The sequence below is a fragment of the Musa acuminata genome, chromosome BXJ2-2, assembly GCF_036884655.1.
Source record: "Musa acuminata AAA Group cultivar baxijiao chromosome BXJ2-2, Cavendish_Baxijiao_AAA, whole genome shotgun sequence".
In the NCBI taxonomy this organism is placed as follows: domain Eukaryota; kingdom Viridiplantae; phylum Streptophyta; class Magnoliopsida; order Zingiberales; family Musaceae; genus Musa; species Musa acuminata.
This window is the reverse complement of record NC_088339.1, coordinates 22,890,982-23,173,077: the sequence shown is the minus strand read 5'-3', so window position 1 is coordinate 23,173,077 and position 282,096 is coordinate 22,890,982. Positions and strand designations below refer to the sequence as shown.

The following is a 282,096-nucleotide window of genomic DNA, read 5'->3' as shown; positions in this document are numbered from 1 at the left end:
CCCGCTGATGCGCGCCTCCTCGACGGGGATCCTCTAAAGATCGACCAGTCTGCGTTGACCGGAGAGTCGCTCCCCGTCACTAAGAATCCAGGAGACGAGGTGTTCTCTGGGTCGACATGCAAACAGGGCGAGATCGAGGCTGTTGTCATTGCCACCGGTGTGCACACTTTCTTCGGAAAGGCAGCCCACCTCGTCGACAGTACAAACCAGGTTGGCCATTTCCAGAAGGTCCTCACGGCCATCGGTAACTTCTGCATCTGCTCCATCGCGGTGGGAATGATCGTCGAGATAATCGTCATGTACCCGATCCAGCATAGAAGATACAGGGATGGGATCGACAATCTCTTGGTTCTCTTGATCGGCGGTATACCGATCGCTATGCCCACCGTCCTGTCGGTGACCATGGCTATTGGGTCGCACAGGCTATCCGAGCAAGGTGCCATCACAAAGAGGATGACCGCAATAGAGGAGATGGCTGGCATGGACGTTCTCTGCAGTGACAAGACCGGCACACTGACGCTTAACAAACTGAGCGTTGACAAGAACCTCATTGAGGTCTTTGCGAAGGGTGTGGATAAGGAGTATGTGGTCTTGTTGGCAGCAAGAGCCTCGAGGACGGAGAATCAGGATGCTATCGATGCAGCCATGGTCGGGATGCTTGCAGACCCAAAGGAGGTCAGTCGATGGATGTGGTTGATGTGTCTACTGCTCACACTTTCTAGTTGACTATGCTGGTTTTGACCTCTACTGTCTAATGTACAGGCGAGGGCAGGTATAAGGGAAGTACATTTTCTCCCCTTCAACCCTGTCGACAAAAGAACTGCTCTTACCTATATTGATGCTAATGGCTCCTGGCATCGTGTGAGCAAAGGTGCTCCAGAGCAGGTAATTGGTTCTTGGTATCGTCTTTTTAGCCTTTGCTTCTCAAAGTAATCTTATTGGTTCTATGATTAACTTCTCCAATCGGATTAGATCGTTACCCTCTGCAACTGCAAGGAAGATGTCAGGAAGAAGGTTCATGCTATTATTGACAAGTTTGCTGAACGTGGGTTGCGATCACTAGCTGTTGCAAGACAGGTCTACTTTTTCTTCCGGCTATTCAAAATGACATCGGAGTCGATTCCGCAAGACTCACAACAAATTTTTGCCTGTGCTGCAGGAAGTTCCAGAGAGGCACAAGGAGAGCCCAGGGGCGCCATGGCAATTCGTTGGACTGTTACCTCTATTTGATCCCCCAAGGCATGACAGTGCAGAAACAATTCGCAGAGCTCTCAACCTTGGTGTCAATGTGAAGATGATTACTGGTATCTACTATTTCTTGATTATCATTATATCAACTTGTTTAGGATACTTCTCCTAACATAATTGTTCTATCCTCAGGTGATCAACTCGCTATAGCCAAGGAGACAGGTCGAAGGCTTGGAATGGGAACCAATATGTACCCTTCCTCTTCATTGCTTGGCCAAAATAAAGATGCATCAATTGCTGCACTTCCCGTAGATGAACTGATAGAGAAGGCAGATGGGTTTGCAGGAGTATTTCCGGGTAGGCTTGACCATTTCATTTTTACCGGAATGACAGTTGTGATTCTCGATCTCGGGCAACATATCAATCTTCTTTCATCCTGAACAGAACACAAGTATGAAATTGTGAAGAAGTTGCAGGAGCGGAAGCACATTTGTGGAATGACGGGGGATGGAGTTAATGATGCCCCTGCCTTGAAGAAAGCTGATATTGGAATTGCCGTTGCTGATGCCACAGATGCCGCTAGAGGTGCTTCTGACATTGTCCTGACCGAGCCTGGGCTCAGCGTGATCATCAGTGCTGTGCTCACCAGCCGAGCTATTTTCCAGAGGATGAAGAACTACACAGTCTGTACCGATCAATCAATGATATAGCACCTTTAATTCTCATCGTGGTTTTTACATCACTCTGACTTGGCTTTATGATCTTGTTCCCCTGCAGATTTATGCCGTCTCCATCACAATTCGTATTGTGGTAAGTATTTTACATTGCCACCATGGAGCATGTAATTTTTCGTTTTCCTGATTCATTATGTCCTTCTCTTTATGTTTGGTTCTGATTAGCTCTAAATCCTTGCAGCTCGGTTTTATGCTTATTGCACTAATATGGAAATTTGACTTCTCACCTTTCATGGTTTTGATCATTGCCATTCTAAATGATGGTAAGTTTAGACGACAATCATAGCTTGTTTCATTCTCTTCTTGTTTCTTATCAGAATTTCTGTTGCCATTTTGGTATTACAGGTACAATCATGACAATCTCCAAGGACCGCGTGAAGCCATCTCCAATGCCAGATAGTTGGAAGCTGAAAGAGATATTTGCTACTGGCATTGTTTTTGGCAGTTATTTGGCGTTGATGACTGTTATTTTCTTCTGGGCCATGAAAGAAACTGACTTCTTCTCTGTAAGTAATCTTCTTCATCCTCGTCTCACTTGAGAATAAAATGATGAATAAAGTTTTATTATAGCTATGCATAAGTATGCAATGTGAAATTTGCTTCTGATACAACAGTCACTGGAAATAAATGGTAAGTATAACATGATCTTTTGGTATATCTTGGCAGGATAAGTTTAAGGTGAGATCGCTGAGGCATAGTGAAGATGAGATGATGTCGGCTTTGTACCTCCAAGTCAGTATCGTTAGCCAGGCACTTATTTTCGTCACTCGATCACGCGGCTGGTGTTTTATTGAACGCCCTGGGCTTCTCTTAGTCACCGCTTTCATAATTGCTCAGCTTGTAAGTTTTTATTTTTTTCCATGTAGCTTTTTTCAGAACATTAATCTCTTAGCCATTCGTGATTTCTGAGCATGTAGTGCTCTTTTTTGCTCTTAATGCCTTTGTCATCAATCTGCTTTTAGGTTCATATTCTAAGATGTATCTTTTGATGCCTTTGTACAAGGATTATATCTTACTGCGCAGCCTTTTTTGTCACAAGATGTATCTTAAGATTCCTTAGTGTGAAATCATATTTTCTTTGATTGAGGAGCACCATGTGTAGTATAGCAATAAGGGGAAAAGTGCAGCTTGCACAAGCTGGGGACTAAACCCCAAACCTCTCTCTCTCTCTCTCTCTCTGAGGAAGGAGGTGCAGAATTTTCCACCTTGCATGAGAGGCCAAAGAAAGCTTTGATACTTGTGTGTGATGCAAATGCATCATATTCTAAATGTATTATTTTCTGGAACCAATTCTGATCATCCGCGTGTCTGAACTCCTTGCAGGTTGCAACTCTTTTAGCTGTCTATGCTAACTGGGGCTTTGCAAGGATCAAAGGAATCGGCTGGGGATGGGCTGGAGTTATCTGGCTTTACAGCATCGTTTTCTTCTTCCCTCTTGACTGGTTCAAGTTCGCTATCCGCTACGTTCTCAGTGGAAAAGCTTGGGATAACCTCCTCGAGAACAAGGTACTAAAATTTCTCGATTTGTATTTGAAGCTGCTGTTTAATCTATATTGTGTCCCTTCGTTGTTGCCAAACTCGTCCAAATTTGCAGACCGCCTTCACTACCAAGAAGGATTACGGTCGGGAAGAGAGGGAAGCTCAGTGGGCTATGGCACAGAGAACTCTGCATGGACTCCAACCCCCTGACACTGCCAACCTCTTCCCAGAGAAGAGCAGCTACCGAGAACTTTCAGAGATTGCTGAGCAAGCCAAACGGCGAGCTGAGATTGCAAGGTACGAGCATGTGCAGAGTAAGAGAGTCGGAAAACCTCGGCATGATGCTGACGCCTCCCATGTTCATGGTCATTTGCAGGCTGCGTGAACTGCACACTCTAAAGGGACACGTGGAATCGGTGTTCAAGCTCAAAGGGCTTGACATCGACAACATCCAGCAGCATTACACAGTATAAGAACCCTACCTGGAGAGCGTCGAATGATGCGAAACGTGCAGATGGAAGCAGGCGTTCTTAGCGTGCGTAGGTCGGAAGAGGAAGATCCTTCATTCATCATGCAGTTGTTGTACTCGTTTTCGCTTTCGAACAATCTCCAACTGATGTAACCCATGGAAATGGCGTTGCTGTTTGTCAAGATGCAGATATAGATGCAATAATCCAAATCTGCTTCTCTTTTCTGCTTCTGTCACAATCAATCATATGGTTTTCAATTTTATGGAATGATTAAAGTATTTTAGATTAATATACAACACGTAAATATAATTCAATTATTTGGGCTTTGGTTATGGGATGTCGGGTTAATAATGCTATTTTACTAGTGGCAGCCTATTGGGCCATGAAATGGACCAGACTGAGGGCTTCCGTGCGATCTCACATTTCTCCAGTGAACGCTAATCCTGGTGTCTTGCTGCCGAGGTATATATATATATATTTATATCGTTTGATATACATTTGTCTTTGATGTTTAAATCTAATTTATAAGGACTGTAAAAATTTTGATATACAACTTATTAGTATTCAATATGACATGAATATCAATTCAGTCCCATAAAGTTAATTACATAGAAAGCTTATTCAATTAATTGTTATATCATGTTTTGTTGATTTAATATTATATGTATGATACACTCTCTCATAAAGAAAAAAATATTTGATGTCTCGATGGGTGGTGGATTTATGGTAATGAGAAGAACATAAGACGACGAAAGCAAGGCCCATGCGTCGAATCGGTTTGCTACCTTCAAACACTACGTGTCTGGGTCCACGTGTGATGCAAACGTGTCGAGCCCGCATGAATAGCAAATCCAAAAGCCGACTAACAAATGATGACAACATTATTACTCAAATCTATAATATTATCAAAGATTGCCACACTACAATGAAAAGATCTCATTCCTAACAATTTTTTTTAACCATAAGTATTTAGATTTATCATTAAAAAATAATTTGATAACAAGATTATCATTGAATAAAAATTTAATAAACAAACTATAATTTATCATTAAATCCTTAAATTTTGGATATTAGTGACCATATTATTACCGTTGTTATCATTAAACTTTTTAATTTATGATAAAAAAAATTTATATTGTGATAAATAATATTTTAGTTGATAATAATTTTTCGCTTATATATATATATATGTATATATATATATATATATATATATATATATGAATTATGATCTGTACCGTAGATTATGAACGATCTGAGACTTGTTAAATCCTACGACTGATATTAAATCTGTTCGATCTAAACCCCAACGGAGGAATCGAATCTCCAAGCCCTTAGCACGAAGAGACGATCTCTGCTTCTGCAGCCAGCGACTCTCTCCAAAGATATGATTCGCGACGGTTGGTGATCGACGCCCCAACACCTCCCCCTTACGCTCTCTCGATCTCTTCCCTCCTCCCTTTCCCCCTGTGCTTTCCCCACTTCCCTTCTATCATCTCCCTTTCCTAACAACTGACGCTACTCCTTTCACCGGCAGCACAACCCCTTTCTTCTTCTCCTTTTCCTGTCTTTCTCAGGCAGTCCCTCCCTCCCTCCCTTCCTCAACCGCCACCGCTTCATGGCTTTACTATCTTGTACTTTGTATGGATTACGTTGCATTTCATCCTTTATTTATGTGCATATAGCGTTCGAGTGTTCTATGTTTGCCAACAACTTTGTATGGACTCTGTTGCCAATAGCTTGGTGGTGGATAGCTTGACCGTCAATAAGCAGATTCGGGTCAAGAACAGTAGCTGTAAGTTTAAAGCATTGATTCCTTTCTGCTCCATCTCTTCTTCTTGCTTGTTTCATCTTAGATCAGATTGGTTGGACTTCAGAGTAGACATGTGTATGGGTGATAGAATGTTTATGAGTGATAGAATGTTTATGACAAGTTACAATCTTGATGCAATTTAAACTTCTCTAACTGATGGGAGAACTGATATTGTTGTTCTAGAAAACACTTATGTTAGATTTAATAATATGTTCATTAGATCTTAATGTCACTTTGAATGGCATGTGAGAGTATTGAAACTACTTGTTTCGAGTGTCTTAGATGTTAATTATACTAGACCATGCTTGATGTTGACTGATGTTGCATTAGATGTTAATACAATATCATTACACTTGTCTTTCTCTCTGATATTTACTTCTCCATTGGTAATTCGGTGTTCTTGTAAACTGATTTTTATGTTGTGTTGTGACTCTTATGCCCCCTCACGCTGAATTGTTTGATGTCACTGCCATTGCTCCATAAATTTTGTGCACTTTTAATGCATGATACTATTTTCTATATTATTACCCTAGTAAGAAGTATTAGTCCTTGTTCTCAACATCAACAGAAATTAAGTTGGACTGAATTTTTGTTTTCTAGATCTTTAGCATCGTAAGATAAGTAATTAGTGCACTGTATATCAATGGACAGATACAAGCACACCGGCATGCAATCATTTGGTTGATGCAAATTGATGTTCTCTTTTTTCTTCAAATCATTGTTACTATATTTAAGGAGTTTTAATTGTCGCATGAAGTTTGGATCAAATGGCTGGAATTTGATGATGCTTCTCCTGTTTAACACTTGTTTTATTTGTGTAAAACCACGATTGTCCAGTGCTCTTTGTTGGAGAGCTTTTAGAGCCTAGAATCTGGACAACCTATTGGAACAAGAGGACATTGTTACTAACTTATGTTGGCATGCATTGGATGCTTTGTTTCTCAAATTGCTTGTAAAATGGTATCAAAACTTTCTGGTGACGTGCAGTTAATAGGTTGTCCAGATACCATTGCTTGTAAAATGGTATCTTCCTGAAATTTTCTACCAATCCATGCGGTTAATAGTAAAATAGGTTGCTTTAACTTCAGTTTCAATTTAACACTATTGCTAAGATATTTTTCTTTTTTTATATTTTCATTATTCATCTTAGTGTGCATGAAGTTCTATTATTATTTTTTTATAATTTGTTTCTTACTATTCATATTTTATATGCATGAAAATTTTGTATTGTGCAATGGGACACGCTTCATGATCCGAAAGTTATGAACTATTGAAGATGAAGAGGCAAGATTCTTTTTTGTATTAACACACTAAAAAGGAAGAACAAACACATTGGTAGAGAACAATCCAAGAAAATAATGGGCTAGTCACTGGAATTGGTGTTTCTTCAATGCATCTTATGCCTAACCATTCACTATAAATGGTCATTATTGTTTGTGGACTCTCATACAAAACTTTTTGTTAAGTTTTAGATCAGACGTAAGATTTGCTACTTCTTAATTGCTCGTTTTATCTGTAATCGTTTATTAAATATTTTATTTAATAATAATGTAATCGTTTTCATTAAGTTCATCATTCATTATAATCAATTTTTTCATTTATTATAGTCTAAATATTTTGATTTTTTATTCTAAACAAATTATTATTATTAAATATTTTATTTAATATCATTAAAATTCTTCATTATGGTCCAAACATTACATATTTGAATTAATTATTGAACGTTATGAGTTGATGATAATAAATGTTCTTGATGTGAGAACATCTATATAAACGAGAGTTTTGATCCTTGGGCTCAACATCTCTTTTAAGTTTAAAGGATTTCCTACCCGAGAGTTCTGAGTCGAGAAGTGCCAAAACTCAAAAAGAAACCGTTGCTGAAATTCTTAATAACAATGGTTGGAGGTACGTAATTTTGTTTCCGCATTAGTTTTTTCTTGTGTTTTTGTTATAATGGTTTAGAAACATATTTTGGTATCAAAATTTTTAACGGTTGGTATCAGAGCCAATTGACCTTTGCCTTAATACGAAAGAGTTTTTAGTTTTATATCATGAATATGATTTGATTTTGGTTTCTTTTTGAAACTTATTGATATATTTCATGTTGAAAATCTTGATGATATAACATTTTAATATTTGGAGTCGATAAAATACTTGCATTATATATGCATATTTGGTTATATTAATTTATGCTTATGAGTCAATTTTATATGTCTAAAATGTCTAGTAATCCATATAATCTTAATTAATTAGGAATTAACCATAACATTCTTAATTAATTAAAATTATATATAAAGTTAAAATAAGGATTACATAAGTAAGTAGACATCGACTTATTATATTCAATATAATAATTATTATCCCATAGGATCTTTTATTATATTCATATAATTAATCAGGATAAAATATTATATTATTTTCATAATTTACCTACGGGAATTATGAATTGGAATATAATTTGATAGTTTTATCATAAAGACTATTTGAATCTATTTGAATTAAAAATTTAACCCATATACAATTTTTATGTTATTAGATTCATATTTTTGGTATATTTTACATTGGTAAAACATGTAATTTAAACTATTAAGCCTCAAATTTTGATATAAACATGTTTGATTTTATGCGGTTTATCAAACTGTTAATTTCTCTGATATTCGATGTGACATTCCCGAACTTAGTGGTGATAACTATAAGATATTGAAGGAGAGGATTCTTCTCCATTTACGGTGGATGGATATTGATTATGCTATTAGGAAAAACAAACTATCTACAATCACTAATACCAGCACTCCAACTGAGGTCGCATTATATGAGCGATGGGAGCGATCCAATCGGCTCAGCGTAATGTTTATTAAAACTAAAGACAACTGCTAGCATACGTGGTTCTGTTGACCAACATAAGAAGGTTTGAGACTTGCTACGAGCTATCGATAAGCAATTCGTCACTTTAGAAAAGGCACTAGCAAGTACCCTAATAATGAAATTCTCATCCATTAGACTCACCAACATAAAGGGTGTGTATGAGCATATAATGCAAATACGAGATATTACGGCTCAACTTAAGAAGCTCGAGATTAATATGTCAGAATCTTTCCTGGTGCACTATATTATGAACACCCTTCCATCTCAATACGAGCCTTTTAAGATTTTATACAATACACATAAGGACAAATGGTCAATCAATGAATTAATGACCATGTGTGTTCAAGAAGAAGAGAGGTTAGTGATGGAACTAGGTGAGAGTGTACTGGTGGTAACCACTCACGGAAAGAATAAAACTGACAAAAAAATCAAGCCAATCAGAAAGCTCATCAGTAACGAAAAGGTAAAATATCACCCCAAGCTGATATCAAGAAAGAAGCAAAGTGTTTCTTTTGTAAAAGAAAGTGACACATGAAGAAGGAATACACAAAATTTCAACAATGACTTGAAAAGAAAGGTAAATCAACATCGTTTATGTGTTATTAATCTAATATGGTTAATGTTAATATTAACACTTGGTGGATTGACTCTAGATCAACAATCCATATTGCAAACTCTTTGTAGAGTATGCAAAACCTAGGAAAGCCAATGGGAAGTGAGCAAAGCATCTTATCAAGTAATAAGATGGGCTTACATGTGGAGGTAATTGGAATATGCATTTTAACTTTAAGTAGTGGTTTTGTTTTAAAATTAGAAAGGACCTTTTATGTAACAAGTTTCTCACGAAACTTAATTTTTTTTTCCAGACTCGTACCAATTGGATATTCCTTTAATTTTCAAGACACATCATTTCGTTTATTATATAAATCTGATTGTGTTGGGAAAAATATTTTGTCTGATGGTCTTTATCGTATTTTCTTACAAAATGATGACACTCAAAGTTTAATGCATGTTCACGCTGGCATTAAAATGTGTAATATTAGTGAGGACTCCTCTATGTTATGACATCAGAGATTAGGACATATCTCTATAGAGAGAATTAAGAGATTAGTTAATGATACGATACTTAGTACTCTTGATTTTATTAATTTTAAGACTTGTGTGGATTGTATTAAGGGAAAGTAGACCAATAAGTCCAAAAAAGGTGCTCATAGGAGTTCAGACATATTAGATATCATTCATACTGATATATATTGTCTAGACATTAACACACATGGTCAGAAATACTTCATCTATGATTATTCATGATATATATATATATGGTTCATAACAAAAATGAAGCATTGGATGCCTTCAAAATCTTTAAGGCTGAAGTTAAAAATCAATATGATAAAAAAATTAAAATTGTGAGATTAGATAGATGTGAAGAATATTATGGTAGATATACTGAAAATGAATAAGCACCTAATCATTTTGCTAAGTTTCTTCAAGAACATGGGATTGTTGTCCAATACACTATGCCTGGTTATCCAAACCAGAATTGTGTTGCAGAAAGAAGAAACCGAACATTATTAGACATGGTGCAGAGTATGCTTAGCAACTTCAATCTTCCTAAGTTCTTGTGGATTGAAGCACTAAAAACGGTTGTGTAAATATTAAACCAAGTTTCAACCAAAGCTGTCCAAAAGACACCATTTGAATTATGGAAAGGTTTGTGACGTATACGCATTTAGGGATGTCCGTCTAAGGTCATGATATATAATGCTAGTCATATATGCCCTATAAGCCAATCACGTGAGTGATGACACGTGTGACTTGACATGCAGTCTTTTTGCTTATTATATTTTGGCATTTATCATTTTATATTGCTTATTGCATATATGCATGTATATATTATGATGTCCTTAGATCTGTGCAATGAGAATCGGATCGTGATGAGATCATGATAATGAGATCGATTCGTCTTTAAATACATGTCCTAAATAATCCCGATCATAGGTTACTCGAGAGGGACATCGAGATAACTGGACAGATCGGTGTGCTGTATACTTGTCCATATGATGGATGCAGCTAGTCTCATAGCTGCTCGTGTGGGGACACTAAGGATACAATACAAGTGCTCCAATGAGTTCATTGATTGATCTGTTTATAGAATGCTGGATGGTTGATAATGCCTTATTATCATACAGCGATTTCATAGTCTCAGTGGTGTATCTGGTCCTTAGACTTGAGACACCAAGGATGTCCTATATGAATGATCCACTCTTTAATACCCGGACTTATAGGTTTGGATGTCTTAGATCCAGCACAACCGGTCATCGGGAGTGGTAGTCAACCTTATGAGGGTTATTGAGTGTCGATAGTGGATCATCTACTCTCGGTGTCATGAGAGGAATATCCCATGTGTTTTTGTTCAGACAAATCCTTAGCCAAGGTCATTCGGATTGAGAGAGAAAGAGTTCTCCAAGAGAATCCGATTAGAGCGAGACTCGAGTAGAAACCGTATGGGTCTGACAACACCATGCCTGGTATATAGTCTCTTTGATATTAGATAGATGAGAGACTATAGGAAAACGGTAATTGAGGATAGATAGGTCCAATAGATTGGATTTCCTTGTATCGTTTGGGGACTGCGACGTAGTGGCCTAGTACATCCGCAGTCGATGTGTCGAGTGAATTATGGAGATAATAATTCACTAAGCCAGAAGGAGTTCTGACAGGTATGACTCACGGCCAGCTTGATATTGGGCCTAGAGGGTCACACATATATGGTAGGCATTACGATGAGTAGAGGTTCAGATATGAGAGATCCGTCGGAGCACCTATTTTATTGGATATCCAATAAACCTATGAATTATTGGATCGTATGGATGAGATCTAATAAGTACCCATAAGAGATTATTGGATAGAGATCCACTAATCTAATATGCTTGGGTAGTTAGATGAAGATCCAATACCCAATATTGTAAGATCTATTAGGGTTAAGTTGATAGAGAACCTCTATAAATAGGAGAGAATCAATGGTTCATAGGCTATAGAGCCTTTTACTTGTCTCTCCTATTCTTCTCCCCTTCTCCACCTCAAAGTAGGCCTGTAGTTTTGAGGCGCATCATCGCAGTCCTGTTGTGTGGATTACCGCTAAAGAGGAGGGTGCTTGACCTCCTTCACCTCTCCTAGAGATCTGTAGTGATTCAAGGATATACGATCTCCCTAGGCAACATAATATATCTCACACGTGATTTTCTATTTCGCGGATTTTGCACACCAATCTTCGCACAACGACGAACATATCTTTGGGAATTGAGAATTGTGTATTTTGTTCTTCCGCTACGCATGTGATGTCGCCCCCAAGATTTTCCAACAGTGGTATCAAAGCTTATGACTTCGTTAAGAATAAAGATGAGCCTTGTGTGTACAGGAAGGTAAGTGGGAGCGCTATCACATTCTTGGTGTTATATGTGGATAACATCCTGATCGTTTGGAATGATATAGGAATGCTATCAACAGTAAATGCTTGGTTATCTAGACACTTCTTCATGAAGGACTTAAGGGAAGCATCCTATATCTTAGGGATTCAGATCTATAGAGATAGATCCAAGAGGATGCTTGGCTTTTCCTAATCTAGGTACATAGACACTATTGTCAAAAGGTTTGACATGAAAAATTTCAAGAAAAGTCTCGTACCGATGAAACATGAGATATCGCTTTTAGGAGTATCTCCCCAAAGACTCCTGAAGAAAGGGCGAACATGGATAGGATACTTTATGCCTCAGCTATAGGGTCTATCATGTATGTCATGCTATGTACCAGGCCTAATATAGCACATGCTCTGAGTGTCACGAGCAGGTATCAGGCGGATCCAAGCTTAGAGCATTGGAAAGTAGTAAAGTGTAACCTTAAGTATTTGAGAAGGACTAAATATCTTTTACTAGTATATAGAGGTAGTAGCCTCAAGGTTGAAAGCTTACACGGACTCGAGTTTTCAGTCTGATGTCGATGATAGCATGTCGAATTCGAGGTATGTGTACACCTTGAATGGAGGAGCAGTGTGTTGGAAGAGTTTCAAGCAAGATACTATTGTTGACTCGACCTCAAAGGCGGAGTACATTGCTATAGTAGATGCAGTAAAAGAGGGAGTCTAGATGAAGAAGTGTGACAACTATGAGGCGATTGCTCAAATAAGGGAACCCAGGTCTCATCAGAAGTTTTATGAGGAGGTTCTAGCTTATTAGAGAGATCGTGACCCGAGGAGATATAGCAATGGAAAGAGTTCCATCCGAAAATAACATTGTAGATCCATTGACAAAGCCGTTGTCTCATATTGTCTTTGAGCGTCACAGGAGTCTGATGAGGATCAAGCACAAAGGTGATTTACTTTAGGTCAAGTGGGAGATTGCTAGTCATATGTGCCCTACAAGCCAATCACGTGAGTGATAGCACGTGTGACTTGACACGTAGTCTTTTTGCTTATTATATTTTGGTATTTATCACTTTATATTGCTTATTGCATATATGCATGTATATATTATGATATTCATTGATCTATGCAATTGGAATCGGATCGTGATGAGATCACGATAATGAGATCGATTTGCCTTTAAACACAGATCCTAAATAATCCCGGTCATAGTTGCTCGAGAGGGACATCGAGATAACCACAGAGATTGGTGTGCTGTATACCCGTCCATATAATGGATGTAGTTGGTCTCATAGCTGCTCGTGTGAGGATACTAGGGATACAGTACAGATGCTCATTGGAGAATGAGTTCGCTGATTGATTCGCTTACGGAATGCTGGATGGTTGATGATGTCTTATTTGTCAGACAGCGATTCTGTAGTTCTAGCAGTGTATTTGGTCCTTAGACTTGAGACACCAATGATGTCCTGTATGAGTGATCCACTCTTTAATACTGGACTTATAGGTTTGGATGTCCTAGATCTAGCACAGCCGGTCATCGGGAGTAGCAATCAACCTTACGAGGGCTATTGTGTGTCGATAGATAATCATCCACTCTCAGTCTCATGAGAGGAATATCTCATATGTTCTTGCTCAAACAAATTCCTGATTAGGGTCATTCAGATTAAGAGAGAAAGAGTTTTCCAAGAGAATCCGATTAGAGTGAGACTCGAATAGAAATCGTATGGGTCTGACAACAGCATGCCCAATATATGGTCTCTGGGATATTAGATGGATGAGGGATTATAGGTACATGGTAACTGAGGACATATATGTCTAATAGATTGGATTCCCCTGTATCGTCTGGAGACTGCGACGTAGTGGCCTAGTACGTCCGTAGTCGATGAATCGAGTGAATTATTATGAAGATAATAATTCACTAAGCCAAAAGGAGTTCTGACATGTATGACTTAAGACTAGCTCGATATTGAGCCTAGAGGGTCACACACATATGGTATGGTAGGCATTGCGATGAGTAGAGGTTCGGATATGAAATATCCGTCGAAGCCCCTATCTTATTAAATATCCAATAAATCTATGAATTATTAGATAGAGATCCACTAATTTAATAGGCTTTGGTAGTTGAATACCCAATATGGTAAGATCCATTAGGGTTAAGTTGATAAGAGACCTTTATAAATAGGAGGGAATCAGTGATTCATAAGCTAGAGTCTTTTGCTTGCCTCTCCTATTCTCCTCCCCCTCTCCACCTTAGAGCAGGCTTGAAGTTTTGAGTTGCGTCATCGTAGCTCTACTGTGTGGATCACCGTTGGAGAGGAGAACGCTTGACCTCCTTCACCCTCTCCTAGAGATCTATAGAGATTCAGGGATATACGATCTCCTAGGTAACACAATATATCTAACACGTGATTTTCTACTTCGCGGATTTTGCGCACCAATTTTCGCACGATGACGAACATATATTTGGGAATTGAGGATTTTGTTTTCTGTTTTTCCGCTGCGCATGTGATGTCGCCTCCAAGATTTCCCAACATATAATCCACAAGAGAAGAAATTGGACTCGAGGACTATTAGTGAGTATTTTATTGCATATGTCAAAAAGCTCAAATGTTGTAGATTCTATTGTCCATCTCACACAACTAGGATTATGGAATCAAGAAATGCTAAATTTCTTGAGGATGACATGATAAGTGAGAGTGATCAATTCAGGAATATAGTTTCTGCACATGATCATATATAATCTCAACCTTCCACATCAAATGATAGATTGTTTATAGTTCATAGATCGAGCAGTTCAAGAATTACAACAAGCTTCTGAACAACAGGATGAACCACAAGTTCCTCAAGGAAACATTGGTACAACATTAAGAAAATCTACTAGAAATAAAAAAATCAATAATTCCTAGTGATTATGTTATATATCTACAAGAATCTGACTATAATATTGGAGTAAAAAATGATCATGAAACCTTTTCACAAGCCATGAGTTACAACAAATCAAATTTGTGGTATGATGCCATGAAAGAAGAGATGAATTTCATGATGAGCAATGGAGTTTGGGATCTTGTAGAGTTGGCTAATGAAGCAAAGGCTATTGGCTGCAAATGGGTCTTTAAAACTAAGAAAGATTTATTATACAACATTGAAAGATACAAGGCAAGACTTGTTACAAAAGGATTTATTCAAAGGGAGAGAATCGATTATACGAAGACGTTTTTTCTTGTATCTAAGAAAAATTCTCTTCGTATCATTTTGGCATTGGTTGCTCATTTTGACATTGAGTTGCAATAAATGGATGTGAAAATAACATTTCTTAATGAATATATAGAGAAATAGGTTTATATGAAACAACATGAAGGTTTCTTCTCTAGTGTTGGTAAACACTTGGTTTGTAAACTTAAAAAGTTTATATACGGTTTAAAACAAGCCCCTGCCAATGGTATTTTAAATTCTATAAGTGATTTCTTCATTCGGATTTGTTGAAAATCTCATGGATCAATGCATATACCAGAATGTCAGTGGGAATAAAATATGTTTCTTTGTTTTATACGTAGATGATATTGTGCTTGCAACCAACGATAAGGGTTTGTAGCATGAGGTGAAACAATTCTTTTCTAAAAATTTTGACATGAAGGATATGGGTGAAGCATCTTATGTTATTGGTATTAAGATCCATAGAGATAGACCTCGATGTATTTTAGGTTTATCACAAGAAACCTATATCAATAAACTTTTAGAAATATTTCAGATGAAGGATTGTTTACCAAGTGTTGCTCCCATTGTGAAAGGTGATAGGTTTAATTTGAATCAATGCCCAAAGAACAACCTTGAAAGGGAATCAATGAAAAACATCTCATATGCTTATGTCGTAGGAAGCCTTATACATGCTCAGGTCTGTACTAGACCTTATATTGCATTTGGTGGAGCTATTTCTTGGAGAAGCTTTACGCATACCTTGACTATTGCTTTTACCATAAAAGTTGAGTTTGTCTCTTGTTTTGAGGCTACTTCATATGGTGTATGGCTTAAAAGTTTCATTTCTGGGCTTAGAATCATAGATTCTATTTCTAGGCTATTAAAAATTTTCTACGATAATTCATCTTCTATCTTTATGACTAAAAATAATAAAAGTCGAAGTAAACACATCAACATTAAGTATTTAGCCATAAAAGAATGTGTAAAAGAAAAGAAAATGATCATTGAGCATATTAGCACTGAATTAATGATTGCTGATCTTGACTAAAGGCATGTCATCTCTAAAATTCAAGAATCATATAGAGAAAATAGGATTTACTTTCACTTTATAATTATATTGAAACTCTTATACGTACAGCACAGATATAGATTTTTTTTGGATCTGATCTACTTGGTGAACTCTATCAGCCAAGCATAAATAGATATGTAAGTGGCTTTGAATCCTACGAACCCTGCTTCTTTCGCCAGTGCCTCTAACTCATACTGTGTCCTCTCTCTTCCTCCAGTGTACGTCATCATTCCTATGTCCAGTTCAAAGATGCCTTGCGAGTTTGAGTATTGCTCCGGACTCATGGGAAGTAGGTATTCCACTAGTATCACCTTCCCTTTCTTTGGAAGTGCCTTCCAACAGTTCTTCAGTATTCTGGCGCACTGCTCGTCAGTCCAGTCGTGAAGAATCCACTGCAATTGCATCTCATGTTTTTTATATTTTAGTGATGATAGGATGCTAAACCTATTGCAAATTGATGATGATGAGTTCCTCATGAGGGGGGAGGACTACGATGACGATGATGTTCGTGTCATGTGAACATAGATAGCATACGTCTCAAGTTATTTCGAGTGTGTTTGCTTTTATAAGCAAGCTTCGATTGTTGGATATTATGTCTCATGTGATTTCCAAGAGTGTTTTTTTAATAGCTACGATCTCAAACATCGAAATGTAATTAACAAGTAACCTTCATGAAGATGGCGTCTCCTCCACTCGGAACGCTCTCAAACATGTCGCCACTGACGTGCTCTACACCTGAAGTCGATGCATCCCAAGTATGTTAGTCTACCTACTAGGTAGGCACTGTAATAGTACCATGTGTCATATAAATGGCGGACGACCTGGGTAGGGTGGTGCGCCGGATATGACGTGAGGGAGATCGAAGTTGATGCCCTTGATGTGCTGATGCCCCGAGGTGATCAAGTGGAGCGTGGCGCCGGTCCCGCCGCCGACGTCGACGAGCACTTTGACGTCGTCGAAGCCGCGGTAGGTCTCCAGCAGTTGCTTAATCAAGATGGTGGAGTGGTTCCTCATGCTGTCATTGAACAGCTTGTTGTACCGTGGATCTTTGCCGTGGTGCTCGAACGCCGTCATCCCGTGAGCCTTCTTGAACGGGATGCCGCCCTCCAACACCGCATCCTTCAAGTAGTAACTGCGAACGTTGACCAAACAAAACCAATCAACTGCGCATTCCTTAATTCTACAAGAGAAGAAAAATACGTGAATGTTGTTGTTGTTGCCTCCTTAGATTACCAGCTCTCCATGGTGATCTTATCATGCATCAACAAGGTAAAAGCGGCCATGGACACGCCGTCCTCGTTCCTGGTCAAGTACTTGCAGACAGGCGCCGCACCGTACTTGCAGGCGGGGCGGCCATCGACGCCGCTGGCCTCGACAGACCAACTGAGGATGCCGTTGGCGGCGAGCAAGCGGAGCATCCGGTCCACCATATCGGTCGCCTGAGGGTTTTCGGTGGGCAGCCCCGCCGCGATGTCAGCGGGGCTCAGCATGGCGCCGGGGCCGGCCTTGACGATGGTCTCGAGGAGCTCCAGCTCGATGGCTACTTTAAGAGTCAAGGGAAGGCAGTAGCCCATGGCGAGCCTCATGGCGAACCTGCGCGCTTCCTCCTCCTCCTCCTCTGCGGTCAGCTGCAGCACGTCCTTGGCGGCCTGCATATTGCCGGCTGGAGTGGCTTATAAGTTGGGAGACGAGAAAGAGTAACAGAGGAAGGGTATAGTCCTTGAATGTGAAACCGGGGAGGAGGAGGTCTATCTTTATACCGTGCAAACCCCTCTGCTACAACAACCTCAATTGAATCCATACCATAATTAGATTAGATGGCAACCTCGGTCGAGTATAAGATGACGGGCAACGCACACTCATCTACGCCTTAATACGGCATATATCCAACCCGTGGTCGAAAAATTGTGTTTCGAGGGCATGACAGTGACAGCATGTTCTAGTCATCGATATGTTTCTGCATGATGTTTACCACGAGATATGACATGGAACCAAACCGGGGTTTGTGATCTCCCAAATCCCTCCTCCGAGCAGCATATTACCAATCCTACCTTTCACCATCGTAGCATGGGAATGGTTGAAATTTTCCAACATAAGCCAACACCATTCCTTGTAAGACGTCAGATCCAATTCGAGGAAAAGGTCAAACAGTCAAGGCGCCTGAGACTGCAAACACTACTACCATGCATTCTCGTCGGTCTACGATTGACAGTCTGATGGCAAAAGGACCATCTTGTGATGACCCCCATACGCCGTCTCTCGAAAATGACTTCACCTCAGGAGCTGCGGAGATAAATACTTCAGGCTTTGTTTTGGATAAAGAACACCCAAACATTTCAGCATTTAATGATGCGTAATTACAAGTATAATGATCTGTATGATACATGCTGCAATCCTGTCTACTTGCTGAGCATAAAGAAGAACACAGGGTGTTCCATTAGATCATCACCTCCGACTAGGAATACTTATCCTCTCCTCAAGATGACTGCCTTCATAAAATTGCATGGTTTCGAAAAGTAACACGTTTATCAAAGTCAGAATCCCCAAATTTATTCCAACAGTGTTTGGGGCAAAGGCGTAACAGTGTCGCAATACGTTATGACGGAGAGAGGTGACCGAGCACGTACTTGTCGCCACCCCTAAGGGTTGCTCTTATCGTTAACATTTAAATGCATGCCTATCCATGCTGCATTTCATTACCTGAGAGCGTAAGAAGTTGGTCAACACGTCCACGTCTGCATTAAATGAGACATTTGGTCATCTGCGTGATAGTCTGGCCACCTCATAGCCATGATCAGGAGTCGTGAGCCTCTCTGGTCGTCTCCTCCTGCAGGCACCTGCGTATCAAGGGCATTAACTTTGGCCACCCTCTTGTCATCTCCGGCGCACCACCCGCCCCGGGTTCGCCATTTATTATCAGGCATGCGTCACTGTCACAGTGCCTACCCTCTTACATGGAAGCAAAAGAATTCATAAACTTGGAATCCGTTGACTCCACGCAGGCGTAGAGCACGTCAACGCATTCGGAGTGGAGGAGACGCCATTTTCGTGAAGGTCGATACTTACATTCTGCTTACTGATTTGATATTTTAGGTATTGGCTAGGCGTCAAACCAAACTTATCAAAAGGACACGCCTGGAATCATTTGAGAGACATAATATCAAACAATTGAAGCTTATACATGAAAGAGAACACTCTTCAAACTACTCGAGACATATCGAACAAAAGAAAAGGGCAAATCGAGTGCATGCCATACATACTGTCATCCACGTTCCAGTAATCACCATCTGAGTGGCAATCCGACTGTTAAGTGAGCGGGACTGGCCACAATACGAAGACTGTAAAGTCAACTAAATATTTAGGTCATCAATCGCACTCGGTAGTAAAAGCAAGTTTCCAACAATATTTCGTCACTGCCATTATCGTAATATAATTATAATTTTTTGTTAATTTTCACAAGCCTATCCTTTAAAAAGATTATATTTTCTATTTCAAATTTTCATATAATATGTGTCTCTCCACATATTAAGATTCTCTACGTATATTCATCCGAGTGACATCCATCTGAAAATTCAAGTTTAATTGCTTAAAACTTCAATATGTATCTAGTTAGTTCGAGTTAAAAATAGATACAAAAACCTTAATATTTTTTCAAGCTACAATGGTATTAACAACAGTTATGCTTTTAACTGACAGTCAAATGACGTATTAACTAACGAAGAAATATAGAGGAAGAAGATGTTGGAAAAAAGAGGTACGACAAAGAAGAGGATAAAACCCACTATGGAAACAAATAACAAACACAAGATCAAGAATACTTTAGGAAAGATATTTAGGCTTGAAACGTGTATAAACACTTTCCTAAAAATGATATTTGCACCCTCTTCTCAATAAGATTGCTCTGGGTTTGATGCAAATAGTTTTAGTGGATATGACAAGCCTTTAGAAGATCTGTATTGAGCAAACAATAAAGAATCTTCAGAGAGGAATCGGAGAATATCTAACTCAATCACTTGGAGAGTAAAGAAGAAGAGCATGAAAGAATTGTATCTGTAATTTACCCCCAAATAGCTATTTATAGATATTTTCTCAAAAGACACAACCTTTGAAAATTAACTATTTTCTCAAAAGACACAACCTTTGAAAATTATAACTATTTTCTCAAAAGACACGACCTTTGAAAAATAACTACAAAAAAATAAAAGAAAACACCTTTTCAAATAAATCTTTTGAAAAGAAATTCTTAATTTGAATAATTTATAACAATCCCCCACTTATTCAAATTTAAAATTTTCTCCAAGTGATTAAATAGTATTTATGAATAAAGTAATATATCTTTCGATTTGAATATTACCTTAGTGTAAGCATCACAAAGTGAAGTCGAAATCCCAAATAGCATAAAAGCTTTGAATTTGTTATTCCTTATGACAACACCAGTGATACCACACACATAAATACAACATTCTTGTATTCCTTATAAAATCTCGCTTAGCCCTAATATGGCCTTGGGCTCATCCAAGTTCATGAACTTTTATGAGAGAAACTCCAACTCTCAATCGAAGCGGCACCACTTCTAAGTTCATATAGGTGAAGTTCTTATAGTATCTTTGTCACTCTTTGAGATACTTGTCCTAACTTGACTGAACTTCATTAAGAGTATAATTAACTCAACCCTCATTCGGTGACAACCAGCACTTTAACATCTTTAGATGGGACTCATAAAATATTTCAAAGTGCTGAACCACTCCACATATCAATGACTTGTTCTTACCCTTTGAACTCTTCATTACTCATTTTATAATGTTGAGTAGGGTTGCTATCATTGGTGGATCTTTTATTCAAGGAGTTTTAGCCCCATCCATTTTGATGTTGATCTTACAACTTCTCTTGTAAGAGGTTTGGTGAATGGATCAACCAAATTCTCACTTGTTTTCACAAATGTGAGTGAAATAATCCCACTCTTGATTAATTTCCTCACATAATCATGTCTAAGACTTATATGTCTTGACTTTCCATTATATATTTCACTATATGCACGAGCTAAAGTGGCTTGACTATCACAAAGTATAGAAATTGAATTCACACTCTTAGAAGTCGATGGAAATTCTAATAGAAAGTCCCTCAACCATTCAGCCTCCTTTCCTGCATCTGTTAGAGCAACAAATTCTGATTCCATAGTTGAGTGAGTTATACACGTTTGTTTCTTGCTCTTCCAAGAAACAACGCCACCTCCCAAGGTGAACACCCAACCAGTAGTGGATTTATTATCTCCAAAACTCGATATCCAACTTGCGTCAGTATATCCTTCTAAAATAGCAAGAAATTTTGAGTATTGTAGGCCATAATCTTTGGTTCGTTTAAAGTACCCAAGAACTCTTTCAATAGCCTTCCAATGCTCTACATTTGGATTGCTAGTAAATCTACTCAATTTACTAACTGCAAATGCTATATCAGGTCTTGTGCACTGCGTTGCATACATAAGACGTCCTATAGCACTTGAATATTCTAATTGAGCCACTATTCTTCTAACATTCTTGACTAATTTGATACTTGGGTCAAATGGGGTATTTGCCCCACTATTTCTTTTTACCTTGATACCTAGTATAGTATCAACTTGCCCAAGATCTTTCATCTTAAATGTTGAAGATAGAAACCTCTTTGTTTCTACAATACCTTTTATGTTGTTGCTCACTATTAGCATATCATTAACATAAAGGCAAACTATCACCATATAGTCATCACAAGTTTTGAGATAAACACATTTATCTGCAATATTATGAACAAATCCATTAGAAAGAATTATTGCATCAAATTTCTCATGCCATTGCTTTGGAGCCTGCTTTAAACCATACAATGATTTAATAAGTTTACACACTTTATGTTCATTTCCCGGTAGAACAAAACCTTCGGGTTGTTCCATATAAACCTCCTCATCGAGGTCTCCATTTAGAAATGCCGTTTTGACATCCATTTGATGAACATAAAGATCAAAAATTGATGCTAAAGCAAAAATAATTCTAATAGATGTGATCCTAGCCACAGGAGCATATGTGTCAAAATAATCTATTCCTTCCTTTTGTCGAAAGCAACTAACCTTGCTTTGAACGTTTGGAGAGTACCATTTGTATGATACTTCCTACAAAATATCCATCTACAACTAATAGGTTTTGAGGCAAAAGGTAAATCGACAAGTTCCCAAGTATGATTTGACATAATAGAATCCATCTCATCATTAATAGTATCTTTCCAAAAAGCAGCATCACGAGAAGCCATAGCTTCTTTAAATGTTTTAGGATCATCTTCCACTTGTAAAACAAGAGGAATTGTTTTTAATACTCTCTCATTAGTTCCTTCTACAAGGTAAAAAGAAATACTTTGAGAATCAATCTCATCCGATTTTAATGTTTTTGCTTTTTGTACACGAGTACTTCTCCTTAATTCGTAAGATTGCTCTCCAACCTCTTGTGAACTTGATTGATGTCCAATCAAAGGAATTTTAGGTTGCTCACCAATCTTTTGAGATTTCTTCACTAGTGACTCTTCACTAGTTGGAGGATGAACATTATTACTAGAAGTCAATAAATGTTCAAAGAACTCCACATCTCGAGATTCTATTATGATATTAGACTCTAAATTAAGAAGTCTATATGCTTTGCTATTTGAGGCATAGCCTATAAATGCACATTTGATTCCTCTAGGTCCCAATTTTGTCCTTTGAGGATCATTATTCTTATAATATGCAAGACACCTCCACACTTTAAAATAACCAATGTTAGGTTGTCTTCCTTTCCATAACTCATATGGAGAGATCTTATTCTTTTTAGAGGGAATTCTATTTAAGATATGACATGCAGCTAATAAAGCTTCTCCCCACAAATTATAAGATAATTTAGCATGCAACAACATAGCATTAATCATCTCTAGATAAGTTCTATTTTTTCTTTCTGCTAATCCATTTTGCTCAGGTATTCTAGGTGCTGAACATTCATGAATTATGCCATGTTGTTCACAAAACAAGTTAAATTCATTAGGAAAGTATTCACCTCCTCTATCACTTCTTAAAACTTAAATTTTCTTCCCCAATTGATTTTCAACTTCTGCTTTATATGCCTTAAAAGCATTAAAAGCATCATTTTTATGTTTCAATAAGTACACATATGTGAATCTAGACATATCATCTATAAAAGTAATAAAATATCTATTACCTCCTCTCATTAATATGTCATTTAATTCACATATATCATAATGTATTAAATCTAACAAATTAGTATATCTTTCAACACTTTTGAAGGGTTTCTTCATCATCTTTGATTTAACACAAATTTCATATTTATTAAGATCATCAAAATGACAATTTATTAAGCCACACTTAACCATTCTTCTAATCATGGTAATTCCAATATGTGCTAATCTATCATGTCATAATGAATAAGAATCAACAATATAAATAGAAGCAACATCTTTATTAACTTTAGAATCATTGTCAATAATAGATAATTTGACCATTCCCTCGACGGAATAGCCTTTTCCAACAAAAGTTCCATCACGGGATAGAATTAACTTCCCGGATTCAAATACAGATTTAATTCCAGGTTTGCTAAGGAGATTCCCACTCACTAAATTTCTACTCATATCCGGTACATGAAAAACATTAGTAAGAGTGACTTTCTTACCTGAAGTGAAAGTGAGTTCCACAGTTCCATATTTCCCTTGTCAATCACCTTAGAACGAACTTCATTTCCCATTTGAATCTCTTGCCCTTCTGTGACTTCTTTGTAAGTCTTGAAGAGTCCCTTATCATAGCAAACATGGACAGTAGCACAAGTATCGTACCACCAACCAGAAATCTTGCCAAATATGGCATTCACTTCGCTCACCGTAGCGATTATATTATCATCTCCCTCAACGGAGTTGACTTTTGGTTTCTAGCCTTTTTTAAATCTGCAATCCCTAGCAAAATGACCAGGTTTTCCACAAACAAAACAGCCTCCACTCTGTGGCTTCTTAAATTGTCTTTGATCCCTTTTGGGGCCAAAATGATTCTCCTTGTTTTGTTTGCTTTTGTTGGAATTCTTAGGCTGATTCACAACATTTGCTTTTATATTGCAAAAAGAGTTTTCACTCTTATCTCTCATCCTCGATTCCTCCTCGATTCGAAGATGTTTTTGAATTTGCTCCAAAGTAATATCCTTTCCAAGATGAAGGCAACTTGGCTATTACAACCCTTACTTGAAAAGGTTCAGGAAGTTCAATTTCACCGTATAAAGATCATAAAGACAGTCCGAAAGAGCATTGAGAATGTGTCCTCTACACATGACTTCATCTTCATTTCTTTTCTTTTGTTCAGCCTTGATTTCATCGGTGTCATCGTCGGTTGGATCAGGAATTGGTTAAAGATTTGGATCAAGCACATAGAAGATCTTCAAAGCAGTCAACATGAACTTCATCTTGTCTTGCCAACGGGTAAAATTCGTTCCATCAAAACGATCCAAACGAATAAAATCTTGATTCAATAATTTGATGGTATTTGTAGCCTCCATAGTGAATTTGAATAAACTCACAAGATATCGTTTTTAGAATGTTGGAAAAAAGATACGACAAAGAAGAGGAGCATGAAAGAATTGTATCTGTAATTTACCCCTAAATAGCTATTTATAGATATTTTCTCAAAAGACACAACCTTTGAAAATTATAACTATTTTCTCAAAAGACACAACCTTTGAAAAATAACTACCAAAAAATAAAAGAAAACACATTTTCAAATAAATCTTTTGAAAAGAAATTCTTAATTTGAACAATTTATAACAGAAGATATGTTAGACTAACAACGAGGGAAAAAGTATATATAAAGAAAGAAGGAAAAATGTCTCAATCCTCGGTTACCTTGGTTACAACATAAGAGACATAACATCCTCATCATCCTCCTCCTCTTTCATACATGAGAGTTATCATCTATTTAAGTTTGACATCCATATTAATCTTTATCGAGATAAATTTATAGTAGAATTTTCATGATTGGACTTACAAGCAATTGTAAACATAAAAATCACACTATTACGTGAAAAAATTTAATGTTAAATTTTAAAATCAAATAATAATAAAGTTAGTTTACGATGAATATCTTTTAATAACATTCAGAAAATTTTTATCTAATCTACGAATACGTCATCGGATCCAAAAGTAACAGCGATATTGATCTGTAAGAACTATTCTCATCTTCTCTTCTTTGCAATGATAATAATAATAAGATTGTAAAGTCTTTAATATATTTTTTAATATATTTTTTATTCTATACCATGCTCATGTAGATTGATTCGTTTTTATTTAAATTATTTTAGGAAAATGAGCCCTTTTTATTCTTTTTCTTAGACATAAAACCCAACAAAAAAAATTTTATTTCAAATTATAAAAAAATAATTAATTAGCGAGTTTGAAGAGTCGAAAACATTTAATGTATGGATATTGTTGAAGTGACGACATCTCTAATGATTAATTAGCGAGGTATTAGTGAACATGCATAATATGATTAAAATATAACCTAAATTTTTAGCACAGACATATTCTTTATGATTGCTGTGATTCAAGGACTTGAGGTTAGGACATATTTTTTGGGATTCATCTTAGTTAGTGTTGTCTATTGCTAGACATGGTATGTAACGAACATTTGCTTCCATATTGCAATTGATGTTATGATTTTTGTCTAACATGATCTATAAACTTGTTGGTCTTTACTAGTTTTCCAATGTCTCTATATGATATAATCATGACATCATGAGGAGGAGGAGGAAGCGCACAAGCACCCCATGAGCCTCACCACCCATGAGTCCTAAATAGCCATCGAATAGACCCAACATTTAAATCGAACAAAAATAAATAATAACCAATAAATTAAATAATAGATACATTCATAAAAATAAAAATAATCTTAAATTTTTAATATAAATATTATGAAATAAAAAAATAATGACATAATTACAACCTTATAATTTCAACTTAAATTGATCGAAAAAAAAGAGCTTAGTTAATCGAAAATACATCTTTTAGAACAATTCTTCAACTATGGCCTCATTAGATACTTTCAATGCTTCATAAAAATTTCGATATTTTTGGGTGATAATAGACCTAAGTTACACTATTTTTGTATGGGATCCAAAAATAATGTAACACATTAAAAAATAGTGTAACTCACATCCTAGCTTTTTAAAAAAATTCAGAAAAATCTTACAAATAACTTAAAAATACATAAACGAACTTTTTTTTTTCATTTTTATGCTATTAAAATAAATATTTTATTTATTTCAACCCTTTAAAACTGTGAGATTCTGATTTTTTTTATTTTACCCAAGTTAAGGTGAATTTACAATGCTCTATGGACAAAAATCACTTGAATATTATTATGTAAGGTTTTTTTAGGTTTTAAGGATGCAAAAAAAATTTAATGACATGAGTTGCACTGTTTTTGAATAAAGCTACACTATTTTTGGATCCTATTCAAACAATATAACTTCCATCCCATCCTTTTCAAAAAAATAAATAAATTATTTAAAAACCTTAGAAATAACTTTCAAAGGACTCAATAATCAATTTTCTATTTTGAATGCCTTAATATATATATATATATATATATATAAATTCATGAGGAAAAAAAATGTAAACTCATGTAGCTTTACCATGCCAAAAGAATATCAATCAAATATGAAAAAGATATTGATAATCAAAAGAGGACGATGAGGATGTAGGAAAGTTAAAGTTCCCTACCTTGATCTTTTGTAAGTGATCCTCTAGTGTCTCCCTGATAGAAATGAAATGAAATAGAAAGAAGAAGATTGTATTGATTGAAACAGTATACAATACTCTATATTTATACATGTTTAGAAGAGAGAATTTTCCTCAACAGATTTATGATATCTTATCATGTAGTTAGGGAGATCTTGACTGTTGTTGCGGTTATTATCACGGGAGATCTTGATTTGTGGGTGAGAGGCTTTGTGAGGGAATCCGCTAATTGATCAGCCGTATGTACGTGGGACACACGTACTTGTTTGATAACTTGTTCTCGCAAAAAGTGAAAGTCGACGTAGTTGATGTTTGATAACTTGTTTTCGCACAAAGTGAAAGTCGATGGCGATGTGTTTCATGCGGGAGTGGAATACCGGATTGGCGCATAGATAAGTGGCTCCGACATTGTCACAATATATTGTAGGAGTAGAGTTGATGTTGATGCCAAGTTCCTTGAGGAGATTCATGACCCAATTGAGTTCTGCAGCTGCGGTGGCAATGGCACAGTATTCAGCTTCAGTTGTAGAACGTGCAACTATCTTTTGCTTCTTGGAACTCCAACTGATCGGATTAGGTCCAAGGAAGAGAATATACCCCGATGTGGATGTTCTGTCATCAAAATTCCCTGCCCAATTAGCATCAGCAAAGGCATGGAGATGAAGGAGAGAGTGTTTGCGAAAAAAGATGCCATGATTGATAGTCCCATGAAGATATCGTAATATTCGTTTGACTGCAGACCAATGCATAGTAGATGGTCGATGCATAAATTGAGATAATTTATTGACCGCAAATGAGATATCCGGACGGGTGAGAGATAAGTACTGTAAGGAGCCAAGGACTTGACGGTATTGAGTTGGGTCTGTAGCAAGGCTTCCATCACATAGTTTGAGCGACTCGCCATTAGACAAAGGTGTTGTAACTGCCTTTGCATCTTGCATGTTCGTTTTAGATAATAGATCTTGAATATACTTTCGTTGTGATAGGAAGAGCTCGGAAGATGTATATGTTGCTTCCACTCCCAAAAAATAGCTCAAGGTTCCTAGATCTTTAAGGGAGAACCGATCTGCTAAATGCTTAAGGAATGCCTTGATTTCCATAGGATTATTGCCTGTGACAATAATATCATCCACATATACCAGAAGATATAATATATTGCCACTTTGGTGACGAAGAAATAAGGAAGTATCAGACTTAGAGTTGATGAAGCCAATTGATACCAAAAACGAGCCAAGTTCGGTGTACCAAGCTCTTGGAGCCTGATGAAGTCCATAAATAGCTTTTTGTAGTTTACAAACATGCTTTAGATATTGAGGGTGGATGAAGCTAGGAGGCTGCTACATGAAGACTTCGTCAGTTAGGGTCCCCTGTAGAAAGGCATTGTTAACGTCGAGTTGACGTAAATGCCAGCCTTTTGAGATGGCCAAACTCAAAATAAGTCGAATTGTTATGGGTTTAACAACAGGGCTGAATGTCTCTGTAAAGTCAACACCAGGTCGTTGATGAAATCCTTTGGCCACTAGACGCGCTTTATATCTGGCTACGGATCCATCTGGGTTCCGCTTAATTCGAAAGACCCACTTACACCCGATGATGTTTTGTGTGGGATGAGAGGGTACAATAGTCCATGTAGAATTATGGAGGAGTGCATCATATTCTTCACACATGGCTTTACGCCAGTATGGAGATTTTTGGGCTTGAGTAATTGTGGTAGGTTCAGTAGTCTCTGACAAGGATGTTGTGATGGTATGTAGGTCAAGGATTTGTTGTGGTTTAAAGACACCACTTTTGGAGCGTGTTGTCATTGGATGTCCAGGGGCTATAGAGGGTGTTGTAGGTATGGGCGGTGGAGGGGCACAGATTAGGGTAGGCTGAGTGACTTCAGTGTCATTGGTCCCAGAAGAGGATAAAGGTAGTGAATGTGAGTCCGAGGGAATACCGTCAGTCGTAGGGGAACCGTGTGAAGAAGGGAGAGGCACAATGGAGGGAGTGAGGACCTGTTGCATCGGGAGGAGAGAGTGTGGATCCTGAGGAGGAGAAGAACAGGATGATATTATGGGAGACTCGGTTGACGGGATTGATGGCGTACTCCAATGATGTATATGTGATGGAGTAGGTCGCATAGCAGGAGACTCAGGGTTGTGAAACGGAAAGGTAGTCTCTATAAAAAAAACATGACGAGACGTAAAGACTTTTCGAGATTGGGGTTCATAGCATCGAAAAGCATTATGGTCAAGGGAGTATCCAATGAAAACACAAGGTTTAGATTTTGATGTTAACTTATGTGAGGCATAGGGACGGAGCCATGGATAACATAAACATCCAAACACTTTAAGTTTTTGAAGGTTTGGGGAATTGTGAAATAATTTTTCAAATGGTGACTCGTACTCAAGGACAAGAGTGAGCATACGATTAATGAGGTAGACGGCAGTTTGAAATGCTGCAATCCAAAAAGTTTGTGGCATAGAGGCTTGGTGTAGAAGTGTGAGACCAGTTTCAACTATATGTCAATGACTACTTCGTATCCCAAGAGGATGGTGACTATAAATTACGAGAGACATAATCCTAAGTTTCTTATTATATTAAATTATAATATTATTTTTTAAATTAAAACTAGGGTATTACAATCCCCGTATTTACAATATTAATACTGATTAAAATTAGAATTTTACATTCCCCTTCGATGTCGGGATGATGATGATTCATGCACACAGGAGGAGAATGAGAGGACGAAGGAGGAGTTTGAGGCTGTAGCGAAGAAAGCAGGGTTCAAAGCCACTTACGTATCTGTCTATGCTTGCTCATGGAGATCACAAAAGTAAGATCAAAATCTGCCGTCGCGCCACTTATGTGGTAAATAATTTCTTCCTTTTTGTTTTCAGCTCTCTGGTTGACCGGTAGACCTCAGAAACATGCACGCTATGATCTGAAACTAGACTTGGCTACACCGCTACAATAAGATTCCCAAAGCTGTATGTTTAAAGGGATTGTTTCCTTTTGTTATCGATAGGGGTGAGGCATGCTCGGGATTGACTTATTGGTCAACATGATAGATGTTGAGTCGGATCCACTATTAGAATATAATTACCGCAGCCCGATACATCAAACCCTCGTTTATTTAGGATACCAAAAGTGTAGAAAGTAGAAGCACAAGAAGCAGCACCGAGTGTTCATGTTTTCCATTCTACTTGGTGAATTCCATGACCCACGTATCTGCAAACAAATGAAGAGCTTTGAATCCGGTAAACCCACCGTCCCTTGCCAACCCTTGGAACTCCTCCTCCGTTCTCTCTTTTCCTCCGATGTTGTAGGTCGCCATGCACAGATCTAACTGGAAGATGCCTTGGTCTCTCGGAGTCGGCTTTGGAACGGCTGGAAGAACACATTCCACCACAATCACCTTCCCTTTCTCCGGCAGAGCTTTCCAACAGTTCTTCAATAGCTTTACACAATTCTCATCGCTCCAGTCATGAAGAATCAACTGCAATTGCACAACAATCCACGAGTAACTCGTTATTTGCAAAAAGAATTTGAATGAATTACTTGTGACCGCGATCCGAAGAGACCTGACCTTGAGAAAAATGGCATCTCCGCGGGGAACAGCTTCGAACATGTCTCCGCTAACGTGCTGCACACCTGCAACCGCAAACAATATTAGCACGTAAGCCGAGATCTAATAGAGAACAACCCTCCTTCTCAGATAAGACATGGATCAAGAGCGAACCTGGCAGGGGTTGTGCTTCGGAGATGACATGCGAGAGGTCGAAGTTGATGCCCTCGATGCGGGGGTGCTTGGCAGTGATCATGCCGAGGGTGGTGCCGACGCCGCCGCCGACGTCGACCAGCACTTCCACGTCGTCGAAGCCGCCGTAAGTGCGGAGCAGTCGGCTGATCATGATGGTGGAGTGGCTTTGCATGGCCTCGTTGAACACCTTGTTGAAGCGTGGATCGGTGCCTTGGTACTCGAAGGACGACATCCCGTAGGCGGCCATCACTGGTTCGCTGCCGTCCAACACTGAATCCTTCACGTGGTGCCTTGTCACCCAACGCATCAGTGTTAGTTTACTGAACCAAGTGAAGTAGATCCTCCTAAACTATATCTAGCTAGAGAGAGAGAGAGGGGGAGAGAGAGAGAGAGAGAGAGGGAAGAGGGTTACCATAGATCCATGAAGACTTTGTCATGATGTAGCAAAAACATTTTCACAACAGAACGATCGTGATTCTTGGTGAAAAACATGGAGATGGGTGTCATGCCGTACTTCCGCGAGGGGCGGCCGTCGGCGCCGGACTCGACGGTGCAGCCGACGATGCTGTTGGTGGAGAGCAAGCGGAGAATCCGATCCACCCAGATGGGTGCCTGCGGGTTGTGGGTGGGCAGCCGAGCGGCAATCTCCTCTGGGCTCATTACCTTTTCTGGGCCAGACGTGACGATGATCTCGAGGAGCTCGAGCTCGATGGCCACCTTGAGGACCATGGGGAAGACGGCGCTGCATGAGAACTGCAGAGCCCGAAAGAACACCTCCTCATCATCTTTCTCGGGTGTCGGCTGCCCCACGTCGTTGGTTGCCTGCATTTTGGTGGTTCGGTTGATAACAGAGGAGACTTGTCCTGAATTTAAAGTGTGCAAATCGAATAATCTTTTAATTGATTGAATAATCCTTTGATTGATTTGATCATGATGGAAAATATTTATTTATTTTTATTAAAAATAATAATAATTCGTTTACAAAAGAAACAGTGTGAAAGGAATTATTCCTCTCTTTCAATTGAGATTCAATCATAAGAGGAAATAATCCTTTGATTGAATTGATCACGATGGAAAATATTTATTTATTTTAATTAATTCGCTTACAAAAGAAACAATGTGAAAGAAATTACTCTCTCTCTCTCTCACTGATTGATTTGATGATGAAAGAAAACATGTATCGGATTTATTTTCTTATGCTTAAATTTAAAGCGGAATATATATATATATTTTTTTATTTATTATTAATGTTCGGGTTTTACTTAGTACGTACACCACATTGTTTATTTTATGTATCTCATCTATTCCAAGTGGGGAGAGGATTACGATTTCAATGTCATAGGAGTCTTACTGAGCCTCATATGGGATTCTCGTTCATTAAAATTAGACTGATGCACATACAAAAATACGTTTAGGAGATATAAAAGGATGATTTTGGTGCCAGAGACTAATATCTTTACATGCCTAAATATGATTTGATCATGTTGAATCCATGGTTGCCGTAACTTTCATTTTGTGTAATAATAATAATAATAATAATAATAGTGATTTTAAAAAAAAAAATAATTTTTAAATTTTTTTCTCAAAAGTATCCCACATTTTGCTTTTTCTATAATATTCTTATTTTTTATAATCCAATAAGTGTCCTTTTTCGTCATCACCTCAATCGTCTTTCTAAATGAAGATGTTTTTCTTTGAAAGTTAACTCTTGTGTATTTACATGTTTCATGATTGGAGCGATCAACATTATACAAAAAAAAAAAATTTATGAAAACTAAATGATGAAGAAAAGATTCGATCATAAGATTTTGTCATAAACAATCTCAGTACATATTGATTCTATACATTTCAAAAGATTTTTACTTAAGAATAATCTATAATACAAAAAATATTCAATCAGGATTGAAATCTAAAATTATCACAATATTATTGAATCGAATATCTCGAACATCATCGTAAAATCTTTGCATAAGGATGTCGTAGCATTCATTATATGAGCATGGGGAGAGATAATCTTAATAAAAAAATTAATTTACACCTTTGATATATTTTATCTTAAGTTATTGGACCATCTAATCTAACATCTTCTTTAAAAAAATTAAATTCATTTTGAATTCCACTAACCTGTTCATCACTCTATGTCACGTTGAGATCTCCATTGTTGCAGCATGCCATTCAACACTCCATCGTCGACCGGCAAACGATACCTACCTGTAGATTGGATTGAATGGTGCATGCATTTCATATCAATTGGAAGTTTGTCAACCAACAAGTATGGATATCACATGCACTACTTGCATGTCAACCATAAACTATCAAATTCGCATGTACATGTCACCTCATTAATAATTTGTAGAGTCGAATTTGGTTTGATGGCTCATAAAAATTATAATATTATAAGAGCGATACCAATTTAAAGTGGTGGGTGAGCGTTGCGGCACTTATCCAATCCCTGAGATCCTTTGATACCACCAGCTTCATCATCTACTTTGCAGCTGGTGTCAAGTATGGGATCCATCAAGGCAATGTACGCTACGAGCCCCGATGAGGACGAGGAAGCGCGCACGTATGCTGTGAGTCTGGTAATGGGAGCCTGCCTCCGCGTGACACTTAAGGCGGCTATCGAGCTCCAGCCCCGGGAGATCATCGTCAAGGATGGCCACAGCGCCAAGCTAAGCCCCGCCCACATCGCCACCCAGCTGCCCACCGGGAACCCCCATGCGGCCGATATGGTGGATCGGATCCTTCGTCTGCTCGCCACCTACGGCATCTATAATTCACATATAAAATAAGTTTATCATCTAGATTATTTTGACAGCTAAAAGTTTTTTAGCTGAAATAAAGACTTAGTTATAAATAATATTCATCAAATTTTTTTCAATCTAATTTATAGTGAAATAATTTAATAATAAAAATAGTAATCATAATATTTATCGAATATTAATCAACATAAAAAAAAATTAATATGATAATTGTAATCATGATAAAAAAAAATAATTTCTATCTTCATATGAAAAATAAATATTATTTCATAATTTCAAATATATACGTGCGACTAATCAAACAAATATCTAAGAATAATAATAAAATTTTTAATTATTATATATAAAATTTTATTAATATGTTATATGAGAAAACTATAAAAGAAAATCATAATTTATATTTAAACCGATCAACCTTATTGAGTAGGCTCAGACTATTCAAATTAGGCTGATAGATTTGAGCCAAACAATTACTCAATTAAACTCGTCAAAATTAAAATTGACCAAAGTAAAAAAAAAATCAATATTTGACTTTTCTAGAATTCGATCATAGTATTATTGATCGAATCTAAATCCAATCAAGCAGTCAAAATATAATCATGATCAAACATGATCAAAATATTATATTAAAATAACTCAGATTAATTAATTTTATAATTAAGGATATAAGCTAAAAAAAATTAATTTATAAGGGGTAGAACTATAATTTTTCTTAGGATATACAATGAAAATATTCAATTTCTAAAGGGCATAATTGAAAAGTAAAATTTAAGAACGCGGATTTTTTTTTATTTCTAAGGGGTAAACAATTTTTTTTTACTAAAAAACCTAATTCTCATGTTGTAGTCACCATCGCGTTCCATCGTGCCCATGTGCACGAGTCTTATCGGCAATGCATCGACCATATGCCAATAATGACGTAACTCTTCTCACATCCCGACCTGATCGATCGTCACGCCTTGCTGTCATGTTCCTCATCGGTGGAACACCTCCGTTGTGCACTTAAGTGTCACTGATGAATCATCATATTGCATGACCGTGCACATGCATCAATCAATGACCCCCACGATCATCGCAATGCATGATTATGCACATGTGTCCGCTACACAACCATTCGGTACCATGGCTTTCGGCTTCCAATTGAAGCCTGTCACAACCAGCAAACATCGTTGTGTCGTTGCTATATCGTCATAAGCAATGATGATCACGACAACTACCATAGTCGAGGCGCTATTGCAGTTGTTGCACATAGTGGTACTATAGTAGCTACTTGCAACCAAGGTAGAACGGTCGCCACAAGGTTGTTGCAACCTATAGTACTTTCGTTATGTATGTAGTCGTTGCTCCCGACTAGGCTGATGATCACCAAAAGTCATTGCCTTCGACAATACTATCGTCAATAGCAAATTGTCGATAGTGGTCCATCGATCAACCACAAGGAACCTCACCTTACTCGCAAGCAGGTGATAGGACGGATTAGATAAAAAGCAGATCGACAATATAAATAGATCATTCAAGCATCGTAAATTAAAACCGAGTAATATCTTTTCATAAACAAAAAGTGCTAATAAACAAATCTAAATATAAAATATATTTGAAATACTTTTACGATCTAAAATATTCGATTTCAAAACATAACTTTAATACTAACTTTAAGCATAAAACCATGATTATGCTATTGTTATGTAAAAAACTTTAATATCAAAAATTAAAATTAAATAATAATATTGAAATATATGATGTATATCTTTCGATGTCATTTAGAAAGTTTTTATTGGATCTAAAAACATACCATTGTCAGATCCAAAAGCTTCAACGATATCGATTTACAAGGAGACTTAAATCATATCTTATAATCTTTCATAAGATCGAGCGTAAATTAGAGACGACGAGAGATGAAAGAAGATTTATAATCTTTCAATGATTGTTTTCTCCCTAATAAATCATATCCTTTTATAAATGAAAATAGAAGATCTAGAATAATAATTAGGAGAGTGTCTCCTATCAAAAAAATTCTTAAAGAATCATATTATAATTAATTTTTTTTCTTCTATTAGTCAATAACTGTAATCAAAATTTAATCATATATATAATATAAGACACGGTCACAAATCTAACACATAGTACACCTCAGAGCCATGCGTTTCACCAATAATCCCCACAGGAACATGAACCATCCTTGAAGTGATGAAACCTGTTAATATCCCTGACCACTATCTCGCGCTCCGTAAGTTTAGATATAAGCTTTGTCGCCGAATGGCAGTTCACACATGCACGAAGGTTCTTCATAATCCTGATGGTTGTTCCCGGAGCAGTACTGATCAAGCCAAAAGCAATAGCAATTATCTCACTGTGATGGAACATAGAGTTTTCCCTCAGCTCAGAGCTCAGATGAGGAGCAAAGCCACATTCCTTCAGCTTCCTCTCCAGTTCAGCAAGCACCACAAAGATCTCCTCGTATCTTGGGTGTGACATCTCCCCTGCACGGAAGCAATGAAGCTTACCGCTGATATGAATCTCACTGCAACCAATTGATTTAGTCACACGCCTCTCTTTCATCAACACCCTGATCCTTGCAACATCACGCCACATGCCAACAGATGCATATATGTTGGAGAGCTTCACATAATGCCCGGCGTTGAGAGGCTCTAGAGCAAAAACACGTTCAGCTGCATACTCCCCCAACCTCACATGACCATGAATCTTGCATGCATTCAGTAAAGCACCCCAAACAGTTAGCTCTGGCTTCATTGGCATGCTCCTAATAAACTCGAAGGCCCCGTCAAGGTGCCCAGCACGAGCAAGGAGATCCACCACGCATGCATAATGCTGATGCCGAGGCTCAATCCCGTAATCTTTCATGGAGTTGAAATAATTCCAACCCTCCTTCACAAGGCCTGCATGGTTGCAGGCTGATAGGAGCCCGACGAAGGTGACATCATTCGGCCTAACCCCAGCTAGCTTCATCTCATCGAAAAGTCTCATAGCTTCATGTGCACGGCCATGCAACCCATACCCCATTATAATTGCACTCCAAACAACTACATCCTTGTTGATGATGCGCTCAAATATCGCATGGGCACGCGCTATGTTTCCACATTTGGCATACATGTCGATTAGAGCTGTGTTCACAAAAATGTCATCTTTGAACTCGCTGCTGTTAGTGTAGTCCTCCATCCGACTAGCAATTTCCAAGGATCCGACCTGCGCACAAGCCAAAATTGCGGACCTTATCGTGACTGAATCAGGTCTGATCACCCTCGAGATCATCTCATGGAAGAGCTCTACAGCTTCACTGGCATGGCCATTCTTCGCATACCCAGAAATCATTGCATTCCACAGAATCACATCCATGGAGGTGACCCTGTCGAACAACTGCCTTGCAACAACAACTTGACCGCATTTTGCATACATTGCCGTGAGCACAATGATCAGATCCGGCTCATCCTCAAACCCACCTTTGATGACCAAACCATGGACAGACCTTCCGTGCTCCAAGTCCTGCTCATCCATGTAGGACTTGAGAACACTAACGAGGATTATGAAATCAGGGCGAGCATCGGATTCCAACCGCATTCTCCTGAATAACTCAAGAGCTTCAAGAGGGAATCCATTCTGAGTACAACCTGATAGAATCGAAGTCCAAGAGACCACATTCCGAACGCTTAGCATGTCGAAGACGGTACGGGCACCGGCAATGTCGCCGCACTTGGCGTACATGGCGATGATCCCATTTTGGACGAACACGTCGGCTTGGAACCCGAGACAGAGCACCTGGGCGTGGACGGCACGGCCGGCGGCGTGAGACGGTAGGCCACCACAGGCCTTGAGGACGGGCGGGAGGGTGAAGCCGTCAGGGAGGATGTTGGAGCGGAGCATCTGGCTGTAGAGACGGAGGGCGTCATCGAAGGCGTTGTGGTGGGAGTGGAGGCGGATGACGGCATTGAAGAGGCGGGGGTCCTCTGGGTAGGGAATTTCATCGAAGAACTGGCGGGCGTGAGTGAGTCGGTGTGATCCGGGGGCCGATTGCAGGAATTTTGTGGCGAGGAAAGGGGAGCGATGGAGGCCGGAAGAGATGAGAAGGGCGTGGATCTGGGCGAGGTGGGCGGGGTGGGCGGCGAAGGAGAGGATGGAGGCGACGCGGTCGATGATGTCGCCGCCGTCCACGACGGTGACTGGGTGGGCGGAGGTGGTGGCTTTGGAGGACGAGCAGAGACGGGGAAGGAGGTAAAAGCAGGTCGGTCTCCGGCGGGCCGAGAAAGTCGCTGTCATTACGGCGCTGGCATGGCGGCTGTACTATCAGTTCTCGTCTTCCCTCCGGTGCATAGCAGCTATTTGATTAAATTCGCACTCTTGGTTCCGCGAATAAGAGTTGCAGTTGGGTGGGCTTATATCAGCTGGACCCGAAACCAAACCCAAATTTGGTGGATTGGGTGTTGTTGAGGTCGAGGACGGTATATTTCCGCCAACTCCCCCCGCCGACGCAATGGTCGCGTCTTGAGTCGTACTACAATATAGGAGCATTTCTGCGTCCATTTAATGTCTGATTTATCATCAAAATCAGATCATCTCAAATAACACCTATTTCGACACGTGGTCGGTGTACATCCTGCATTAATTTTCGCGCATCCATTTGCCTAGTATTCGTGTAATCATTTAAATATACAGCAGCAAAATGCAAGCATCGAGTAATGACAAAAACAATTGCACATTTATTCTTTGTTGTTTGATAGCAGTAAGTCTCACAGCAATACAAATAAGAAAATATCTCTTCGACATCGCTCGATCAACATGGATCATAACTTAGTGAATTCCAAGGCCAGAGTTACGTAACTGGCTTTGAGTCCTCCAAACCCTGTTTCCTTTGCCAGGGTCTCAAAACCTTGTTGGGTCCTCTCTTTACCTCCCAGCACAGCCAAAAACACCTTGGGAGTTCAACCTTGACTCAGGAATTGACGGAAGGATGTATTCCACCACTATCAGCTTCCCTCCTTCGGGCAGTGCTTTCCAGCAATTCCTCGATATTCTTGCACACTGCTCGTCATTCCAGTCATGAAAAATCCACTGCAGTTGCCATAGAAGCACGGAGAGTAATAATCTCTGCGGATTACAGAGAGTAATCTTGCTTAAACAATGGCAGAAGAACTAACCTTCAAAACAATGGCGTCGCCACTTGGAACGCTTTCAAACATATCTCCACTCCTGCATGCAAATTGAACCATTCCTTGGATATATTCCAAGGCATATATATACCTATCATGGAGAAACAAAAGAAAATCGAACTGTGGGGGACCTGGGAAGGGTGGTGCCTCCGAGATGACATGGGGGAGGTCGTAGTTGACGGCCTTGATGTGGGGGTGCATGGAGGTGATCATGTGGAGGCTGATGCCGACGCCACCACCGACGTCGACGAGCACCTCGATGCCAACGAAGGCGCGGTACACCGCGAGCAGCTTCTTCATGATGATGGCGGCGTGGTTCCTCATGAACTCGTTGAACAGACTGTTGAACCGGGGATCAGTGCCGTGGTATTGGAACGCCGGCATCCCGTAGTCCTTGTTGAAGGGGATGCCACCATCCAACACCGCATCCTTCAAGTGGTACCTGGCGTTGTTACGCTCATTTATGAGATATATATAGTCTCTAAATTACCACATTTCCATGAGGAACTTATCGTGGCCATACACATTGAGCGGCCATGGAACCACCATCGTCATGCTTGGCCAAGTGCTTGCAGACGGGGGTTGCGCCGTACTTCCTCAAAGGCCGACCATCAGAGTGGGTCTCGACGGTGCAGCTGACGACACGGTGGGACGCGAGCAAGCGGAGAATTCGATCTACCATGTCGACCGCCTGCGGGTTCTCAGTCGGCAGCTGGGCCACAATATCTGCGGGGCTCAGCTTGGCGCCAGGACCGGCCTTGAAAATGATGTCGAGGAGCTCGAGCTCGACGGCCGCCTTTGGAGTCATGGGGAGGATGCTGCCCATCGCCAGCTGCAGGGCGTGCATTCTCGCCTCCTCGTCTACGTCGCTGACGGATCCCATTCTTTGCCAAGATTTGCACAGGAAATGATGCAGTGGTGGTGATGATAGTGATATAAATGAAATAGAAAGAAGATGTTTAGAAGTGACCTTTACGGTGAAAGTTCTGATACTATGATAGAAATAAAATAGAAAGAAGAAGATTATATTGATTGAAATAATACACAATACTCCGTATTTATACATGGGTTGATGATGATATAAAGAGGAATAACCTTTGTATATGAACAAATACTAGAAGATCATAATACGCAGCAGAATTAAATAGAAGCACAATCAAACAGAACACCAAGATATATGTGGAAAACCCCTTCAATGTGAAGGGTAAAAACCACGGGGCAAACTAGAGATAATCCACTATGAGAATAATGAATATACAAATCTCAATCTTTTGCCCTAAACCCTAGCAACAACCACAAGAGAATAACTAGGATACAAGGATCACGTCACTGCCCACAATATCTAAAACCTCCCCAAGTAATCACAGCAAGAGTCTACTGTAGATTTGATCTAACCTGAGATGAGAACACTGCCAGATGATTGAGAACAGTCTCTCTGCGTTGTCCTTGTCTTCTTCCCTTTCTTTCTATTCCTTTTCTGCCTTGTTCTCCTTCTTCTCTTTGGAATCCCGTGGCCCTCAAGATCTGCCTCGTTGCTGCCTTTTTATAGACTTTTTCTGCTTCTAAAACGCAGCCACCACACCCCCTTAATCTTAATTAGGGTTAGGTTAAGAGGGGGTGTGGGCTATGGGCTACCCTAGCCCACATGGGCTGAATATGGGCTATCAGCCCAACAACCTCCCCCTTCAGCTCATAAGGGAGGCTGTCCCATGACTCCTCAATGTGAAGCCATGCCGACCAGCTGTCGGCATATCTCTTGTCTTTCTTTTGGTAAGGTCTTCGTCAACATGTCTGCTTCGTTGTCATCTGTATGAATTTTCTAAAGCTGCAACTGCTTCTCTTCAAATACATTCCGAATCCAGTGGTATCTGACATCTATATGCTTTGAGTTGGAATGAAACATTGGGTTCTTACACAAATGGATGGCACTTTGGCTGTCACAATACACCACATAATTTTCCTGTTTTAGCCCCAATTCTTGTAAGAATTCTTTCATCCATAACATTTCTTTGCATACCTCTGTAGTAGCAATATATTATGCTTCTGTGGTAGAGAGAGCAATACACCTTTGTAACCTGGATTGCCATGACACAGCTCCCCCTGCAAAAGTAAGTACATAACCTGAAGTAGACTTTCTCGTATCTATATCTCTTGTCATATCTGCATCTGTGTAACCTGTCAACACATGTGGTCCACCTCCAAAGCTTAAACAAACCTTAGAGCTCCCTCTGAGATATCTAAAAATCCACTTCACTGCTGCCTAGTGCTCTTTGCCTGGATTTGCAAGAAATCTGCTAGTAACACCCACTGCATATGCGATGTCCGACCTCGTACATACCATTGCATACATTAAACTTCCAACTACTAAAGCATAAGGAACCTTTTGCATTTTCTCCTTCTGCTCATCACTTGACAGACTCTGTTCTGAGCACAACTTGAAGTGACCTGCAAGAGGAGAACCAACTGGTTTTGAGTTGCTCATACTAAATCTTTCCAATACCTTCTTGATGTATTTCTCCTGTGACAACCAAATCTTCTTGTTTTTCACGTCACGGGAAATCTGCATGCCTAGTATTTGCTTTGCTGGCCCCATGTCCTTCATTGCAAAAGACTCACTTAGTTCCTTCTTCAACCTGTCAATTTTAGACATATCTTTCCCAAGAATAAGCATGTCATCAACATAAAGTAAGAGAATAATAAAATCCTCATCAAACCATTTGATGTACACACAATGATCTGAAGCTGTTCTTTTGTATCCATTTTCTATCATAAATGAATCAAACTTTCTGTACCACTGTCTTGGAGCTTGCTTTAGCTCATACAAGCTCTTCTTCAACTTGTAGACAAAATTATCTTTACCTTTGACTTTGAAGCCTTCTGGTTGCTCCATATAAATTTTCTCCTCCAAATCACCATGAAGGAAAGCCGTCTTCACATCTAACTACTCAACCTCCAAGTCCTGGCTAGCAGCAATAGCAAGAGCAACACGAATAGAAGACATTTTAACAACAGGAGAGAAAATCTCTTCAAAGTCAATACCTTTCTTTTGACCAAAGCCTTTCACAACCAATCTAGCTTTGTACTTTGGTTGAGAACAATATTCTTGAGTCTTCAACCTAAAAATCCACTTGTTCTTCAAGGCCTTCATTCCATTTGGTAGCAGTACCAAATTATAAGTGTGGTTCTTCTGAAGAGCATCCATCTCTTCCTACATAGCAACTAACCACTTCTCTTTCTGCTCACTTTCAATTGTTTCCTGGTAACTCTCTGGTTCACCTGCATTAGTAAGCATCACATACTCATCTGTAGAGTATCTTCTGGAAGGTTGACGTTGTCTAGAAGATCTTCTCAACTGAGGTTCTGTTAGAACTTGCTCTCCTACTTCTTCTTGCTCAACATGTCCTGCAGGTAGATCAACATCAGGCTCTACACTATCTTCCTGCACATCTCCCCCATCACCATGATATACTGGAGGAATAACTGGGTCACAATTTGCTAATCCTTCTGCAGAAGTCTTGGCCTATGTCTTCTTCTTCAAATCTTCAAAGGTTTGATCCTCAAAGAAGACTACATCTCTGCTTTTGAATACCTTCTGCTTTTCTGGATCCCAAAGCCTGTGACCAAAATGATCATGTGAGTAACCAAGAAAAATACATTCTTTAGACTTACCATCCAGCTTGGACCTCTCATTGTCTGGAATATGTGCAAATGCGCGACAACCAAATACTCTCAAATGCTTGTAGGAAACATCTTTCTCTGACCATACATGCTCTGCAACATCACCATCTAGGGCTGTACATGGTGATAAGTTGATCACATCAACTGCAGTCCTCAAAGCCTCATCCCAAAACCTTTTGGGTAGCTTGGCCTATGAAAGCATACATCTAATTTTTTTCATGATGGTGCGGTTCATCCTCTCCGCAATTGCATTATGCTGAGTTATACCAGGAACTGTCATCTCATGTTGGATCCCATGTGACCTGCAATAGTCATTAAACAATTCTGTATACTCACCACCATTATCTGATCTTATGCATTTCAATTTCCTTTCTGTCTCCCTTTCAATCCTGGCATGAAACTCTTTGAAGACATTAATAACCTGATCTTTGGTCTTCAAAGCATAGGCCCAAACTTTCCTAGAAAAATCATCTATAAAAGTGACAAAATAAAGTGCACCACTTATACCAAGAACATCAACAGATCCACCAAGAGTTTTTGTCCTCAAAAGACCACATACATCTGTATAAACATGATCTAAGGCATGCATTTTTCTAGACAAAGCAGCACTAGCAAATGAAACTCTATGTTGTTTACCAGCCAAACAATCAATACAATGGTTCAGATGTATACCTCTGCGATCTGGCAATACCTTTATCTTGGAAAGAGCTTGTAGCCCATTCTCGCTCATGTGTCCCAATCGCCTATGCCACAACTCCATACTGAAGTCTTTCTCTGTAGCATTTAACTGCTCACCATAAGCTTTAGCCTGCAACCTGTACAAAGTATGATATTTCTTTCCACTAGTTATAACAAGAGAACCCTTACTGAGCTTCCATTGCCCTCTGTGAAATCTGCTTTCATAGTCTTCATCATCTAGTCTTCCAACTGAAATTAAATTCAGCCTCAAGTCAATCACATACCTCACATCCTTAAGCACCAACTTGCTGCCAAGGTTGGTCTTTAAATGGATATCACCCATGCCAATGATGTCTGTTGTGTCATAGTTGCCCATCTTAACAACACCAAAGTTTCCAGACCTGTATGTAGCATGATAAGAAGCACCTGTGTCAATCACCCACTCAAGATTCTGACACACACAAGAAAAAATATCATTAGAAGGAGACAAAATCAAATAATCACCACCCTGCACTGTAGTTGTAGTATTATCCTTTGACTCTGTAGACTCCACTTCTTTTCTCTTTTTCTTGTTCTTCTTAGGTTGCTTACATTGGTTCTTGTAATGTCCTTTCTCACCACAGTTATAACAAACAATATCTTTTCTTGATCTTGACTTGCTCCTACCCATACATGAACTGCTTCTAGACTTTGACCTTCCTCTGTTCTCTGAGATAAGTGCCTGTGAATCATTCTGAGATGTTACTGAACTCTTTCTTCTCAACTCCTCATTCAACAAACTGCTTGTTACTGGACTCATAGTGACAATACCATCTGGCGCAGAATTACTAAGGGAAACCACCAGTGTCTCCCAACTTTCTGGTAATGAACTGAGAAGTAACAATGCCTACAACTCGTTATCAAGAGACATTTTAATAGAGGATAACTGGTTAGTAATACTCTGCATTTCATTCAAATGCTCAGCAATAGAAGCACCCTCTCTATATTTTAGGTTCACAAGTTTTCTGATCAAAAAAGCTATTTTTCTTTCATAGAGACTTTCCAATTTTTTCCAAAGTGAATATGCAGAAATTTCAGTAGAAACATGGTGAAAGACACTATCATCAAGCCACTGTCTAATAAACCCAATTGTTTTTCGATCTAACCTCTTCCACTCATCATCTGTCATAGTTGTAGGTTTTGCACTATCCCCCTGCAAAGGTCCATATAAATCTTTGCAATGCAAGAGATCTTCCATTCTTGGTTTCCATATCATCCAATTATTTCCATTCAAACTAATCATGCGAGAAATATTACTGGCCTCCATGTTCAAATACAAAAATTAAATCACCAAAACCCCGCTCTGATACCGGTTGATGGGGATATAAAGAGGAATAACCTTTGTATATGAACAAATACTAGAAGATCATAATACGCAGCGGAATTAAATAGAAGCACAATCAAACAGAACACCAAGATATACGTGGAAAACCCCTTCAATGTGAAGGGTAAAAATCACGGGACAAACTAGAGATAATCCACTATGAGAATAATGAATATACAAATCTCAATCTCTTGCCCTAAACCCTAGTAACAACCACAAGAGAATAACTAGGATACAAGGATCATGTCACTGCCCACAATATCTAAAACCTCCCCAAGTAATCACAGCAAGAGTCTACTGTAGATTTGATCTAACCTGAAATGAGAACACTGCTAGATGATTGAGAACAGTCTCTCTGCGTTGTCCTTGTCTTCTTCCCCTTCTTTCTCTTCCTTTTCTGCCTTGTTCTCCTTCTTCTCTTTGGAATCCTGTGGCCCTCAAGATCTGCCTCGTTGCTGCCTTTTTCTGCTTCTAAAACGCAACCACCACACCCCCCTAATCTTAATTAGGGTTATGTTAAGAGGGGGTGTGGGCTGTCCTAGCCCACATGGGCTGAATATGGGCTATCAGTCCAACATGGGTTCTCTCATCATATAGTTGGGGAGATCTTGACTATTGTTGAGGTTATTATCATGGGAGATTTATCAGATGGAGGACTAGAAGGAACGGATTTGAGCTTTTGGAGTAGAACCCGAGAGACCTTAGGAGATTATGTTCACCGCACTCTTTAGCTTCAACATTAGAAATGTGTAGTTCCTTCATGATTTATATTGCACAACCATTATATGGAGGAAGGTGGCGATGCCCTCAAAATTCCTCATCCACAAGTATTTTAACGGAGGGGCTCAACTCATGCACCGTCTTCTTCTGATCAAAACTCTCTTAACGAACGAAGACTGCTGGCCACAAATCTATATATCCACAAGCTCTGCAGTCATGGTGAAGAAGGCCACCAAGGAGCCACCCACAGCCCACAGTATTGATGTTCCACTAAGCCAGTCCTCGCCCGCATATTAATGCACAATAAACTAGCGAGACCACACAGTCTTTTGCTCCCCGACAACATGTGAAATCGACATTAGATTATTTCTGCTCATATCGATCCCCTAACAAGTCGTCTAAACCGCGGTATCGGCCACTTTCTTTTAATGTCTTTTCCTCGGAAAAGGTAAAATACTAGAAGGGGAGCACGAATTCCAAAGACACCACCGCGGTGGCTTTCTCTTCGACCTTATCCTTACTTCTCGGTGGAAGGAAAGTCGGAGGGAACCCTACGGTCATAAACTACATTATTCTTGATCCATTTGCTCACAAGAGTGCGCGCCTTAGGCCTTTATTTAAGGCACATCCCACTGTCCTCCACACTTCACACCCTCCTTCCATAGCCTAGCTTTCGGAGAAGATGGCCGCCATGCTCGGCACCACCCTTCTCGCCCTCTCTCTTTTCCTTTTCAACGTCGCCGTCAGCCACGGCGCGCTTCAGTTCGGGTTCTACACCGGCAAGTGCAAAGGCACCGACGTGGAGACCGCCATTAGAGGCATCGTTGCAGCGCGCTTCGCCAAGGACCCCACCATTCTCCCTGCTCTCCTCCGCATGCAGTTCCACGACTGCTTTGTCAGAGTAAGCTCGTGTTAGCTTAAACCGGATCGTGAAACGATCTGGACGCAAGCATTGCATGCGTTTGGAGCATTTCCACCTTCTTCACCTGTATATATCTTCCTCTTAAGGGCTGCGATGCTTCGATACTACTGGATGTGCCCAACAGCGAGAAGCAAGCAGGCGCTAACCAAAGTGTGAGAGGCTACGAGCTGATCGATGAGATCAAGGCAGCTCTGGAAAAAGCATGTTCTGGGGTGGTTTCTTGTGCTGATATCATTATTGCGGCTACAAGAGACGCTGTGGTCTTGGTAAGTGACAAAGAAAGTATACTCGATCTGCTGGTGTTGAAGATAGCCATCGTACTAAAAGTTCATTTTCTTGGACGAACTAAGGGTGGTGGACGGCGGTACGAGGTCCAAACAGGGAGGAGGGATGGCACCATCTCCCGTGCTTCAGATGTAAATCTCCCGGGGCCTTCCATATCAGTCTCCGACGCCATTGGGCTGTTCAACGCCAAAGGACTTACTGCAGAGGACACGGTTTTACTCTTAGGTAAGAGTTTATCTCCAAGCTAAATGTAGGATTTTTGCTTTAGCCAAATTAATCGGGGGATTAATTATAATGATGTCATGCAGGAGGTCACACGGTTGGAGTCACCCACTGCTCATTCATCTTGAGTCGCCTGTACAACTTCAACGGATCCGGCAAGCCCGATCCGACCATGGACCCTGCTCTTGTGGCCACTCTGAGGCGCCGGTGCCCTCAGAATCTAGTAGTCGACAGCCCTGTCAACCTGGACCAGAACGCTTCCAGCGCCAACACAGTGGACGACAGCTTCTACAAGCAGATAGTTGCGAAGCGGGGCGTGCTTCAGATCGATCAGAGGATAGCCTTGGACGCTGCAACCGGCGCCACCGTCGCGCTTCTTGCCGGCGGGCGGATGGACTTCTCCACCCGGTTCGGAAGTAGCATGGTCAAGTTGGGCGCCGTCGACGTGCTCACCGGAACGCAGGGAGAGATCAGGAGGTCCTGCCGAGCCCCCAACAAACGTACGCAGTCTCTTGGTGGCGATCCACTTGTGATCGAGCCTTTCGTCCAAGAACAACTACAAAGCAGTGCTGTCGTCCCACGGTGATGGTTTCAGCTTTGTTTATCTTGCGCCGTCCAATAAAATCTTTTGTCGCCGATCCAATCGTCGAATCCTACGAGCTGTTTGTTGCCTTGGGCGAGCCGAACCTTAACAGGAGAAAAAGATCAAACACCTGCAGCAAGCTTTTCGTGCATGGGTCTGATTAAAGATTTTTACCATTATTATTAAAATAATATATTTATTGAATTAAAATTAATAACTCTAAATGTTTAAAATCAATTTAATGTATTTATTGAATTAAAATTTTAGATTTTTCATCCCTATTAATCAAAAGAGAATTCCGTAGGCACAACGAATCCACGAGATGAGAGAACCTCATAAAAGAATAAGAAAAACTATTTTACGATTGTCTCGAATATAAATCTACTCTCGATGACATGAATAAGAATGACAATAATTTATTTTTATCACTAAGATATTAGCAAGAGGGGAGACTACGAGTTAAGAAATTATGTAAAATATTAGTTGAAGCAAACAAAATATAAAATTGATCAGTCAATTCAAATTCAACCGAACGAAATTAATTGGTCAATAAATTAGAATGGAATTTTGTATTATTCAATCTACGTAGCCAACGTTAAAGCTGGCACAGTCACAAGTCTCCTTAGCGAAGGTCAAACACATCATATCACAGCGGTGGTCGACCGCAGGCTGCCGCCGCCAGCAACAACGCGACTTTTCCCGTCACAATGAAGCTATTTTTTTAGATACGCTGGCCATGTTCACGTCCAACTCGAGAGTCCGACGACATGGCCTACGTCAAGTAAAAGACTAACGCGCTCATACGTCGATCGGCACTCTCGACGAAAATCTAGCGCTGTCCAATTTCGATTTGTATTTTAGATGGAGGGGGCTGTACGTTACCCTTACAAAATGATACTACTGTTTATGGACTCAGAATGCGATTGTCAAAGAGACAATTACTCCATCAATTCCGTGTCCTATACTTCAATGTTTTGTAGAACATTACCTCGTTGCTAGTTACGTTTCCCATCCAAAATGTTGATTCCGTCACGCTATCATTTTGTAGTTTTGGTCAAAGAACATTAGTAACCTATCACTGGAATTCTTTGTTTATCATCTTACTATATAATCTTACCATCAAGAAACTTGCAGAATCGGTAAAAGACTTCCTCGACTAGTAACATTTTGATTTCAATGCATCATGGTAGGTGAGGTCTCCGACGCATATAAATTCCCTTCCAAACCCTCTTCTCTCCCCACTCCAAAGCTCGAACCCTCCTTCCTCTCCTGCTCCGCCATTGTCACCACCTCGCCAACGCTTCCTCTGCAACCCTTGGGGAGAATGGGATCCATCAAGGACGTGCTGCAGCTGACCCCCGAGGAGGACGAGGAAGCGCGCATGTACGCCATGAAGCTGGTGATGGCGTCCTGTCTCCCCATAACTCTCAAGGCGGCCATCGAGCTCGATCTCCTCGAGATCATAGTGCGGGCCGGTCCCGGCGCCAAGGTGAGCCCCGCCGACATCGCCGCCCAGCTGCCCACCGACAACCCGCAGGCCGCCGATATGACGGACCGGATCCTCCGCCTGCTCGCCGCCCACGACATCGTGCGCTGCAGCGTCGAGACCAGCGCTGATGGCCGGATTTTGAGGAAGTACGGCGCAGCGCCGGTCTGCAAGCACTTGACGAAGAATGAGGACGGTGTATCCATGGCTCCCATGTGTGTGTATGCCGTGGATAAGGTCCTCATGGACGCGTGGTAATTTACAGACGCTATGTATATATAAGGTTCTCGTGTCGAGTCGAGATCTAACTAAATGAAATCGTGGAAACAACAACGGCAGGTACCACATGAAGGATGCGGTGTTTGAGGGCGGCATCGCCTTCCAGAAGGCCCACGGGATGGCGGCGTTCGAGTACCTCGGCATCGACCCACGGTTTAACAGTGCGTTCAACGAGTGCATGAGGAGCCACTCCACCATCCTCAACAAGAAGCTGCTCGAGATCTACCGAGGCTTCGACGACATCAATGTGCTCGTCGACGTCGGCGGCGGCACCGGCGCCGTCCTTCACATGATCACCTCCGTGCACCCCCACATCAAGGGCATCAACTTCGACCTTCCTCACGTCATCTCCGAGGCGCCACCCTATCCAGGTCCATCATCGATTACCTTCTTTTGGTATCAAACGTAAAGACCTTTACTCACTGGGTGGGTTGGTCTGCAGGAGTGGAGCATGTAAGTGGAGACATGTTTGCTGGTGTTCCACTAGGCGACGCCATTATTCTTAAGGTCAGATTGAACTGCTACATCGACTTACCGTGATACGTAATCAATTCTGATGCCATGTGGAAATTATATTGCAGTGGATTCTCCACGACTGGTCTGACGAGGACTGCACCAAAATATTACAGAGCTGTTGGAAGGCTCTGCCAGAGAAAGGGAAGTTGATACTGGTGGAATACGTGCTTCCAATGCTTCCCGAGCCAAATCTGACCTCGCAGAGTGTTTTCCCCATGGACGTGGGGATGATGATCAACTTCGGAGGGAGAGAGAGGACTCAGAAAGAGCTTGAGGAGCTAGCAAAGGCGGCAGGGTTTGCAGGATGCAAAGCCACTTATATAGCCATCTATACATGGCTCATGGAGTTCACAAAGTAGATCAAATACTTATATATATATATATATATATATATATATATATATATATATATATATATATATATATATATATATATATATATATATATATCTTGTTCTACCGTCGATGCATTTGAATTCATGTTTGCTTTTGTTTTTTTTTATATTTTTGGGTCTCTAAACCATCTGAATAAACTTTTGTAAGGGATGAAATTAAGATTTTATTCCACTGTCATAAGACTATTTGAAAAGGGTATATAAAGTGTACCTTTCGATATTATTTATAGAGTCTTTATCTAATCTATAAGTGCATTATCATTAGATTCCAGAGCTGCATCAATATTCATATGCAACAAGAACTACACTTATTTTTTTCTCTTTTATTATCCATACGATCACTATAGATTATGTATTATGTATCCATATTAAGTTCTTTAGAGGTCTTATCTATTTATAAGCAATAGCAGAAGGTCTAGAATAAATAATTATGAGAGTTTATCATATCAAATTCATCTTGTAAGAAATTCTACTATTATTTAACTTACTTTATAGATAATATCACATAATCTAGCATCTTTTTGATGCGAGTAATAAGCTTAGCGAGGAACCAAAAAGTGTACCGAGATTCAACAAGACAAACTGATTCTTTAGGTTTACACTCACGTACGTCTTCTTTATACTTGGGTCATGGAATTCATAAAGTTGAGACATCTCTATCTTGTGTTAGCCAATATTATCTGGTATCCAAAATAATCCTCCATCTCTATCTTGTGTTGCAAATATTATATTATCCAAATTAATGCTTTTATAAGAGCCGACGCATTGCAAACTATCCTTTTTCGTTATATATACGTATTAAACAAAAAGAAAATCCGACAGCCGTGTTTCTCATAAAGTTGTTAGATTGATAGGTCAATTTATCGTGTCTTATTCTTATAAGAAGATAAAAAGCTACTACTTCTTCTCCTTCTTTTCCCTTGGGTCAAACTTGAAAGCTACATCGACTTATAATGACGACGTCATGTGCTTATAGCTATGTCACAGTCCGAAGAAACATTTTGAGCCAGATGCCACGCGTCGGTGAGTGAAATGGACAAGTCAACGGTGACCGATCGCCATTCCCGCTCGAGAATAATAATATTCAGGGATGTGATTCAACAGCCGCTTCAACAACCGTCTTATTAATGAGCCATGTGCTGCCATGTGATGTGCTGCAACGATGTATAGAGTCTCACGGGTTGGTCATGGATGGCATGTACCGTATGAGCCCTTGCATCATTGGGTCACCAAGCATTTCACAAGTGCGTTGTGGGCTGTCGCACACATTCCACCACCTACGCGTCTTATCTCAACTCGACGGGAGTAATCATCATATTCCCCTCGGAATCATTGTGACTTGACGCCCAATCACCGAAACTAACAGCGGCGCAGCACCCGCCACGTCTGCCATCACCGTCATAGGCCAGTATAATACTTCACATCCGACGGCTCACAGGAGCTGTAAAAGTCATTTGGGAGCTAAGATGTGATGATCACATGTAATAGAAAATAAAAAATATAAATGAAGCAGTTTGCCAATGTGTGGGCCCCATGTCGACGGGAAGTGCGTCCCATCGTCAGGCGCCCATCACAGCCTTGAATGCCTGATTCCCCACATAAATGTCATTTAAACCCATGGAGAAAGGTGAGTATAAAGAAGAACACGGAAACCTAAGATATATGCTTTGTAAATCGTGCAGATACTAAGCCTTGGTAAAGGATACAACGGGACAACCGTGACATTGCCCTCTAAATTTGAACGTTACAATCCGATCCGAAACGTAAATTTAATACCTCCACACGATTCTTTTTAATCCATTTCTTTTTTACAACTGTGCCTAATTATGTAAGCAAAGAAATACGAAACGATTGCGGAGGGCAAAAGCGTCATTTGCGCCTGCCCAAATCGGCCAGCTTCCTTGAGCGGTTCGGCGCCAGGACGGCTGGGTTCCTGTGGTGGATGGAATTCGCCGGGCTACGGACGTCGCCGGAAAACACGGCCTCTGCAGGATGGCTTCGCCGTGATTCGGGTCCGAAGCTGACCAGCGGGCTCAGACACACAGAGAAACCTGAGACCGAGCTGACGCTGCGGTGGTCGCGATGGGTCGCCGGGAACCGCCGGATCGGCATCGGAGTCGGCCGACGCCAGTCGTCACTGAAGTACCCGCTGCCGTGGTCCTCGTCCTCGTCCTCCATCGCAGGCGACATTCCCCTCCCCACCGGCCGGCACGACCTCCTCACCCTCCACGGCGGCGCCTCCTCCTCCTCCTCCGCGCCCGAGGAGAGCTGCGTCGTCTTCTTCTTCTTCCGACGGCCGCGGATCAGTGCCGAGAACCAAGAGCCTGATGCTGATTCCTTGGGAGCTCTCAATCCGGGCTCCGCCGCGTCCGATCTACTGTGCCCAAATAGGGTCCTAAAAATGGAGAACCTGTGCCTGCGGCCGCCATCGATCTCCTCGAGCCTTTCGCCACGTGAGGCGGCGGCGAACGTGGGGCCGATCTGGGGGGTGCTGAAGAACCGCTGGTAGTGGTGGAGGAGGCGGAGGTGGCCTGGCGAGGAATCGGATCCGACCGATCGGCGGTGGGAGATGTAAGGGGAGACGGGTCGGTGGAATTCGTGGGGATGCCGCAGCGGGGAAAGGTCAGGCCTCCGGCGTACGTGGTAGCGGTTAGCGGAGAGCTCGTTCTGGGCGACGATGAGGGCGAGGAGTCGCTCCCGGAGGCAGGAGGCGCAGACGCCAACTCCGTACTCGTTCGGGTGACTCTTGCACTTCATCGCCTAGCCGCCGTAGCCACCTCGCCAACGCTACTCCCCCTTCGCCCGCAGCCTCCTGCATCGGCGACGCCCCTTCCTACACCCTACCCGAATCCGGAGCACCAGCGTCTGATACAGCGAAACGGCACTCTTCCTGGGTCGTCCGTTTCACGAATGCCAATAAATCGACATTTTATATTCAAACGGTCGTTGACGTTATCCGACGTAGTAGTTTAAGACGTACGACAACCACAACTACGGAAGTGGCTCCCACTACGTGAATCGTAACCTATTGGATGACTTGTGCAGGCTATACAATAAAAAAGATGTACCCGAGGATCAGAATACCTCCGATCGATGTGTCACTCGTACTAAACTGGCAAGTGACTGACGGCCGGAATATTAGAAATAATCTTCTACTCGTTTGTCGTTTCCCCAAACCAATACCTTCTCATGAACGGACAAAGGGCTAATGCCATGGCGGACAAATCCAATAAGATATGGAGGGTATACTTGTGGGTAATTTTTAATAGTTAGAAGTCATACCAGGATACATGTACTTCTCTCAAGTCGGGATAAATGTACCTAAATGCCCTTCAGGTCGTGGGGTGGTGTTCGCTGAAGGCGAGGGTATTACGGTAATACAAGGCAGTGATGTGATATCCATCAGATGTGGAATGGACGTTAGGGATGGGAAGAATAGAGGTGTGGTGGAGCGACACCGAGGAGTCGCGGTCTGCTAAGGAAACAAATAATAAATGGGTGGGAGGCAGGACCGCGGGCCGATTTAATTCTGTTGCGGTGGCAGCACCTGTCGCTGACGTTGCAAGTCGCGGGGAAAACAATATGGAGAAAATAAAAAGATAATATACGTGTAGATTCATAATATATATATAGCTCCATTATGCCCATAAAACATATCGTATGTACGCCTACGGATATCGAACGCGTTATCCACCGGACCGCTGCCTTGTAATTCCTGGGTCGTATGTATGTATGGTATGAATTAAGGGATAAATTCACTTCGAAATCTTTCATAGTATGGCCAGACGAGGTGGAAGAAATGAAGAATTCTATAATGCGCTTTGGCTCCAAACTCATCGTAGCAATGGGGCTACGGCAGACGATGAATCCATGGAAATCCTTCTTATGTTGTGGTTGGTGCTGAGCGATGGCAAAAACTAGCAAGATTCACGTAAGAGGAAAATTATAAAGCGATGAGATCGGAATGATAAAGTGAACTTATCATCAGAGCTTAACAGCGCATCCGAGTAAACGTTGCTATCGCAGCCATGTCAATCATTGAATATTAAATAATCCGAAGATAACTGAAATGAATGATAAGAAAATGATATAATTTAAATAATTTATTTAAGTTATTCTTGCACTACATAGAGACAAATACAAAAGGCATATGGTTTCAAAACTTCATGAACGTTAAAAAAAAAAGTCGTTGATGTCTTGATCGGTCCAACGTGATTAAAACTCATATGTATAGTGTTGCTCGAGGTACCTTAGAAATGAAAACATTGAGCTCTTGATGTATCATTTGTATAAAAATCGAGGTTGAAAGAGGTTTATCGACTCAATCCATTCGACATCTAAGTTAGTAGCCAAAGGTATATGAGTATGAATGCAAGTGGTTAAAAAGTGATCATCATTTTTATTATGTTGAAGATGAGATTTTATATATAGTCATAAATGGATGAAATATTCCATGAAATATTTCACAAGGAGATAATATCTAACCACCTCCAACAATCTCTCTTAGCCTTTTATTCATGCGAGCAACAAGAGAGGGGCCACTTTATAACCGTTTGGCTTGGACCCTTATCCACGTGGGCAAACAAGCGGAGGGTGACCTCTATCTTCCCCTTCTACCCTATACATCATATGGAAGTGACGTGTCGATCGATTACTAGATGATGATACTCTTTCTATCATTTATCCCCTCTCCCAAGGAGTGTTTTGAGGGCTCTCGCAAGAGAGATCCGAAGTGCAATGTCTAGTTCATCCGACACGTTAAACTTAGACCTCATCAATTATTCTCTGACTTCGAGCATTAGGCAAACACTGATAGGGTTGAGAGGCATCCGATCTACGCCTCCAATTGATGACCTTCGTCCCTCGGTAAGGGGTAATCCCTTGACTTATATTTTGTTCTCTTTATCGTTTATTCCCCAAGGCATGCTTCAAGGGTTCTCATAAGAGGGATATAAAGTGCAACATCTAGTTCAACGAACACATTAAGGTTGAACCTCCCTAATTATTCTATGACTTTGAGCATTATGTGGACGTTGATGGGGTCGGAGGGTGTTTGATCTATGTCTTGAATTACTGACCCTCGTCTCTCGGTAAGGGGTCGTCCCTTTTTGACAAGCTATCTTTAATACCAAATCAATCATTACCGATGTGAACTCGATCTTCCTTAGCATAGAGGTTGGCAATGATCAGGATCGATTCCCTAACCTTCGCGGCTCAATGGTAACGAGAAGGGAGGGTCGAGTGCCCGACCCCCAAATCTCGGGGGGAGTTAGAGACCAGGTTTCCTAACCTACATGATTCGAGCAGAGGTGGTCGAGTTTTATAATCTATCTAATTCAGTGAGGACTACAAACGTGTTGGGTCCAGTCCATATGCGGGCTTGGACAATTTGGGCCATAAGCCCAAATCAACTAATTGGAGATTAGAGAGAACGAAATTAGGGTGAGATTAGAGTAAGAGCGTGCAGAAGAGAAAAGAGAAGAGAGAAATAGAGAGAGAAAGTAAGGTTTCTGAGTTTTTCTGCTTGACGATCGGTGGCCAAACGTTGTCAATTTCGGCCCAAATTTTATGTGGAGAATCCTTGCAGCAAACTCTACAATCCTAACGGTGTTGATCTGCAGTTTACCCTCTCTAAGGTACTTTCCTGTGATATCCACTTTTTGAGACCTAGAATACTCTTTGGAGGAGATTCACCTATGTGCTGAAGATATGCTATTCTTGAGCTAAGATCTATGTTCTTGATGTTATTCTGATCCTCTAGTTATTCTAGAGAAGACCTACTGTAAACCTGTTATCATTATTATTGATGGTGAAAGTTTGAGGTGGACTACGGTCCCGTGGTTTTTCCCACATTGGGTTTTCCACGTTAAAAAGATTTGGTCTCATTGTGTGATTGATTTATTGCTCTATTGTTTATGCTGTGCTGATTGATATTAGCATTTTAATATCAAGTTGGTATTTTGATGAGGAACCTATTTTGATACACAAAGAGGGAAAAGAATTATTCCGCATTAACAGGTTTCTTCCCAACAAGTGGTATCAGAGCATCAGGTTGTTTGGTGCTAGTTTTCTTGTGTGATTGAAATGGAGCAGTCAGATGGTATGATTAAATTGAACTCATCAAATTATTCCACTTGGAGACGTCTGATGGAAGATTTGCTCTATTGCAAAGATTTGTATAAGCCTATCAAGGTTAAAGATAAACCTTCTATTATGGACGATGAAGAATGAGAAGTTCAACATAGAAAAGCTATTGCCTATATTAGAAGATGGATAGATATAAACTTGCATGAGCATCTTTCAGATGAAATCAGAGCTGATGTTGTTTAGCAAAGGTTAGAAAATCTCTTTGCGAAAAAGACAGTGGGAAATATAATTTCTCTCCTCAGAAGGCTTGTAAATTTGAAGTATAAAGATGGTGGTAACATTGTTGAGCACATAAGCCTATTTCAGAGTCTTGCAAACAAATTGGTTACTATGAAAATGAATATAGATGATGAGATGCAGGGATTATTACTTCTCAGCTCTTTACCAGAAAGTTGGGAAACGTATGTGGTGACTATTTGTAACTCCATTCCAGAGGGGACTCTAACCATAGATATGGTTAAAGACAGTTTGCTAAATGAAGATGCAAGAAGGAAAGAACAAGGTGAATCTTCTTCTGGTGCATTTGTTACTGAAAAACAAGAAAGACGTGGAAGAAGTCATAGCAGAAATCTATATGGTTATAGAGGAAGATCCAAGTCTAGAAGAGATATCAAATGTTTTCACTGTAATAGGCCAGGTCACATGAAGAAAGAGTGTAGGTTTTGGAAGCGAGAACATAATGAAATGAAGAAAAATGAGAAAGAAATCAGTACGATTGCTGCTGAAGGTAATATCACTATTGTCTGTGATGAAGGTTGTGTTAGCCTTGTAGCTCAGGACAGTAATTGGGTAATTGACTCTGGTGCTTCATTTCATGTTACTTCTCATGGTGATTTCTTTAGATCTTACAGTGCTGGTGATTTTGGTAATGTCAGAATGGGAAACAATGGTACATCTAAGATTGTGGGTATTGGAGATATTTGCTTGGAGACTAGTATTGGGAGCAAATTGATACTCAAAGATGTAAGGCATGTTCCAGATATTCGTCTTAACTTGATATCTATAGGTAGACTTGATGATGAGGGCTTTGCACATTATTTTGGTGAAAGTAAATGGAAACTCACTAAAGGTTCTCAAATTGTGGCAAAAGGAAAGAAGATTAACTCTTTTTATGTCATGGAAGCTAAGCTACACAAAAGAGAGATTAATGCAATTCGAAAAGGTGAAAGTATAGATCTTTGGCATAAGAGGCTTGGACATATCAGCGAGAAGGGACTTCAAACTCTTGCTAGAAAGCAGTTCTTACCAGAGTTGCAAGGTACATCTCTTAAATCTTGTGATCATTGCTTAGTTGGAAAAACACATAGAGTTGCATTTCAGACATATCCATCATCTAGAAGATCTGATGTTATTGATTTAGTTCATACTGATGTTTGTACTATGCAAACTAGAACTCTTGGAGGTGCTCTTTATTTTGTTACTTTTATTGATGACCATTCTAGAAAAGTTTGGGCTTTTGCTTTGAAATATAAAGACCAGGTACTCAATGCTTTCAAGGAGTTTCATATTAATGTTGAAAGAGAAACTGACATAAAGCTAAAGTGTGTTCGATCAGATAATGGTGGCGAGTACAGGGGTCCTTTTGAGAATTATTGCAGGTTCCATGGTATCAGGCTTGAGAAAACAGTTCCTAAAACTCCTCAGCAGAACGGTGTGGCAGAAAGGATGAACAAAACCATTGAAGAAAGGATCAAGTGTATGCTTTCCCACGCCAAGTTACCAAAGTCATTTTGGGGGGAGGCTATGAGAACTACAGTTGACCTGATAAATCTTTCTCCATCAGTTCCTCTGCAAGGTGATGTTCCAGAGAGAGTATGGAGAGGAAAAGATATATCTTATAATCATTTGAGAGTCTTTGGGTGTAAAGCATTTGTTCATATTCCCAAAGATGAGAGGTCCAAGCTTGATAATAAGGCAAAAGCATGTATCTTCTTGGGATATGGTCATGAAGAGTTTGGGTACAGATTATGGGATCCAGTGAACAAGAAGATTATTAGAAGCAGAGATGTTATGTTTCTTGAAGACCAATTGTTTGATGATGGTGATAATGTTGAGAAGCCAGAAACCTCTCTTTATATTCCTTGGAGTTTGGGTCCAGTTCCTTCACCTGTAGTTCATGATGATCATGGGGGAGATGAACAAGAAGATTGTGGTGAGAATACTAGTGATGATACACCTACAGTTGATGATGCTGAACCAACTGAACAGGCACCTCCACTACCAGTTGAGATTCCATTGAGAAGATCCACTAGAGAGCGACAACCCTCTACCAGATATCCTCCACATGAGTATGTTATGCTTATTGACGGGGGAGAGCCAGAAACTTACCAAGAAGCTATTCTACATGAGAATAAGAATGAGTGGGTTAATGCCATGCAAGAAGAGATGAGATCCTTGCTTGAGAATCATACCTATGACTTGGTAAAGTTGCCCAAAGAGAAGAAAGCTCTTAAGAATAAGTGGGTTTATAAATTGAAGACTGAAAACAATAGCTCACAATAGAGATACAAGGCACGACTAGTTGTGAAATGATTCAGTCAGAAGAAAGGTATTGACTTTGAAGAAATATTTTCTCCGGTTGTGAAAATGTCCTCTATCCGAGTTGTTCTTGGTTTGGCTGCCCGCTTGAATTTAGAAGTTGAGCAACTTGATGTAAAAACAGCATTTCTTCATGGTGACTTAGAAGAAGAAATTTACATGGAGCAACCAAAAGGTTTCAAAGTCAAGGGAAAAGAAAATCTGGTATGTAAGCTTAGGAAAAGCTTATATGGACTCAAACAGGCACCTAGACAGTGGTACAAGAAGTTTGATTCCTTTATGATGAGCCAAGGGTATGATAGAACCACATCTGATCATTGTGTGTTTATGAAGAAATTTTCAGATGATGATTTTATTATTTTACTGCTATATGTTGATGATATGTTGATTGTTGGCCATGATGTTGGAAAAATTGAAAAGCTTAAAAGAGAGCTAAGTAAGTCTTTTGCCATGAAAAACTTAGGATCGGTGAGACAAATACTTGGCATGAAGATTCTTCGTGATAGGAAGAAAAGGAAGATTTGGCTATCTCAGGAGACTTACATTGAAAAGGTTCTTGAAAGATTCAACATGAGTAAAGCCAAAGCAGTTTGTTCTCCACTTGCAGGTCATTTCAAGCTTAGTTCGAAACAATGTCCTACAAGTGAGAAAGAAAAAGAAGAAATGTCCAGAGTGCCTTACTCATCTGCAGTAGGCAGTTTGATGTATGCTATGGTTTGTACTAGGCCAGATATAGCTCATGCAGTTGGAGTTGTTAGTCGATTTCTCTCAAATCCTGGAAAGGAACATTGGGCAGTAGTGAAATGGATATTAAGATATCTAAGAGGTACTTCCAGGTTGTGTTTATATTTTGGTAGTGATGAACCTGTGTTAGAAGGTTACACAGATGCAGACATGGCAGGTGATACTGATTCCAGGAAGTCCACTTCGAGATTCTTGATGACATTTGCAGGAGGAGCAGTCTCTTGGCAGTCTAAGTTACAGAAGTGTGTTGCTCTATCAACCACAGAAGCATAATACATAGCAGTTACTGAAGCCTGCAAGGAAGCTTTATGGATGAAAAAGTTTCTACAGGAATTGGGCTTGAAACAGGAAGGATATACTGTTTACTGTGACAGTCAGAGCGCTATTCACCTCTCCAAGAATTCAGCATACCATTCTAGATCCAAGCATATTGATGTGAGATATCACTGAATTCGTGATGTGCTTGAGATGATAGAATTACAGTTGGAAAAGGTGCATACCAATGATAATGGTTCAGATATGTTGACAAAGTCTTTGCCTAAGGAAAAGCTTGAAGCATGTAGGCGAAGAGCGGGCTTGGTACAGCCCATCATATGAGCTGGAGGGGGAGAATTGTTGGGTCCAGTCCATATGCGGGCTTGGACAATTTGGGCCATAAGCCCAAATCAACTGATTGGAGATTAGAGAGAACGAAATTAGGGTGAGATTAGAGTAAGAGCGTGCAGCGTGCGGCGGCGTGCAGAGAAAAGAGGAGAGAGAAATAGAGAGAGAAAGTAAGGTTTATGAGTTTTTCTGCTTGACGATCGGTGGCCAAACATTGTCAGTTTCGGCCCAAATTTTATGTGGAGAATCCTTACAGCAAACTCTACAATCCTAACGGTGTTGATCTGCAGTTTACCCTCTCTAAGGTACTTTCCTGTGATATCCACTTTGTGAGACCTAGAATTCTCTTTGGAGGAGATCCACCTATGTGCTGAAGATATGCTATTCTTGAGCCAAGATTTATGTTCTTGATGTTATTCTGATCCTCTAGTTATTCTAGAGAAGACCTACTGTAAACTTGTTATCATTATTATTGATAGTGGAAGTTTGAGGTGGACTACGGTCCCGTGGTTTTTCCCACATTGGGTTTTCCACGTTAAAAAGATTTGGTCTCACTGTATGATTGATTTATTGCTCTATTGTTTATGCTGTGCTGATTGATATTAGCATTTTGATATCAAGTTGGTATTTTGATGAGGAACCTATTTTGATACACAAAGAGGGAAAAGAATTATTCCGCATTAACAGGTTTCTTCCCAACAAAACGAGAGGTGCGAGGGCTACCATCAGGTTTCCCAACCTCCACTCAAGTGGAGGAGGGGGTTGGGTTTCTCGATTGCCATGCCTTAGAGGAGGAGGGGGGTCATTTCCCAATCTCCACACCTCGGGTGGAGATGGACGGGATTTTTTGACCTTCATATCTTGGGTGAAGTTAGGCGTCGGGTTTCTTGATCTCCATGTTTTGGGCAGAGGAGGGACCTAGCCTCCATGACTCGGGTGAAAGAGTTTCCTGACATCCATGCCTCGAGCAAAGGGGGTTAGGATTTTTCAACATCCATACATTAGGCGGAGATATGGGTCGGCTTTCTTGACCTCCTTGGCTTAGTGAGAACCACAATAAGGGGTGCAAGTGCTGCTAACGATGGTCCATTGTCGACTTGCCCCTCTTAATATGCTCACTGTCGAGGCGGGCAATGAGAGGAGCCAAGGTAGGTAATAGGCGATGCGTAGGTGAGCTCCTCTTCTACTCATCCCCAAGGGACCCACATTATACACTAGGTCCATAACAGGGACATTGTGAAGCCCTTTGTAGCCGACCAACTTATCTTCTTCTGCTCGTTGTGAGGTGGGCTATGAGAGGAGCCGAGGCGAGCACCAAACTAGAGGTGAGCTCCTCCTCTACTTATACATGAGAAACCCACAATGGGCAATGGGTCCATGATGGGGATGTTATGAAGCCCCCCATTGCTGACCTACCTCTCTTCTTCCGCTCACCTTAAGGCCGGTTGTGAGAGGAGTCGAGGCAGGCTGCAAGCAATGCTAAGGTGGGCCCCTCCTCTGCTCATCCTCAAGAGACCTATGTCAGGTAATGGGTCCATATGGGGATGCTACAAAGGCTGCATTATCGATCTGCCCCTCTCATCATCGAGGGAATCACATCATATAGCAAGCCCATAATTGAGATGCTACGAAGCCCCTCATAGTTGACTTGTCCATCTTCTTCAAGTCATCATGAGGTATGCTATGAGAGGAGACGAGTTTGGTTGCAGGCGGTGCGAAGGTGGGCTCCTCCTTTGCTCATCCTTGAGGGATCCACATTTTTATTGCACAGGATGAGTTTTCGTGATATATGCCTCGGACATATTTTACATTATGCCTCCCATCATGATGGATTTTCTTCTTATGTGGGTTAGCTTTCCCGACTCACGTGTCTAGGACACATCTTACCTTATGTCTCTCATCGTAGTGAGTTTCTTATTACACATGTTGGATTTTTTTGATTCATGCATCTCGGGTATATTTTATCATGTATCTTACACTATGCAGGTCTTTTATTACGTAGGTTAGGCTATTTTGACCCTTGCACCTCGGACATATTATACCTTATGCCTTCTACCATAATATGTTTCTTACTATGCGAGCTGACTTTTTCTGACTCATGCATCTCGGGCATATTTTACTTTGTGCCTCCTATCATTTTGGGTTTCATCTAACATGAATCGGATTTTCCATAATCATGCACCTTGAGCACATTTTGCCTTATGTCTTTCATCACAATTGGTTTCTTTTTACGCGAGTTAGGTTTTCTCATCTCACGTTCCTCTAGCACATTCTGCCTTTTGCCTTTTGTCAAAGTGTGTTTTTTCTTACGTGGGTTGGGTTTTTCGAACACATGCCTCGAGCATATTTTACCTTATGTTTCTCACTACGATGAGTTTCTTATTATACGGGTTAGGTTTTCCCAACTCACGCCCTTTGTTGTCAAGGCAGAAGTTTGACACTTGAGGCATAGCCATCTCGACCCGATCCTAAGGGATGCCTCAAGAGTATAACTTTCTTAAGTTCATAATATGTCATGTCCTTGACAACACCACCCTTTTTGTTATTTTGAGGCGAAAGGTTCCGACCTCTTGTTCATCAAAAAAATTATCATAATGTGGTAGGTCGACACCATCGCTCTTAATTTGTTAAATGTGAATCTGCCTTTAATCATATTATACATCGAGGGGATATCCACTACAATGAATTCGGTTAATATTATGTTGATATAATGCTCATCACCAAATGTGATATACAGATTCATAATCTTGAGAGGCATGATAAAGTCTTTAGTAAACCCTATCAGTAAAGAAGTCATTAGAGTAAGATTATTAGTTGACAACTCTAAATTTTTAGAAAATATCAAGATAGAGAATATCAACGGAGCACCCTGTACCAATCGTGATCCTCTTCAGTCAAACATTGATCATCCTCATAAAAACAACTAAGACATCACTATGATTTGGGTCAAGATACTCTATCTTTTTCCTCTTGAACGTTATCTCCGAGTCATCATTTGTTCATGGGTGTTTTTCAATAGTAACTCAATGATAAGTTTTATAACCCAAAAATTATCCCCCCCCCCCCCAATTTGCCTTTCCATTAGTCCTTGAGATTGGGATGTGAGTTTCTAATGCTTTCAGATGAACCGCTTAAGGTGTCTCCAACATATAAGCTCCTCAATCTACTCTTTTAGATTAAGACACTCTTTTGTATTGTGATCGTAATTTAATAGAACCAAAAATATTTGAACATATCTCTTTTCACCAATAGGATCTTTACCGGGTGAGTCTTTTAAGAGTCTCTTCTCTTTTACCTACAAAAAGACTTCAGTTTTAGTTATATTTATTAGGGTCAGCTCAAAACTTGGGTGAAGTAACTAGGGTCATTCGTTTCTCTTTCACTGCGGTGACCTCAGGGTCGGGGATGATTGTGGTCATTCCTACTTTGGTCTTTTGCGTGACTCCTTATGCTTACCCAAAACTATTGCCTTAGTGGTGATGTATTAATTGATCCTTTGAAATGCCTCTTGTATAATTACCAGTGGTCTCTTTATCAATGATCGAAAGAGGTAAGAGGACTTTAGCTATATTATAAAGGTCTATATTATTAGTATCGGATGGGCATTTAGAATGTATCAAATCTCGCTCGTGAACCAAGTGACGAAATCTACAAATATTTCTTCCTTCGCCTACTGAAGACCAAAGAGTGTTGCTACTAAAGGCCACGAGCATATGTTCCTAAAGAAGTGAAGTTCAAACTCCCTCGTAAATTGAGCAAAAGAATTGATGGAAAGTAGCTTCATGCGGGTGTTCCATTCTCATGTTAAGCCTCTTAATATAATCCAAAAGGTGCAACATTATAAGACATTCGAAGTATTATACAATAACATTTGAGCACAGAAAGCTGTAATGTGCTATGTTAGGTTGGCATTGTCATCAAATGCCTCCAAGGATGGACAAAAGCTCATTGGAATTTATTCCTCCTGGATTTTCTAGGTGAACAATGATCAACCCGAGGTAGGGTCTACTAACGCTTCCTCTTTTGATTATTAGAACTCTCATCACATCTCCTTTAAATGTTGGACTATCTGTCACAGTTAGTTCTATAGGGAATCCTTTTTCAAATTTATTGATTAAGCCTCAGATTCAGACAAGGTAGAGTGGAGGTGCGGCCTACTGAATTCCATGGTTTGGGACCGAAGTACTACATACATGAAAACTATGGTAGAAAGAGGTTTCTTAATCCAGTCCCTCCAATGTCCAAGTTAATAACTCGAGGTGGGTGATTATTAATGTGAGTTATCGAAAAGTGATCATTCCTTTCATTATAATGAAGATGAATTTTAATATTTAACTATAAAGGGACGAAATATTCAATGGATTATTTAATGGGTCGATAACCTCTAATCGACTCAAACAATCTTTTTTTAGCTTTTTATCTAGGCGGGCAATAAGAGAGGAACAATCTATAACTATATGTCTTAGACCCTTATCCACGTGGGCAAACAAGCGAAGAGTATTATTTATTTTTTTCTTTTATCCTACACATCATATGAAAGTCACCAATCGATTGAGTACTTACTATAGATTAGATGCTCTTCTTGTTAATAATAATTATTATTATTATTATTATTATATCACTCGGAAGATACTATTTATCGGGCGATTCTCGATCCTTGTGAATCACCAAATTAAATATGCTAGAAGGGCTGCAATTGAAAGAGGGAGTCAACGGAGGAAAATTTCTTTTTTGCTCCCAAACAGTGATAGTGTTGGTGACTATGTCTTCCTGAAGAATGCACCAGACAACCTCACAATTGCGAGACTGCAAAAACACGATAAATCATGTGAAAGGATAATCTTATCGCTAATTGAGTTAAAATACGATATGAACTTTTAGCCAAATCTTGAGTATCCAAAAGCGGGTCATGGCAAACGTACGAGGGAGATCTTAGAACAAAATTAGCCACCTCATGTCTACATTATTCTCCAAAAGCAACCTCTCTCTCTCTCTCTTTCTCTCTGACTCTAACGTAAAAGAGTTGCTCAAAGAGAAAGATAGAATGATACCCAAAAACTGCATGGGTGCAGCAAACATAGACTTCTCGACGCCGTAGAGCAAATCAGTAAAATGGTTTTGAGAAAGAATAAATGCTGCTTGATTTTTACTAAAACATTTCCGGTTCAAGAACTGACAAAACAACATAAAGAATCGTTGAACTTAAGCGACAAGAAAAAGGCAACATAAAGAAAAACATAATGAGAGTGAGAATTGACACATGAACAGCAACAAAATGAATGGTCTCAACTACTCAGCGAAGTGGAATGAAAGGATGGGGAAGTAATACACCACAGGAGAAAGACTGACGCTCGGGGAGTGCATCGCAGCCGCCAGGCCAACGACGACAGAGCAATTCCCTATCAAGAACAGAAGAATGGGAGTAGTGAAATTAATTCTGCAAGTTCAAAAATATGCATACAATAATGAACCAAGAAAAAAGTTCCATAATAGTGGATTATAATTCAATTAGACAACCCATCCAGTCCATGTTTGTTATAATAAATGGAGAATTTTGGAGAAAAATCTTGTTCTAGAAGATGATCTATTTATCACGCAAGATAAAATCTAAAACACTCTATCGTCCCAAGTTACCTTTGCAAGTGAGGGGTTGGTCGTGCCTAAAAGGATATCTACTTCATTCAAATCATACTTGGTGATAATGTCGCGTATGCTTGGGGTCATGAGAATACTCGACCATATCATATCAAGGAATGTCATTATGAGATCTCAATGGCTTAACTAATATTCATCTCTGCATACAAACTCGTACATTAAATATCTACATGAAAGATATAATTAGAATCGGTTCAAAGTTTTAATTGATCATTTTTCTCTAAATGATAATTTTCTTTAAAGTAAATAGAGGAGTTGGTTCCAATAACTCCGCCAAAAATAGAGGAGTTGGCTTTACACTCTCTACTACTAATTTTACGTGAGGTAAATGAGAGGCCATTCTTTTGTTCGCTTCGGTGTGCCAACGTCAAGCCAATTGCTACAGGCGTCATGATTGACGCCAGTGCTATTATAAACATCGAGACACGACCTTTCGATCCGACGGCAGCGGTGGTGGGTCAGGAGCATCGAACGGCGTGACGCGATTGGACGGTGGAGGAGGAGGAGGACGACGCCGCAGTGGGTCCTGCTCTGGGTAACTGTCGCCACGCCTCCTGCGGAAGGTGACCGCATCGCGGGACCCGCGGTCGGCACCACGCGGCGTGTTGCCCACGGTTCGGGACGCTGAACTCCGTGCTTCCTTGATGATTCGTGCGAGCATCGGATGGATCAGCGGGGTCGAGCCCACGTTGCGGCCTCTCCATCACAGACGTCGGTTCGGCTTCGGATATGTTCTGGGAGCGCGCCACGCGTGGTGAACAATGTTTGAGCCAACGCAGCGGATCTCCACCACCACCCATAAGAAACAATATAAATCCCCCTTCCCCGTCGGAATCAATCGATAGGCGAATCCAATCCGCAGGCAGATCTGGAGGGAAAGGTGCGATTCTAGTCCTCCAGATTTACTCCTTTCTTTGACCGCAGGATACAAATGTTTTCGATCTAGTCTTTGTACCCGAGTTTGGAATCGAGCGATCGGAATATTACCCTTTTCTCTTTTTCTGTTTTGGGGATTACGAACAGTTTTTTTAGGATGTCGTTTGCTTTCACTGTTAATTACTGTATCCAAGATTGTTCTTTCGTTGTTTATTCTTGTCTTAAACATAATACACGTATATGCTCTTAATTCTGTTAGAAAAAAAAAGGTAGATCAGCGTTCTTTAGTGATATCGAGAGGGATTCTTGAGTTGTGTTAAAAGTTCGCCAGAATGAATTGATTGAATTATATCGTGTAGTTTTGATTACGTACAATTGAATTTTGAATAAATAGAGAAATTGAATGAGGTATAAAGCATATAAATAACTTTTGCCGATCTTTTTATATTTCAGACGAAAGAGGGATTTTCCATTAAAAAATTGGTTTTTGTTAGAAAATTCATCAATATGGCTATTTGTGTACATATATTAGGAAAATGAAATCTGGGTAAAAGATTCATGTAGCCGACAGTTGGAACTTACGAAGACTTTTGTTGTTGTTGTTGTGAATCTGATTTAAGCAGTTGCTCCTCATAAAAGGTAGCTGAGTCTTTAGTGTCCCCAGTATGACTTGAATGCTCTCTATGTTTAGAGCAAATAAGAAAACAATATAGGCATATCTATGTTTCAGACACCACCTACAATTTGTTTCTTCTAATTCCTTTGCTTTTGATCTCAGGATACTTCTTTGGTTTCGTTATGCCATATTTCTTCTGTTGTTGTTGAATGGTGCTCCTACATGCCCTAGAACTGAACACCACCACTAGTTAGTGTAATGGGTGAGATGATGGATATAGAAGTTCCTAAGGAGGTTGCCAAGCCCATGACCGTCTACGTATGGGACATGGATGAGACGCTTATACTGTTTAAGTCCTTGTTGGATGGGACGTATGCAGCGGCCTTTGATGGTTTGAAGGACACAAGAATCGGTGTTGAGATTGGGAAGCGTTGGGAGAACCACATCCTTCAAGTTTGTGATGAACATTTCTTCTACGAAGAGGTCAGTTTGTCTAAAGCTGCTACTTTTCTCTCGTTTGTTTTACTCTGTAGATCTTGCTGTCTCTGTCATGATTTCATTAGGATGGAACCTTGTTTGATCGGTCACCATGGACCCTTGGCATTCCTATCAACTTATTGGGGCACTGACTGATTTAGAGGGCCAGGCAACATCTTGATGGGATGTAGGATACTCGGAATGGCATGCATTTAAGGGCTGATCTAGTAGTTAAAAATTGGCAGCTTTAAGAGTTCAATTTGAAATTACGAGTGTATAAAATAGTTTTTTTCCTCCAATTTTTTGTGAGCACACTGGTCTTAATCAAATTTTGATTTCTTATCCTGCTAGCCCATGCCAACGTCAGCACACACGTCACCTTTTATGTAGAATATGATCTATGAATAAGAAGTTTAGTATTTGTCTCTCTATGTTCCTGGCACTACTCATATTCTTTCTCACTTATGTGTTGCAGATTGAAAACTACAATGAGCCATTTCTTCATTCTTTGAGTGAATATGATGATGGGCAAGACTTGTCGAATTATGATTTCAACAATGATGGGTTTTGTTTTCCATATGATGATTCCAACAAAAAGAAACTTGCATATCGACATCGCTTAATTGCACAGAAGTACTCACAGGTGTTGAAGATAGTTTTTATTTTTCAGTCCGTTTCATATAAAAATGTCAAAATGATTATCACATCTGCAATACCTCTCTGCATGTCAACTTTCATTACAAGTTTCTGAGAAAAAAAAGATAAGGATAAGAGTTGCAGCACTTCAAAATGCTCTTACAGTACTTATTAGGCCCATCTTTTGAGGAAATACTTTCATAAAACTTAATTATGCCTGATTTTTCCTCTTTTACTTTGAACCTTTCTTGTAGTTTGCTAAAGTTGTTCCACCTTAGACTGATTGATTCAACTTCTTAGTTGAACTGTCTTGTCTACAGGTTGTCGCCTCTTCTCTTTTCTGAATATCTTTGAAGCAGTGTTCTATCTGACTCTTCTTCACAGAATTTTTGGCCCGCAAAAGCTTTTGATATCATGTATGGACTTTCTATTGCTTGTAAAATGTTAAAGAGCATGAACAGAGTTTTAATACTGTGATGTCTTTGCAATCCATCTGTATTCACTGTATGTTATTCCAAGTGTGCTGTCATACAGCTTTGGAATATTAAATTTTCAAAACTTGGTAAGGCATCTGTCTGTGATTGTCTTGCAGAAATATGATGTGGTTATTGGTTGACTTTGCTACTACTTATGATACTGTTTACTCTTTCTAAACTTCCTTATATTTTTTTAATTAGCACCTAATTCTCTCATCAAATAAAGATTTTTTAGTCATGAATAGATGCAATTGGCTCTGATTAGGGTAGTGCCTTGTCAAAAGCAAACTATACCTTATTTGGTTAAGCTTTGAATTGGAATTATTGAATTATGGACCTCATATGTGGTCAAGCTTGGCCCATCTTGGACTTTGGTCCTTTTTTATGGAAAATGAGTACAACATGAATTACATGGGTTTTCTTTTGTCATAATTTTTACTTCGATGATATGCTTACTGCTACATATCCAGAAATATGCAATTTAATTTGCTTGATTAATGTAACTGTTTTATCCCTGTTTTTATGGATAGGATATCTTAATGTATTTGATAGTGGACTCTCGGTTAATGCAGGGTTTAAATAAGGTACTCGACCAAGAGATGATTAAGCTCTGGAATGATTTATACAATTCGACTGATAACTATACAGATGGTTGGCTTTCTTCTGGTATGTATTTTGACTACAATGTTCTTCTTAATGTACATACAACTATCAATTGATCATGGTTTAGTACTCTTTCATGTTTGATCTCATTATGTTTGAAATATCAATCCACCTAATGCAGGACCGAGTAGAAAACTACTAATTTATATAATGTTGTAGGAGCAAAAATTTTAAAAATTATGAACCTTTTGTGTATTGAGTGTTTTTTCTTTTCAAGGCCTATGTTCCCAGAGAATGATCAGTATCAACTTGGATATTCAATATTATTATGTTCTTTGTGAACATATTATGAATTTTGTTAATGTAGCTGCCGGTTTCTGGCAACTTTCTTTAAAAAGATTTCTGCAGCTAAGGCCATTAAAAAAGTGAACTATTAAAGCACTAAATCTCGAATTGATTCTTCAATTTCTAATAATAAAAAAGATGAGAATCTTCCACAATCGTAATGCAGTAGATTTTGCTTTCTTGTGCTCACCAGTTTTCATGATATTGATGCTTTTATCTTTATCAGCTTTTACACAGTAAAAGAAATTTTAAATTTTTGTTCATTGCAGGACATGCATTGTTGGAGCAAACTATGGGTAAAACTAGCTTTTCAGCTAGTGATCTTTCGTCAGATATGGAACCTGGATCTATCACAACCAAATGTCAAAATATCAATGTCTTAGTCACTTCAGGAGCCCTGATTCCCAGTCTTGCCAAGTGTTTGCTTTATCGGTTGGATGATGTAATCTCGGCTAATAACGGTAAGTGTTTTCTTTTTTTTTTTTTCCTTTTTTTTTGTTGCTTATTTCGATATGGATAACTGTATCAAGTTTTGTTTCATGGTTCAGAAACTTAGGGGAAAAAATAATAACAATTTAAGGAGAAAAAAAAGGGAAAAGAACGGATCAATGTGGGTTACAGCATACTGGCTGACATGGAAATTGCTAAATTGGCTATACTGAAGGCCATAAAATTTAGGTGTGTGCATATTTTTTTATACTTTCTGCATGAGATACACATCTTGTAAACTAGGTCTACTTGTTCTTAGTTCAGAAAATTGAGATTGTTCAAGGTTTCTGGATACGGTATGCATATGCTCAAACTCATAAACTCTGGTCTTGTTAGCCCTTCTCCGGTCTTTCTTAGATGGATAACTTGGTTCTCCCATGGAATGGCAATATAAAATCCATTTATGTGCCTTATGCTACTAAATGCATATTGATGTAGTAAATCGAATAATCACATATAAGATTTGCACTGCATGGGAGAACTATGTTTAGCGCTGTTTAATATGTGTGATCATGTTATCCCATGAATCATGATTATATCTCGGAGCATAATCAATTGTGTATAGTTGAATGTTTCCGTAAGAATTGCTAAAATTTACATTGCTCCATAGTTTACAGCTCCTGGGAAGTAGGGAAGCTTCAATGCTTTTCATGGATCAAAGAGCGGTTTGGTGGCCCGAATGTCCGATTCTGTGCAATTGGAGATGGACCTGAAGAATGTGAAGCTGCCCAAGCGATGAGATGGCCATTTATCAAAATAGATCTGCGACCCAGTAGCCCTCATCGGTTTCCAGGACTTGATATGAAAATGGTTGGGAGCTATATTGATGTGATATACGGAGCAGCAGATGCTGGTGCAGAAGAAGAGAAAGAGTAATTGGATGCCACACATCCACTGAACCTGTCCCTTTGTTCCCAAACTGTGACCAACTCTTCTGCTTTCTTCCAACTATGATCTGAATGAACGAATCATGGATTCACGAGCTTTTTCCTGCACATAAGGATTTGAATAGAGTTGCGAGGAGGATAATTCTCTGTAAATAGCCATCCTTTTATTGGTTTTTTCGAGCTTTATGACCAATGCTAGCTGCTTACTCGTGTAGTTTATGTAGCATAACTATCCATTGCTCGAATGGATGGTTAATTTTGTATAATACAGTAGAGATCTCATTGTGAAACTTTCATATTATATATTATATTAATATGACTTGAAACTTTGTAAATTAATCTTCTCTGTGAAAATTTTAGGTCAACCATCTTTCAAATTACTTCTCCACATTTATGTAATTGATGTGACTCTCACATAAAAGGGAGGATTGATAGAATGGATGAAAGAAACGATGTTCCACAGGGTCAATGAATCAAGCCCCAAGCTTTGCTATATGTACATTAGATATGGGTCCAGGTTTCTGTGATGTGGAGTGCAACCACTCTGAGGATGAGATTTGATTCTTAAATTTTAATTTAGTCAACTAATAATCAAAGTTTTAACTAATTAAATTAATTATCATTCTTCAAAACTTTAACCTTTGGTAACCCTAAAAAAGATGAGGAGGAATAAAATGCTATGACTGAGCTATGTTGAGTCGACCTTTACGTAACCACATGGAACTAAACTAACAAAAATTACTACACACAGTTATGTTGAGTCGACCTATCAAAAATAAAGCTCTTATTTATCCTCAGAATATGGAAATTTACATACATAATGAATAGACAATGCTAATATATTATTGTGTGACAATATTTCTATTTTATCGATTAGCAAAAACTAATTGGTTGCCATCAGCCAAGTCATAAGCTTCTCTTGCCTGTGTATGTTTACTCACACTAATGAACAATCTTGCAGACTCAAAGTAAGGGAAATATCGAATTATATCGACATTTTGGCTCTAAAATCCAAGCTTAGCTGATTGAAAGAGAATAAGCAATAAACCTTATATTTTCCCCCTTTTTTAATGACCATGACAACTGCAACATCAATAAATTTTAATGTGAACAGTGCTGTTCCTAAGTAATTTCTTGCATACAGAGGTATAAGGCAAAAGATTGAACAAAAGTAAACAATAATGATGATAATAATAATAATAATAATGACAAAACTTAATGATTTTCAAGCGATCATCTTAAGAACAATTCAATCTTGTTTGCCTTAATCTACAACCTAAAGAAATCTGAAAACATCCTACAGTCATGACAGACACCATATGAATCTCTTGTGCAGGAGATTAATCAATTAGAAAATAAGATGTTGGCTATTCATTTATGTGCAGGCAGATGCACACCAAATATCTTTAAGACGTCAGAGAGATGTTGGTTCCAATAGAGCATCACAAGATAGGATCAACACTTAAGGTTAATGTTTCAATAAACTGACATTATGAACACAGCATGATTTCAGTGACATCTTGCATGCTACCTGTTGCATGCCACTAGTGACTTGCCTTGATATCTGAAGAAAGAGGATTATCAAGCCAATGTTTCATCATTTTCACAATGTTATGTTATTTTTGTCTGAAATGTTGATCTTGGAACTATCAAAAATGAAGAGGAAAAGAAAAAGAGCAGACATCAAAATGCATACTTCAACTCAATAGCTTCCATCTGTGGTACATCTGAACTCTTGCAATTAAGATTACCATGCTAATTCATGCAAAACCTTATACCAAACTTCATTTGAGGCAGATGCAGGAAGAAAAGGGACAAATTTATAAAGGATGTCATAGAATTTGCATCAACCAATCAGCATAATGTTTATCATCTTTCATTGGACTTGTTTAAAGCTGCCAAAGCTAAAAGTCCAACTAAGTCATGTCAAATTGCTAAACTTTAAACAAGGAAAAGAGACAAATCATTTGTATGTTTATATACGATGTATGAACTGAGTGGGAATGTTGCTGAATGGGTTTCAGCTTTGTTGATCCACTGGAGGATACAGTGACAGAAGAACAACTCACATCAACTTTCTTGTGAACATTCATGATCAAACATACCTCAGATGTGAATCAGAATAAAACAGATTTAGCGAGTTCGACGCACATATATAAGCACTCGAGAGAAAGTTAATTATGTATTAATCCAGAAATGATTCTCTGAAGCAAAAAAGAAAAAAAAAATTAAGCTTCTGGCAAAAGCATGAATAAGAATTTTAGACAACAATTAGGTGACAAATCATAGAACACCTAATAAGAGCAAAGATATCACCTATACAACATGCATTCATCCCCAAAACACATACAAAAGAAAAAGGAGCGAAGATAATAACCCAAGAAAGAAGAAAGAAAGCATAGAATGGAGATCATGCCATATGATGTACTGCAACTGCATGACTTCAAGTAGCAACAGTGCAAAAAGAAAGAGAGTTTAAGACGATCTAATGTAAGTGCCAAGCTTTGCAATAAAGTGGTTCTTGATTTCTCTTGCTTAATAACAAAATCTGCAATGATAAGTCCGAAAACTATCCCAAATGTTCATATTTTTATATACCACATATTTTAATCGTGAAAAAGAAATGTTCAAGGACTAATTGATCTTCAGATAAGAAAGAAAGAAAGAACAACGACATAACTACGGACGAAATGAATAGATCGAGTTCGAAGAGTACCGATGTCATAGGTTCACTAAAGACTCAACATCTACTTCTTGTTGCCGTCAATGGGACTTGGAATCTAAGGTTTTGTCATGTTCCAAGAAGTTTAGATTTCCCATGCAAGGATATATACATTATATAGTCCCTCTGGAAAACAACAGCACATGCACACGTGAAATCATTTGAAATCCACCGGATGGAAGAAATAACATAAAACAACACAAAAACTCTATCAGAACATGGCTTTCGGTGATCAAAATATTATAGAACACCTTAAACATGATCGTTTGGTGAAGAAGCATTATAATTTAGGAGATGAGAAGAGAGTATTTTAAGTCCATGATTTGTGGAAATAGAGTAGACTTTCGATGAAGAACAGAAAATGACAGCATCGCATTAAAAAAGATATGCACATATGTTTTATTGAAGATGCATTACAGTTTAGGAGATCGAAGGAGGAGGCAGAGAACGATAGCTTACCAGTAGTTTAAAGCCCGTGATAGAGTAGAGTTTCCATGAAGAACAGCAAACAACATGGTCTTAGGGAATAGAAGACCACACATCCTCGTACACTACCTAATATAGCAACGATTCCACTCACAAGTCTCCGGCAGATGTTGATCTAATGGTACCATGACCGGCGGATCAGTACGGCGGTCGGCTCGGGACGGCACTCCCGGGCCAGCCGCCGTGTCCGTCCACTGGCCAGGGCGGCATGCTGAGCGGCAAATTGAAGAATTGCAACCCTGACGAGGGGTCTCGAAAGGAGGCGCCGATGCCGGCAGTGGTTGCTCCACCAACGGTCGGGCTCTGAGACATGGGAGGATGTATCTCTAGCTGCGGCTGCTGCTGCGGTGGCTCCTCCTCCTCTTCGAGCGGGAGCCGCTCGTAGGCGACTTTGGTAAACGTGGCGCCGATCACTATCACCGGTCCGGCGGCGATAAGCTCTCCGACGACGCTGCCCCCGATGACCTGCCCCTGGCCGCCGACCAGGAAGATGGTGAGGCTTGTAGCGCCAGGGGGGGCGGGCGGGGGGAGGAAGGAGCCTGAAAGGGACAGGATCTCGTAGTGTCCATGGAGGGAGACGATAGGCGTCCCCGCGGAGGGGGGCTGACGGAGGGTGACGTTGGTGACGGCGCCGCTTCCGCTGAGGACGGACACGCCGCGTTGGCGGCGGCAGGCGTAGGTCGCGATGCAATCGAAGACGTCGCACCCACTGCCGACCTCCAGGATATGCGCCCGCAGGGTGTTGGCGCTCTCCCGGGTGATGATCACCGGCGGCTTCGGCCTGTTCTTGGAGCCCGGCGGTCGACCGCGGGGGCGGCGCACGACGACGTCGCCAGGGCCAGCTGGGGCCGCGAGCTCCAACCCCTGGGAGCTCGGCTCCTCAGAGGAGGCGTCGCCAGCCGCTTGTGCAGGGGGAGATTCGTCGGGGTCGGGATTGAGGTGGGGAAGATGGAGGTGGAGGGGATGCACGAAGCGGGAGGCTGGACCGAGGTCTAACCCGGCCATGCCCGGGCGGCAGAACAAAGTAGTGCAGGTCAGGAAGCTTTTCTGAAGTAGATTAAGGTGGAAAGGATAAAAAATTCTTCATATAGGTATAATACTTTATATATATATATATATATATATGTATGAGCGAATCAAAAGGAATAGAGTAGCGAATTTAAAGTTGCGGAAGAGGATTCTATCTACATCAAATGAAACTAAAGGAAAAGAACAGGGACTTAAAAAGCTACAAGAAAGGTGTGAAGAGAGGCGGAGCGGTAGACAGAGAACTACAAGAGAGTTAGAGAGCTTGACAGAGTCAAAAGGACTTAGAGACAGAAAAGGAAGCTGGGGAGTGAGTACTGCATTGGAGTTGATGATATTTGGACAGGATGGTGAGGGCCGAGGGGGAAGAAAGAGACGTGGGGGTGACATTTTGGTGTCTGATATAATACCACAACGTGATGGTGATGTCTATGTTTGCGGAGGGATTATATTAATGGTGGAATAGTATTATATTGTTTGTAGACTGTGGACTTCAAGGGAAGGATTAAACTCAGAGTCCAGAGAGAGAGAGAGAGCGAGAGAGTAATAATAATCTACAGCACTTGGGTTGATGCGATGACCATAACATCTTGAGGATTGACTTGGCTTCGAATGAAGGAGCATACCACACAAGTTCTTGCGCAAGACTTCCACCATGTCGATGGTTTTGGGTTCTTAGCTCTGTTTGGAATGTTTCATGTTTTATTGAAGTCTAAATTAGGTTGTTTTATTTGCTGGTTTCAAACATAGCACGCACCAAAGGATAAATGGGAAACGTTCTTTCTCTCAAATCTATCCATTTACCGGAGGAGGAAATCTGCTCCGAACTTAATCTGATTTGACCTCCGAGTGATGTCTCAACCAACTTGGAATCTTTCATATTAAATATTTCAGGCAATTTGTTTGATATTGACAGTCACAACCTTCTTTCTTTTCTATTACATCTTCTTATCTTCGTGTCTAACATATATAAATATTATGACGTTGCACTAACAAGCAATAGTTATAAAGACTAATTTTCCAAGAAGATTGAATTTATTGTTACTTACAGATGGAAGATAAAAAAACCCCTCTTTGTTATTTCATCAACTATATTTTTGGTGCAATTAAACGCAGGAAGAGAGGACGGGTTTTGTGCATGAGACTATAATCTAGAGAGGATCAATCGGACAGTCTTCCAAATAGAGAGGCTATTCTCGTGCCTCTAACTTTGATCGCATAGTGCCATGCGTTGGGACAATGTCACGTGGTAGCGCTAATGGTGTCAATCATTACGATGGCAGACAACAAAAGCTCAGATGCGTAAAGCTAATACAGGAAATTAATTAGGCGTTAATAAAAGGACAGAGGGATAATATACAGAATTCCAACTCGATCCAAAGAAAAAAGTATTACATTTAGATTCGCATTAGATCTATCAATAAAATGCACCAATCTTAAACATTCATTATCTTAACCTCCCTTTGAATCATTGAAGTCTGCAACTCGGAGGAGGGACGAGGAGAGGCGGCTGAGAGGGAAAAAGCTGGTGCAGGGCGAGAGGATGGTGGTAGCAGTTCACGTGCACCTCCGAGTCAAGGCAGTGGCGGGGCAGACCCACCGTGGCCCTGTCGGCCACGAGCACAGCCCGTCGCTTTCCTCGGGAACGCCTCTCTCGCTCCCTTCCCCATGCAACACGCATTGAGAAGCGTTAAGCGGAGAGGGAGACGGTGCGCGCCCGCAGATCCCGGGCAAGGAGTGGAAGGGAAAACACAGTGTGACTTTGTACTTCAGATGGATGGAAGTAGCAGGTGATCGAAGTACATGCTATGATAACATTCAAAGAGATCGTCTCATAGAATGTTTCAGCTGAGAGAGCATCCTGAAGCACTTTTGGACTGCTCTCGCAACATTGATTGATGTCTTCGATACAAGTGAAAGGGAAAATACTGGACATGTCAACACTTCAAACAGTCGTCCGAAGCAGAAATAGGTCGTCTTATATTATAATTGCTTCACGACAAACTGGACACGCATACAAATCATATAGTACAAAGGAAAGCAGCTTTACATGTCGTGGTTTGCAAAGAAATCAAGAGTTAGAGGAGGACGAAAGGGTGGCAATTAGCGTTATATATATACTTTTCACCTGCTCTTCATCGGCTGCTAACACTACAAAGCGCAAACATGTTGATGTGAATGGCATTCTTTTTATTTTTCGGATCAAAGCACTATTGGTGTGGATGTGACGAGATTCTCTTCTTGTTCCTCCGACTGGCCGTCACGAAGACCATGGCCCTCACCCTCGTGCTCGTTGCTACACTCATTCGCCAGGATTCAGATGACCGGGGCCAACGGCGATGGTCCGACGAAGGTCCCATTAGGGGTAGGGGTAGGTACCTTGCACCATCATAACTCCATCTCACATGTCAATCATCATAGGGACAGAAGACGAAAGCTTCTTCTTGTTCAAGATAAACAGCCCGTGAAATCTACTGTCAAAGAGGACTGTCATCTCGATCCATCTTTGGGCTTGGAAAGATTCGCCAGATACGTTAACCTTCAAAGAGGAGGCACCACCTAACTTCCTGCCATCATTTATGGTGCCTAGATTTTGGGAATATGCTCCAAAGAAAAATGATGACTTCCACAGAATCTTGGGAAAGCACCTCTCACTAGATGATCTCCATCTAACCTGGATACTAGTATCAAAAGGTCATACAAAGAAAAGGAAATCTTGCTGCAAAAACAATTCTCCATGGATTACAAAAGACATTATAGCTATAATTAAAGAAAACATATTATATAGTATCAAAGAACTGTAATAGAAAATTCAGACTAACTACCGATCAACTGGTAGAGTGAAACAGTCGAATATTGTGCTGTCAAGTCTCAACGGGAGATTATTATTGCTCCAGATACTGAAGATGTCTGCATTTTATGTGCATGTTAGATAGCAATAGTGCATAAAAGATAGGGAGTTTAATGCATCAGTTAAAGACAAAAACGCATGCATATGCGAATGGATTTATAACTTAGTAAAATAAATTCAGGGATTTTTCGATAAAATAAGAACACATGACTAGCGATATTGAACTACGAAGATTGTGTGTGAATCTTGTGAATAAACCTACTAAGGCATCAAAAGATCCAGCATAGAAAAATGAAAACCTGTCCGGGAAATAGCATTATCACGTATTCAGTTTACTGCTTGTAGTCGGTACTTAGAATCAAGAAGGATAACTCATTCGGATCGAATGACAATGTGCCTTGCAATTAATTGATGAGGCTTATTGATAGGAAATGATAGCATCAGCGTGAAACAAGCAATTCCTTGAAAGACAATGTGTCACCCACCATTCTTTTGTTCTTGATTTACTCGTCCACGGGAACTCTAATATGTCCTATGATTTGTCATTGTCTGACCACACCAAAATTTCCTTGAAAGATACTCGTCGCTGACATTTGACTTTACATGTGATAGCATCAGCAATGAACAAGCAATTCCTGAGTCCCACGATCTTGATGAACTTGGTTTAGAAGGAAAAAAAAAAATCTTCTCTTCTTCCCAAATACTTGCCAAAAGAGTCAATGATGGTGGCGTGTGAGATCCACCTTCTAATGCGAAACTAGTTATACTTTCTAATACGAAACTAATCAAAACAGTTGGATCACGTCGAATATATTATTATATTTGTCTAATATTGTCAACACGATTAAGATTTGTTCTTCCAATTTTATTAGTAATCCTCGTGATATCTAATTTAGATTAAGATATTGTTTCCTTTATTTTGTTGTACTCAGCATCAATGTCTCTCTCTTTCCTCTCCCCCCCTTCATTCTTTCCTCTTCCAACATGCTCTTTCTCCCCTTTTTGTTTTTGCTCATTAGCCACTTTTGCCTCCTCTGCCTTTGGCGTGCTTCCTCCTCATCTATTTCCTCCCCCACCTCAGTCTTCTTAGTCTTCTGTTCCTTTGCCTCCTCCCACCTCCTTCATATTTGCCTTATCCCTCTACATCTTCTCCCTTAAAATTTAAAAATTATTAAAAATAATACTAATTATTTTAGAATTATGTCATAATAGTCTTATTAAAGTTTTTATTGGTTTAATATGAAGTCGACTAAGGTATAACTTGAAATTGAACTAAGTTATACTTGGATCGTTGAATCTCTTCAAAAAAAAATTAATTTTAATAATTAGTTATTATAAAATTCCTTCAAAAACTAAAAAAGGATATTAATCCTACTAGAATTATATTCTTATGGTTATGTGAAAATTTAAATTAGTTTAGTAGAAGTTTATTAAGTTCTGGTAGAAATTTAACTAAATTACACTTGTTTAGTAAATTTTATATTTTGATAATCATCAAAAACTAAAAAAGTGGTACTAATTATGTTATATCACGTGCATGAGTTAACGTGTGTAGATGGAGCCGTTGAGAATTTTAGCTAACGGCCGGCTTAAGCATGCAGTAGTAGCAGTTCCCTCCCACTGAACAAAAAGAAAAAAAGAAAAATAAAAATATAAAGAGGAGCCTTCGACGTTCCTATAATCACACGCACTCGGGTCCCACGCGGTTTTCTGGCCTGTGGGTGTCGATCAGTTCGTAGGCACCCGTTTAATACCCGTGTTATTATTGGAAAGAGGAGAACTCCGCAGCCTCCCATTCCTATCGGGAGACCAGGTGGAGCCCAACGTGGAACCAAAGCCAGTCAAGGCATCACCACACTTAGAATCTTTTAATGGTGAAGACACCTTTTCTTTTTTTGTATAAATTATTTTTTAATTCAAACCTTCGAGGGACCGACCCATTTCTCGCATTTGTCTCCGAGATCCGCCTTCCTCTCCTTTGTCCCCCCAAACCCTAAATCTTGATCCCCATTTCCGGCTAAAGCTCGCTCTCATTTCCTGCCAATCCATATCCGAGGACGAATCCGTCGTCCCTGCTGCGGGCAATCCTCGGGTTCGCCTCGTCGTTCGCCATGTCGCGGGCTAGGGTTCCTCGCCCCTCTCGCGGCGCTCGCGGGGAGGTGCGTTCGGTATACGACAACTGGGAGCGCCTCGTGCGCGCCACGCTGCAGAAGGAGCAGCTCCGCACCTCCGGCCAGGGTGCCGGTGGCCGGCCAGCGGAGGGGATCGCCGGCGCCGTTCCCCCTTCGCTCGTATCCACCAACATCGACCATATTCTGCAGGCCGCCAACGAGATCGAGGATGAGGATCCCAACGTCGCCAGGATTCGTGAGTGTTCTCTTTCTAGGATAAGAATCTTTAAGTGCTAATATTTTAGGTGGGGATTTGCGTTTGTGCAGCCTGTCTACCTGTTCTTGGAAACCTGTTTCTAGGTTCGTTTAAATTCTTTCTAAAGAATATAGATGCAACGATCCCGTTAAAACAGCTGGTTGCTCTATATCATCAGAGGCTACCATGTGCTACTAGTCGTGTAACATCCAAACTCTGTCTATCTTCAGGTCCCATTCTTGACATTCTGTAAGCTGGCTATTATACCCGCCTGTAAGGTCCCAAAATTTGAGTTCCCAAAGTTTAGCTACAACTTCTATAAGTTTGAAAAATTACACGCTCTTAAGAATCGTAATGATAATTAGCAAAATTCTATTTTGTCATATTGGATATCGTCTTTGTTGATATTGTCCAGTAACATCATATAGTTGTTGTATGCTAGGCTTTTCTGATCATTCAAAATTATTCTTTGCAGTGACAAATGTTTGATAATTTTATTTGTTGTTTTGGATAAAATCACAATATACCTTCATGATCGTGGACTCATCACATTACATCATTCTCTTCTTAGTCTATGTTGTTGTCTTCTATCTTCTAACTTGTCTTCTTTACACTATCTTGTAATTTGCTTTGGTCTTCCTTACGCTTTGTAGTCTAAGTACTTTTAAGTTACATCAACCTTCCCTTCATTTGTTCCTTTGATGTTCACATGTCCTTCTCTCTTTCCTAAATTATAGAAGGATCCTTTCATGGAGAGTGGTCATGAAGTTTTGACTGGAAAGTTACAGTGTTAAATTTATATGAAACCACAGGTTTTGAGTCACGTACAGTTTGGTTACCACAGAACCTTGATATTAAGGGGGTCTATTGAGTTATTGAGACCTTAGCTCAGCTGTGGAATTACCAAATGTTTGACATTGTCTGTTAATGACGATTGTCTGGTTCAATTATTCAGATGGCCTTAGTAGGGGATGCCACTAGTCTGAAGTAAAACTGGGTTCACCTAGTGTCCTTGGTCGTTTTGGTTTCAGGGGTTCGTGGTCTGGATTTTCCAAAATTACCTTTGTTTCTCTTTTGGGTTAACAAGATTATTAACACAATAATTTCTTCTCGATTTGATAAACTTCTATCATCATCTTCATTATTGTTTCTAGGTACATACGATGTTTCTAGGTGTATTACCCTGTGCATGTAGTTTCTGATAATAAGTGATGTGAGGTCACTTTAGTAGGAACTGAAACTCTTTTAGGCCAAGAGTACATTCCTCTAGTCTGTAGATGTTATTAAAGTAATTTTGCTTGTATTCAATGAAAAGAACTTCTGTTTGGAGGTTTAAATATATTGTCTTCTCTTGTCTTTAATCTGTTCTCTTATCTTGTCTTTTACTTTTGTACACCTTGTATTTATTTATTTTTCATTACATGTGGCCCATGATTCATTGGGTAATGAGCATTGTTATTTATTGTGTTTGTAGACTCTGTTTTGCATATTTTGTTTCTTTTAGCTGATTTAGATCTTATTTATTGCGGAAGGATGTATTAGTAATAAGAAATGAACAGCTAAATGTCTTAAATCAGAGTGTGCTCAGAAGCTAATTAAACGGGTTGTTGTGAACATTCCAAATTAAACAACGCGAAAGTTCTATAAATATTTTATTCTTCTTGAAGTCTATGCAGAATAATTCTATGTTTAGTTTCTGGTATGATTTGTCTGCATTTTCAGTTCACTTGGGGTACATTGTGTTCAAGTTTCCACTTTCTGAAGGTCTAGAGTTGGGAATATTGCTTCAAGTGTTGAGATGTGCTTTTCTGCTCGTTGGTTTATGTTATTGCTTGGTGAATTTCCTTTATGGTTCCTTCTGTCTGTGTGCTCTATTTCCAAGACATCCATTGTTGTTCTTGTGGAAGGAGGTTTTTGAATCTCATGTTTTTTCTGCCAACTACATTATTTATGAATTATGATTACTGTTATCTCAGCTCATGTTTCATTTTATGCTCAGTTTGTGAACAGGCATATACAATGGCACAAAATCTGGACCCTAGCAGTGCAGGCAGAGGTGTCCTGCAATTCAAAACTGGTTTGATGTCTGTTATCAAGGTAGATAATAGTATCTATATGGAATTTGGTTGTTCTATTTGGTTGTTTTCCAATCACGTATATTTTCTATGATTTTAACGTCATTAAGTTTTAATTTGCTCATGTTCTGCAATTCTGTGGATTTGACATGACCTATTACAGCAAAAACTTGCCAAAAAGGATGGAACTGCAATTGACCGTGGACACGATATTGATCTCTTATGGGAGTATTATGTGAGGTTTAAGAGGCGTCATCGAGTTGATGATATCCAGAAGGAGCATGAAAGATGGAGAGAATCAGGAACCTTCAGCACAGAGTATGATTTTTGTTATCCCTTAACCTCTAAAAGGCTCAGTAATTTTTTTGAAACTAATAGGCATGCTTTTCCAGTGCTTATGTACTCTCCTCGTTTAAAAATTGTCCTGACACTGCTTATCTATTTCTTTCATTCCCATGATGATCAATTTAGTAGGTTGTTTTCTTGAAATCCCCTTTCCATATTTTCATTTTACATGTAGCTCCAGAATATGTAATTTAATTGTCGTTTATCAACTTTATCTTAACTTTGATGGCATAACTCTGGTAGATAGTGTTTCACAAACAGTTTAATGAATTATCGAGGAAGAAGGAAAGAATAGTTGCCTATTTGCTGCCTGCTTGCGGTGATGGAAATATGTTACTGCATCTAGGATCATAAATTTAGATGTGAGAAATTGATTATCTTATAAAATAAGTCTTTAAGGACTGATCAGACTTTCTGTTTTCCTTTCTTCTCTGATCCATGTGTTCAGGTTATGGTTTATTACTCCAATTTCTTTAGTCCTTTTCTCTTTTTTATATTACTTTTTCGATCTGTTATAATGTCAATTTTACTATATGCAAAAGTGTCATGTAGCTGGGATGACTGACACCAGTTCATCTGCAGTTATCAAAAAACTTTTGAATGACTATTAATTGTTTTAATTTTTACTAATTAGAAACTGTGTATACTTTGCAGTATTTGGTGATTCTTGTCGAAGCATGCTAATCATTTTCTTCAAAAACAGGATGGGAGTGAGAGCTGTCCAGATGAAAAAGGTTTATGCAACTTTGAAGGCTTTACTTGATGTATTGGCGGTGCTTGCTGGAGAATCAGCTTCCGATGGTGTTGGTAGACTTGTTATGGAAGAGGCAAGTAAACTTTTATGTCATAAGGGTTGATTTGTGCATTCTATCATATTTTTGTCTAGAATTAAGAATTTGCTACCTCGTTAGCTAGTAGGTTATAGCAAAACATAAATGTCAGGGGTTGAATTTTGACTACAAATTTGTCAAATGCTCTGATATGCCATTCATCTGGTGTTGACCTGTGACATTGTCTCTTGAATTAATTAGTCATGTTGCCATCAATAAATCTGAACTTTGAGAAAAGGATTTGTGTAGCCGATCCCGGTTGTTAGGGAAAAGCTGTTTAGGATATCACTGGACACTGAACTTCTTGTTTCTGAGTTCTGAAAATTATTTAAGAGATTTATTTTGGTTTATCAGGTGATTATATGTTAGATTATCCTTGTTGCTGTGTAATTCTTTTTTCTTGGATTGTTTCAGGTGAGAAAAATTAGGAAATCTGATGCAACATTGGGAGGGGAACTAATGCCCTACAATATTGTACCTGTTGATGCCCCCTCTTTAACCAATGCTATCAGTTTTTTCCCCGAAGTATGTATACTCTTGTACTATTATGCCATGATGATTTATCAATACAAAGAGCAACCTATTTTTCTTTGTTAATTGAAATGTTTTTCTTTTGTGAAGTTAATGACTAATGAAAAAAGTTAGAATGCAACATCATGGTTGTCTTAGTATCCTTATCTGAATTGTAGTCATAAATGATGAGCTGGATAGAATTGATGGTGTGAATTAATTATTATCTTCTGCTTTATTCTGTTATAGTTTATGTTGGTTGCTATTAGATCGTAGCTTTTATTCCTATTACTATCCAGTCTTTAAAATATTTAATAATAAATGATCAACCTGCTAGAAATGATGGTGTGAATTAATCATTTTCTCTATAGTTCATGTTGGTTGCTGTTATTTATATGGTTTTAAATGCTGCAGTACAGGAACATATGGATCAATATTGACATCAAATTTTTTTTCTTGTTGGTCTACTGAGGCATTCCATACTCTACTGCTCGATATGTACTTGTCTGACATGACTCTGGTATGGTTTGGCGTACCATTAGGCAAAATCAAGTAATTTTTTGTTATTAGTTGACATATAATTTATCCAATGTGATACCTCTCAAAGTTAAAGGATGGACAAGGAAGAAGTGGAATTAGAAAATAAATGATGTTAATACTCATGTATCTAGTAATAGGTATCATACACGCAAAAATGTTGTCACAGCCACCAAGACACGTTTAGAAGAGCAGTAACCATATAAATAGCCCATCATTTCTTGGATTGGAACCAATAAATATTTTAGTTTAACTTATATTATTTTTTTAACTTGTTTGATTCTTACAACATAAATTTAAATGAGTAAAATATTCCAAACAGTTGATAAAGTGATAGATAAAAGCTTTTAATATGAAATATATTTTTCCGCTGAAGTGCTATCAACTTTTTTTCCACTTTGCAGTTGTAACTAAAGTTCTTGTTGCACTGTAACCATGATTCATCATCTTGAATTTGTTTTGGATTTACACCTGTGCACATAGAGATTAAGTTCGCTGGAAGTTCTCTCAACCCAATGTAATGCAATCTTCACAATCAACATTTAGTGGACGCCTTGATCAGTGTAGTGCAATCTTCAGAATCAAAATGAGATGGCTAGGCGAGAGAGGTTATTGGAATTGAAGAACAGAGATGGTGGAAAGAGGGACGTAAGAGTCAACGGAAGTGGAAGTATGATGTTCTTCGTAAATTTGATTTTTGTCAGAATGAAGTGTACAAAGCTGAAATGGTGGGCTTTGCCGAATTCAAAAGGGAGAGAGATATCAGTTTCTCCACAGAAGGATTTTTGGTTACGTAAACTTCTGGTATTAATAACTGAAAAATAAAAAAAAAAGACCTTCAGATTTTAAAAAAGGACATCTGGGTTTACAATTTCCATACAATCATGGTGGAGTTAGGAATGAGATACCTGAGCTGAGTGGAATATGACATTTAAGAAGAAAGATGCTAGAAAGTCAGAGGATTTGATGAGATAAGAGTGATAGAAAGAGTTGGAAACTGATTCAAAGAGTGAATATATACATTTGGTTTGTTGGAAAGATTTGAACATGATAGAGGATAACAAAGTTTTCATGTCTTTTTTTTCTATTGATGTTCTGGCATTGGTACAATATATATGTTGGGACATCAGATGAGATGATCATGAGATTAAGTTTCAGTAGTAGATTGTAGGAGAGTCTGTTGTTCATTTTGAGAAAGATTTGGTTGTAGATGAAGAAATCTAGAGAGAGATAAGAGAAAGAGAATGTGATTAGATGTTTTTAAGTGTGCTGTATATTATATTCAGTTTTTGGTGGTTGTAGATGCTTGAAAAATTAGATGAGCTTCTTGTAAAGCCTAGGAACCACTGTCACCCATAAATCCTTATTCTTTCAATTTTCACATGAAAACATAAAAATTTCTCTCATCACTGGTTTTTGCTAATTATAGTAGATAGATTGATATTTCTTATTATTTTGATAGATTGATATTTCTTGTTTTCTTCTTCATGTTGCCATTCTGTTGTCATATTGCATAGGTAGGTGCATGAAGATTTTGATATATGAAGCATACTTGACGAACTAGAAATTTAACTGATGTTTGGCTGTAGACTATTGGATACTTGACAATAAATTTGTTTCAAACCTCTGATATCCCCACAATAATATGTTTTATACTGTTTTACGTGCACACTATATTCCATATTCCTTGTTGGAAAAGAAAATTAATCTGGCTACTAAATTCATTATCGTGTTGTAATTCGTGCAGGTTAGAGCTGCAATATCTGCAATTGGGTACCCTTCAGAATTCCCTCGGTTTTCTGTTGATTCTCAAGTTTCTCAGCAAAAAAATCAGGATATGTTTGATTTGTTGGAATTCGTTTTTGGCTTTCAGGTTTATCCTTATTCTTTGGCCACTTGGTAGAACTTTTTTAATCACTTGAGAAAGGATATCCGTCTTGTCTTGCAGATGTGTCTACTGTCTAGTGCACAACAAACTCTTACTTGACTTTGGTTTTTTGGTTTATTATGAGTGTTTGGTCTGGGGGTTAACAACATGAAGTAGGTAGAACTTCATTTTTTGCATAGCTAGGTTGCACGATAATATCTTAATTTGCAATGTAATATGTCTTGTGTAAGAAACTATATGTATGATTTGCATTTTGTTTTATTTTTGCATTTTGTTTGATACCATCAGTTTCTGGAAAATGATCTTGTAAGGTGGTTTACTTTTAACCATCTTGTCATTGTCCAGTGATTGGAATATGGGTGCCACCTTTCAATTATCTATATGATCTTGAAATACTTGTTGAAGTTATTGTTGTTGAAGTTGAGAGTACCTTGAAATACTTGTTGACTATTGCACTTGTGCATCCAATTTTTCTGTATGTATCCTTTTCTTTTTTCACACACCTCAAGTCCTTCAGCTTGTCAAGGTCACATGATGATTTCTTCAAACATCAAAGGTATCAATTAACACATGGTACTTTGTACCGGTGGGATAGGTGCAATGGGAAAACAGGTACTGGGTTCTCCTCATGCTAGGCAGTGAGGATGCGGACAGGTTTATTTTCCTTGCTGGGGACTTTTGCCATTTAGTACTCTTTTGAGCTGTTAGTGGCAAACAAATTAATTGCGATGCTTTTGAGCTCTATTAGAAGCTACGTTGAGCTTCTTGAGCTTGGAGGAGAAATCTCCCTCCTGCTGACATTCTCTAGGTCCCTCCTATTGATTTTCTTTTGAGTTTCATGAGCTTTTCATATTCGCCATGAGATCTATTCAATTTATTGAAGAAGCTTAATTGCTAAAGGAGAAGCTTCAATTGAATCTCTTCAAGATTAGGTAAATCTGCTTAATCTTTGTTTAAGACTTAATTCCGGGGCTTCATTATATTATGAACTAATGACTTAATTAGAACTTGATTCACGGTTATTTATGGCTTGTTCCTTATTGATTGAGCCTAGATCCACAAGGTTTGAGGCTTGATTTGTATGAATGGTGCCTCATCCTTGCAGATGGAAGCTTCAATCACGAGGATGAAAGCTTGATCTTGTGGGTCTAGGCTCGATTTGCAAGAATAGGCTTGATCTTTGCAGATGGAGGCTTGATCCTTGCAGATTGGAGTTTTGTTGGTTTGTGGTCATTCTCATATGAAGATTTATCAACATAATCAAATTCATAAATTATAAGAATAATTAATTCTTAACAAATAAAATTTGATCCACAAAGGTGTATAAAGGATCTAGGACCTAGCATAAATCTGGGCAACATCTATACAGATCCAAGCGGAACTAGCCTAGATCCATTAAGATCAATGGCTAGATTCATGCCTTTATCCTTGTAGATCGAGCCTCCCAATCTATAAGAATCAAGCCCCATCCATAAGGATCAAGGCGCTCATTGAGCCTAGACCCATATGATCGAGCCTTCATCCTTGCGGACGAAGCCTCGATTCGCAAGGATGAAGGCTCCATCCGCACGAATCAAGCTTCCTTCCTTGCGAGTCTAGGCATGATCCATAAGGGATCATAAATGGTCATGAATCAAGTTATAATTAAGTGGATTTACCTCATGTCTTCAAATTGAAGTGTCCCCTTTGTTAATCGAACTTATTCAACAAATTTAAAAATATTTTAGTAGGAGAGAAAATGTTAAGAATTTGGAAGCTCAAGATACTCAAAAGAATATGAGATGGAGGGACTAGGAGAATATCAGTAGGAAGATCTCTTCTCCAGCTCAAGAAGCTCAACCGAATTTCTGATAGAGCTCAAAAGCATCTCTTTTGGGTACGGGGTGGTCTGGGTTACTGTTCCTCATTGGATTGACATGTACTGTCCAGTACATATGGGGCTGACCGTTACAGTGTCCCATGGTTTGGTGGACTAGTTATTTAAGAAAGTTTTTAGAATAAAAAAGATCCCCAATGAATGAAGAATTTTCTCTTTTGATGGTAACATATAGAAGGAAAATATAAAAAGTTACTCTAATCGTGAGAAATTGACCTAATGAGCCATAGTGTGCAACTTATAGAAATAGTAATTGAAGTAAATTAGGAGTACAAGATGGGTATTTTTGTTAAGCAACTTGTTTTTTTTTGTCAAAAAGATCGACCATAGGTACTATTTATTCATTAAGACATATAATGAAAAGAATATACAAAGAAGAAATACTTCAACATGACTTCTATTCACATAAAAAACCTTATGATATGGTTCCTAGAGATTTGTCATGATGGCTTTTTTAAGAAAGAGGGCAAAGGAGTATCCTGTAGTTATATTGGTACAACAAAAAATATGAATGATAGTGTTGTGTTGCCATTATTATTAGGGTTGTAGGTTTGTGTTGTTTCTATGATCTCAAAGTTACCCGAATAAACTGTTCCAATTCTTCTCTTTTTTTCACATTGGCAATGGATGGATATACTAGCCATTCATATGATTGTTCTGCATGGTGTATGTTGTTGTTGAAGATATTTTTTGACTGGTAGAGAGTTCTGCTGGATGTAAATCTGGATTTGATTCATGACACCATATTTCAGAAAATAAAGTTTTAGACCAAGTAGGACTATGTTTAAATATATTAAATGCAATTAGCAGTGCTAAAAAAAGTCTGTAGTGTGTCCTGAAGACATATGGAATGTAAGTTATTGTGCATTGAAGTTTTAGTTATATTGGATGTATTAATCAATGGAAGAAGAGACGAAGATGTTGTCCACAGAGTTAAATGGGTTTGTTAAAATGGAAAGGAACATGAAGTTGAGAGTTCTTCGTGATTATTATGTGCTTCATAGACAAAAAAAGTTGTGAAATAATTGTAAGACCAGTCATTTACCGTTGATCATAGTGCTGATTTATTAAAAAATAACATACAAAAAGCTAATGTAAATGTGATGAAAAATATTGAGGTTGACGTTTTAAGTTATTGAAAAAGATATTATAAGAAATGTTTTCATTTGCAAACACTTAAAGTGATGAGGAGCCATTAAGATGTTATATGTTGAAAGAATACATGCAGATTGCCTACTTAGATGTGGTGAGTCATCTGGTGTAAGTTGTGTCATAAGAAAACTCTAGCTGAAGCATAAATTGAGACTTGATTGCCCTTAGTTTAATTAAGAATATTGCCAAAGCAGAATTCAATAGCAGTCTGTTCAGTTAATTTCAAATAGTTGGGACGTTACGGCTTGTTATTGTAGATAAAGTTTCAAAAGCTGGTGGGACCAGTATGTGCGAACAGGTATTTATAGGTCTGACCAAAATACCGACATCGAAACATATATCTTGATTTCAGTACATATACTGTTTCTTTTTTTTTTTTAAATTTTTTATGTAATGATATAAACTTATAGATGAATGTACCACTCGAAATAATGGTACTATATTGGTCTGATAGGTTTGTGGAATTGCTATCTTTTTAGAACCTTGGTCTGTAAAATGATGAACAATGTACAATAAAACTTGTCTCTATGGACCCTGAATGCTAGTAAATCTGAGGGGTAGAAATGACAAAATATTGCCCATTGTTTATTTTAAGGTGCAAGAGTTGAAGTCACCCTGATGCTATTAACTTTGGTTAGCAAGTAGACTTTTAGTTCTTTCCTTGTTCTGTGGTGCTGTAGCTTATCAATTATATGCGTGTTTGTTACTTTGTCTATGGTGAAATGACAAACACATATTTTTGGTTTACAGAAAGATAACATCCGCAATCAGCGAGAAAATGTCATTCTTGCATTAGCAAATGCTCAAGTTCGGCTAGGCTTACCTGCTGAATCAGAACCAGTGAGTAATTTTATCGTCTGATGTTATGACAAGTTGAATTTGTTGCTGTTTGTTTCTTACGTTCTTGAATGTTGGATACATATTACGTAATTATTTTGTATATGAGTGTATGACTGGTTTTGTAAATCGTTTTTCTTGTGCATTCATTAGTCAGCTGCCAAAATTTATTGATGCCTATGAAAAATGTTCTAACTCACTACTTCATGCCGCCAAGTTGTTTCATCCCCCCAATGAACCAATGATTGTTTGGCACAAACGAAGGTTTTGATAGATGCAGTGTTCCTATAAGTGCTAGGGACTATAAGGCATCAAGATTTCTAATGGCCCTAAGTGTTCACCTAAGCAAAACAAGGCATATACCTTATAAAAACTATAAAAGTATAATAAGGATAAATGTAATCATTTAGATAAGATTTTCAATCAAAACAAGAACCTCATATTGTTTTGCCAGAAATATTCCACCTTGGGTAGTTTTCTCACAGAACATGCAATGATGATACCAGAGATCTTTTAGTTGTACTTCCATCCAGAATTCTTTTAATGTTTCTTGATGATTTCTCTGGCGTATTTTAGTTGTTCGTGTACTTTAAATGTAATTTAGATTGCCATGTTAAATTGATTAATTAAGACATGGAGCTCGGGAGAGAAGAAGAGGGAGGAGGAAGGGAAGATAAATTGGAGGAAGGAGTGGAGGATAGTGATGACTACTATTTTTGGCTGTAGATAAAGGAGATAAAAGAGGGGAAAGAGGAAGTCAGAGAGGGCAACGATATCTGGTGCAAGGCTTTAGAGAGAGGAAAAAAGAAGATGGTGGAGGCAGCAGGGTGCTAGTCACACATAATGGAGAGGGGTAGAGAATAATGAAGAAGAGAGAAGCAAGGATGGTGATAATGGAGCATTCACAAAGGGCGTGGAGAAAGTAGGGGAGGAAAAATGGAAGAGGGAAGAAAAACGAAAGGGAAGGGAGTGATGAGATCAGTACAGGTCTCGAGTGGGCTTGAGGAGGGACTAATTGCATTGCTTGGTGGTACTAGGGTTTAGATTGGTTCAGAATTGAGATGCTGACCATCTTGGGTTTGGGTTGGGTTGACCTCACCCCAGGTGAGTACTAGGACCCCAGTGCCTCAGCTAAGGCGCTTGCCTAGGCGGCATCTAGTTGGAGGTGCCTTGCCCAAGGTCCATTGAGGTGTTCAAGTCTCACTTTGCCTTGCTAAGCGCCTAGGCGAGCACCTGAGAGCCTCTTGACATCATCGGTTGGACTATTTGTAGGTGTACCCATTTTTTGCCGTCACTTTTGCCAACTGTATAGTCAGATGAGGCCTTTGGATTGGGTCAATCTTTCTGTGCTATTTTTGTATTCATGGGTTTTGTTTTATCTTGTTGCAAAGGAAACATACACTTGCAGATTTAATGATAGAAAATGATAAAGAATGATGATAACCATCAATTAGCAATATTTATTATCTTGTTGAAACATTGGTTTTCAGCATTTATATGTTTAATTAATTCTTTTGAGATCATGAATAATTTGGGTGTAAGAAAATATTCCATTTTTTTTTCTATCAACAAGCTCTAGTTAGATCTCTTAGCAACGTATGCTGAAGGGAGGATCAGAATGTTTGGTAGTTCCTTCTGTATATGTTTGTTCTAAAACATTTAATGGCACTGTTTCATGGAGCTTCATTGTTGGACTACATGCATAGGCAGATGTTGTTTTTTTACTCAAGTGGATGAAGATTCTTGCTTTTTTTTTATAAAAAATTTGAAGAGAGAAATTTCTGTAACTTCTCGTCAGGACATTTGGTCTTTTTTGGTGGATTGTATTGCAGGTATAGGAAATTGAGCTATGGTTATTTTTGTATGATATACCTCTTAGACATGTAGAGATTCTAATCTGGTCATATTGACATTTATTCATGTAGATAAAATGTCTTAAGCTAGTTTTTCTTTAATGGAGAAAGTCGTTGGTCTGTTTTCCTTATATCTGAGTCATAATATTTGGATTTGATGAATACTAGGCAACTTTTAACTGCACTATTATGGTTGGGAGTATGCCTAATTTGCACGGAAGAAGAAGCTTCATTATAGTGGTTGGAGTTACTAGAATTGTGACTTCAAGTACAATTAACACAATTTCCTTCCAACTTGTACATAGTTTAAGAAAAAATCTGAAGACATTGGAAGCTCTGTATAGATGTTTTGGTTAGAAGCTAAGAAAAATATTAGACTTAGGTGTGGACATAAATCACATAATGCATAGAGAAGATTGATAGCAGTGATTACAATAGGCGCTCGGGCGAGGCAAGGTGAGGCCCGAGCGCCTCACTTCATTTCCAGGCGGCGTGCTTCAAAGAGGCGCCGCCTGGGCGCTCGCCCGAGCCCAGGCACCGGGCGCTTCGGGCGAGCGCCTGGGTTAAACCAGGCGACCAAACCATATTTTTAGGTCTGGTTGGTCTCCGGTGCTTTAGTTGGTTCAATTGAATCAACTAAATCACCGATATCATGCTTCCTCTCGTGATTTTTCCGACTTCCCCAACCCAACACTCGCGATTTTGCCATCGAGATTTCTTCTCCGCTGTCGCTGCTCTCTGCTGCCGCTGCCATTGTCGCTGCTCGCCGCTACTGTCGCTACTCGCCGTTGCCACAATCGCTCCTCGTCGCTGCTGTCGTTGCTCCCGCTGTCGCTTGCATCTCTCACTCCCATTCTCGCTGTCGCTCGCCGCTCCCCCTGTCGTCGCCACTCCCACTCCCACTCGAGCTACCGCTGTCACCTGCTACCGCTACTGTTGCCTCAGCAGCCTCGGTCTTCTCACACTCTTCTCATTATACTGTTAACGGTATATTAACAGTATACTGCTAACTGTATACTAATAATAGTATTTTTATTTATTAGATTAATAATATATTATTTTGATTTTAATATTATTATTTTTTATTTATTTAAAATTATTGTTAGGTTTCAGAATAAATGGCAAGTGTACAAAGTAACTCAATAGATTTGATGTAAAATTTTATTGTTTTGATTTTTGAGACTTTTTATTAATGTGACATTGTGATTTTGTACCTGATTTTCTTAATTTAATAACATATTTTTATTTAAATAATTATATTTATTAATTATATTATATATTTTTATATTTTAGCTTCTTGCTTTGCTTGGGTGAGTGCCTAGCGCCTCGGGCATTTTTGGACCTTAGCGAGGGAGAGTGACATTGGCATACTGGTACAAAATCACTGATTGATAGGTGCTATATTGTTGCCGTACTGGTTTGAGAGAGAGAGAGAGAGAGTGACATTGGCATTCTAGTGTTTGATGGAGTTTCTGTTGTTGATTCCTTTGACTTTTTGCTCCTTAGGTAAGGTGTAGTTGATTTATTTTAGGTGGATTGATGTAGGAGGGAATCAATCAAATTTATGTGGCTTGCTCTGGTTATTTGCTTAACTTGTCATTGCTCTTTCCCATAGTATCTTCTCTGCATCATTAGAAGCCGTCAGAATTAGTAAAATTAGACAAGAAAATGTGGAATTATTAAATTTAACCCGACTAACATAACTAAGGTGGTTCCAAGAATTTTCTTGATTTTTGTGGCATATATTGTAACATCATTGATGATTTTCTGATCTTGTGTTTGTGCCTTCTCCATTTTTGAGAAACATTTTTCCTCATCACATGATTCACTCTTAACCTTGTGTATGCTAATCTTGTAAAAGACATGCATCAGGGTTGTCTTTACAGTTCTTCCTTCTGTTGCCAAAAAAATTCAAAATGTCAGAGCTCATGAGGTCTTTGCTATTGTACTCTGTCCGGTTAATTTGTCTTTCTGTTTATACAAGTCATTCTAGGCTTTGGAAAGTAATCCCTGCGTTTTGCTTTTTATATCTAGGCATTTTCCCTGGAAAATTCTGTTTCCATTTCCTAACATGAATTTCAATTGCTTCATTGTTGGTGGATATTACATCGTTTGAAAAACACCCTGCATGAGGGTTCCTATTGGGCATTGATTGTATATTCATAGTGTAGAAGCTTTATGAGCTTACTGCTGACTTTGCTTTCTCTAAACCTGGCACTATGGTTGGTGCTTAACATATATCTATTACTGACAAACATCCTTACTCTTGATTATATTAGTGGTTGCAGCAATTGGCTTTATGCATTTCTTCATGTCGATAAACATATTGACCAGATTGAGCATTTTACAGATCCTAGCATTAAATTGGATCTTTTTTCTTTGAAATGTAGAAAGTTGATGAGAAGGCTGTCACTGAAGTTTTCCGCAAAGTGCTAGACAACTATATTAAGTGGTGCAGGTACTTGGGTGCGCGAATAGCTTGGAACAGGTAAGTCTAAATTTGATTTGCTTAAGATAATATCTGTCCCCGGGAGATTGACCAGTATCAAGCTTTTTTGCAGTCTGGAAGCACTTAATAAGAACCGGAAGGTCATCTTGGTTTCTCTGTACTATCTTATCTGGGGTGAGGCTGCTAATGTCCGCTTTCTTCCTGAGTGCATTTGCTACATATTTCATCATGTGAGTATCTTGGACTTGTAGTACTTTGCTTTGGTATACCTAATTGCTTAATATTTGCATGACTTATGTGATATGAACCAGGGTATCTATAAATAGCTCTCACTATATCAAGAACCACTGATTGTTGATGTTGAATAAATGTTCTAAAATTTACAGCAATGTATTTGTATCTCTGTTACTGATGCCATTTCTATTGGCATGTTCTAAATAACTTCTTTTTGATTATCTTTCTATTATGTTCGTTTGAAAGGTTTTATTTAACTATTTTGATCATTTGGCATGTAAAATTAAGTCATCTGATTGGGCGTTATGCTTGTTGACGAGTTCCTTTTGTGTCTACAGAAAGTGCTTCATGGTATTACCTAGGGACAATGAGAAATTATATAGAATTTAATATTTTTGGTCCTGCACATTAGTGGTAGGAACTTTTTGGATCAAAATGAAAATTTCATTTCTGTGTTTGTTGTCTTTTTCTTGCGTGTCTTATTAACTATTTTATATCCACATTTAGATGTTGTGCCAACTTTTGATTTATGTTTGCAGATGGCAAAGGATTTGGATGCAATCTTAGACTCCCAAAATGCTGTTCCTCCTAAGAGTTTTATTTGCGCTGATGGTTCTGTATCATATCTTAAGCAAGTCATATTTCCTATTTATGAAACTATGGCAGCGGTGGGTTCCTATTAAAGTGACTTAAAATCTTTATTTTCCTTCTGTGGTATGATTGAGCAGAATCTATAGAGTAGCAATATTTTTTGACTGGCTTATGAAATGTAGATATGAAGGATCTCAAAGTTTAATAATTTGTTGCATGCTTGACTGTACACTTGTAAACTTGCTTAATTGTTGAATATTGTTGTCAATTACTGTATAGCTGTCTGAATTGTATTAATTGTTGAATATGGTTGCTTAATTGTTCATTTGAGATTGCACTTTTCTATAGTTTTTAATTGGCATGTGTTTGCTCTGAGATTTAGAAGTTTTTAATAATTCCATATGTATCATGTGATACATAAGTGTTGACCTGTACTTTGTGAATGATTTTGGATTTGCCCTGGTATGGTAGGCCTTTATAATAATTACCACTTGTGGCAAGACAAGCATGACAGTTGCGCATTTTTGAACTGCTTGTCCTTGTGTAAAAACTAACGGGTTGAGTTCCTCCTGACAAATTGCATGAGGCCTGAGCAATCTGGTTCACTAATAACTGTCAATTATTTGTTTTCTATCATTTATCACTTTTAGTTTCCTGGTAAAGAAGATGATTTTACTGGTCAACACCCCATAGTAATTATGCATTTTTAAATTATGTCACAAATGCTGCAATGTTTACCTATTTACTTCTGAATTTTAAATTGGGAAATACACCTTGAATTTTTGCTTTCAGTTAATGATTCAACTTTGATTTATTTGCAAATTTTGTTTGATTGGCCTTTGAGCTTCGTAGTTTGAACTGTTTGTTTAATTTTACATGCTTTTCACATGGCAAAAGATTCATGAACCGCGTGTTATTTGAGCTTCTTCCTAGTTCTGGTTTATGCAATTCTGTTTGAACATGAATCATTGCCATGAAGAAAAGGATTCATTCACCTCATTCCTGTTTGTTTGTTCCATAAGGTGAAGTGAAATTATAAATTGTTCTTATTTGGAATTTTATAGTAATCCCTATGTGCTTTTGTTTCTTTGTGGTAGTCATTAACTGTATAGCCATGTGTGCTGCGTGGTAATGAGCATCATAACAGGGGAGTATTGCATGCATAGATTTGGCAAAGTGACATGTTTGTCCTTGCTCTATAAATGAATCTTTGTTTTCTGTGAACTTTAACTGTAATGGCAATAATATTAAATTTTAGTTTTCAGCAATTGTGAAGGTATAGATTTCATGTGCTACCTATTATGTTTAAGATTATCCACCTGGAGATTGGTACTAATAATAAGAATATGTAAATTCCTAAAATACTTGATTGAAACATATGTGCATAAATATATGGTGACTAGTACAATAAGCATTTACGACCACGGTCTGGGAAGTTATGTTGGTAGGCATATTCTTGTGTTTCTAGATGCTGATTTGTTATTTGAAGTTTTGAACTAATGATTAGTAGGTTGCTGTAGGCTGTTAACAATTTTAATGCTGAACCAGACCTGCTTTTTGAATAAAGAAATATCAAATTTATTGTTCTGATTAACTTAGTTTTTATAAACTGATTATGTAGCAAGCTTCGTGATCACTTGCTTGGTAACCATTCTTTAGATACATTCATATGTTAACACCTTGATGCAGCACAAATATATATTCATGCCATCATTCAGCATACCTTAATTAGATTGACTAGGAATATACACATAAATTTATACAGCGAGGTATAGAAACCAAAGAACTTGAAGCTGTTAGTTGATATAAGGAGGAGCAGAAAGGGGTTAAATTGGATAATAACATAATGAGATGGGATAACTGGTTCTTGAACTTGTTAAAATTCTCATTCCAGTATACTGAGTAATTATTATGACGATGACAAGGTTTGACTACATTCTATGCTTTATTTAGACCGCCCCTTCTAAGCTGTTTGCCTGTCATAATTGAGAGGCTTAACTGTATGATTACATCGAGGGGCTAAATACTCTTTTTAATTTTTTTTAATTTATTGTTTGTTCTGGCAACACACAAGGTCATCCCAATGCCTTAAATGTCTTTTCAAACAAATTTTGAATTGTATCATCTATAATCATCAGAAGTATTTGATGACATTTTCAGTCTTGTTTTCTAATGTGCCTACTGATATTCAGGAAGCTGCTAGCAACAATAATGGAAAAGCTGCGCACTCTGCTTGGCGGAATTATGATGATTTTAATGAATATTTCTGGTTTTCTTTCTTTCTTGTTGTTTATTTGATTCTATCAATCATTATTCGTTGGTGGTGTTTTTATTTATGCCGAACCTGTAGGTCTCCTTCTTGCTTGGAGTTAAAATGGCCACTAAAAGATGAGTCTTCATTTCTCCTCAAGCCAAAGAAGTGGAAGAGGGTAAACCCTAAATGCTATTCTTTCTTATCGCATTCAATATCTGTAGATTGTGGGTATCTAGCAGAATAGTATTAAATTAGATGTATCTCAAGTCATGATAGAACCGGCTTCTTTCTGCGTTTTATCTGGTTCTCAAATTGGATATAAACTTAGGCTGTAATTGGATCTTGGTTCTCAAATTTGTTCATTTCATTTGCATTGCTATTTGCCTTATGTAGGCAATAGAAATATTTTTGCCATTTGGTTCTTATAATATTCAGGAGTCTTCATTGTTTTCACTTTTCAGAAAATTCTATTGGATTCATGTTTAAACTTGTTCGCCATGATTTAATTTCTAACTGTTAGGCCTTTGCTTCCCATGATTGTATTCCTGTTCAGTTGCCTAAGTATTTGAAGTATATACTTTCTACTAAACAAGTTCTGTGCTCTTGATTTGCTTAAAGTGCTACACTTGTTGTTCAAGTAGCTATGTGTGCTTCCTTGGATCTCACCGTATATCTTGTTTATGTCCTATTTTCCAAACCATTTTTCTGATATTGTATGTCTGTATACCTTTGTTTTAGCTGAATGCAGCTTTTATATCATTTATTTATGTGCTTGCTTTTAGCGACTGTGCTATTTTGTAAATCTGTTTATAAGCTTTATCTATGAATCTTGTTTTTTCATCTTCCTGGTCTGTATTTTGTGAATTTTGTTGTATATTAAGTCTGTGGTTGCCTTCCAGTCTTTTATTCTTGTGAGTAGACTGAGTCGATGGGTGTTACATGGTGAAAGTTGTTTTGCTGATGCACATAATAAATTCTCTGCTTCTTGATGTTGTATATGCAAGGAATAGCATGAGAAACTTCTTCATGATTTAAAAGTTCCATAATGTATTTGAGATTGTAAGGTCTATTGTAGGTTTTCAATTAAATTGTTCATAAAGGTTGATGCCATCTTTGTCTGCTCTGTCGATATTATGTTATCAGCTGTGGGATTTTATCAGGATAATTCTCTTATGAAAGGTGTGAATTTAAGAATCTTTAACTAATGTCTCTTATGGCACTCTTTTTTTATTTATATTGTTTCTTGTTTAATGCCTTTATTTTTTCTTTAAAAATATGATAAAGTCTTGATTGGTTATAGTGGCAGTCTTGATTGTTGATGTGGTAGCTTCTAACCTTTATATTCCCCAGTGGGTTATCAGACTGTTGTCACCTTGTCAATGTAATTTCATGGGCAATTTCTGAAGGTTATGATGAGTTATGTGTTGAAACACATCCTCATTAGCTAGTCATTTATCCACTAGATATAGCTTCATATGGACTTAGGAATTATACACAATATGTCTTGTTTGTCTTAGTGTTTGTTGCATATGATAAAAAATGCATTATATCTATGGCTTAGATGACGGTATGCAGTTTGCTAAGCTCCAGCATTTTTGTTTATTATATTATCTTTATAACTCATATCTTTTTCTACTTGAAGATTATTGTCAATATCTCTGTACTACATTATTTTTATATTTCAGCATTCTGTAATCCTTTTGCAATGTAATCATTTGTTGTTTTCTTTGCTTCTGACAGACCGGGAAAACTGGGTTCGTTGAGCACCGTACCTTTTTGCATTTGTATCGGAGCTTTCACCGGCTTTGGATTTTCCTTTTCCTGATGTTCCAGGTTTGAGAGCAAGGGATTCCTCGAGTGGTTGCATTTAAATTTTTTTAAGAATCTGTATAATAATTTAATCCTGTTTGTTCTATCATTTAATGCAGGCATTGACAATTATTGCTTTCTACGATGGGCACATTAACTTGAATACCTTCAAAGTAGTACTTAGTGTAGGACCGGCTTTTTTTATCTTGCACTTCATTGAGAGTATGTAACTCTTTATATACCAAATTTATGTGGTTTCTCTTGTCTTCCAACATTTTTCCTTAAAGTTTAATTTTAGCAAGTGCTTGTGTTTTAGTTATTTGTGTTATGTTGTTTCTTAATGTTTGATTTTTTTTTAAAACACTTTTGCAATTCCTCATTTTGCTTGTAGGCTGTCTGGATGTCCTACTCATGTTTGGGGCCTATAGTACAACCAGAGGCTTTGCTATCTCAAGATTGATTATAAGATTTATTTGGTTTGGCTGCAGTTCTACAATTTTGACATATCTTTATTTGTAAGTTATGTGAATTTAGTGCTGCAAACAAATGAAGTTTGTTAACACCAACGGGCAAAAACTTGCTCATACTTTTTTGATTTTCTAAATCTGAGTTCAGGAAGGTTTTGGATGAAAGAAATAATAGGAACTCAGATTCAACCTATTTCCGCATATATACCCTTATTTTGGGTGTTTATGTGGTTATTCGTGTGACGTTTGCGGCATTAGTCAAGATTCCAGCTTGCCATACTCTCTCGGATATGTCTGACCGGTGGCCTTTCTTCCAATTCTTCAAATGGATTTATGAAGTAATTTTATTTTGTTTCTTTCCAATATGATCATTTATTTTTCAATCCTGAAGATGAATCTTTATATGCGTGCATTTATTTGAATTGTTAATTTTCAGGAACGATATTTTGTTGGGCGTGGTCTTTTTGAGAAGACAAGTAGTTATGCCCGGTATGTACATATTTTCTTGGTAGCATAGCAGTTTATTGTTTACTAGGTTGAGCTGATTTGACACATCAATAATTTACCAGTGAGGCAATTTAGGCTTCATGAACAAGTATAAATGCTCAGCAGTTTTTAGGGTCTAATGAAATTTGTTAGTTAGGAAAAACAAATGAAATTGGTTTAAGAAATTTTTTTGAAGATGATTCTTGTTCTTATGTTTGTGATTGTGATTACTGCTTTTGTAGTTATTTAATTTTGTCTCTTCTCTTTTTCTTTATTTCTCTCTTAAAGTTTCTCCTCGTGATTGCATCAGGTATGTGTTTTACTGGATGGTCATACTTACCTGCAAGTTTTTGTTTGCTTACTATCTCCAGGCAAGCAGATTCCTATCCATTTATTTTTGTTGTTAGTATGAACGAGTTTTATTGTTTTAAAGAATTTTATTTTCTTGTGTATCTTCCTTTTTCTCTTGACAATGTCTTCCAACTTTACTCAAATTTTCAGATTAAGCCGTTGGTTGATCCAACAAAAGTAATTGTTGAACTGAATGGTTTGCAGTACTCCTGGCATGATCTTGTGTCAAAGGGTTAGTTTACTGCCTGAAGATTATCATGTGTGTTGCCTTTCTCACTTTCTCAGTTGTTTATAGATGATAAAATTTGTAAGATGTTTCTCACTAAAAGAAATACTGTCATATTGTTATAGTTTCTCACCAATTTGAGCCAGATAAGTCATTCTCATTTGGTTTTAAGGAGTGTGCATTGTAGGTTGGATATGTGCGTGAGAAGAACACCCATTTTTATTGGTGAAGATGAGGCTTAAAGCCCCTAAGATATGCAATTTTGTTTGGCCTGCATGATTTTAGGTTTCATCTATCTGAAATAGGGAAACAAGAGCTTATTACTACATTTGATATATAACATTATAACCACTCTGTTGCATCTAAAACTTGAAAAATCAGAGAAATTAAAACAAAACTAGGAAGGAATTTGTGTTTCTGTCGTGCTTATAGATGACTGTGTTCAAGATATAAGAGATTATATATAATCCTATACATAACAATGGCTTGGAGGATTTGCATAACCTAGTATCGCAAGCATGAAATATAATAGAAATAATAGAGTCATGAAGGTTTAAGAGGGTGGTAAAGAACACAACCAAGCTTAATAACTTGAATAATGACACAAAATAGGAGATTCAACTGGCCATTTAAAGGAGTATCTATTCATTGATTAAAATCTGTTATGCTTGCAGAAAGTGTTCAACAACTTCCATAAACTTCAAAAAAATGCAAAAAATGAAATCTATGAATTACATTTTTAAAAGGTATAATCACAATTATGCTAATAGTTTAGTCCTAATCATTCCATATGACGTTCTATGAGTATTGAGATATGAAACAAACCTAGATTTGCATAGTGAATTATGCTCGATGCTTTAAGGTCATGAAAGACATGAAAATCTAATCTCATAAAAAACCTAACTATTTGGATTGTTGACAGCCAATTACTATGGACATTAATCCTAATCACATCATTATGACCTTTTAAAAGAAAACAAAATAGGATGTAATACCCCAAATGATAAAAAATTACCACTTTGACCAATTGGTTTGATGGATTCTTGAACTCTGAATAGTATGAATATTTATCTTCTTTCTTTTTGTATCAATGCTTTTTTACAATGAACAATCAGGACCTTTAAATTATAAATCATCTAGAATCCTTTGTTTGATCTTTAATTTTTGTTGATGCAAACTGCAAACCATTTCTCAGACCATACGAGGCCTGGCTGTTAAATATGTTTTTCTCACCACCTCTGACTTGGATCCAAAATTGTCCTGGATGGTAAATGATACAGTTGGTACCAAAATCATAATATGCTTAAAGTTTGCTGTTTAATTTGGCACTTATGTCTTACAGCATGTGATGTCTGATAAGTAATTGACTACATGCATAATTGTTCAAGGAATCAAGAACCAGTACATGCTGGCCATATCAATTAACATGGCTTGATTTGACCCTATACCCTTATACTGGCATGTGGTATAATGACAATACCGATGTATGCTGCCACTTCAACTATCTCTTCCGATGCTTTTATCTTAACAATATACTTTTACATTCCATGCCATTCCTGCCAATTAGTGCCGATTGACATGGAAGTCCTTGCTTGTGTTTTCTGTCTATTGACCTGACAACATCATTTGCACAATTGCAAATGATGGCATAACACATTGCTAATTGTTTTTGTTTTTGTTGTTGTATCCATTCAGGTAATAGGAATGCTCTGACTGTCCTTAGTCTTTGGGCGCCTGTCTTTGCTGTGGGTTTCTATCTGCTTTGTTGGGATGCATATTTGTTTAGCCTTCTGAATATGTAGTTGAATTTCTCTTTTCCTTGCTATAATAAAATCATTTTAATGACTTCTAGATTTATCTAATGGACATCCATATATGGTACACCTTGTTGTCTGCTCTTGTTGGTGGTTTATTGGGTGCATTAGGTCGCCTTGGTGAGGTATTCTTTCATTTTAGTGATTCTTGTCTCAGAAATATCACCATACATGCATTGGACTTTAACTTGCTTATGATAATGGTATTTTTGGCAACATGACAGATACGGTCTCTCGATATGTTTCACAAACGTTTTGAGAGTTTTCCAGAAGCTTTTGTGAAAAATCTAGTCTCATCCCAAATGAAAAGGTTGCAACTCTGAGCCTCCTACTAATTTTTTGAGTACATATTTACTTTATATTGTGGTCACTGATTTCCTATTAACTTTTTGTAGAAGTATTCCAAATAGACCGCCTGCTCAGGTAAGATCTTTCTTTTTCCCTTTGTACAGGTAAATGGTATCAGAATGTTTCTACAATGTTTTTACTGATTTTTTTTCTTTTTTCTTGTACCAGTTGTCCACATATTACAATATATTTTTTTACTGTTTATATTTTGCTCTTAGTGGTTTCTTTGACAAATATATATTCTGTATGTGCACTTTTTTAGTAAGAAATTCTTTTGGTAATTTTGTTTTCTGTCATCCCCTCTTAAGAGTGATGAGTTAGTTTTTTAAATTTTAAACAACTTGAACACCTAAATATTGCCACTTCTGGGCATGAAAGTATACCAAAATGTTTTTGGCAGATCACAATTTTGTGTTGTGCTGGTTGGCATGCCCTTGCCGCTGACATAGATTAAAAAAAAGCCTACCCTTGTATCAGTGCCTCTAGCATGAATTAACATGGTACGGTTTGGCTCAAGCTGACAATGGCAATAGGCACATCAATCCTAATAATTTATAACAGTACTCCTTGACAAATGGATCCTGTCAATGAAAGTATGTATTGTAGTTCTATTTGGTCTTTTCGTTCTCAAGCAGTAAAAATCTGTGATGTGTAACTAATTAGCAGCACATTTTGTTATAAATAATCCTTGGAAGAAGTCTTTGTCATGTTTGTTTGCTTGTTGTGTGTGTGTGTGTATATATAGGGATGCTTATTATAAGAAAAAGTAAAAAACAATGTGACATATTACAAATATAATGAATACAAATGTTTGTTCTTTTGGCTTCTCCATCTTTGTGGATTTTTATAGTAAACCTTCTATATGTTGATGTTCACTTTTATGTCTGTGTGTTTTTGCAATGTAATGAATTCCCTTTGAAAGCAGATTATTATCAAACTTGTTGTGAAATTGATCTGTCATGAATATTTTATAGGAAGTTTCTGTAATTGAATGAATACATTTTTGTGTAAGGTTCTTGAATGATACAATTACTTATCCTTTGCTTTTTGAAGCTACTGTTTGTTCAGAAGTTTTGTGCCTTTTCTTGGGAGTCAACATGATCATGATATTTGTCATAATATTGGATTTGTATAACTATATGCTTTCACTTTGTTTGGAAGTTTGCTAATATATGCTAGTGAATTGGTTTCATGGAAATTCATTTGTAATTGATTCAATTAACCAATTTTCTAATTGCTTTTGTGGGAGATACATATGGTAGGAACCAAGGTTCGAAATTTTATACCGTACTGATGTATCGAGCTTTGCTCGGTATGGTATGGTATGTTATACTGAACGGTATGCCTAAATAAATATATATAATTAATATAAAAATATAAAAAATATTTTTTAATAGAAAATATAAAAATTAATATGTAAAATATAAAAATAATATAAAAATATAAAAAAAGGTGTATGCAGCCTTGGCGATGTCACCTCCTCTTCTCATCACCTCGTCTACGACATTCGGCGAAAAAGGCGACGAAGATGTTGAAGGCCGCAGACGTCTCCGACCTTCGGTGAAGAACGCTGTGAAGAAGAAGGCTGCATAGTCGCAGACGAGAAAATGAAGGAGACCGCCTCTTCCGTTGCTATAGCTATAGCCTTCTTTGATCCCCGCGCCTCCATAGCCTCCTCTTTACGACTCTCCTCGTCGTTACCTTTTGGATCGGGATCATTGAGCGAGGGCAGTATCGGATCGGGATCGAGAAAGGGCGTGGAAACAAGTTCGTGCCGAGGTTCTCCCGATTCTCCCTCTTCTTCGAACACTTTCTCCTTCTTCCTACTTCGATGCTTCTTCCTCAGCCTCATCGCAGCCAGGCCGCTATATCGAGTGGACTGCCCGGTAGCGGGCGGTCCGCGTACTGGTTCATGGGTGGATTGATACGTATTGTCCGTGTCGGGTGGTACGATTCGAAATCGCAAACCTTGGTAGGAACAATGTCTAACTCTGCTACTTCATATGAAGTGGAAGTAGAAGTCTTGGGAGGGAGAGGGAACATAGTTAACATGCATGCTGCTGTATCATATTAAAAAAAGCCTAATCATATGCCCGAAGGTTAGAAGATCTTGCTTTAATATGTTAGTAAAGTTTATAATCTTTGTCTATCAACATGAAATGAAAAAAAAAAAAAAAGATTAGGCAAAATTTGGCTTCTCAGGTACTGCCAGATAGTAAGAAGGCCGGTTGGCCTATTACTTGTCAGAAATAGAGGTTAGTATGCTCCTGTTCAAATGACTTTAGATGGGTCAGACTAGGGTGCTTCAGGCAGGCTGAGTAGGCTTTGGAAGATCCAGGCCATCTGTATCATGACAACATTATGATGCTGATCCACTTCAAAATTATCTTTTTCATGCTGGGAACTTCAAAAAATTAATGTGATGCAGTAGCTATATATTTAATACTTTTGCCACAATAACTTTATCTTTGAAATTTACTTATTAAACCAATTCTTGTTTCCTTTCAATATTGATTGGTATACCTCAAATTTTATATTAGTTTTAGGTGGTAGGGAGAGATGCCATCCTTCCCTAGTATCCAACCATAATGTGACTAGATATGTGAATCTTCCGAAATGGCCTGCAATAGATGTTGTTAATTGGTTGTGCCAATCTGAAAGAGCTAGAAACTCGTCAATTCTTTGATTCCAAAGCTGCCTTATTTGCGTTGTTGGCTATTTTCTTTATCTTTTTTGTAATGATATGGTGGGACCATCTACCCGCATTTCATTTTGTAAATAAAATAAAGGGAATTGGTAGGCTTGCCTGCAGATCAGATATGGCCTGATTTCATCTGAAGCTTTGTCTAGTTTAAGTTGGATATGGTTTAGTGTTTTGAAATGTTAATCCCTTTGGTAACTTCAAGCCATTACTTGATTAATAATTGCATAAAATATGAACCAATCTTGATATTATCTGTTTATGATCCAATCACATTAGTCATATGATAATTTTAGTACCATCATGTGATTAGTGGTGGCATGGAAGCAGTGATTTAAAAAGCGTTAAGTGTGAAAAGATGCTAAGGTCCCAAAATGCCGAAGGTACTAAGCGTTCGCTAGAGCGAAGTGAAGCGCTCTAAAATATTAAAATATAAAAAATATAATATAATTGATAAATATGATTATATAAATAAAAATATGACATTATTAAAAAGATCTAAATTGTCAAGTTATATTATCCATATTCTAATAACAAAAATGTCAAAAGACTCAAAATAATAAAGTTTTATATTAAATTCAATCATCATTATAATCAACATCGTCTTTCTCAAATATATCATAATCTTTTTCTTCCTTTTATTCATCTTCATCAAAATATGTTTTCTTCTCTTCGACAATGGCAGGAGATGAACTGGAGACTTTTGCACTCATTTTTTCCTTTGTTATCTGCATTGTATATGTGTCACATCCTGAAATTTTTTTTTTCCTTTCCACACATTAAGGCCAAGTAGATAAACATCACTTTATTCATTATTCATAAGCCTTTATTACAATTCATTTATTGATCAAATCACAAATATAAAAGTAAACATAGTGGTGTTAACTTCAAGAATCATCCTAGCGGCTCTACCTAGCGGTAGAGGAAGGTCAGCCCTCCATTGGAATTCGATTTAGTGCTAGAGGGATGTTGCTTTGAAAATAAAATACAAAGAAAATTCAGCAACACTGAGTAGGAACCCAAAAAGTCAACTTAAAATGAATACATGATCAAAATTCAATCATCCCATTGGTGTATATCAAATACCCGAAGGAGCACTCCCCCAACAGCGGATGAAGATGCTTTATCCTACGGGATGAGTTTGTGTTCTCCCAATAGCGGATGGAGGCAAACTCATATCGCACTCCTAACAGCAGATGGAGTGGTGTCCCGCACCCGCCAAAGTGGGAACACGTTCCTCCTAACAGCGGATGGAGGAACCATCCAGCCGCCACGTCTGACGGCTCGCTAATCCTCGAAAGGAATCGCCCTACCTGCTCTCGGCAGGGAAATAACATAATCTTACACTGGTCATGTCCATATCGGGATGAAATAACACAATTAAAACATCTCTTTCAAATATCATCAATATCAAATAATATAAATTAGCCCGCAATTGACTTGAACCCTAGTTCAATCGAGCCAATTGAACTTAATTTACTAGAACCTAACTGAACTGATCTTTAATTCTCATTTAACTGGTCTGGAACCACCCTAGACTAGTATAATTTGGACTAGATTAGGTTCAATTTAGGTTAAACTGACTTCAATAAGTCAATAATTCGGAATCACCCTGAATCGATCTAGACTAATCAAGTTTAGTTTAGTTTAGTTCAATCAATATTTGGGCTTAAATCCAACAACAATATTGGGCTTAATTGGGCCAGCCACCATCTACTGGTCATGTGCATTATATATGACTAGGCATGTATCACATAAAGCTGGCCCAGCTTTGGCCCATGGACTGGTCATGTGCATCGCATGTGACCACCCATGATGGTGGGGTTTGGTTAGCCTACGAGCCAAATCCTGACTTGTGGGTTGGGCCTGGACTACGGGCTAGGCCTGATCTACTGACTGGGCTTAGCCAGTGGGCCATGGCCTAACCTATGGGTTGGGCCTGACCTATAAGCAATTTCAATCCAATTAATATCTAATTTCATACCACAACATATATTTATTAACAATATAAACAAAAACATAATAACGTATTAAAAGATAGATAAGGAGATAAGCTTTAATACAAGGAAATAACATTCTAAATTTGAATAGAAATCATAACATATTAAAAGATAGACCGGGAGATAGCTTTAATACAAGAAAATAACCTTTTAAATCCAAATAGAAATCATGCTTTCAACACATGTATAATTTCAACATATTATAGTCAAATAAATTTTAAATCATTTATAATAACACATTTTAAATTTCAGATCAAAGAATATAAAAAAAAAATTTTAGATAACATATTTTAATCTAACAAAGATTTTAATCTAGATAAGATTAAAGATAAACTGTAATGCTAGGAAATATCATATAAAACATATAAATTTTTAATATGTTTAAATATAAAATAAAAGTCTTAAGCAGGATTAAAGAATATTATAAAAACTTCAGTAAATTTTAATGCAACAATATGATTTTGACATTTAAAGAATTGATAAATATCTTTCAAACTACAAAATATTTAACATTTAAAAAATCAAAATAAAAACTAAAACTTTTATTTTCAAGGAAGGTAGAAAAACCTACCTCTCGTCAGCAGGGTGTAACTCCTCTTTCCTCCTACTGCCAAGCTCGACTAGGTGATGAACGAAGGAGAGAAATCCCTCCCCTTAAATAAGAGGAGGTGAGCCTCCATTAAAGAAAATTTATTTTAAATTTTGTATTTATTTAATATAAATTATTTTCATTTAATATACTAACAAATATGATATCACCTTATTTGGAATGCTCAATAGTTATTTTCTAATTCGTATTAACAAACAAGGAAATAGATTAAGATTTCCTTAAATTACAATGACAAGTAAGGAAAAAATTAATTCCTAACTTAAATATTTAATGTGATTACAATATGTCTGTAATTCTCCAACACCTGAGGCTCTTGTCATATCTCTCTATATTAAGCTGTCATCTTTGAATACATTCTCATCTTTAACATCTTGCAAGTTTGCACCCATTCCTCCCCCCAAACCACTCATTTAAATCATCAATGTCTTGTAATGAGATTGGATCAATGTTATTTCGCAAATCATGACGAGCCTTTATTGCTTGATTATACTTTATATAAATAAGATCATATAATCGTCGATGCTCTAACCGATTTTTTCTCTTCGTGTGAATCTGTCATATTATATAGTTAAAAAAATATTAATATATCTATCTAAAAAAGAATAGATTAATTGAAACAAAAATATTTTGTGATCTTTACATGCTCAAAGACACTTCAGTTTCTCTCACAACACGTAGAACTACAAATCAAACTAAGAATTTTGATAGCCAATTGTTACAAGTTCGGGATGAAATTTCCAGATAGACTCCACCATTCTGTAGCAAAATTTACTTTGTTATTAATAATAACATACTATACATAAAATTAATTATATAAATTTATTAATATCGGGGATGTAGTTGTCCTTGATCAAACTGTCATTGAAATTCCAAAAAGACCATTGATATCTTTATATAAAGATAATTTACTTTTGATCTTATCTTGCATCTTAAGGTTTGGAACCAATCTTGTAATGCACTGATATAACCCATTTACAATTTCTGCATCAAACTCAATGGATGTAAAAGAATTATGGAGCTGTATCTGTCCTTGGCTTGACTCGTAGTACCAGTCAGTACTGGTGTACTTACACATGGTACATTGGTGTTTCAAAGATGGAGGAGGAGAAGAGGAAGGAAGAATAGGAGGCGGTGGAGGAAGAGGAGGAAGAGGAAGGCGGAAGAGAAGGAAAAAGTGGAGGAAGAAGGTGGAAGAGGAAGAAGGAGAAGACGTGGTAAAGAGGAGGGAGGTGGAAGAGGAGAAAGGGGAGAAGAGGTGGAGGAAGTGTAAGGCGGGCGGTGGTGGGTGGCGACGAGCTGCTGAAGAGAAATGTGAAAGGCTCATGTTCGGGGTGAAGAGGGCTTGCACTAATGTTTGTTTTTGAATTTTTTTTAAAAGGTCAGGACCGGACTGTGCCAACTGGAGGCGGTCCGCATACCAGTTCACCTCAGACCAGTGCGTACTGTCCGTTTTCTATCGGTCCGAGCGAAATGTCAATCACTAGACATGACATCTCGGTGTGGTTAGTTAATGCCATTATCTGCTCTGCATCTTGACCAAATATATCATCTGTTACTACTGTTTTATCGTTGTAGTAGTTAACTATGTTGGAAGTTTATTGTGTTGTCTTGATTAGCCTCACATTTGAAGTGGATGGTCTGTTGTGTCTACTATTAGCAACATGGGCTTAAGGTGTTCGGCTACATAGTATGAGGTTTGTCTGCAATTTATTGGCTAGTAGACCTTTCGGTTTTGTTGTGACATTATCAGCCTCAATTTATAGCAGACCCTTCTCCTACTTTCCTAATGAGTCAACCATATCAGGTTATGTTCAATGTTGCAATATTCATTGGCTTATACAAGGCAATGCAGAGAATTCATGTCCAGTACAAGTTTGATGCATCAGTTTGTTATGCTTCTTTTCTTAGCGCCCGTCTAGCACATCTTTCATGAAATGTGCACATTTCGCCCCCAAGAACTAGTGTCACTCTTTTGGTCCTCTTTTTTCGGTGCCATCTCATCTGGCATTGTAACTTCTTGAACCTTCTAATACTTTTTTCTGATATGTATGTTTTACTTAGATGACGGTTGAGGTAAGTGTCACTGTATCAAATTGGTAATTGCCGCCACAGGAGCTGAAGATGAGGGGAAGGGAGGTGGAGAAAACTGTAGAAATGTTTTCGAAGTGGTGATGGAGTTGCATCTGATGGAGCAAAAGCAATGGTAGTGTGTCCTGTAGCATTATTGGGTCAATGGGCTCAGACAGAGTGAGAAGATATGAAGATTGTGGAGCTGACAGTGGAGATGCAATGATTTGTTTGAGGCAGTGGAATGAGGTGGCAAATGCTGAAAAGCAGAAGGCATGTGAAGGTGGAAGATTATTCAGAAAAGAAACAATAGCAGCCATCTCCTGTCGAATAATCTTGATTTTCATAATCAACAAATTAGTATTCTTTGATTTAACCATCAATAGTGTATGATATTAGAATCCCACATTAACCTGAAGATCATACATAGATCTACTGGCATATTCCATGCCTGTTCTGCAGGTTTTTTATCCAAATTATGCTGAGGAAACCACATTCTACTTCCATCAGGTTGTACTGCATCATAGGTTTGTGACTGGAATAGGTTATGTTCTGTGTCAATCTCTACAACTCACAATGGAAGTTCTCTTTTTGGTGTTTTTTGAAAGAAAATCTTGTTCAGGGACTAATCAAGAAATCTCTATCTTAGAGGTGAGTAGAAAGACATGTTATGTCTGAGTTCACCAATCTCTGAAGTATGAACCACTGCAAGTTGTAAACAGCTGAACTGTTTCAATTTTCCTGATTCTTTTGTCGTTATAAGCAGTCACTACTTTTGGTGTTGTCATGTTCTTAAAGCTCCAAAATTTATTTGATTAAGTTACAACCCATAATTATTTTATTTGCAAAAAGAATATTTTATCCTTTTGTTGATATATGATCTTATGATGCCTATGGTGTTCCTCCATTGTTTACCTTCAGGATTCTAAAGATATGGACAGGGATTTTGCAGCGAAGTTCTCTCCCTTTTGGAATGAAATTATCAAAAGCTTGCGGGAAGAAGACTACATAAACAACCGGTAAATGCAATTTCTAAGATGTGATTCTACTTGCTATGGAACTTCTGTTTTGTGAATGCATTGAGTCTCTAATTTTTTGTCGAACTAGTTAAGGCCTTAAGGGCCATTTTGTTTTCATGGTTTTTGACAGAGAAATGGATTTGCTTTCTATTCCAAGCAATTCCGGGACCTGGCGGTTGGTCCAATGGCCTTTATTTCTCCTGACCAGTAAGGTTTGTTGTCAGTAGTAATAGTTCCTACTTTCAAAACCCTATTGCAATTATTTTTCAATTGATTCTAAAACCTGTTTAATGTTTATAGATACCATTGGCAATTGACGTGGCTTTGGATTGCAAAGATACACAAACTGATCTATGGAGCAGAATCTCAAAGGACAAATACATGGCATATGCTGTTAAGGAAGTCTACTACAGTATGGAAAGGATTCTGGTTTCTGTAGTTGATGGTGAAGGGAGACTTTGGTATTCTATTGCAAATTTCTTATTTCTTTTCAGAAATGCATAATTTTATTACACGCGAATCTTACATATTTGCTTGATGGCAGGGTGGAGAAGTTATTCCAAGAACTTAATAACAGTATCTCAGTGGACTCACTGGTAGTAACTATAACGCTTAAAAAGCTGCAACTGGTGTTGACAAGGTTCTCTGCCTTGGCTGGGCTTCTTGTGAGTCATCTGAGAACTAGTCCATCTGCCTTACAGTTGGTTGCTAGTTCATGTAAAAGAAACATGAACTGCTCATTGTTTCATCTATCACCGTCTCTCATGTTCTGTGATGTTCTAATCTTGCTTTATGCCTAGTTTTGTTACATTAATTTGGATGCTTATTGCTAGGGCATAAAACTGGTGACTGTAAAATTTAAGAAGAATTGTCAAGGATGCGATAAATGATTTAACCCACAAAATTGAAACAAATTGAATGTATTGCAAAATTTGAAAATTTTACAGCATACAAATCCTTTGTTTCAGGGCATTTTAAGTATCCCACATGTCAAGTTTTGTATTTTGTTACATGTTGATCTTGTAGTTGTTTGTCTATGAATTGTGATGCTAGCATAAGGTTTCTATCACAAAACAAGTTACGAAAAACATACGAAAAACAAAGCACATGATAGTCAGATTTGTTTTTTGTTATATGCGCTTGAGGGTGCGTAAATTTTGTCACTACTGTCCTAGTCCCATGCTGATGTCATTATTCGATTGTGCCTGCACTTCTTAACATCTTGGTCTCTGTCTAATATATTTGTGTGTTAGATGCTGTTTGATAGCTTGTTTTCACACTCCTTTTTATTTTCTAGTGGTTTTCTTCATAAAAAGAAATATTATGCAGATAAGAGATGAGACTCCTGAACTTGCCATTGGTGCTTCAAAAGCTGCACATGAATTATATGATGTTGTCACTCATGATTTCTTGACCTCAAATTTGAGGTACCATTGAACACTTGGCCATTATAGTGACACGTAATATGCTTGTGGTATCCATACAAATATTGCCTAGAATCCAATGAGTTTGTTTATCCTCAGTGAGCAACTCGATTCTTGGCAACTTTTAGCGAGAGCAAGAAATGAAGGTCGCCTCTTCTCTAAAATTTCATGGCCCAGGGACAAAGAAACTGTATGGAACCTTCTTACAGTTCACAAGTTAGTGCTTATTATCAATAATATATATTGCTGGTTTACTTTGTATTTTTCTTCAGAGAGAACAGGTGAAACGGTTGTATCTACTTTTAACTGTAAAAGATTCTGCTACAAATATTCCAAAGAATTTAGAAGCCAGAAGGAGACTGCAGTTCTTTGCAAATTCATTGTTTATGAACATGCCGTCGCCGAATCCTGTTTCTGAGATGATGCCTTTTAGGTATTTGTTAAACATGTTGGTAGTGTTGCAAATTTTCAAAGCATTTTTAGTGTAATTAAGATTTTACTTGATTGGATTGTAGTGTTTTTACTCCATACTACAGCGAGACAGTACTCTACAGTTCTTCAGATTTACGGGTTGAAAATGAAGATGGGATTTCAACCCTTTTTTATCTTCAGAAGATCTTTCCAGGTGATCCTTCAGTTCTTCGTGAGAACTTTTATGATTTATGTGGTCTGGCGTATATAATTTTTACTGAATGGCAGTACAAAATTCAACTTTATATTTCAAATCCATTGTTTACTGATTTACTGTAAGTTTAGAATTTATACTACTAGTAATACTTGCGATTTTGGACTTTGAATCAGGGTTCTCAATTTCGATTTGTACCGTCCAATATGGGCGTACGTACCAGTCCGAGACGATACCGGTACACGGATCGTCCTCTACCGGGCAATACCAGTGTTTTGACCGGTACCGAGGCGTATCGATCGGTACCGAGACGTACCGATCGGTACCACCCTGGATATTGACCGTTTCTAAGGCATACCGATCGGTATGCCCTGGCGTGATAGGTGAATGTATTTTTAAGGTTTTAGGGTGTACCATCGGTACGCCCTAGCGTACCGACGGTATATACCGGTACGTACCGTACCGAGTAGAGCTCAGTACGTCGATACGGACCGGTATTCAAAACCTTGCTTTGAATAATTCGTTGTAGATATATGGTTTACGTGATCTGAGGAGTTCCTACATGTGTTTTACAGGTAGTCCTTGTTTTTTCTGGAGAATTATTTAAGTTTTTCATGATAATTTCTAGCTTGCTTATCAGCTTATCTAATATTTACATTTTAGGAACAATTTGATCTGGCTTATGCTCCTACTCTATCGACCATATGATTTTCAGAGTTTGGGTGAATCGATATATAACACATTTTAAATGATATGCTTATTGGCTTATTGCTACTGATTGTTAAGGTTCTGTAGATGAAAATTCTTTGTGACACCATTGTTCCAAAAGGTTGATATGATGGAGAACATGATTGCCATTTAATCCCTAATTTCACTACACTATGAGTAGTCACATACTGGTACATTATTCTGGGTCATTGTTAGCACCATATCAGCTGTTGTTAAGATGTTCCCTAAGCACCATTTTTTCCTATAAATTGGTCTTGTTTACTGGTCTATGCATTGCCTATCACAATATGGTTATACTGGTTGCTCTTTGCAAATTGGCTGATGTAGGGATATATGTTGATGTGGCCAAAGATTGATTTTCCATGAATAGAGGTATGTTGAGGTTAGCATTCTCATGATAAAATTAACATGAGGATTTTTTTTTTCTTCCCCTAAGGTGTAACGGTTTATTCAACACACTATTGGTGTAGGGTAAAGATGTCTAGGTGCGACTCTTTGGAACTGGAGTAACTCCAACTATCGTGCTCTTATTTTGGTCTCTGTTTTACTACTGCCATTCTTAAAACTAAAAAAAACTAAAAAAGTATTTTTTTTTGCTTTAATCCTCATCTACTCTTTTATCTTTGTTTGTTGGCTTTTCAAAAAAACATAGCTGAAGACCCTTGCCTTTGCTCCAAATACTTTCTGGTTTCCAACCCTCAGAAATTGAAACAAAAAAATTCCTAGAGCTTTGAATTCCAAAAGGTACTATCTTTTTAACCATAACCTATAGATCCAAGTTGTCTGAAGCAAGATTGTAAATGTTCGTCAAATACTGGTTTCAACAATTTGTCAGAAGGATACAATACCAACATACTGAGTGGTACACTGAGTTGTGTTGCTCAGTATCAAGGACTGCTGTACCGCTCAAAACGATATGAAACAGGCAGTGTGTACCGGTCCAGGCGAAGGTCGGTTCATGGTCCATCTTGTTTTGGGTGGCCTGATTAAAATAAAAAAAAGAAAAAGTGGTGGGACTCATCCAACTCAGCGTTAAAAAAGAAAAAAAACCAAATTAGGGCTTGTGAATGTGATTCCTCTTCTCGCATATGATGCTGTTGTTGCCGCCGTTGCTGCTATTTCGTGACGTCACTGTCGCCACCGTTGCTTCCTGATGTCGCTGACACTACCGTTGCTTTGCGAATCCTTGGTCGTGCTGTTGCCGTCGCTGCCAACACCATTGCCCTGCATTCCTTCTTCTTGATAGGGATGCTCCCACGTCTTCTCCTCATCTTCTTCCTTCTCCTTCTCCAATACTTCTTCCTCCTCCATTGCTTCCTCTTCTTCCTTCTTCATTTCCTTTCTCCTTTTTTCTCCTGTATATCTCCACCGCTCCTTCCTCTTCTCCCTCTATTTATTCCTCTGCCAAACACTGGTATATACTAGTGTACCATGTGTCGGTACATAGGTACTGACCTTTGCGTACCTATGCGACAGATCGCCGAAATGGGCCTGGTACCCGAAACGATGATTGTGGCTCAGTATTACTGGAAAAAGAATAAAAAAGTGATTTACTGATTCATATTATGTTGTATGGTCTATCACTGGCCCTTAGTCAGATCAACAATGTACCAGTCTGACCAATATAAAGTATATTAAATTATGGTGTGGAGCAAGTAGCATCCATCGTTATCGTCAGAGCCCCTTTAAATGCTTTGTCCTACATGATTGCCAAACTGCTCTGTGCTAATGCAGTTTGCCTTTCCATGGATTTTGTGGTGCCTGGTAGCCCATGTCTGACGTTTGATGTGATATCTGGTTCTTAGCCTACTAGCATAGATGGTAAGATTACATTTGATTGGGAACAAGGCATGACATAGATGGTGGTGTGACAGATCATGGTGCATTTTTGTGCCTGTATGTTATTTATTTTATACGTAAATGCAAAAATGAATCATTTGAACTAAACACTGTGATTTTCTTTTGGCCTTTGAATTGGTTGTTGACTCATTGAAAACAACCTGAAACATGCTTACTTCCAACTTACAATGATTCAATGCGTATCAGCCTACCGTTTTAACATTTATGAATTTTTGTTTTGAAAGTTAATTTTGTTTGTTTTTTATGCTTAAACTAGTGAGTTGGTAATTGACACCTTCAAATTATGCAGATTGATTGGCTAATGACCTCTAGCATCTAGCAATTTTCTGAAGTAATGGTGTTTGTTCTCAAGTTAATGTAAATAGTAGATCACTTTAAAGCTAGTCATGGCTTATCTGTTTTCTGCTGCAAAGCCTACCATGCGTTCTGCCTTTGGTTTACCTGCCAAGATCATTCTGCTGGTTATTAGTTATCACATAGAAATCAGTTCCTTGGTTATGATTATTTGGTGTTGTGCTTCCACCTCATGACCACATGTTGTGGTCCTTCACTTCTATCACATGATAGTTGCTTTGTGTGCAAGCATCCTTGTACAAACATTTCTGTGCACATGGCATTATCTTGTGCAGATAAAACATCAACTTCTAGAAAGTTCTTATGCTTCGATTGTGAGATATTAGTTTTAGCTGGCATGCTCATTGGGATGTATTCACTCTATGTTGATTCGCTTCAGATATTCATATGTCCTGTATGACATTAACATGAATTCATTTACTGATTCAGTTATCTTGCCATGTTAGTTTTATTAACAAATGTGGTATGGTGATTCGTCTGATTTTTTAAAATGTCATCTACATTAAATAATTTCATTTCTTCATCAATCTTACATGATCAATTTGTTATTTTAGATGAGTGGGAAAACTTTCTAGAGCGAATTAAATCAACTGCAGATGCTGTTGAAGATAATGATAACCTTGAATTGCGGTTTTGGGCATCTTATCGCGGCCAAACATTGGCAAGAACAGGTTATTGTGTTTCTTTGCTACCTGAATTGCCTGTTGGCAATCGTCTCCTTTTTTCCCCCTTGTTTCTTTGACTTCCAAATGTTAAGCCTCCCTTTTATTAGCTCATCTACTTCAGCTGCCATATCATGGCTATTCTGTTGCTTTCTTCTTTTGCTCATGTGCTATTAACAATTTCATGGCGTGATCATGTAGTGCGTGGTATGATGTACTACAGAAGGGCCCTTATGTTACAAAGTTATCTAGAAAAGCGCTATCTTGGAGGTACTTTCTTGTTGCTGTTCATCTGCCAATCTTTACCAGACCTGTAATCTTTATTGTGATATTTTACTATATATTATAATGTGATATTGCAGGAATTGAAGATGGTTATTCTGGAGCTGATTACATGAGTACACAAGGATATGAATTGTCTCCTGAATCGCGTGCCCAAGCTGATCTGAAATTTACGTATGTCGTCTCATGCCAAATTTATGGTCAACAGAAACAAAAAGGGGCTCAAGAGGCAGCCGATATTGCTCTCCTTATGCAGAGGTTAAATAAATTCTTATCTTTGAAACAAAGGGTTTGCCTTTGATATAGGCCGTTGAAAGTCATAAATGTTATTGATATATGTTAAAATTCTCTGACTTTTGTTGTCATTATGGATTTTATAATTGTGAAATTTTGGTTTTCAATTTGACAATTTGGACATTGTAGATTTGCAAGCCTCTAGAATTTTTGTAGGAATTACATGCTGCAAGATATTGATTGTTTCCAACTGCTGTTATGAAGGTCCATCCAAGGTGCACTTATGTATGATTAGCATGGATACTCATTATGGAATCCTCATTTTGGTCTGGTTTCATAGGCTTCAATGAGTGCATATTATCTTTCACGTGTTGTGGGCTATTCGAAAATGCTATGGCAACTAAGAGATGCCTATATATTCTAATGCATACATCTTTCAAAACTTGCTTTCTTTTATCAAAATCAAGTCTTCCTGTTTTCAATAATTGAATTTATGTGTTGTGATGCATCATAATTGAGCTGCCTGTCAGTGGGGCTAACTGTTCGTTGGGATAGAACGAAAAAACGCCATTGCTATCTTGATTTATTCGTCTGCCTCTTTTTCTTTTCATTTGTTTTTCTTGCTCTGGTTTCCTAGCTCCTATTACTGTCCTTTTATGCAGGGGTTTGATGTGTACTGCCCGGTACGGGTGGTACATATCAGTCCGAGAGGATACCGGTATGCGGACCGTCCTCTACTAGGCAGTACTAATGTTTTGACCGGTACCGAGGTGTATCGACCAGTACCGAGATGTACCGATCGGTATCACCTCGGATTTCGATCGTTATCGAGGTATACCAATCGGTATGCCTTGGCGTGGTAGGTGACTGTATTTTTAAGGTTTTAGGGTATACCATCGGTATGTACCGTACCGAGCAGAGCTCGGTATGCCGATACAGACTGGTATTCAAAATCCTGCTTTTATATTGTTGCTACTTTCAATTACATGTTTTTTCTTCTCTTTGTTTTCTTTCTTAATTTGTAATTTCTTTGCTCCTGCCACTCTTCAATTAATCATTGCTTTGTGTTCTTGGTTTTTCCATAATGTTACTTTTGATTCCCCTGTCCGTTCCTTTTTTTTCATCTTCTCTGTCATCTTTCGGTTTCTTTGCTCTTGAAATGAAGTATCACGATTTCACCTCAGTAGAAAAGAAATGATGCAGAGGAAGGATAGATGCCTTGTCATCATATTTCTATATGCTCACCATCTGGCATAAGTTGAGATAGAGTGGAGATTTCCTAGAGGGAGAGGTTATAGGAAAGAAAGTAGCTTTAGCCTCTAAGGGCGATATGGATGTCATGTTAAAGAATGGAAACGCAATGTAGGGCCAAAACAGGGCCCATTGCTTACTTCAAGGCTGTGGACAATTTTCTTTGCCTTTGCTGTATTACTATAAATATAATAGTCGATAACTGCCATATTATCTTTGTATGTTGTTCTTTATTTATTTTCAATAATCTTATTGGTGATTTACTCTTTTTTTCTCTTATATTAAAATCTTATTTTTCATATTTGATATTTTATTTCCGTATTTCTTTGAAAAGATAGATATCTTATGGAATATGAAGCTAAAAGAGTTTTTCTGGCATTTATATTCAGTTTTTAAAAATTATGCTTTTGTTTTTGAGCTATTTTATCTTGATCCACCATATCTTATTTATCTAGTTTCTCGTCTTTATCCTACCGTCCTCTTGTTTTGGTTCTATTTCTCCTAGCTGACTCATTCCTAATTCACATTTTGATCCTGTATATGTTGGTTGAAGCTACTTTAATTTCATCCAAGGATCCGTTCCTTTGCTGTCTGAATGTAAATAGATAATTTTCTGAAATTTTGTTTTTGGAATATCTTATCATATCTTTTTTATGTTAAGCAAGTGACTAAGGTCCAAAGGGTCTCTTATATTAAATTTTGTTTTTCTGAAAGTTCGCCCTGTGCCTTGGTTCCAAAGGGTCTTGGCTCTTAGTGTTCCTTGAGCCTTTGAAAATTTTGGTCCTTGTGCCTTAATGTTCCTTGAACATTTTGGTCTGTGAACTATGGATGGCTGTAACTCTTTAACTTTTTTTGCAGTATGTCAAAGTTCTTTTTTCTTTGTCTTATTGTGTGTGTTGGTTGTTGCTGTGCTGAATGATTATTGCACTGGCCTGTTGCTCGAATTCCAGAAATGAGGCTCTTCGAGTTGCTTTCATACATGTCGAGGAAAATGCATTAGCTGATGGAACAATTTCTAAAGAGTTCTACTCAAAGCTTGTCAAAGCTGATGCTAACGGAAAAGATCAGGTGCACTGGATAGCACATTAATGGTTGAATTGGTTTATCTTCTTTTCCCATTGTTCATTTTTTCAGCGAAGTTTTTATATTTCCAAGTTATTCTTGTATTTGTTATACTTAATAAGGTGCAGATTAATTGTCGTGCTTTATTTCATTATTTTATCATGTGTATAATATTTGAAAAAAACATATTTTGGTACAAGTATTGACAAATTTGTTTATTGCTATTTTAGCTTGGTTGCTGAAATCTGTCCAAAGCATGGTATGCAATTTCGAATGGTATTGTCCGGTACGGGCGGTACGTATCGGTTCGATGGTATACCGGTACGTGGACCTCTCGCTACCGGATGGAACGTGCTACAGGGCTATAGTGTTATACTGTAGCAGTGCTACAGTACTACAGTAGAGAAAGAAATATTTAAAATTTGGCATACCGTTTGGTATACCCTGGTGTACCGCTCAGTACTTGGTACCGTACCAAGCCAACCTCGAAACACTGGTATGGTACGGTATTGCATATGTTGGTCCAAAGGATTAATGATTGTGTGTTTGTAAATTATCTGATTGAACCATGAACAGAATAATTTTGCTGCTCTATGATAATGTGTTTGACATTTCTATTTTGTTACTCTTGACGACTAGCAGAAATCAAGTGTGAAGTGTGCTTATATGGACCTCTTAACCATCCCAGAACTTTTAACCGTTGAATATCCAAATGTAGGTGTGGGCTTTTCAATGAATACATAGAATTACTTTGCTAAACAACAATATGAACTTGAAAATGATCATGTAAATGAAAATGGGAAATGATATGTCTTCTGTTTGTAAAAAAGAAATCCCTCTTGTTGCTTCTTTGTGTACCTGGAGTGGCTATTTGACAGGCTTTTGTACCGACATTAATATATTCAAATATGCAATTTGTATGCCCTGGAACATCTTTATGTTAAGTCAGAGAGAAGCATGCTTTAGTTGAAGATTTAATATGATTTATTTTTCTCAAGCCTTCCAATTTTTCTGTTGGAAAGTTGAGTCTTGGATGAGTTTTGATGTGGCCACTAGAATATCAACACAAATTCATTTTCTTTTTTCCAAATTCAACGTAGCTTCATGTATTGATCAATGGGTCTTTGCATTTCATGATTGTGACACACTTGGACTGTAGTTCATTGATATTGCTTTTTGTTGTAATAAAATTTGAAATTCCAAATCACAACTTTGACTAGGCATTTTGAGTTTTTGATTTTGTTCTACTCAACATAACTATGCAATTGTTGCAACTTGCTATCATATGCTAATTGGCAGTTGTCTTTCAAATGCTTTACAATTCTATTTTAGGTCAAGTGTAACTTTTATTACACCATGTAATGTCCTTTCCTTTTCATTATAGTCATAATTTGTTGTATTTGGCTGGAGAGTTCTTTTTCAAAATATTTTCTATCATTGATATTTTGTTTTCGATTTGTTATTCTTTAATCATTTTTTGTGTGCCTTAATACCATCTAGGAAATATATTCAATCAAGCTTCCTGGAGATCCCAAGCTCGGAGAAGGGAAACCTGAAAACCAGAATCATGCAATCATCTTCACCCGTGGGGATGCTATTCAAACTATTGACATGAATCAGGTTGCTTTGTGATTCATATTATTTCAGACTAGTTCATCTGCCACTAAATTTTAATTTTAATCAATTTAGTTTTCAAGTTCTTAATGAAGGTACTAGGTTATATAACAGAGAAGGCAAAAGAACTAAGTCAGGAAAGTAACTAGTACCAAGGTCTCATATACCAGTTGAACTGGTACATATTGTTCTGACCACGGACCACACCAGGCCATATAGGTTGGTACTGCTGGTATTTAGATCTTTATTACTTTACTAGTGAGACCAAATTGTACAAGGCGACATACTGCTTGCGTACCAGTATGACCAGTTGCCTAATGAGGTGTTGGTCCGAAATTTGAACTCCTTGCATAGGACTATAAATTTTAGCGTATGTTTTATTTTTCTTGTTGAGTGTTTAGCAGTAAAATGATATGTACATCTCCTTTTTTGTCAGATTTTGTAATTTCATTGAATTAGAATGCAAGGGTAGGTAGGCAACACTATATTAAAAATCATGTTAGCACTAGTTGGCCCTGTTGTTGCTAGACATAGTCTTCTTGGAACTTACAAAGGTCAGATTCCATAATAAGTGCGATACCGTACCCTTGATTACCGACTACTTTTGGATCAGCTGTCTGCATGGCTACTTTTCTGATTTGGAATATCTCAAAGCCATGGTAATCAACTCTTGGTCTTCCTTTTCTCATCATGATTCTCAAGTTTGAACTTTTGCTGTGTATTACATAATACATATATTTATATATCAATTAAATTACTGTTCTGGATATAAGTAAATTGCCTCAAGGAATTAATTGAAGAAACCCTAGATGACTCATCTTCTAGGAGAGTGCCTCATAGAATGCAAATATTACCAATTTAGACTAATGGGCTGTCTATTTGCTGAAAAATTAAATGGCTTGCACCAGCAAAATTTTCGACCTTGCTTGTTTGTTGCAACCGGTTGTGAAAACTGGTTTAACCAGTGTTTTCGGTATACTACTGATATTGATATGGAGCATTAGTACTGGTTACCATACCTGTGTGCTGAAACAGGAGATAAATTGACTTCACAACAGTAGAAAACTAGCATGTGTTGCACTAGTTAAATATTTTAATGCTTATTGATAAACATTTTTAGGTGGTTACTTTTATGTTTGCATGAATTAATCAGTTTAGTCACATGTTTGTCTATGTTCCCGACCTGTTATCAATCAGTAAATTCCATCACATGATGCAGGACAATTACCTAGAGGAGGCTATGAAAATAAGGAATCTGCTAGAAGAATTCAATGGAAAACATGATCTTCGAGCTCCTACTATTCTTGGTGTGAGGGAGCATGTCTTTACAGGAAGGTTGCTGTCTCCAGCTTGTCAGAATTCCCTTTTTTCTACTGTTCTAATTCTAGCTTCTCTAAGTATGTTTATTATCTTGTCAGTGTTTCATCGTTAGCTTGGTTCATGTCCAATCAAGAAACTAGCTTTGTTACATTGGGACAACGCGTTTTGGCATATCCTCTCAAGTAAGTTTTGCCATTTGAAGCTCTTGTTAGAGCTTACTTTCAAATTGCAAAATTTTCAGATCCTCAGAGAATTCCATTTTTGTGTTTTTGTGGGTCAGATGATGTTTGCCATGTTTGTTGAGCTAATTGATGTGGAACTGTGTAGCTGATAGAAATAATTGATGTGGAACTCCACTTCACTTTCAAAACCGACATTTTTCTGCTTCAGCGCTCGATAGAGATTAAATTACCGTTTAAGTATTCTTTAAAAAAATTATTAGAATATTTCACTTGCTAATCATATTTATATTACTACCTATTTTATTATCTGCTTCATAGTTAATGATGGCTGGTTAGTTAGAAGAGATTGATGTATCTATTGTGATTTCAACTACCATGATGCTGTCAGCATATTAGCATTCAATAACACCAACATACTTATTTGTATTAGTTGGTGATTACCTTTTTTGTGTTGGTGTATTGATTTATACTAAAGTTTGCAATGCTGCTTGGTACGGTTTGGTATCGATGGTATTTGCAGATCGGACAATCTGCCAGCTCACAAACCTGGGTAAACCGGCAGTACACTTGATACAAAGCCTGTACTACCTGGTACAAGGCTTGTACTGCTTGGTGACTTCCTTTTTTTCATTTTCCAGTCTTTTTTAGAATGCATCCTAACTCGGTTCGTATTGGTGTATGGCACAGTATGTCAGTATGACTCGGATCTATACTGGTCCCATCTTAGATCGGTATGGGACTGGTATTTGAGATCGTGTGCCTTGACGCATACCATATTGTATTGATAGGTATGTAGCTTATCAAGGTTCATGGAATTTTGTGTATGTAGAAGATTTTCTTACAACTTAAGGTGAAATCTATGAACTAGAGTCTTGTCTAAAGAAATTGATGTTGTCAAATAATTGAGTTTGGTATAAATTTGTGAATTTATAATTTTTTTTATCCTACAATTGGTATAAAATTGTGGGTATCTTTTCTTGTATACATCTTCCGTATATCTCAATATCCTACATTCTACCCTAGCATGTATTACAATGATTGTTTAAAATCTTGATCTGAAGCCGATATAACTTTGGCAGCCGGAGCAGTATGAATCCGGTACAGACCGGTGTATTGACACTTGTACGGGTTAATACCATCCAGACTGAGAAAGGGAGAGCAGAGGGGAGGAGCAGTGGAAGAGGAGGCATGTCAGAGAGTGGCAACTCTTATGAGGAGGAAGTGGTAACGGTGATGCAGCAGAGTCGCGGAGAATGGCACTGACGAGGAAGTGGTGCAGCCATGAATGAGGAGATCCTGCTGTGTGAAAGAGAGGAAGAAAGGGAGCATGATGGGAGAGAGAAAATAAAATTAAAAAAGGTAAATCGGACAATTGTCAGAAGTTCTGAGAAAATAGGGATACCGGCAATAGGCTTATTATTAGTGGTACACCCAATAAGGTAATTGATCCGAGAGAAAACTGATGGTCCATGTACTGCTTCCTGATTGGACCAGTAAGTACTGGTTGGTGGCAACATATATGATCGTTTTAAAAATTTTGATTACAACTGCATCTGCACGTCAGTGAGATGTGTCACTATGAAGGCCTTCCACTTACATGAACCTAGAAACCCATATATAAGACCACCTATAAATCAAGGTAGATTACACTAGGGACAAACAGATGTGCCACTATGAAGGCCCTCACTTGCTGTCCTCTTAAAATATCATGGTCAACTTGAAGCACCAGATTTAGATCCTCCAATCATGAGAGAGTCGGTTTTTCCTAAAGCTTCTCTCCATACAGATCTTATCTACATTCACATGAAACATAATAGTCTTAATGTGAAACATATTAGTCTTAATCTTTGCTTTAAAGCACTTGTTCAATCAATATACTATGTTCTGTTGTTACATTTTGGAAAAAAATTATGAACTGTTAGTATGGATCTATGACCTTCTCATTTGTTTGAGTTTTTTTTAGGCAAATTATATGCAGCAGCGTGTCCAATATCATTTCACTAGGTAAAAGATATTAGGGGTTGTTTTTGCAGGTTGGTAGATCTTGTAACATTAGTGTCAGATTTCCTTTTACCTGTTACTCCTTATGTCTTGATCTTCACATTTGCTGATGTTCACTTTTAGAGTGATTTTTTATTATGAGACTCGGTAGTCATCTTTTTCACTCTTAAATTGGATCTTCTCGTTCATACATATTTGTTCTGTAATAAAATGTATGAGATCATTTGGTTTAACATCCTCTTTTCTCATTTTCTTTCTTATCTTTTAATAGGGTTCGTATGCACTATGGACATCCAGATGTTTTTGATAGGACATTTCACATAACTAGAGGTGGCATAAGCAAGGCATCTCGTGTAATCAACATCAGTGAAGATATATATGCTGGTTGGTTTCATGAACATTTGGCATCCTTTACCCTACAGTTTACACGAACTCCCTTTTTGCTATTTCTTTTATGTACAGTAACAAATTATAAGTGCTTTTTTATTTGTTTTTGGATCTGCAAATCAACATAGTTTTCAAGGTCTAATGCTGTTATGCTGCCAACTTTTTTAGATTTGTTTCGTCTGCCATTGGATTATGCTGCCAAATATACTAATGTATGTTGGATAGGTGCTGCTATGCTAGTTCCTGTAATATCTTTTGGTTAGATACTAGTATTTGAATTATTATTATTATTAACAATGTTGAAAGTATGTTGCCAGCATGTAATTGTTATCTTTCTTGTATGCAACTAAGACTTGCGCTATGTTTGCCAGAAAACCCAAAATGGATTCTATAAATTTACTTAAAGAATCTAATTTGACTTTACTGTAAGGATATTGAGGTAGCTATAGTTTTATTCATTTGACAAATGAACTATTTGGATGACCTAGATTAGCTTGCAAGTTGCAGAAAGTTTTAAATGATTTCAAAGGCATATAGTGATACCAAGGTGTTTGTTGATTGATTCCAGACTACTGAAGTTTCTCCTGCTTGTACCAATGCTTTTTCGGTTTCTCATATTGCCACTTAATCTTTTAAGGGCCACTCATCATAATGAGACATGGTGGCATGGGCTTTGTTACTATTGATGCAAGTACAGGTCCTCCTAACTTCTTGTATTCAAGGTTCAATTTGCAGCACGGAATCTTCATGAATGAGGATAGGAAACAGAGACTGAAAGGTGGTAGAGAATAAATCTGAAAGGAGGATTAGAATTTGTAGAAATGCCATGAAGGATATGGAAAGAAGACAACTATGGCTATTGAGCCATAAAGAAGCTTATTGTTTCATACTAGTTTCATCTTTGCATATGATAAAATATTCACAACTTATAACTAGCCTCATATTTACATTAAAAGGTGTCTTTAGAAAAAGGAAATAGAGATTAGAATTAGGTAATTATATCTTTTCCTTTCAAGATGTTTATTATAGCTTTCAGTTTCTTTGTTTGCTGTTGAGAAGTCTTAATTTTGACAAATTCAAGGTTTGCCTTATCGGTGTACCGATCGGCCATTGGTATGGTATGTACCGATTTATATCAACGTATTGCATGTCGATATGGCAACACGTACCAATGGCACGAAAAATGATCCAAAAATTCTTGAAAAATAGAAAAAGATAGATTAGGATTTTTAAGTTGAAAATAAATATAAATTTAGTATAATTTTAACAAAAATAATCTACATTAGTAAAGAATAATGACATTTTTCAGGCTTTGAGTAGTTTTACGGTATGTTCCGAGTCGTTCTTTCGTTAATATTGAATTATTTACAAAGAAATGATTTGAATTGTTAGATTATTTTTTTAAAAATTAAACTTTAAGATTCAAATAAATCTAGTAATCAATCGATGGATATATCCCGTTCTTTCACCAAAAAGAACGATGGGACTCCATAGGTGGTGGATCGGGGTCTTCGATTTTATGTATATGTATATTAATTTGATATGCTTGTCGAATCCAATCCTGAAATTGTTCTCACGACATAGTATACTGATACATTATATGCCATTGGTGCATCAATATGGTGATGATTGTAGTCTAATTGTCATAAACCATACGTGTCCGAGGTGGCTCCTGAGGCAAGTATGATTGTGGCATCTGTTGGTACAGAGCACGGAGAATATCATAACTTTTACTTTTGCCATTGATCTGCTATTTCGTATCATAAGATCGAGCACCGTACTATTGCTCAGAGACGAATGACCATCACTGTGCTGCTGTTAGTCGTAAATTCTCCATAATACGATGGCTGTGAATATGATGAGCTCCGTTCTATGTATACGTTGTGTCGGCTTTGTTGCATCTGCTCAAAATCATCCACTGCTTTTCCTTTCGCCTTCCATGTATAAACTTGATTAGTACCTCGTCGAGTTCCATGATTTGAATCTTGGGTGAGTTTAAGAGAGTGAAAATATTTTGTTTAGTTAATCATCAAATTTGATTCAATCATCTAATTTAAGTATTAATACTCCTAAATTAGCCTCCTAAATTTGATCTAATCTACAAATTGTAGTTTTGTTGAGTTTAAGGGAGAAATTGTGAGAATGAGAGAGAGATGCGAGTGAGAAAGAGTTTGAAAGAGTTGAAGAGTTTGAGAGAGTGAAATGGGTTGAAGGAGGCGGGGGGAGGAAAAAAACCCTTTCCTCCCGTTCAAACGATCAAATAGACTGTTTGAAACTTGGCAATCTTAGCCCTTGATCGGTATCGGCCGAAATCTAACCATTACTGATCAGAACGATTGGGTTTCGACTATTCCGACTGGTATAGATCTGGTATCGCTCGATACAGGATCATGTAATGTGTACCGCCCGTTATAGTACGGTCCACATACCGGTCTCCTGTCGGACTAGTATGTACCGCTGATTCCGGGCACTTTACCATGGTGCAGTGGACTTCGGACAGATTCACTAATTTTGAGTCGTTTCTGGTGTTTGAAAATTTTTAGTTTTTTGACCATGCTGGATTGTGATTAGCAGTTCTAAACCCAAAAATTGTTGGAAATATTCTTTTAATTAAAAGATTAATGCCTGGGATATAATTCGATGGTTTAGCTTGATTTTTGGCAGTCTCAGCCCCAAAAATCTATCCAGACTGTTACTTAAATTCATAGGCATTTTCAGACTAAGATAGCTGATCCCAATTTATTTAAGCTTGTCTAGAATGAGTTATGTGGTCAGTTTTGTAATGGGTGATTTATCTCCAACTGGCATACTTAAACCTCTCTTGAGAATCCTACAGCAATTTTGTAAGAGTAAATGAATAAATTCTCTCCAGGCAGTCGGTGCTATTAATTTATTTTTCTAAAACAATATTCATCTGCTTGTAAATGTTTAGACTAAGTGTTTGGCCAGGAAAACATGTAAATGAAAGCATTGACTTGCAAATTAAGAAAATCTGAAATGAGTGAAGATAAATAATGTTTTCCAATTGATTCAAGAAATTATATAGGAACAAGGATAATGCATTATTGAAGTGATAACATTTTTGTAAAATGTAAAATTTTAATAGTAGATTATTCAATCACATGGATTCTTTGATGACTGATTACGATGTTTGTCAAGTAGGATGTCTTATTCTATGGTTTATCATTGAACCTATTGTTGGAATGCCTAAGTGTTTTAAGGTTTCTTGCAGGGTTCAATTCCACATTGCGACAGGGCAATATTACACACCATGAATATATTCAGGTTCTGCTTGTGATATCTTTCAGTGAATTATAATGGCATGTTTGCTGAAAACTTTGTCTTGTAATAGGTTGGAAAAGGCAGAGATGTTGGGTTGAACCAAATTGCTCTTTTTGAGGGTAAAGTAGCTGGTGGAAATGGAGAACAAGTGTTGAGTAGAGATGTTTATCGACTTGGGCAGCTTTTTGACTTCTTTAGAATGTTATCTTTCTTCTTCACAACAGTTGGCTATTATGTTTGTACTATGGTACTAATTTTCCCTTTATCTTTCTGTGTGCCTTATATGAATTTTTGAAATTATTTGGACTGTGATCTATGGAACTTCCCTTCTTTCTATGCAGATGACTGTTCTTACTGTTTACATTTTCTTGTACGGAAGAGTGTACCTGGTAATTCCTGGCTCAATTATCAAGTATATCTTATTGAGTTACACAGAAACGATTTATTATTAATTTAATTTTTCATTTTTTTACATATTTTAGTGAATTTTTTTTATCATAAACAAATTAATTATGGTTATTGTTTTTTTTTCTTACTGGTCAATTATATATTATAATCCTTGTTTACCCTAAATCAAGTCGTCTGAAACTTTTTAGGCACTATCTGGACTAGATTCTGCAATATCAACGAAGGCTAGGATGTTGGGCAACACTGCACTAGATGCTGCTCTAAATGCTCAGTTCTTGGTTCAAATTGGAGTTTTTACAGCAGTACCAATGATAATGGGTTTTATATTGGAGCTTGGATTAATGAAGGTCTGCCTGGCTATTTCTGTAGTTCTTTTCCCTTCTTGAAAAATATTTTAATAAATTTTGTGGATTTAGTGTTCCTAGTCTGCTTATGCAGTACTGTTCTATAGAACTTGTTGTCATTAGTTGCCTCTTCATTTTATTATAAAAGATAATTAAGGAGCAGTTACCTTCCCCATTAAGTAATTCAGGAATTGGCTTCAAGAATTATAACATGCACAGCCATTTAGTATAGTGTTCAAGATACAAAATATAATTTTGTTTGAAGTAATGGGCCAATAATTTCAGATTGTAGTAACTTGGAAGACTGTCAAGTTTGAATCTATGACCATTCGGAATGCTGACTTTTTTAATATTAGTTGAACTTTTTGATTCATGTTGAAAACCATGCAGGCTGTCTTCAGTTTTGTTACCATGCAACTCCAGCTTTGTGCAGTTTTCTTTACATTTTCTCTTGGAACCAGAACCCACTATTTTGGTAGAACGATTCTTCATGGAGGTGCCAAAGTATGTACTCTTACCTGTTGAACTTTTTGTGGTGATTCTGCCTTCTCTTAATGCATAATACTCATTGATTTTAACAGTACAAGGCAACTGGTAGAGGCTTTGTTGTTCGTCATATCAAGTTTGCTGAAAATTACAGGCTTTATTCAAGAAGCCACTTTGTTAAGGCGTAAGTTCTATTATCTTCCAATCTTCGATGTACTTTTGTTTGCTTCAGAGGAATCTTTTATCTTAATATACATGAATGGTTTTGATTTATGCAGACTTGAAGTTGCACTTCTTCTGATTGTCTACATTGCATATGGATATACTAGAAATGGTGTATCTTCGTTCATTCTTCTCACTGTCAGCAGTTGGATCCTCGTGATATCATGGCTATTTGCACCATATATTTTCAACCCTTCTGGATTTGAATGGCAGAAGTAAGTTTCTCATGAAATTAATTATAAATGTGATATTTTCAATTACTTTGTAATTTGCAAGTATCTTGATTTTTTAAAGTCCTTTTTCTTAAGTTGAGTTTTCTATGTTTGTTTTTTATGAATGGTACTGTTTGATATCTGATTACCAGAACTGTCGAGGATTTTGATGATTGGACTGCTTGGCTTCTGTATAAAGGTGGAGTTGGGATTAAGGGAGAGAATAGCTGGGAATCTTGGTGGGATGAAGAGCAGGTATTTTTTTTAGTTTTCTTGAAATGCTTAATATGCATTTGTGCTTTATCATGTGGACCCTCTAATCTCCTTCATCATGTAATATATAATATATTCGATTATATCTTATATCCTGTCTCTTTGGTTTTCAGAAAATTAATTATTGAACTGGAGCTGCAGCTCGTCTTGCAACATTAGCTGTTTTTGAATAAATTATTTTAAAAAACTAAATGGTCTTAAAATATCTCTTACTAAAGATATTATTTTGTTGTTCTGGTATTTTCTTTTGATGGTCTTTAAACTTCAGTGCTTGTGTTTTGTTGATTTTGGTATGGTAGTATTTGGCTTAAAGTGAGCCTCTTCTGGCCCTTTTCATGTGTCCTTTAAATGATGACATTGTCTTAAAGGAGCATGTCTTATAAGGTTGATAGTGCTGTTTTTATTGTAAATATTTAATGGGCTTTTTTTCTCTATTTATTTATCCTGTCCTCTTAGTGGGGTCAAATTCGCTTGTTCCATGTCTTCTGACAATGGATGGCGTTGATTGCTGATGGCTTTACTTGCTTCTAATAGTGTGATCAAATGGTATGGTGAGTGATGAACAGTGTATATTTATTTACCATGACCAGTAAGGTCCACTCCTTAAGTTGACTGGTTAACAAAATTACCAAATTGGTTGATACGAAATAAGTCTGGTTTGTATATATGACTCGTTAAACATTTCTGTTGGATTGAATTATCGGTTCATCTCTCCTCATCTCAGATTATTTATGTTCTTCAAACCTAGTGCAGTTTGTTGGACATGGCATTTCAATTAATCCATGTTTCGTAGTTTGTTTAGGATTTTGGCTTTGATGTCTTCTTGCAGATTATCAATCTTGTACTGAGAGCTAAGAAGTCAAAATTTAGTATTGAATGATGTTTACTATCCTATAAAGATTTCTTTAACCATGATTAAATATCTTCTTAATTTTAGTTATATTTTGTTTATGAGTCATATCAAAATACTTATAGGGAATATTTTGGAAATGTTTTCTTAATTTGTAATATATTTTGTCGTGTAGAGTCATATCCAATTATAGAGGGAAAATTTTGGAAATTTTTTCTTAGCGTATCTAATATTTTGTTCTGTAGAGCCACATCCAAACACTTAGAGGAAAGATCTTGGAGACTATCTTGAGCCTCAGATTTTTCATATTTCAATATGGAATTGTCTACAAGCTGCATCTCACTGGAGCTGATACTTCACTCGCCGTAAGTTTTATCCTCATAACTACTTGACTATTAGCAATCGCTGGGACCAATTGAAGTTTTATATTAGTGGTTCTACTGCTATCTTTATCAACAAATTAAGAATATGACTTTCTCTTAGTGTGTATTGTTTCAGTCTTGTACAGATTTATAGAACTGCTTGCTTCATGTTTTTAATTATCTCATATGCACCACCTTCAAATAAGTACTTATAGTTTTCATATTTATTCGATTATTACTGCTGAATATTTGGGCATAATTGTGGTGGAAGAAACCATAATTACTAGTAGATGATAGAAAAATGTAAAATTTTCAGATTAGAGATACTTTTATTTGCATTATTAGGTACTTGTATTTGCATAATTAGGATATACATCTGATAATAAACTGTGGCACTAATAGTCAAATGCTAGTTTTCCATGGTATTAAGATATCTTTTATAAGGTTTTAAATATTAGTACTGGTACTGGCACCCATAGTAGAATTTTACCAGGTTGATATGTATCTATTGGTATGGTATGCTATGTCTACAGATAATACACTAGTAAGAAAAAATATTTAAACTTATTGTATTTGTAGGTACATTGTAATATCAGGAAGTTATGGGGGTGTAGTTGATGTAAATAATATTTGAAACCTAGTTGTCAACATTGAAAGCTGAGGCACCTAAGATAGTTGGGTGAATTTGAGTCCAAAAGACTTCAGGTAAGAAAAAGTGAAAGCCCAATTGAGCTCAATATCTGAGAAACCCAAAAATTAAATCCATCCTATATCAACAGATAAAATAGCAAACTTATTGTGTGAAACACAAACGAAATACAGAGAAAATGCAAACAAATGAGTCATTGTCTGACAGAATCTTACCAGGTGATATGTATCTAATGGTATGGTATACTTTGCCTTGATATAGTACACTTGTAAGAAACTAAATATTAAAGATTATTGTATTGTCAGTATATTGGTATATCACGAAGGTAAGAGGGGTGTAGTTTGTTATAGACAATATTTGAAACCTAAGTATCAACAATGAAAGCTGAGGTATCTAAGATGGGTGAACTTTACTCCAAAATACTTTATAAAGTAAAATGTCAAAGCCCAATTGAGCCCGATATTTGAGAACCCCAAAAGTCCAATCCATGATATCATATATCAACCGCACAAATACCATATTCAATGTATGAAAGCCAAAGTGAAATAAAGAGAGAATACAACAACAACAAAACCATAAGTCTCAATTATTTGGGATTGGCTACATGGATCTTTTGTCATCACTGAGATATGTAAAAAGCCATATGTTTAGTTAAGTTCATGATACTTAAATATTTATTTATAGTTTATATTAAAGTAACTATAAATACTTATTGAGCCCTTTATCTTGCGCTGTTCCCCTTATCTTGGGAAGAAGGTTGAGATGAACATAGACTTCTGCTTCCTAGATTTCTCCTTGTTTCCAAGCATAAAGTTGAACCTTTTTCAAGTCGATGAAGTGGGAAGAAGAAATGTTGTTCCTTGATTTTGCACTAGAATAAGATTACAGTCACAAGTTTCATATAAATCTCTTACATTGGCAAGTGTCGGACTGCCACATCAATGTCAGTGGTTTCCAAGCATGTTAAAAGAAGGCTCACTTATGGTCAAAGACACTTGCAATGAGGCAAATGAGTAGAGATGGTAAAATTGCTGTTTTGGTTGTCTCAGATTGACACGGAACTTCCACGAGGGCAGGAGGCCAACGGGTAGAATTAGTAAGGATTGTTGCGATAGTTGGAATAAATTGGCTTTTATTGTCCTAGAGAGGAATTGTGATGCATCATGCCAACCTTTAATACTGTTGCTGATGTATAGAAAGGTCAATCTCGGGCCCATGTCGATCAGCACTAGAATCTGCAGATAGAGTAGGGTTGAAACGTATGGTGCCTTTAGGCATCAGTATTTGCCTGTCCATGGAATGACAATTCTTGAGAAGCTGACATTTGTTGGATATCCTCTAGGTCCTAGCTTATGTCCTTCAAATGTAGCTGGATGGCCAATGTAGTTACTAGGCACCAATCTCTAGTACTATAGTGGATGATTGCCAACAATAAAAATCAGGTGGCTAACTTTGGATAACTTCAACCAACACCAATACTTTTACCAATTAACATCCTAGAAGATTTCACAAATCCCTTTTCTCTTAGTTTTCTACTTTTCAGAAATATATTGGTTGATGAATTAGTAGTTGTCATTTTTTATTCTTTAGTCCCTTCAGTATTTATATACCTGTTATGTTTCTTGGCTTATTTACAAATGGTATTCAAGCTCTTATTTTTGCAAGGTAGCCACGACTTATATAGGTGAATCCATGGAGGGTCATCATTGACTAGCTTTCAAAAAAGTCTTTTTTATTATTATCCCAGCTTATGGAAGCTATTGCACACTTAGCAATCAATTGTAGCGCCTATCTGTAGATTTCTAGTATATTGCATTCACAACAAATGCATGTATGTGCATCTCTGTCGAGCATAGTTAAGGATGCAATGCCTAAGTTCCAGTGCCTATGTGAGCCATCCAAGGTGGTCATATGCTTCATACGTTTACAAATTTGAAAAATGCTTGCAACATAGGCTTCTGAATTTGGCAACTTTAGCTCATATATCCAGTATTTGGATTGCACCTCTGTTTCCATCCATCCCACAACTAGACTCGTTGATACTAGGGCATGCAAACAGGCTGAATCTCACCAACCGATTATGAAATATTTTGTTGAGCTACACATCACCTGTCACGTAAGCTTAATGACACTAATGTTAATTTTACTGTGAACATTGGGTCAATGGATGACCCTTTGCTTTTTGCAAAAAGTTCAGCCAGAACTTAACCTTGTAAACTTATCCTTTTGCACTTTTGTTTTTTAGCTTATTATACTTCAAAATGATTCAACGAGCAACTTTGTTTTACATAATTTCCAAAGGACATCACTGGCATGCAAAGCACAGGGTTTCTGCTCACTGGTGTCAATGTCATGTCTGGCAAAGCGTGTCAGCACACCCTTGGCACAGCATGTATCTCAACACCAATGCTGCGCTAACATGGGACATTCCATCTGGTATAAGCCAGCATGTTCACCTTGTGCAACCCTTGTAAACTATAGCAGCTTGTGTGACATAATATTATTAGCAAGGAGTGCAGTTTCGGTTACCGTGCTGGTCCATAGCCTAACAGGTACAGGTCCAACACACTGTAATACCATTGGGGGAGGGAGAGGAGGAGAGGAAGAAGAAGGAAGAGGAAGAAAAAGAAAGGAAGAGGAGGAGGTGGAGGAAGGAGGGAAGGCATACTAAAGTGAGTGGAGCACATCGACAGTGGCAAGAGGCGACCGTATGAGCAGTGGTGGGTGAAGACCTTGCTAGGAGTCGTGAGGAGTCAGGTCTGGCTGAGCTCTAGTTAAAAGGGGTGCGTGTGTGTGTGTGCTGGTTGGACCAATAAATACCAGCTGAACCTGCTGGTTTAGCAAACCATGATTGATAGTTTTGTTTACTACACTTGCTGTGTTTCCTGTCATCAACTATGATTCTCTTGTTTGCCCCTCAAAGTGTGCCCTTGGTAGGGGTTTTAACATTTGCACAATTTAATCCAAAGTTAGCTTGCAAGTACTGGTATTATCTGCAAAAAGATAAGGTATCTGTATTCACCATCATCAATATTTTTTAACAGAATTTGAAATGGTTACTTAGTCCATATCTCTTTTTTCTGGTGCTGAATGGTTCCAACTTGTCTTTCCAGATTTATGGTTTTTCATGGGTAGTTCTGCTTCTAATCGTCATGATATTCAAGGTGAGGAACAACATGCCTGCTTTAAAAGTGAAGAATTAAGTTGCATTGCATTATGGTTCTTATTTTGCCTTGCAGGTTTTTACTGTTAGTCCAAAAAAGACACAGATTCAGCTGATGATGCGATTGACGCAAGGAATCGCTGCTATAGGACTCATTGCTGGACTTGTTCTAGTTGTTGCCTTGACAAATCTGACAATTCCTGATTTGTTTGCATGTGTGCTGGCAATTATACCAACTGGCTGGGCCATATTGTGTGTAAGTCTAAATTGATCACCAATTTTGTATCATGATTTTTGCCTGTATAGCATATGCATTTGTGTTAAATACTTTGCCTCTCAAGAAGTCTTTTTTATGTGATTTTAGCAAGCACTAGGTTCCAGCGAAAAGGACCTTTTGTTGTGCATCCATTTTTAGTTTTGTTATTTTGAGTGTTACTAATGCATATGACTCCTATCTGAATATATTGGAATCAGTGGATTATTTTAACATTAGGATTTAAGTTTCAAACTATAACAGGTGTTTGTTTAGGATTTTGTCAGACTCCAAAATTTTGAAACTAGGTAGATTTTATATGGAGTCCTTTATTTCAAGAAGCTCAATATCAGTAAGAGTAGTAGCAGAGTTCTTTCGCTTGAGAAGGTTTTGGGCTGCCAAAGTGTCTGAGACTGAGCTATGTTATTCTGTTTTCCCATCTGTGTATTAAACTTTCTTTAGTTTGGTGGCCCTTGACCTTTTTCTATCTGTGTTCATGATTCTGTTTATTTTCCTCTTATTCTAACTTTCTACTGAAGATGCATTTCAGCTGTTGCTATGTCACTAGGCTCTCTCAAAACATTGGGTCAGTTTATTAAATCTTAATCTCTGTTTGTAATAATCAAATTGGACTTGCCACTGAGGTTATATTGGTGTCTGGTCTAATCCACCTTAATTTCGAAATCTGTTACTCTCAAGTTTTTAATGCTTATTTGAAGGATCATAGTTACCGAGAACATGGAATGTTTTGGGTTGTGTTACTAGTTAAGGGAATACTACTTAGTTTGCTCCATTATTCTTGAGGGTTCATATCAGTTGGTTTTTTTCTTTTGGGTTTGTTGTGTATAAGAGCAGCACTTGTCTACTTGCTGTGCTGATTAGATATTTTGATTTCAGTGGGTAGCACTTGTCTATGCATCTGATTAATTTAATAATAATGGTAGAAGAAGTGAAGGCTATGAACTCTTTGTTTCTTATTAATTGTTCAGTGTTATCTTGATTTGGGCTTTTCATGGTAGCTTGCAGTGCAGGAATGCCCACAGATTTATTTGTCTTCATTTGGCTTATATCTAGAAAACACAGTTGAAAGTATTGGATCCTCAATTTCAGTATTCTGTATGGGGTACAATAATCATTGAAGATGAAAATTTTTTTTACTGTGGTTAGGTATAGGTTACCATAATTATCTAGAACCTATGGTTCTATATAGGATATCATAGATATCCAAGACGAATGTATCTTCAATTGAAATTAGGTAGTGGCTGCAGTTCCAACCAGCGATTTCAATAAGCGCTCGGGCGAGGCAAGGCGAGGCCCGAGCACCTCGCTTCATGTCCAGGTGGCGCACTTCAAAGAGGCACCACCTGGGCGCTCGCCCGAAGCGCCCGACGCCTGGGCTTGGGCGAGCGCTCGGGTTAATTGAACCAACTAAAGCACCGATATCAGCCTCCTAGCATCTCTCTCTCGGCTTCCCCAACCCTAACCCTGCTCGCGATTCTGTCGACAACATTTCCTCTCCGCTGTCGTTGCTCTTCGTTGCCACTGCCACTGCCACTGCCACTATCGCTGCTCGCCGTTGCTCCCGTTGTCGTTGCTCGTTGCTATCATTGCTGCTGCTCTCAGTTAGCAGCATTAGTCTTACTCTTATGTTGCGCTCTCGCTGTCGCTGCACGCTGCTATCGCTACCGTTGCCACTATCACTGCTTGCCGCTGCTGTCGCTGCTTGCCATTGTTGCCGTTGCTTGCTGTTGTTGTCTTACTCTTACTCTTCTCAAATCAACTCGATAGTATACTGTTAACAGTATATTAATAGTATAATGTTAACTGTATACTAGTAACAGTATTTTTTATTTATTAGATTAATAATATATTATTTTAATTTTAATACTGTTAATTTTTATTATTTGAAATTATTGTTATTGTTTTGAATTTTGAGACTTTTTGTTAATGTGATATTGTGATTTTACAAGATTTTTTTAATTTAATATCATATTTTTATTTAAATAATTATATTTATTAATTATATTATATATTTTTATATTTTAGTGTCTCGTTTCTCTCGGACGAGTGCTAGGGCATTTTTGGACCTTGGCGCCTAGCGCTTTTTAAATCACTAGTTCCAACATGCATGGAGGGTTCCTGCTAATTATGAGAAAAAAAATAATTTTGATCTTACTTCATGTTGATTATTCAAGTTCCGTTATTAACTAATAGAGTCTAGCACATATAGCTTCCACTTGTGTGGGGGGTCTAGGGTGGGTCAACATATGTATCTTGTCTTTTCAAAGCAAAGAAGCTTTTTCTGAAACTTGAACCTTGGTCTCCCAAGTTGCAAAGTATCAATTTTGCTATAGCACCAAGTTTCACCCTCTACCTTTCTGCCTTTGGATTGTAGACCTGGGATAAAACACCAATATGTGGTAGTGTAAGTAGCTCAGTTTGAGCATCAAGATCTTGAAGTATGATCCTATCAACTTTCATCTGTAATTATGGGAAGCATCTTATTTTGGTGTAGGTTGAATTAAATTGCAAATCATTTATGATATAGAAAGAACGGGACAAAGTTATTTATAAATAGGTGAGATGAACTATATACAAACAGCTTGGAACTTTCCTGCAACCTCAAATGAGAGTTATCTCAGGGCAGTACTGAAATTGTGTAGATTCTGTAGTTAATAGTTGTAGAATGAGCCACTCATGATTAATTCTCTCATGTATGATGACTTAATATCTGAGGAATCTGAGCAGACCTTGAGCAAATCAAGTTATACATACTGAGCATATAATGGAGTTTTTTAGTTGCCATCTTCCCCTATACGAGAAAAATTGGAGTTGATAATCATTTGTGCTAGATATGGGTATCTGAGTCAGAAATATTAGCATTGTTCACTCCTTTGGTAACATTTTGTTCTCCATTTGGTTGACTTTTCTTTTTTTTCATCTTTTTGTTGAACATGTCAATCTTGTTTTCTTTTGCAATTCTTTTTCTTGTTTTTTTTATTCTTCATTATGTGTTTATTTGTGTCCAAATGAGATATGTTAGACTGAATTTGCACTATCTGGAACAAATTCTTGTCTGAGAAATTACATGTTCAGTGCAAGCTTAAAGAATAGTAGTTGCTGAAATGTTGTTGTACTCTTGAAGGCCATTTGCTCGATTAACTTCGCATTACTATTGGAACCCGTGTAGTTTCAAATGGTTAGTAATCTGTTGCATAGGTCATAGGCAGCTCACCCAGCACTAGGGCAATGCTGAGAGCTGCGGCTAGGAAGGGGCATCTGAGGCCATTGTGAATTGCTAACTGTCATAGATTCATTTATATATTGCAGCTTTCTTGCATCAATAAATTTGCCTCTACCACTTATGTCTCCTCTGCTTGGCAGCTGGCTATTGCATGGAAAGGCCTAGTCCGAACTCTGGGATTATGGGACTCTGTTCGTGAAATTGCTCGAATGTATGATGCTGGGATGGGCATGGTTATCTTTGCTCCTGTAGCATTTCTATCATGGTTCCCATTTGTGTCTACCTTCCAGTCTCGGCTTCTATTTAATCAAGCATTCAGCCGAGGGTTGGAAATCTCCCTCATTCTGGCAGGGAACAAGGCAAACGTTCAGGCTTAAAATAATCTTTTGGGTGTCAACAATGAGATTAAGGCATATTGATGTTTCAAAAATATTAATTACCTTGAGTTGTGGCTTGCACTCTAATCTGCAAAATGTATTGCACTAGAGCAGTGGTGTTACCAATTCGAACCCCAAAAGCGGTCTCATCAATTGTCCTTGTATGTTATTTCATATTTTCTGGTGCAATGTACAGTTTCATTTTCTGGTGCAATGTTAATTTTTATCTTTTTATGATGTGCCATTTATGTCCCTTTGAAGGTACTGATGGATTGAGTTCATAATGTATTTTATTAAAATACACTTTTTGACAACTGACGGATTCATCGTCATCTCCATTATGTATATGATTTCCTTTGGTAAAATTCTGTGTTCCACATGCTCTGGGGCTTTCATGCTTGAATCAGTTTCTTGGTCCTGATGACATTGCTTTTTGGATTGCTATGCAGAATGTGGCATTCAATGTTGAATGAGGCTGTGTTTATTGATGATACATGTGTAAGATGACATGCATTGATCTAAGTTGGATGAATTTTTAATGTAGTATGGTACGGTTGTGGTATCGGTCTGGCTAGTGTTTGTTACATGGCAGAACTCTAATGCTCGGTTTCCTTGCCGTACGGTGATAATGGATTATATTATGTGGAGTTTGTAGAATATGTTGTGTGGATTATATTCTAATGGGGTTTAGTGGAGTTGGGTACATATTCCTCGAGGTTCATTGTTGTGACATTACTTTTCATACTTTTTTATTTTTTTTCGATCAGTATCTTTTGATACTAAACGCCAAGAGGTAATCTTTATGTTATTCTTTCAACTTGTATATACTAGTGTAGATTTCGAATTCACTTTTTCAGATCGATGCCACATCTCGATGTTGATTTTGTTCAAATTTTAGGATGCTTAGATTGTAGAATGAAATCAGAATCATAGTGAATACGAGACCACGGGTTGATCACATCACGAAAGGGCAAAAGACAGGAGAAAATGGAAAGAAATACAAGGCGGTTCTCATGTTCTTTCCTCTAATGTTTTGTAAGCTCTAAAGCATTCTTAATCATGTGTCATTTCTGCTCTTACAATATTTTATCTTTTGAGACACTCGTATTATCGGTGATAATGCTGCTTTATAACAAGTTTTTCGATGCATGTACATGGAACTCTAATTTAATCAAACTCTCATCAAATCGTATCTTCCGACACGTTCATCGGTCTGTGGTCTGTCCTTAGAGGTTCCTTTGATCTCCTCAGCCAGCCAAACTGGAGACAACATAGAAATGGTCAATGGCTTGGGTCGATGAAAGGTCCTTTTATTAATCCTTTTGATCCTCTACAGAATTACTTCTCCGCAAGTCATCTTACGGTGGCAGGTCAGTTCGCTCGCAAAGAAGTAAATCATTTACGACGCTTATACATGTGAATAGACTGACTCTATATAATAACATAAATGGACTGGAAATTTTAAGATACAATATGATGATTGGTTTACAAGTCAAAATTTTGATTTGGATATTATATTCGTCAGACCAATCATCAATCAGGTCATCCATCGTACTCTCTATCTCAGTGGCAACTCCAAATGGCACCAGCCGATTACACCTACAAATTGCCACTGCCAAGTATCCATGAAACTTCCCTAAGTGGATCCCACGAAGCATGAGCAGCAGGTCCCAGGGGTGAGCTGGAGACCCAAGGAAAACACATGTAGGAAAGAGATGGCAAAGCGGATCACATCCATATCCATGTGCGAGCTATCCTGTTGCTGGCCTCCCTTTGTCTCGGCCATGTCCTCCTTCCTCCCCCTTTCTTTTTACCCACATCACTTGGATCATCTCAACCGACGTCAGCGCTCTGTAATCTCCATGGGTGGGGAGACAATCGTTTAGATGCTTCCTAGGGTTGTCCGGGAGTCCAATATGCCCAGGATTACCTTCTATTTTACTTTTGCGTAATCGACCTGTTTTCTAACAACCCCAGAAATGTGCTTTCAAGCCACCAGAATCATCATTTTTTATGCCAACGAGCTTAGCTGAAACAAGTCGATGAGACTAATTGTTTTAGCTTTTCATTCAAGTAAGTTCCCTAAGGTCTTTCTCCCAACCCCAACCCCCCTCATCTGATCCATTTAATACCTGCTCCAGAAACAAACACGAGGCCAAAGAAGCCAACGAAGGGGCCCTGTTGGGGCAACCGGACAGCGGCATCTACCTGAGTGGGACGTCACAAACAAAATCCAGCACACCCACTGGCCACCACCTCTCTCTTATGTTTTCAGCTACTAAATTACCCTCTCTCTCTCTCTCTCTCTCTCTCTTGGTTGCAGACTGCAAGTGCCTTTAAATATCCTCAGGAAAGTGGCAAAACACAGCTTACTCATGAAAGAAAGAAAAAAAAAAAAAGTGTGATCACATCATCTCAAATGTCTCCTTTTATAACTTCGATCTTTGTCGGATTGGAGACAGAAAGAAAAAATCAAAACTCTAGCTACTATATTGAGGACTACCTCTCTCTCGGCAGCAGTGTCTTGAGAAAAAAGGCAAAATACAGAGCACTCACGAAAGAAAAGAAAAACAAAAAAGAGAGTTATTACGGGACTCTTCTTACTATTTACGACCTCGGAAATAGAGAAAGAAAAAGATGGGGAGCGATGTGTGCTTCTTGTGAGGTGAGGTGGGGTGGGGGGTGGTGTGGTGGGGAAATGGGACTATTGATCTGACACCTAATGAAACTATTACTCGCCTCATTACTTCCTCTCTGCCTTCTTCTCTACCACCTCACTCTTTTCCATTTTCCTTTTGTGGTGGTGTGCGGCACGGCATCCACCGCGTCCTCCTTCCGCCCTTTACCCTGAGCTCTCCGGCAGCTCCCATTGGTAGCGTCTCACTTGCATCTCCCTAAGCCACTAACTACTATGTTGCCCGCCAAAGCCAAGTAAGCATCCTTTTCCCACCAGATCTGTGTGAGCTTCCTTCTCTTCTTCTCCTCTACTTCACCAAGCTGCCGCCTTTCCTAGTTTCTCAGGGGTTTTTTGGTACGATTTGCTTTGGGTTTGTTTTCAGTATGGTTTTTTTTTTTTGTTCTTGTTCTTGAAATGCTTTCTCTTCCTGTGATCAAGATCCATTTTGTAGCGTAGGTAAAGCGGTACCTGCACATGCTGCAATCTGACTGACTCTTGTTAGATTGGATGCTGTTTGCTGATTTGTCTGATCTAAACGTGGATCTTTAGGCCATGTTTTGCTGGATATTACATGGGCTTGAGCATCAAGATTCTTCTTTTATGGTTCGCTATTGCATTTCTACATTTGGGCAACATAGTAGTGATGTATGCAATGCTATTAGGTTCCCGAGTTCACTGTATATGACATTTGTTGACTGATTTAGCTGTGCCTCCTAAGATAGCTACTGATTTATGCGATAGATTCATACACTTTTTAGGATGATCTGTATCGGGGATATCTTGCATTGCTTTTCCTTTATGTAGTGGTTTTATAGTCTGGATGAAAGAAAGCTTTGGTAAATCTGACCTAGCGCAGATCCGGCCTATCCGAGGCTTCGAACGGCAAGGCTACATCAGCAACCCCCAAGGTCAGCAAGGTACCTAGTAGAAATGGATCCACCAAGTCGGACTCTGGTTCCCCTTCTCCGGCACAAAAGCCATCTTCTCCTGTGCCAAAAGTATCTCCGTCTGTGGCAAAGCCATCTTCTCCTGTGCCGAAGTCACGCTCTTTGCTTGAGCGGTCACCCAAGTCGGCGGAGTCCAAGCCGCCGATTAAGAACAGTACAACTCCTGAGGTAAGAAGACAAATTTTACATGTTAAGTCCAGGTCTTCTTTCTGTGAATCTTTTTAAGATCATGATTTTTGGTTGTAGAAACCAAATCGAACTTCAAAAGGCTCAGAGCTGCAAGCAAAGTTGGATGCCATTGAGGAGGATTTGAAGAGAGCAAGAGAGCAGTTGGCTTCAGCCGAGCAGGAGAAGACCCAGACTCTCGAGGAGTTGAATGAAGCTAAGAGATTGGCCAGTGAGATGAATGAGAAACTCGAAGCCGCAATTGTCGCTAAGAAGATGACCGAGGAGATCTTGGAGATTGAGAAATTCCGGGCTGATGAATTGGAGCAAGCAGGCATTGAAGGCGCACAAAAGAGGGACGCAGAGCATCAAAAAGAACTTGAAAGCATCCGAAATCAGCATGCTTTGGATGCTTCGACACTGCTTTCTGTGACTCAGGAACTCCAGAAAGTGAAACTTGAGTTAGCTAGTGCCAACAGTGTGAAGAACACTGCGCCGAGCGAAGCTGATGATGCAAAGAAGATTGCTGAAGTGAATGGAGAGAAGGTGGAGGCTTTGTCCAGAGAAGTGATCCATTTAAAATCCTTGCTTGATTCCAATCTGGATAATATGAATACAGAAGCAGCAGAAATGATTAAGAAGTTGAATGTGGAAATGAATTGTTTGGAGCTCGAACTTGAAAGAGCAAAGACAGCTGAAGAGAAACTACCCAAGATGGAATCATTAGTTGAACAGTTACAAATGGAAGTGACTGATGCGAGAAAGGCTGAATCAGATGCTTGTGAGCAAGTTGAGGAGTTGAAAAAGGATGTGGCATCATTCGAATCTAGACTTAAGGAAGTCAACCAATCTGAGAAGTCTGCAACTGAATCTCTTGATATCATGAGGAAAAAAATGGAAGAGTATGCCACTTTACTGCAAAATGCTGAAACTGAGATTGCTGCTCTTCAAGGAAAAATAGAATCCATGGAAATTGAGGTAGCTAAGTACAAAAATGATCTCAAGGAATCAGATAGGAAGCTTGATTTAACACAGGAAGAGACAGTAAGCCTCAGAAAGACAGTTGAACTGTTAAAATCTGAGGTTAAGAAACTGGAGGAGGAGAAGTTGCAGGTGCTCGACAAGGACAAGATTGCTGCTTCAGATATCGAGAGACTGTTGGAAGAGAAAAACAAAATCGTTCATGAACTTAATACTAGTAGAGATGAAGCAGAAAAGGTTAAGAAAGCAATGGAAGGTTTAGCTTCAGCATTGCATGAAATGTCTACTGAAGCCAGGGAAAATCAAGAGAGGCTTTTGGCAAAGCAAGCTGAAATTGAAGATGCCCAGGTGCAAATAGAGCAATTGAATTCAGCTATCAAGAACACTGAAGAGAGGTACGAGGTCATGCTAGATGAGGCAAGATATGAGATAGTTTGCCTCAATAAAAGTGTCGAAAATTTTGAAACAGAAGCCAGCAATTCGAGCACAGAGTGGGACACAAAGGAGCTACACTTTATTAATGCCATCAAAAAATCAGAAGATGAACTTTCTTCCCTCAAGATGGAAATGGCAAAGTTTGTTGACTCGCTCAAACTAGCAGAGCAAGAAGCACAGGCAGCAAAGGCAGATAGTGTTGAGATGTTAAGCAAGTTGAAACAAGCTGAATCTGCAGCCACTGCAGCTTATGAAGCAGCGGAAGAAGCAAAGGCTGAGACTTTGCGGCTAAAGGAAAGGTTGTTGGACAAGGAGAACGAACTGCAGAGTATCACTCAAGAAAATGATGATCTTCGGGTCAGGGAAACAACTGCCCTGCAGAAAATCAAAGATTTGTCTTTGCTGCTTGAGGAGGCCACAGCCAAGAAAACTGAAGAAAAGATTAGGCTTTCAAAGAGTGAAAAAGAATACGACATACTGCCGAACATGCCTCAGGAAATAAATAGTCGTGAATGGGTACTAAATTATCACTCGGATGACCAAAAGCCAAATGTGGAGAACAAGAAAGGAAACCAAAATGAGGAAGAGGAAGATCCCATGGATACCGTGTCAAAAGGTTTAGCATCAGAAAAGGACCATGAAGCAGAATCAATAGATGACGATGCAGATTCGAAGTTGGACAGTGGTAGCTTTGATCAGATAAATAGCATGACAGAGAGCATGGACTATGGAACAACCTCACCCACCAAGAACCAGGAGCAAAAGAAGAAGAAGCCTTTTCTACATAAGTTTGGGACTCTGCTGAAGAAGGGCAGCCATAAAACCCATAAGTAGAAATAGGAGCTCAATCGCAGGTAGTGTATCACATTGAGTCTCACATACTACATATCGTGCTTCTTCGATGCTTCAGTATCACTTGGATTTTCTGATGCTTCATCAAGTGCTTGTCTGAAATCCTGTAACGAACATAAAGATTTAAGGGTATCTTCAGTTCCATTGCCAGATTTTAGTTGAAGAGAATTGTACTACATTCTCCTTTGCGCTTATAGAGAAACGGTATATCTTTTAAACCCATCACATATCCAATGAACTCAATGTAATTATTTTATAACGCCGAAACCTTGTTAACTATTTTTATTACATGTGAGCTAAATTTTTCTTATCATTCACTTCATGCTGATTAGTGACTCTGTCTGCTGTTACGATATGTTAATCCTCTAATTTTTCTTTATGTCTACCATTTGACACATCTTGATTGTGCTACCACTGGAATTGTTTAGGTACAGCATAAACACCAAATTTTTAGTGATAACTTCGTGGTTATATGTTAGGCACAAGTGAAATAACTTCTTACTGTGCTGTGGCTAAGAGTACTTACAAAGCTGCATACTGTGCATAATATTTGTCTTCTATTCTCTCTTTCGGAAGCTTTAATATACTAACTAGATCACAGCAAGCTTGAGTCATCGCATTTGCTCCCTGCAACAAATCCTCTGCTCCATGTGCCCACGAAGAGTCTGTAACTAAAGACACTTCTGTAGCCAGCTTGTTTGCATCTTCTGTTCTCCCATGGAGTTTGTGGCCGGAAACAATGTCAGCATTAGAATCTACCGAAGACATTACCACACCATCAGATTTGACGAAGCTTCCTACTATTGGCTTTGTGGAAGTTTGTAGCTGTGAGATGGTCAATATGATGAGTCCTTTTTTTGGCCCTTCTTTGACTTCTGCTGCCAGCCACTTCAACCGTTCTTTCTGTTTGTTGTGATGCTCTAAAGATTCCCCATAGCAACTTTTCTTTCATGGAAAGAGGTAAAACTCAGATTTGCTTTGATATATCAAATGATCAGATTTTAAATTTTTAATATGGCTGCATATTTGATTTTTTTTATATTCGAATATAATATAAGGAATCATATGGTCACTGAACAATTCCCACAGACTTTTGGATAAGAAAAGGCACCTCATTTTGTTCCTTGATCTCTGAGATTTCAGTTTAAGACTATCTGGTGAACTAAAACATTAATCCAAATATTTTGGAGCTCTGTGACTCTAATGCTCGTCTCTTCGGTGCTCTGGATGACTTGTCTCTTTAAACAAGGTCAAACCTTCAAATCTATCTTCTCAATAAATTAGCAATCTCCAACCCAACCAACTATTATCGAGTTCATCAAATGTCCCAAGCTTTCAGCTGCACAATCCTATTTTCTCCTTTCAGCTCCACCAAACCAGAGAATTGTTAAAGGAAGATCATGTATAGCATCTCTAGTCTTCTATACATTTTGAGTGGGAAGAGAAAACTGTGCTCATGTATAGCAAGGCTTTACATCAAAAAATGATACCTCAAAACCTATCTAACAAGTTGAAGTTTATGCATTAGGCCATGGCATTTGGCTGCAAACACACAAAGAAAACTTGTCAATATATCCATTGCATGTAGGTAGAAATTAATGTGGAAAGAGAAGATTAAAATGCTTACTCTAGTATTTCTTTCCAGCCAAGATCACTGATGAGGCTATCCAAGTTTAGGTTTTCCCAAGCCTCAAATGGTGTGAAGGACAACGAATTCGCGTATGTACTATCACTTAGCTTGAGTAGGTCAACATTCTCTGCCTCGGAAGAGGCTGAAGCGAAGGGCGGAGTAGAATTTGAAGCTGGCGATGAACTGGCGCTCTGACGCTCCTCTGTTCTCGAAGCACTCCAAGCTGTAACCCCTCCTTCATCCATACAAAAGCTGGAGTCCGGAACAGGTTGTGAGTCCTTGTTCCAGTAAGGGATCACCGGAGCTGAATTCTGAAGGTTGAATGAGCCGCCGAGGCAGCCGTCACCGGCTTTGTAGTTTGTGTGAGAAGGTGATCCGAAGAGGTTCATCAGGTCCATGTTTGAAGTGGAGCTGCTTGTCAGGGCTTGAATCAGGCTCTGCACCACGAGTGCAGCTTCTGCCTGTAGCTTGAGAGCGGTTTCCAAGTGGCTCGTCGTGTAGCCAAGATTACCAGCGGAGAGCAAACTCGAGAGGCTCGTCAGCAGGCTGAGATCCGTTGTCGGCCTATGGGTCACCGGATCGATCCCCATTCGCATGAGCTTCTTCCTCAGGTGCGTGTTCCAGTAGTTCTTGATCTCGTTGTCCGTCCTTCCATGTAACTTGGTCGCGATCGACGACCACCTTCGACGAACAATCGTGCTCGGTTACATCTTCTCACACAGCCAATATGTGAAGCTAATGAAGAAGAAGATGGGAATTCATACTTGTTTCCGAGAAGGGAGTGGAGGTGGACGATGAGCTGCTCCTCTTTCCTCGGTGAACTTGCCTCTCTTGATATCAGGTCGGAGGTAATTGGTCCACCGGAGCCTGCAGCTCTTGCCGCAGCGGTTCAGGCCGGCCAGCTTGGGGATGCGATGCCAGCGCCCCCGCCCATGCTTCTGCACGTAATCAATGAGTTTCCTGTCCTCCTCCGGTGTCCATGGCCCCTTCTTCACGCTGCCCATCTCCTCGTGACTAGGAGACCTCGCCATTGCTGCTACAATACCAAGCAGTCTCTTGGGTTGTCTGAGAATATATAGGACAAACCCGATGATACAGAGAAGTAAACGCAAAGCAAACAGCCGACAACATCGACATTAAATATCGCTGGCTTGGCTTACCAATCGATGTATATTTCTGAAGAGAAGGATATATACTGTGGAATTCACGTTCTTTTAATATCTCCATGCATGCATCTTCTGATCACGTAATCAGGGTTCTCATTTGGAGATTGAAGGAATACCGAGGACTGTTTGTGATGACACCTCTGCAGGAGAGTAGCTGAGGATTAGGTTCGCCATGCCACTTGACAAGGCAGTGGATTCCGCAAGGCAATGCCGAGGAAGATTCATGCACTTGTTTCCCTCTGTTTGACACGGCACTCACTCTGCATTTGATTTGGGATCAAGAACTGAATTAAATGATCAGGAAATGTCTGATTTGGCAAGGAGAACAGAAGTAATTAAAATAACACAAGTAATTAGTCGATAACAGTGCTGCTGTAATGATGCTGAACATCTTTTTCTTCGAGTTTCTAAATCACTAAGAACATTTGAGTCGGATCGGAAGGCGACAACAACATTCTTTCAAGTGTTGTAATGGGTGATTCAAGTGAAAGTGGATGATCATTGTGTGTTACAAGGAATTCTAAATCTCGGTTAGAGAGCAAACTGACCTAATTAATCAGAGCAAGTTAGTGGTTTAAGCAAGCTGGGAGATCCATTGTCAGGTTTTTACCCACAGAGAATTATCTTTGTAGGCTGATCAACTTGCACTTGTTTTTGTTGCCGTATGAAGTGCTGCAAGTGCCTTCACGGCCTGGTGTTCTTATGGCTGCATGCATCAGTAGTTAGAGGCATTTTATATTGTATCAGCATGAGAAACCCCACCCCACCCCACCATCATAATTGTTCAGCTCAAACTCTGCAAGTGGCTGAGAAAGAATCAAGAATAGCAGAGTTCTGGTTAATGATTTCCTTTTCAGTCTAAGATTCTGTAGCAGTTGGATCAGAATGTCCAAATTCTGATTGATCTACATCTGAACCCTTTTTCTTCTGCTCAGAATGAATCAGTAGTTTGATGCAGAGACAAACTGATCTCATGCTATTCTCTCCATCAGATCTTTACTAGGGTAACTACTTCATCTTGCCAAGTGTATTGTACTACTTTTGGATTTGCTTATCTCATTTTTCAGTGGTAAATATGAAACATCCACATTGCTGTTGCTTCCTTGTTACAAGCTGTCTTCTTCCACCAAGAAATGGTGCTGCCAACTATCTTATTTCCACCTCATAAACATCAAAACCATGAAGCAATTCTTTAATTTTCTCTATCATATTTGATGACCATCAACTCTCAAAAGGCCAAGATAAATCAGAATGATGAAACATTATGAAGAGTGGAGGAATTTTTTTTTTTTTATTTGAGGGAACTTATCACCGGCCAATGCATTCATCTCTACCAGTTATAAATCCTTCAAGAAAAAAAATTCTGCAACTCAAGAATGCCATTGGAAAGAGTTTTGTGCACATCAATCACCATGAACATCTGAAACAACTAATCTATTGTGTGTTAGACCAGTATAGTCATGAGGAGTTTAGCATGTGGATCAAGCAATGTGTCACCCACCACTGACCACTCCTTGAAAAGATAATGTGGGCTATTCAGTCATTTTCATGTTAGCTGTGCCAACCATTCATCAACCATTTGAGATGTAATCAATCATTCAGCAGCATATCTCACCCTCCCACTGGGATCCACCTTAAAGCCATCACCAAAAGCTTGTGTAGATCTTCTTTTGTGTCACCACTTTCGTCACCCACATATCAACCTCATAATGTATATATATAATAATATTCAAGCAACTTTCAATTTTCTTTTCCTGATATGAAATGAGGGGGCAGTCTTCGGTTTCCTCTTTGATCCCGCTGTGCTGCTAAGCTCCCTCAACAAGAAAACTATAGAATTCCTACGTGCGTTTACTTGTCCAACAACGATAAAGAAATCACCTTCTATTTTGCTGCTCTGAGGCTGATGCCATCCACAGTTCCCTCTCAATCAGCAGAAATGGCTGAAAACATCTTTGATTTGGGAATTACAACGTTTGGAGAGCCATATCTTTCATTCTCCAACGTGAAGTTTGCATCATTAAGCAGTGAATTCTTCTTTGATTTTAGCTATTCTAAAGAACACAACTAACTTTCTTTGTTTTGAACTCGGATTTCCATTGCCATTTGTACAGCCACATTTCTTTTCTATACGATCGAACTCACTGAATTTGGTTTCATTTTCCGAGGATCAAAATGAGAGCTAAGCTTGTGATTTATTTTGTCTCCTTCCACATGGTTGGGGTAAGATATGCTTCTGACATTTTTTAGTGTCATGAACAAACACCGAAAGCCTCGTACCAGCAATCACTAAAATGCGTCGATCCATTTCGGTAGGTCATCATCATGATCCATCCTTTTAACAAACAAAGTTGCTCTGATTAACATGTTTTTGCTGGTTCTTCAGATTGAAAGCATCCTCAATTCCTCATTTTCCATACTCTGAAGAAACAAAGTTGCTCCGATTAACATGTTTTTGCTGGTTCTTCAGATTGAATGCATCCTCGATTGCTCATGATCCATCCTCTGAACAAACAAAGTTTCTCTGATTAAGATGTTTTCTGCTGGTTCTTCAGATTCCAACACCATATTGAATGCATCCTCAGCCACAACAAGAAATCAAGTCAACCACAACTGGGGAAATCTATTCAAGAGCTCAAGTTTTAGGATTTGGAAATAGAAATATGAATGCATCCTTAGCCACAACAAGAAATCTCAAGTCAACCTAAACTGGAATCTATTCAAGAGCTCAAGTTGTAAGAATTGGAAATAAAAATATGAATGCATCCTTAGCCACACCAAGAAATCAAGTCAACCTCAACTGGGGAAATCTATTCAAGAACTCAAGTTATAGGATTTGGAAATGGAAATTTGTAAGAATTAGCACTTAATTTCTCCAAAACAGGGGAACCACTCTGGTAAGAGCAATCTTAATTGCGTTGCAGCTTTGAGCACTCCTCTGGTTCATCATGACACTGTTTCTTGGCAAACAAGGACTCAGTTATTATAGTATATATGTTCACTAGATGTGTTCTCGGTAGGTATGAGTTGCTGAGAACCGATGCCATCAAGTTCCAACTTCAAACGCACAAAAACTCTGTGCAGATACAGTGAAACATGCCCTTCACATTGTCAATTCTTTGACTCAAGTACTTGTGGTACATCTTCCTTTATTGACTTTAGATTAATACAACTCTCTTTCAACTAAAGCATGCATCTACTGTCATTCTTCTGCAATATTTCTTGCTTATCATTCTCTTCGTTGCTTATCATTATCTAACATTTCTGCAATATTCACTCTATTCTCTTTGTTGCATATCATCCATTCTCTTGGAGGACAAAAGATGAAACTAATTTTTCTTGCCTGATATATTATGAGATATTATCTTATCTAACATTGTATCAGGGGAGAAAATGAATCTTGAAGTCCAAGGAAAAAAAAAGATTAAGGGCAGTCTTGGTTGATACTTTTAACATTTTATGTTTTTTTTACTCCTAAGGAGTAATGTAGTCCTAAGGGTTTGAGTTTCTGCCTTCAATGTTGTTGTTTACTTATAACATAGGATTATAATTTACTCAATCAAAACCTAGGAGCATAAAGAAATCTGGGCAGCACACAAGGAACCCAAACAGTACATCACAAAAACCTGTACTATAGGAGGTTTCACAATTAGCAATTAGCTTTGAATTTTATTTAGAAAGACAGTCAATGGCTTCATAATTACACTTCACATTACATTATTGGATGATATAAGACCAGTTAAGTAGAAAAAAGAGATCAGCAGCTTCTGCATCAGCAGTTAAGTTGAAGCCACAAGCTAATGCTTAACCTATGCAACCAACCCTAATTAATGAAGAGTCAAGGTCCTGTAAATTGATTTAATGTTCATTTTTGTGGTTCTTATTTAAATGATTTAGTTCTATGTTAAAAGCATGAAAATTACTTGATTTTCTTGGTTACCACTAAACAGGACACTTCAAACTAATTTTCTTCATAAATACTTTTTTTTTTTTTGACAAGCTATCATCTATAGTATTTTTCACTCTTTTCTAGAAATTATTATATTCTTACTCTAAAATGTTGTTTAGAGTTCTTTAATTGGAGAATTAAATAAATAGCATAGAAAAATATGGATCTGGGTGTTTACAAAAATGGACTTACAAGTCAGAAAACATGTAGCATTTTAGAGGATGTTGCTAATAAGGGAACCACTGTAACATTGTCATGCTTGCACAGATGAACAAAGGAATAAACTCATGTAGCATTGGAATCATTATCCCAACATGACATAGTCTTGCTCATCATTTGCATGCAATCTGAACACTTTCCTGTTCTTGTTGTGATTGTAAGAGTACAATCCAACATGCCTAGGCATTATTCTAATGGTGCCAACATGCAACATCATACGAATCCAATATAAAATCTCACCAACCTGCATACCCTTTGCTGTTCTACCAACTCATCAATTGCTTCATTAGTAGGTGCTCACATAAGGAAGAAATGTAAAGATTTAGCAGTTTGCTTTGCATGTATTTTTCATCCATCTTGATGACTAATGCTGCTTTGTAGCCGCAGCAGGAAGCAATTTAGACAGATTTTAGTCACAATGAACATAACAATTCACCTTGTCTCTAGTATGCATGCTGTGGGCATAACTGATGCACATTGGTGGCCTTCTTCTGATGCAAGAGTTTTAAGATTCATACGTGAAAGGAGGTAAAATGAACACCGAGATAGTACTAGTGTGTTCATCAACTCAGGAGAATGAGGAGCAGCAAGCCACAGAGAGCACTTGAACACTGAGAATAACAACCAGACATAAGCCATTCCTCTTAGAATCGCATTGCATGAGTTGACCACCATCTTAGTTTGAAGACACATTACACACTTGAACATGTAGAACAACAACCATACATAGAACATCCCCATCAAAATTCCATTGCATGAGCTGATCACTACCTTAGTATTAAAATATTACAAGGTTCCCATTTGTTGAAAGAGATCCTGATTTCCATTAACTTACTGAGTTCTGGGACCATATGTCTGCTACAGAGAAACCAGGTATTGATGCATTTGGATTCTAGTCTATCAAAATAGGTCTATCGGAACTTAGACCGTTATTAAGACATTCAGCTGGGAGATCTCCTCTAAGAAGTTGAACCCGAAATGTAAAATCCGTATCGTCCATGAGTTCAAAGAAGCAGCAATCACCAATCTTCAAATTGTTATCATTCACAAAATGTTTCCATCCACCATCGAATCTTCTCTGGGCTCGATCTCCGTAATATCTCATCTCCCATATCTTCTTCTTGAAGTGAAGTGTTAAAGGGACACAAGTGTTTGGAAGATGTGGCCAAAATTTTTTTGGAATTGCCTATAAAATTAAAAAAAGGATATAAAACGGTATAAATCACCTTTGTGGCATCTAATGAACAAAGCAGCAGATTCACTAGAAATTAAACGAAGCTATATTCAGGATTCTGGTACAATGAATCTCCTTGGAAGCTGTAAGAACACATTTCAGCAACTCCCTAAAAACAAATAGGTTAAATCCAAGATAGAACTGATCACACATTTCAGCAACTCCCTAAAAACAAATAGGTTAAATCCAAGATAGAACTGATCACCAGCACGAGTAGGGTGTTACACTATCTCCCACTCAATTAGCTTGACGTCCTCGTCAAGGCCCAACATAACCCAAATCGAACCCTAGTGCATGTGAGGTTTAACCCTACTCACGCACCGTGATGAGTTTTCTGACTTTATCCAAAGGTAGTCTTTTCCTACTCGAGCCCTCTCACCCTGCCCAAATGCTAGGTCGGCTTTGAAACCAAATATCACGACCCGAGACTGATGAGCCAATTGACCTTAAGCAAGAGTTATCATAGTACACTCATCAAACACATATAAGCCAATCATAGTCATTGCCCACTACCGATGTGGGACTAAGTGGGGTATTACACTATCCCCCACTCAATTAGTTTGACGTTCTCGTCAAGGCCCAACATAACCCATATCGAACTCTAGCATAGTGCATGTGAGGTTTAACTCAGTGGTGGCTCCACACCGTGATGAGTTCTCTGACTCCATCCACGGGTAGCCTTTTCCTACTCGAGCCCTCTCACCCTGCCCAAATACTAGGTCGGCTCTGATACTAAATGTCACGACCCGAGTCTGATGAGCCAACTGGCCAATAACTCTATTTTGATCCTTTAATTACGGATCAAAATGCTTAAGCGGGAGTTGTTGTAGTACACTCATCAGACCTATATAAGCCAATCATAGTAATTGTCTACTTCCGATGTAGGACTAAGTGGGGTGTTACAAATACTGCCTCTTTCATCGTGTCCACAAGCACAAGGCTTAGTTCACCTAAGGATTTTTATTTGTAGTTGGACTTCTATTAGAACTTTGTCAACTGGTTGAGCAAAAGAGTACGACTGAACTCACTCTTAGTTTTTATCTGATGAAAAAGTACAGAATCATCAGATCACCATATGATAGTAGCTAAGACTGATAATCGCTTTAGCTCCTATTCTGTCAATTATTATAGTTAGGTCACTGAAATAATTGTTTCAGGATGAGAAGGGTAGTAGCTAATAATGACAATCATTTTAGTTCATATTCTTTCAATTAATATGGTTGGGCCATTGAAATAATTATTTCAGTATAAAAGGGTATTGAAATGGTTGTTTTGCTTCAAATCAGTTCAAGAGTACGGCAAAAGTATGACATATCATTAAAATTATTCAGAGTTTGACAGAATGCAGCAAGACAAAAAGATTCTTAGATGTTGGAGAAAATTTAGAAGAACTGCATACCCAGGATTAATATAAAAGGAAATTACCAGTTGATATGGGCGCTGGACTTGAGACTTTGACATAATGATTGAAAAGAAGGGTTTTCCAGAAAGTGGAACAGTTTTTTCTTCTGCATCAGATATATCAGGTTCTGATGGATTAGGGGAAGAAACATCATCTTCATGATTATTCTCTCCATTTGTGCTGCAGTTCGGTACATGGTGTCCAGCTGCATGTCCAATCTCAAGGTATCAGATGTTGAAATCAAAATTTGCAAATTTCTCATTGCAAATCAGCAGAAAGAGATAAAAAAAGTAGGAAAAGAAAATTCTATATCACTGCAATATATTGTTATCTATAGCACCTTATTTTGGATAATTTGAATTGCTATCAACCATCGGATTCACTATCAATGCATGAAAATGTAATAAATCAACTACACTAAATTTTTATCTATCTAAATCAACATTTGACAAAAGATTGCTACATCATTCATGAACAAGCAGATTATTGAATGACTTTTTAGCATCGCCAATTGCGATGCATCGACAGAAAATCTGATTGCTGAGAGTAAGATAGTATAGATAACAACTATTTAACAGTGGTATAGAGTTTCCCTTCCATATCTTTTCAAATACCTGAGCTTTCTTATTTATAAGAAAGTTACATAACTCAATATGAAACTATAGAAGTCAAATTCATTAAATAAATAGAAAAGAGACATGGAGATGTTCTACCCATACGCAACAGCAAAGAGACTTGGAGGATGTATATACCTGGATGGTTATTTGATTCTTCAGATGTAAGGCTGCATGCTGCCAGAACTACAGAAGAGTCTGACTGAAAAGATGTTAAAAAAGAATCAAGAATGAAAATGGTTAAAGATACAAGTGTCATGCTCTTTAGTGAAATGTAAATGCCCAATATGAACGGTGTGTCCTCATATTTTGTCACAATTATACATAGGACAGAACCCTAATACATTCAATGCAAAGATCCCTCTTTGCCTGCTTCACTTACCGAGCATGAATATGATCCATAAGGGAGTTAAGAACCAAAGATTTAAGTTTCCAAAGTTTGGTACCAAACAAATCGAAATTTAGTTACCAGATTGTGCAAATTAACTGTAGATCTCCTTGCCTTGAGTCCTCATAGCTCTCCAAGAAAAGAAAAGTTTCCTATTCTAAACACTGTGCCATTATAAGATGTTGAACAAATTCAGCAAAACAATACAAGAAGATTGATCACAGCTTAGCAAGTTTGACTTGTGGGATAGAACACGTACAATGCATGTATTCAGAGGAAATGGTATCTGGCCAACAAAGATAAGGGAATGTTGATCAATTTAAATGGATCTTACAAAAGGTGCATCTTGTCAAACATAGTCTACTCACACCAGCAATAACATACAACAGAAAAACAAGAGCTCAAAGGAAGAACACCATGAAAGATAGGACGTCTTCATTAGATGCATAAGGTGAGTTGACTTTAGTAATGAGTGTCAAAAGATAAACACAATCGTACTTGGAATACTTGCATAAGCTACATCAGAATGGATTCGGTAAGTTTAGTGGCTATTAACTACGAAAAAGTGAGATTAAGTGAAGAAAGATCCTTTACACCATGCGCCACCTGCACACTTGTTTTTGCTTCCTTAATTTCTAAAGGAAGTCGCATTAATTTCTAAGCCTTAGGACAGAAACAATAATAACAACTAAGAAAGTCACGGAGGAAAACATGAACATGTAGACTACTAGATTTCCCAATGATTTAGTTTAGGAAGCACAACAATGAAGAAAAAAGGTCTCATTTATGCACGCTTAAGTGCTGATCAAACTACAGCAAGCATCAAACAAAGCAAGGAAAAGAGGAGCATTTAGAAAGAGGAGGTAGGATAAAGCTGAAGAAGGGGAGGAAACGCGAGCACTCGTCACCATTGGGCCTTCGGAGGCGGAGATTGCTGAACAAGACTCCACTACCACCTCTTCTATCAAGAGACCGGCCCCGTTTCCCGGCCATCTCGCCGGATTCCAGATGTATTGTCCGGCTGCAATAACTTCACAGCCCTCGGAACCCGCGCTACCGCAGTCTTTGTAAAAGTTAAAGTATCCCCTGCACATCTACCTATTTTGTGATTGGAGCACAGAGTGGGACCCGTAAAACATCTTCTCCAATCATACGAAACGGGTACGTGAAAAGACGTAACTTTTGGTTCTCGGATTGGTCTTAAGACGGATCACGTGTCCGACTTCATTACCACTAATATTCAGGCATGTCGGCCTAAAAAAGAATTTACTATTGGGCTGAGCCCGTTAATGGCCCATTATGTCATGCGTTCACCATTAGCTTCCTTTTATTGAATTACCCGCTCCCCCGACTCGACTCACGAAACCAATACAAATGCTGTCGACGCTGAGCCCGTTCGCTGCTGCTGCTGCTCCTACTCTTCCCAACCCCTCCCACTCCCCTCCCCATTTCTCCCCTCGCCTCCTCTCCCACCCTTCCTATATCCTTCTCGATCTCTGCGCCGACCGCCGCGAGGTCCGCCTGTTCCTCCCCCAAGTCGTCAAGCGCGGACTCCACCTTGAGCACGTCTTCCAAACCAAGCTCGTAGCCCTCTTCTCCCGCTTCGGTGACCTCCACGATGCCACCCTTGTCTTCGGCTCCGTTGAGGACAAGACCGACGAGCTCTACCACTCCCTGCTCAGGGGCCACGCCAAGCACTCCTCCCTCGACGACGCCGTCGCTTTCTTCCGCGCCATGCGGCGCTCCGGCGTGCGCCCGGCCGTGCACAGCTTCACCTACCTCTTGAAGGCCTGCGGCGACCGCTCCGACCTGCGGCGGGGCAGGGAGATACACTCGCAGCTGATCGCCAGTGGCTTTGGCTCCAATGTGTTTGCCATGACCGCCGTCGTAAACATGTATGCGAAATGTCGCAGGATCGAGGAGGCGAGGAGGATGTTCGATAGAATGCCTGAGAGGGACTTGGTGGCGTGGAATGCCATCGTTTCCGGGTATGCGCAGAACGGGATGGCAGAGAAGGCTTTGGAGATGGTGATAAGATTGCAAAAGGATGGTCACAAGCCTGATTCAATCACCCTCGTCTCGGCTTTGCCTGCCTGTGCCAATGTTAGATCTTTGAAGATCGGGAAAACCGTTCATGCTTTTGCTATGAAGGCTGGCTTTGATTCTTTGGTGAATGTCTCAACTGCTCTCGTGGATATGTATTCAAAGCGGGGGGCAATTAAGACCGCAAGGTTGGTGTTCGATAGTATGCGGCTGAAGAATGTTGTCTCGTGGAATTCTATGATCGATGGATATGGGCAAAATGGGGATGCAGAGGAAGCCTTGAGACTGTTTAAGAAGATGATGGCAGATGGTATCCAGGCCACAGATGTTACCATAATGGGTGCTTTGTATGCCTGTGGTGAACTGGGGGATCTCGAGGAGGGGAGGCATGTTCATGAGTTGCTTACAAGAACTGGCTTCGAGTCTGATGTTTCTGTTCTGAATGCACTCATCACCATGTATTCAAAGTGTAAGAGAATTGATCTTGCTGAAGATGTTTTTGAGAACATGCCGGTAAAGAGTCTTGTGTCTTGGAATGCTATGATCTTGGGCTATGCACAGAATGATCGTGTTGAGGATGCTTTGAGACTCTTCAACAAGATGCAATGGGAGAATGTAAAGCCAGATTCATTCACTATGGTTAGTGTAATTCCTGCACTCGCTGACATATCTGTCTTGAAGCAGGCAAAATGGATACATGGCTTTGCTATTAGATTGTGTACGGACAAAAATATATACATCATGACTGCTCTCGTAGATTTGTATGCCAAGTGCGGGAGCGTTCGTATAGCACGAAGACTCTTTGATGCAATGGAGGAGAGGCATGTCACGACATGGAATGCGATGATAGATGGTTATGGGACGCATGGTTTTGGGAAGTCTGCAATTGACCTGTTTGAACAGATGAAGAGGAGCTCTGTGAAGCCAAATGACATAACATTGCTGAGTGTTCTTTCGGCTTGTGGTCACTCTGGTTTAGTCCAGGAGGGGAAGAAATACTTTGCCAGCATGAAGGAGGACTATGGCTTCGAGCCTAATATGGATCACTATGGTTGCATGGTGGACCTGCTGGGCCGTGCCGGGAGGCTTGATGAAGCTTGGGACTTTATTCAGAAAATGCCAATCAGACCGGGTATTAGTGTTTATGGTGCCATGTTGGGTGCTTGTAAGATCCACAAAAATGTAAAGTTGGGAGAGGAGGCAGCACAGAGATTGTTTGAGCTAGAACCGGATGAGGGAGGGTACCATGTTCTATTAGCTAACATCTATGCTGCAGCTTCAATGTGGGAGGATGTAGCAAGGGTGAGGACTATGATGGAGAAGAAAGGGCTGCAGAAGACTCCTGGTTACAGTTCAATCGATTTGAAGAATGAGATACATACCTTCCATTCTGGAAGTACTGATCATCCACAATCACAGAAGATCTACACAAGATTAGCTAGGCTAATAGATGAGATTAAAGCTGTCGGCTATATGCCTGATAGTGATTCTTTACATGATGTGGAAGAGGATGTTAAAGAACAGCTGCTCGGAACACACAGCGAGAAGCTTGCTATCGCATTCGGGCTCATAAACACTACACCAGGAACCACAATTCAAATAAGAAAGAACCTTCGTGTCTGCAACGATTGCCATAAAGCAACCAAGTTCATATCTCAGGTCACAGGTAGGGAGATTATCGTGAGGGATATGCAGCGATTCCATCATTTCAAGAACGGGCAATGTTCCTGTGGAGATTATTGGTAGCCAGTGTTTCCACTTCAAGTGGAACTACAGCTGCTATTTCTTATTGTATAGGCTTGATTGTTGTTTCTTTTTGAGTTTTGGGGTGTTGATGACCTTCAAACAAATGTATTACTTATTCTATCATCGATAATTTGATGAAAGAATGACAATTTATGTGACAGACTTTTGCTAATGTCACACATACTTTTTGCTTGAAGGAAGCTGATGGAATTTGGATTATTATGATCAGTAAATAGCTGGTACTAACTAGCTGAGACAAGAAAACAGATCAACTTAAAGAGGGACAGGCAATTGCAGTGGCAGAACTATTTGTCTTGTTTGTCAAGCAGGTTCGAACCAAAAGAGAAGTCTTAGCAATCATGCAACCTGCAAACTGCTACTACCACGACAATTCAAGATAACCATGAAGGTGAGAGCTAAACCATCATACTGAAACCTCTGCCCAACTTCATTTCTCCTCCAGGTTTGGGAGAGGCTTGTCAACTTCCTCGAGCTGCCGGATCCAGGTAGTCTGCTCCAACACCAATGAACAATCGCCAGCAGTGTGCTGCAGGGTGTTACGGACGAAGACGCCAGCAGTCTGCTCCAACACCAATGAACAATCACCAGCAGTGTGCTACAGTGGTTGCCACCGTTGTGCTCGTCGGGGACGAAGACGCCGATTTCAGGGTCAGGAGTCCAGTACTTCTTCGACCCAGTATGCATTGTATCATTAGATTAGATGATTCTATTTAATTAAGTAAAATATATTATAAATCTGGTTATCAGTTAATAGAAAAGAATCTACTTATGATAAGATTCCATCACTACGATTTTACTTAGATCGCCTCGTCAAGCAACACCATCGTCGTAGCAGGTCGAACAGCTGCAAATTCTTCGGTGGTGTTCGAAGCATTGCACAGGCTACTACAACATGTAAAACTGATGCAACCTCGCAACTTCCACTGATGAAATCTATAGCAGTTTGAAGGATGATGCAACTCATACAACCACGAGTACATACGAACCTGAGAAGAGCTGCGGCTTAAGCAGGACCGGGCAACAGCTGGTTGCTGGGGGAGCCATTAGCGAGCAGTCATCTGCTGGAGCAAGCAGCCATGGGAACTCAGTTAGGGAGGCAAGGAAGACTCCTGCTTTTATCAGCAGAAAGAAAGCATAAGAATAAGAGAAGAAATGTCGAGAAGGGAGGAAAAAAAGATCGATTCCTTCTTTTACCTGTTAGAATTCTAGTTATTTATTGTCATCCCTGTTCCCATCCAGCTGACAACTTTCTTACAAAGAATAAGATGGTGACCAATTCAATGGATTGTTAGCTTGGAAACACTTTGGCAGTGAAGCCACAAGGGCACATGCTAAATGTGCTTCCTATTGTTTATGTCCTTGACATCAAGCAACATTAATACCCATGAGATTGATACGCAACAAAAGATACATGAGGAATTTGGAGGTCAAACATACATATCTGTTTACTAATTATTGACTTCCTATTCAAACTGTCAGAATAATGTCAACATCCATGAGAAACATAATGAGGTAAAATCAATCTCTGCTTATTAATCATTATCACTGCAATCAAAATGTGAATAAAAAACACTTGTGCAAATCAAGATGATTATGAGCAGATATAGTGCTTTCTTCCAACACAATATCACCAGAACAGTCACAAAAGAGGTCCTAAGATGAAATCCATACTTGAGGATCAACAACAAAACCAAAACCTTATTTATTAAACAAGAAACAACTAGAACATAAAAGTTGCACCAAACGATGCCTTTTACCTTAAGATTCAGTTGATCTTACAATGAAGTTTTGGCAGGATATAGGATTCATCACTACTGGTGGCCCTGCAGTACAAGGCCAGGCCTGAAACTTCTCGTAGGTGGCTTCCCACCGTTCATTATCAGCTACAGTTTATGGTGTTCTGTCTGGTTTTGAGAAATGCAGATGTTAGATTCAACTTTGTTAAAGATCATATAATACAGAATCAGAAGTTTAGCATAAATTACCTCCAAAAATCTTTCTGTCAGCAACTAAAGTGTCACATACATATGCAAATGCAAAGAACGCAACCACAGATCCAATTATTTTGGGTGCTGCCATGTTTAAACTGCAGCAACAACGAAATATCCAAAAGAATTATTTGAGTCATGGTACTGAAACACTAAGCAACAAAGAGACACCAAGAATTTACAAAGAATAGGTTAGTTCTCTCTATGCAGAATATTTTAGTTGGTTAATCAGCACAAAGACTATATAGTTGGATAACTATTGAAGAGACGCTCGAGGCATCTTCCAATTTACGCATATCTTATGCTTGAAATATTCTTAGACACATGCCAAATTGATAAGTACATAGATGCAGAAATTAAATATATGGTAAGGGATCGATAGGTGAAGACCCAACTGCCAGAGTTACAACAAATGACTACCAGGAGTACATTCCAGAAGGTTCTGACAGAAACAACATGTCATTGTTGAGATAGTCTAAGAAAAGATGGTGATCGCTTGCTTTTGCTGAACTTTTTCATGCCATCTTCAATCAGAAACATGCAGGAATTCAGAACGTGCAATTGTACTCCAATTACAATTAAGAGATCAAAATAGTCTATAAATCTATCACCAAAGATATAAAATCTGCATATTCCCCTTTATCAAAACACCTCAAGTTGAACTCTATTGCACGTACACTCAGAAGTTCAAATACAATTCTTAAGCAAACTCATGTTCCTTTTAAATCATACATGATATACACTGGCTGCTAATACTAGGATGTTTTTTCTATCTACATCATATGCTTTCCAACACATTTCTTGCTGAACCACACTAACTCTTGATGAACATTCTAACATCTTAGTAAGTGTTGAAAAACAACAGAAACTGGGACCAAATATCACTTGAAAATCTATATTGGAATGTTATGCGACAATGTTCTACAAGACATCATTACAAAGTATGCATTCTGAAGTCTAAATAATCCCTTGTCCTTCAGGCCGGCCTTCATTAACAGTTCATTTCTAACAGCAAGCCACAGAAACAATGATTAAAGGTATCTCTTCAGATGTCCAAACTACCTAATTCCATTCAACAAGTGGCCGTCTTTTTCTTTATCCAATTCATGCCAGAGACTGGGGCAGGAAAAAAAGAAGGCAGAAAAGATCACATCTGACCGAGAGTAATCAGCAGTACGCCGAAAGGAAGGAAGATTTCGCTGCAAGATCAAGCCCTAGATCAACCAATGGTGGAGGATGAGAGCAGAATCCAGCGGACCGAGTGATCGATCGATATATAGAGCGCGTAAATCGAATCAAAACACGAGAACTCACAACGGAAAAGAGGAAGGAGGAGGGAATGGATTTGCCGCTCACCCGACTTCGGATCCCCAAGCTGTGCTGCCCGTGATCGGTGCATCGAAGCGGCCAAAAGAGAGGACGACGGGGACAGGGGCCCCCTTCCGTCCGACTTAAGTGACGACTGGAGTACCGGTGAGAGACACACCGTGAAGAAGGGTGCACGGAATCGGACGGCGTTGACGTGTGTTTTCACAAATTCGAATAAAAATAAAATATAAAAATAGAAGCAATTTTTCTTTTTATTACCAAAAAAAGAAAAAAAAAAAAAAGGAAAAATTATAAATTAAAAATTAATTTATAAATTCTTCTTCCAATTATAATCAAATATGAATTATTTGCTAAATTAGTGAATCAATTAGCCCGACGATTACTCTCTCACCAAATATGAATAAAAGAGAAGCAAAATTAGAACAACAAAGACTTGTCCTTAAAAATAAGTCATCACGATCTCTTTATATATACAAAAGAAATAAATACTAGACCAAAACACAGATTTTCTTGTAAAAAGAAAAAAAAGGAAAGCAAATAATCATTTTATTATCATACATTCCACGGGACTTAATGCATTGTTCCTTTGCACCAATGGCACATAATCCCCCAAGGAATAAATAGATGTGAATGTCACAACATTACAAATAGAACTACTTTAATGCTGCCACGCAAAACGTATAGATCTTTACAAGACACAAAAACCATGCAAATTGTCCCACATCTAAGTTTCTTTTCTGAAGTCTAGTCAGGATGTATTAATTACATTGATGTTGATCATACAACAATACATGATGTTCGTGCTGTGGCACAGATTACAATTGAATGATCTTTCAATGGATAACCCCTCCAGATTGTCCTGAATATTGCAGTTGAATGCTGCCAAATGCATGATCCATCACTAAGAAGATAAAGAACAATACATTATAGCTAATAGTCAACTACACTCTGTGGTACCAAGACAGAGCCGCCGAAGCCGGCAGCTGGTTTCAGGTCATGTAGGATGCATATCTATCTCCACATACCAAGGAAGAATGAGAGAAAAGAATGACCCAGAAAATAGTAGCAAGTGCCATCTTTAGGGAAATTGCTGCCGGTTATAGGTATCCTCATGCACAAATACTGGAGTGGGTTGAGTCTGGCGTGGTGTATGAGGATGGCCCAATGCGATGCCTTGATTTTGTTGTGCATTCCAGGACTGGGTGTTCTTTGCTGAATACGATGAAACATAATATACAATGCCAAAGGCAACACTTGCAAGAGATAACACCGCACCTCCTGAAAATACTCCAGACTTGATGATAGCAATAGTACAAAGGCTATTATGAAAGTAACCCTGCATGATTGAAGAAAAGAAAATGATAATTAAGTTATTGGCCTGAAACAATGCAGATATCAATTTAAATAGAAAAAACCTAGCAGTAGAAAGCAGCAATCATTGATTTAATTTAAAACAGAACAACTGCTAAAAGTTTGACAAACTAGTTTGTCTACTCCAAGCAAGCAGCTAATGGACCAAAGAATGAATCAAGATGGCAGAGCTTTCCGTGCTACATGTATGTTGTATTTAAAGCATGTGTGTTGTTTAACCCACCAAACAGAGCGAAAACTGGAGCATCACTTGGCACTGATACAAGCACCATTTGAGTCCCCTGGCTATATCTTTTGCAACTTTATCTTCATTGACAACTTTATCTCAGATTAAGCAGTCCATGAATAATCATCAGGTGTCTATTATGACAGTTAAACAGAATTTTCACTCTAGAAACTAATAACTTATACTTGCCAAACTAAGATATTAAGCAGTTAAGCACATTCCGTCTATCACCCCTACCTGCATTTCTAGATGTCATATTTTCATTTCAGGTCATTTCATGGTAGCAAAGCTATCAGTTGATGCCAGAGCAATTGTAGTTGTACCATTGTATCACGTACATTAAAGTCACAAAAAGCATTTGATTGGCAAGGAACCTAGCATACCAGAAAAATATAGGAGTAATGCTGTCAACTCTACTACAGAAGGATGTGGCTGTGACAGTCTGTGAGACTAACATTTCAATTTCTCCATTTTGTGTTGGCTTTCCAATTGCTGCCAACACTAGTCACTATGAGTTGAAAGTCTCACAGGCCAAACCATGGTTGTCAAGTGCTAAAGTTATATTTACACCACTTTACTGTTTGCAAGTGTGTGTTAGCACATCCCAAGTGTATGGACCAACGATGCCAGTAAAATTTGATATAAGATTTATCAAATCACATGCAGCATAATAGTTCCAAAGAAGACTTCACTGGAAACAGTACAAAGGACTACAGTTGCTCTTAGTTTGACCTGCAATAATACCCTTAATAGAGTTGAATGATAAGAAAGGATTCATGAAGTGAACCCCAGATAGTTGGGATAACTTCTTGTTGTCGTTACTTTTGTAAATAAGCCTCAGTGAAAAATGATACTTACTTGCACTGGATACAAAATAATAGATATCCAACAGTAAATATTGCTGTAAGGATAGTCATGCCTAGAACTATTAGTATACCATATCAAGGATTAGTTAATTAGGGACCAGTTACAGTTCATACACAACAACAAACAGTAAAATTCTCTTATTCATGTTAACTTTATATAGGTAGCACTAGCAGTCAAGAAATTCATGTACCTCAAAAAGATGCACCAAAAAAGGGACAGAATCATGAGTAATAAAGAGGAGAAAGTGATGATCCTTGCAGTTGCTTCCAGGCAAGGAATCTAAATTACAGAATCCCTAAAACAGAGAGGATTATCCTATGAGTTGTATACAAAATATGCCTTCAACAAAAGATAAAGTATTTGAATATGTTACTCTACACATGAAAAAATAGCAGCAGTCTGCAATTATCCCATCAAGTTACAAGTTTTTAAGGGTATGATAACTTTGCATCTAGTAAATTGCCTAAAGGATGACCAAAAACAGACGAACCTCAATAAAGCCAATTACCAAAGGAACCAGTACCACATTATTAATTCCTAGAAACTTGTAGCTTGCTTATTGTTTTTGTATATACTCTGCAGTATAGTCAAATGCATTACCAATAATTACCATGCCTAAGAAACTAATTTACAAGAGGCACAACAATTTATGTTGTATGGATTAATGTGTCCATGAAAAATAAACTTATAGGTGCTGAAGTTACCAAGTAGCAATAAAGGAGATCAACCCTAATGTCCAGTTAGTGTCTGATGGATTTGGATACTTTGTACAACAAATACACCCAGATACAGTTTTTATGATGGCTTGAGCTATCATAAGAGCCACTGCTGCTAATAAACCCAGAGCTAGTGCAGGAGTCCTTGGGTACGTGCATACAACTAGATTTGTTGTTTGCACATCAGAAACCTGCAATATAGAGATTGAAGGAACAAATATTACACTTGATAAAAAGGCAACAGTTCTAATGGCTCAATGAAAATTTCTTAACCAACGTGCAAGCTTATGTTGTCATATAAAGGAAAAATATATGGCATCTCATTGTGGCAATAGAATAAATAAAGAGATCTAACAAAGATGACGTAGGCGGTGACACCCCCACCTCATTTTTAGTGTGAAAGATGATGTAGAATTATATTTAAAAAAATGAAGAAAATGAAGAAAAAATGTGAAAGATGATGTAGAATTATAGATATTGATTTTTGACATCAACAAAGATCCATTTAGACAAAAGCTATTAGACCTTGTCATGAATGAACATTGACTAGCAGTTCTCCTAGTTTATTTAGGCCAGCCCAGTCAATCACAATAAGGCTCATCAGTGTGTAGAGATGCTTGACAACAATTTATTAACATACATAATTAGAGATAACCCAACAAAGAAAAACATGGAATCATAAAACAAGTAGTGACTAAAGGAAGTTTGGGCAAGAAGTACCCTATGACAAAATAATAAAAATAAAAGCCAATCAGCAAATAATGAGACCTGCCTATTCATGAAGCACCTTAAACTAATGCAAGCAAAAAACACAAAAGTGTATTTTTCAAAATTTCCCCTAGATTCTATAAGATAGGTGAAGGTGAAAATTTTAATTGTATTTGAACTATCATTCTTGTCTCTCCATGAACAATATGAATCTAAATTATGTATTCAAACTGAAGTACAGATTCATAATTAATCTGTAATTCCACAATGCAAGTGATGTTAGGACACATGACCTTGGACTAAGAGAACCTAGAATCTGTGACATGAAATCAGCCAGTATCTTGTCATGCTACATTATAGTAACATCACATAAGAGTAATCAAATACATTTCTGAGACATGGAACTTTGTTGAAACCTGTTTTATAGCCTCTCTCCTTAAAACAAATTTAATGCAACTCCCTCCTACTACAATGCAGAGTCATACGACTCCTTTCCTATCCTTGTGCTCCAGAATCAGTAACCTTTTGGAGCCATGACATATGCAAAAACATGATCATTGCAGTTGAGTCCGGAAGATAAAAGACAATCAGAATCAGAACATAAAATGGCTTGACATTCAAATCCCTTTATCGGAAAACAGCAGTCACACCTGGATAGAACGCTAACCTGCATATAACCTTCCGGAGAGTAGAAACAAAACTTGACAACTGACAGCAATGCATAATGATGACAGTCCACCCATACTCACGAAAGAAAACACAACCAAGGGACCTATAGATCGGACCTTTGCCATCGAGAACAGTAACGGAACTGGAAAGAGGCCTTCTAATTCTAATCACCAACATCCAGACTATAAATCCTACAAATCCAAATGCGATAAAGGGGTCAAAGGTCATCGTTGTAGCTGGTTCCAAGAGAACAGCTTTCTTATAACACCAAAGCCGCGTCTTCCAAGAAAGACCAAGAAAATAGAAATCATCGAAGCTCTACCACGCATTTGCAAGTACAATGGGAGGAAACAGTGACAGCACCTACAAATGAGCAGAGTCTTCGCAATGAAAGTTCTCTGCATCAGGGAATGGTAGAATGCCATGATCAACAAATCACGGAGATCAGGGAGAGAAAATGAAAGCGAAAAGGGATCGTCTCGGTATGCCAAAACCGTGATCCTTGTGGCCTCTGCGGCGAAGCCGAGCGCGGCGGAGAGGAGGCCGAGGAAGCCCACAGCTGCGACAGACTATCACATTGTTCTTCTCCATGGCCAGGGCTGGTGTTCGCTTTCGAGGTCGTCACTGGTGGAAGTCTGCGGCGGTGACACCCCCACCTCACTTTTTAGTGATGACGGCGTCAAAGTTATATGACATATTAATAAAATATTTTTTACAGAAAATATGCAATATTATATTAAAAATATTACTCAATAAATGGAATTTTAAATTGATTATTAAATAAAATATATACTACTCAATAAAATTATGAACCAAAATAAATTTCTTAGAGGAATTATTGGATTACTGGAAGAAATATAAGAATGATATTCCATTTTTTTTATTATTGTGTGTGTGAATTAGTAAGTATTTATTTTGTTATACCGGAAATCATGATTGATTAATTCATTAGTAATAATATAAAGACTAATATTGTTCTTACATGGCTAATCGCATTAATTAATGTACCATTATATTCCCTTAACTAAACCAGCTCCGCGGAGTAGCTTAACGCTCGCCACGTGTCTCGACCGAGGCCAACGTGTCCCTTCCGTTGAGATCACTAAACCCCACCGTGGATATGGGGCCCGTAGATTTCACCCAATGACAAAGTGTGAATTCCCTTCGCGGTGACGGGGCTGGCAGACGAGAAAGACACGTTGGATCTGGCGCTACTCGTAATACACGGCGATCACATGGTAAGCGCTTCATCCACCGTCCATTTACTTCTCAACGTCTGGGATCGAATCAGGCTGTGGGACCCGACGCAATTACAATAGGTCTCTTCCCCCGCCTCACTTCGTTTCGACTCGGGCTTCTCCTTCCACTGCTACGGCTTCCTCTCCGACGTCCACAGGTACGCTTTCGACTCGATTCCTCGGTTCGATCCACTGCGTGGTCCTTAATCTTTCTCGCTTTGGATGCGATGGATGATGTTTACCTTCTTCTTTACTTGAATTACTATTCATGGCCTTCCTAAATTGATCATAACGAATATTTATACACGATCTTTGTTGGCGGATGTTATAGTTAGGATCCCCGTCGGATCGTGATCTCATAGTGTTTTTCTCTTGGGAGATCTTGGCTATATAGATTAGGGTTTAGGTTCTAAATCTGAATTCGTTGTCCATCGAGCTTTGTACGTGGATCTGGTCTTCATGTTAATTGAGAGCATCATGATCTGTTTCAGTCTTGTGATCAGCGATTGGTTTGGCGGTGCAGATAATTTGCGCAGGATCTGATTCGTCACTTGCTTCGAAGAACACTATTTGATTCTTTTCTTTCTTTATGGTTCAGTTTTTCATCCTCTGAGTTCTATATCTCCTGAGTTTTAGATTCTTGAACTAAATTGGCTGTTGGTTGCCTTTTCCTTTATCTGCACGGAAACCTTCCATGATTATTTTTTGTCGTTGAATGCGTAGGCTGAGTGATCAGAGCACTCTCACTATCTTACTAATTTTGTTGCTCGCTCTCTCTCTCTCTCTCTCTCTCTCTCTCTCTCTCTCATTGTATATAATTTTACTTTATCTGATGAATGGGATGATGGGAATATTTTTGTTGTTTTAGTTTATCAAAGAATAGACCTTGTTGTCACTTGTTTTGTGACAACTTACCAGGTATATTTTGGATAATCCTTTTTGGTAAACATTGTTGATTGATGATATTATTCTGATTGATAAAAATAAATTAGGATTAATTTAAATCTTGGATATCTCAGTGATAAACTTTAGAGGCTATGGATTTTACACTAAGTTTGATGTATATTTGAAATAGATGGATGAGAAGTTTTAGATCGATCGAATACTCAGCAAGAGGGGAAGATTGATGTAAGGTTTATTTATAAAGTTTAAGCAAGATGGTTAAAGTAAAGGGGGATGTTGTGATATAGTGTGGTCGCTGTGATGTCCTTTAGAATAAAAAACTCTGAAGAAGTTGTAAGTTCATTTAGTATTTGGATAACCTTTTGATTTTTCTCTTGCATCACCAAAAAAATAATACAAGTAGGAAATTGATGGCCGTTTCTGACACCATCAACCTGAGAACTTTACATGTTTCAGTATTCTTAGATATTTTTACCAATGTTATTTTTTCTCCCTGTTTTTCTTATTTGTAACTAAGACAAGTGGTATATTTTGATTGATTATAGTAGGAGGCAAGTCCTTGATATAATTATTCTTATTGACATCTGAACACTTCATGAGAAATTGAGTGTTTGAGGATTGCAAAATTGAGTTCTGAAGAAATCATAACTCAGAGAGGAGATCAGATCTATCTCCTGAGATACTATAATCATGCAGATTTATCCCTAGAAAGCATTCTGTGAACTGCTGTTTCAATAAATGGTTTCTTGAGATTTTTAGTAATACTGCAGCGATTGAAAATTTTAGATGTGATTGACATAGTGTAATCATCCTAGACAATATGGCTAAATTATGTCAAATTTTCTTCTTGATTATTTTTTGTTGGTCATACTACAGGTTTTGCAATTTTTCTGATTTTATTATTATTTAGTGGGCCAGACCCACAATAAATTAAAAATTTTCAGGTAAAGATGCAACCCTTGGGAAGAGAACAATCAAATTATCCAGGAAAGCCAACCCCACCCTTTCTAGCTGCTCCACAATCTTCAGGTCCTGGGGTTGGCTTGGGGGCAATAGGCGCTCCACAAACTACATCTCCATTTGTATCTTCGGGGCCTTCCATTGGCACACAACCTTCTAGCTACAGAGATCCACAACCATCTATCAGGTCTAATATTCCATCTTACCTGGCACAGGGTGCCAGCATTTATCAGCAATCACAAGCCCCAAGATTTCTGCCAGCTGCTCAAACTTTTCCTCCCATTAGTCAGCCAGCTATGCTTCCTACTGGATCTTTTCGCCCCCAGTCACAAATTCCGGTGGTATCAATGGGTCCTCCACCACAAGGTGCAACCCAGTTGACATCAAGGAGTAATATGCCTCAACCATTAGAGTCATCATTCTCTACATCAATGGCTCCACCTCAACCATCTTTACATGGATATTCAAGTGTGCCCCCAAGATCTAACATGCCCCCATTTCATCCAGATGCACAGTTTCATGCTTCTAGATCAGTTTCACAGCCATCAATGCAGGCCTTTTCATCTTCCCATGTTGCTCCTGTACACGGTTCTCCTTATCATTCTCACCAAAGTCATGTATCTGCACCGCCTCCAATTCGAGGTCCTCTGGGTTTTGGTTCAAGGGAACAACTGCAGCATCCCATGGCAGGGCCACCTATGGGAGGTCTCCAAGGTCTGGTTGAAGAATTTGAATCATTAACTGTTGGATCAGTACCGGGGGCTCTCGATCCTGGGATTGACACCAAGTTACTGCCAAGACCTCTAAATGGTGATGAAGAGTCAGCTAAGATTCTGGAGATGTATCCACTGAATTGCCATCCTAGGATCTTGCGGCTAACAACTCATGCAATACCAAAGTCTCAGTCATTGCTTTCTAGGTGGCATTTGCCTCTTGGAGCAGTAGTTCATCCTCTAGCAGAAGCTCCCGATAAGGTTAAGTGTTTTTTTTGGTAGTTTAATAGGCACCTGTTGATATCCATGTGAACCTCTTGTCAACTATAATTCTTCAGGAAGAGGTGCCAATTGTCAATTTTAGGCCAGCAGGCATCATTCGGTGCCGAAGATGCAGAACATATGTAAATCCATATGTGACATTCACAGATGCTGGAAGGAAGTGGAGGTGCAACCTTTGTTCTTTGCTTAATGATGGTGTGTAAATCTTGGAGCTTTCATTTCCCGAGTTCAAAGCGTTCAGTCTTGCAATTATGCACACCTTTGTTTTTTTGCAGTGGTATTAATTTGCCAGTCTATACTTCTGCTTGTTGTAGGACTGATGTTTCATGAGATGATTATTGCCACATTTGGAGCTTACATTCATTTTATCTAATTTCCCTTGAAAACTGTTGCAGTTTATGCAATTGTCTCGAATAGAACAGGCTATCTGGTTAAATATGATTGAGCAACTTAAGGGTTTGAGTTTTCTAATTTCATTGTCAGACATCACAATGAGCAATAGAACCCTTTGTGGCTTCTAACAAAATTTTCATAGGTATCCTCTGCCTCACATTAATTATGATTCATCTCTTCTAACTGGTGCATCTATAGGATTCTTCTGTACATGTCTGTAACATCTGCTACCCTCATTTGGTTCTTAATTTTAGTTATTATCTATTCACATATTGTTTCTAGTAACTCCATGCATCTATGTTAACATCCTCAAAAAGATGGAGGTTGCTAGAGCTGGCCAACACTGTTGGCCAACACTGTAAAATTTTTACAAAACCCTAATGCTGGATTATTTGTGGCCCTTGTACTATGTAAGTTCAGATGCAAGGATGATGATGTTGCAACAACTTTGTGTATGTTAGGTGACAGCTTTCAGCATGTATTACTTGCATGAACTTCAAATATTTGAAAATTATTAGTTCTGTTGTTTGGTATTTTATCCAGTTTTCACCTGGAAAATTCTTTTTATCAATGTAGATATCTCTCTTTATAAATGTCCAATATATTATCTAAGAGAATATGAATTGCTTCTGTTGGAATTACACCACAAAGTATGGCATTTGTATATGCTAGGTTTATGCTGGTGGGATTTGATTTAAGTGGCTTTCTTGTAATTTTGGTTAACAAAGCATGCCATCTTTCTGATATTCCCAAGTCTTTTGGAACATGCCCTTATTTATATATATATTCTCGTTCAGTGCCTGGAGAGTATTACTGTACTCTGGATGCCAGTGGCAGAAGATGTGATTTGGACCAAAGACCTGAGCTATGCAAGGGCAGTGTAGAATTTGTTGCTTCAATGGAATATATGGTTCGGCCACCAATGCCACCTCTCTATTTTTTCCTTATTGATGTATCAGTTCCTGCAGTTCATTCTGGATTGCTTGAGGTAATTTCCAAATTTGTTGAGACTTTCCTCATTATTCAAAATTCTTTTCAGATTTAGCTATATGAGCAAGCTATAACCGTTTATTTCTTGGTACATATGGACCTTTGAGTTTAGATTGACCTCAAATTTTTTGCAGATTGTGGCAAAGACCATCAAATCCTGTCTTGACAGTCTACCTGGCTTTCCTCGGACACAAATTGGCTTTATAACTTTTGACAGCACATTGCATTTTCATAATCTGAAGGCAAGTGGTGTAGCTGTTTAAAAGTCATGGCTCCATGTAGTTGTTGCACGAAAATTTGCCTGTTGTTTCTGGGTGCTTTTGCTTTCCCCCCTAACATAATTCTTTAGGACAATCAACCTTGTTATTGATTAACATTTTTATTGCTTTTGCCAGTCTTCTTTGGCACAACCTCAAATGTTGGTGGTAGCTGACCTGGATGATGTATTTTTGCCTCTTCCTGATGATATTCTTGTTAACTTATCTGATTCTAGGCATGTTGTGGATGCATTTCTAGATAGCTTGCCGATCATGTTCGAGGGCACTGCCAATGTAGAATCTGCCCTCGGGCCTGCGCTTAGAGCAGCATTCATGGTTATGGTACAATGTTGTTTACTTAGTATATTTTTATTTTTGTCAGTGCAGGGCTGAGTGTAATCCTTGATTTACAAGTTTATGTTGTATCCTTTCTGTGACAGAGTCAACTCGGAGGGAAGTTGCTCATCTTTCAGAGTGCATTACCGTCTCTTGGTGTTGGCCGCCTAAGACTTCGTGGAGATGATCTTCATCTTTATGGAACAGATAAAGAGCATACCCTAAGATTACCTGAAGATCCATTTTATAAGCAGATGGCTGCTGAGTTTACAACGACCCAGATTGCCGTGGACATATATGCTTTCAGTGAAAAGTATTCTGACATTGCTTCTTTAGGTGACAGTGCTCAAATTCTTTGTCCAGTGGTTATATATATAAAGTTTTGGCATTTTAATTTTTCTTTACCTCTCTATATACTTGCTTGAGGTAAATTTACAGGAACTCTGGCCAAGTATACTGGTGGTCAGGTGTATCATTATCCATCTTTTAATGCTGTTATTCACCGTGATAAACTTGGCTATGAGTTGGCTAGGAACCTTACAAGGGAGACTGCCTGGGAAGCTGTGATGCGCATAAGATGTGGGAAAGGTCAATGATAGGATGTTTTTTTCCTTCTATAGTATTTCTTTAATTTCTGCTGTACACTGGTATTTAATATTTTTTGTTCCGTTTTATTACAGGGGTCCGTTTTACAACCTATCACGGGCACTGTATGCTAGGGTCAACGGATTTATTAGCCCTTCCTGCAGTGGATTGTGACAAAGCTTTTGCTATGCAGTTGTCTTTGGAAGAATCCCTCATGACATCTCAGACTGTATATTTTCAAGTTGCCCTGTTGTATCCTTTTCTTTCTTGGTGCATCTAGAGTAGTTTGCTAAGTATGCTCACCCTTATGCTTTACTTTTTTGTCTAACCTATCTAAAATGTAAATTATCTATGGTTAAGAGGTGAAGTACTGGGATGAATACTGTGATCATAAATAAGCAACTTTTAGGCTTGGACAAAAGGACACTTGAAAAAACAGACAAATACATTTTCTTTTAATGCCCCTACATAATCCTTGAACATAGAGCAAAAAAATAGATGAGTGGACCATATTGTGTGCATTAAACAATTTTATCTCCAAGAAAAGCATCATTGCCACCATTCTAGTTGACATAAAGATAGTCTTTGTTGTGTTTGTGACAGTTTGCCTCTTTGTTAGTTTCTATTTCCTTTCTTCTGAAGTTTTAGTTCTAAAAGCAGTAAAACTTCTTAATTCACTCATCAAGTGTGAAATGTCCTATGTATAAATTTGACTTGTTTGAACGATCCCTGTTAGATTTGCTAGTTGCTGATGCTATTTTGTCTTGTGGCACTCCTTCGACTGCATAGTTTGCTTTCATAATCACTCTTGTTTACCTTCGTCATCACTCTTTCTTCCACTTGTGTTCAGTTTCCCATATCTACAGTAGGTTGGTTTGACGGAATGGAGCTTCTATGTTGTAGCATCTTTTTTCCTCATGCTAGAATAGTTTTCATAATGAACTTGTAAATCGGATAATTGAAGACCTGCTTTCTGGTTTAGCGAGAAGCTCAACTATTTTGTGTTGTTCAAATTTGCGAAATCAACTATTAAACTTTCTTTGTCATTAAGACGTCAGAACCATGCTTTATGGTGCAAGAGATGCTCCGTGGATCCTTAGCTATGAAAGATATACTTCCTCTTCAGGTGAAAGGCGCATTAGAGTCCATACAGCAGCTGCACCGGTGGTGGCTGATCTTAGTGAAATGTACCGTCGAGCAGATACCGGAGCCATTATCTCTTTGTTGGGTAGGCTTGGTGAGTAAAAACATCCAATTTGGAATTTTTGAAGATGGATATTTTGGAAATGAACTTTTATTCTAGTTTCTTATGGCAAAAAATCCCGCAGCAATTGAAAATTCGGTGTCTCAGAAACTTGAAGATGCTAGACAGTCGATGCAGTTGAAGCTTGTGAAAAGCCTTAAAGAATATCGAAATCTTTATGTTGTCCAGCATCGGTTGGGTGGAAGACTGATTTATCCAGAATCTTTGAAATTCTTGCCGCTGTATGTATTGTCTCTTTGTAGGTCCACAGCCCTCCGTGGAGGGTATGCTGATGTTCCTCTGGATGAACGATGTGCTGTTGGTTACAATATAATGATACTACCTATAGGCAGGATGCTTAAACTTCTTTATCCTAGCTTACTTAGGATAGACGAGAACCTCCTGAAGGTATTTCTATCTCCTTATTGTTTCTCTCTTTTTTTTTTTTTTTATTCCCACTTGAATAGATCTTGGCTTGAACTTCTTGTTGCATATTTGATTGCAATAGATTTTATTATTTTAATTAGAAAATAGATGTTTAATAATATCTTATTCAAATAGAGAATTTTTTTGAAATATAGAAATATATGTTATCATTATGCTTATGATTTCAGACAAACTTATCTTGTTGTTTTCTGTAAAACTTGTTTTGTTCAGAAGAGTGCTATGGAGTTCCAAGTTTCCAAAGCACAATCCATTTTGTAATGTGGAAATTATCGCTTTTCTTGTTAACTTTATTTTTTTCTCCCTTGCAGAATCAACAGGAGATTCAAGAACCATCAAAGCAGTTACCACTGACTGCCCAAAGTTTAGATCCCAAAGGCATTTACATTTTGGATGATGGATTTAATTTCATTATTTGGTTAGGTCGGATGCTTTCATCTGATTTAGTCAATAATATACTTGGAGTTGAGTTTGCCTGCTTCCCTGATCTATCTAGGGTAAGTTTCTTGCCATGGGCTTTGATTGTGTTGTTTAATTGAAGTAGACAAATTTATTTTGGTATGAATTAATCATATTATATTGAAACTAGCTTAGAAAAAATGTCATCATACATTACTGACAAATATAATGAGCAAAAACTGTTTAAAATTGTTGAGCTTTATATTTACTACGAACTTCAGCATAAATTGTTGATCAAAAAGATCCTCTGGTGTTTATATCTCTCTTTTGCTTTGAAGTGTTACTTCTGGACAGCATTATTTCAGTCTAACTTGTCGCTAAATGGTTGTAGACTAAAACCTTTAGCAGTCGAACTCTTGCAAAACTAGATGGAAACATGCTCTGTTTGACATATCCTTGTGCCCTTACTCCCAAAAATATTTTGCCAAGACTATAAGAGGTCGGTCCGATGTTGATTCATCTACTGAAAATAGGCAGTATTGAGAACTGCGCCCTTCCATCAGGGGCTGTAAGTTGGTGAGATTCTGTAGTTTGACATGTCTCCTTCTCTTGCAGGTTGTAGTTTCTGAACACGACAATGACATATCAAAAAAATTATTGAGGATATTGAGAACGTTGAGAGAAAAGGATCCTTCGTCCTATCAGTCATGCCATCTGGTAAAGCAGGGTGAACAGCCAAGAGAAGGCTTCATGTTTCTTGCCAATCTTCTCGAGGACCAGACTGCCGGATCCAGCGGCTATGTTGATTGGATTCTTCAGATATTTAGGCAATCACAAATCTCATGAAGAGGAGGGAGGGGGGAAGTTTAATAACAGTACTCACTCCGTTCCATGCTGTGTTCTCTGAGTCTGAAGGTATTTGATCATCCAAGGCACAATGAAGTTTGAATCAAAACTTTTGAAGATCAAATCTCACATTCGGCCTGACTTCCTTTGGTAATCTGTTTTCTTCTTTATTTTACTTCTTTTTCATCTGCTTTCCTTTTTTTATCTTTACCTCATCTTGAAGAGAAGTTTCTTCTGTGTCGCAATATATGGTTTTTTTTTTTTTTTGTGGCAAATTATCCACCTCATGGATTTAGAAACAGAATACTTGATATGTATTTATTCTTGTGACCGTAAAATGATATATTCTCCATCAACGTACCATACAAAGAACACGCTGAGATTGCATCATGTGTAATGGGAAACAGATCTCTTTTTTAGTTCTTTTACACAGTGATGACATCCTTTCTCTCGTCCACAAGAAGTCACCATGATTTCTTCAGCAAGTGTAGCATTACACTTTATTGTATGTTTCTTTTTGCATACAACAGAATATGATGTTTCATTTACTAAACTACATTTATTTTTATCATTTTTGTAGCATGGGCATAACAAAATAGGCTGTAATGTAATGTTTCTTTGGGGTCTCATACCTTGTGAGCCTACCCATGAGAACAAACAACACTTTCATCATTTAATGGCTCTCATCTATGCCTTTGCTATTGAGCTTGTCCCTCCCAAGATTGCTCTCTCCTTTGGCCATCAAGTGAGCAAATGTTTCCAGGCTTAAACCTTTAAATGTACTTCTTGTAGTTGTAGGTTCGTACCAGATGACTAAGATAAAAAAGACTACCAATGGCACACATCAGTAACATAACACTTGGTTGCATGCAGCTACCACATACAGTTTCAGTGCATGAAATAACAAGAAAGCAGACATGAAATTTTCCACTCCACCAAATCAGAGAGATGACATCAAAATGCAGGCAAAGTTCCTGCTGTGCCTCGTCCGATGGAGGTTTAAAGATGGCATCCAAAGGTCGAAGTACTTCTCCCTCAATCATCTGCCGAGATAAGGATCATAGATAGATACCATGTAAGAACAAGAATTACAAGTATACAACGAGTCTGAAAAGGACTTACCATTAGGGGACTTCGAAGAGGTGGTCGAAAAGTCCGAGGAGGACATCGGGAATGAAATCGAGAGCTGGGTTGTGGAATATGATGTTCGGTTGGATCTATCTTCTTCCATATCGGACCAAGAGTCTCTTGTCTTGGGCCATTCGTCGAAGAAAGGTCGGAGGAATTGGCTTTCTTGCTTCACAGGCTCTGGTGAATTGAACTCACCCCCAATGAATGAGTGTTGTTGCTGCTCCGGCTGTCGTGACATTGAACTGATTGTTACATGCCCGAGATCTTGAACCGACTGAAGCTGAGTGTACGCACTCTGCAGAGGAGAAGGATCTCTAGCTTTTGAAGATGGAAACAATGACACTCGGGATGGCATCAAGTGCCATGAGCTGTCAACTGGGTCCATTCCAAGACCCCTTGCACTACCAGAGGCTTCCGAGAAGAAACTCTGCTCATCAACTCCAGGTTTAACACCAGAGAAGTACCTACAGGTTCCAGTTGAATGAATTACTACTGATAATAACAACAGGCAACTGATTAGGGCACATAAAGCATCAACTTTAACCTAGTGAACCCTCTTAAAATTACTTTGAAACTCACTACTAAACACACCACTAGTTTGCCACTTTGCTACAATTTTTTCTCATGGTGTTGCTTCCCCTACATGTACCCACAACTATTCTCACTTCGGGCAATTAAGTTCTACAGCAAAAGAACTAGGGTACAGAAACCATAAAAGCAAACAGCTTCAAGCATGTTTATGCAAGAACTTGAAACCAACATGAGATGCTTAAAAGTATGGTCTATATGTTGCTTCACTCGATGACTTAAAGTCACAGTAAATCACCCTCATTGGCTGAATAAAATGATGATGTCCTGAATGCACATGGTGTGTATTCCTGTAAAGTATGGCATTCAGATATCTACAAGCCAATTGAGTATCCAAATTGGCAAACCCATTTTCACTAGGCACTATAAGAACACCCGATAACTATGACATCTGATGAGTTTGAGAGTAAATGAATATTAATGATTTCCGGAGAAGATCATTATTTTCTTTTTTGAACTATGAAAATTAAAAATATGATGACATTTTCTTCCTGATGTGGAAGTTGCTTTATTGAAGATAATACTTTTTTCCTCTAATAATCTCAAACTCCCAAATTCAGAGATCCGTAGGGTGCATAATGTCTGTTAAAATCATAGTATACACCTAATAGAAATTAGCAGTAAGAGAAGAAGCTTGTTACTTCCAAGGCATGTTCCTAAAAATCCTCTATGATAAGACAGCAAAAATTAGACAATCAAGCATAGAACAGGCTGAGATAAGAACCATGTCAATGAAACAATTAATATTTTTGCTACTAAAACCTTCCTAGTTTCTATAATTATGGCATGTAGTCAGCAACTTAGTCTCAGATTGTCCCAAGTGGACAAAAAAGATAATAGAACACAATCAACAAGTCGCTACAGCACAAGTGGAATACCAGACTGCTGTGCACAATGTAGCTATGTTTACCAACAGATAAGCACAGATGATGTCAAGTGACCATTCTAATAAGATTTGTACCATATATGCAAACAGAAACAACCAGAGAGAAATCCTAATACTGTTATGTGCACTGCCTCTTCAAGAGGGGGAAAGAAAAAGATACCTGTTACCATAAGGGCCAGGGTCCATGGGCAGATGCAATGAGCTGGAGGCACCAAGGCACAAACTTTGTCTACCGCTGTGACCGGCAACGGAGAACTGGGGAATGCTCTGCAAGCCTCCTCCACTGCTGACACTCCCACTGCTCCCGGTGGGAGTTAGTGATGTCGTAGTAGATGAGGCCGACTGCAATTGGGAAATGGATTGTGATTCCACAGGCTTTCTTGAACGGTTGCGGCCACGATGCATGTGGCGCTCGCAATACTTGGAGTCAGGATGTGCATCCTTGGAGCACCGCCACTTCTTCCCATCAGTTCGACGGCACCGCCCTGGCTCTGGATCCAGCTTCTTTCCATAGTAGGAGCAGTAGGCTACTGAACTCGACAAACACCCAACCATATCAACTTTCATGAAAGATGGGTGGCTGTATGTAATCAGAAAACCAAGATCCTCACCACAGACTAGGAGGAAAATTCAAGGAAAGGCACCATTTTCCCCATTCATGTAGCTAATTGGATTAATAGAAACGACATCTCTATAGTCTATACCATGCATTTTCCAAACAAAAACAAGTGCTGAAAAATCAATGAAGATTTCATAAGTCTTAAAGCATAATTTTCACTGTATAAACCATTTATTTCACAGGCATACAAGAAGAGCAAAAATCTGGTTAACATGGCAGCAGAACCAAAATGATCTGATCCAGGGAAAAAGATGAAATCGAAAAACGAGAAATCAAGCTGATCAGCACTTGCAGATGTACTTCATTTCTTGAAAAAAGCACTGAATATTATAAAAAACAGAGCAAGGTGGCATGATATTAAAGGAGAAACCTATGATCAGGACAAGTAGTACAGGTAGACTATTTAATTCTTGAAGCCCTTGGCATTCACAAAAGAAAAAGAAAAGAACCGAAAAAATGTTCCCTTGTGCAAGAAAAATTAGAGGAAGAACCACTAAGACCGCTCGATCCCGAGAAGCCACCAACTCTAAGCTTCAAATGATTCATATCCATCAGGAAAAGGAGAAAACAGATGTGTAAAGTTCGAATCTTTCGATCTTTTGATGGTTTCGATCACTAGAAACCATCAAAAAAACAAGAAAAAGCGCGATCTTGATACTTACTCCCATCGCGAAACCTCAACCAAAACCATCAGCAGTAACCCAAACGAAGGAAAAGACCAAAGCACACGGTAAGATTCGCTTACGCGCAGGGTGATGATAGTATCGGCCAGGCAAGGCCTCAAAGCTGCGCCGGATGGGAATCAGGAGCTCCGGCGGCACGGGCACCCCCGCCGTCAGGTACTTATAGATCAGCGCCTGGTGCTCCAGCTCCTGCCACTGCGCCGCCGTGAACGGCGGCCTGCCCCCCATCCCCCCCGCCGCCTCCCCCACCGTGCTGTTCATCTGCCGGGGAACACCAAAAGCCCGAAGAAACACGAGACCCAGAAGAACAAGAAGCGAAAAAAGAAGGCACCTTTGGCCTCACTCATGGCGGAAACCGAGACACGCGGTCGGCACTCCCGTCGGCAAGCGCGAAGAACACAGCTTTGCCATACCCGAGAGTAAGTAAAGAGGCGGTCGAGGTGAGCGTGAGAAACACACACAGACACAGACCGGTAACCAGCTACAGAGAGAGGCAAGTTCTTATAGACCGCAGAGGGAGTGGCTGTTCTCTTTAACACAACTATACACGCATATTAATGGTGAGGGTGTGAGGATGGGATGAAGAAATGGAGAGAAAGAAGGTGGAGGCGGTGGTGGTGGTGGTGGTGGTTGTGTGTATGGAAGGGGGTGGTGAGATGGAGCATTGGGATGGGAGGGAGAAGGGGGTGGGCTCTGTCTCTATCTGCAACTTTGGGTTTCTCAGTGTGTATTGGGAAGAGAGACAGTATCTGTTTCTGAGCAGGAAAGAAGAACTATTTAAAGCAGACAAAGTTTTACATGTTGCTTGTGATATTTTAATGCCTCTGCATCTCATGCACTCATGCAGTAAATGTAGTTGTTGGGAGGGTGGGGACACTCTTCTCCTTCAATTCATTCACACTCTTACCTCGTAAGTGTAGATTAAACGATTCACTTACAGTTGATTCTTTGAACATGTCAGTCAGTCACCTTCTCCTTTATGCCTTTGTGGCTTCCAAATGGGGTTTCTCCTTATATTTCTTTTCAATGAAAGATTGATATCAACAACACCAGCTGCTTGAGTATATGAAGGATTTAGGCTTAGGAGAAGGGAGACAGACAGACAGACAGCTGCTTGTGTCTGATGAACTAATTGGATACTGCAACTTCACAGACAAGACAAGCAAATACTACGTTGCATCAACAGTAATTCTGAGAAATTTTGTCTCAGGAACATAAGATACTGGGAAGGATGAACCCTAAAGTTCAAACCAAGTGGGTGCCAACTTTGGGTCAAATAATTGGGCAGCCTTCCATGGGTAGCAAGTGGATTCTATCACTTCCACTGCCCCCACATCTCTTTTTTACTCGAGTACCAGCAGCTCCTCCAGCTGCAGCAGCATGGTAAATTTGTTTGCTGCTTTGCCAATCTCCACCTTCATCCCCTCAGCCATGACTTGGCCTGCACTCCTCCAGGATGTGGAGGAGGGCCCGTCCCTTTCTCTTTGTTTGCTGCTTTGCCCAACCCCAAGCAACCAAACCAAACTCCACCAGTGCTAAAGGAGAAGGGGGAGGAGCAACCGGAAGGCCAAAGAGGGTAAAAAGAGGAGCCCTGTGAGGTTCCACAGCTCGGTGATGCCCCCTTCTCCGTGGCAGCAACCTCACGTGGTGGTAAAGCTGTGTTCGTAGCCGAAGAACCAAGAAGCATCACCTTTGTCGGTGGTTAAGAAACTGATGAGAGGGATGGAGGAGGCATATGATCAAGATAGGCCTCACTGTGGTCCTTCACAGGTTTGCTGCTCCTTGGCAATGATCATTTTACAGCCATTTATGTCATCAAATATATACATATATATATATATATATATATATATATATATATATATAATCGATTTATCTTTGCCTTGGAGGATGTGCAACATCAACCTTTCGAATCTGATTTTACTTGTACTGACGTACTACCGTGGTAAATTTTGACAAGGCTGATCTCTTTCACGGAGACAACAGGAGTGATGAACACACACGCACTGTTCTGAACATTTGGAGGAAACATTTGAGAGCGTATGGGGAAAAGATATCATTCGCTGCAACCACTGTTTGAATCGAGCCTTGCAGAGCAGTTAGCTAACAGCAAGCACCAAGCAGAAGCTTTGTAGTATCAGACTACCATCTCAAGAGATGGCATGTCAGTACTACTGTGCTCCCGAGCTGTGTGACCCAATCCTGCATCCACCATGAATCAGCTCAACTCAGTGAAGTGCTTCAGTACTGATTTGATCTACATGGCTTGGCTTCTTGATCTGTTAAAGCTGGTGACACAGAAATTTGATCTACCAGAAGAATGTTGGCTACAGAAGTCAATGATCAAAAAGAGAAACTGAACAGAGAGAGCTCCACCACACACGAAGCATTTGTCCGAGCATTTGGGAGTTCTGAAGGTTCAGTGGAAGAAAGTTTCTGCAGTCTTTTGCAGCTCCACCACACAAGAGCTGCAGAGGAAGGCATTGAGGCTTTTTGTGTGGGAGTTGGACTGAATCTGACACTTCTGTTTGCATATTTGCAGCTGTTCTTTAGCGACAGCCTCCCAAGCCGGAGCTGAACAACATGTTTCCAAGTGGTTTGTGGCATTTTGGACATGAGCAAAAGTGTTTCTAAGTGCACTTTGCCGAGTATCTTCTGCAATCTAATGGGATTCACAATTGTTTTTGGACTTCTAAAGCACTTTGACGGATGAGAAATTTAAATAGAAAAAAGGAATTCTATGTGAAAGAAAAAAAAAATCTTAAAAATTAGAATTTGATTGTTTATAAATGATGGAAAGCCAATGTGAGAAGATACAGAAGGAAAAAAAAAATCTTGTGGATTTATATTCTCTATGTAATAAAAATGCAAAAAAAGAAATGGAATTACATATTCTTCAACTTGTTTTTTCTATATATATATATATATATATATATATATATATATGCAGAACACTCTGTTCTTTTAGTACGAGCTTACCATGAAGTGCTCCAAAATGGCCTGTCGATCCCCTTTAACGTCCGATTCAGAAAGCAGGGTTTTAACTCACAAAGAGCACAGAAGATAGACATGAGAAGGTTCCATGACGTCATACCTGGTCGTTACATCTGGTGGATACGGTGTTTCCTGTCTCGACCCAACACTCCCATTTCCAGTAGCTACTGTTCCATCATCAAAGCATTCGGATCCTTCTCGGTCTGCTCTCCTCGTAGGAGGAATCGACGATCGATGGCTTCCCTCTTCTTCCTCTTCGTCCTCCCGTTTGTCGTCGTCCTCGTCGTCCTCACCGTCATCGTCCGTCCCCGCCCCGTGCGGATCCCCCTCAAGGGCCGCCATGTCCTCATATCCGGCGGCTCCAGCGGCATCGGCCTCGCACTCGCCCGCCGCGCCGCCGCGGAGGGCGCCCGCGTCTCCATCCTCGCCCGAGATCCCGACCGCCTCCGGGACGCCTGTGACGCCATCCGCCTTGCTACCGGCGTCGACGCCGCCGCGCTCGCTGCCGACGTTCGCGACCCCGAGGCTGTCGCCTGCGCCCTCGAGGCCGCCGGTCATATCGACGTCCTCGTCTGCAACCATGGCGTCTTCCTGCCGCAGGAGCTGGATCGGCAGAGCCTGGAGGAGGTCCGCTTCACGGTCGAGGTCAACCTCATGGGCACGTTCCACCTCATCAAGGCCGCGCTCCCCGCCATGAAGCAGAGGGCAAAGGAGAGTGGCCTCCCGGCCTCCATCGCCATCATGTCCTCCCAGGCCGGCCAGGTAATTTGCATTACTAACCTCCGAAACCATATCGATTTGGATTTCTCGTCCTTTGTCACCTTTATATCGATCCAAAGATTTATTTTTTCTACGAATTCTGAGATCGTCTTCATCAAAATTTATGCCTTTTCCAAAGATTTCTTCTTGTCGATTGTGTTATGTTCTTCCAGGGCATGTACTGACAGCACGAATGCAGGTGGGTATTTATGGTTACACGGCATACTCAGCCAGCAAATTTGGGCTTCGAGGCCTCGCAGAGGCATTGCAACACGAGGTTATTGCTGATAGCATCCACATAACCCTCATATTTCCTCCTGATACAGAAACACCAGGGCTTGCTGAAGGTGTAGAACACTGTCTTATGCTTTTTGTTTCCATTTTTGTTGATACTTATCATACCACTCATACCACATTAATTCAGAAGAAGATATGAATGTTTAGGTTCTTTGTGCGATCTCTAATGGGTTTTGCATTTAAATTTGGAATCTCATATTGTACTTAGATATATTTTAGGTAAGTATCATTTTATATGCAGTATTTCTCTTGGAAAGATTGTTACATTTTATGACTATCATTCAAATTCATTTTTGGCCTTTCTCGTATCGACAACTGATTAAATAGTTGCTCATAAAGATTGCAGATGAGGTAGTCTATTTGGTAGGTTCATATTCATAGTAGGTTCAGACATTTTCACTTAGGATAGCTTTTTGTTTTAGTATTCATATTTACATTTTACTGATAATGTATTTCAGGATTATTTATTGTATCAATATCGAAGTAACATACCATATATGTTTTATTGATCTTATAGATTATTTTAAACTATACTATATTTTTCATGTGTCACTTATTATCTTTATCTTGACTCTTCTTTTCATTTTTGGGGATGGGGCGCTTTGCTTTGTAATTCTTTTATTTTTTGTTTAGTTGATCCTCAAGCATAACTCTGATATGGCAACCATCCAGGATGTTATTTAACTTCCCAATTCTTTCTACTTTTAAGATGAGGAAAAAGTTTGAAGGCCAAAGGGACATTGTTTGGCCAAGAAAATTTCCTCAGTGCCAAGGTTTTTAAGAAGTATCTTTATAGCCAACATGAAGCATATGTTATATTCTGCTGGTTTCCTTATGATTATGATCTGAAGTTTGTCACTAAAGCTTATGTCTAAATTCAGTGATCGACATGTTTATTTAAAGATAAGTACAGTAGATAATATAGTCATTACTTCGTAACTTTTGTGGAGGCTAAAGTGTGCCAAAGCCATCTGTTCAGGCAAAAAGTTGTGAGATCATTTTTTCTGTCATTAAAAGTTTCACGGCACTTGATAATCAAGTGTGCTTTCTTATTGCAGAACGGAAGAGAAGACCAGATGTTACAAATATGATAGCAGCATCTTCAGGTGGGATGAATGCTGATGATGTCGCCCAGAAAGCTTTACATGGACTCAAATCTGCACAATTTGTTGTTCCTTGCAACTTTGAGGGAACCATGCTATCTATCGCAACAGCTGGTTTGTCTCCTCAGAGATCATATCTCATGGCATTTGTCGAGGTACTCGGTGCTGGTTTTATGCGCTTTCTAGGCCTGTGCTTCCAGTGGAATTGGTTTAACATCATAGATAAGTGGTACACCAAGAAGACCATGTAGTTGAGAATGTCTTCTCTTGCTGCAATCTTTTTGTGGAGGTTGCTCTATTTTCCATAAATAAAAGTAGTATGTTGTTTGATGTACTGCAATGGGATTCAGCAGATTTATTTTTGCATTTTTTTGGTACAATTTGTATTCAAAGTGCCATATGTTGGTTAAGTCACAAGATGGCCACATTCAAACAGAAGTGGAGGATTGTTTGTCGATTAACACTGAAGAAAAAGTGGATGCAGGTATCCGGTTTTTGAAAACTTGAAACTCTTGAAATTACTGATGATCGTTATCTGTTAGTAGTTAGATCTAAGCATTCTGTATAAACTATTCTAATGGTGATAATTTCTGTCTAGTGAATATTATAGCAATCTGTTTTCTTCTGCACATATGTCCCTACTTACCTCTTCCTTTACCAAGATCATTTTCATAACACAGTAAGAGTATGGGTTGATAGTCAAATGAGTTTGGAGATAGAAAAAAAGTATCAGAAACATAATGTAATTTATGGCTGAATGCAGCAGTACTTTGAAGATTATTAATTATTTGGCAACATATACAGACATTGTTGTTTAACGCCTACTATAGTGCTTCATCTACAAGTGTCTTCTTCATCAATTCTGCTAACTGAGTTCATCCAGGATTCTAAGATCTTGCAATGCGAAATTGCATTCTGCATTTTCAAGAGGGAAAAGTCAAGTCGGAATTATGACTATAATTTTTAAGTTTGCTATGATCTTTTGCACATAGCTCTCCAATGCAGAGGATGGTTAAATTGTGAAAGATCTCTTGAAGCAGAACAAATATTGATCCTGCAAGCAAAAACTTCAGATGAATGCTAAAGAAATCCAATTTCGATTCAACATCACAAAACAACTCCAAGCATGAATGATGTACAAAGTTTTTTTTACCCCAAAATTGGAGAACACAGAACATGTCACAGAGAAGATAAAAGGCCCAAGAAAACCAGAAAGAATTGCATGAACTGCACAAAGAACAACAGCATCATGCGTCATTAGCATTCCTTTATTCTTCGCCTAAATATGAACGGTAACAAGATCAATAAGCTTTTTTTATTTTGCTGAAGCTATTACAAAATGCTGTGATCTGATTTTGACCATATTTCTGCAAAATGAATGACCTTTTCAGAGCCTTTTCCTCTGCACAAGCCAATACCATCTTATCAAAGCTTCCCTCCAATGTAGTCTTCTATCTTTGTAAAAAAGATTTCAGGCATAAAGAAGAAATGGCACATCATCTTGCTGATCCACTGTTGATACAACAACAATAGCTGTCACCATCCAATATCAGTATGTAAACATGCAAAAAAGAGGTCATATCTGCTCTCATCAAGCTCTTGTACAGACAAGACATCTGGTACAGGACACCTTCAGTTGCAGCCAATCCTTGGTATGCAACCTTTCTTTTCGCTGCTAACCCTGCGAAAATAAAATAGATGCCTTGGATGATTTAGAGGTTCCCCATTATGCTTCATGAATTGTGATCTTGACATCCGCTATAGAAATTTAGTTAATCGAAAGAACTTGACAACTATAATATGAATGACAACGTCTGTTCTATTGGACAGAGTTTCAGAAAGATTTTTTCATGAAACATCTACACAATGGATGATTTGTCATGCATATATGATCCTTTTAAGCTCAAATAGTTGCAGTGAAGATGAATAATTTGTCTGGAAGGTCAATGTGAAGAAAAAGTCAACTACATCACAAATTAATATAGGTTTTTTAGATAAAAATGATCAAATTATGAAACTGAAGATACTGTCATTTTTCTTTTACTTCTATATGCATACAAGAGGCAATTATTACATACTGATAATTATTACATACTGACATACTGATAATGTCATCAAAAGGTAATTATGGGGAAAGATGATAACAAGATGGTAACAGGAGTCAGAGAGAATAAGAGAAGTTTAGAATCAGTAACATAAATGTGATTGGAGATGGCACTAATAAAATGTACATGCAGCAGAACGTAACATGGTCACACCAAACATGTTCCTAAAAGAGAAGAAAACCTGACTTCTACAGGTAGTAAGTACTATTTCAAAATTGTGCAACTTTTTCTTGAGAGGTTCAACGAAGGCATGTAAATGTAGTAATAGTATTCCAGAACAAACAGATCTTGGTTAGTATGGAATGAGCATGTCTTGAAGAATGAGAACTTAAAACAATCACATGATTATAAAATTATTAGGCACTGATATTTACTTTGTCTATAGTTGCTTGCAAAAGGTAGGGTTTGGTTTGATGTTTCTACCTCAGTTACAGGCCTTAAAGATGAGGTAGTCTTACAGGCTCTCTTTTCCTGTTCTGTGTTCTTGCCTTTCTGAGATAAACTGCTTCAACATTTCCTCTTTGATATCTTGGAGCACATTTTGTAGCAGAAAATTTCGTAATAAACTAACAAAGGAGAGGCATCTTTATCGATGATTAATCAGCTGGCACCCTCCATTATGAATGTAAGATTGTCTAGTTCTTGGCATATCTTCTCAATGAAAGGATCTGATTTATCATTAGATACAAAGGAGCACATTTTCCCCTTCACCTCAATCCAACTGCACCCAGTCTGTTTCTTTAGACCTCGGTCTTTCATCAACATTCTAACACTTTCGGCACTCTTCCACATTCCTTTTGCAGCATACATATTTGATATAAGAGCATGCATTCCTCCATCAGGAGGTCGAGCATCCAAAACCCTTTTTGCAGCTACTTCTCCCAGCTCCAAGTTCCCATAATATCTACATGAACTTAATAAAGTTTCCCAAGCAGTTGTTTGAAGCTGTACTGGTATTATTTTGGTAAATTCATGAGCTTGAGTAACAAGGCCAGATCTTCCAAGGAGATCAACCATGCATGAATAATGTTCGGGTTTGGGAATAAAATTCCAATCCTTCTGCATAGAATCAAAATATTGACACCCTTCGTTAACCAAACCTTTATGAGAACATGCGAGCAAGAGGCTCAAGAATGTTGCATGATCTGGATTAAACCCATTTCGAATCATTTCATCGAAAAGCTTGAAAGCTTCCATTGCAAACCCATGGTAAGCATATGTTGCAATCATGGCATTCCATGTGATAGTATCCCGCTTTATAATGCACTCAAATATTAGAGCTGCTTCACTGATCAACCCACACCTAGAGTACAATGAGATTAATGAACTCATGACCAATGCATCATGCTGATAGCCAACTCGAATCACACACAGGTGGACCATTCTCCCCCAGCCAAGAGCAACAAGAGAAGCACACACTGAAATTACCACACTGAATGTGCCTTGGTCCGGCTTAAATCCTTCTCTGATCATATTACAGAACAAAACCAATGCCTCATCACTTCTGTATCCAGAAATCAATGTGTTCCATGAAGTCTCACTTCTTTGTGGCATTTTATCAAACCAGCATTTTGCACCAGCCATATCATCCTGTTGAATGTAACCCTGCAAGATAGTATTCCAGGACACTACGTCTCTATTAGGCATGTCAGCAAACAATCTCAGAGCATCCTCCAGCATGCCATTCTGGATGAATCCTCCCATCATCGTGTTCCATGTCATGACATCATGATCAGGCATCTCATTAAATATTCTCTGTGCAGCTTCAATATTTCTGTTCCGCAAATAACCATGCATAAGTGCTGTCCATGACACAATGTCCTTTTCAGGCGTCTCATCGAACAGGTGCTGAGCAAGCTCCATCTTCCCAGCTCGTGAATAACAAGTAATCATTGTGTTCCAAGAGACCACATCCCTTTGGGTCATCTGACCAAACAAGTCCTCTGCATCCTGGAGACGACCTAGGTCAACATACCCAGATAACAGAGCGTTGCAAGTGGAAGTCGAATGACCTGCAGCCTGATCGAACAAAACCCGTGCCTCGTTAATGAGTCTGTTCTTCAGGTAGCCAGTAATCATGATCGACCACGAGACGTTGTTCCTCACCGGCATATCATCAAACACCTCTCGCGCCTTCCCAATCTTACCATTGTTGATGTACCCTGACACCATCGAATTCCAGCAGATCACGTTCCTATCGGGAATTCTGTCGAACAGTTCTCGCGCCTCGTCTATCAGCCCGCACTTGGCATACCCGGTCAGCAGCACGGTCCAGGAAACGACGTTCTTTCTGGGCATCGAGTCGAACACCCGCTGCGCGTCGGCGATCCTGCGATTCTTGACGAGGCCGGTGAGCATGCAGTTCCAGGTGATCAGGTTCCTGCGCGGCATTTGCTCGAAGAACTGCCATGCGCTCTCCACCTTGCCGTCGTTGAAGGAACTGGTGATGGCCGAGTTCCAACGGAAGATGTCGTCACTCCTCCGCAACTGCGGATTGGACGCGGTGGTTAGAGATCGACATGGATGGTCGAGGAGGAGGTACCGAAGTGAGCAAAAGGCCGATCTATCTCTGACACACCGAACTCGAGAGAGCATGTCGTTGGGTCGGGAAGAACCATGACGGGCGTGATCGCATGATTCCTTGGTCGGACCGAACCACCCACCCCTGAAAGGTTACGGTAGTGATGACGTCACCTCTCACATTGCTGTCGAGTGGAATCCAACACGAATAAATACGATTTGGGCAGAATGAATCTTAAAAAACTAAGAAATTATGGGGGTGACGTGTCCTGCTATTGGGATATTATTTTTTCTATTTTTATAAAGAATAAATGATGAAAGTAAAATTAAATGCACGATATATTAAAATCTTTATTAGTTAAGCTACTTAATTTTTTTAAAAATACTAATTTATTATGTGCTCAACACTTAATTTGCATGTATATATATATTTTTTTATTTATATATAATATTTTGTAAATAGATTGAAAAATAGGCATGCAAGTGGATTAAATGATTTTTTTTCCTTTAGAGACAATAATTGCCCTTCATACTGTGATTCGTAAAACTATGACTTCAACATGTAACGTTCTTGCTGTAATTAAATCAAAATATTTTTTAATAAATAATGAAGTAAAATATTAAATAAAAAAGGAAAAAGGAAGTATATAGGGCTAGAGTGTTTTGATTCCAAATCATTACAAGATTTGTTTACGAAAGATTCATCCATCATACTACAAATCAAACATATTAATGGTATTGTTATTGTTATAGTGAAAATAACATGGTTAACATGTAAGCTCCGAGCAATGACATGTCAATCTTATCTTAGTATGTCAAACTCCACTTGACTGATGAGCCAACATTAAGCCAACATTAAGTCATCGTTTCTATAGTTTCACATGAATAACGTAAAAACTATTCAAGTTTAAATGATATAATCTATTTGGTTGATATGTCGATAACACCTAATCGACATATCGACAACACCAAGTCGACTCACAAGCGAAGTTTAGTCGACATATAAGTATTTCCTAGCCAACATAGAAGTCGTTTGTCATCATCACATGGCCTAATCTTGTATATGCTAGTTGGACAATGATTATAGTCAACCATCACACATCCACTACTACACTGAGTGGCGGCTAATCAATGGAATTGACAATTCAGTACAAGTAGAGAGCAATTATGATCGAATCTTCCACCCATTACTCCACGAGTCACGTAATAAATGGATGTAATGGACTTGGATTTCTATTATAAAATGGGGCATCTAGATACATCTCAATATATTGAACAACCCTCTAGTCCAACTTGTCCAATCAGTTTGCTAACTCAGGGCATTGGAGGGAGTGTCCTTAATATAATTTTTGCATGAGTTGAACTACTTGCGGAAGAGCTTGCCTTGCCATTGGCTTGGAAAGAGGACTTAGTTGGATCCGACTTAACTTAAAACTTAGACAATCAAATCCAAACTAATAGATTAATACAAGAAGAAAGGCCTTTAAGATCCCCAAGGACTTGAGTCCAAAAAGTCTTATCTCAATACCTTCCAACACCCAACCAACTCCAACTATCCCGAATTTTCTTGCTTTGACTCCCCACAATCAAGGATTCTGCTCATCGATTGGTCCTACCTCTCCATTTAAAATCCCTGACTCTACCATTTTCCAATAACTCTTCCCAGATTCAACTCTCAACCAACTCCCATCCCAACCATCTCCATAGCTTGCCCTAAGAATAATGATTATGCTTATCAAAACCTAACATACCTTGATCCAGCAAATATATATTTTGTCAAAAATAGCCTAAACTAGCGCTTCATATTTACCATAACTTGGCTAGTTGGCCCAACAAACCCATCCCGACATCATTTACTCTAACATTCCAAGCTCCTACTCCATCCTTTGTGCCCACTCATAGCTTGGTAGTTGCATCTCACCTAGCTCATGCACCACCAAAAGAGCACTCACCTTTACTAGCCCAAAATTTCATTCCGCTGCCAACACTAAAAATTCTCAACAAGTTAGTTGCCCAATCCACTGATCTCCCAACTAAGGTTCGATATCACCTCAATGAAATATACCGAGAGCTAGAGGATATTTGAAAAGAAATAAAACTAGAAAAGTAGCCTAAGGAGGATTCGTATTTACGATTTCTATTTGTAAAGAAAATTAACGAGAAGCCAATGCCACTAAGGATTCCAACTCCCCGTACTGGACACTTATGATGGAAAATTTGACCCCATAGAGCTTGTAGTGGTATTTGCATCACAAATGACACTCTATGAAATCACTAACTCTCTAAGTGTTAAACTTCCTCACGACCTTGAGAGATGTGGTGCAAGAGTGGTTCATTGAATTATCGCTAGAGTTCATTTCATCTTTTAGACAATTGGCTATGAAGTTCAAATTTAGTTTCATCAGCTATCGACTCTCGAATAAGCCCATTACCTCTCTACTAGTTATTTGCCAAGAGGAGAAAAAATCATTGGAGAGATACCCTGAGATTCAATGAGGAAGTATGATTAATGCCTACTCTAACTCCTTCTATCCTCATAAATGCCTATATAAATGGCCTACAGTCCTCAAGATTTTTCTATAAAGTCATCACCCAGCTACCAGGAATATTTTCAAATCTCTTGCAAGGCTAATCAACACATTTTTATAGAGTTAGTTATTGCTAGTAAGAAGAGGGTTGAACCCAAAAAGATAGTGCAGAGAGAGCTATATCATCGTTAGAGCCCTATCGAGAGGACAAGGAGCAATAGGCCATGAAATGATAAATTATCTCCTTGACAGGATTTCACACCTTTGAACACCTCCCATACTAAGAGTTTATGCAAATTTAGGATAAAGAAATGCTACAAACCCTAGGGCCACTAAGTGCATGCTAGGAGAAATATGATAAAATATTATCGATTTCATCAAAATCATAGGCACGACATCATAGACTTCCACACCCTAAAGGAGTCGATTGAGGAGTTGATCTAAACAGGGCACCTCAATTAGCTCCTCCTCAAGGTCTGTGAAGCTTCACCAAGGCCTTGTTGGTCAATTAAGAAATAGGCCAATGCAATTGTCAGAGGATCCGTTGTAGGAGGCAATAGTGCATAAAATCCACTATAGGAGGCAGAAGTGCATCAGTCAGGAAAGCTTATGCGAGATAATCCTAGCCAATGAGGCTCCGTCTCAAAAGAGATTAGCTAATTATGTTCAAGGGGGAGAAAGCAGGGCGTTTATATCTTGAGCATGATGATGTTCTAGTAGTCTTGCTCAAGATAACCTATTAGTTAGAGTAGGTGAGTTGCAAATCAACCATAAAGAGTCAAGATAATGATATCCTATGTCGATCGCTTTGTCAAAAAATGTTGTGCTTTCAATCTAACAAATGGATCTATGAGAACCATCATTGTCTAGCCCACACCTTGAGGCAGGAGAGCCTTTGAAGGAAGTCCCTCTCAATCCCATCAAAGCATATAGTCAGGGTCATGACTATCCTTTTGTAGGAAAATCTAGGGGTGACATCACATGTGCAGTAGAACAACAGAAAATAAAAACTCCAAATTTTTCAAAAATGTGCTCATCGTCGTGTGTAGATTGGTGCGCAAAATTTACAAAACTAAGAATCACACGTAAGATAGTTATGTTACTTAGGGATATCGTATATCCATGAATCCTTATATATCTATAGGAGAGAATGGAGGAGGTCAAGCGTCCTCCTCTCTAGTAGTGATCCACACAGCAAGACTATGACGATGCTCCTCGAATCACTACCCAAATCTCCACACCTGCTATTTGAGGAGGAGAAGGAGAGAGGAGAATAGGATATGACAACCAAAAAGCATTTAGCCTATAGGTATTTGGTTCCCTCCTATTTATAGAAGTCCCTTGTCTACTTAACCCTAATTGTCTTTGCCTCCTCTGCCACTCGATATGTCGTCTCCTCTTGTCATCGTCGGTTAATCGTATTCACTTGAAACTTGTGATCCAATCATCTATCCGAGCTTGGAGCTGGACCAACTCATCCACTACTCGAGACTTCTTGACGACCATGCCATCTTGCTCCTTGAGAAGTTTACTTTCTCGAAGAAGGTTCCCCACAATAATCACTGAATCCCGAGCTCAATCAAGGATAGAGGTCATAAGTTGTTAATGTTGCATGTGATGAGCCAAAGTTAGGTAAAAGCAAAGCCAATGAATAGAAGGAAGACGGAAGATGCTTACCATGACTAACTTTTTATGCTTGTCAAAGAGGGGTCCTCAATGAGCCTCAAATGCACACGTGTTTGACACCCTCCTCCCTTCAATAATTGATCGGTAGTGTTCTTGGTCGATCTCTTTCTCTCGGTGGGCCCTTAACAACCTACCTCCTCGGAGATCACCGATTTGGTGCGTCCACCACGTTAGCGGACAATAATCTCCAAGATCCTTCCTTGGATATTCATATTTGTAAAAAAAATGATAAAAATTCAGCAACATCAAAAAGGAAGACCAAAGGTTGGCCAACCTCTTCCTTGGATATCCATAACGCCCCAATCATGTCACATGCCACTGTGCCCAACTGTGTCGACCTATTGCGTACCACTACACCCACCCGTGCCCGCCCATCGTGCACTATTGCACTTGGCAATGTCGACCCATCCACGACATAGCTCCCGTCGACCCATTGTGTGCCACCATGCTTGTCTTCACCGGCCCATCATGGGCCATCATGCTTGATTATGTTGACCTATTATGCATCTATAGTAATATCGAAAATTGGAACTAATCAAATAATACTTCGTAACTAGATTCCACTAAGCTTCTCAACCCAAGAAGTAAGGGGCATATGTTACGGTAAAAATAACACGGTTGACACAAAAGCTCCAAACAGAAACATGTCAACCTTCTCTCGACGCATCGACTCCACTACCAATGAGCCAATATTGAGTGATTGCTTTTGTATTTTCGCATGAGGAACATAATAACTATCTAAGTTTAATTGATGCGGTCCACGTAGTTGACATGGTGGCGACACCTGACCAACTTGCGAGTGATGTCTAGCCGACATGTAAGTAGTGCCTAGCTGACATAGAAGTTGTGATACAATCTACCATCAAGCACTCACTACTAAATGAGTGGCGCAAACGATGAAACCTACAGTTCAAGTGGAGAGCAATTATGATAATCTTCTACCTCATTATTGCATGAGCTATGCAATAAACGAACCTGAATCTCTACTATAAAAGGAGGCATCTAATCATATCTCAAAACATTAGTATGACATATCTAACAAATCTACTGCACAATAAAAATCTCTACTATAAAAGGAGGCATCTAGTCATATCTCAAAACATTAGTATGACATATCTAACAAATCTACTAATTTAAGCATCAAAGAAGCATTCTCGAGAAGCTTGCATAGGAGCTTGCCTTGACAACGACTCAAAAAGAGGACTTGATTAGATCCGACTCGGCTTAAAGCTCGGACAACCAAATCTGACACTAACATGTATCATCCAGTCGTATGTCAAAATCAAATTACATGTTTGCTAATGTTCTTAGACCATGATTTTTATGAATTGAACATAAAAAATACATCGTATTTAAAACATAGGTAACGAGAGGTTAAATACAAACTCAAAAATGGTAGCTTTTATTCGAAAAATATCAGTTGTAGACAATAGAGTCAATCGTAAATCTGAAATTGTTTGCTTGTTGCCTGCAGGAAATCCTATAATCTTCCTCGGACGCTGACTGCTGGAAATATGATCAATTATCTGGTCATGAAATTGGAGAATTTTGTTAGATATAGCAAAATAAGAACATTGCAACACAATCTTGTTGAAACAACAGAAAGGATTCCATGAATCACATACAGTTACATTAGCACATAAATATAAAATCATGTGCTTTTGCATTTGAAATTTGTACAAGAATATGCATGTACTTCGAGACTTTGTAAATTAAAATTCTCAAAACTTAGAAACGTGCAGTGTGGAATGGTATTTCAAATCGTAGCAGTACGACATACAATTTCATATAGCCCATGAAAAGGTAAATATGCAATATATGAATGTCGCAGGAACGATTCAAAAGTTCTAATAGAGCCGAAAGCAACAGACATGACAGAGATGAGACCAAGAAACCTGGATTCACTTATAGCCTCCACAGACGAAGAAACCTTAATCGAAAATTGTTTTCACCTAAACTGCACTTCTGGTGGTTTGCAAAATGAAAGTAAGAGTAACTTCCCATTCGACATCACAGATCAGGTACACGCTCATCAATCATCATATTCCTTTGATGCTTATAATATAACATATTATCATGCCATATCTCATCATATGGAGCTAATGCAGATCAGGGACATGCTCATCAATCATCATATTACTCATTGTTGATGCTTATTTATCATGCCACATCTCATCACATGGAGCTAAAGACCAATAATGATGGATTCCTGCACATTTGGCCATCATAGGGCAATCTCTGTTAGTTTTTTCTTTTCCCTGACGGTACAGCACTATGCAAAAGGCAAAAAGGATCGGTCAAGCTAAATTTGATGATATTTAACAATTTTTTCCATACCCATACAATTTCTTATCCATACGGTCAACTTTAAAATATAGATCAAAGAATATATACAAAAAGCTTAAATTTAGTAATGACTGCTGTTAATTTTTTAAAGCAAAATTTCATACTAGGAAATTGCTTGCATGTTCCCATTTGGATGATAATTTCTTTAAATTCAGATGTGTTATGAACTGAAAATTTTTTAGTAAAGGATCTATATCCTAGCTGATGTTGAGACCTACTAAATAGTTTCTCCATAATATATGACACTAAAAAGTTGACCACAAGTTCTTTATTTTTATTCCCTCTGTTTTGGCCACTTCTTGGGCAATGTGAATTTGTATGTTTTCATATTAAAGGTCACATTTTCTCTAGAATGAGAACTTTCTGAAAACTGAACTTCAACCTATTATTAATTTTGATAGTCCATACAAACATTTTCAATCAACTAGAGCGAAAAAGAAAGCTTTGTGGACAGAGGCTTATCTCTACTAATATTAGATAGTGAACCTACTAAAAGACACATGATGAACATTGATGACAATACAGAAGTTATCTGGAAAATAAAAGTTATATGCAATCAATAAATTTTTTGAAGAATACAATCTAAGAACAGCAAGGCAAGAAAGAAGCAAACCTAATTTGTCTTTACTGGCTAGCTACATCAATTGATTTATTTTCTCGAAGCAGTATTCGGCACATTTGTGATATGGATTGGAAGCATTTATGCAACTGGGGTGGACTCCCTCTCTCACATCTATCTTCAATCCCTCCCTTCTTTCATTGTGTGCGGCAACAACTATAGCAGTTTTTCAGTTAGGATTCTCCCTAAGAAAATAATCAAAATCAGTCAAGTGAGAAGCACACCTGCTTTGCCTCCCTCTGTTTGCTTCATTTCTTTCATCTTCTGGAAACAGTATTCAGCACACACATGGTAGGGGTTAGATGCATTAACACATCTAGGATCCACCATCCTGTTATTCTCCATCCTCACACCAATTTCTGCTGAGATCACAATCCAGATGGTCATAATTACATGAAACAAAGTCTTCTTTATCACAGCAAGGGTCTCAGGAAAAAAGTAAACAAACTGGCAAAAATCCTAACTTCCGTTAAGTCATCAATCCTACTGGCGAGAAGGAAGAAAATAATCAAGAAAGCTCCTAAATATCTACTAGAATTTTGGACAAGTAAAATACTGGTAATTCAAGAAAAACAACACCTGATTGCTTCTCCCTTTGTCTTTTCTCCTCGGGATTTCTTGGAGAGCAATACTCGGCACACTGATGAAATGGGTTGCTCGCATTTGGACATGAAGGGACAACTATTCTTTCTGCAACTACAATCCCTCGATTCTCTTTGCATCTCTCCTCATTTTGAGCTGGGACAACTACAAAGAAAAAAAAAGTCCTGCAGCACATTAAGGCAAAGAAGGGGATGGGTAACAAGAAGAACCATGGAAATAACCACACTTGAATTGCCTCCCTCTTTGTGTTCCATCTCTTCCTTCTTCTCTTGGTTACCCTCCATCTTCACAACACTGTCTACTGAAATCACAAATCAAACAGTGACAACTTTATGAAATTAAGCTTCTATGAAACTGAAATAAAACAATTAAATTCGAAATTTTCCATAAATCTAATAAGAAACAACTCATATCAGCAAGAAGGAAAGAAAAAAGCATCACAAAGCACCTAAATTTCTTCTTTGAATCAACATGTCACATCCTAAATTTATAAAAAATAATAATCACCATTTTGTTATTCATAATTTACAGAAGACATTCTTTTTTCTTTTCATCCTTGAATTCAAATCCATATCTTTACAATAGTAAATATTTTATTCACTAAAAAAATGATCACATCTTTGTGGTAGGACCACAAGTGACAAAAAAGTCTCTTCCACCTAGGTCTTAGATCTATTATAAAGTAATAGATTATTTTAAAAATAAAAATAAAATAAAAAAATATCAGCAATCACATATGCTGGTAGGAATCTTTAAAAAATTATAAAACAAATCTTCAGTATTTGTGAAACATATACAAATATCAATAATTTAATAAGAAATGATAATATATCAATTCATTATAAAACTCATACATCAAAAAAATAATGATAATTCTTTTTGTAATAAATAAAATCATGCATCAATCACATGTAACACATACATAACAGTCAGATAACAAAGGTATACATCACACTCGATGGTGTACTCTCCCAACAACGGATGGAGATGCATACTCCATAAGATGAATTCCTCTCAACAGTGAATGGAGAAACTGTCTAACCATCACGTTTGACGGTCCACTAATCCCCGAATGGAATCGCTCTACCTACCCTCGACATGGATACATAAACAATTATGATCATTCATTTATATTCATCTATTCATTTATGCATACATCTAAGAAATAATATAATAAAATATTATGAGGGACCATGATTAATGTATAATCTGCTAGACTATGTCCATAAGTGGCTCTGTACTATGATGGACGCGTAGCTCCTTTCACAGGTTGCATTTCCAATGTGGATCACTAGCATAATCACATATACTATATGGTAACAATCAGGTCAATATCATAAACTTAAAAAAGTAAAAAACCAATAATCATTTCCAAATAATACTTTCAGATAAAACTTTTAAGTTCATCAAATCATAAAAAACATAAGATATTAATCTCTTAATAGTCCTTAATCAACCAAAATCCTAATTGAAATGACATAATTGACTTAAAACAAACTCAATCCAACTGGACCTAATATAATCAATCTCAAATCCTTATGGAACCGATCTAAAATCACCCTAGAAAGATCTAATTTAGATTTGATTGATTTTGATTATGTCAAGTAGGTTTGAACTAGTCAAGTTGGTCTAGAATCATCCTAACTCGGCTTGAACCGATTAAACCTATCTGATTCAGTCAATTAACAAGCTCAAACCAATAAAGGGAGAGGAAATCAGACTATGTCGTATAGTACCCACTTGAGTCTTGGACGGCTCACGCGCACCGCACATGCTTGTCCCAAGTAATAGGTTGGGCTAAGGTACAATGGGCTAGATAGAGGAGCGACGATGTGTCTAGCGTCAATCGCATAGCTGGGCAGGCTTAACTTCATGGACTGGGCTAAGCCTTATCATTAAACTAGGTCATGCCTGGCTCACGAGTTGGGTCATGCCTTGACATATGAGTTGGACCATGTATGGCCACATGGGTTAGGTCATACCTTACCACATGGGCTAGCTCCTACCTGGCCACATGGGCTAAGTCATGCCTGGCCACATGAGTTAGATTATACCTTGTCACGTGAGCTGAGTCGTACATGGCTACAGGGGTTGGGTGAACCCGGTCTGACAAATTAACCTAACTCAGGTCAAACCTTAGTTAGACTCCTCTTATCAAATTAAATTTTAATATTTTAAATTATAAAAAATAACTCAAATCCATAAATTAAAGAATTTAAATTCTTGATCTTAATTTTAAAACTAATTAATATAAAAATTTATATATAATTCTTGAAACACAAATATATCTAATTAAATAAATTAGAACTATTGTGTTAATCCAAAAATAAAAATTTTAATAATTAAATCAATCTTAAAATTCATTTAAACGTAAGAGCCCATTATACGTTAAATAATCATTCTAACATCACAAATCAATTATTATTATTTATTAATTATAAATTTTTAAAATTAAAATATTATTATACATCATAAAATTATAACAATTCTAATATTAAATATTTCAAAACATGAATCAAAACTAATTAGAAAAGACTAAAGTATCCTATCTCTCCTTGGGATCCTCTCTTTAAGGAATCCTCAGAACGAGGGACAAGGAACTTATAGGAGTAATAATTTAAATTTTATTTTTAAATTTATTTTTATTTTACCTTCACACATAAAAATAAAAATATAATATTTATTTTTTATGATTCACACATAAAATAGAATATAAACTATTTACTTCCTAAAAATCACATTACTTATTAGGAAATAAATCAATTAATAATTTAATTGATTGAAAAAAATTTAACTTGTTCGCATGATTAAAGAAATTAATTTAATCATTTCCTTAATTATATTACATAAACAAGGAAGTTAATAATTTAAATAAAGTAATATATTATTTATAATAATGTATTTATATTAAGGGAGAAAATTATCGGTGATTACAAAACAATCCGTAACCCACGAAAGAATCAGACCTGATCGCTTCTCCCCGTTTAGTTCTTTGACTTGGGGACTTCTTGGAGAGCAGTACTCAGCACACTGGTGGTATGGATTCGAGACGTTGCGACACGAAGGATCCACATTTCTTTCTGCAACTACCATCCCTCGATCCCCTTCACGTCTCTCCCCATTTTGAGCTGCAACAACTACAAAGTTCAAATTTTCAATGCTCGATAAATAAAAAAGACAAAAATAGAGCAGATCAAATCAGAGAAGAAATAAAGAAAGGAGTCAATAGGAAGAGAAAAGGAAAAGAAAAAAAAAGACCTAATTTTGGCCGCGGGCTTCGCGGCTTCAATACATGAGCTCGCTGGACGCAATACTCCGCGCACACATGGAAGGGATTGGAAGCGTTAACGCAATCTGGATTCACCCTCCCCTCCCTCTCCATCCCCCGTAGGCTTCGATCGCCTGCCAGGAACAAAGAAAATGCTGGGGGCTTCCTCTTCGATTTCGAGCTATAACAACAAGAAAAATTAAGAATCCTCCTTTCTTCCTTTGGATGCTTGCTAGTCTGGAAGATAATACGAGCCTCGAATTCTCGAATGCGATTTGGGAAGAAGACGGAAAAGGACAAAGAAGACAGATGGGAGGAGGACACGAGAAGGAAATAAATGCCGTCATTGGTGGGCGGCGCTAAGGTCAACCACAGCTTTGATAATTTCGATGCAACAAACGACTCAACTCACGACACCGTAGAGAGTGGAGTTTTAAGCGGAATCTTACATAGTGGCTGAAGTCGTTCGCTCGAAGCATTTCGGTGGTCTCGAGCGGCGCCCGCTGGAGGCACGTTTCATACCCGCCCTGCGACATCAATTGCGTCATTCGCGTCGAGGAGATAGCGACGAGAAGGCACGAAAGGGCCGCGCAATGGATCGACATTTTTCCTCAAATAAATACATGCGTAGTCAATCGAGTGAGAATGCGTGTGTGAACGATAGTAGTGGTCGTCATATAAAGGTTTGGGTGGATAGAGTTCGATCCGGCCCAGTAAACATGTGGCCCGGCCGGTGCCGAGGCTGACACCCGTCATTCTTCTTTAGGGCATCGTCTACTTGGGAATACGTCCGTCGTGCGCCATCTCTCGCCTTCGATTCCATCAGCCGAACGGCGATTCTCTCTTCTGTGATCCAGTAAGAGGTCTGATCATGTCGTTTAGTTTGGTAGTCTCCTCTGCCATTTCTGCAGGCTTTGTTCTTTAAGAATTGGGGTTTCTTATGATCCCCGATGTTTTCTCTATTGTAAAGTGTCCATGGTTCGCCGAGAGCAAGTCGATTCTTGAGTAAGATGTGCATTTGGTGAGGACGATCTAATATGTTGTTATAAATTTCGTTTTTGCATCGTTGAGTTCCCTCTTTCTCGTCCACTATTCTTCTAGTTAATAGCTTATTTTCCTGTTAATTTGATCTGATAAAACCATTGCTGAATACTGACCTTGTGAGCTTCGCATACAGCGGGCTGATCTATTATAGATATCAAAGTGCACCTGCTGAATATCTATTACAGATATCAAACTTTGATGCTTCTTTGTTAATATTGCTAAATGCAAAGTTTTTTATGATGATAACAATAGTGGGAGTGGAAGTATTGTTTAGTATGTGGTAAATTGTAATTCTTGCTTTTGTTTTAGTTTGATAACTAGTAATCAACCTATTTTTTGTGTTTATTTTTAGGCGATGATTAGAAATATTTTGAACAACACATGGAGGAAAGGAAGCCATGCAATGGATTATGGAGATAGGACTCTTTCATTTGTTTGTCGGCGTTGTTTCCATGATGGAAAGGTGACTTATTGGTGCTGAATTCTGTTCTTTCTCTTCTTTTGCCTGCATTTTTGCTGGTTATGCACATCATACATGTTGTGATTATTCTTTTTATCTTATGTCATGCACTGATGAAGACTGAAATTGGTGATTGTTCTTTTTCATTTCATTTTGATGTGATTATGTTATTTTACAGAAACAAATAGTTCTTTTTTGTGTGATCTACTATAATTGTTTCTAATTGAGATTTCAAAGTAGAATAAGAATGAAATGGGGTTAGAACATGTACTTCACAATGTCAGAAGGTAAATTGTATCAAAACTAAGCCGTCAAGTATCTTTACTTACAAATATTCACCCATTTACATTGATTCCTTTGAGGGCCCTATTTGCTGATGGACTTGGAATCACTGAACCAACTTGGTAGATTTTTTAACAAATTAGTATGTTTTGATTACAGAAAGTTGGACTATATTATGACTTACGAGCCAATTCTTGCAACAAAATAGAATATTTAAGAAGCCATGTGGTGCGTTTACCTGTAGATCAACAACCTTGGTTGAAATACTTGACAGAAAACCATTGCTTCAAAAAAAAAAAATCTTATATACTACGTAATGAACATTTAATTATTCAGTAATATTTGGTGATGATATTCCAGAAACATGTGTATTCAATTTTGTAATACATGACTCCCATGAAATAAGGTTCATTCTTAAGAGGCTGCTAATCGAGCATACTCTAATCTATTGGATTTAAGAGTTACATGATGACCATGCATACTCAAGAACAGGTTGCCCCAAAAGAAACCAAGTTTTGATCAAATGTGCTTCTGTTTTTGTGCACATTCTCCAAACCAAGGGAAGTCAATGTTGTTATCCATGATGGCATCCTCTTTATTTGTCCTCTGGTATCTTACTTTGTCATACTTCTAGGCAAGGTTCAAGATCTTGGTCCAAAGTGTTCTCCTTACCTCCAACTGATATTTGCAACTATGTTTTTAGGATAAACATTATGGATGCTGATTGGTTAACTATATGTGAAGGGCTTTTAATTCTCGTTTGGAAGCATCCCTATCTCAAGTTGCTTATCTGATTAAGAGATGCTTTAACTTAGAGTTCTTGTTGAAGGAGCATTCATTAAAGTCATAATGGTGTTTTCACATGCTTTATAAAATTATTAATTGTTAACTTTACTAAACTAATAAATGATACAATTTAAATGATTTTTGTATCTTACCTCAGGTCCTCAGTGGCCCTAGAAGTTTCTTTGGTGTGGAAGATTTCTTGGATGATGACAACAGCAGACCATACACATACAAGAAGGAAAAGAGACCAAAGAGCCCACATAAACATATTTCATTCAAGCAGCGTACAATAGCTTATATGGAGCCCTTCTCGCTTGATGTCTACATATCCAAGCGGTTTGTCTCAGCTTCCGTCACCCATAGGGTGACATGCAAGCAGGTTGCAGTTGCAGGAACCAACTCCAAGGATATAAAGGCAGTTTTAAAGTCGAGATCTGATATACCTGCATGCTTAGCGGTTGGGCGGTTCTTAGCAGAGAGGGCAAAAGAAGCTGATGTATACACTTGTACTTACACTCCCAGGGAAAGGGACAAGTTTGAAGGGAAAATAAGAGCTGTTGTTCAGTCTCTCATAGACAATGGAATCGACGTAAAAGTTTATCTCGATTGATATTTAATGTGCTCGAGTACTCGATGACTGTTTTTCGGGTCAAAATTCCGAGAATTCTGGGTATCAATTTATCTTCAATGAGAATTTGGAGGTCCAATTTTTTGTTCTGAGTGTACTTATAATGGATTAAGGTAAGATGGAGAAAGTACCTTCGAGAGCTCAAGGTTTGTATCTGATGATGCCTACATAGCGAGATATTGGAGAAAATTGAAATTTCAACAGTAGTTAATGGTTAATCTCCACCAATTCTCACTTTCAAAACCCCAGATGCTGATGGCTGTGGACTATTATTGTTGAGCCACTGAATATAAGATATTAGAGGAAACTGAACCCTCCTTTTGATCGAGGTTCATGTTCCTCCAATTCTTACTTTCAGTGCCCTACATTGCTTATTCAAGTTATTTGGCATGAACATTAGAGAATGTTGATCTGATTTTCTGATGTGTTTGATCGTCTCCAGTACCTAACATTCAGAAAAAGTCAACCAGGGGAATTTTCATCCATTGTTTTCTTTTCTTATTTTCTAAGGAGACTCATAAAAAGGGTAAGGAAAAAAGAATCTAGAAAACAACAAACCCCAAGTCTCTTGAGAGTTTGGGGGTCCTATCATCATCTACTCTGAAGAGGTCTTTGTAGCTGTAGTTGACTTTGTTCTGTAAAACTGCTCCATGATTCTTCACAGAGAGAAGTCGCATGATTCCGCTTTGCTACATACACCTTGCCCCATGCGAAGCTTCATGACTTTGTCCTCTTTTGACTCTGGGTTGAAGGAGGTTGAAGTCACTTTTGATTGTAGATTGATACCAAGCCTGGGATTCCCAGTAACGAGAATGAGAGGTTAACGCCACACGTAATGCTTTGTTTCCATGCAATACCGGAAAGCAAGTTTTGCAGCACCAAATGCTTGACGAATTCATGCTTTCCTGACCAAAAAATCATAATCCCACTAAGCAAGATTAAAATTATAACTATGTTGCTGGAAAATTAAAGCACAAAATCTTCCCTCTTATATCATATTAAATAAATACACATTGTCAAGTTCAAATCTACTATTCTGAGTGGAAAAAGATTCCCATTGCAGTCTTATTAATGCACTCTACCATATGGAATATTTAATCTTAAAAATTCTTCTCCAACCTAATAGAAAAAAAAAAAGAAGGAAAACATTCATATTTTCTACCTAGAAAATAATTTTAATTTCTTAATATAACTCTAAAAGTTAATTTTTAGAGCTAGAAAGCTCATGAAAAAGCAAAGAAAGACCCAATTCGAAAGGTTGAATTGTAGTTCATGAATAATTAATTGACCAAAGTTTCGAAAATCGAACAAAAAAGATTTTTAGTCAAAGAAACATTAAACATCCATAGTCAATAAGTACCCTCGATCTAGTTAAGCCTCTATTTTTAGTCGGAGGACTCTCATTCTATTTTAAGTATCTTTCAATAACAATAACAAGTGGATTGATGGAAATGTGCGACAGTATATAGTGGTAAGGCGATCCTAAAATGAGGGCTTTTTAGTGGCGCGATGAACGCGAAGCAGGACCTCGATCACCAGCAGCAGCAGCAGCCGGGTGACCACGATTCGGATCAAGACCTCCCCATCCAGTCTCGGCTCCGCCGTGGCCTCGATCAGCAGCAGCTGCTGCAACCGGCTGACCACGGGTCGGATCAGGACGTGCCCCTACAGCCCCAGCGCCGGCCCCGTGGCTTCGCCGCGGCGGTGGCCGCCGGAGGCGGCTCCGCCGTGGCGAAGGGGAGGAAGGAGCGGGAGAAGGAGAAGGAGCGGACCAAGCTCCGCGAGCGGCACCGGCGGGCGATCACCAGCCGCATGCTCGCCGGCCTCCGACAGTATGGGAACTTCCTCCTCCCCGCGCGCGCCGACATGAACGACGTGCTCGCCGCCCTCGCCCGCGAGGCCGGGTGGATCGTCGAGCCCGATGGCACCACCTTTCGCCCCTCCCCCGCTCCGGCCTCCTCCATCCCCGCCGCACCCCCGCCCCCTCCTCCAACCCAACTGGTACCACTTATTGCTCTCCAATTCATATTCTTTTGACATATAAACGCGAATTTTCCTGTACTATTCTTTGAAGTTCCCCTCTTGCTGTGCTTTCCCCCCCTTCTGAACCATCCTACTAGACAATGGGGACTTAGACTAGGGTTGCAAGTCATTAATTTAATCGTTTGTAAACAGTGGTAGTGAAAGTGAAATCAAAAAGTGTGAAAAAGGTTTCATGTTGGAATTTCTCTGAATCACTTGTCTGAAAAGATTATAGTTTCCTAGGTGAACTTGTTTGAATGTGCAGATGCGGTCTCCCTTTCTTGTATAGGTTTGGGTACAAGATTGGCCGAAGTTTCTTGAAGATTATAAATCTTAAGAAATATGTGTGCTTGCATTTGACATTTTGACGGACAGCTTAGGCATGAAACTAGTAGAAATAAGTTTGGTTGACAAAATTTTAACCAAATTGTGATTCCTCCGATTAAACAATTAAAATAGGTATACTGCTTGCTTTTCTTTTTCTTTTGTGTGGTGAAGTTAGTCTCAAACACAGAGGTTCTGTTATTCCTCTATATGTTTCTCAGAAAATTAATTACTTTCCTACTTTAGCATTCCCTTCATTCTAAAATGCAGTTTTTCAAAAAGTATATACTGGTTTTGATATATCCTGGTATAAGTTTAAAGTTGTCGAGTTTAAAATAATATCTTTTTTCAGATATCAGTTGTCATCTAGTGCCTCTATGATTCTGATGATTTTTATACCTGCAGGCACCATTTCCAATTAGATCGAGTGACAGTCCTTTATCTGCCACTTCTCTAAAGAACTGCTCCATCAAAGCATCCTTGGACTCTCAGGCTGCTTTACTCAGGATTGATGAGAGTTTGTCACCAACATCCTTTGATTCCATTGTAGTTGCTGAAAGAGACATCAAAAGCGAGAAGTATGCTAATGCAAGCCCCATTAACTCACCAGATTGTGTTGGACATGACCAGGTATGTTTCTTTGATATTTTCCTAAACTGCTTGTGTTGTGAGGTCAGTAATAAATGAAACTAAGCTCAGCATGGTAGGTTTCATACTTAAAAGTTCCATTTTCTTCGTTATCTTGTTACAAGCTACCAGTTAGATGAAATTTATGTCAATTCACACACAAATATTTAAATTTAATGTCATGAAGGAACAACATCTCATGCATGCATGCGTATATAAGTTAGATGTTGTTGTTGGTACCTACTCTAATTTAGATCACTGTTGTTATTTGCTGCATTGCTGCAATCATATATAAATTAAAACCTGAAAGATAATGCTTATTTGAATTAATCTTGATAAGCCTTCTATAGTGTTACAAAATTGCAGAATCAGCTGCTTATCAAACTACATGGTAGGTTCCATTGGTATGAGAGGTCATGTGGGATAAAAGCTAACAACACAAAAGATCAAAACAAATGCCATTACGTCTATGTGCATTAGTAGGGCCACAAGAATTATCATCACCCCTATTAAACTTTTCTTCTTTTGGCATCCCTTTGTGCAATCTCTAACATTAATTCTTGCAACCTATAGATGTTGTTGAACTCTAGCTTGTAATGATCGACAAAAAGGTGGTACTGAGTTTATGCACCCATAAATCAACATTAGCCACGAGTATCTTAATATACTACTTGCACCTTATGCGTTTTATATGTTTAAGCTTCTTAGTTATTTGAAAATTTGTTCCATGTTCTAGCTTTTCCTTACTGGCAAAACTTTCACAGCTTATGCGAGAATCTACAGATCACAAGGCTAATTATGCTGGAACTTCTTATGTTCCAGTTTATGCAGCGCTTACGGTGAGTGACTAGAATTGTTTGTGGATTATTTTTGTATAGTAAAATATCACAAATCTTGGTAATCTTTTAATATGTATCTATTTGTCAGTATCATTAATGATGTTGTTAAATGAATCTTTCTTTTTCTTTTAATTTATTGATATTCAACCTGATATAAAATTCCCCTGAGTACTTGGAGTTTTGGTTGTTCGACCAAAACCAATTTATATATGTCCAATTTTGATTGAACGGTGACTATGGTTTATCTTCTGAAACCAGATGGATTTTTCATGTGATTTTTTATTCATGTATTTTCTTTGTTGATTAACAAGTAGCTAGCTTGATGTTTTCTAATACATCTGATCTTTTAGAAACATCTTCTTTTCACATTGATTTAAGCAACAAAACATCGTCATGGACATGAGAGTTGGATTTGAAAGCAAATGAAGTGTCCAATATATCAAGGGGACAAAAATCAATGCAGTAATAAATAGGAGAAATGTATTGATATTACTTATTAGGTATGTTCAACATATTTTTTAATGCTGTTAGGATGTGAATGCTAGTAGGTAAGTTATTATGGTCCTGTAAAAACCAAAAAGTTTGCAACTGATGTCACTATGATAGTTTGTTTGTTTCGAGTTCCAATTATTGCTCGTTGTAGATTAACTTTTCGTAGAATCTTTCCTTGTGAAAGTTTATGTGCGAAGATGTCATCCAACTTCATTAATTATACATTAAATGACTATACTGTAATTTCTACATTTTCTTTGCAGAAAATAACTTGATCATCAAGTGGAGATCATTTTAGAATATATAACAGCTGTATTATGTAGTTGTCTCTCTTTAAAACTTCATGAACCATAGGAGATTCTCTGGACTTGATCATTCCAGTCCTGCAATCTAACAGCTTGGGCATTGGAACCATAAAGTTGTGCTTCTGATATGGGCATGCTAGTTAACTTCCCAAAAGGTACAAGTCAGTACCAAACCATGTTTAAACCCCAAGTGGTTGGCAGGACCTAGAAAATGATGAAAATGGATCATGAACCATATTGTTTGTTTGAGTTATACTGTAATTTATCATCTTATTTGCAACGAGATTATAGATGACTGACAAAAGGCATATCGATGGGTTTCTGGGAATACGGTAATGCCACCCGCTACAAGCTGGCACACATTGAAACAGTGAAACATAAAATTTAATCAAGATAAGTCAGATACCTTATGACATTACCATATGAGTGTCATAGATTTTTTGATTATTCTTGTCCTATGGGTTCTTGTGTCTCTTCATTTGTTCCCTTGCCAAATTGGAGACTAAGACAGTCAAGACACACATCCGATTCAGATTCTTGTACCCATGTCCATGCAACACTGGTGCATACCAAGTTTGATTAAGTCATGATAGTTACAGCTGGCAGAGTGGTCTTTAGACTCCAAGAAGCTCAAATTTTTAGGATCAAGATGAGAATGGAGTGAGTTACTAGTGTTTATAGGAGCAACCAAGCTAGATGGTTTTTGCAGCTTAGACTATAATCACACTTGCAGAAGTAATCTTCATTACAGAATACAGTGTTCACAATTCTGATGCACACTCAACAAGTAGATGAGGCATCAACACAAAAGGGTAAGAAAAGTAAAGGAAAAGAAGAATTCATGGTAAACAGGATAACTTTATGGGAAAGTTCAGGAAGATCTGTAGAGTTGGCTGTTAGTACCATGATATGTTATTGTTGTCCTGAAGCAATGAGACTGTTCAGTGGAGCTCACTCCACAGTATTTGTGTTTTTCCAATATACTTTCATGCAATAGAAATCAACTTGTTATGTTTTATATTAAAGGTACCATTAGTATGGAGTCAGATCCGATCCTGCAAATAACAAGTCAAAGAAAAAAGGAAAATACCATTAGAATGGAGTCAGATCCTGCAAATGACAAGTTAGAAAAAAGGGAAGGCACAATTGGTATCGAGTCAGACCCTACAAATAACAAGTCAAAGAAAAAGCATAGTCGAGTGTATAAAGTTCCTTCATTCTGAGGTATGGAGAATTAATTGCAAATAACCTTATTTTTACTTTGGTTGAAGCTTTGTATAATTTAAAGCATCTAATGAGAATACCTTTTTAAATTTTTCTTTAATTTTTTCTTTTCTCCTATTAGTTTCCACCATCAAGTAATTTTCTTTCTTGATAGAGATGTTAATTTCTAGATTCAATTTAATAATTTCTTCATTGCTACCATTTTAGAGTGGCATCATCAACAGTTATTGTCAACTGGTTAACCCAGAAGCTGTCCGACAAGAATTAAGGCATCTGAAATCTTTAAGTGTTGATGGAGTGGTTGTCGATTGTTGGTGGGGAATAGTGGAAGGTTGGAGTCCATGCAAGTACAATTGGTCTGGTTACAGAGAGCTGTTTACTATTTTACAAGAATTCGAGCTGAAACTTCAGGTAAGTCTTTAAGATGTTTACGGAGATTAAATATGCACTCATGGTCTCACCTTTATTATCAGGATAAATAATCTCCTCTATCTTTTCAGCTAAAGCAAGTTTATCGAATGCATTGTCGTATGCTATTGTTCTACTACCATAGCTAAGAACAAATTAAATTTAAGTGCAGATAACATGCTTATAGTGAGAAAAAAATGGAATTTTTTATGCCATGTACCAGATGTGCCATCTGTGGTTGTTATGTACTGCATCATCATGTCTTGCTGCACTACGTCCTGCAATCTTGTTCAAAAGACTTGTCGAGGCATGCCAACAAAAAAAATGATGAACAAATCAAATCATATGACCATGACATCAATAGTCAAAGTTCATGGGCATGCCCCCATGTACAAAATACTGGCAATTTGAATTAGCCATGGACATCTGGCTAAGTTGCATGAATCAATTTAACTACAGAATCATATTACTGGTCTGCTAATGAATTACAAATATCAAGCAGTTTATCTGTGTGACTTTGGATGTGTAGTTGTAGTCGCTATATGCTTTTAGTGAAGGCATAGAAGTCCCTGTCAAGAAAAGAAAATGAAGATATGGAAAGGTGTATATGGGAAAGCTACTTGGACACTTCTAATTTGATAGGAGATTGTGTTAGGAACCCATGTTATACCTCCTAGTTCCTAATTCTCAATGAATTTTAGTATCATACAAGTCAGCTTCTGGAGTTCTCAACTGGTTTAATTGAACAAGTCAAGAAACTGAATAATACGATTCAAGTAAATAGGTTATTGCAGTTGTTATATTGGGGGAGTCTTAATTGAAAAGTAACTTAATCCTCCCATTTTTAGATTACATGTCAAGAAAGTTATTTCATTTAGAATAATAGATTAAACTGTTGAAGCAGTGATGAGGGGAAAAAGTCAATAGCTTTAGTGTAAACAATCAGATGATATCTTCTAAGAAAAAGTTGATCAACAAAAAACTATTAATTGATGAAGAAGGGAAAAGGAAAACTGTTCATCAGGAAAGAGGAAAGTTAACCATCCATCTACATGTGAAATGCTGGTTATTAGAAGAGACTTGTGACCTTACTTTCTGGAAGGAGATATATGAAACTAATGTTTGGGTTTTCATGTTGTTTAGGTGAAGACATTTTTGTCTTTGTCTAGTTTGGAGTGATTTTGGACATTTAGTTCCTTTTAAAATCTGTCTAGAAAAAGAATACCTTCTTGCTAATGCCTATTATCATAGTTGTGGTCCTTTGGTTCATGGTTACTTTGTTTTGCCCCCAAGGTACTTTGTGTTGACATGACATGGCAAGGGCACTATGTGACACTGACCATATGATATGTGTCTCAGCGTTGACTTTTAGAAAGTAGAAGGTTCTAGTACCTGGAGAAATGCCCTATGCACATTAGTTTCCGTGACATAATTATATCTGAAGTTGTGACAACATTTTCATGGTGATAGCATCTGAATGTTTGTACAATTAAAAATTGCATAGCAACAGAATCAAGGGTTATGTTCCAGAAATTATTAAACTTTAAAGTTTAAACATCAGAATTCCTGCTTTACCATGAAATGTTTTCTTGCTTAATAAAGTTAATTTTAAGGCAAAATCTACACTTAAGATGTAATAGTGTTCTGAGTATAACTACATCAAGGCAAGAAAGCATTTATCTATAACTTTGTTTTTAGAAATGGAAGGGTATTCATTATCTTTAAATCATATAGGAAGTCTTTTAGAAAGCTTGAACAACTTGCAACTTTTTTTGTTCCTCTGATTATCTTGTGAAGGTTGTAATGGCATTTCATGAGAATGGAGGAAATGGGTCTGGTGATATGCCAATATCTTTGCCTAAGTGGGTCTTGGAGATTGGAAAAGATAATCAAGATATTTTCTTCACTGATCGTGAGGGGAGGAGAAACACGGAATGTCTTTCTTGGGGAATTGATAAAGAACGTGTTCTGAAAGGAAGAACCGGTATTGAGGTACTTGGTTATTATCACCATGCTATCAATTGATAGTTTTCATCAATATTTACTTTTTATGTTTAATTATTGAGACCAACAAAATGGAGTTTTCACTTCAATGTTTAGGAACTTTTCAAACTTTTTTCTTTGCTTCTTTTTCTGTTGCAAACCAGCATCATCTTTTTTAAACCAGTTATTTCAATACGTGATCATACACCTTTTCTCGTTTCTATTTTATTTTCCCATCATGTTCCACAGATAATTTGAGCCTATGATGCAGACTTCTCTACATTCTAACTTTCCAACTCTTAATATACATGGAGTTTGAATGGCTTATTATAGCTGGGCATGCTACTGCTTCTTCAGGTCTGTTATGATTTCATGAGAAGTTTTCGAACAGAATTTGGTGACTTGTTTGAGGAAGGACTCATTTCTGCCATTGAGATTGGGCTCGGTGCTTCAGGGGAACTGAAATACCCTTCATTCCCAGAAAGAATGGGGTGGAGGTACCCTGGCATCGGTGAGTTTCAGGTATCTTTTTTAAGGTTATCCAACTAAATTTCTTTCTGCTCTATATGGATTGGTAAGTCTGTAAAGAAGATATTGAATTGTGTCTGTAATTCCTACCTAATGCATGACTGCATAGAGAATTGTTCTATACAAGTCTCTTGGAGTTACTTAATCTTCAGCAAAGTTTGTATCCTGTTTTCTAGAGTAGAAATATTCTAAAAGCAAGATCCCAGATATTTGTAGCTTGTTATATGTAAAAGAGTGACTGCAAGGCAAGCGCCTCTTTTGAAATGTTTAAACAGGCTACCTAGTCATAGCAATGCACAGAATTCAAGATCACCATTATTCATAAAATTTATCACCATATTGTCAGAGTAACTCTGAAATTTTCAGCAAGGGATTCTTCTTCGCTTTTTTCATGTTAAGGATCTGAAAGTTTCTAAATCTGGATTTCTCCTATAATTTATTCTATCATCTGGTTGTTAGAAAGATCGACATGATTAAAGCAGTAAGAAAAATTCATTAAAGCAAATAACTCCGAGAATACTTTATTTGTTTCTATTTCAGTTTGGTAAAATACGTAAAATTGGTTAACCAATGCAGCATACCAGGGAGGTCATGAAATCATATGGTTTTTTGTAAACTGACTTGCCACTAAGAGTTGGTTATACTCAGAGACTAAATACGTGATTTGATTTTCTTATCAGTCTACATCTTTTGCAGTGCTATGACAAGTATATGCAGAAGAATCTTCGACTAGCAGCACAATCAAGGGGACACTTGTTTTGGGCAAGGGGACCTGATAATGCTGGGCACTACAATTTAAGGCCAGATGAAACTGGTTTCTTCTGTGACAAGGGAGATTATGACAGCTATTATGGACGATTTTTCCTTCACTGGTATGCACAGACTCTTATAGACCATGCAGATCAGATATTATCCCTCACAAACCTTGCATTAGAAGGCACAGAGATCATTGCTAAGGTATTCGGAAGTAGAATTTTTAATAATTTGATACTTCTTTTATTGCATTGCTACTTGATTATAATTCTTATAGCTCCTCTGGTAGAGCTTGTTTTAGTTGCTTGTTAGTGTAAGTTTAATCGTGCTGAACATGTGGACATCTGGCTTTAGGAACAACATCTCACAATTCTGCTTAAATGGAACTTGTGATAATGGGAGATACTTTTAATCTGTCCAGAATAATCCATGCTTCACCATGAACTGTCTTCTTTATGAAAATTTGATATGTTTGGCACTATGTAAATCAACCGAAGATGTGACCTTTGATAGGAAAGAATGACAGAAAGATAATCAAGTTGAGCAAAATAGGTGGAACAAGAGTTCATGGCACAATGAAGCTCATCCTGAACAGAAGTTAAATGTCTATCAAGCAGCATTTGATGTTCTGAATCCTTCTGCAGATTCCAGCAATATACTGGTGGTATCGAACAGCTAGCCATGCTGCAGAGCTCACAGCTGGATTCCACAACCCCACAAATCAAGATGGCTATGCCTCCATTTTCAACATGCTGAAGAAACATTCAGTGACAATCAAATTTATGTGCTGCGGACCACAGGCTTCTATCCAGGAAAATGAGGAGGCATTGGCTGATGCTGAAGCATTAAGTTGGCAGGTCACTGAGATTGTTTTAACACTTTGTTTTGATGGTGTAGGCTACTTCAGTATGTTCAGCACGAACTCAGTATTATTTATAAACCATATCAAGTTTGACATGAAAGCTTCTTTTCCAGGTCCTGAACACCGCCTGGGAAAGCGGGTTAAGGGTGGCTGCACAAAGTACTCTTCCATGTGATGTTAGAGAAACGTATACAAAAATTCTAGAGATTGCTAAGCCAAGAAATGATCCTGATCGTCACCTTCTCTCATTCTTCACATTCCAGCAACAGTTGTCTCCCATCATTATACAGAGAGAAATGTTCCTTTCAGATCTTGATAATTTCATCAAGTGCATGCATGGTAAGTACCGAGTGTCTGTGCACATCTTTGTGGTAACACTTTAATAACAAGTATTCAATCATAAAATATTCTGTGATCTTTCCCATTTGGAAAGAAATATCAGAAAAGCATCACAACTTGGCAGGTTCCAACAATGAGCATAGGCATAGGTGGAATGTATTGCTTGGTTTTAACTCTAGCTAAATGTTATCTCTCGTTTGATCATTCCTTATTCCCATTGGTGAAAGATCATTCTCATTTCTGAATTCTAGTAACCCATATTTGCATCACATGCCCAAGTGACAGCGAAAATATCTTTTCACTGCTTACATCTATCTTTCTTGGTAATTATCTGCAGGAGAGACCGGCAGTGATGTCCAAGGTTGACTGCTTCGTTGCCATATTCAGATTTCTCGGATTACAAATAGAAGAAATGCAAGAGCAGTCAAGGTGCAGTATCCTTTTCTATCACTTGATGTTGCCACAAGTTCCAGTATAATTCCTAGCATCCCCATTATATGTTAAACACCTGCCATATTCTTGTCTTCTTTGGGCTAATGTATTCATATTAATCTTAAATATTATTTAACTCAAACCGATATTATTGTCAGTGAATTTACTAATCTTTCATGGTTGATGCAAGTTGAATTTTCTAGTAATACTTATATTGTCCATTAACAAGAAAGATCTCATAAGAATTAATTTTTTTTCACATTTTTGGAAGATGAGCAATAATTTCGCATTACTAATTGTTTTATGTATGGGAAATTTTAATTAGTTAGTCGAGTACACGTGTACATAATCATGATTGAATTTTTGAAAAAAGTTTTTTTCTCCAAAAAATGTTCTTACTTTTAGAATTTTTTAATAATATTCTTTTAACAATATATATTGTATCCCTAATCATCTATTCTTTTTTTTTTTTTGTTCCCACAGGATGAATCTTCCCGTTATAATGGTATTATGATATGTTATAATATTTTTAACAATATCAGAAAAACATTGTAATGTGATATAAAAACATTATGTTATAATGTTTTCATGTTAGTTTTGTGAAAATAGTGTTTACTGTGTTTTTATATTATGTTATAGTTATAGTGTTTGCAACAATGCTAAGAAAATACTGTGTAATATTGAAATCACTGCAACGTAATATAAAACACTGTATTGCTGAAAATATTATTATAATATTTTTTTAGTAGTATTGAAAATATTATAACATAGTGTAAAAATATTGGACTATATTTGATAGAGATAGAGAAAGAGAGAGAGAGAGAGAGAGAGAGATGGCAGGGACCGTAATGGAGTTGACAAGCTTTAGAGAGATGAGCAAGAAGCTCTGCTATGCTGGCTGTACAAGTGTTGTTGTTCATATCCAGCGACGCTTGTATTCCACAGTCGATTGAGATAGTGGAATTAGTTCCTATCAAATTCATAGATGCTGCTAACAAAACTTGGAGCACTGGTTCTGCACATATTGCCCAAACGACAGCTTGTAGGCCTTCACTAACAAGCAGTTCTCGCAGGACCTGAGAACGCTCGAAGGCGTCCATTATTGTTTGTATTGTCCGGGGAGCTCGAATTTGCGGTATTCGGCGCTTGCTTCCTTTCGAGTGTGATCGGTTGCAGGGGACCTTTGTCGGAGTTCATCCTCGACCAACGGGAAGAGTTCGATCGGTCCCTGTTCTCCGTCACCTGTGTTGCAGGTGGCGCAGCGCGAGGTAGGCGACGATCCGATAGCCGACGAGCATCACCACCATGACGCACACGTCGACCCACATGCGTCGCAGCCCCACCGACTTGATCGCTTGGTACTCCATCACCGGGCACATCACCCCTTTGGAGCACTCGTAGGAGTCGTGCTCCGTGAACTGGACGCCCAGCAGGAGCTTGTAGCAGTAGAAGCTGTAGCTCAAGTACCTGAGCCAGGCGATGAAGGGCGGTATCTGTTGCACGTAGTACCCGCCGGCCATGAGGAAGACCAAGGTGGTGACGGACGCCAGGGTGGTGGCCTGCTTGACGTCCATCAGCATGGCCCCCACGGCGAGGCCCAGGCTCTGCGCCACGAGGACGCTGAAGAGGACGACCAGGAGGGAGAGGAGGAAGGTGAGCGGGTGGGGGTCGAGGCCGCCCATCCAGTACATGATGAAGGTGAAGGCGGTCGGGAGCGCAAGCTCCATGGGCAGGTCCCCCGCTGTGCGCGCTAGGAAGTAGGACGAAAGGCGGTACATGCCGGCGGCCTGCTCTTTTCTCAGCATCGGCCGCTCCTGCGGGAACGTGAACACGGCATTGTAGAGCGGGAAGAAGCCCCAGAACACCGAGAAGAAGAAGATAAGTGCTGTCTGCAGAACAAGCAACGAGATCGATCACCATAGCCACAAGAACTCACAAGAATTCCCAGGTTTGAGTGATTACCCTGTCTTGGATATGGGATAATGGGGTGTGCCACCAAAGCAGACCTCCGAGTGTGGCCACGCTGAGGACTTGGAAGATCCTGAGCTTGTTGAAGGCCTCATGCCGCCTCTCCTTCAACCCTCTGCTGAGCAGCACCGTGAACTGCTCCCGCCAGCTCGTGCACCACTGCGTGCTGGCATTGGCCATCTCTCTGGCGTAGCCATGGTTGTTCAAGTCCACCGCGCAGAGCTCCGCCTTCAATCGGGTGGCGACGTTGCGATCGTACGCGCTGATGAGAGCCTCCTTCACCGCCTTCTGCTCCCGCTGCATGCCGCCATTGGCCTCGCCGTTCTCGCTTGCGTACTTCGACTCCGACGCGATTCCTGCCCCACACGAGAGCTTGTCATCAGCCACCGCTGTAACCTTCAAGCTAACGTAGGGCCACCCACGGTGAGAGATGATGGGACAAGAAAGAGGACATGTGTTGCCCAGAGAAGCCCTCCCTTTCCCTGGATGCTGCTCGGCTGAGACACCCACCCTCTCAGCCTCATCGGAGGGTTGACCTAACTCGATACTTCACCCATCACACACATACAAGCGAGAGGAAGTCAATGCTTGTAGCAGCGTGCCATGTACAAGGCGACATGCACTTCTATGTAGATAAGATGGTGAGAGAGAGATGGCTGTGCAGAAGACCACTACGAACAGCCATGGAAGTGTGGTGTGTGGGGACTGCTGGCAAATCGAGAACAGCGGAAAGGGTGGGCGGGTGTGAGAGATCTCCCCTGGCCACTTGCCCTGCAACCTCCCGAGGAAGGGATGAGATGGGCCTGAGAGTGACCAAGCTGATCCCCCACCATCACCATGCTTCTTCGATCCAGCCAGCACTCACTTCCCACCAGTGGCATTTGGCTTGGTGTGCCAGTATGGGGCCCTTGGCATGGCCTCGTCCTGGACCCACACCAAAGAGAGTTCCACTTTGTGGGTACGTCATTCCTAGAGTCAAACTTCCCAAACAATATGCAGGATCACATATAGATAAGGATACAAAGATATGTACATATCAACCAGTTCTAATCGTCTATGGTAATCAAATCCTAAGTCGATGATCTATAAGATTGTAAAGACTAAAATATCCATTAACGAGTAATTAAATTGGATTTGAAAGGAGTTGAAGTTTTTAAGCTGAGTTTGGATTGAAAGAGTGTCATATATGCAGTCCTATGTGGGCAAGTGGCCATGAAACCTACCATTAGCTAGATCCAGTAGGAAGTCGGCGGGGTTGACACCGTCGATCGGGCAGGGGAATCCGACCGACGCGAAGTAGTCGACCGCGGCGGCCGCCCGACCGTAGTATATGGCGTTGCCCTCCGACAGCAGCACGAGCTTGTCGAACATGCGGTAGAGGCGGCTGGACGGCTGGTGGATCGTGGTCACCACCGTCCGGCCCTTCTCCACCGCCAGCCGGCGGAGCGTGGCGACGATTCTGGCGGCGGTCGTCGAGTCCAGGCCGGACGTGGGCTCGTCCAGCAGCAGCAGGCTCGGGTCCACCAGCAGCTCCAGTCCGATGCTCACCCGCTTCCGCTCACCCCCGGAGACACCTCTCACCCCACGGGCCCCGCCTATCATGCTGTGGGCCACACAGTTCAGGCCCAGCTCGGAGATCGCTAATTGGGCCTGATGGGCCTTCTCTGCCCGGCTCAGTGACCCGGGGAGCCGCAGCAGCGCGGTGAAGGTAAGCGTCTCGGTCACCGTGAGGTGGGGGTAGAGGACGTCGTCCTGGGCCACGAAGCCTGTGCGGCGCTTGACGACGCCGGTGAAGGGGTGGCCGTTGTAGGTGATTTTTCCGGAGAGCTTCCCGCGGAGGCGGCCGCCGAGGGCGGTCAGAAGAGTGGTCTTGCCGGACCCAGACGGGCCCAGCATCGCCAGCAGCTCCCCGGGGCAGACCACTCCCGTTATACCGTCGAGTATGGTCTTCTCGGCCGGGCTGCTCGAGCTCGGCCACCACCCTTTGGCCCCCCGTTTCACCTTGTACACCACCTCCTCAAACTGCAAAGCCACACAAGCAGGAGAAGATATAGGTACGCAGTCATACAAGCTGAGAGCTGCCTCATGCACGCAAAATATTACCTTAAGGGTGATCGGAAGGACTGCGGCTGCCTGACTCGGGTATGAGACGACAGTCGAGTTGCCGATAGGCCGGTTCGCGTGGCCTCCGCCGGAGTCAGGCTCAGTCTCGCGCGGTATCATGGTCGATAATGTGGTGGACAGGAGGAGGAGGAGGAGGAAGAGAGTTGCTTGTGGCAGTGATGGTGGTTTGAAGAAGTTGGATGGTTAGGGGGAAAGCACGCACACTCACACATACATATAGTTAGAGGAGAGAGAGAGAGAGAGAGAGAGGGGCCCACCAACAAGCTTTGTTGCAGCCACGTTTACACTAAGGAGAAGGGCTCAAATGCTTTGTTAACACTTGTGAATGGAGGTGGTGGGATTAGTAAATGTAGATGTGTTGTGCAATCTTTGGAAGTTGGGTTGGTGTGGCTCTTTTCTTTAATGGAACTATACATGATGTGAGGCTTATGCAAAGGGGTTTCTGTGAACCATGACATCAATCAACCTTGGTCCATAGAGGATTCTATGAGAAGGCCAAATGTGTTTCTCCAGCTAAATATTTGGAACGAACAAGAGGAGGAATGTGATTGTTTATGTGGGACACACTGTATCCAAAACTTATTTAATTAGATGGTGCTTTCTTGCTCATTCCTTTGGATTATTATCTTGGAATTGCAGATCTTTTACTCCAGTGCTAGCTGCATCTTCATGTTTGGCTCATGCATGCTGCTTGGAACTCAAATGGTGCAAACCATGCATGGGGTCTGTGCTAGCTCTTGAGGATGTCGAGTGATATGCATCCACTCTCATGGTAACCTTCCTTTCCCAGAGAATATAATCTCTGAAAGCAGCTCTTGGCACTGTGCATGCAGCTAAAGAATGAAAGTGATGCTTGTGGTGGTGCAAACACAAGGCTTTGTAGGGAGGGGGGGAGTTCTTTTGTGGAGCTTGTATCAAGAGCACATGCAACCCACTTACCAGGGGAATATAAAACAGTGGCCAGGCAGCAATCCTGTAAGGTTTCTGTGTGCCGAAGAGCCCCAAGCTATGTGCTCCTTCCCCGGGCAGAATTGTGTTCCTAATTCCCTTGCATTATCAAGCAAAAGGCGATAGAAAAAGGAAGAAGAAAGAGGAGACATTAAAAGACCAGTCTCTTCTTCTTCTTCTTCTTCTTCTTCTTCTTCTTCCACCAGTCAATATAACCTTTTGCCATGAAACCAGGAAGAAATCATTCTGGTGCCAGACATGTCGCCACTCTACAATCGTAGGTCGCCCACAAAATCTCGTAGATGGGATATAGAAATGATTTAGAGCGCGAATCGTCGACTCGCAACGAGCACTATGGATTTGGTTAGAGGCATTAGTACTATAAATATTGTCCGCACTTTGCATGCATGGGATGGCCCCATTGGATCCTCTGTGTAGGTTGGCATGTTGTTCTTAGATCTGCAGGTACAGACACACCTAATGCCCTAAATCTCCAGAATCTAAACTGAACGCACCCTACACATCTTTTACTCTGTTCAACTTGAATGCTGCTCGAGCTTGCAGTAGACTAATCGCAACTGTTACAAGGTTTATGCAAACAAAGATAGGATGTGCATGCATGCCCCCCTCCGTATTGGGTTTTGAGTGTAACAGAGAGAATCTTGGCTTTTGCTCTCTCTCTCTCTCTCTCTCTCTCTCTCTCTCTCTCTCCTTGTTCATTTTGGTCAGTTCAAATCGCGACAAGTGGCAAGCACAGTGAGGGTGTGAATGTGATCACTCAGGTGGCAAGTACTTGAAATCATTGGGAGCAATCCATGGTGGGAGGCCCCCATGTCACCCCCACCAATCTCTCATTTATCTTCGCTATGTCTCCAAGACACAGTCGCCCACCAAACTCACCAACTTGGAATTGATTGAGACAGAGGCCTGCGGATATCTACCCATTTAGAACCAGGAGGAAACACCTTCACCGAGGATCAAATTGAAAGTTCATCTCAAACAAAGAATGGCACCTGATCCGTTACTAAGCTACCATAAGTCTCAGTGTTTTGGGAATATGTTGATCGTACTGCCATAGACAACCTTCACCAACAAGTCTCGTGGAGTTGTTTGCATGATGTAGTTGGGACGATCGACTTTGATCAAGTGGTTGGATGTCGTATGATGTTTAACATAGTACACTGCTAGTATGATGGCAAACTTTGTTTATGCATCAAAAAGATACTGAGATCAACTTCATGTGAGAGTATCTCAGCTCCTTTCACCAATGCAGAAAGTGAATATGTTCATTAAAGGCACAGAAAGAGAACAGATATCTAATTATTTTTCTTCCTGAACACAGACCAAGACTTACCAAAATTAGGATTGGTAGACTCACCATCATCACTAAACCCAAGGATTACAAAACAATATTGATTCATACCCCCACAAATGCGATGAAAGAGTAGCCTGCCAATGTAGAAAGATCAACAACAACAACCATATCTTTACAGTGAGCTATATTTATCTATATATAGTTCTGCAGCAACTTCAAGCTACTGTACTTCTCTGCATGCAGTGTGATTTGTGAAACCAAGAAAGAAGAAACCAATTCGTTAATCATATTTTCTAGATTAAGGCTTTGGTTTCTGCAACCAAGAGAGAGAAAGAACAGATTTGCTGACATTTTCACAAAGAACAAGAGAAATAATGACAATATCAAAAGGTTTCCATGACAACAAGGATCCCCAAAATGGCTATAAGCATCATCTTGCAAAAGGGTTGGCAGAATCAAGAACAAGATCAGTTCTAACCATATGTAATAGTTTGCGTAGAGTAGCTACAAACATGATGCATCTGATGGTGTGTTTCAATAATGGCCACTTGCAAGAACCACTTTGTTCAAAGGAGATGATGTTTGAGAGCTGTGGGTCTCTGTCTTAGTTAGATGCCTAAACTAAGTTATCTTGGGCTAAGTGGAAAAGGTTAATGGAACCCCACTATAGTGGTGCTGATGATGATCCAGGCCTCTCGAAAGTGCTGCTTAAATACTCACTCTGGTGCATTCATCACTCATCACATACATACAATTTCTAATTCTATACTTCTTTGTTGAGAAATATGCCAGCAAGCATGTTCTAAGTGGAGCAATTTACAAAGTGACCACATCATGAAAATGTGACAAGCTCTGAGAAAAAGAGTGACAACTATTTGTGTTGCTGGAAGAGATAATAGTATTAGGTGATAAATAGCTCTGATGACAAAATGCTTCATGTTAAAACCCCCCATGGACAAATTTTAGCTTTCCTTTTGTTGTTGCTAATGATCATTTTTGTTGTCATCAGCAACACTTGGATTCAAAGGTTCACCCTACTCCACAGCTGGTCATAATGTGTGTCGGCTTTAACCTAACCTACCCTACCCTACCTTTGACCTATCAAATCATGAATATATACTCTCTGTTTATTTTCTTTTTTGTGTTCTTCTTGCATTTTGCTAATGTATGCCTTCTACGGTCCAATGCCATCAAGACATGATGTCTCATTGTTTCTCCAAGTTGCCTTCCTACGTGTCATGCAATTTTGCTCATCCCAATATTTATCGATGCATCAGCGTTGCATGGGCCATATCTTTGGTTGGATGATCTCTTGCTTCGGTCGCTGTCCTGACTCAGAGAACCAAATCAATGGGAGAATGATGCAAAGCTGACATTATGACCAATCATGTGAAAAAACTTATAAACGGCATTCATCGACTGCGAGGATGGATGATGGATGATAACATCAACAACAACAACATTTGTTCTAGGAAATCCAACCCTTGTTCGAGTTGAGAGATGGTGGGATGGCATCAGAGAACTGGAAAAGGTCTCGGAAACATGTCAAATGAGGGCCTCAGTGAAGATGTCACGTTCCACATCCCCCATGGTGTTGTACTTCACTACCTTAGTGGATGTAGCGTTCAAGCTTCGATGAGTGGACCTCCATAATGTCAAGCGTGCATCTCCTCAGCAATACTAAAACATCACCAACGCTTAGGATTGGAGAGATCCAACAGGGGTTTATGGTTGGATTCTGCATGCAGTGCACTGTACATGGTGTCTTTGTGACTATTCCACCTTAGACAAACTTTCGATCTCCGACCATAGTGCAGAAAAGGTTGTCATTGATAGGGTTCTGATGTAGATAGCTGACGATTAAGCAAGAATAAGTGTATACTGGAAAACGAGTCCGGTGTCCAAGAAACTGTTAGGCTCCTCCAGCTGAACCATTAGATAGGGTTCACTTTGTTCAGCAATGCTGCACCAGTCTGTCAGCAGGAATTTACCTGGCTGAGTTCTTGCAAGGTTTCAAGAAGATCATGAAACTGGAATCATTTCTAGTTCTCTTCTTCAAACATATCTAAACCCTACAAGAAAACGAAACTATTTTGCTGCCCAAAAAGATCAGTCCAGAATGATGTACGAAGGAATCAGAGTCCAACGAAAACATACAAATCGACAAGACACTTGGTCTTGCAGCATGGCCAGAACGATGCAAACTGGTAAAGCTAACTAGTCTGCAGCTTGTTAGATACCCCACATGTGTCTGAATGAAAGGACTAGTTGATAAGGGTAGGAAGAGATACCGATAAGGTGCCAACCCTCAGTCACAATCTAGACTGAGGGTTTGTTCTATATATATAGATAGATTTGTTACGATGATAGGCTGTAGAAAACAAAATGATAAAACAAACATTACCCTTATTCTAGTATTGATCAGATTTGATTAACTTTTTTCATGTCTGAAATCCTTGAAGATATTTTCTTGCTTTGAACAGTCTGCAGTGGACACATCAATTCCACTTCCATCCCAATTGCGGTGTTCTTCATGTGTGGAACGCGCACTTGGATTGATTGATATCATGAACTGACAGCTCCTGGTCGGTATCTAATTGTGGAAATGACTGCTAGTGCAACGTCAAAGCTAAGTAATCGATACCATGTCTCACCTGAAGGATCATCCTCATCACCACAAGATTGGAAGGAATCTTTGGCCTTCTGCGTGTTGAGAAGCTGGTGCCGAATGGGAGCCAGATGAAGGAATTTGAGCGGCGTGCATGACCTGATGGATTCTCCCGTAGCATCCATATGTGTTGGGGTGTGCTTGAACACCATCAAATGCCTTCTCATTGTCCTTGCCAATGATTGAGCCACCTATGTGGTGAATGATTCTCTTGTAATCATAATCACCAAGACTTCCTAATGATAGGTGAATTCCTGAAACCATATCTGCTATAATGCTCAGGGTTTTCCTAAAGGATTACAGAACATGGTACAAATTAAACATGATGTCGCGCGCGGATTATCGAACCTCTGATCAAGCTTAATCCAATGGTTTATCTGAATACAACACTAATCCACAGTAGAAAGCTTGAAAACATGAAGATTTAGGTTGGTTCTGTTTGTTGAGCTAGACGGAGGGACTTAAACAACTCTCAAGCTGATTAGATTGGAATTTGCAGTCCAATAGGATTGCTTAATCCTTTAACTGAAGCTGCTCTACTTTCTCATTGCCGGGTATTGGGAGTTCATGACTTCACTTGAGCTGGAGTCTGAGATCACCACCGGGCCTGTGAAGGCAGGCATGTAAGCTCTCTACATCTCAGCCCAAAATGAGTGACACATATATAGCTCATACAAAATGGTGGTTTTGAATAAGGATTATGTTGAGGATTAGCACAAACACTGCTGAAATATGTCTCCTTCTGAGGATAATGAACACATATGTACGTATGAAGAAGCAGGGCTTTGTTAGGCATTCTGCAAAGTCGAAGGTCGAGAAACACTACGGAAGTTTACTGGACTGGATTGGATGTCTAATAGAACGCCTTGTGAGAGTCTTCAATGTTTGAGAGATCTTTCTACAGCTTGCCATTTCAGGTGAAGTACTGAAACTAAGATCTACATCCATTGAAAGGCACTTCATCTTCGATACATCAGTTTACATAGATTGATTCAGTGATCAAGACGAGGAGCACATACGTACGGCATCAAATGAATGAGCATAAGACTACAACTTTCCATGACATGCAAACCTAACTTAGAAACCGGTCAGCTCATATGGCTCCTTTTGAGAGCAGTCAAACATCTACAATTAGATGAATCCTAGAATCCATCACTTCCAGATTCCAGTGTGATCTTTTAATATTGCAAATCTAACTCAAAAAAAGATAAAATTCGTATGGATTTCTTGAGAACTCTCATGATTTTAAAAAATCAAAACTGTCAAGAAGCAGGTTATTCAAACATCTACACTCAAATGAATCCTATAGTCCATCACCTTCAGAGTGCAGTGTGATCTTTAGAAGATACCACAAAAAAAAAGAAGAACAGCATACCCGTAACATATCAGCTAATCATGAAACTGCAGTGCATGCTTAGAGATCATTTGTATTGTCGGAAAACATGTTAGAACAAATAATCTAAATTCGCATATATGCATAACAAAAGAATGATCGGCAACTTCTCATAAGCAGTAAAGTAGAAAAAAAAAAACAGTAGTCAGCATGCATCAGGAAAGTGTTAGAATCAGCTAAAAATTTTAATGTCAAGGTAAAAATCTAGTATCATAAATCAAAAATAGATCGTGCCTACCTTTAATATCATACATAATCAATACCTTCAACATCTTCGAAAAAACTCAGAGACTCGTAGGAAAGTTAGACTTTCCTTTCCTAACTTTTCACATGATGACTATGATTGATGAATAGGAACCAATCAAGGAGGTGAGAGAGATCTCAATTGTGATAACGTGAGTCATCACATAGGTGAGAACTTTCTTCAAGGTTATCTCGGAAGATTTTCTAAGATATTGAATTCTATTGATCATTAACTTTAATTAGGATTCAATCGAGCTCCTTAATATATCTTATCTTAAGTTAATTGAGCTATAAAATCTAATAGAATGTTGCTGCAAAATACAGATACTGTTGCCTGAAATTTTTAATACCATCTTGAAGTTTTGATTAGTGCCTTTGGGTGTAAGAGTTTGAGCCTGTAAATATAGATGCTTTTGTAGATGGCCTGGTGTTCCTTTGGTAATGTCTGTCATAGACCAGCGATTTTATATTGTTTATATTGTTTTGTGGCCTTCTAAATGGTTTTACATGGATCATCTACTTCATGATTTATATGATAATTATATTTTGGTCCGATATGCAATTCCCAATGGATATGATTTTTTGTCTATTTTTTGTAATTATCTTTTATCCCAAAAAACCTGCTTCCTTGAGTTTTAATCCCCTCTAATGTGCATTAATTATTGAATATATATATATATATATATATATATTCGAATAAGATGAGTTTTCCTAGTAATGGGTAGAGGGATTTTATGCGCACCGAAGAGACTTCCCCATGTCGGTACCCATTCTGCCTTATCCGTCGAGGCGCGCTGGGATTGGACAAGAAACGAGATACCGATAGGGACCCACATCTTGCCTGGTGTGCAGTGACTAACGGGGACGCGGGTATAAGTGTTTTGATCACGCGTTAAGAGATTTTTACGCGTACTTAAAGTGAATTCCACCTTTTGATACCCATTTCTGCCTTATCCGCAAAGGCGCGCAGTGATTGGACATGAAGAAAGATTACAACGGGCCCCACAATCTAAACGTTACTCAGAGCGTATGATACAAAAGGAACCGGAAGAGGAATATTCTACGGCAGACGCCACTGGGAGACGTCGACGTAGAATGTATGCCTATCGTGCGTACGGGTGTGGGTCGCAGTGCTTTTCCCTACCGCTTGCTGGCTTACTTGTGTGGGCCCGGGAAGGTACGACTCGCGGGTACGTGGAAAGATATCCTTGCATCGATTTTCTCCTCGGGTCCTGTGGGGCCATCGGGTCATCCAGCCAGGTAACGGGTAGACAATTAGGGTTGGGGAACTCTTGGATCATTCCTCCGTCTGTGGCCTGAGAGGACCGAGCTCTATCTTCCCGCGTTGAGGCGACGTGGCGCGTCCTTCATCACACGCCTCATAACCGGACACGTCCGCACTTTTGCTCGCACTTTTCTGCTGCTTTATGCGCGCCTTTGGGGCCCGCTTGCTCCCTCCAATCCTGTTTCGAGCCTCGGCGACCTACGGTGCGCACGCCGGCGCACGTTAGCGCGGGTCCCTGTCTGCGCCCTCGGGATGTAGATCTTTAGGATGTGGATCATGGAGATGAATCAAAACAAAGAGAAAGAGCGAGAGAGGAGGAGGGGGAGGAGGAGATTGGAGTGGCCTATGTGGAGATCGATCGCCACCTTTTCCCCCTTGTGATTCTTCTCTTTCTTGTTGTTGTTAACGCCATATCATCGTCTTTCTTTTTCTTGGAATTTCTTTTGGTGGGGTTATCGTTCGGATTTGGTGAAGGGATGGGGCGATAGTAGAGGGATTCCGTAGTGGTGGTGGTGGGGATGGGGCGAGAGAGGGTCGAGGAGGACGAAGACGAGGGGTGGAGATGCCTTAATGAAGGGGACGGTGGCGGCGGCGGTGATGCCGCCGGCCAACGGTTCTTTGACCGGAGCAAGGTTAGGATACTGCTTTGCGACAACGATCCCAAGAGCTCGCAGGAGATTCTTCAGCTCCTCCTTAAGTGCTCCTACCAAGGTATTTCCCTCCTGTTCAGCACATGCGAACATATAGGCAGCTTCAGGTTTTGTCATCAAAACTTTTATTTGATCGCAATTAAGAATCAGAAAGGACAGCTAATTCTACAATCAAAGCCCGTTATTCACGAAAAGAAAATGAAAAAAAGTTTTTTTTTTTTTTTGGAATAACTGTGCGTATATTATTTCTTCAATTGGTGGCGTTTACTCTACTCTTCAATTGATTAGCAAGTAATCATGCATCAGTACTCCAATATATCTATGTATCTACGAAAAAAATAGAAAATATTTGTACTAGTTTGTTGCTAATGCCCTGATTTCTTTTCTTGTTTGTTTTTGGTGGTAGTATGAGTCAATATTTTCTTTTTCTTTTTCTTAGTCACCTAATGGTTAAACACCTTGGTGCCTGTATTGGTCTCGCTCCTTACTTGTGGTAATGTTTATGATAATTTATAGGGTACCATGTTTTGTTTGTTATGGCAGTGTTTCTGAAATCCGATAGACTAGATGGTACCATTGTCTTCACAAGTTTTTTAGTGGACAACATTCAGCTGATTGTACTTGTCATGTTTCAGTAACTTCAGCGAGGTCTGCCAGACAGGTGATTGATGTGCTTAATGCCCAAGGATCAGAAATCGACATCATTCTTGCAGAGGTCGAGCTTCCAATGGCCAAAGGATTGAAGATGCTGAAGTATATTGCAAGAAATAAGGATTTGAGGCGCATTCCTATAATAAGTGAGCTTACCCAGTTCTTCATTATCGCTTCTTCCCCTTTTGTCGGAAATCAAGTAAAAAGTCTTGTTGCTTGCTTCCTGTTCCTTCCCCAGTAATGTCTGCGCAAGATGAGGTTTCAGTTGTCGTGAAGTGTTTGCGACTTGGGGCAGCTGATTATCTTATGAAGCCACTGCGCACGAATGAGTTGCTGAACCTTTGGACCCACATGTGGAGAAGAAGACGCATGGTACTGCTTGACATGAGCTACCCCCTTTTCGTATCATTCTTTTGATGTGTGATGCATGTAATTACTACGACAATCAGGAGTAAAATTTGTTCATGTATTTTGTTCTACCAGCTTGGCCTGACAGAGAAGGATGTCTTCAGACATGATTTTGAGATAATTTTCTCAGACCCTAGTGATGCCAACACAAATAGTATAACTCTTCTCTCGGATGACACAGATGAAAAACCCAGTATGGGTACAAATCCAGAATTGAACTTGTCAAATCTTCCTGAAACTGAGGTAAGATCACTGGGGAGCTTGTTAGTTGTTATTGAAGTATGCTTGTTGATTAAGAAACCAGCAAAGAGGCTCATCGGATGTTCTTTTAAATTCACCTAATCAACAGTATCTATTGTCGCATATTTCTTATAGTTAATTATGATTATTGTATCTACATGAACCTAGGTTCTTGCAATAATAAATCACTAATCATAATTTTCCTTCTGTAAATCAAATAGTATAAGCTTTGTGGATTGATATTGATTTATCTTGTATTGTCCAGTCCAATGTGTCTCCTGTGGAGCCTGTCTGTAATAATCTTTTGGGAGATGTACAAAATATTCCAAGGGATGGTGATCGGGCAGGTAAATATGCCTGTGTTTCTGTAGTCATGACTTGTTTTAGTTTCTAAGCCTTTTTGTTTTTCTTTTTCTGTAGGCTTGTTTTCTCCAGTCTTGAGAAACTAATTCTTTTTACCATTATTTGCAGGGGGAATATTTTCATTGCCAAAGAAGACTGAGTTGAAGGTTGGTGGTTCTTCTGCCTTCTTGACATATGTCAAGTCAAGTGCATCAAGCAGAATGCCATGTATTGATGTTGATGTGAATTCTGCTCCATCAGAACCCTCAAATCGTGAAGAAAGCTCTCTTGCAGTGGGTGATACAGCACAATGCAACAGCAAATTGGTGCCAGAAAGCTATATTGGTGGAAATGGGACTCCAACCAGTAAGAATATATGCAATATGAAGGACTTCCAAACACCACCAGAGTTTCCCACATTATGTGGGTCTTCTTCTACTGAGCAGGAGCCACAGTTGAGGAATGAGGTTCTGAGTGATGGATCTGGCATCCCACCTATCTTTTCTTTGCCATTTTATTATCCGGGTGTGATGGATCAGAACATATTATGTTCACATGGGCAGTTGTTTCAGGGTAGCTTGAATGATGTGCAAGCACACCCTGCACCAGCCTTGCTGCCTCACTACGGTGTTGTTCCTCGTATGCCTCTGATACCATCATTCCCTTATCAGACATTCGGCATAAATATGCAATCGGGTCATGTGGCTGCACCAAATTTGTCTTCATCAATGACCACCCCGTCTGTGCTCGAAGTGAAACCTGGTCGGATCGAAAAAAGAGCAGCGGCACTCGTCAAGTTCAGGCAGAAAAGAAAGGATAGATGTTTTGATAAGAAAATTAGGTATGTAAATCGAAAACGCCTCGCAGAGAAAAGACCAAGAGTTCGAGGCCAGTTCGTGAAGCAAGTTAACAATGTAGACGTTAACCAAAATGTATTGGGTGGTGGTGATGGTGAATTTGGCGATTATGAAGATGATGAACCTACATCCAAGGAACTAGAACTCATTTCTTCTCCAGAACAGAATGCTTCTGACTGTTAGACTGAAGCTGGCAATATTTCCATAGACTGCTGATGATCAAAATATAGGAAGGCAGATGATGTTCTGACACCGGCAAACTTCCCATTCAAGCTGTGCTATTTATGAACCATGTTGTTATGGCTAATATGTTCCAAGACTTATATTACAAAAGAAAAGTGTGATGATGATAATTGGAGGTGTTAAAGGCATTTAGGTGGTATCGTTGGTTAATCTTATTTGCCGGTTTAGGTATAGGTGGCTTCTTTCTCCTAGTTACAATTTACTACTTTCAAAAGCTGCTGTCTCCTTAAGTTCACTGTTGCATTCTTGGACATTGTGATACCCATATTGATGCAAGTCTTACAGATAGATATAATATCAAATACTGCACTGAAGAGTTTTAATCCATGGCAACATATCTCTAAGAAGGGAATCCATGCATCAACAATGATGTCTGTTTGTCTATTTAGCTGTACCTGTCGTTGTCTTATATTTGCAAGTTGATCCACATTGCTTTGATACATGTATTATCTGTGCATCAATATTTATTTGGCCCAAAAATGAAATGATATAATTTGTTTAAAAAATTGACTATTAAGTAAATTTTCATTTATATTGGATGTTTTTCATTATGATCCCCGATTTTGAGGTCAAATTTCTTACTGACTTACGCCCATCCGAAAAGTTTTGATGATGAATCCAAGCAGGAAAGTAGTATCCAAGTAGAATATAACAATGGATCAGATCTTATCATATATCTGATTTGGTATGTATTCAAAAAGAACAATAGACACCTGAATTAAATTCAAATTTTGGTGACATTCAAGATGGGAATTCCGCTGGTTGAGTTCTGAATGTTAAGAACTGGTGGCAAATCAAACACATCAGACAATCAGTTACAACATTCTCCAATGTTCATCCCAGATAACTCGAATGAGAAATGTTGGGCACCAAAAGAAAGAATTGGAGGAACCTAAACTTTGATCATGAGGGTTCAGTTTCCTCTGATATCTTAAGCTTCAGTAGCTCAATCATCATAGTCCACACCATCATCGTATCTCACTTCATCTGCTCCCAATAATATCATCAACTTTGAGCCCTGAGAGGTACTTTCTCCGCCTCACCTTAATCCACTTAAATACACACATGGAAGAGAAATTGGTCTTCCAAATTCTCATTAAAGATAAATTAAGACTCAGGGAATTTTGACCCAAGAAACAATCAACGAGTTCTCAAGCACATTAAATATCAATCAAGATAAACTTTTATGTCGATTCCATTGTCTATGAGAGACTGAACAACAGCTCTTATTTTCCCTTCAAACTTGTCCCTTTCCCTGGGAGCGTAAGTACAAGTGTAAACATCAGCTTCTTTTGCCCTTTCTGCTAAGAACCGCCCAACCGCTAAGCATGCAGGTATATCAGACCTGGACTTTAAAACTGCCTTTATATCCTTGGAGTTAGTTCCTGCAACTGCGACCTGTTTGCATGTCACCCTATGGGTGACGGAAGCTGAGACAAACCGCTTGGATATGAAGACATCGAGTGAGAAGGGCTCCATATAAGCTATTGTACGCTGCTTGAATGAAATATGTTTATGTGGGCTCTTTGGTCTCTTTTCCTTCTTGTATGTGTATGGTCTGCTGTTGTCATCATCCAAGAAATCTTCCACACCAAAGAAGCTTCTAGGGCCACTGAGGACCTGAGGTAAGATACAATAATAATTTAAATTGTATCATTGAATAGTTAGAGAAGTGAACAATTAGGAATTTTATAAAGCATGTGAAAACACCATTAAGACTTTAATGGATACTCCTTCAACAAGAACTCTAAGTTAGTTAAAGCATCTCTGAAACAGATAAGCAACTTGGGATAGGGATGCTTGCAAACAAAGAACTAAAAGCCCTTCACATTTAGTTAGCCAATCAGCATCCGTACTTTTTATTCTAAAAACATAGTTGCAAATATCGGTTGGAGGTACAGAGAAGGCTTTGGACCAAGATATTGAACCTTGCCCAGAAGTATGACAAAGTAAGATTCTAGAGGGAAAAAAGAAAAAAGATGCTATCATGTACAACAATATTTTCCAAAGACTTCACTTGGTTTGGAGGATGTTAATGATAATGATCTTCATATGACAACACTAGTCATACACTGATTTGGATTATAATCAACACAAGTCCTGTTTCTATGGACCTCAGATAGCTCTAGCCCTGCCTGCCCCATGTATCTTTTCTTGTCATCAAACTTCTTTGCTCTTTTACCATTTTCCTTTTTCATGTTTTTGCCTCTATGTTTTCGTTTTCTGTTGAGGTTTTCCAATTGTTCAGCCCATCCTGATGGTTACAGGAAAATCAAGATTTTATGCATTTAAGTGAACTGAGCAGTTCCCTTGTCAACCATATGTATAATGTTAATGATAGAAAACTAAGATATTTAATTCAATCGGGATAGCTATGAGAGTGAATTTCTTAATATGAATTGGCTCCTTCCTATACCAGATTACTGCCTCTGAGCATTTGAGTAAATATCACTGAACAATTAAATGTTCATTACTATATAAAATTTGTTTAGAAGCATTGTTTCAAATTTCCTCTAGAATATTCTATTTTGTCGCAAGAACTGGCCCGTCATGTGTTCCAAATTTCCTCTAGAATATTTTGTTTTGAAGCATGTTCATACTGTATAACTACAGGTATAAGGACCACATAGCTTGTTAAATATTCTATTGTTGCAAGAATTGACTCATAATATGTTCCAACTTTCCGTAATCACAACATACTAATTTGTTAAACAACCTACCAAGTCAGTTGAATGATTCCAGTCCTTAAGCTAATAGAGTCCTCAAGCGAATCAATGTAAATCAACCAACATTTGTAAGTAAAGATACTTGATGGCTTAGTTTTAATAGATTTTACCTACTGACATTTTGAAGAACATGATCGAACCCATTTCACTATTACTCAACTTTCATATCTCAATTAAAAACAATAATAACAGATCCCACAAAAAATTAATTTATTGCACGTACAATAACATATTTACCTCAAAAAGAAATGAAAAAGAACAATCACCGATTTCAGTCTTAATCGATGCATGACATGAAATAAACAGAACAATCACAGCATGTGCATTGTGCACAAACGGCAAAAATCCAAGTAAAAGAAGGGAAAGAACAAAATTCTGCACCGATATGTCACCTTTCCGTCATGGAAACCACGTCGACAAACAAATGAAAGAGTCCTATCTCCATAATCCATCGCATGGCTTCCTTTCCTTATTGTGTTCAAAATATTTCTGATCATCACCTGAAAAAGAAAACACGGGCCTTCTTTAGCAGACGAGATAAAATCAGAAGAGGCTCAAAAATTCGCTTTTTGATCATTGATTCACGAGCCACTCCAATCCATTTTTTGACATCTTTCCAAAGAAACAGGAAGGAGAGGTGGTGGGTGCTCGCGCGCGTCTCTGAGAGAGAGAGAGAGAGATCGCACCGTCGCTGGTGAGATGCGTGGCATCGCCAGAGGACCGCCTTCTAGTCGCCAGCCGGAGCCCCTCACTGGGATTAGGTTTCGACTGCCGGAGGACTGCCTTCTGGTCGCCGGCCGCCTCGCGAGCGACTTCCCGCCCGAGCAGTAGGGTTGCCGGCCGTCGGGCTAAGTTCAAGAGATGAGAGGATTGAGGCCAGAAAGAAAGACCAATGGGGGGTTTAGTTAGACCGGCTTATAGTTTCAATTGGGTCCGGTTGGGTTCGAATCGATCTGAGCCCATCTGGTCCACCCTTTATTTGGGTTTCCTGGTTGGATATTTGGTCACTAATGCATTCGTTCCGCACCACTATCAGATAGGAAGAATAGCAGTGATGTGATGTACACTCAGCATCAACTGAGGCATGAAAGAAATCTTAGCACCGTTGACTAAGAGGCAGAATCTAAAAGGTAAAGCCAATCGCATAGACAGGCTTGCTGGTTGACTCGGTCATCATCCTCGCGTTCCACAGAAGAAGAAGAAGAAGAAGAAGATTCAGATCACGTTATTCTGACAACACCATGGAAAAGAAGACAAAGGTGTCTGGGACATCTCCAAGTCTTCGATCCATGCGAATCTTGCGAAGACTTCGAACAGGTCTACTGTACTCCCATCAGTCGTCTCTTTCGTCAAGTGGCAGTACAATGCCCTCCTGATGAACATAGGAAAGCTTCCTCAAAACACCTTTAAAGATGCTGTTTTTATTTGTGATCCTTCATGTCCATTGTAAGAAGTACAATTATGAAGATTGCTTTTTTCTTTTGTTTTTGGGTGGCAATCTCATACTTCAAACAACATGTCTTTGGTTGATAGTATTTAAGCATTTAGATTCGAATTAGAGATTTCACGGTCAATCTGTAGAAATTCTAGCTTTATGGAGGGCGTTTGTGAAAATTCGATTATGGATATCATGCGAAAAAGTCCTTTAGATGTTTGGTTTTTGGTATAGCCCTCGATCGCTATGGTCAAAGGGGGATGACGACCGCGCAGGAAACTTCCAGGAAAGATGTCGCGGCGACGCGGACGTGGATCGCCAGACGACGAATCGGGGGAATGACGATATATTGGATTTGCCGCTGTCGTTGTTGATCGAAGAAGACGAGTAGTAGTTGTAGTAGTAGAATTTATTATGGGTTCGCAGGGGGCGGTCCTGTTCTTATTCGTCTTCCTCTGATCCGAAAACCCCCTCGCCGTTCGCCATTGTTTCCTTCGGTTCGGCTGTCGGATGTGCGATTTGCTCCCGGCGCCATGAAAAGGTCCGAATTCATCAACATCATCAAGGTCGGTGCAATCTCTTTCCCTCACCTTGTGTTCCCGACGTTTCGTTGCGGTTTCTTTCGCTTCTGGAAAGTAGATGTAGCTGAGTAGCTGATTGTTTCTAGTTCGGTAGGATCGAATATTGATGGAATCGGGAAATGTTTTAGGGTTTTCGTTGATATGGTTGCTAATGGATCGGAGGCTTCGATCATGATGACATAAGGGGCGTGATTGACGTTTTATTGGATGTAAACACATCCACTTTTGTAGATAGAAGGAAAATTACTAGTTCGATTTATGACAGGATAGTTAATTGGGAAGAATATCTGCAGTTTGTTTGTATCATCCGATCATAAATTTCTTTCTCTTCGTTAATCTTACTTTGTTACTTTATGAAGATGGTTGAAGTCCATTTTTATCTTTCATCTAAAAGGAATCAGAAATTGAAGTTGTTAATACTAACTAATTCTTCGGTTCGTAGTATGATCATGTTTGGTTCGTCTTTTGACAAAATTATTAGTTGATCTATTTATCGAGGACTTCAAAAACATCCCCTTTTTTGTGTCACAAGGACTGAGATTTGGGACGCTGAACCTCTTAATTGTATATGTAGCACGCTTGTCCACTGGGGTCGAGTACCATTGGGGCATGGCTTATTTGTGCATTTAAGATAAACATTAGTTCTTGCAGTAAAAAGCTTCTTACTGTTACCCGTCTTGTGTGTTTCAAATTTCAGAGGAATTTTAAAGGGATGGTACCTGTTTCAGGTGGCTGGTCTGAGAATTGTTCTCTTGCTTATGTGTGGCTTTACCATATGCATCACTTCTTATAGTAAAGCTTGTCGCTTCTACCCTTCTTCTAAAGCATACAAGTTTAGCAGAATTTTAATTCGTGTTGCTTGTCTGTTGGGGTTGTGTCGCATAATTACTTATAGTAAAGCTTGTTAGGTCTACCTTTTTCTAGAGAATAATTCCTGGTGGCACTATGTGATACCGTAATAAAGAAGGTGGTATTATAATTGTCTCTGGTTGTTAATGCTCACTGTAATGAAAAAAGATAATTATTCTATTGCTTATTCAAATAGACAGAATCATAGCCTGATAGATTTTATTTCTCACTAGAAAGGTAAATAGAAATTACATGCAAGGATTGTGAAGTTATACATAAAGGAAGTTCGACTGGTTGTTGTGTAGAGACCGCATAATCAGCCTGAAATGGTTATGACCTGCATATGAATTAATCATGTCTGAAATTAGTTGTCCCAAGAAACACTTTCATTCCATGTGCTAAAACTGGCAGAGAACATGACACAAGTTGTTGCTATCTCATTTCTTAAAAGTCTAAATGAAATAAAAGTCTTTCCATGAACATTTTCTTCCCAACATGTTTGCAGCTTGAACTTCTGTTTGACCAACCTGAAAATAGTTGCTTGCTTGTTGGTTATTGTTATTCTTATGGGTTGGTGATGGTAACAAAGTTAATGTTGATTGTGCAAGCAAATAAAGTATAGCATACGCTGAAAATTTGGCAAATATCAAGTGATAAATTTGGGATATATATATGTATATGTATATATATATATATGTATATGTATATATATATATAGATCCTACATTTGCTTATGCCTAGAGCACAAATGTTAGCCGAAATGCACTAAATACTTGTGCATATTTGAATACCCAAGTGTTTCTTAGTTACGAATGTATGAGCATGTTTGTCTTCTTTTGATTTCTAACTTAAAGGGCTGTTTTTTTAGCATCATAGAGAATATGGGATATCCCTGTTGTTTTTCAAGACTCCAACATGGATATTTTTAGCTGTTTAAATTAACTTGTTAAATCATCTTTTTACATTCTTCAGCCAAATGTTATTTTTCTTATTTCTGAGTTTTTATTCCATCACCCCCTTTGAGAACCAAGGAAAATATTGTTTTGTCACTGGGACTGCTATTTTGCCTTTTGTCTTTCAGCTCTTAACCCTATTTTTTCTTTAATAGCACATACTGATGCTTACTTGCACATACTTTGTATATCTTATTTGCTGAAGAGCACAGCATGCCTCAATACATCATCTGCGGATACTGGGAAAGGGCGGAGCAAGTTGTCAAGTACCAAAGTATCTCATGGATTCCACTTGGTGAAAGGGAAATCAGGTCACGATATGGAAGACTACCATGTGGCAAAATATAGATATGAAAAAAATCATGAGCTTGGCCTATTTGCTATTTTTGATGGTCATTTTGGGGATAGTGTACCAAGCTTCCTGCAAGCCACCCTTTTTGACAACATACTAAAAGAGGTATATATTATTCTTTTTCCACCATCCTTATTCCTCTAATTGGCACTTTTATTTTACTTTTTCTTGTTACATTTTATAATCTGAGATAAAAGATGTTGAAGAGGAAGACCATTCATGTAGGTAAACATGACTCCTTAAGTTCATAGTATATATATTTAAGGATTATAAATATAACCAAATTGTTTTTTTAATTCTCAGGGCTTAACTATTTCTCTCAAGATTTCTTCTGTTTTTGCTTTCATGTGAATATTATTCTTGAAGTTGAGCCTTTTTCACTATTTGTACAATATCAAATTCTTCAGAATGATAATTCTCATTTGTTATTGCTGCAGCCTTTGTTTTGGAGCGATCCTAAATCGGCAATTAAGAATGCTTACTGCTCCACAAATAATGCTATTCTTGAAAACTCAAAGCATTTGGGGCCTGGGGGTTCAACAGCAGTCACAGTGATTGTAGTTGATGGCAAAGATCTGTGGATAGGCAACATAGGCGACTCCAGAGCTGTCTTGTCTGAAAGAGGGGCTGCTAAGCAACTCACCATCGATCATGAGCCCCATGTGGAGCGAAGTAGGATCGAAAAGCAAGGCGGTTTCGTAACAATTTTTCCTGGTAATGATTTCCTTTCAATGCTGTAGACTTTACTTGACATGAATGACTGTCACCAGCACTAGACCATTGGGTGGGCTGAAACTTCTTGATATGATCAGGTGATGTTCCCCGTGTTAATGGCCAACTTGCGGTCGCAAGGGCTTTCGGTGACCAAAGCCTCAAGGCACATTTAAGTTCAGAACCTGATGTTAGACATGTCCCAATAGACTCGACGACAGAGTTTGTTATACTTGCGAGTGATGGATTGTGGAAGGTCAGTGGTCCTAAATCCTTTAATTTCTTCTGCATTAAGCTAAAAAAATTTGTTTGGAAACCCTCTCCTCTGGCTTTATATAGTTTTCCAAATTGTAAGAAGAAAAAATGGCCTACCTGGGTTCAGTTTTGTTTACTGCCTGAGATCATAGCATGGTGAGGATCCTATACATACTCTTCCCCTTTCTGGCAATAGCTATTGTAATAATCTAGGTGCCATTGTTATCTGCATATGATGAATCTCCCCAGTTATGTCTTCTCCATTTTCTCTCTTTCAAGAAGATTGCATTCATTGCCTGCATGACTTATTAGACAATTGGGTAATGATGGGCAAATTTCACTTTACTTTTTCTTTTCTTTTATAACCTTTCTTCGCTTATTCAGGTAATCAACAATCAGGAAGCTGTCGATCTCGTAAAATCCATAAAGGATCCTCAGGCTGCAGCGAAGCGTCTGACGACGGAAGCCTTGGCAAGGAAGAGTAAAGACGATATTTCATGCATCATGATTCGTTTCAGATGTTGAGAAAAATTGCATTCACATCCTATTGGAGGGATTAGAGATTAGTTGGGATTGGTTCGCTGAAAAGAAAGAAGAAGCTTGCTTTACAAGAAAACAAAATCAAGGCAATTGAATAGCAAAACAAAGTGGAAGGTTTCATTCTATCGCATACACACTATATATATATATATATATATATATATATATATATATATAGTAGGATATTACAGAAAATTGGACTTGTACGAGATATGTATTTGCTTTATGGAACAAAAAATAAATAAAAGGGACAAAAAGGGGGAAAAGTGAAAATGAAATTATGGAAAAATTAGATTCCGTTGCCGGGACTCGAACCCGGGTCTCTCGGGTGAGAGCCGAGTATCCTAACCAACTAGACTACAACGGATTTGCTTAACCTTACAATTATATAAATATATATCGTATAAAAATGTTTATTAATGTAATATTTCAATTCTTTCTTGATTTATTTCATCATTACAATTGGATTCATTAGTATGTGTTTTTGTTGAAAGTTATGCGTCGATCGTAGCAATGATAATGCATGAAATAAAATCTTTATAACCTTAATATTTCATGCATTAGCGTTCTTACTCGTATTATTTATCCACCATCCATATGAGTTTATGGTGTGATTCCGATGAGTTACATGGAAGAATCATCACTTGAGGTGATGAGTCTTATCGGCATTGGAGCCCTTTGGCCATTCTCTTGCTATCATAATCATATCATCTCATGTTATGGTGAGACCAAATCCTATTTATAAAATATTTTTTGCTTAGGCTTTATTTAAGGTATATGGTGTAAAAGAAAATGTTGAGTTGACTAAATCTACAACCCTTTGGTCTCATGTAAATAATGCAAAGCTTTAATGGACCATGCAAGGCCAAGTCAGAAGAAAGCATCTGAAGGGGAGCGTTTGTATGCCTTCAATTCCATATATATTAGGTAGAACAAGCCTAAGTGGGTGTGGAAAAATGCTGTCACTCACTTGTGGTGAGCATGGCAACAAAAGTGGGGATCGCTTTCTTCTTCCCTCCATCGGTGCTTGTTTCTTCCATGGAATCACTTGTCCTGGCAAAGTGACAACAGGAAATGGGAACTCCTCGGGAGACACAGGGAACGGGCCCAATAAAGCATTGCAGCCATGAGAGGAAAAAGAAGATGTGACATGATGATGAGGGAAAAAAGCTACGTTACTTTGTTTGTTCTAGAAAGAGCAACAAGATGGATGTCACCATACGCGGATTAAGGATTGCTAACCTCTTTCTTATATAGTGTTTACGGAGTTTATCTTTGTTCTTTCAAAGCTCTTAATATTTACCTTAATAGTTTTTGATATTTCTCTCTGATATCCATACAGAAAAAGTCAGGTTAACTAATTCAGGATTTTAACTAATGGTTAAGAGGATTTTTACTATGAGAAATTGGATTTAGAGGGATATAAAGCATGTTGGAAAACCTAAAAGCTAATTAACAGTTGAATTAAGATTCATAGGACTGAAAGCTAATTAATCTCATAGGCCATTTTCTTTGCCACTAAGAAGCTGATTGACAGTTGCAAAGCTTTGTTCAGCTTTAAAATGCAAAGATGGTTTGTTGTTGTCAAAGGAAAGCTGATCCAGTGAAGTTTCCTATTTTGAATAGAGATATGAATTTATAGTATTTTATCGCATGATTCAAAATTTTTAAGTTCATATTAATGGTGTTGTATACATGTAATTATATACATCCTTTCCCTTTCACTATCTTTGGTGAAAGCTTCAAAATCTTTGGTATGTCAAACATGCTTTAGTGCAGTAAAAAGCTTCAAATTCTTCCTCTCTCTCTCTCTCTCTCTCTCTCTGTGCTGAGAGCTCTTCTTTGGACACAAGCATTTTTATTTCTAAGGAGACGATGACATATCGACGACCCCTTTCTCTCGTCTCGTGTGTGCTGAGATCTTTTCTTTGGACACAAGTATATATTTTTAATGACCAAAGACATACGACTCTCTCTTTCTCTCTCTCTCTCTCTCTTACTTCTTCTTGTGTACAGTAGCATATATAAATGAGGTTACTTTCAGTTGGAACTTTAAATTCTCTGAGAGGTATGAATCGATCTTTGCCGTGGCCGGTGATGACGCCCGGAGAGCTACTTCTAACCTAACCTGTACTGCTCTGCCACTTTAACGTCTTGTTTTGGCGGTGGTGCTCATTCCCACCGTCGCTTTCCGTCCTTTCCCCCACGGCCAAATACTACACGGAGGTGACAACATCGTTCTCGTGTGTTAGGATGGATAATTATTTTTTAGGTTTTGTTAGTTAAAACCGCTTGTTGTTTGGAGAATAAATTACTTAAAGAACAATACATTTAAAAAAGAAAAATAAATTCATGGAAATCAAAAACTAATTACTCCTAGTTTTTAGTGGATGAAGAAACTCATTTGGTGTTCTTTTAGTAAAATTAAAACGACGAATTAAAAAAATATAAAATGAGCTTTATTTTTTTATATTTATTATTGATATTTAAGTTTGGTATCTCAACAATAATATTTTATTATTTTTTAATAATTTGTTGTGAAAATAGTGGTTGAACTTTCATTTTTAGTAAAGATAGGGAGATGTGATTCCTAAGATGTTCAAAATATGTTAAGAAAAAAATACCATTAAATTTTCAACTCCTAAAAAACCCTAATCTTAGCACCCAAAAAAAAAAAAAAACTTTATATTAATTCTTTGAAGTTTAAGGTCTTCCTTTACATATTTTTCTTCAGATTGTGTGATATGATGGAGAATTGAAGTGGAAAAAAAAATTAATATGGGAACTTAAAATGTAAAAAAAAAACCACATAAAAAAGAGTTTTCACATATTTGTCTTTGCATTTACTCTTACATATTTTAGTATAGAATATATGTCACTCCATGGATTAAGATCTTCCACATATATATATATATATATATATATATATATATATATATATATATATATATATATATATATATATATATATATTCCTTTCGTTCATCCACCCAAAAACTCAATTTGAGCATTACCATTCATGAATACTAATAATCATTTCAATTAAAAATGTTTAACCCTTAATATTTTGTTATCATAATAATTAACTATCGCTGGTAGATAATATTTAATAAATATTTAATATTTAATGTCAACCCTTAATATTTAACCTTTGTATCTGATAAGAAAAGATTTGTGCAATACAAACTATAGCCATATGCAGATGAGGGTTTGGAAATCCTAAATGTGTGAATTAAGGTTGAATATGAATAGGGGTATATCTATCTTTTTTATCTTTTACATAACTAAAGTTTTTCCTAAAATTTGTTTATAATATGTGTAATTCTAAGCAAAAGTATGCAACAAATTAAAAGTTTGTCCTCCATAGTTGATGCAGAGGCCTTTCAGAAAATAACAGTGCTGTGAAGTCTCTCACTTGCATCTTCATGGCCAAGTTTAGTGGGTAAACATCAAACTTGTCCAAGATACTATGAAATCTTTTTATTTGTCAATTTATTCACATTAATTTGTTTTGAATAATTGGATGTCTTGTTGTTGTTGGTTTCATTGCTTGTTTGCACCCGCTTATTGGTACACCCCCAATTTATATTAAGTTTTGTTTACAATATAATCTTGATGTAGATATTATTTTCAAACAATTTATATCGACTATAATATAATCTTGACGTAGATATTATTTTCGAACAATCTAAACTTAACTTGTGTTTAATGGATGATATATCATATTAGCATAGGGAGATAACAAAAAGTCTTTTGAAAAGGTAATACCTACGTCAACAAATTATATAAAATATTCCTCTCGATAAACTTATGATATAATTGGATTATAGATCTACTAAACGAATATTGAACTCCTTAATGGTCATACCAATTCGATTGTTGAAAAACAAATTAGGTGGAACTAATTTCATCTATTTTGAAATCCAATGACTTGTTATGATCCAGAGACCATCAAAAACAAAAATGTTCTTGATATCACCGTGGATTAGACACTTCCTTAGGACGAGGCTTAAGATGCTTTGGATTAGCAACATCATAATTTAAAGGAGGTATCACCATCTGTATATTGGGTCAATAGGAGGAATTTTGGGTCAAGTGGTTGTCCGATATCATAATTCAATGAGCGTTTTGGAAGAACATGGTTGACTGGTTAGAAGCCAATCCCATGTCTTTGTCCACACCCCTTCCGTAAAACTTCATGAGAACGGTGACTTTGAATCGGTCACATCACAGAATAATAATAATAATAATAATAATAATAATAATAATAATACTAATAATAATAATAATAATAGATGTTATAGACACATGTTCAAGTGATCATCTTTAGGAAAAGAAATTATACTTATGCTTTTGGGCTACCATTTCAGAGAAACATTTTCTCTTAGATTTTTTTTCGGATGATATATTTTTTATATAATTTTCAAACAGTCATATTTAATTATAATGTTTCAAAAATATCTTTTCAAAAAAAAAATTTGTCAATTATTTACGATGTCTTTGATAGAAATGAAATAGAAAGAAGAAGATTGTATTGATTGAAACAATATATGATACTACATATTTATACATATTTAGAAGGGAGAATTTTCCTCAATAGAGGAAGATTTTCCTTAACAGATTTACGATATCTCATCATGTAGTTGGGGAGATCTTGGCTGTTATTGAGGTTGTTATCATGGGAAATCTTGACTATTATCATGCCCCTACAAGACGATCCTTCTGTCAACGACGTCGTTCTTGGACCAATGTGATGAAAGCAATTTGTGAGTAAGAGGCTTCGTGAGAGAGTCCGCTAGTTGATCAGTCGTATGTATGTGAGAAACATGTAGTTGATGTCTGACAACTTATTCTGGCACAAAGTGAAAGTCGATGGCGATGTATTTCATGCGTGAGTGAAATACCGGATTGACGCATAGATAAGTGGCTTCGACATTGTCATAATATATTGTAGAAGTAGAGTTGATGTTGATGCCAAGTTCCTTGAGGAGATTCATGACCCAATTGAGTTCTACAACAGAGGTGGCAATGGCAGGGTATTCAGCTTCAGTTGTAAAACGTGCAACTGTCTTTTGCTTCTTGAAACTCCCTTCCCAATCAGTATCAGCAAGGCATAGAAATGAAGGGGGGAGTGTTTACGAAAAAAAAGGCCATGATTGATAGTCCCGTGAAGATATCGCAATATTCGTTTGATTGCAGACCAATATATAGTAGATGGTCAATGCATGAATTGGAATAATTTATTGACCGAAATGAGATATCTGGACGGGTGAGAGATAAGTACTGCAAGGAGTCAAGTCCTTGGCTCCTTGCAGTACTTATCTCTCACCCATCCAGATATCTCATTTGCGATCAGGGCTTCCATCACATAGTTTGAGCGACTCGCTAGTAGACAAAAGTGTTGCAACTACCTTTGCATCTTGTATGTTCGTTTTAGATAATACATCTTGAATATACTTTCGTTGTGATAGGAAGAGCTCAGAAGATATGTATGTTGCTTCCACTCCCAAAAAATAACTCAAGGTTCCTAGATCTTTAAGGGAGAATCAATTTGCTAAATGCTTGAAAAATGTCTTGATTTTGTATAGGATTGTTGCCTATGACAATAATATCATCCACATATACCAGAAGATATAATATATTACCACTTTAGTGACGAAGAAATAACGAGGTATTAGACTTAGAGTTGATGAAGCCAATTGATGCCAAAAACGAGTCAAGTTCGGTGTACCAAACTCTTGGAGCCTAACGAAGTCCATAAATAGCTTTTTACAGTTTATAAACATGATTTAGATATTGAGGGTGGATGAAGTCAGGAGACTACTGCATAAAGACATCGTCAGTTAGGGTCTCTTATAGAAAGACATTGTTAACATCGAGTTGACGTAAATGCTAGTCTTTTGAGATGGCCAAACTCAGAATAAGTCGGATTGTTGTAGATTTAACAACAGGGCTGAATGCCTTTGTGAAGTCAACACCAGGTCGTTGATGAAACCCTTTGGCCACTAGACACGCTTTATATCTGATTCATCTAGGTTCCGCTTAATTCGAAAGACCCACTTACACCCGATGATGTTTTGTGTGGGATGATATGGTACAAAGGTACATGTAGAATTATTGAGGAGTGCATCATATTCTTCACACATGGCTTTATGCCAGTATATAGATTTTTGGGCTTGAGTAATTGTGGTAGGTTTAGTGGTCTTTGACGAGGATGTAGTGATGGTATATAAGTCAAGGATTTGTTGTGGTTTAAAGACACCACTTTTGGAGCATGTTATCATTGGATGTCCAAGGGCAATAGAGTGTGTTGTAGGTATAGGCGGTGGAGGGGCACAGATTAAGGTAGGCTGAGAGACTTCAATGCCATTGGTCCCAGAAGAGGATAAAGGTAATGATTGTGATTCCGAGGGAATGCCTTCATTCGTAAGGGAAGCTTATGAATAAGGGAGAGGCACAATGGAAGGGGTGAGGAGCTGTTGCACCGAGAGAAGGAGAGAGTGTGGATCTTGAGGAGAAGGACTGGATGATATTATGGGAGACTCAATTGACGGGATTAATGACGTACTCTAATGATATATATGTGATGGAGTAGGTCGCATAGTAGGAGACTCAAGATTGTGAAACGGAAAGGTATTCTCTATAAAAATAACAAGACGAGACATAAAGACTTTTTGAGGTTGGGGTTCATAGCATCGAAAAGCATTATGGTCAAGGGAGTATCCAATGAAAATGCAAGGTTTAGATTTTGATGTTAACTTATGTGAGGCATAGGGACGGAACCATGGATAACATAAACATCCAAACACTTTAAGTTTTTGAAGGTTTAGGGATTTATGAAATAATTTCTCAAATGGTGACTCATACTCAATGACAGGAGTGAGCATACGATTAATGAGGTAGATGGTAGCTTGAAATACTGCAGTCCAAAAAGTTGGTGGCATAGAGGCTTAGTGTAGGAGTGCGAGACCAGTTTTAACTATATGTCAATGTTTGCGTTCAACGGAGCCGATAGGTGAGGGCTTGATATTTATCGTCACCATCGAAGTAAACAGTTTTAATTTTAGACTGAAAAAAGTTCTCGACCAATCTTCGAAAGTTGGTAAAGACCGTTGAAACTTCAGATTTATATCATGATAAAAATAAAATAGAAAGAAGAAGATTGTATTGATTGAAACAATACACAATACTCCATATTTATAGATGTTTAGAAGAAGGGAGAATTTTCTTGGAGATTTTCTTTAACAGATTTACGATATCTCATCATATAGTTGGGGAGATCTTGGCTGTTGTTATCACGGGAGATTTATCAGTCTTATAGATTATTTTTATCCATAAAATATTATATAGTAATTTAAAAATACTATATAGTGTTTTTATTTTAAAAATACTTACACTATATAATGTTATTTGTTTTAAAAATACTATATAGTGTTTTTTAAAACAAAAATACTATATAATGTTTTTGAACTAACCTTGTAGTGTTTTTATCCCAAAAAAAATAAAGTAAGGCAGTTAAAAACACTGTCTAGTATTTTTAAGCTAAATATCGATACCATAGTGTTTTTGAAATAAAAACATAATATAATATTTTTAAAACACCATATAGTATTTTAAAGCAAAAACAATATGAATAATTAGTGAAAAAACTTTTAGATTTGAACAGAAAAATACATGATTTGATAGCTCTTGGAGGATATTTTTAAGATTTTTAAAATAGGGATGATCGTTCGGAATTGACGAAAACGGGTATCATCCGAGAAAACCTAAAAAAAAAAAAAGATATTTTCTCCGACGACCTATGTTTTTCATATTTTTCCTGCATTTCAAAATAAAATAAAAGATGGATAAGATCTGAAAAAGGATGTAAACAAAAACCAACACAGTTTGGTTGAAATAAGAAAAGATAAATTGATACTCTATGAAGAAAGTATCAAACTAATGCTAAAAATTTTCTATTTTCTGTGAATTAATGCTAAGATTTCTGCAATTCCTTTATATATTCAAACTAATGAAAATAATCATGTTTTAGTGTTCAGGAAGAACAAAGACAAGAAAGAACCATAATCTACAGATTTTCTTTTCAGTGTCATTTTGAAGATGTAATAAATGTGAATTTATTGTGGAGATGTGCAATTATGAAAGGTATAGCAAATAAAGAAATTGCCAACAAATGCTTGAATCTATTTAACATGCCATGGAAACCTAACAATAAAAAATAAGTCCATGCCAATAAATAAAAGTCATGTTTGGATATTTCATTATTTATGTTCTGGGCACCTTTAATGACCTGCAATGCATCCTCAATCAATATAAATGTTCTAAGCAAACCAGACACAACATACAGACATGATTGATTAATTTTTCTTGGGATTTCAAAATTTCTGATTCTTTAGCCAAAACATTATATATTTTTTTTTGATGAAGGGTATAATTTTCATGTTGTTGCATCCTAACCATAGTAAAGAGTTCTTTGTCATCTACATTTATGCAGTTTATGTGAGCCAATTTAGTAAAGAATATATGCTGAACATTTTTTTATTTCAACATAAAACTGTGGCACATCTACTTGTTAAAAGAAGTTTTTTAAAAATATAATTAATCAAGCAAATAATAATAATAATAAGATGGTAATATCTCAACTAATCGTTACATCGATCAATTAAATAAAAGTATTTAAATATTTATTTTACTATTTTTTGTATTTTTGTTTTTATTTTAAACTCTCTTCATATCATTAATACCAAAATAATCATTAAAAGAAAAGGAAACAGAGGATGGTAGAAGCTGTGTCAAGTGAAAAAGGACAAAATGAAACTGAAATGCATGGAGAAACCCATACGGGGCCCCATGCATAGCACCCCAAAAGCAGAGAGAGAGAGCTTTGGGCCCACAATTTGTTTTTTTAGTCCCCATAATTCCAGAGAATATTCACACTCCCCCCATGATTAAAATGACAAGGATTGACCCCACAATGCCACCATTTTTCTTTTCATTTCTCATGATGTGCTTCCTATTTATTCTCTCCAATCCCCCAACGCTCATTCTAGAGAGAGGGTGTGTGTGGAGAGAGCGAGACGGAGCGAGCGTACTATTTACTTCACCCCTCCTCCCTTCCCTTCATCTCCTCTGTGTTAAGAGGAAGTACATTAGTCTACATATATATATATATATATATATATATATATAGAGAGAGAGAGAGAGATTGCCGACTCCTTCAAAGATCTCTCTTTTCCTTTTCTTGGGATAAAAGGAAGACTAAGACGCGGCCATGGCCGATTCCGGCGACCAGAAGAAGCACTACGTTCTAAAGCTCGCTCTTTCCGTGGGCTTCAGCGACTCCTCCTCCTCCGCCGCCGACGCCGCACACGATCGCCACTCCAATTCCCGGCCGGCCACTGCCGCTCGGTCCCCCCGGAGCTTCGCCGCAGGCGACGGCGCCGTCGGCCTCGCCATCGTGGCCGCCATGAGCGCCGCATCCGAGGAGCCGGCTGCGGGCCTGGCCCGGTCGGACCCGGTCCCGATCGGCGCCGTGGTGACGAAACCCGGGCTGAGGACCGCCGCACCGAAGGAGGGGGAGGTGGGGGAGGACATGGAGCTCTCCGAGAGCTACACTTGTGTGATCTCGCACCTGGGGGGGAACAGGGTGAAGAAAAGGGTCTACTTTGGCGACGATGGCCTCCTTTTCGAGCCTCCTCCGCCGCCGCCGCCGGGGCTAGCGGACCCGCCCTTTGTGGTAGCGGAATTCCTGAGGTGCTGCTTCCTCTGCAAGAAGAAACTCGATGGCATGGACGTTTACATGTACAGGTAATCGTCGATCTCCTTTCTTCCTCATCCTTTCTATTTGTTCCGATGCATAAATTTTGGGGTTGTTGAATAATGTCGGATATCAAAGCTGCGATCTTTGGAAGTTTTTGTTGATTATGTGGAATAAGAACCATTTTTGAGGTGATGGTGGGGGCATCAGGGCCTGTCATCATACGCATGCTGATGTTTCATCAATTTCTGGTTATAATATCAGTTTTTTTTCCTTTTTTTGTTTCATTCTTCTTCCTGCTGGTGATTTAAGATCATGTAATGCTCCCTTGACATTATTAAATCCATGGGCTTGACATGCATGCATGTGAGCCAAACATACATCCATGTATATATGTATTTATATCATGCATTCGGCACGCTAAGTCTTTATATTTTGGTGAAGGTATAAATGTAGAGTGAGTACTTGTGTCAAAAATTCTCCTTACTGTAGCCTGAATGTGAACTCTGATCAATCGAGTAACCGTATGTCATGGCACTTTTCCAGCCTGTGATCAATTGTTTTACCCTTTTCATATTAGGACATGTTCCCGGGACACTTAATTTTGGTCTTGGTCGATAGTGTTACAAAGAAAAACTCTTATCAGTTGTTTTACTTTTGGTTTGTGTCTTATTGGAGTTGATTCGTAGATCTGATCATAAGGACAAGCTATAATATCATCGATGTTATAAACATTTTCAAATTAATTGTGCTTACATATCATGGGGCAATTGAGAGATTTTGGATATTTTAGCAATTGATGCTATGGGATTATTCCCTTCTTGTAATCTTTCTAGAACTCATCCTGATTTGGTAACATAGGCACAGCATCTTCCTGACATCATTGGTCACAATCAATTCTCTTTCCTTTTCACCAAAGCTTGTTCACCTAAATTTATAACCAAAGAATCACTTACTGTTGTTAATTGGTCTGTGGATGCTTCTCTTCCAATAATCAACGAGAACAACCAAACAAGATAGGGATTTTGATTTGACATAGATTCCATTATTCCAAGTTAGCAAGCATCATTAGCTGAACTTGTATAGTTTCCGATTTTTATTGAATTGATAGTTGTCAAAAAGGAAAGTTGTTGCCTTCATAATATTGTACCGTGTACCTAGTTCAGTACACATGAGTACCTTAGTTGAAATTTTTAATTCCATTATTTTAATTGAAGAGAAGAAATTTTGTTGAGATGATCAGCATTGTTCGTGAATCTGTGAAGAGGATTCCTTTTCAGAAAAAAATTTAAGACATTTAAATGAAGGAAACTAAACCATAAAGCTGCTAAATGTGTGCTCTCCTCTCCTATACCCATCATTAGATAGTTTTCTTCTTTGTTGAACAAAATCTCGAAGCCGATCAACTTTGGAGGTTACAATCTAATTGCAGAGTTAGTTAAAATTATTATTCATGTTGGGATCACTACTCTAAACATTCAGTTCAGATTATAAACTAACAACAAGTATGAGCATCTCTGCTTTTTTGTCCTTTTAATCAACAACACATGCTGTGATTGTTGATTGAAAATAGAGAACCTTAAAATGTTACTGTGCCTGAAGTTGCTGCAGGGTGCTTGTCCTCCCCACTTGTGATGGAGGGACAAACTGTTATGAAGCTTAGGAAACGGTTTTAAGTTACTAGTGTTGAGACATGTTGTATGATCATATTCTCATACTAGGCGGGTAGCAACTGGATTGTTGATTGGTATAAACTTGACTACCTGCCAAATGACGGTTTTTTTTTTTTGTGGACAAATGTGGATCATTATACTTATATTAGAAACAATAGAATTGAATACCTAGATCATAGATTATGCATCTTAATCTTTTTGTATGGAGCATGAAGTGATGTGGCATATTAAATATTCTTCAAGGCTATGTAGTATGCTATGCTGCATGTCATTCATACCATCAGGTATTACAAATTATGCTGATTTTTGGTCGAATAGTTTGAACTTCTGTTATGCCATTTTTTTCAAGAGAAGTTCTCTCATGGATTATGCATTTTGTTTGTACTCTATATTCTGCTGTTGTGGCTTTAATTCTGAAACATGTGTTTAAATCTGCCTTATTTCTATCTGGTTGATCTCCTCTCTGGTACATAATCTGAAGTCTGTGGTTGATATTATGTGCCTCATAATATGCCTCCAAGTTACTTGGGAGGAAATTTTATTAGCCAAATTTATTAATGATATTCGGTAGGTTCTTTTCTTTGGCATACAGTTTGCAGGCATTATTTGGTAGGTTAAAAGAATGTACTAATAGATCTTTCTCTCGGTGTTTTGTTTTTGAATTGTAGAGGAGAGAAGGCCTTTTGCAGTGAAGAATGCAGATGCCAGCAGATGCTACATGATGAACTCGGAGAGCAGTTTGCCTCCGGAGCACCGAAGAACTACGAATGCTCGTCGTCTCCCTACGCTTCTTCGTTAGTCATTTCAGCTGGTGTTGCAGCTGCTTGACTATGCAAATAATAAAACTAAACTTGGTTATCAGAAGAAACAGAAGGACATGAAAGTGAATAAGTAAAGGGGTCAAATACTACCGGCATAAGTATAGTATTTATAGAGGAATCAAGAAGTTCCAAGTCAGTCTGTTAACATGTACTGCAATGCAAAAATATGAAGAGAGGGCATGTAGGAAGAATGGAATTCATGAGTATCAACATATATATAAGAGGAACATTGAAGATTTTGGATTGCAGCCGCATTTTTTATGAATGAATCATGGAATACTGCTATGCTTGCTATGATCTGTATTACACAGATGATTGTTCTCATTCTGCCTCACCATTTGGAGTTCTATGGCTCCAATCTTTGATGATACTCTACCTCACCATTTCATTCTGCTGCTAAGATGGCTTGAATTGATGTCATATGACTCATGAACAAAAAGAAGTTCCTCATTCCCTATATATATATATATATATATATATATATATATATATATATATATATATATATATATATATATATATATATATAGAAAGCTTTCATAGAATCTTTTTCTTTTTGAAATTTATTTTTATTGGAATGAAATTATTTTCAAAATCTTGTGACTGCCCAATGTTTTTGTATAATATAATGAAATCTGAAAAAGAAAATATCAGTAATTACTAATTTGGGGCTGCAATGAACAGAGCAACAATTAGAATTATAAAATAAACATAAAAAGTATTTCCGTTGCCGGGACTCGAACCCGGGTCTCTCGGGTGAGAGCCGAGTATCCTAACCAACTAGACTACAACGGATACACTTTGATAATTACAGTTAATTCATTATCTTATGAGTTTCTATTGTTGTGAGTTTATTATCTTAATCCTCTTTTTAATCTCTTCTCAGATATGTATATAACCAATCCACATACATTAGTTAGTACGGAAAATTTTAACTCAGCTTGACCACAAAAATTTCTGAATGATTAGATCTTAACTGCAAACATCAATATCAAGCAATTACATCTCTTGTAACCATATGTTCTCTTCAAATAAAAAGGAAGCTGGGGGTGTGCATAAGAGTAAGAATGAACTCGTGGCTATAATCCTTCGGCTATGGGCACTCGGCCCAGCCCTCCTTCGCGACTCGGACGCGCCCGGCGATCCGCGACTCGGCGGCGAGGATGAGCCTCGCGGGCACGCCAGAGCAAACCTCCAGCCGCCGGAGAGCTGCACCTCGGCCCCTCGCTGACGACGCCTCGTCCTCGGGGAGCTTGATGGCGAGCCACAGTGCGGCCGCGAGGGACACCCGTAGTGGCAGGGCCGCGGTCAACTCCTCGCACGCGGCAGCCACGCGTGCAGCCGCTTCGACGCACGGCCTGCGGCTTCGCAGCCCCATCCTCCGGCCCCAGCCTAGCAGGAACCACTCCACCCTCTCGTCCACCACTCCTCGCCGCCGTTTCACTGTCGCCCGTCGGGCAGCGGCGGGCTTCTCTGCCGGTGGCCCCGCCGTCGACTCGGAGGTGGGCTCCGAGGTGGAGAGGCACGAGCTAGTGTAAGAAGAGGCAGCCTGGTGGGAGGGCGAGGGAGGGGAGTGATCGGGGTCGCAGGAGGGGCAGAGGGACCGGACCAACCGCGGGGCGGGGCCGGAGACCCGGCAGCAAGAGTCGAGGGAGTGGCATGAGCCGCAGGCCAACCAGCGGACATGGCGGGCCACGAGGAAGTTGGCGCCGTGCACGGATGCGTCGCAGGCCCAGCAGAGGAAGGCGGCGTCCGGCTGGCAGAAGATCGCCGCCTCGCCACCGCAGAGTTCGCAGGCCTGCCGCTGCTTCATCTCCGGGATCTACTGGTCGCGGCAAGGAAAGCCAAGATCTTGCTGCAGGGGAGAGCAGCGTCTATTCAGATGTCCGACCAAGAGATGCTTCTTGGAGGTTGAGCCAAGATGGGTCGTCCGTATATATACATATGTATATAGAGAGAGAGAGAGGGCGAGAGAGAGAGAGAGAGAGAGAGAGGTGGTGGAGGTTGGGTGGTCACTTGTTGGTGGTGGTCGAGCCATCGATGTCCACATACCTTGTTTCTGTCAAACCTGTTCATTTGCTCTTCTTCTTCCTCTTTATTATATGGTTGGCTTTTTGCTCTTCTTTATAGTCCACTAATTCTTTGTATTAATCTGATAAGAGCAAGCCTCTTGTTCCAATCTTTGTGTGCGAAGACCACTTCTACTTTTGTCTTGACAATGACCAAAATACCATGATTGAAGTATCAACCGCGTTGAAATATCCAACAACTTGTATTATAGCAAGGAAGAACACCACCATTAGAAGATAACAGTGCGAAATTTGAAGAGAAAATTCACCAGGCTAAGCTACTCGGCTCACATACTTGGCTTGTGATTGCGCGGTGGTTTGGGGCCCGCATGGGATCCGCCTGCCCTGCCACCCGATAACGTGAAAGGTAGGTTCCGAAGTAGGCCAAAATTTGGTACGTAAAGTGGTGTGGTAATCGGATGCAGACTCCGCGTAGCCGAAACTTCACCCTCCGTGCGACCCAGCGTTGTCCCGCTCCGCGACCGCCACTTGTTCGGTGCCACTTACGGTTTCTCCGCGAAGCAGCTTCGCACGACGCGGCTCCACGGTTCCAATCAATTGACGGAATAGCACTCACAGTCGTCTCCCACAGAGAGGTGCGACAGCAGAGCTGCTGTTTGATTTGGTCAGACGAGAAGAATCGATTCCTTCACCGTGTGATAGGGTGTGGAGCTGGTGACTCCCATCTTCAGCCACAGAAACGATCCACAGTAAATCAATTAGGCTCAATGTATCGATCTGTCAGAGCAGCAACATGGCACCGCGAACTTGGCCTCGCATTCCTTAAGCTTCATCAGTCCACTTGCACAGGGACCATGTCCTTGTTCCACTGACTAGTGCATAAGAGACCGGATGCAGTTGTTCGCGTGTGTCAGTGAAGTCTCAGCTCAGCCCATGAATTTGGTCTTCTGACATCAAATGGGTGGCTGTAATTGCTGAATGCGTCAGATGTGAGGTCTTGCAGCAACTTCAAACATCATAAGCAGTCTGGATGAAGAGGCTTCAATCTGTTTCAACACTAATATTACGAACAGTGTGTAGGAGCAGCATAACTTTGAACAATGAGTATGTGGAAATGTAGAGAAGAACGAATTCCATCATGATTCATTTCACAGATAGAACCACTGTTTTTCTGTTGGTGGTGTGATAGATGAAGCATATATATTCAATCAATCACTACAAAAGCAAATTATAGTTCTGAAATATTTCACAGATACAATCACTGTGTTCTGTTGGTAATTGTGATCATTACATGCTTCAGATGTGAGGTCAAGATGTAACTTCAAGCAAGATAAGCAGTCTGTATGATAGGATTCAATCTGTTTCAAAAAAAAAGGGATACTCTCTTGAAGAAGCATCAACTTAGGAAGGTCTAAAAGAGCAAATTCTAGTTCCGAGTTGTTTCCCTGTCGCATTAAGTGCTTTGGGGTACTTGTCCTTGATGATGATGCCATTTAAAGTTCGATAGTCGATGCATATCCGTTAGGTTTCGTCTTTCTTGCGTACAAGTAACATCAGTAAAGAATAAGGGCTATAACTTGACCGAATCACCTCCGGAAGGATTGGAATCCGATGATCTTGCTGAGTACGAGGAAGACCGTGTGGCTCAGCAAAAATATTGACAAATTCAGCAAGCAATTGGGAGAGATTTTGATATTCAATTTCTATTTTCTTCTCCTCTAGTTATGCATCAAAATGTCACCATTTATCTTATGTAAAACTTTTTTCATTTGTTGAGTTGAAACGGTGGTTACGTTGCTTCTACACAGAAACTTAGAACAAGATAAGAAGCCCAGATCAATAGGCCTATAATATTTTATACTATGATCAGCATATATACCTAATCAGCAGAGTTTATAGAAGGCACTGAACACTTTAAAAAGTTACGCTCATCCAGCCAATAGAATTAATTGGTTATTCATAGTCAATAGAACATTTAGGGCCAGTGGAGTTAGACTTTTGAGACATAGGTCATTTTACAAAGCCAACAAAGGGGAAGAAATAAGATCCAATCTTCCTCCTTTCTTTTGTTTGGGTATCCGAAACATTAGAGGCGAGATAATATCAAAACAACTTTTAGAGATGTGTCAATTTCATCAAATGCAGTATAAAGTTTTTCTTCTGGAAATTATTATAGGCTATAATAGATTATATGATTCTGTTTAATTAGATAAAAATATATTATAAATTTGATTATAATTATTAACTAACAGAAGTTCAATTATAATAGAATTCATTAGATATTACTTTGACAGGAAAAACTCTTTTAATTATTTATCTTAGGTTTTTGTTCTCGCCTATAAATAAACAGAACCTCCTACGAGCATATGACATGATAACATATAAAAGAGAGATTACAAATATTTTTTTACCTCCTATTTAATACATATTCTATCATTTATAGTGATCCTGTCAAATGATAGGCAGAGAGGAGAAGGTAAATTTAGTTTCCATATAGATTGATATTGTTATAGTTTTTAGATCGAATAACGATACATTTGGGTTATTTGATTTCAATTTTTGGCATTAAATTTTTTTTATATAATAGAAGTATTATTACAGTTTTTATGCTTAATATCAAAACTACATATTTTGAAATCAAAATAACTTAGATCATAAAAGAATTTTAAATCTATTTATGTGATTTAATTTATTCATCTTTTGAATCATTATTTCAATCTCTAATTAATATTATTCTTGAATTAATTTGTGATGTATTATGTTTGATCTCTGAATTTATTTTGTATGCTCTATAACTTTTTACAAACGATGTGACTGATGGTAGAACTACAACAAAAATATGTTGCTTATATTTGTTTGATAGACTATGTGTAATAGCATAGGTGCTATAGCGACCTACCTTGGTCGTCGAGAGTTGTCTTATTGGATGCTACATTTGACTGACGGCTACAACAATGCCGCTATGATAATGTTTACTAGCCATGATCGATGATGACAAGACGTCAGAGGTTTGGGTTGCGCAATGGTTGCGTGACGATCATAGGGGTTATCAATGACTAACAGACATATGCGTGTCTGATGAGGACTTGCATGGTAGTGATAGTCATGCGTGGGTACGATGGAATGTTGTAGCTACTGTAGGTGTCATTGGTCAACCATGAGGGAGCTTGGGCTGATGGCGTATAAGTCGTAGACGATGCTCATGCACTACAACAATTGTAGGCCTCGCATAGTTTGTAGCGATTGAGAAAAAAAATGATTAGGGTTTCTTCACTCATTAAAAGATGATTTTACCATTCTATTTTTTTAATTCTAATCAGTGTCCCTTGATAATTCGACCTTTAGAAATTAGATATTTTTAATATATCTCAATAAAATTATAGTTTTATCCTTCAAAAATAAAATATTTTGGATTTATATCCTCAATTGTAAAATTGATAAATTTGACATGCTTTAATCAAATTTTAAGCGAAGCTCAATCTTCATATAATATTTCTTATCAATATATTTCTAAATTAATTCTTTTGACTAAACTTATATTTGACTAAACCAATTTTAGATCAATTTTAGGATGTCCAATTAAATAAGACTAATTAACCCATCTAGGTCATTTAAAGAATTAAAAAATAAATATAATATTTTTTTATAGTTTTCTCATATGACATATAGATAAAATATTTTTACTTATGATAATTAAATTTTAATTATTATTCTTCGATATTTATGTAGTTATTCACATGCATATATTTAAAATTATAAAATAATATTTTATATAAAAGTATAATTTATGTTTTATCATGATTATAATTATTATATAAGTTTTTTTTATATTAATTAATATTTAATAATATTATTATTACTATATTATTTATTATTAAACTATTTTTATATAAATTAAATTTAAAAATATTTGATCAATATTATTTGTAACTTATATCCCTAAGTCTTATATGGTTAGTAGTTGCCAAAGTAGCCAAAGATGGTAGGCTCATAGAATATGAATTATAATAAATATTTTTATTATTTATAAGATATTTTAAATTATATTTTATTTTATTATATTGCTCTTATAGTCATCTAAACTAATAACTAATATTATATATATATATATATATATATATATATCAATCTTGATGATTGCTAAAACTATCTTAAAAAGGATATTGATCGAGTTTTTGAGAGATTTATTATGCACTTATTACCGGATGTGAAAGATTTAATCAAAGCTAGTATCCCAAGACTAAGAAAGGAATAAAAAGAAGGGTAATCTAGAGTTCGAAGTTTATATGTACAAATTTATACGAGATTAGATATCAATTATGTTATTGAAATATTGGTTAGATATTAGTGTAACCCAAGAATAAATATTTGAAAGCTGCAAAAGAAGTAATGAGATATCTATATGGAATGAAAGATTAGATACTCATATATAGGATATTAGATCACCTTAAAATGATGAGATATTTAGATTTTTATTTTACAAATTATCTCGATAATAGAAACTTCACTTCAGAATTTATATTCATGTTAATTGGAGGGTAATTTTAAAAAATATAAAATAATTATTTATTATATCATCAACAATAGAATATCAACTTGTTGCATGCTTTAAGGCCATAAATCGATATTTATGGCTATAGAATTTTATCTTAGGATTTTATATGGTTGACTCAATTGTTAGAGTATTGAAAATATTTTATTATAATATGATAGTAATTTTTTTTTTCTATAAGTACATTAGTGGTTCTAAATATATCAAGATAAAATATTTGATACTCAGAAAAACAATCTAAAAATAATAATTATCAATTAATAACCTAAGCATCATTTTAATGATTATCGATCAATTTACTAAATTCTTATAACTCAAAGTGTTTAAAGAATATGTTTATATAATAAGACTCGTGGACAACTCATAAATATACGGTGATATATATTTAAGTAGATATTATTATTGATATTTTTTACTCAATTAAAGTTATTTATTTTTGTTATCCTAATATATAATTAAATACGATAATATGATTGTCTTGATAAGATAAATTATAAGAGTCACTATGAACTATATTAATAAAGACTAATATTGTTGTGATTCATTAAATAGATACGATATTAATGATATATAATCGTTATGACTTATATTGATAATTGAACTTAATATAGCATTATTGTGTTTATTAAACTTTTTGATCAGTTTTATAAAATTCATGCATACATGTAAAATGCTTTTCAAAACTTTCGTAATCCAATTTAATGAAAATATTTTTTAATATTTTTTATTTTTATTTTAAATTTTTTATATCTTATCAATTAATGAATCAATTGATAGAATATTAAATTATGTGATACTATTTAATTAGATAAGATATATTATAAAATTAATTACGGTTATCAACTAATAGTAAAAAAGTTTAATTATGGTGGGATTCCTTACGAGATGATTTTAATGACATGGACTCTCCTAATTCTTTATCTTAGACCCATCTATAAATTAACAAAATATTCTTATGTGATGAAATATAAAAGGGAGATTACTAACTTTCTTCGATCTCATCTTAGTTCATATTTCGTTCATTATTATAAACAGAGAAAGAAGACAAATCTAATTCTCATTGCATATCGATATTACTATAATTTTTAGAACGAACAATAATATATTTATAAATCTTACATCTAAACTTTAATATACGATTATTTGATTTTAAATTTTGATATTAATTTTAAAAAACATAATTATAGTTTATATACAGATAATACCACAAACACTTGGTCGATGGCTTAATTAGTTACTTTCTCAAGATCATTTTTGTCACCATCCGACCTCGTATATGACTGATCTACTAAGATTCATTGAGTCTTAAAATAACATGCCTAAGTGACTAGGCAAACTTCTTTTGTTGTATTTGATCACTGATTCAAGCAGTCTACCATAGTTTTTTGCGTGTTGCATTTCCCTTAATTAATAGCAACCAGCTGAACATAAAGGTGGATGAAGGACACTCGAGCTTACAAGCAACAATTGACTAAATCCGAGCCTTGGATTCCAATCCAGATACAGTCTTGAAAGGTTAGTTTATCTAATTGGGAGGAGCATAAAATAGGATCAAGAGTAGTTTTCTTTATATATATATATATATATATATATATATAAAGAAAAGTATGCTGTTTTAGTCTCCAATTTAACCTGATCTATCTTGACTCGAACCCGAGGATGGACCGCGAGGGTTTAGTCCACGTTGATCAAGTGGTTCGATTCGATTGCGGAGCATCAATCCAGACCGGATTTGGTTCAACCGGGTTCGCGTAAATATCCGCGTTGAGACAGTCGTTCTGCCGTTGATCCTCCTCCTTCATTCATCCTCTCCGTCCATATAATGAAGTGAACTTACAAGCGCATCTCACGACGCGTGGCAACTCTCGCACGAGCGGCGTCAGTTGCCTCCGCATGCGAACGATTTCGTGCAAGTGTGTGCAAATATAAATATATGCGGGTAAATAATTTACCCTCCATAACGAATAATGAACGGTGGATCCTTATACCGTATATAATATACTATGAAATTTTAGAATCAACATACTTCGCGGAACGGATGAGCGTGGGTCGTCAGATCTTTATACGACCGCATAATTGTTCTATGTCAACATGCGCATTTTAGTTTATCGTCTTCTCTCCTGTGTCCCCCCCCCCCGCCCCCCGGCTGCCTCTCTCTCTTTCTCTCTCTCTCTCCTCTCTCTCGTTCTAGGGTTTCCTCGGTCTCCGATTTGCTGAAGGAATTTAGGGTTCTTCTTCGATCCTTTTCTCGATTTGTTCCCTCTGAAACCTTTTTGATCGATTGGTGTCTCTGAGAGTAGTCGATTCGTCTCCCGACTACCCCGGTCTTCCATCGATCACACATATTAAGAAAAGCCCACATTTTTCTTCTCCTCAATTTCTTGTGAGTTTATCCCATGCTCTAAAGCGGTTTTGTTGGTGTGTTTCTCCAAAATTTACAAGGCTGGGGAGGATTCGAGCGCGCGAGAGAGATCTGGGGATGAGCGGAAACCCTAACCCAGCCGCCGACGCGAAGCCGGCGGGCGCCGGTCGATTCCGGGGCCTCGGCATGCACCATTTGGCGGATGAACACCATGTCCTGCCCTCCGTGATTCTTCCGGCTCAGATCGACGACCCCAGCGCCGTCGGCCGTAGCGGTGAGTTGATTGCGGCTGCCGACGCTCAGACCTTGCAGCAGTACCACGAAGCGGATCACAGCAGCGGCAGCCATGGCATGGAGGAGGATGGGGTTGGGGCCGTGGAGAACGAGGGAATGGAGACGGAAGAGCCGGCTGATCCGAGTCATCTCGGTGATGCCCAAGGTCTGATCGCGCCGCAAGTGGGCGGTAACCAGCTGACACTCTCTTTCCAGGGAGAAGTCTTCGTTTTTGATTCCGTATCCCCAGAAAAGGTGGTATTTTTACCACGCGTACTTGATTCACTTAATTCAATTCTAAAGATCGAATCTTCAAAAGATACCTTTTAATATCCCGTGATTGTTGAAATTTCTCTTTTCTGTTGGATTCTACAGGTTCAAGCTGTGCTTTTGTTGCTAGGAGGTCGCGAGATGCAGACTAGCTTGAATCCTTTTCCATCATCTTCTATGCACAACAAGGCACTGTATTTGACTACAAGTTGTCAATTTGTTTCCTATGCGTGCATTTGCTGCTCCAACAGTTGAGTTGCCTTTGATATGTGACAGCGCATGAATGTTCCACATAGAGTTGCATCCTTGATGCGGTTCCGGGAGAAGCGGAAAGAGCGGAATTTTGAAAAGAAAATACGTTACACTGTTCGCAAAGAGGTCGCGCTGAGGTAGGAGGGTGCATAATCTGAAGTCGTTACTGCTTTTTTTCTTGAAATGTTTCTTAAGAGACCGAGTTATGTTACCTGTTTTACCAATTTGGTATGTTGGTTCCTTTTTCTTAAAAACAACCATGATGGAGATCTTAATAGTCTTAGGAATGCTTATTAATTATATATTAGTTTACTGGTATTATTTTAATTACATCAAAACAGCAATCTATCACAATCAACAAATATGTTGGATGTGCTAATAATTGCCTTGTCATTTTGGTAGTTATGAAAGTGACACAAATTCACGGAGATGTTTTTTTTGTTTGCCACTTTTGTTGAGAATTCATGTGTTAAATGTTACTCTTTTTAGGACTATGAAGGGTTTCCTGTAATTGTGGTGGCATTGGCATTACTTGGGTTTTGTATTTTCTACTTTTGGAATTTAAAACTTACAAATGCCTGAAATATTATTTTTGGTAACATCATTTTTTAAAATGAAACACAGCGTTTTTCAACATCTAACTTTTCAAGAAACAAATTCATGATGCAGATGAAAAAAAAAAAATCGTCTTACTTCCTCTTGAACCAGCTTCCTGTTTGCAATGGAGGATGGAGGCCATAGAGTTCAGATGTTTGGTTTGTCTACAACATCCTATTAGAGCCCTTAGTCATTGTTCAGAGACCTGCCACTCTTTTTAGTCATTTGTTGGAACTGGAGTCTTCTTCTGGTAAATTCACCTAATTAGTAATGATAATAAAAGATGTGACTGTCCTTTTATAGCATATCCTCATTTTTATATTATTAAAAATAGGTGGTGACCATCAAATGGACCTTCTAAGATGGACAGTTATACATGTCGTTTGTTGTATATATTTTTAAGAGCAGGAAAAAAGATAACAGCATGGAGCATGACCTGAACTTTTGGTAAGTGAAGTATATTGTTGCCAATCATTGTTTAGTAAAGTTTTCATTGCATTCTTTAAGTGTATTAATGTTGATGTGCAGGATTGTCTTAACTAAAATATTTATAACAGAAAAAGAATTTAGAAAATTTAGCAATCATTTTCACCATATAAATTAAAAAAGTGCCACTTCAAGTTCTTCAGTTGGATAACTAGTAAAGAGTGTGAATCGAAAAGAAAAAACTCGATTTGGCTGGAAAAGCTTTAGCAGCCATCGAAATTACTTTAATGTATTGGTGTTTTCTCTGTATATCCATGTAAATAAAATTTTGTGTATGATTCTTGGGAACATATTGACTTGTATGCACTTTTCATTGGTTTGTGTAAAAGAATATATAGGTGCGTAGTGTTTATATGCACCTATAATGAGAATAAATTCATGTAATATATACATATATATATGTATACATACATATACATACATACATACATACATAAGTAAATAAATACATATACATATATACATATGTATTAGTTGTTTGAACTTTGAATGATCCATTTCAGGTTTATACCCCCAGGCCATGTAGGTTTCTTGCATAAATCACTGATATGTGCTATGTGCTCTAGCACATTATATTGTGGGATGTGAGGTGTGAGCCATGGCTTAATGACCACCATGTGCCACTTGTTGCAGAAATGGAAAACCAGTCTTTTGCTCTTTTGGCTTGTTCTCTGTTTTCCTTACTGTTCATTTTATATGATGATTTTTAATTTCTTTTTCCAACTTGTAATACAGGATGCAACGAAATAGGGGTCAATTTACATCATCTAAATCGAAGACTGAAGATTCCACAGGTGGTGCTACCACTTCTGATGCTAACCAAAATTGGGGTTCTCCAGAGAATAAGATCCCAGCGGCATCTGCGTAGGCATCTTTACTTTCACAATGTCTAGTTAAATACTCACCGTCCATAACTTGGATTCTGCTTTTCTGTTTTCAGATTGATTTCATATTTCTGGATTTTTCAGAAGTGTGAAATATTAGGAGGTGATGTGTTTTAGAAGGTATTCAGTTGTCTTAATTAGTTTGTTTAAAATAAAAATGGTTTACGCTGATAATGAAGAATGACTGAGATTAGAAATTCTCTAATCAGTTAAAGCATTTGTACGACACATTTAATGTATTTCTTATTAAAAGAACCAAATATCCAAATGTTGATCTGAAAATTTGAAGGCATTTAAAATAATGAAAAAAATCATGATGTTGCAATACATCCAACTTAATTTTATTGAATGAGGATGTGAAGAAAAATACATAAGAACAAAACATATTAATTGTTAAGTTCAGTTTAATATATTTAGTTCAGTTGTTAGGCCAGTGTGTTCTTATACATCAAATGTTAACTGTTTCAATTTGCCAGTTGATTTATTTCATTTTAATATCCATGTGATAAGTAACATTTGAGAAAATGATATTCAGCTAGTGATTGCTAATTTCTAATGACTATTTATCTTGTACATTTAAGCATAATTGATTATGTATAGAATATTGGAAATTGCTTCAACCTCAAATACCTGACATAATTGTTTTCTGAATTTGCACAGATGCCACCACTGTGGCATCAATGCAAAGTCTACGCCGATGATGCGCCGTGGGCCTGATGGACCGAGGACTTTATGTAATGCATGTGGACTTGTGTGGGCAAACAAGGTAGACTCTCAGAATATGCTAATTGTCTTGAATCTCATGTCTTCTTAGCTTTCTTCTTGAGTAATAATTCTTTTTGCTGGTATTGATGCATTGTTTTAGATAAACTTATGCTTATTTAACTATTGATTCAAAACATTTTTCTTAGGAATATTGTATCTTTTATGCAATTATAATTATCTGAAGCTGACATTAAGTTGTTTTAGCTGTATAAAATAAATTTATATGAGATAGTTGTCAATCCTCGATAAGTTATTTCTTATTCTACTATTTACATGCTTGTTGGAATGGATTGTCAAATTGTGTTAAAATGTCCATATGTTTTGATTCTTTAAATCGAGTGATATATTGTATTTTTTTTCTTTTATATTTAACATCGTCAAGCATATTTGCATTTTATTTTGAATCATATTGGTTTGTAATTATATGGTTGCTTTTCCTGACAAAACGAGTTCATCCTTGATCAGTGTAGAGAACAGGTGGGATGAAGTTGGGGCATATGTATCCTACTTTCCTTGTTTTACTTCTTTTTATTGTTCATCAAACTTAGCTTAAAAAACCAGTGGACCACAATCTGGATTTAACCAGCTGGAGCTGATCTCGGGATAGCGGAGGCACCAGCAACAGGTTTGGTTTTATGAGAGACGTTTATGGATAAACAAATCTGGATGAATTGTTTGGATAGGTTGATCCTGATGGATTCAGCATTTAGAGCTTGAGATTGTGTATTGTTATGAAGAAAGAGGGAGGGAGGGAGGGATTGGTCCATTGACCGGACATGCTAACTCCTCTTTGATGATTTGAATAAATTTTTTGTTCAGAGACTATAGTAGGTGGCATTACACAGACAATACAGAAAGTTCTTGAGAATATGAGAAAAGGAGCCGGTACTTGAAAGAAAAGCAGAAAACCTGATTGAATAAAAGATATATTTTTCTTTACTGGTTAAATATTGACTATATATTCATTGTTGCATTGGTTTTTATGTACATGTAAAAACTAAAAATTAGGTTTGTTTCTATTTAGTGAAATAAATTTTATTTTTGACAAAGTTTTTGTAATATATTACATTTCTATGATTCTCTAACATCTAAAACATCAGTTGTTTTTTGTGTTTTCTATAATTTTTGTTTTTTCTTATCGTTATTGGTTACACATTTTACTAGATTACACATTTCACATATTTTCATGTTTGATGTTTTTTCTATAGCTAACATTCTATTTGTTTGATATGTCCATTTTTTAATTTTGTTGAATTTATTTTACCTTGAGTTGTAATTCATCATTTAGATATGACTCCATTGAAACCTTTCCCAATCCTGATTTTGATTCCAATCTTGATCTCTATTTTTTAAACCTTTGTTGTCAAGTGTTATTGTTTTTTGTTATTCCATTCATTTTTTCATTTTTTGTAGTGAGCTTCTCGTTTTGATTTCTTTGTTCAAAGGGTGTTTATACTTCTCATATGTGCCGTACATATTAATTAGCATACGATAAAAACATGACCATCATGCCTTTTCTTAATATTGACATTGCTTACTGTTCTTGTGTTATGTATACAGAGACATTGCATTTTAGTGTGCCTATGAGAGTTGTCATATTTATACAAGTGTGGCATCTTTCTCATTCTATAAAAATCCTGAGAAAGCTTGAATCCGAGCATAGTTTTTTGAATATTTCATTTCTGTTCTTTTGTCATGTAACACATTTGATTATTTTAACATTATCAAGGAACATCTTTTTGGCAGTTAAAGTTTCATCACATGAAGTTGTCAATTTTTACCTTGCAGATTCTGTTGTGAGCAAAGTTTTACAAAAATGTCTTAGTGACTCTCTCCAGTTCCATAGCATATGCCTAACGTTCTAGTGATTCAATAGTGAACTCATTGTCAATCTAGTAAATTGAAATTAGCTTGAATTTTTGTTGTAGACTATGATATTAGTTAATTACACTATATTGCCCTTGAGAATTTTGCCCTGAAAAAAAAAAAAAATCACTGAACTTAGGTTGAAGAAATGGAACCAAAGTAATTTTTAGGGTGTTGCATAATCTGCTTGGGTAGATACTATGATATGATGAGGAACGGTTAGTTTTATTTCTCGGAAAGAGAGGTAACAGGTACTGTTTTGAGGGAAGAATTTGTCAATATGCATTTGCATTCTATTTAGCTATTTTCCACGCCAATATTAAGTGGAAAATGATAAAATAGGTTTGAAAAAGACAATTAAGTTTTCCTTTTTGTGTGCGTGTATGAGTGTATGACTTGCCTTTCAATTAACCTTAGATCATGTTGCTGTGTTTGCAGGGAATAATGAGGGATCTATCGAAAAATCCATCTCCAGCTATTCTCAATGCTTCGCCAGAACCAAAAGAAGGGGTAAGTGATCTCGACATCACTGTACAGAGAGATCAAATCTCTGAACATCCTTGTATCTCTCTTGGCCTTCTGCATTTCTTTCATGGAATTATATAACCCGACAATATCGCATTTAATCTGATCATCCCCTTCGTTTACTCATCTTTGCAGCAGAACAACTCTGCCGAAGCTGCCATCGCCCAGTCGATCGCTGTGGCAGCCAATGGTCATGACACATCATGAGAGGTGCTGTGCCATCAGAACCGAAGCCTCCAGTGAAGAAGAGATGGCTGGTTGAACAGGGGAATTAATCCTCCTTGGCCCTTCCAGATTGTGTAATGTTATTTAACATGTACCATATTCTGAGAGTTAATATTAGGATCTTTCTGGCTCCTTGTTGGTATTAATACTAAGGCAACCTTGTTACAGTTAAATGTTAATTTGTGGGTGATTCATCTTGCAAAATATCACTGTGATCTTTTCTTTTTCGTTCACTATGGAGAAGTGTTCTGCCGGTATTTGAAGGGCACTTCCTCGATCGTGGTGCTTTGATTTGCGTGGATGGAAGCCTTGATTCGAATCTTCAAGATTCACGCAAGACGCTGTGTTACTTAAACAAAAAATTAAATTACATTATTATGCATATATATATATATATATATTCTTCCATAATAAATGATTTTTATATTTATTTCTCCAAATATAAGTTATGAAATCTAAAAACTAGCATATTTAAATCGCATTAGCTAAAATTCCAATTGACATCAATATCCTTTAGTTATTCTACATTTTTGATGTATTACGACGTAAAGCTAAGGATAAATATGTGATAATAATGGTAAAGGAAAAGAAATAGTAATAATGATAATAATAATAATCTCGCCGTACAAGTTAAGTTGTGGTGGGGCCCGAAGACGACGTCCAGAGAGGGATCGGGAACGAGTCAAGTCTTCCTTCAAAAGCGACCCCAGCGGAAGAAACTCGTGTTCTTCGTCTACCCAATTCCGGGCCGCGGCGCAGATCCGATCGCGGGGGGAGACAGAGGGCTGAGAGGGAAGACGAGTTCTAGGTTTCTGATCGGGGGCAGGGTTCCGTCGTCGGGGGATGCGATGGCCCGACGGTCCTCCTCCTCCAGCCGGTGGCGGTACCTCCACCCCGCCTACTACCTGAAGCGGCCGAAGCGGCTCGCCTTCCTCTTCATCGTGTTCGTCGTCGCCACCTTCGCTGTCTGGGACCGGCAATCCCTAGTCCGGGAGCACGAGGTCTCCCCTGGCTTTCTTTTGCCCTTCTCCGTTCTTGCTCAGATTTTGGATCTCGGGCTAGGTTTTGAGTTCTTTAATTTCTTAGGAAGATCTGTGTTTCAGTCACTTTATGTCGATTGGATTTATTATAAAAAAGTTTTCGATGGAGCCCTTTATTTCTCTGATTGATATTTTTGCATTTTGATCATGCATTACCGGGTGTTGTTAGGGGATCTGATGGTGTTGTTCCTGATGACTAGTTCAATAAAAATGACTCCTTTTGGCTATTCTAGACTCTAGACCTAAATGGATGTTACGAAGAATACATTTTCATATATACATGCTTCAATCAGGAGATTATACGCCATGTTTCTTGTCTGCCTGTGAAATTGCTCCGTCTTTAAATATTCAAATAAGTGAGTACGTCACATAAGTGCTACCAGACTACTAGGAAGTCTAATACGATGTAACGTGCAGGCAGAGATCACCAAACTTCAGGAACAATTGAACAGATTGCAGGATCAGGTAAATACCATTTCTTTTATTATTATTATTATTATTATTATTATTATTATTATTATTATTATTCCTATTGTGCCTTTAGCTGAATGATTCTTGGATGTTTCTTCAACTGTTGCTTCCTGTAGTTGCGGAATGCAGGCGATTCGAAACAGTTGAGGGAAGACTCTACTCATACAACTGACAAAGTTACTCACAATGATAATGTCTGGGAAAGTGAAATTGATCCCATTAACGATCAACGTAGAGAAAAAGTTAAAGAGGCTATGCTTCATGCATGGAACTCATATGTAAAGTATGCTTGGGGCCAAGATGAACTTCAGGTTGGTTGTTTAACACAGTAGCATCGAGAGATCTGAGTTTATTCAATCATGAATCAACTACTTCCCTTAGTTTTCAGTCTAAAGCTTCAACATCAATTACATGATGTCTTTCCTCCTGTGACCAGCCTCAAACAAAGAATGGTGTAAATAGTTTTGGTGGTCTTGGAGCAACTCTTGTGGACTCTCTTGATACACTATACATAATGGGCTTAAAAGATGAATTTCAGAAAGCTAGAGAGTAAGTTGTAACAGCACCATGTTAGTTTTTTTAGTTCATTTAATTTGCTGCGAGCTTTCCTTCTGTTTGTGTTAAGTGTGTTTCCACTTTTGGCTTTGTTTTTTATATTTGCCTGTTATGAGCAAATGTTTTGACAATTTGTGCACTTCTGTACTTTCCCTTGAGAAAAAAACAAATAGGAACATTTTCATGTGTTATGTGTGAAACAAAATAATATCAAAGAAAACTTTATGAGATTATTTATACAAAAACAAAAATATACATAGCAACTAATTTTACTCTACATTTGATTTGAAAATTTGTTGCTTGTTTAAGTTTTCTTCTAACTCACTGGTGGTCTATGACAGGTGGGTTGCAACTTCGTTAGATTTCAACAAAGACTATGTAGCAAGTGTTTTCGAGACAACCATAAGGTGGCGTTATAAGGTTTAATTTTATGTTTTGTTATCTTTTTTTCTAGGTATTGTGTCGAACATATTTACCTTTGATATATCCAATTATAGTTCTGCCTAATTTATATTATAAAATGCATCATGCCATTGCAGGATAAGAGAGCTAAGTGGCCTTGTTAATTTTCTCCAAGTGTATATATTTTCTCATATCTAGCCCATATTATTTATTCAAATTTCAGAGTTGTTGGTGGACTTCTTAGTGCTTATGACCTTTCTGGGGACAAGATATTTCTGGAGAAAGCGAAAGACATTGCTGATAGGTTGCTACCTGCATGGGACACACCAACTGGCATTCCATACAATAGAATCAACTTGGCTCATGGCAATCCTCATAACCATGGATGGACTGGGGTACATCTTGAAATCCGTTTTGTTATTCTTTGAAATGTGTGATCAAAATTTTTCTTATGTTAAATAATATGTTAATAGTTAACATATTGAATTTTGTAATTTCAGAACTCTATTCTTCATATCAGGTTCTTAACTTGTAGTTTTGATGTTGAAATTCATAAATGAATAGCAATATTTTCTCGACTAAGGAAGCTGTTGTTTAGTCCATATGGAGAAGTTTTCCTAGGGGACGTTTACTTTGAGCTTCTGTCAGCATTTTTGTTTAATCTTGTCAATGTTCAATTACTTAATTTTCAAATATTTGAAACTTGGAATTGTCTACATTATAATTTCGTTAGTACGAAAATATGAATTCAATGAATGTGAGAAGGTTAGGTTAGATATGGTATATTTTCATGGTGACTCCTAGGATATAATCATTAATCGTTATTTTATACATCGATTTCACGACTTCTTTACCTGTAATTATCTTGATAATTGGAAATCCATAATATGAAACATGTAACTCAATTAATAGCATCATTCATAAGAACTTATTGAAATAGATATTAGATCTTTTGCTATTCTTAGAGTTCTTTTAGTGTCTTCGTCTGGGTTTTTAATTTCGAATGATACCACCCATACTGGGCGGTACCGTCGATTAGGGTTGTTTCCGCCTCATTACCACGTGAAATCGGTCGGTGACGGTTGATTTCGACCTTCGTCGCCCGCTATAGTACGATATTAGCCGAGGGAGAAGGAAGAAGGGAGAAGAAAAGGGAGAACCTGAAGATCTGACGTTGCTCTCCCTCGCTGGATGTTGCAGATGAGATGTCACCTCCTCGTCTGAGGCTACGTGGTCTCGACGTCGTTGGTGACTTCTCCTCATCCGTGCGGAGAGAAGAAGCCTCGGCGATGACGTCGTCGAGGCTTCACAGGGAGAAGAAACGAGGCGACGTTGCCCTTTATTTTTAATCTTTTAACTTTTTTATTATATATATACACACACACTGAGTGGTACGCCAAAGCATACCACTCAGTATACTCGTACCATACCATACTGAGCTGATCTCGATATTTCGGTATGGTACGAAATTGCGAACCTTGGTCTTCGTTCCTTATGTTGCAGATAATTCGTGATTGTGGCTAATTTCTTCTATTTGAGTTTCACTGCTTTCTGCATGTTGTTCTGTAGTCATGATTGATTATTTGATCTTTGACTTGCCTTTTACTGATAATTTCCTTATGTAATATGTTTGCTTTGATATTCTTTTTGCAGGGAGAAAGCATTTTAGCAGATTCTGGAACTGAGCAGCTCGAATTTATAGCTTTGTCCCAAAGGACAGGAGACCCCAAATACCAGCAGAAGGTACTTCGATTAAACTTTGGTTTACCATTCACAATACGAGTTGGTTTGTCAAGACACTTCTAAGCAGGTAGTTGCACTCCTGTATATTGGCTAGGACTCTGCATCTCTTTGATGGATTACATTAAGTTGGTTGTTGTTTCTAGTAGATCCTTTTTTGTAGCTTTTTCAACTCAGTGATATCTGGAAAAGGGTTGTGATGATCATTACAGTAATAACTGATTTGACTTGTTTGTTTCAACTGTTGAGCCACATTTTTAGGATTTTAATGGATTGTTGTAGATAAACTTTGCAGTGGATTATCTCTAATCAGTATGTATCTACACTTTTTTTGGTTTCATCCCATGATAAATAATGTTGACTAGGTATATCATCGTCAACAATAACAACAAAGTCGTAATGTCCGAATTATTTATTGTTTCTAGTAAAATCTATTTAGTGACTTTACACATATGATACTTTATTGATTTAATTGTTTGTCAAGGGGCAGCCTCTCAGTATGCCATTTAAGAGAGATGTGAATTATAGCTAGCAATTTTTTTTTTGTTGATCCGATTGTTTCAGAAATGCTTTTATGACATGGTTGTTGATTTTGTACAAAGGATGGTAAAGAAAGATCTTAGTACTGGAACCTCTTTGTATCATTTTGCCATTTTCACAGGCGGAGAAGGTCATCAGGCAACTGCAGAAGACATATCCTAGCGATGGTTTACTTCCCATATATATAAATCCTCATTCAGGAGCAGCAGCATCATACTCAACAGTTACATTTGGTGCAATGGGTGATAGGTGATACGAGCTTTCTTCATCTGTAATGTTATGGACTGGCTATAATTGTGATTGTTGAGTTTTGTTACTTCATCTGTCCTTGAATTGTTCTCTGTCTTCTTCATTATTCGTTTGTCATACTGTTAAAATCTCACTATCTGATGTAGAATGTATTCTATTTGTAAACTTAATCTGTTTGCAGTTTCTATGAGTATTTACTTAAAGTGTGGATACAAGGAAACAAAACAGATGCTGTCAAGCATTATAGGTTGGTGGTTTATGTTATTGCATATCAATGCTCTGAAGTCCTTTTATCATAAAACTTCTTATGGCATATCTGTATTTGTTACCTTTGATTTTTTTGGGGATATGAATGCCTGTCAGCAAGCATTTCTGAACCTCTATTTCTACGGTAGGAATTATAGTGGCAGATAACTCACTAATAATATGAATAATTATATCACAGAGAAATGTGGGAAACATCAATGGAAGGGTTGTTGAGCCTGATTAGGAAATCAACTCCATCTTCTTTTTCATATATCTGTGAGAAAAATGGTGGCTCTCTTTCCAACAAGGTATGCTTCTTACTTGCCTTAAGGAAAAATAACCTAAATCTTGTTGTTCTAAGTTTGCAGTTTATTAATTTTAACATTGTATTTCTTATTGAAGCAGATGGATGAACTGGCATGCTTTGTTCCGGGCATGTTAGCTTTAGGATCCTCTGGATATGGCTCTGAAAAAGCTGAAAAGATTTTATCTCTTTCAAAAGAGGTACTTCTTTTGGACCATATATTTTAGTCTCCTTGTCCCTTCATTTACATAAAATCTAGTTCAATTTTATGGTCATTTATCCTATATGAAGCACCATGGTCCTGCAAAAGTATCTTTCAACCAGATCCATGTAATACCCAAGTGCAGGAATAGCTAGTCTACTAATTGTAGATTTGTGAATTATTTTACATGATTAATTGTGAATCTAAAGCCAAAATGTTCTACCTAGAATGCTGCATCTTAACTGTTCCTTTTTCCTTTTTCTATTTTGGCCTTCTATGTAAGTCGTTCTATGACTAGTCAAAATTATAAGTTAAAATCTTGACAATCATAGGCTATTTCACCACATGATTCAACATGTTGAGAATTAAAGGGAAGTTAAAAGTGAATATATAAAGTTATAAACATTTGCAACTTTTAGCAACTATGTACGTAATGCTACAGCTTGGAAAGATCAAAGTGATTATCTTTTACCTTTTTAGAATTGGTGTTTGATGAATGACTTGTTAGAGGATGCAACAGAAAAGAAAATCAACTTTTATCCACCTAAGATGATTTTCACTTAGAAGCAAAGAATTTTTTTATAAGAAACAGTCCCTTGTAAAAAAATAAATAAAGCATCCGAAAACCACAATGATCCATATACCCAAATTAGAAGAGGGTAAAAAAAGTTGAAGTCTTGCTTGACCAAACTTTGCAACATAGAGAATGCTTGACTGAACAATCGAATCAAAGCATGCAATATAGTTTGAGAATATCATATTTGGTGATTTGTAATTGTGATTTGTGATAACAAAAAAAAAGAGAGGTAGTGGTTTACCTTGTGGCGGCGGATTTCTGCTGTTCAAGTCCGCTTATCTTCAGCCTGTGAACTTAACTGTTATACCTTATAGTTGGGCTGTAGATTATAAAAGACAGATCTGGCTTTCACAACATACTTCGATAAGTTATTTATTTAATGATATGCAGCTGTTCAAGTCCGCTTATCTTCAGCCTGTGAACTTAACTGTTATACCTTAAAGTTGGGCTGTAGATTATAAAAGACAGATCTGGCTTTCACAACATACTCCGATAAATTTTTTGCAGCTGATACTTTAAATTGAAAAGCGATTTTTAATAACAGATGGCCGTTTTTCTAAAATGAAGATGATAAATCCAATTCTCTTAAACTTTTCTTTTTCAAATCATGCTTGATCTAGTGTTTTGCTTTTTAGCCTTTTATTTCCAATTAGTGTGTTGTTCGTGCAGCTTGTTTGGACTTGCTATAATTTCTATCAATCAACTCCAACAAAATTAGCAGGAGAAAACTACTTCTTTCATGATGGACAGGTCAGATTACTGTTTGTTTGTAACTTCTCTTTCAAGTCATGTTATCTGTCTACAATGCTTCTGATATATTATTGCAGGACATGAGTGTTGGCACTTCATGGAATATACTGAGACCTGAGACTGTTGAGTCACTTGTGTACCTATGGCGTTTCACTGGGAACAAAACATACCAAGAATGGGGTTGGAACATATTTCAAGCATTTGAAAAGAATTCTCGTATCGATTCTGGTTATGTTGGACTGAAGGATGTAAGTCTTACCATATCAATAACATAGGATGTTTATGTGGAAGAATTACTCAGTGGTTATTTTTCAGAAATTTATCATGCATTACTTGATAAAATGCACCCATATATTGATTTGGGATAAGGAAGGTAAATGAGTTCCCATCGACCTTGGAGCTCACTTAAGTATGAAAATTGACAAATAGTTACTGCATTTGTTGTGGTAGCTGATTGAAGTTGGGTTTCTTATGAAAGCTTGCGCAAGTTAAGGTCAAATCAATATAGTATCACAGCCATGTAACTGTAGACCTAGGAATTTTCTGGTTTGCAACTAGAAAGGAATGTAGTTGTTATCTGAATTGCTAGAGATTGTACAAATATTTCTGAATAACAATATCTTAAAGAAGAGGTAAGACAAAAAGGAAAGATGGTATAGGTCCAGAATCACTTCAGTAGGGCCTTCTACTGATATACATTGACACCAATGTTACCTGGAAAAAAAACACATCCAGGCGCTCCATCCCTCATCAGTTCATATCCGTGCCTGCTGCCATTAGCCTTCTTCTTGGTTAGAGGAGAATGAAAAAGAGAACAGGAGAGGAAGAAAGAGAGTAAGAAGAGCCATGTTGTCATTGCTGCTCTCTGCATTGGCTCTGCTAAACTGAGAGAGAAGCTTGGGAGAGATGTAAATCAGGGGCTGCTTTCTGGACCATAGGATTAAGTGGGTTAAAATGCCAACCTTGGGGAGTAGGTTTTTGTTTCTTTTAGAATATACACTGTTTTGTATCGCAGAGTTTTCCTTCCTGTCTTTATCATTCTATGTTTCCAGTTAGAAGACTGCTAGGTATCTGTCTTAACCTTCTTTTGACTGCCTTCTTTTTGGCTTCACTGGATCATTTTCCATGTTTGTGCTGTAGCTCTTACTGCTACAGCTGCATTATTCCCTTAGGTGGACTGCTATTAGAGCAAATTACCATATACATGTGATGCAGCTGCAAGACCTTTGCTTAGGTATCCAGTCGAATAAGATGAGTTTTGCAGGAAGCAGAGTCAGAAACGATTTGTAGGTTAGATTCTTCAGTTTGGTTAGGATTGAACAAATTCATCATCGAATTTCTTTCAATATGGGATGACTTACTGAAATATCTTTAGGTTTATTACAGGATGATTTATGGATTAAGCAAAATTTTGGAATGTCTGTTGAACATATTATCAGGTTTTTCATCTTCTTTGTCCCTTTTGTTTTTTCCACAAAGATTTATTTTTTACTTCTTTAGGGGGTTTTGTTTTGCTGGTATTGCAACATGCTGAACAGTATCAAATGGAACATTCTGACAGCCAGCTGACACTTTTGGTGTCACCAGAAATTCAATTCATGCTCTCAGGCTTTGTTGGACTGCTTTCAGGCTCTGTTTGATTCTTTTCACTTGTATATGGTAGCTTGACAGGGTTGATGATGGTTTTGTTTTTCCCTTCATACATATTTTGAAGATAGCTCTATTCTGGTACTTCTGTTCATGCTTTTGCTACATGAACTCCTCTTTACCAGAATTATCTAACTTCATGGTGGACTACCTCAGTGACTGCTCTATAAGTTCAAATATTGTTTGAGATGAATAAAACCACCCTTTCTGCATCTCCTTAATCATCTGGACTTATGTTCTGCCATTCTGTTTCCAGGTCAACACGGGTGTGAAGGACAACATGATGCAGAGCTTCTTCCTTGCAGAAACACTTAAGTACCTCTACCTTTTGTTCTCACCACCGTCGGTCATCTCATTCGATGAGTGGGTTTTCAACACTGAAGCCCATCCTTTGAAAATTACACCCAGAAATGATAAAGTCGAGAACGACGAAGGAGCAGAGGCAAAACCACAATCGAAAGCAGTCATTAGGCCATTTGGGAGAAAGCAGGGAAGAATATCGGATCATAATTGACACAGTTTTGTAACACAGACTTTTATTTATGAAACAGATGCCCCTCCTTTAGTTTATTTAGAACAGATAAACACCTATAGCTTCAAAAATTTTACTTAATTGAAATGAGGGGCTTATCTCTGTTTTGCTTGGCATGGTATTTTCATTATAAGATTAATCCGAATGTTATTTGGAATAATGCTTGATGTTGCAGGAGAGACTTGTTTTGTCTCCATGAATCTGATTAGATCTTGGAATTTAGAATTGTTTTAACTTACGAAGGTTAAGTGCTACGGCTAAAAGACCAATCGGTATCGAAGATTCTATTGCTTAAAAATTTTTGTTGCTTAGACCACATAAATCTACAGATTAGTAGTGTTGTGAATATGAATTGTGAAATATGAATGACTTTTGGAACTTGACAAAGAATATATGAGTTAACTGTGTTCTTGGCTTTTCCAATTGCTTCTTTTTCCTCAGTTTCAGATATCTGAAAGCACCATATCTGGATATGATGGTAGGCCCTGTTTTGCCTTCTTGATTGGTGGTTGTATGTTGTGTGTGTCGACTACATTCTCGCTAACGACACTTGGGAGGCCCATGCAAATTAATGTGAAATTGCATTCTTTCATGTTCCTTATTTAATGGTTTGTGTTACCAAAAGAAGATCTCTCTATTGTGCCAATCTCAATCCATGCTCTGTCATCTCACAAGTCGATGGTGTATGGGGATGATAGCGGGTTGGATCTTTTTTCTCAATCTATGCATCCGATTTGGATGCTTTAATTTGGATAAGAAAATATGTACTTCAATTGGATTTGGGTTTATATTTAGCCACATCAACACTAGGATTGAAGTTGGAAATTTCTCCAATAGACATTTCCATTTCATATATATTATATCACTTTTTAGGTTGATTGAATCACCTCAACAGATGTTGTAGGATCTCTCGCGTGCCGAATAAAACATTATCAGTGATTTAATCGTGCTAAATATTATCGTTGATGAACGATAAATACTTTTTTTTATGATATATATATATATATATATATATATAATTAATTAATTAAAGAGTCATCATACAGACAGAAAGAACATTAGGAGGAGGATCTTCACCTCACCTCACCTTTCCAAAAATCAGTATTATTTCAGTCTAACATTAGTGGGACCAAATTGTACTAGAAAATTTCTAGAATAATTGTGATTCCCACCTAAATAGGAGATCATATATTAGAAAGAATTGCACTGTTAAATTGGATTAAATTATCTCAAAAATCTTCTTCAAGTGACATTGCATATCATTCTTTGGGCTTTAGGCTTGTACATGTGAGTAGTAGTAGTACTACATCGTCTCCCGAAAAGGGTTTCACTCTTACTATTCCTGTCTGAATTGGTCCCAACTTTTTACTCGCTACTCCAACCTCTCACCTACTTTGTCCCCCCTCATATATCACCATAGAGAGAGAGACAGAGAGTGTGTGTGTGTGTCTGTTGTAGAACAGATGCAAAATTGGGTGACCCCAACACCCATCCTGTTGTCCCCTTGCAAACTATTCGAGTTGCTTTCCATCGATTTCCTTTCGGCCAACCACAAAGGTTGTTCATTTTCCAAAAGTTTGACTACTATTAAATTATTTTTAGGACAACAATTCCAATAAACTAATATGATCATGCTAAAATAATATATGAGGTAGGAGATGGAAAATACAAAAGGATATTTCCTATATTATTAAATTAATATCATCACCAAATTCCGTTGCATTATTCTGCTATTCATCCATAAAACATAACTAAGATTATTGGAAAAATATTTTTTAAAAAGAATTCAATAATCTATACCATCCTTTATATATATATATATATATATATATATATATATATATATATATATATATATATATATATATATATATATATATATATATATATATATATATATATATATATATATATAGTTTGGCTTGTCATTTCAGATCGTTTTTTCTTATTTTAATCAGATTTTAGAAACAAAAATAGAATAAATTCTTCCTCCAACTTTAAAGAGCATTGGTGTAATTCACACATATATACATACATACATATACAATAATAATAATAATAATAATAATAATAATAATAATAATAATATACATCATAATAAATTACAACATATATATTATAATATACATAATCGATTGAAAGTATTTGTGATCTAAGGAAAAATTAATTTGTTCCCCAAAATTTTAAGAATAGTAGTGTAATTTAATTTATCCATACATAAATACAATAGAAACTAATTTGTGAGGAAACCAAATACCATAATAACTTACCCATGTATTGTATACATATATTTACATTTTAAGAATAACTTTCATCATATGAATTCTCTCTTTCTATTTCTCTCTCTAATGTGTGTCACACCTTTGCCTCCGAAGAAAGAATTATTTTAGGAGTTGTGAATGGAACAAGAAACACAGTGAGGAGGCATCGAAAGATCCATGTGTGAAGTATGTCTCTTAGTGCCTCACATGCAAAACACCCCCCTCTAACGTCCGCTTCCATGAGGTAGGCGACAAGGCTTGCGCACCGATTCCTCCTCTCTTACGTGTGTGCGTGTGGGCAAAGCGTAAAGCCGGAGAACGGATTCCGTTAAAGCGCCCTCGGGCGCATCCTTCTATCACCTCACATCGCTGCGGGCGACGACGTCTCCATCTCCACTTTCAGGCGACGAGCAACGCAGCGGCGAGCGCGATGTGCTTGGCGTTCGTGTGCGGGGAGGAGGAAAAGGTGCTGGGGACGCACAAGGCGCCGGGGAGCTGCCCTTTATGCGGCGGCACGGTGATGGCCACGGACGTGGAGAAGGCGCTGCGGCTCTGCTTCCTCCCCGTCTGCCTCAAGACCACGAGGAAGTACTCCTGCTCCCATTGCGCCCGCCGCCTCGTCACCTACCCTGAAAGATCGCAGATTTAGCTGGAATCGGTCCTCAAAATCCCACCTTGCCTGTAAAAGTCGTAGCTTTACAGTTCTGACCACCCTGGCTGAGAAGTCTCACCTTGTAGCCTTTGATGAGGTCTTAGACAGTGGAAAGAGGATGAAGATGCATGATAACGGCGTAGCGCGGAATCACCGGGTATAATAAGAATGTCGTGTAAACTGATAGCTGTTTCTCCTCTTGTTTCATGTTCTTCTCTCTGCTCTCTGGGGAAGAAGACCTCAAATGATGAACTTAAACTTTCATGATGTGTACATATTTGTGTGCATTTCTTCTTCTTTGGCTTTGTCATCTAAGAAAGAGAAAGAGAGAGAGAGAGAGAGAGAGAGAGAGAGAGGATGAATCAACAATATATAAAAGGCCAAGGTTACCTTCGGGTTTGGGTAGGCGAAAGCGTTGCCAATGGGGGGTTTTGCTCTTGGCGTTGTGGTTTCTGAAGGGAGATCGGGACTCATCCGACGGCTGATGCTCCACGGGGCCTTCGAGGGTTAACCTGAATCGTTCGATTATGGCTCATCTTCACATATAGTGCTGTTTCTGTTTTCCATTTAATCAAGCGAAACATTGTATCTGAGATTGAGATCAAGCAGCAAAACATTTTAGTAACACCTTATTCCTAATGTTTCTATATCTTTCTTTACCAAAAAAAAGAAAAAACCATTTCATACTTTATGATATTCCAAAACCAAATACAAAAGGACACAAAAAGGGGATAAAAGTATTGCATAAAACATGACTTTGACTTATCCAAGCTGCTAGTGCAAATTGGAGTTCAGCTCAGTCTGTATTCAGCTTGCTCAGAGTATCCACAATCCAAGTTTGATCAATTCTTCCATGATCATGTACTTGATTTTGATATTAACATCATAAGAAAATCAGATTTTGTCTTCCTTATCTTTTGTTAAAAAAAACTTCTTCCCGTGTGAAAGGCGTCTCAAGAGGTTTACAAAAGCATAAAGAAGGATAACAAAATTAAGTTTTTTGTCAATTAGAGGTGATCTAGTTTTCCATGCTACTAGGGTTAAACATTTGATAATAAACAAAAGCAAGATCAATTGCATCTCCAAAAAATTTGTTTCAGAATCCATAATCTCTCAAGAAAACAAAAGAAATTTTTTTTGGAGTATCCATATCACGGACCAATATCCATTTCACGGATGGTTGTCCCTAGTTTCTCTTCAAAGAAAAAAAATATATAAAGATCATGATTTATCTTGAGTTCTTTAGGAAAAGCATGAATAATAGAAGTCTTTACGGAGGTCGATTGTGGTGTTGCTTAGTATATTACCCTTGACCATGATGTACGTTTCGTCTGGACCGATACGAAACAAGTAGTACGTACTGGTTTGGATGTGAACCAATATGCAGATCACCCATGGTCTGGTCCATCCAAATAAAAAGGAAAGTGACCAAGTGATAACCCTAATCTTCTTGCGCACATCGCACACCGTCGCTATGCAACACCTTCACCGTGCATAGCTATCTACACCTCTGCCACAACCTCAATTCTGCTTCTTCATCTTCTTCTTCTACCATCTCTCCTTCTCTTCCCCAGTTATCCCTTCCTCTTCTCTTTCTTTTTCTTTCTCTCTAAAATACTGATACACATCATTGTACCGACACATGGTACACCGGCACTAATTGGCCCAACCAGATCACCAAACCGGGTTTGGTATCCGAAAAAGTGATTCTTGTGTACTACAATCATGTAATATGATATTTTCAAACAGAAATATTATACATATGTTTGTCAGTTTATATATCATTAATCTATTTAGCTCACAAAATTTATTATCTAAAGTCTAAACTATAATATCACATTAAATTGTTTCTTTTGGTTTAGATTTATGTCAAAACTGCAAGCAGAGCTACTATAACTTATAATTATTAGGTTTGAAGTATACACAAGTGATTCAAATTTGGCAGATTATCCAAAGTGAGTTACTACTCAATTCTACTAACTTCAACCCACCAATGCAATTCTGAAAGCTTGTAATTTTTCTGTATGCAAAATTTCAACACAATGCAATCAAGATTGAAG

General features: G+C 38.4%; 32 protein-coding genes, 2 non-coding genes and 2 pseudogenes across 48 annotated transcripts in view; 17 read left to right on the top strand and 19 right to left on the bottom strand.

The window, feature by feature from the left end:
- The window catches only part of LOC135605412 (plasma membrane ATPase-like), a 6,574-nt gene extending 2,481 nt beyond the window's left edge, over window positions 1–4,093 (top strand). Inside the window, exons 4-16 of the mRNA XM_065095467.1 lie at window positions 1–675; window positions 763–885; window positions 973–1,077; window positions 1,160–1,304; window positions 1,381–1,545; window positions 1,633–1,871; window positions 1,966–1,998; window positions 2,104–2,185; window positions 2,268–2,428; window positions 2,589–2,762; window positions 3,246–3,428; window positions 3,517–3,698; window positions 3,778–4,093. The exon at window positions 1–675 is cut by the window's left edge and continues 87 nt beyond it. Of these exons, the coding sequence (XP_064951539.1) occupies window positions 1–675; window positions 763–885; window positions 973–1,077; window positions 1,160–1,304; window positions 1,381–1,545; window positions 1,633–1,871; window positions 1,966–1,998; window positions 2,104–2,185; window positions 2,268–2,428; window positions 2,589–2,762; window positions 3,246–3,428; window positions 3,517–3,698; window positions 3,778–3,874 (2,364 nt within the window). The 3' untranslated portion in view covers window positions 3,875–4,093. The remainder of the gene's footprint in view (window positions 676–762; window positions 886–972; window positions 1,078–1,159; window positions 1,305–1,380; window positions 1,546–1,632; window positions 1,872–1,965; window positions 1,999–2,103; window positions 2,186–2,267; window positions 2,429–2,588; window positions 2,763–3,245; window positions 3,429–3,516; window positions 3,699–3,777) is intronic.
- A 12,236-nt stretch (window positions 4,094–16,329) lies between these two features.
- Window positions 16,330–17,886, bottom strand: LOC135604953 (tricetin 3',4',5'-O-trimethyltransferase-like). Its single transcript, XM_065094604.1, has 4 exons — window positions 17,465–17,886; window positions 17,053–17,363; window positions 16,899–16,966; window positions 16,330–16,623 (listed from the first exon to the last, which is right to left on the bottom strand). The coding sequence occupies exons 1-4, from the start codon at window positions 17,884–17,886 to the stop codon at window positions 16,330–16,332; spliced, it is 1,095 nt and encodes a 364-aa protein (XP_064950676.1).
- A 12,239-nt stretch (window positions 17,887–30,125) lies between these two features.
- Window positions 30,126–31,070, bottom strand: LOC103973864 (caffeic acid 3-O-methyltransferase-like). Its single transcript, XM_065094603.1, has 3 exons — window positions 30,732–31,070; window positions 30,579–30,643; window positions 30,126–30,488 (listed from the first exon to the last, which is right to left on the bottom strand). Exons 1-3 carry the CDS (start codon window positions 31,057–31,059, stop codon window positions 30,192–30,194), a joined length of 690 nt encoding a protein of 229 aa, XP_064950675.1. The 5' UTR covers window positions 31,060–31,070; the 3' UTR covers window positions 30,126–30,191.
- A 90-nt stretch (window positions 31,071–31,160) lies between these two features.
- On the bottom strand, window positions 31,161–31,580 carry LOC135604806 (caffeic acid 3-O-methyltransferase-like). Its single transcript, XM_065094456.1, has one exon. The coding sequence runs from the start codon at window positions 31,578–31,580 to the stop codon at window positions 31,161–31,163; it is 420 nt and encodes a 139-aa protein (XP_064950528.1).
- Window positions 31,581–35,575: 3,995 nt separating this feature from the next.
- Window positions 35,576–37,988, bottom strand: LOC135605411 (pentatricopeptide repeat-containing protein At3g12770-like). Its single transcript, XM_065095466.1, has one exon. The coding sequence runs from the start codon at window positions 37,784–37,786 to the stop codon at window positions 35,660–35,662; it is 2,127 nt and encodes a 708-aa protein (XP_064951538.1). The 5' UTR covers window positions 37,787–37,988; the 3' UTR covers window positions 35,576–35,659.
- A 425-nt stretch (window positions 37,989–38,413) lies between these two features.
- LOC135604805 (tricetin 3',4',5'-O-trimethyltransferase-like) lies at window positions 38,414–39,559 on the bottom strand. The gene is made up of 4 exons (XM_065094455.1): window positions 39,200–39,559; window positions 38,768–39,105; window positions 38,665–38,716; window positions 38,414–38,614 (listed from the first exon to the last, which is right to left on the bottom strand). The coding sequence occupies exons 1-4, from the start codon at window positions 39,557–39,559 to the stop codon at window positions 38,414–38,416; spliced, it is 951 nt and encodes a 316-aa protein (XP_064950527.1).
- Window positions 39,560–45,767: 6,208 nt separating this feature from the next.
- On the top strand, window positions 45,768–47,187 carry LOC135605410 (peroxidase 60-like). Its single transcript, XM_065095465.1, has 4 exons — window positions 45,768–46,016; window positions 46,124–46,303; window positions 46,388–46,547; window positions 46,631–47,187. Exons 1-4 carry the CDS (start codon window positions 45,798–45,800, stop codon window positions 47,128–47,130), a joined length of 1,059 nt encoding a protein of 352 aa, XP_064951537.1. The 5' UTR covers window positions 45,768–45,797; the 3' UTR covers window positions 47,131–47,187.
- A 1,163-nt stretch (window positions 47,188–48,350) lies between these two features.
- Window positions 48,351–49,794, top strand: LOC103974304 (caffeic acid 3-O-methyltransferase-like). Its single transcript, XM_065094602.1, has 4 exons — window positions 48,351–48,867; window positions 48,953–49,263; window positions 49,335–49,399; window positions 49,474–49,794. The coding sequence occupies exons 1-4, from the start codon at window positions 48,452–48,454 to the stop codon at window positions 49,765–49,767; spliced, it is 1,086 nt and encodes a 361-aa protein (XP_064950674.1). The 5' UTR covers window positions 48,351–48,451; the 3' UTR covers window positions 49,768–49,794.
- A 1,657-nt stretch (window positions 49,795–51,451) lies between these two features.
- On the bottom strand, window positions 51,452–52,714 carry LOC135604952 (uncharacterized). Its single transcript, XM_065094601.1, has one exon. It carries the CDS (start codon window positions 52,558–52,560, stop codon window positions 51,673–51,675), a length of 888 nt encoding a protein of 295 aa, XP_064950673.1. The 5' UTR covers window positions 52,561–52,714; the 3' UTR covers window positions 51,452–51,672.
- A 13,531-nt stretch (window positions 52,715–66,245) lies between these two features.
- Window positions 66,246–71,234, top strand: LOC103972185 (eyes absent homolog). Its single transcript, XM_009386423.3, has 6 exons — window positions 66,246–66,370; window positions 67,145–67,465; window positions 67,935–68,102; window positions 69,144–69,237; window positions 69,789–69,980; window positions 70,619–71,234. Exons 2-6 carry the CDS (start codon window positions 67,241–67,243, stop codon window positions 70,882–70,884), a joined length of 945 nt encoding a protein of 314 aa, XP_009384698.2. The 5' UTR covers window positions 66,246–66,370; window positions 67,145–67,240; the 3' UTR covers window positions 70,885–71,234.
- Window positions 71,235–73,965: 2,731 nt separating this feature from the next.
- LOC103972177 (AT-hook motif nuclear-localized protein 23-like) lies at window positions 73,966–75,476 on the bottom strand. Its single transcript, XM_009386411.3, has one exon. It carries the CDS (start codon window positions 75,106–75,108, stop codon window positions 74,242–74,244), a length of 867 nt encoding a protein of 288 aa, XP_009384686.2. The 5' UTR covers window positions 75,109–75,476; the 3' UTR covers window positions 73,966–74,241.
- Window positions 75,477–79,905: 4,429 nt separating this feature from the next.
- Window positions 79,906–140,025, top strand: LOC135605409 (callose synthase 10-like). Its single transcript, XM_065095464.1, has 51 exons — window positions 79,906–80,347; window positions 82,347–82,444; window positions 82,586–82,740; window positions 83,471–83,594; window positions 84,012–84,122; window positions 86,392–86,517; window positions 90,311–90,400; window positions 94,641–94,738; window positions 94,812–94,929; window positions 95,473–95,601; window positions 97,717–97,793; window positions 97,875–97,953; window positions 99,519–99,611; window positions 99,707–99,809; window positions 99,979–100,102; window positions 100,203–100,392; window positions 100,491–100,543; window positions 100,851–100,911; window positions 101,042–101,123; window positions 102,813–102,862; window positions 102,970–103,056; window positions 103,156–103,241; window positions 103,327–103,354; window positions 111,579–111,676; window positions 111,807–111,888; window positions 111,977–112,137; window positions 112,221–112,341; window positions 113,006–113,103; window positions 113,200–113,290; window positions 113,373–113,533; window positions 113,616–113,725; window positions 117,223–117,339; window positions 117,532–117,600; window positions 117,693–117,870; window positions 120,048–120,165; window positions 121,660–121,779; window positions 122,993–123,108; window positions 123,192–123,275; window positions 125,548–125,660; window positions 128,896–128,948; window positions 129,016–129,192; window positions 129,287–129,334; window positions 129,542–129,700; window positions 130,088–130,201; window positions 130,279–130,367; window positions 130,462–130,620; window positions 130,770–130,872; window positions 131,986–132,105; window positions 135,865–135,915; window positions 135,991–136,170; window positions 139,552–140,025. The coding sequence occupies exons 1-51, from the start codon at window positions 80,092–80,094 to the stop codon at window positions 139,786–139,788; spliced, it is 5,745 nt and encodes a 1,914-aa protein (XP_064951536.1). The 5' UTR covers window positions 79,906–80,091; the 3' UTR covers window positions 139,789–140,025.
- Window positions 140,026–142,479: 2,454 nt separating this feature from the next.
- LOC103972156 (WEB family protein At3g02930, chloroplastic) lies at window positions 142,480–145,995 on the top strand. The gene is made up of 3 exons (XM_009386378.3): window positions 142,480–142,719; window positions 143,322–143,580; window positions 143,659–145,995. Exons 1-3 carry the CDS (start codon window positions 142,700–142,702, stop codon window positions 145,825–145,827), a joined length of 2,448 nt encoding a protein of 815 aa, XP_009384653.2. The 5' UTR covers window positions 142,480–142,699; the 3' UTR covers window positions 145,828–145,995.
- Window positions 145,996–146,136: 141 nt separating this feature from the next.
- LOC103972147 (transcription factor MYB93-like) lies at window positions 146,137–148,608 on the bottom strand (annotated as a pseudogene).
- A 157-nt stretch (window positions 148,609–148,765) lies between these two features.
- On the bottom strand, window positions 148,766–157,714 carry LOC135605408 (B3 domain-containing protein Os04g0386900-like). 2 transcript variants are annotated; one of them, XR_010484433.1, is made up of 4 exons: window positions 156,198–157,714; window positions 155,469–155,650; window positions 149,190–153,995; window positions 148,766–148,901 (listed from the first exon to the last, which is right to left on the bottom strand). XR_010484433.1 is itself a non-coding variant. In XM_065095462.1 (4 exons), the coding sequence occupies exons 1-4, from the start codon at window positions 157,539–157,541 to the stop codon at window positions 153,702–153,704; spliced, it is 726 nt and encodes a 241-aa protein (XP_064951534.1). In that variant the 5' UTR covers window positions 157,542–157,556; the 3' UTR covers window positions 153,441–153,701. The 2 variants fall into 2 exon arrangements, 1 of the variants encoding a protein (XP_064951534.1); XM_065095462.1 differs by lacking the exon at window positions 148,766–148,901 and having other exon boundaries at window positions 153,441–153,995; window positions 156,198–156,261; window positions 157,356–157,556.
- Window positions 157,715–157,821: 107 nt separating this feature from the next.
- LOC103973911 (pentatricopeptide repeat-containing protein At1g11290, chloroplastic) lies at window positions 157,822–160,432 on the top strand. The gene has a single exon (XM_009388587.3). The coding sequence runs from the start codon at window positions 157,822–157,824 to the stop codon at window positions 160,234–160,236; it is 2,415 nt and encodes an 804-aa protein (XP_009386862.2). The 3' UTR covers window positions 160,237–160,432.
- A 3,619-nt stretch (window positions 160,433–164,051) lies between these two features.
- LOC135604951 (uncharacterized) lies at window positions 164,052–168,722 on the bottom strand (annotated as a pseudogene).
- Window positions 168,723–171,108: 2,386 nt separating this feature from the next.
- LOC135605407 (protein transport protein SEC24 A-like) lies at window positions 171,109–177,860 on the top strand. Its single transcript, XM_065095461.1, has 12 exons — window positions 171,109–172,206; window positions 172,284–172,422; window positions 173,418–173,608; window positions 173,745–173,852; window positions 174,006–174,209; window positions 174,308–174,539; window positions 174,642–174,791; window positions 174,884–175,040; window positions 175,898–176,025; window positions 176,117–176,439; window positions 176,787–176,972; window positions 177,490–177,860. The coding sequence occupies exons 1-12, from the start codon at window positions 171,223–171,225 to the stop codon at window positions 177,718–177,720; spliced, it is 3,033 nt and encodes a 1,010-aa protein (XP_064951533.1). The 5' UTR covers window positions 171,109–171,222; the 3' UTR covers window positions 177,721–177,860.
- Window positions 177,861–178,534: 674 nt separating this feature from the next.
- LOC135605406 (growth-regulating factor 5-like) lies at window positions 178,535–182,372 on the bottom strand. Its single transcript, XM_065095460.1, has 4 exons — window positions 181,690–182,372; window positions 180,486–180,855; window positions 178,843–179,315; window positions 178,535–178,763 (listed from the first exon to the last, which is right to left on the bottom strand). Exons 1-4 carry the CDS (start codon window positions 181,886–181,888, stop codon window positions 178,756–178,758), a joined length of 1,050 nt encoding a protein of 349 aa, XP_064951532.1. The 5' UTR covers window positions 181,889–182,372; the 3' UTR covers window positions 178,535–178,755.
- Window positions 182,373–184,811: 2,439 nt separating this feature from the next.
- On the top strand, window positions 184,812–187,305 carry LOC135604950 (3-dehydrosphinganine reductase TSC10A-like). The gene is made up of 3 exons (XM_065094600.1): window positions 184,812–185,383; window positions 185,580–185,727; window positions 186,736–187,305. Exons 1-3 carry the CDS (start codon window positions 184,856–184,858, stop codon window positions 187,029–187,031), a joined length of 972 nt encoding a protein of 323 aa, XP_064950672.1. The 5' UTR covers window positions 184,812–184,855; the 3' UTR covers window positions 187,032–187,305.
- Window positions 187,306–187,854: 549 nt separating this feature from the next.
- LOC103972110 (pentatricopeptide repeat-containing protein At4g02750-like) lies at window positions 187,855–191,568 on the bottom strand. Of its 2 annotated transcripts, none has more exons than XM_065095459.1 (2): window positions 189,260–191,568; window positions 187,855–188,461 (listed from the first exon to the last, which is right to left on the bottom strand). In XM_065095459.1, exon 1 carries the CDS (start codon window positions 191,478–191,480, stop codon window positions 189,486–189,488), a length of 1,995 nt encoding a protein of 664 aa, XP_064951531.1. In that variant the 5' UTR covers window positions 191,481–191,568; the 3' UTR covers window positions 187,855–188,461; window positions 189,260–189,485. The 2 variants fall into 2 exon arrangements, with proteins under 2 accessions (XP_064951531.1, XP_009384595.2); XM_009386320.3 differs by having other exon boundaries at window positions 189,309–191,568.
- A 5,430-nt stretch (window positions 191,569–196,998) lies between these two features.
- Window positions 196,999–202,897, bottom strand: LOC135605405 (uncharacterized). Of its 4 annotated transcripts, none has more exons than XM_065095456.1 (7): window positions 202,446–202,897; window positions 202,154–202,324; window positions 199,414–199,485; window positions 199,164–199,331; window positions 198,809–198,946; window positions 198,579–198,740; window positions 196,999–197,145 (listed from the first exon to the last, which is right to left on the bottom strand). In XM_065095456.1, exons 1-6 carry the CDS (start codon window positions 202,567–202,569, stop codon window positions 198,601–198,603), a joined length of 813 nt encoding a protein of 270 aa, XP_064951528.1. In that variant the 5' UTR covers window positions 202,570–202,897; the 3' UTR covers window positions 196,999–197,145; window positions 198,579–198,600. The 4 variants fall into 4 exon arrangements, with proteins under 4 accessions (XP_064951528.1, XP_064951529.1, XP_064951526.1 ...); XM_065095457.1 differs by having other exon boundaries at window positions 199,414–199,488; window positions 202,154–202,315; window positions 202,446–202,890; XM_065095454.1 differs by having other exon boundaries at window positions 199,414–199,488; window positions 202,446–202,878.
- Window positions 202,898–203,150: 253 nt separating this feature from the next.
- On the top strand, window positions 203,151–205,744 carry LOC103972068 (uncharacterized). Of its 3 annotated transcripts, none has more exons than XM_018822649.2 (3): window positions 203,151–203,318; window positions 203,852–203,962; window positions 205,185–205,744. In XM_018822649.2, the coding sequence occupies exons 2-3, from the start codon at window positions 203,855–203,857 to the stop codon at window positions 205,635–205,637; spliced, it is 561 nt and encodes a 186-aa protein (XP_018678194.1). In that variant the 5' UTR covers window positions 203,151–203,318; window positions 203,852–203,854; the 3' UTR covers window positions 205,638–205,744. The 3 variants fall into 3 exon arrangements, with proteins under 3 accessions (XP_018678194.1, XP_009384555.1, XP_009384540.2); XM_009386280.3 differs by having other exon boundaries at window positions 203,152–203,311; XM_009386265.3 differs by lacking the exon at window positions 203,151–203,318 and adding an exon at window positions 203,342–203,476.
- Window positions 205,745–207,099: 1,355 nt separating this feature from the next.
- On the top strand, window positions 207,100–217,399 carry LOC135605403 (beta-amylase 8-like). Of its 3 annotated transcripts, XR_010484432.1 has the most exons (11): window positions 207,101–207,656; window positions 208,407–208,631; window positions 209,393–209,467; window positions 211,696–211,899; window positions 213,694–213,888; window positions 214,237–214,401; window positions 215,104–215,364; window positions 215,805–216,017; window positions 216,136–216,361; window positions 216,699–216,790; window positions 217,277–217,399. XR_010484432.1 is itself a non-coding variant. In XM_065095450.1 (10 exons), exons 1-10 carry the CDS (start codon window positions 207,165–207,167, stop codon window positions 216,725–216,727), a joined length of 2,085 nt encoding a protein of 694 aa, XP_064951522.1. In that variant the 5' UTR covers window positions 207,101–207,164; the 3' UTR covers window positions 216,728–217,054. The 3 variants fall into 3 exon arrangements, 2 of the variants coding, with proteins under 2 accessions (XP_064951523.1, XP_064951522.1); XM_065095450.1 differs by lacking the exon at window positions 217,277–217,399 and having other exon boundaries at window positions 216,699–217,054; XM_065095451.1 differs by lacking the exons at window positions 213,694–213,888; window positions 217,277–217,399 and having other exon boundaries at window positions 207,100–207,656; window positions 216,699–217,054.
- A 349-nt stretch (window positions 217,400–217,748) lies between these two features.
- On the bottom strand, window positions 217,749–221,079 carry LOC135605404 (ABC transporter G family member 14-like). Its single transcript, XM_065095453.1, has 4 exons — window positions 220,865–221,079; window positions 219,985–220,783; window positions 218,756–219,117; window positions 217,749–218,682 (listed from the first exon to the last, which is right to left on the bottom strand). Exons 1-4 carry the CDS (start codon window positions 220,982–220,984, stop codon window positions 218,032–218,034), a joined length of 1,932 nt encoding a protein of 643 aa, XP_064951525.1. The 5' UTR covers window positions 220,985–221,079; the 3' UTR covers window positions 217,749–218,031.
- A 7,841-nt stretch (window positions 221,080–228,920) lies between these two features.
- LOC135605402 (two-component response regulator-like PRR1) lies at window positions 228,921–232,455 on the top strand. The gene is made up of 6 exons (XM_065095449.1): window positions 228,921–229,448; window positions 230,023–230,184; window positions 230,277–230,410; window positions 230,522–230,689; window positions 230,952–231,033; window positions 231,158–232,455. The coding sequence occupies exons 1-6, from the start codon at window positions 229,256–229,258 to the stop codon at window positions 232,066–232,068; spliced, it is 1,650 nt and encodes a 549-aa protein (XP_064951521.1). The 5' UTR covers window positions 228,921–229,255; the 3' UTR covers window positions 232,069–232,455.
- A 750-nt stretch (window positions 232,456–233,205) lies between these two features.
- On the bottom strand, window positions 233,206–235,746 carry LOC135604949 (uncharacterized). The gene is made up of 3 exons (XM_065094599.1): window positions 235,541–235,746; window positions 235,247–235,354; window positions 233,206–233,748 (listed from the first exon to the last, which is right to left on the bottom strand). Exons 1-3 carry the CDS (start codon window positions 235,562–235,564, stop codon window positions 233,296–233,298), a joined length of 585 nt encoding a protein of 194 aa, XP_064950671.1. The 5' UTR covers window positions 235,565–235,746; the 3' UTR covers window positions 233,206–233,295.
- Window positions 235,747–236,540: 794 nt separating this feature from the next.
- Window positions 236,541–240,819, top strand: LOC103972017 (probable protein phosphatase 2C 44). Of its 2 annotated transcripts, none has more exons than XM_018820922.2 (5): window positions 236,541–236,855; window positions 238,885–239,129; window positions 239,462–239,738; window positions 239,837–239,991; window positions 240,375–240,819. In XM_018820922.2, the coding sequence occupies exons 2-5, from the start codon at window positions 238,992–238,994 to the stop codon at window positions 240,513–240,515; spliced, it is 711 nt and encodes a 236-aa protein (XP_018676467.2). In that variant the 5' UTR covers window positions 236,541–236,855; window positions 238,885–238,991; the 3' UTR covers window positions 240,516–240,819. The 2 variants fall into 2 exon arrangements, with proteins under 2 accessions (XP_018676467.2, XP_009384486.2); XM_009386211.3 differs by having other exon boundaries at window positions 236,542–236,855; window positions 238,878–239,129.
- Window positions 240,820–240,824: 5 nt separating this feature from the next.
- TRNAE-CUC (transfer RNA glutamic acid (anticodon CUC)) lies at window positions 240,825–240,897 on the bottom strand. The gene has a single exon. It is a non-coding gene; the product is annotated as a tRNA-Glu (tRNA).
- An 8,697-nt stretch (window positions 240,898–249,594) lies between these two features.
- On the top strand, window positions 249,595–253,029 carry LOC135605401 (FCS-Like Zinc finger 13-like). The gene is made up of 2 exons (XM_065095448.1): window positions 249,595–250,337; window positions 252,629–253,029. The coding sequence occupies exons 1-2, from the start codon at window positions 249,802–249,804 to the stop codon at window positions 252,786–252,788; spliced, it is 696 nt and encodes a 231-aa protein (XP_064951520.1). The 5' UTR covers window positions 249,595–249,801; the 3' UTR covers window positions 252,789–253,029.
- Window positions 253,030–253,503: 474 nt separating this feature from the next.
- Window positions 253,504–253,576, bottom strand: TRNAE-CUC (transfer RNA glutamic acid (anticodon CUC)). Its single transcript has one exon. It is a non-coding gene; the product is annotated as a tRNA-Glu (tRNA).
- A 146-nt stretch (window positions 253,577–253,722) lies between these two features.
- Window positions 253,723–254,921, bottom strand: LOC135605400 (B-box zinc finger protein 32-like). Its single transcript, XM_065095447.1, has one exon. The coding sequence runs from the start codon at window positions 254,592–254,594 to the stop codon at window positions 253,875–253,877; it is 720 nt and encodes a 239-aa protein (XP_064951519.1). The 5' UTR covers window positions 254,595–254,921; the 3' UTR covers window positions 253,723–253,874.
- A 6,578-nt stretch (window positions 254,922–261,499) lies between these two features.
- LOC135605399 (GATA transcription factor 20-like) lies at window positions 261,500–268,072 on the top strand. 2 transcript variants are annotated; one of them, XM_065095445.1, is made up of 7 exons: window positions 261,500–262,253; window positions 262,374–262,457; window positions 262,545–262,657; window positions 264,339–264,467; window positions 265,148–265,253; window positions 267,557–267,628; window positions 267,782–268,072. In XM_065095445.1, the coding sequence occupies exons 1-7, from the start codon at window positions 261,843–261,845 to the stop codon at window positions 267,848–267,850; spliced, it is 984 nt and encodes a 327-aa protein (XP_064951517.1). In that variant the 5' UTR covers window positions 261,500–261,842; the 3' UTR covers window positions 267,851–268,072. The 2 variants fall into 2 exon arrangements, with proteins under 2 accessions (XP_064951517.1, XP_064951516.1); XM_065095444.1 differs by having other exon boundaries at window positions 267,779–268,072.
- Window positions 268,073–268,589: 517 nt separating this feature from the next.
- Window positions 268,590–277,283, top strand: LOC135605398 (mannosyl-oligosaccharide 1,2-alpha-mannosidase MNS1-like). The gene is made up of 14 exons (XM_065095443.1): window positions 268,590–268,869; window positions 269,326–269,373; window positions 269,496–269,690; window positions 269,816–269,928; window positions 270,276–270,341; window positions 270,560–270,731; window positions 271,990–272,079; window positions 272,738–272,865; window positions 273,047–273,112; window positions 273,311–273,419; window positions 273,517–273,615; window positions 274,864–274,944; window positions 275,022–275,192; window positions 276,848–277,283. Exons 1-14 carry the CDS (start codon window positions 268,717–268,719, stop codon window positions 277,103–277,105), a joined length of 1,749 nt encoding a protein of 582 aa, XP_064951515.1. The 5' UTR covers window positions 268,590–268,716; the 3' UTR covers window positions 277,106–277,283.
- Window positions 277,284–279,814: 2,531 nt separating this feature from the next.
- LOC135605397 (uncharacterized) lies at window positions 279,815–280,141 on the top strand. Its single transcript, XM_065095442.1, has one exon. It carries the CDS (start codon window positions 279,815–279,817, stop codon window positions 280,031–280,033), a length of 219 nt encoding a protein of 72 aa, XP_064951514.1. The 3' UTR covers window positions 280,034–280,141.
- The window catches only part of LOC135581761 (uncharacterized), a 2,704-nt gene continuing 730 nt past the window's right edge, over window positions 280,123–282,096 (bottom strand). Inside the window, exons 3-4 of one of the 4 annotated variants that reach the window (XR_010484431.1) lie at window positions 280,427–280,625; window positions 280,123–280,261 (exon numbers count right to left, since the gene is read on the bottom strand). Coding sequence is in view for 2 of the 4 variants with exons in the window: in XM_065095440.1 (XP_064951512.1) it covers window positions 280,608–280,625 (18 nt within the window). In the remaining 2 variants the exon portion in view is untranslated. Of the gene's footprint in view, window positions 280,262–280,293; window positions 280,626–282,030 lie in introns of those variants that run through there. The other 3 variants (XM_065095440.1, XM_065095441.1, XM_065095439.1) reach the window with 3 other exon arrangements.

Coding starts and splice junctions, on each gene's coding strand:
- LOC135605399 (XM_065095444.1), top strand. CDS start 261,843: ATGAGCGGAAACCCTAACCCAGCCGCCGACGCGAAGCCGGCGGGCGCC. Junction 262,254..262,373: donor ATTCCGTATCCCCAGAAAAG/GTGGTATTTTTA, acceptor TGGATTCTACAG/GTTCAAGCTGTGCTTTTGTT. Junction 267,629..267,778: donor CGCCAGAACCAAAAGAAGGG/GTAAGTGATCTC, acceptor TCATCTTTGCAG/CAGAACAACTCTGCCGAAGC.
- LOC103973911 (XM_009388587.3), top strand. CDS start 157,822: ATGCTGTCGACGCTGAGCCCGTTCGCTGCTGCTGCTGCTCCTACTCTT.
- LOC103972068 (XM_018822649.2), top strand. CDS start 203,855: ATGATTAGAAATATTTTGAACAACACATGGAGGAAAGGAAGCCATGCA. Junction 203,963..205,184: donor GTTGTTTCCATGATGGAAAG/GTGACTTATTGG, acceptor ATCTTACCTCAG/GTCCTCAGTGGCCCTAGAAG.
- LOC135605402 (XM_065095449.1), top strand. CDS start 229,256: ATGGGGCGAGAGAGGGTCGAGGAGGACGAAGACGAGGGGTGGAGATGC. Junction 230,690..230,951: donor CAAATCTTCCTGAAACTGAG/GTAAGATCACTG, acceptor TGTATTGTCCAG/TCCAATGTGTCTCCTGTGGA. Junction 231,034..231,157: donor AAGGGATGGTGATCGGGCAG/GTAAATATGCCT, acceptor CATTATTTGCAG/GGGGAATATTTTCATTGCCA.
- LOC135605400 (XM_065095447.1), bottom strand. CDS start 254,594: ATGAAGCAGCGGCAGGCCTGCGAACTCTGCGGTGGCGAGGCGGCGATC.
- LOC135605398 (XM_065095443.1), top strand. CDS start 268,717: ATGGCCCGACGGTCCTCCTCCTCCAGCCGGTGGCGGTACCTCCACCCC. Junction 273,420..273,516: donor GTGGCTCTCTTTCCAACAAG/GTATGCTTCTTA, acceptor TTATTGAAGCAG/ATGGATGAACTGGCATGCTT. Junction 274,945..275,021: donor ACTTCTTTCATGATGGACAG/GTCAGATTACTG, acceptor ATATTATTGCAG/GACATGAGTGTTGGCACTTC.
- LOC103973864 (XM_065094603.1), bottom strand. CDS start 31,059: ATGCGTTGGGTGACAAGGCACCACGTGAAGGATTCAGTGTTGGACGGC. Junction 30,644..30,731: donor CGAAGCACAACCCCTGCCAG/GTTCGCTCTTGA, acceptor TTGCGGTTGCAG/GTGTGCAGCACGTTAGCGGA. Junction 30,489..30,578: donor GAGATGCCATTTTTCTCAAG/GTCAGGTCTCTT, acceptor GTGCAATTGCAG/TTGATTCTTCATGACTGGAG.
- LOC135605405 (XM_065095454.1), bottom strand. CDS start 202,569: ATGGAGAGGGAGGGGAGGGTGAATCCAGATTGCGTTAACGCTTCCAAT. Junction 199,332..199,413: donor CAAAGAGGGAGGCAATTCAA/GTGTGGTTATTT, acceptor TTTTCTTTGTAG/TTGTCCCAGCTCAAAATGAG. Junction 198,947..199,163: donor ACAAAGGGAGAAGCAATCAG/GTGTTGTTTTTC, acceptor TTGTGATCTCAG/CAGAAATTGGTGTGAGGATG.
- LOC135605406 (XM_065095460.1), bottom strand. CDS start 181,888: ATGAACAGCACGGTGGGGGAGGCGGCGGGGGGGATGGGGGGCAGGCCG. Junction 180,856..181,689: donor ATACTATCATCACCCTGCGC/GTAAGCGAATCT, acceptor TGTCGAGTTCAG/TAGCCTACTGCTCCTACTAT. Junction 179,316..180,485: donor CCTGGCCCTTATGGTAACAG/GTATCTTTTTCT, acceptor TGGAACCTGTAG/GTACTTCTCTGGTGTTAAAC.
- LOC135604805 (XM_065094455.1), bottom strand. CDS start 39,559: ATGGGATCCGTCAGCGACGTAGACGAGGAGGCGAGAATGCACGCCCTG. Junction 38,717..38,767: donor CTTTTGTTTCTCCATGATAG/GTATATATATGC, acceptor ATTTGCATGCAG/GAGTGGAGATATGTTTGAAA. Junction 38,615..38,664: donor GCGACGCCATTGTTTTGAAG/GTTAGTTCTTCT, acceptor TGTAATCCGCAG/AGATTATTACTCTCCGTGCT.
- LOC103972017 (XM_009386211.3), top strand. CDS start 236,823: ATGAAAAGGTCCGAATTCATCAACATCATCAAG. Junction 236,856..238,877: donor AATTCATCAACATCATCAAG/GTCGGTGCAATC, acceptor TATTTGCTGAAG/AGCACAGCATGCCTCAATAC. Junction 239,130..239,461: donor TTGACAACATACTAAAAGAG/GTATATATTATT, acceptor TTATTGCTGCAG/CCTTTGTTTTGGAGCGATCC.
- LOC135605408 (XM_065095462.1), bottom strand. CDS start 157,541: ATGTGCAGGGGATACTTTAACTTTTACAAAGACTGCGGTAGCGCGGGT. Junction 156,262..157,355: donor CCGCCTCCGAAGGCCCAATG/GTGACGAGTGCT, acceptor ACATCTTTTCAG/TCAGACTCTTCTGTAGTTCT. Junction 155,651..156,197: donor AGAATCAAATAACCATCCAG/GTATATACATCC, acceptor TTGGACATGCAG/CTGGACACCATGTACCGAAC.
- LOC135605404 (XM_065095453.1), bottom strand. CDS start 220,984: ATGATACCGCGCGAGACTGAGCCTGACTCCGGCGGAGGCCACGCGAAC. Junction 220,784..220,864: donor TCCTTCCGATCACCCTTAAG/GTAATATTTTGC, acceptor GTGGCTTTGCAG/TTTGAGGAGGTGGTGTACAA. Junction 218,683..218,755: donor TATCCCATATCCAAGACAGG/GTAATCACTCAA, acceptor CTTGTTCTGCAG/ACAGCACTTATCTTCTTCTT.
- LOC135605411 (XM_065095466.1), bottom strand. CDS start 37,786: ATGACAGCGACTTTCTCGGCCCGCCGGAGACCGACCTGCTTTTACCTC.
- LOC135605407 (XM_065095461.1), top strand. CDS start 171,223: ATGCAACCCTTGGGAAGAGAACAATCAAATTATCCAGGAAAGCCAACC. Junction 172,423..173,417: donor TTGTTCTTTGCTTAATGATG/GTGTGTAAATCT, acceptor ATTCTCGTTCAG/TGCCTGGAGAGTATTACTGT. Junction 173,609..173,744: donor TTCATTCTGGATTGCTTGAG/GTAATTTCCAAA, acceptor AATTTTTTGCAG/ATTGTGGCAAAGACCATCAA.
- LOC135604950 (XM_065094600.1), top strand. CDS start 184,856: ATGGCTTCCCTCTTCTTCCTCTTCGTCCTCCCGTTTGTCGTCGTCCTC. Junction 185,384..185,579: donor TGTCCTCCCAGGCCGGCCAG/GTAATTTGCATT, acceptor GCACGAATGCAG/GTGGGTATTTATGGTTACAC. Junction 185,728..186,735: donor AACACCAGGGCTTGCTGAAG/GTGTAGAACACT, acceptor TTCTTATTGCAG/AACGGAAGAGAAGACCAGAT.
- LOC135605409 (XM_065095464.1), top strand. CDS start 80,092: ATGTCGCGGGCTAGGGTTCCTCGCCCCTCTCGCGGCGCTCGCGGGGAG. Junction 112,342..113,005: donor CTGCCTTGGCTGGGCTTCTT/GTGAGTCATCTG, acceptor AATATTATGCAG/ATAAGAGATGAGACTCCTGA. Junction 136,171..139,551: donor CTGGCTGGGCCATATTGTGT/GTAAGTCTAAAT, acceptor TCTGCTTGGCAG/CTGGCTATTGCATGGAAAGG.
- LOC103972177 (XM_009386411.3), bottom strand. CDS start 75,108: ATGGCCGGGTTAGACCTCGGTCCAGCCTCCCGCTTCGTGCATCCCCTC.
- LOC135605403 (XM_065095450.1), top strand. CDS start 207,165: ATGAACGCGAAGCAGGACCTCGATCACCAGCAGCAGCAGCAGCCGGGT. Junction 215,365..215,804: donor GCACAGAGATCATTGCTAAG/GTATTCGGAAGT, acceptor ATCCTTCTGCAG/ATTCCAGCAATATACTGGTG. Junction 216,362..216,698: donor TTTCATCAAGTGCATGCATG/GTAAGTACCGAG, acceptor AATTATCTGCAG/GAGAGACCGGCAGTGATGTC.
- LOC103972156 (XM_009386378.3), top strand. CDS start 142,700: ATGTTGCCCGCCAAAGCCAA. Junction 142,720..143,321: donor ATGTTGCCCGCCAAAGCCAA/GTAAGCATCCTT, acceptor GACCTAGCGCAG/ATCCGGCCTATCCGAGGCTT. Junction 143,581..143,658: donor AGAACAGTACAACTCCTGAG/GTAAGAAGACAA, acceptor TTTTGGTTGTAG/AAACCAAATCGAACTTCAAA.
- LOC135605397 (XM_065095442.1), top strand. CDS start 279,815: ATGTGCTTGGCGTTCGTGTGCGGGGAGGAGGAAAAGGTGCTGGGGACG.
- LOC135604949 (XM_065094599.1), bottom strand. CDS start 235,564: ATGCCACGCATCTCACCAGCGACG. Junction 235,355..235,540: donor CACGCATCTCACCAGCGACG/GTGCGATCTCTC, acceptor TTTCTTTTTCAG/GTGATGATCAGAAATATTTT. Junction 233,749..235,246: donor GTGGTTTCCATGACGGAAAG/GTGACATATCGG, acceptor ATCTTACCTCAG/GTCCTCAGTGGCCCTAGAAG.
- LOC135604952 (XM_065094601.1), bottom strand. CDS start 52,560: ATGAAGTGCAAGAGTCACCCGAACGAGTACGGAGTTGGCGTCTGCGCC.
- LOC103972110 (XM_065095459.1), bottom strand. CDS start 191,480: ATGCTCTCTCGAGTTCGGTGTGTCAGAGATAGATCGGCCTTTTGCTCA.
- LOC135605410 (XM_065095465.1), top strand. CDS start 45,798: ATGGCCGCCATGCTCGGCACCACCCTTCTCGCCCTCTCTCTTTTCCTT. Junction 46,017..46,123: donor TCCACGACTGCTTTGTCAGA/GTAAGCTCGTGT, acceptor CTTCCTCTTAAG/GGCTGCGATGCTTCGATACT. Junction 46,548..46,630: donor GGACACGGTTTTACTCTTAG/GTAAGAGTTTAT, acceptor GATGTCATGCAG/GAGGTCACACGGTTGGAGTC.
- LOC135604806 (XM_065094456.1), bottom strand. CDS start 31,580: ATGCAGGCAACCAACGACGTGGGGCAGCCGACACCCGAGAAAGATGAT.
- LOC135605401 (XM_065095448.1), top strand. CDS start 249,802: ATGGCCGATTCCGGCGACCAGAAGAAGCACTACGTTCTAAAGCTCGCT. Junction 250,338..252,628: donor ATGGACGTTTACATGTACAG/GTAATCGTCGAT, acceptor TTTGAATTGTAG/AGGAGAGAAGGCCTTTTGCA.
- LOC103974304 (XM_065094602.1), top strand. CDS start 48,452: ATGGGATCCATCAAGGACGTGCTGCAGCTGACCCCCGAGGAGGACGAG. Junction 48,868..48,952: donor AAGGTCCTCATGGACGCGTG/GTAATTTACAGA, acceptor CAACAACGGCAG/GTACCACATGAAGGATGCGG. Junction 49,264..49,334: donor CGAGGCGCCACCCTATCCAG/GTCCATCATCGA, acceptor GTTGGTCTGCAG/GAGTGGAGCATGTAAGTGGA.
- LOC135604953 (XM_065094604.1), bottom strand. CDS start 17,886: ATGCAGGCCGCCAAGGACGTGCTGCAGCTGACCGCAGAGGAGGAGGAG. Junction 16,967..17,052: donor CGGCGCACCACCCTACCCAG/GTCGTCCGCCAT, acceptor CATCGACTTCAG/GTGTAGAGCACGTCAGTGGC. Junction 16,624..16,898: donor GAGACGCCATCTTCATGAAG/GTTACTTGTTAA, acceptor ATGCAATTGCAG/TGGATTCTTCACGACTGGAC.
- LOC103972185 (XM_009386423.3), top strand. CDS start 67,241: ATGGGTGAGATGATGGATATAGAAGTTCCTAAGGAGGTTGCCAAGCCC. Junction 67,466..67,934: donor AACATTTCTTCTACGAAGAG/GTCAGTTTGTCT, acceptor TATGTGTTGCAG/ATTGAAAACTACAATGAGCC. Junction 69,238..69,788: donor AGATGGTTGGCTTTCTTCTG/GTATGTATTTTG, acceptor TGTTCATTGCAG/GACATGCATTGTTGGAGCAA.